General features: G+C 44.0%; 2 protein-coding genes and 1 long non-coding RNA gene across 11 annotated transcripts; 1 reads left to right on the top strand and 2 right to left on the bottom strand.

Annotated features, from left to right (window-relative positions):
- Positions 1–21,568: 21,568 nt before the first annotated feature.
- DLG3 (discs large MAGUK scaffold protein 3) lies at positions 21,569–228,349 on the top strand. 9 transcript variants are annotated; one of them, XM_066580902.1, is made up of 25 exons: positions 21,569–21,653; positions 21,786–21,917; positions 26,097–26,188; positions 29,622–29,759; positions 103,967–104,020; positions 125,541–125,636; positions 131,042–131,092; positions 131,294–131,418; positions 135,586–135,755; positions 137,683–137,819; positions 137,904–138,048; positions 148,680–148,833; positions 161,554–161,710; positions 161,945–162,047; positions 206,358–206,472; positions 208,523–208,699; positions 208,791–208,863; positions 209,454–209,541; positions 218,070–218,111; positions 218,204–218,254; positions 220,184–220,285; positions 220,370–220,542; positions 222,456–222,565; positions 223,713–223,804; positions 225,546–228,349. In XM_066580902.1, exons 1-25 carry the CDS (start codon positions 21,623–21,625, stop codon positions 225,650–225,652), a joined length of 2,715 nt encoding a protein of 904 aa, XP_066436999.1. In that variant the 5' UTR covers positions 21,569–21,622; the 3' UTR covers positions 225,653–228,349. The 9 variants fall into 9 exon arrangements, with proteins under 9 accessions (XP_066436999.1, XP_066437008.1, XP_066437002.1 ...); XM_066580911.1 differs by lacking the exons at positions 21,569–21,653; positions 21,786–21,917; positions 26,097–26,188; ... (1 more) ...; positions 125,541–125,636; positions 209,454–209,541 and adding exons at positions 57,637–57,981; positions 217,362–217,407; XM_066580905.1 differs by lacking the exons at positions 21,569–21,653; positions 21,786–21,917; positions 26,097–26,188; ... (7 more) ...; positions 137,904–138,048; positions 148,680–148,833 and adding an exon at positions 149,980–150,022.
- On the bottom strand, positions 64,550–70,956 carry LOC136579893 (octapeptide-repeat protein T2-like). The gene is made up of 3 exons (XM_066579978.1): positions 70,803–70,956; positions 68,178–68,474; positions 64,550–64,692 (listed from the first exon to the last, which is right to left on the bottom strand). Exons 1-3 carry the CDS (start codon positions 70,954–70,956, stop codon positions 64,550–64,552), a joined length of 594 nt encoding a protein of 197 aa, XP_066436075.1.
- On the bottom strand, positions 131,246–132,691 carry LOC136580378 (uncharacterized). Its single transcript, XR_010786951.1, has 2 exons — positions 132,512–132,691; positions 131,246–131,396 (listed from the first exon to the last, which is right to left on the bottom strand). It is a non-coding gene; the product is annotated as an uncharacterized lncRNA (long non-coding RNA).
- Positions 228,350–244,558: the final 16,209 nt, after the last annotated feature.

Here is a 244,558-nt window from a genome sequence, read left to right as displayed (position 1 = left end):
CTTTGTTTTTCAGGGAAGGGCTTATATTTAAAGGGGTGCCAGCAGCAGGATGACAGCTGCGGTTGGGAATCCTTTATTTCCCGCAGGGATGAGGATTTCCTTTGCTGCATCACAGATGTGGCAGGTGCAGCAGGGAATTCTTTTTCCTTGTGGGGATGCAGAAAACTAAGTTCCGCCCCATCCAGCCTCCTCCCATTGCAATCAGCCGATGGGGAGGACAGAAAAGGGGATCAGAGGGGAGGGAAGGCTCAACGGCATGTCAGCCTCGGCTTATATGCACCGGGGCTCGGGGCCCATGCCATCTGAACGGGCGCACAAATGTTCATGAGTTTTTACAGTTCATATCATAGCAAATATCATTTGAGCGTGAAAACAGCGATATTTCACCTGCGTTCCTGCAGTTTTTGTGCGATATCAATGCATTTTCTCACCAAAACATCGCTACTGCTCATGAGAAAGAGAATATGACTTTCTAATGTCAAAATAGCATTGAACGAAAACCGCGACTTCATGTGATACAACAAAAATGAAGGCTCCATAGGTCAACATGGCTGCAAAACATTGCAAATCATGGCAATATAGAGCATGCCACAATTTATTTTTTTCCTCGCAAGATAACATCAGAGAAAACCTCACTAATGTGAAGGAACCCAAATTTAAAGCATGAGCTTCACATACATGCGGTTTCTTGTGCTATCGCATCACAGCAAAATCGTGCGCTTTTGTCGCCCGTGTGAAAGCGGCCTAACTGACCGTACTATGTATTTTTTGGGGGGGAGGAAAGATATATGGTCTATTGCTATAACTGCAGACACCAGTCCCATATGGATCACAACTTTAATAAATCTGGCACCAATGGCCTGAAAAGATTGTCTATAGGAGCACAGTGCTACCTGACCATGATTACATCTCTAAAACTACACTACCTTGCTGGTTACGACATTGCTGGTTCCAACCTGCTCTATACTGTGATATATAGAAGCTAAAGAAGCCAAAGAGTGTAAAATTTATAATTTTTTTCAGTCCAAAAATGCATTAATTTAAAAGGGAAACTGTCTGGTCCCCTATGCTGATTGGGCGGTAGGATGGTGACAGGCATGCTGATTTCAGCGGCCTGTCATTTATACCAATCGTTTAATGGTTTTGCAAATCTTTTAAAACTCTGCAGGGCTGGACTGGAGATGAATCCAATGAAGCTCATATTTATTCCATATATATTACTTCCTCTGCCCTCCTTCTCCCTCCAGATGCTGATTGACAGGTCTGTCTGTATGCACAACAACACAGAAGGATCTGCCAATCCGCATCAAAAGGGAGAAGACATATATAAGTAAATGAGCTTCCCTGGGCTCATCTCCAGTTCGGCCCTACAAAGTTTCAAAAGTAAGATTTGCAAAACCACTAACCCAATCACTATGAGTGATGGACTACTGAAATTGTTGCCTGTCAGGATAGTCTACTGCCCGCAGACCAGGCAGCTTCGGGTCCTGACAGCTTTCCTTTAAAGCAACCCTCCAAATTGGAATTAAATTTTGTCCCATGACGGAAGAGCGCAGTTATATTACCTACTATTAGACTTCTGAGCTGATACCCCTCTGATCTTTTAGTTCTGGTTGCCATTTTCAGCTAATCTTCTGACTACCTAATCCACACAGTGCAGATCACCAATGCACTATGCCTACTCTCTGGTTGGCCAGCGCTGCTCACATGGTCATGCTGGCAAATCAGGGCAGTGCACAGTGTGCATTAAGAAAATTCCTGTGGTCATCTTCGACAGCTGAAAACACAATGCTGAATCGGGGGCTTGCAGGGACAACAGCACGGAAGAACTGCAGCAGATAATTTACCCCCCAACTGCCCCTTCAGGCCAGGGTCAGAATTTTGTCTAGAAACAGGAGCGCCACTTTAAAGGGGTTGTCGGGCTACCGGACAACACTGCAGCAATGACCCTGAAATAACAGCAGTACTGCCCATCCTCTGCAGTGGAGATCTAGTGCTGCTGCCCCGCAGTCTTTGCGGTGTTTATAGTGGCGCATAACTTTAGTGGAAGTCACTTGATCATTGCAGCCAATCAGAGGCTACAGCTTCACCGCTCATTCGCTCACATGCTGCAGGGTTCTCCTGACTTCTTCCACAACAATCATAGGGAGGAAACAGCGCTGGATCCCCTGAGCAGAGGATAAATAAGTACTGCTGTTTGTTATTTTAAAACTATTATTGCTACGATGTTGTCTGGTAACCTTTTAATCATCCTTTCAAACAAAGTTTACCATGCTTTGTCCACTAGATGTCCTCACTGCACATAAGATATACGCGGTACAAGAAACTAAATTATTTGCCAGCAAGATCAAAGGCCGTCTCCACCAAAAAACAAACAATACAATTGGTTTTGATGTTGGGCTAGTATAATAAAATTACCAACTATCATTTACAAAAGGCCCTTCTCATTGATCCTTGGAAACGCAAACAACAGTTATAAAAACCATTTGCCTGGAACTATTTCTTAATTATACACATTCTTGGAGGCTTCAACAGTGTGGTTGGTGATTTCTGTTACCATACCGTATTTAGATGCGTTTTTTTTGTCAGTTTTTTCACAACTGGTTTGGATTTCAGTATTTAAAAAATATGGTGCTTTTTATGTGATCCACTTAAAAACTTAAAATATTACAATTTTCACACTGGGGACTAGAGCAGTTCCCATAATACCCCGTTCACTGTCAGCGCTGGTGTGAGTACAAGCACAGGATGAGGAGCATCATCCTATTATCATTAGAGGGTGGTTGAGCTAATTGTACGGAGGGAAGTCTAGATAGGATAGCAACACTACACACAAAGCTCTGTATGCATCTCCCCTGGTCTCTGGAGGAGGGGGCTGTACTCCATGATTTCCTGGGGCCTGTAAAAATCAATGAGATTTCTCTGGCAATCAACTCCTATTCATTGCAGCTGCCATAAAGTGCACACACACCGTGCTGTACTGACTATATGGGAAATACAAGAAGGAAATATGTGTCTCCAATATGGCCGTTCTCAGGGAAGGTTTTCTAAAAAGAGAAAATAGTTAAAATGTTTAAAAAAAAAATAAAAAATTATCATTTAGGCTCTATTCACACTTCTGTTATGTATTCATTGTTTTAGTCCGTGAAATGACGGAAACTAGTGGTTCGTGACAGAACCCATTAATTAGGGATGAGCCATCTGTTCTCTGTCACGGTTTCTGTCTTATTACTAGAAAAAAAAATTGTGCAAAGTGCTGCGCTATTTTTTTCTGGCATGAATGAAGAAAGAACAAAAGTGTGAACAGTTTTAAAAACCTAAAGGGAATCTGTTGCCATTTCACCTCTAAAACTGGCAGTGGATGAAGAATCAATCATTTCTAATGCCCTCTTGTTTCCTAATCAGGTCATGTACTTAACAGGTTCCAAATAAAAAGGGACAATTAAAACAAAGGGCAGCACTCCAGAGGTGTGAACATAAATAAAGAACTCCAAAAAATGGAGGTGACTTACCTGGTATAACAGGTCTACCCAAAGCAGGAGCAGACTATCACACTTGAAGCCCAAGGTAGCTTGTCAAATACTCAGGTGGATAGGCCTAGGAATTCCCTCGGCGCAAGGACATCCACGGAATATCCAGTGGAATATCCAAAGTATCTCTCAGGCACGTGTATATGAGACAAAGAGAAATAAAACCCATCACTCCAGGGATTACAGCCTTTAAAGATAGAAAACCAATGTACTTACTTTACAGAGGGCTCTCCATTGAGTCCATCCTCTTTCTCCTGGTCTGCCAAGATATCAACAGTGTTTGTGCAGATCCACAATCAAACTACTAACGACGACCTGTCCGTCTGTGCATGAATGAGTGGGTTTGTGAGTGAATTACATGCTCTGCCCCTGATCACATGACTGAGGCGTCATCAAAGGTCCTTCATCCCCAGTGAGGGAGTTACATGTTCTGCCCCTGATCACATGACGGTGACATAATCACAGGTCCTGTATGCACACGACTGCTGTCCAGCTAGGTGTTCGTTAGTATTCCATAGCAACTGAGACCGCAGGGGGTTTGTACAAGGATGAAAGACCTTTGATGATGTCACTGTCATGTGATAAAGGGCGGAGCATATAACTCCCTCACCCGCGATGAAGGACCTTTGATGAGCGTTACCGTCATATGATCAGGGATGGAGCATGACAGTGACGTCATCATAGGTCCTTCATCTCCAGTGCTGTGCTGCTTCTGATCCCTGTTGCATGGAATGAACAATGTATGTAGTAGAGCTATGTGTGTGACGTGCATGTAGCACAGCTGTGTGCTGCATTGTGCTACCAGAAACACTGGTACTATAGTTTCCTAATAATTACCAGTGGAGGTATATAGAGGTCTTGATTTATTAGTAATCTTTTATTAACACATAAAAAACATAGAAAACAAAAAAAGGTTAACAGTGGTGCAACATGTTTCGGGGGGGTCTATGCCTCCTTTTTCAAGCTTGAACTCAATAACCTATCTTTAATGGCTGTAATCCCTGGAGTGCCAGGTTTTATTTATCTACTTTGTCTACTAACAGGTTCCAAAGTTATTCCGTGCCACATGCAAAATAGCAGAGAAGAGTCATCTCGCTGAGAAGAGTCATGCTGTTTCATGAGTTGCTGAGCTAATCATGCTATCTTTCTCCTGATAGACAGCTTGATGCATCCCCTGGTGCACAGAAAAACCTATCAAGAGAAAGGGGACAGGGGTTAGATCAGTAGTTTATGAATCGGCGTGACTCTTCTTGGCCAGATGACTTCTCCACTGATTTGTATATCATGCAGGACAACTTTGGAACTTAAATCTGAGTTCTGGCGATGTCAACTGTCACAAACAGCGGGGCAACAGTGCTAGATAGCATCGGAGGGCTGAGAGCTAGGCTCCTGCTCTAGTGATGTAATGGTGGGGTGACGATAGGTTGTCATGGCAAACAGAGACCTGATATGCAAATTAGCCAAGTGTTTCTCAACTTCAGTTCCCCCTACCCACCCAATGCAGGTCATGTTTTAAGGATTTCCTCAGTATTGCATAGGGGATGTAACTATTGTCAGTGCCTCAGACATTGCCACAAAATTCTCTCTATAGGATATCCTGAAAACATGACCTGTTGGTGGGCGCTGAGCACTGGAGTTGAGAAACGCTGAGTTAGCCTATTACACCCCTCCAGCAGGGTCCACTAGGAGAGCCAACCAAACAACACTACATTACTTAAAAGTACTGCAGTGTAGTATACCAGCAATCAAACAATTCGTCTTCAAATCCTCTTGAGGGACAACATTTTTATTTTTTTTATGAACATAAGGTTTAAAAAAATCCAGTTTAAAAAACACATTCTTCTCCACAAAACCCCTATGTTAATAGAAAAAAACATTAGTATTGACCCAAACTATAAAAAAATATTGTTACTTATCCCATTCAGTGAACCATATAAAACAATTGTGTCCCAACCCCCTCCCTCACACAGAGTGATTTCAAAAGTTGTATGACACAGCTCCGTTGGCAGAAATATAAAAATATTATGGTTCTTGGAATGTGATGATCTAGATACAATGATTTTTAGTGTGTAAAAGTAAAAACAAAGAAAAACTATACTATTTTTTTTATTCAGGATTTTGGAATAGATCTACATTGGAGGCTTTAAACCTCTGACACAAGTGTAAACTGAGCCTGAAACAGTTATGGAAAATGTGAATACATGTAAATACGCACAGTTTTTATTTTTTATTTTTTTTGGGGGGTGTAGTTATCTGCTGTATCACTACCACTGTTTATAAGGCCTTATGCAGATGGTAGAGCCATGTGCATGAGGCTGTACGATGGCACACAAAGTCTCTGCAGCTCCATACTACTAGGTATTGTGTGCTGCTCTGCTCTGACCTGAGCTGTGTTACACGATTATTCCTTCCTTGAGGCAATAAATTGGGAAAGTTGCTCCATAACATGGCAGCTAATGGAACATTCCACAATTTTTTTTCCTGTCCAAAGGTTATCTGACAGAAAAAAACTCTATAAGCTGTATTATGAAGGAAACCGAGAAAGTACGTATAAGGAATGTAGCTCATGGTTAGTTGAGGTATACAGTTTCCACAAGGATGGCATTAACTTGTCGATGACTTTTCTCATATGGATTGTCGTAGTTAACCACACCAATACCCAGATCTTAATTCCTATCTCCATAGCTGTGAATTTATAAACCCCTTAGTGATCAGCCCATGTGTCTTAAAGGGGTTGTCACCCTTGCTGTCCCACTGCAGTCGTGGTGATTCCTGTGACTGATGACATCACAGGAAATCAGATGATCACTACAGCCTCACCGCCTGTTCTTCTGGCAACGGCACTCACATCCTGAGCGCCATGATGCCAGAAGTTCAAGAACGTGACGTTACAGCATCTCATTGGCTGCAGCGGTCATGTGATTTCCTGTGACATCATCTGTCACAACAAACCCTGGGACCGCAGCGCTGGATCCCGGCAGCCGCAGAGGGGCATGCATACTACTATTTATTATTGTCACACAGGAGGTCCTATTGAAAAGGAGTTGTCCAGTAACCAATCAGGGAATTTAAATGCCGCTGTCAGAACTCAGAGCGGAATCTACCGGGATAACAGTCATGATCAGCGTTCACGTTGATCATGGCTGTTGCTGGCAGGTGCCAGCTGTGAGAAACAGCCAGCACCCGCATTGTATGGAGCGGAATCAGCTCCCAATCCTCCGCCATACAAACGCCAAACACACAGGATGTAAATGTATGTCTTGTGTTGTTAAGGGCTCAATAAAAAACCTTCTTAAAGGGGTTGTCCCGCGCCGAAACGGGTTTTTTTTTTTTTCAACCCCCCCCTTCCCGTTCGCCGCGAGACAACCCCGATGCAGGGGTTAAAAAAGAACACCGGAGAGCGCTTACCTGAATCCCCGCGCTCCGGTGACTTCTTACTTACCTGATGAAGATGGCCGCGGGGATCTTCTCACTCGGTGGACCGCAGGGCTTCTGTGCAGTCCATTGCCGATTCCAGCCTCCTGATTGGCTGGAATCGGCACGTGACGGGGCGGAGCTACACGGAGCCGGCATCCAGCACGAGCAGCCCCATTGAAAAAAGAAGAAGACCGGGACTGCGCAAGCGCGGCTAATTTGGCCATTAGACGGCGAAAATTAGTCAGCTCCATGGAAACGAGGACGCTAGCAACGGAACAGGTAAGTGAAAAACTTTTTATAACTTCTGTATGGCTCATAATTAATGCACAATGTACATTACAAAGTGCATTAATATGGCCATACAGAAGTGTATAGACCCACTTGCTGCCGTGGGACAACCCCTTTAATTACATGAAAATTTAATTGCGTGTATGCTATCCCTTTTTTCTACTTCAACCAGCACTTATTCTCTCCACTGCTGAGCTCCTCCACTCATGTCTCAGAGCGCCCCTGCATTCATCCATATTTGTGAACACAGATACAATTAGATATGGCTGCCAGGACAGCAAAATCCAGGATTCTCCAAGATGGTGCGGAGGAATGTAGCCTGTGCCATAAGCCCCTCCCAAAAAATAAATTAATTGCATGCTTGTTTCCATAGGATGTCCGACCGGAGGAGGTGGGGGAAGAAGGGGTTGTTGAAAAAAAATTGGGATTTTTTTTTTACTAGCAGCTGACTCCAACCCCGCAAGACACTACCACCCCTAGACACTGGAGCGGTTAATAAGAAATTGATATCATTATATATAATATGCAATAGTATCCTTTTTAGAAGAAACACTCCAAGTAACACTTTAACATTGTTATCATGTCTATTTATTTATCTGCATTGTATCTAAACATATAACAATTTAGCTGTAGTGTCTTTCGGTACTTCCAAGGCCCGGAAATGTGGCACTGAACTGAATTCTCTTGTAGTTAACAGCCTAATCAGTGTCACTTGTTCTCGGCAGTTTCATGTGGTAGCTTCATATTCATCGTGTGTGCACATTGAAAGAACGTTTGGAAGAGAAACTTCATAAGATAAATTTAAACCTAAATTATTTTGGGTATTAAACTATCCTTGAAAAATATAATTTACTTTTTCAAATTCCAGATTCCTTTTCTAATTTTCTCCCATGGTTGAAAGACATGCAACCGAGAGCTCTCTCACACAGGCTCCCCTAAGCGCAGCTTCTCCCAACCAGTGAGGAGCAATTTGGTGATGAACATTGCGTTTTTCAGCTTGATGGATCACCACTAGAGATGAGCGAGTATACTCGCTAAGGCACATTACTTGATCGAGTAGTGCCTTAGCCGAGTGTCTCCCCGCTCGTCTCTAAAGATTCGGGGGCCGGCGCGGGTGACAGGTGAATTGCGGCAGGGAGCAGGGCGGAGAGAGGGAGAGAGAGATCTCCCCTCCGTTCTTCCCTGCTCTCCCCCGCCGCTCTCCGCCCCCCGCCGGCCCCCGAATCTTTAGAGACGAGCGGGGAGATACTCGGCTAAGGCACTACTCGCTTGAGTAATGTGCCTTAGCGAGTATACTCGCTCATCTCTAATCACTACGTCTCATGGTAAAAGTAATAACTAAGTGGCTCGGTGAATAAAATATTGAAATTTTGGGTCCATGGCCAGGGAATTCCCCAGATCTCAATCCCATTGAGAATCTGCGGTCAATCCTCAAAAAGTGGGTGCACAAACAAAAACATAGAAAATTTGATAAACTGCAAAAACTGATTAAGCAAGAATGGGTTGCCATCAGTCAGGATTTGGCCCAGAAGCTGATATCCAGCATGCCAGGATGGACTGCAGAAGTCTTGAATAATGAAGGTTAATATTGTAAATATTAAGTCTTTACCTAAACTTGAATCACAGAGAGCAGAGTGAATTCCAACAACAAAATCCTAAACGTCACAATGTAGAATCCTAAAAGAATCTTTATTAATAATCAATTTAAAAACGGAGAGCAGGTGGCCAGAAACAAACCACTGCGGACCTTGAGAAAAAATATCAACCAAGGTCCAACAGTATTGACCAGTGCAGCAGCAAATATGACTGTGGATGTGAATAAAAAGGGCAATAACTCCCCCACCCCACCACAATCAGAAACCACAATGAGCCAGATCTGTCCCACTAGACAAAACATGACTGGAGGTAAACAACTTAAGGGTGAATTCACACGAACGTATATCGGCTCGGTTTTCACGCCGAGCCGATATACGTCGTCCTCGTGTGCAGGGGGGGGGGAGGATGGAAGAGCCAGGAGCAGGAACTGAGCTCCCGCCCCCTCTCTGCCTCCTCTCCGCCCCTTTGCACTATTTGCAATGAGAGGAGGTGGGACGGGGGTGGGGCTAAGGTCCGCGAATTAGCCCCGCCCCCGTCCCACCTCTCCCCATTGCAAATAGTGCAGAGGGGCGGAGAGGAGGCAGAGAGGGGGCGAGAGCTCAGTTCCTGCTCCTGGCTCTTCCATCCTCCCCCCCCCCCCCTGCACACGAGGACGACGTATATCGACTCAGCATGAAAACCGAGCCGATATACGTTCGTGTGAATACACCATAAAGTTTAATAGCTGTTGTATACCCCAATCCTCCCCAGTAATAGAGAATCAAGTAAACTATAATATTCTGGACTAAATATGACCAGAGTAAACTATTATGTTACTAGTTTCTCCCTTTTAAATGAAGCCTATTGCCCCACCAGCCAGACTCAAACCGGTTTGGCATGCTATCTAAAAACTCGCCTGACTCTATAAATATCTAAAGGGTTCAATGAATACGGTCCAACACGTGTCTACAATCCGTATATCAAGGCTTTTCATCAGAAACCATATCAAGATACTGATGTTAGATAAAGAAAACACCAGACCACTAAGATACACAGCAGGCGGTCAGCATGATAATCCTGGGACACTGGGAAACCCCAGGTTTATTAGCTCAAAGACCAGCCCCCATCTTTCAATGGGCATGGCACCGTCCCCCAATCAGGAAAAGGAACGCTCACCTAAGAGACCACCCCAAGACTACAAAGACGCGGTGTATGTGCATTGAAAGGAGACCTCCACCGCCATTATGGAAAAGGTCACATTATGTGCAATTATGATCACGCATGCACGATTGTAGCATCAAGGTTGCTTGGATACCAGCCTAGTCTGTTCCCGCACCACATGCTATAAAAAGGTAACATGCATACAGGAAGACAGATGCCGGGCCTGATAATAAATCCACCAAGATCCCCGACCAACAGAGAGCAGCGTCGATGCACCAAGGGAATAATAGCCTATGGTTAGTTTGAGCAAAACTACTGTGCCATCCAAAAAGGGGTAAATGAAATACTAAGTATCTAACGAGGATAAGGAGATCTATGAAGATATGCACTACTTCAATTGAATATATTTCCCGAGATTATTAGATATTAATGTAGTATTCTAAAACCAATGTTATGATGCTCTTACTACATGTAGTGGCATACAGCTGTCCTGCTACCTTACATAGGATAGTCATTAAACTATACTGTACTAATACCGCACTGTATAGTGCTACTGTCGTAGCAATCCCTGTGATTGGTCAGTCAGTCTCCCCATCCCGTGGTCAGTGAGTGCAGTTTCAGCGTATCGCAGTGTAAAAAAAAAAGCACAAAAAAGATGATGCAACATGGATTACCCCTAAAAATGTCATACCCCCCCCCCTGACTTTACTGGGAACTCGGGGATACAATTTGTTTAGAGATGAGCGAGCGTACTCGGATAAGCACTACTCGCTCGAGTAATTTGCTTTATCCGAGTATCGCTGTGCTCGTCCCTGAAGATTCGGGTGCCGGCACGGAGCGGGGAGCTGGAGGGGAGAGCGGGGAGGAACGGAGGGGAGATCTTTCTCTCCCTCTCTCCCGCCCGCTCTCCCCTGCTCCCCGCTGCGACTCACCTGTCAGCCGCAGCGGCACCCGAATCTTCAGGGACGAGCACAGCGATACTCGGATAAAGCCAATTACTCGAGCGAGTAGTGCTTATCCGAGTACGCTCGCTCATCTCTAAATTTGTTACAACAAGGCTCGGAGAGGGTGGAGTTTTTCAATGATTGTAGTTTTGCAAATCCCCACAAGTAGACCCCATGGATGTATCAGAAATCAAAAAATTTGGAGCCATTGTATTATGCATGGGGCTAGTAAAGAAGCCAAGCATTAGGGCCTACTGGGGCACGGATATTATATACCCAGATGTTCTGCATGCCTATGTCAAAGACGCGTTTTGAACCAGTCATAAAATTCTTGCATTATAATGACAATACGCAGTGCCCACCCAGCGATGACCCCAATTATAATCGCTTATATAAAGTCAGGCTGGTAATACAGCATTTCAATGGCAAGTTTGCCCAGGTGTACACCCCTGGGGAAAAATATTCCTGTAGATGAATCCCTGATACATTTCAACGGGAAGCTTCGATGCCGCCAGTACCTGCGCATTAAGAAGGTATGGCATTGTGTGAAAATGTACAAGAATGTACGCCAGGCTACACCCATAAGGTTAGGATTTATGAAGGGAAAGACACCAGATTTGAGCCCCCAGAATGCCCACCCCCTCTGGAGAATGACAGGAAAAACTGTATGGGAATTGGTGCGCCCACTGCTGGACCCAGTTTATCACCTCTACCTAGATAATATTTACACCGGTGTTCCCCTATTCCAGAACCTTGTTTCCAGAAAAACTGTGGCATATGGCACTGTTAGAAAAAAAACAGAGAAGCCTTTCTAAGTCGCTACTTTGGTAAATTCTCAGAAAGGGTGACAGCTGGGCACTATGCAGCAACAAAGTATTATGTATCAAGTATAAGGACAAGAGGGATATCCTTATATCGAGCACGCTACACGGCCATAGCAAGGTACCAGTATAGAGACCCCCAAGCCAGAGGGCGTCTTTGATCACAATAGGTACATGGGAGGGGTTGACCTGTCTGATCAAGTACTCGGGCCGTACATGGCCAAACAAGGGTGTGGTAGAGAAAACTGGCTGTGCCCATTATACAGGTGCCTGTATAATGCCTACGTGCTATATCGATGTACAAGCCAGAGGGGCACTTTTCTTGACTTCCAGGAGGAGGTCATTAAGGTCCTAATATTTGGGGACCAGGAAGGGGAAGAAGCCCAGTACTTCTGGAAGCGAAGCCACACGTATTGTACCAGGGCAGCACTTTCCTTGGGAAATTCCCTTCATTGGCATTATTAAAGGGGTTGTCCCGCGCCGAAACAGGTTTGTTTTTTTTTCAACAGCCCCCCCGTTCAGCGCGAGACAACCCCGATGCAGGGGTTAAACAAGAACACCGGACAGCGCTTACCTGAATCCCCGCGCTCCGGTGACTTCTTACTTACCTGCTGAAGATGGCCGCCGGGATCTTCTCTCTCTGTACATTACAAAGTGCATTAATATCGCCATACAGAAGTGTATAGACCCACTTGCTTTCGCGGGACAACCCCTTTAACAACAGGGGCAGAAAAGGTGGCATTATTAATAATGGGGACAGAATTTATGACATAACTTATGGGGACAGAAGTGACAACTTTATCTATTATGGGTCACAAAGAATGGCCTTATTTATTACAGGAAAGAAGAGGGGCATTATTTATAAGTTGGGAAGAACATATGGCATTATTAATTATGGGATATTACTGATAAGAGCAGAAAAGGGGGCACTTTTACTGTGTGGGGGGCACTAGAAGCAGCACTTACTGCATGGGGCCTAATTATTATCTGGGGCATTATGGATAGTGTGGAGGTGTGGAAAATGTAAGGAGGGTGATGGAAAAGCAAGGAGCCAAAGATTTCTGTGTTTTAAAATCTGCAGAGACAAATTGTGTCTGGCCTCATTGTAATGGTCTGGGTGCGGATGTAGAAGAAGAGGGATAAAAGACCAATCAGAAATGATGCCACCTGTGATCACTGGAGGTAACTGCACTGTAATCAATGTTACTATGTAGAGCAGGTAACTGACAAAAGTGACTATAATTTAGAGAGATACTATCACTATGAAGGGGTCACTATTGGGAACCATTACTGTGAGGGAATACAAAGCATGTGGCTTAATGTAAAAGGGGTGTGTCCTGAAAACTTGTGGTGTGTACAGTGCACTGCAAAATTATTGTGTTACCCATTGTTACCATAAGGAAGGGGGCTTGCAGTGCATCATAACTGACTGCTCCGTACTGTGGACAGCCTTAATCTACACTTGCATGCACAGCCAAAATGCATGTAACACACACATACACATGCGGTAAAAAAAAATTTTGTAGACTAAAATTGCATACACCCATGTGAATGACCTCTTAGGAGTGAGAACAAAAATATACTTCAATGAAAGAAATAGATACCAATGTCAATTGTAATATAATATTGAAGATGAATATAGTATTTAGAAAGTGCGAAAAATATAAACATAAATAACACCATACGTAATGAAAAGTAATATCAGTTGTAAAAGATGTAAAAAAAAAAACAGGCATGACCTCAGTGAGCATTCTACAACACCTCATTTAAATCACTCGGCTCTGATGCATTCAAGCAGAAAATCCAAAACATTTCTTTCCTACATAGCGCTTTGTAAGGCTAAATTCACATCTACGCTAGGCATTCTGCTCTCCTCCTTTATAGGAGCAGTAAAACTGATCTGTCTCGTAACGGAACTAAACTGTGCTGAACGGACCCCATTGACCATAATGGGGTCTATTCAGTTCCTGCTCCAGTCCGACATTTTTACTGGACAAAAACATACTGCTTGTCAACTTTTTTGTCCGGCATTTAATACCGGATCTACGCCAGAGGATCTGAATGGAGCCTTTATTGCAGATGTGAATAGAGCCTAAGCCAGAGTTCTAATAGGCTCAAGCCTTTAAGGCCTCCCTCACACAGGTGTTTGCAGAAACGTAGCGTTTTTCAATGCTGCATTTACTGCAGTTTCAGCAGCGTTGTCATGCATTTTTGACAACGTTTTGGCTGCGTTTTCAGCACAGCTGAAAATGCAGTCAAGGATGCTGAAAAAAGAAAATCAATACTCACCTAGCTGCCGCTGTCCGAGTCCCTGCCGCTGCTCTCCGGAGCTCCCGACACTTGACATCACCGACAGAGGATCTTTTGCTAGTGACAGGGCTTGAAGACACCGCCTCCAGCAAGAGATTGCTCTGATTGGCTGAGCCCGCTGAGTGTCAGCGGGCTCAGCCAATCACAGAGAGCGCTGGATGCACCAATCACAGCAATTCATTGAATGTCTGTTATTGGTTCATCGAATGCTGGCTCTGATTAGCTCAGCCAATGCTGGGGAAAGCAATCAGAGCCATTTCTTGCTGGAGGCGGGTCTTCAGACCCTGTCACTAGCAAAAGATGCCCTGTTGGTGATAACAAGTGGCCCGCGGCCTGCCTCGAGCTCCAGAGAGCAGGGACCCAGACGGCAGCAGTTAAGCGAGTATTGATTTCTTTTTTAGGTTGTATAGCTAGCCAAAAATGTGGTACCAAGTTGTGTCACGTTTACAGCAGCTCTGAAACTGATGCCCATTCATTTCAATGGGTGACACACAGCTGAAAACGTACAAAGATAGAACATGCATCGCTGTCAAAGCGCAGCGTTGAAGATTCTTCTGTGAACCGCCCCATTGGAATGAATGGGAGCATTGTACAGCGTTTACACATTTTCTGGCATGTATAAACTCCTTACTTTTCAGTCAGGATCACTAGAACCCTGAGCATTAATTGATCTGCTGTGAGGGGGATGTTAAAATATTAATAATATTTTTTAATATTTTACTTAAAGGGGTTCCAGTTATCAACTATTGATGGCCTACCCGCAGGATAGATCATCAGTAGTAGATCAGTGGGGGTCTGTCAACTGGAACCCCTTTTTTCAGTTGTTTTCTGGGGTGGTCTGCTTGTGCATTGAGCTCACTTCTGTAGGAAACAGACAACTCCATGCACACTGCAGTGGCCAGGCTTGGTATTACAGGCAAAGTTCCTATTGAACAGAGCAGAGCTATCTGCTTCCTGCAGATATCAGCTAAGTGCACAAGCGCACTGGCTCCGCGAACAGCTGATCAGTGGCGGTCCCGGGCAGCAGATGTCACTTATATACTACTGATGACTTATCCTACAGAATTGACCGCGGCATTTAAAGGGTTAACAGCTCCGATGAGCCTCGCAGCTTATCGTAGCTGTTTCCGGTGGGTGTCAACTATAAGAAACAGCCAGCAGCTGAGATGTATGGAGAGAGATCGCCATGTGGTCCCCCTTCATACGTACCCTGATGCCGTAGGCCATCAAAAGGCTATTGGCGGTCGTTAAGGGGTTAATATTTTGTTTGTTTTTCAACATTTTATCACTTTAAGTAAAACGTATTAATGCTTAGCCTTTGTATGTCAACGTGTTTATTTTTGGATCTTTAAAGTCACTGTAAAATATAGACATACAATATAACGAGTAAGGGCTCAGTCACACTGGCGCATCGGCGCCCGTGTTACTGCAGCCAGCAGACGGCCGTACCTGAAGACGGGCGTCTCTCTGCAGCGCTGGGAGGAAGAACATGTGACCGGCTTCATTGCCGGTCATGTGTTCTTTCATCAGCGCTGGAGAGAGACGGCCGTCTTCAGGTACGGCCGTCTTCTAACTGTCAGTCACACGGGCGCATCGGCGCCGGTGTACGGGTGCTGATGCGCCTGTGTGACTGAGCCCTAATGGAAAAATTTGAAAAATTGGCAGAATCCTGAGAAGTTTGGCTTGTAAGTTACCGTTTGCTGTTTGACGATGTGAAACTTGTTATTGTCAAATTAAAGTTTGAAACATCTGCAGTTAAGGTGTTGTAGGCTGTGTGAGACTTCAGCCCTGGTGGAGACAAAGAGGCAGGAGGTGTAAGACTACCTAATAATAAACTGTAACATAAGGCCACAATAGGTAACTGTATTTTGGGTTTCTTCACCACTCTGCAACTAAACTATGGGTGAAGATGGAACAAGATCTAAATCTTTTTCAGATACAAGGAGCTTTCTGGGTTACTCAGGGACTAGACATGGAGAGAATGGGAGCTTCAACTCTATTAACAACATTACTTAACGCGTGGGAAAGACTTGTTAGACAGCCATATGATTTCACAACCTGGCTCTCTCACTCCGTTAGTGGGTAATCGAACCTTCTCTGCCGAGCAGGGAAATACTCTCTAAGGACAATGCTCGATCGAACAATTGTCCTTAGCGAGTATGCTCGCTCATCTCTATTTAAGACTTTTCATCATGGCAATGCGATAAATCATCCCCAGATACTAGAAACAAAGTAATGCAATCCCAAGAATAGAATGGATAGAAGCCATTGATACCTTAAAACATATGGAGGAACTAAGATGCTCTGATTTTAAAGAGGAATGTACAGATTTCTACTCCAACTGGGCGGTATGGATAGCCTTTCGGGACTCACCATCTATCTTTAGCTGGCTAGCAAGCTGCTTTGTACAGTAAGATGGTCCATATCTTTGGAGCTGCTTCTTTTCTTTCTTTCCCTTTTTTCTGTCTTTCTTCTCTGCTCCCCTACTTTTCACCTTCCTCGTTCCTAGGTACCCTGCTATATTACCTTCCTCCTGCCGTTTTCTCTTTTTTGCCTTTTTAACTTAAGTTACTTGGTTTCTTATTTTAATTTATGTTTGGATTGGAAGCAATTTAATCAACAGGAGAATAACACAATATGTGGATCCCTTTCTGGATACCATAACTAGGGCCTCAGGTATATTCATACTTGCGAGGGATATACAGAGAGGTGTCATATGTCACCAACAAAATGACTCCCTCTAAATCTATATGAAAATTTGAGTCAATTGTTATAAAGCAAAAGACAATATGACAAGTTACACAATTTATTTTATTACAACTTTTTTGTTATATCTTTGATGTTTTATTGCATTCATGTTTCTTGTATTAATTACCCTGAAAGTTTCAATAAAAATCTTTTGAACAATAAAATTGGAAAGACTCTCCCGAAAATGTCACTTTTGTAATTGGAGATTTTGAATTTATGCCTCATGTAATTATATTTGGCTCAAACTCAGTCGCCCTAAGTGCATTTTTAACCCCTTACAGTGACAAAACTAATTTTAGCCTTAAGAATCAGTAAATCATTTCCTCTTTTGTGTTTCAGTAGTCATAATTTAATTTTTTCAGCAATGTTGCAGTATGGCACCTTGTATTTTGCAGGATGAGTTCTAGTTCTTATAGTAGCCAATTTCGGATATATGTAATGCATTGAATACCTTTTATTCATTTTTTGCAGGAGGGCATTAGAATACAAAGCAATTTTACCATTGCTTTTTGGAATTTATTGTTACGACATTCACCACAGGATATACATTTTATATTAACTTTTTTCTGTGGGTCATTACGATTTCGACAACACCAAATTTATAGAGGCTCTATTACATTTTACTAGTTTTGCATAATATTAACTTTTTTTTTTCCACAAAAAGACGTTTTGTTTGTCACCACATTCCAAGATTGTAGAGTTTTTATTTTTCTGTCAACAAAGCTGTGTGAGGGCTTGTTTTTTTGCAGGAGAACTTGTAGTTTTTATTGGGACCATTTAGAAGTATAGCTGACTTTTTGACTACTTTTTTATTCCTGTAATAGGGAAGCAAGATGAAAAGAAAATGTCTATGTTGTCTTTCTCTTGCTCAATTTTTTAAATAAATGTATTGTGCTGGATAAATAATGTAATATTTTATAGCAGGGGTGTCAAACTCCTTTTCACCGAGGACCACATGAGTCTTATGGTTGCCGTTAAAGGGCTGATTTTAATTGTAAGACTGTATAATAAGGGTTTGTTCACATGAGCGTATTTGCGCAGTGTATTATGCGTGTAATACGCAGTGAACAGAGCCCAACACCGAGGAAGAACAGGTCACCGGTCAGACTGCACTGCTGCCGGCAGACCGGACTTGCAGGCTGGGTGTGTGGAATGATGCACAAGCTTGCTGCACAGCCAGCAGGCCACATAAAACGAGGTGGTGGGCCAGATTCGGCCCGCGGGCCTTGTGTTTGATACACGTGTTTTATAGTATGAGTTGTTATGGATTTGGTGATACCAATTATGTGTAGTTTTTTTTTTCAATATTTATTTTGCACTGAGGTAAAATACTTGGTATCTGTTAGTCGCATTGCTGGAAAGAAGGTTCAGAGACTAGAGAAGTCAAGGACTGTGGTCACACAGCAGGTGACAATAATGAAGGCCCAGTTGAAGAACGTGAAATTTGTGTGAAGAGGAAGGCGGAGCATGGACATGGTCCTGAAATGATAACACCTAGAAATAAAGTTAAGTCATTAAGAAAGGCTCGATGAGGATTCAACAGTGTCTGCAAAATCCATATTGAAAATGGTGAATGATGTTGGTCAGAGCCCTGGAGTGAGGTATATAGATGAAAGTGATGGTGTTGTAAAGCAAAACCCAACAGTGATGCAAGGAGACTGCCATGAAGCCCATGCCATTGTTAAAAGGACTATGCTTCAAAATCTGGAAGACTGTAATCATTGTGTATTGGTGTTGATGGGGCAATATGAGCTTGCCATGAAGAATGCAGGAAGTCAAAATCCTACAGTAGGTTGGTCAGGTGAAAAGTTACAAGTTGACCAGAGAAAAGTTGGTGGATGTGTAGAAGGTGGTTTTCAAAGGGCAGTAACTGAAACTGCTGAGTGAAAGGAAAGCCTGGGAAACACATGAAGAAGAAGAAATGCAGAAGAGCTCAGAATGTGTTCCAGTAGTAGTAATGTCTCAGCCTTCCAGACAATGCAGGTGAAGAAAAAAAGCCAACACACAGGCCCCTTAATATAGCTTAGCCAGTTGAGTTTTTAGAGCTGAGAATACCCCAAGCTAGGAGCTTTGACCATGGAGGGTTGAGTACTGTGGAAAGTCCTATGTCCTTTATCAAAGGGGGAGCATATGTAGGAATGCAGTACTGCAAGTGGCCAGTAGTAGGAGGCGATTGGACAGGTGGTGTGAGGATATCTCAGATTTACCAAGCTTTACTAAACATCTGGCTTGCCCGTGGTTTTTTGGTGTGCTGCGGATTTTCTGGTGTGCTGCCAACCCACCTGGTGGATGACAGAGGGTGATCTTATGAGCTTAATAACTCCAAACTATCACACACTGCCATTGACATGCTTTTGATGTCGTTCTAAAGCCAAAAATGTAAGTTGTTAGCTGTTTAGTCATTCACGACCCTTGGTGACACCTAGGCTGGGTTCCCACGGGATGGAAATCCAGCGGAAAGCTCGCGGCTTGGCCGCACCGAAAAGCAGCGAGATTTCCACGAGAGAGCCACAGCTTCAAAACCCACTGCGTTTCACTGCGGGTTTTGGAGCAGTTCGGCCACCGGCATTCCGTTGTGGTTCTCTCTCCCCAGAGAGAGGAGTGAGGCTGCAACTGAAAAAAAAAAAAAGAATTGACATACTGCGGTTCCGTCCGGCTGTGCCGCGATGGATTGGCCACCCCATGTGGACAAGATGTTTGCAAAATCTCGTCCACATGGCTGGCTAATCCCGGGATTGGGAACCACGGGTGGATTTGCCGCACAGAAATTCAGCACGGAATTTCCGCAGCAAATCCGTCCCATGTGAACTCAGTCTAATGGCAAACTCCTTCCACGTTTTTTGGTTTTGCATTGCTTTTTTTCAGTTGTGTGATATCCATGCCAGTATCAGCTCTGACAGTATCAGCCATCGTGTCCTTTGGTGGTCAGGTCTTCTTTTGCCACTGATCTGTCCTAGCATTATATATTTTTCTAGCGACTCTGCTTGCATTATATGGCCAAAATACATAATATGTAAGTAGCACTGATATAACTGGAGGTACAGCCATTTGAAGTAAAACAAACTCTTTGTTCAAGCCCATAATGTCCTTTTACTGAAAAACAAAGAGAGCTTGGGAAATCTGTAGTTGGGTTAAGGAATTAAAGCATACCTAATAGAGATGAGCGAGCACGCTCGGATAAGTCAGTTACTTGAGCGAGCCTCGCTTTTCTCAAGTAACTGAATTCTTGTCCGAGCGTGCTGAGGGGGGTGGTGGGGGGTAGTGGGGGAGAGAGTGAGAGAGATCTCTTTTTCTCCAACCCCCCCGCTAACCCCCCCTTCCCCTGAGCACGCTCGGACAAGAATGCAGTTACTCGAGAAGAGCGAGGCTCGCTCAAATAACTGACTTATCCGAGTGTGTTCGCTCATCTCTAATACCTAACTTTTCAGGTGACTTTTCAGAATAAGTTGCTGTTTGTATACAAGACAATTAACACTATTCTTGACCATTATATGACTTGTAGCCTGAATTTATCACCAGTTTTCGTCTCTGCAGGCTGCATATCCAATTTTCAATTCTCAGTTTGCTATCAACTGCTGCTATCCTGTCTTCTATACACTGCACATAGAGAAAATAGCAGATTGTGCTCTTTGTAGCACATGCATAAATACATTATGGAGTACAGTGTACAGCAGTACTGAGCTGTGTAGATGTGATTTCAGTAGCTGTGGGGTAGTAAATCACTCACCATTAGCTCCAGCTGTATGTGTGAGTCTCCGTCCTACTTTGTCCTCCCCTGTGCATAGACTTTTATGGGCAGTGTGAGTCATCACCCCCTCCACTTACTGTAGTCTGTATTGTTATCTCTGTTACTAAAGGCCGTGGACAGCAACTAGAAGGAAGACCCCTAGTGTCCAGCACTTTAGAGGGACTTTTCAGCACAAAAGCATCACTTTAGGTAAATGAAATGTGTTCTTTATCTTCTGAGGCCTCCAGAAGGAGGACGCATGTTGTTATAGACGATTTTTCCGGGGGTCTAGAGTGTAAGACACTCTGTATTATATTGTCTCACAGGCAGCAGGCCAATCACAAAGCGGGATAAGCTCACAGCAAATCTGTGATATTGCTGGTTATTTTGTTGTGTATTACTTACGTATTTAAAGGGGTATTCTCATCCCAGACGGTGTTTGGAGAAAACGTGAAATTTAGCTGCGACTTGGTCACGGCTTTCTCTCGTTCATGCCAATAAAGTGAATAAAGTCTAAACCTAGGTTCCCCTAGCATCTTTAGTGCAAATGATCAAAACTAGTCACAGAAAGAATAGAAAACAATTTTGATTTATTGATCCAATAATCAATTGATCATCAGTGTATAATCCGAAATTCAGCTATGTACGGCCAAGAAGCACCCATTTAATTAACCCTTCATCAGAAGCTTGTCCCATAATAGAGCCACTTGAAATATGGTTCTACTCTTCTAAAACTCTTACTAAAAGAAATAAGCTAAGATCATATGAATGCTTCTGTCAGTCAGCACCAGAGTCAGCACGGTCATGTGAACCACTTGCTATTATTGCACAGATATAGCCTTTAGCGTAGGAGTTGCACTATGTGTATATAGCGGTTAGTGATCATAGCTGGCTGGGTCTTCACGTTCAGTGTGTGTTCAGGGCAGTCACTGCCTAATAATTGCAGATGACTGTGTTTGCAGTTGCACTTTGTCCTACTTTCTCTAAGCAAACTTTCCACAAGCTGATCTGCAGCAGAAGGAAGCAGCTCTGGTGCGGACTAGAAGGACGGATACACCTCATTTCTAAATATCTGGAAAGTCACCATAGGCTGCAGGTGTCATGAACAATGCCCACATGTCTCCCAAAAAAGGTAAGATACTTTTCTCAGTGTTCTTTATTTCATGCTGTGTCCAATGCAATGCTCTATTCTAGTCATCTGCCTACTAAAATACTCATACATGGGTACAATAATGTGATGACATGTAACATGTGTGATCCACAGATACTCAACGGGCTCTGCTCCTGCTCTCTTCTTACCAAGCCAAACTCTCTGCTTCTGGACAGGAGATGCTCAGAGATTCCCTCCAGGAGGTGACCTGCATGTTGAGAAGTGACCTGTTCCAGGCTCTTCTGGGTATGAGAAAGTTTTACCTCCTTTCATTCCCTAAAGTAATATATTTACCCCTGCATTTGTTGCACAATGAAATTACATCATAGGGTATGTTCACACATAGCGGAAATGCTGCGGAAAATCCACAGCAAAATCTGCATAAAAGCTTGCTTTAAAATCCGCACCATTGCACATTTTGACTCTGATTCAATGGCCCAATAGCTTATTTCAGCCTGCACATAACAGTACTCCTCTGGCCATGGAATACTAAGCGCTCACTGCCAGTACCAAGAGCGTAGCGCACACCAGCAATCACTACTGAGTCAGGTGATGCAGAAGTAGGATGCCTGTCACCAGGGGAAAGATGGCGGCACTCAGAAGCAGGTAACGGTGAGCTATTGGTGCTGGCAGTGAGCAATCCGTATTCGGAGGTAAGAGGAGCGCAGTTATGTACAGGAAGAGATTCGCTTTGGATCCACAGCTGAATATGAGTCGAAACCCGCACTGATGGTGCAGAATTTGATGCGGAAATGCTTCAGATTTTGCTGCGGACTATCCGCTGTAGAATATCCACAACATTTCCATTACGTGTGAGCATACCCACAGTGCTCTGCAGTGGGATTGCGGAAAATATGTCTGCCTCTATGATCACTACTTCACCTAGAAACTTTAATTATATAGCTTAGAGGGCCTTTAAATAGACATGATCTGCAAAAGCTCACTGATTAAATATAGTGATGTAAGGGTTAACCACAGCTATATAGGTTTGTCGCCTGAGTTTGCATAACAGGTTGATGAGGGTTAATGTCCTGTAAATCAAACGCTTGAGATCTTATGGTTGAAGAATTCAGAGTTATTTTCCCAGGAAGGGGGAGTTGTGAAGGATCAGATGAACAAAAGAGGCCTAAATAGTCAAAATGCTGCACTTTATAGTAACGTAAAACATTTATGCAGGATACTGACAGCGGGAAAAATGATAAACATTAACGCAGTTACAAAGGAGAAGGAAACAAAGTTGCTGTGTAAATGTTGACACAGTGTGGGGCTCAGCCAACCTCCGTTTCCCTGCATGTGCCACGATGATCTGTAACTTTTACTTCTGATGGTTGAAATTCAATAAAAAACACTAAGGCCATTTTCACACGTGGCGAAATCACCGCGGGCACTCCGCAACAGAATACCCGCAGCAGTTCTGCTGGCAAGTCTCATTGACATTCACGTTAAAGAAATGCAGCGATATCACGATCGCAAGTGTGAAAGCACCCTAAATACTGCAGATCTGGCGGTGTCTTCATTGTGGTGCAGCTGCAGAATTTAACCCTTGTATTTCAAGGGTTGAATTCCACAACATATATTTTGTAGCATTACTAGACATACTATGAATGTGTTGCAGAAAAGTTCCTCATCATGTGAAGGAGATTTCTGAAATATACCTCACATGGCATGTGAGATAAACGTTGCAGAATTTCTGCAGCAATTCCACCAGCAGAAATTTCGCAGGATTTACTGCCTAAGAGTATGTTCACACGTAGCAGAAATGCTGCAGATTTTCCATAGTGAATGAACGTCCGCATCACATGATCAGTGGCAGTGCTCAATAGCAGTTAAAGGGGTTGTCTCGAGAAATCAAGTGGGGTTCAGCACTTCTGTATGGCCATATTAATGCACTTTGTAATATACATCGTGCATTAATTATGAGTCATACAGAAGTTATTCACTTACCTGTTCCATTGCTAGCGTCCCCGTCGCCATGGATCCGTCTAAATTCGCTGTCTTCTGGCGTTTTTAGACGCGCTTGCGCAGTCCGGTCTTCTCCCTGGTGAATGGGGCCGCTCGTGCCGGAGAGCTGGTCCTCATAGCTCCGCCCCGTCACGTGTGCCGATTCCAGCCAATCAGGAGGCTGGAATCGGCAATGGACCGCACAGAGCCCACGGTGCACCATGGGAGAAGACCCGCGGTGCATCGTGGGTGAAGATCCCGGTGGCCATCTTGGTAAAGAAAGAAAGAAGTCGCCGCAGCGCGGGGATTCGGGTAAGTAATAAACTTTTTTTTTTTTTAACCCATCCCTTGGGTTTGTCTCACGCCGAACAGGGGGCCTATTGAATAAAAAAAAAAAAACGTTTCGGCGTGAGACAACCCCTTTAAATCATAGAATTGTAGAGTTGGAAGGGACCTTCGGGGTCATCGGATCCAAACGCCTGCTAAATGCAGGATTCACTAAATCATCCCAGACAGATGTCTATCCAGCCTCTTTTGAAGACTTCCATTGAAGGAGAACTCACCATTTCCAGTGGCAACCTGTTCCACTCATTGATCACCCTCACTGTCAGTTCCCAGTGTGTGCCGGCTCCATTGAAAACATGTGGAAACCTCTGGATGGGACAGCCTCACATCTCTGCGGGGCTGAAGGAATCCCCCACTACAGCTGTCACAGCCGCGGCAGGGAATCGTGATGTTCTCCCATTGTTTTCAATAGGGCCGATGCTGCTGCCGTTTGCCCCACTTAAAACAATGGGCGATATCGCAAAAAGAAAGGAAATGATGCGATTTTTTTCACGCAGCATCGCAGGAGTGAAAACATCGCAAATGAGATTTGAAAATCATTGGTTTCATAATCATGTGTTTTCACTCACTCGCATTTTCTCGCCAGTGTGAAGGATCTCTTAGGTTGTTTTTACATGGGCAGAATTAGGTTGCAGGATGCAGCACAGTTGGAGATTTCATCAAATTATATGTATTTTGCTGTGCCTTAAACTTATTGCAAAGCATTTTGCTGAATTTTTGGCATGTTTTTAACTGCAGGCTTTAATTGCAAAATTACATTTCCTGTATGTCAGAAATCTGCAACATCAATTCTGAAGACGTTGTTAGTTCCGCAGCGGTAAACTTTTCCACTGCGGAAAAAAGGACATGCGTATTTGAATTAAAGATGTGCAGATTTCAAGTTCCATAGAGATATTGTTATGTCACAAAAATGTCCATGTGGGAGAAATACGTCTCCCTACAGGAGTATTCATATGCTGCGGATCCGCTGTTGGTTATCCATAGCTGCATAATCCACAACAACGATGGTGCAGATTTTGGTGTGGATTCACAGTGAATTCTACCCCCTTTTTTGAAGGAGTAAAATCCATGGAGAAAATCTATAGCATAGAGTCATAGAATGGTAGAGTTGGAAGGGATCTCCAGGGTCATTGGATCCAACCCCCTGCTCAGTGCAGGATTTACTAAATCATCCCAGTCAGATATTTGTCCAGCCTTTGTTTGAACACTTCCATTGAAGGAGAACTCACCACCTCCCGTGGTAACCTGTTCCACTCACTGATGCCCCAGGATGTGAAGTTTTCCCAGTGGAATGAACGGGCAAACCACCCCTGGTGTCGCAGCACCCCTTGCAGGCTCTCACAGCGCAGCAGGGTGATTCAGCACCCCAGTTGAGAGTCACTGCTCTATAATTTCGTACAAGTTACGGCTAAAATCTCAATACAATTCTCAATTGTAAAACCAATTTCAAACGCAATGATGTAATATAGCAGAGTAGTGAGATAAAAAGTTCTTATGTTATGCAACGTTTTGTATCTTACATTTATACAGACTGAAAAGCCAAAATGCATGTTTTCCTCTAATTACGGTAAATGGCCCAGGATGCAATGAGGCCGTAAATATTAAGCAGGGGATTAGCAATGCAGATCTAAAAGGCGGAGTGTGATTGGAGCAGGAGTTTGACATAGTTGCTGTTAAGTAGAGGAAGGATACTACACGGTTCCCGGGTAATGACACTGAACTCCAATTTTTTTCTCCATTCCGGACTGACCTGTTAATGATCTGGTTTATTCTTTTAAATACATGTTCGATGATGCGGCATAGTCATGAAGTTACTTCACGCCAGGCTGGATATGTTTCCTGCAACTGGTCCCGACTATAATAGGCAGGATGTGTAACCATGTAGGCAGAGGGGACTGCCAGAAGAGTTAGGGTGCTATGTCTATTATTCTACCAAGGAGCGGGCGATCCTCCTGTGTGCCACTATGTAAAAGATGACCCTGCCCGTGGTTTCCACACAACCCCCCGAGCCCATTCTGAACTGAGAGCCTGTTCCATTTGGCCTCCCAGTCATTTACACTTACATTATAATCCCAGAAGTACAAATGATTTGTGTTGCGGCATTACTTATCAGTGACTTTCTTACATTTTGTTTTTCAGACATACAAGAGTGTTATGAATTAATGCTGAATTCTTCAAATAGGGATGTGACTAAGAGTCTAAACCCAGACCCACCCAAGGTGGACCCGCAGGTAATCAGACCTAGTAGCCCATTTTATTTGCTGGATGCCATAGGTATGGATGTATGTTCTCCTAGAAGCAATGCTTCTGTGAGAGAATATCTCCGCACATGTGCCCCACACAGTACCCATATGGCAGAACGCAGACGCCAACGCATCTCCGTTCACTGCTGTGAAAGCAAATACGAGCACTACGAGATGTACACAAAACCTAAAAGTAAGTTCATCAGATCAAATATAGATGATGGGGTGTCTTATAGTAGTACAAAGAGTACATATTGGTAACAACAGAATCCATCTAACCTGCTGAAACGTTTACCAATACAATGTTAGCAAGTATAAGGGTGCTTTCACATGGGGTAGAATTTTACCACATCCCTCATCCAAAATCACCCTAAGGTGATCTTGCAGAACATCTCCCCACCCAATAAGGAAAATGGCAATTACCGTAATCCTATAAAAAAGGTACAGAATTTTCCATACACACTCATTGTCAAAAACAAATCCCTCCCCTAGAAGGAGTTGTCAGAATGAAATTAAACTTTCTATGTGTGATTGTGATGTTGATATAAGTAAGTGATTACAATATCAGAGGAAAAGGACTGTTTATTGTAGAAAACTGAATACTTAAAGGGAGGTTCTAATATCCTGTTGTATTGCATCTAGCTTGGATACAAGATGTGATACGGGTGGGCATGGAGGCTCTAGTACCCTGCTCTACGGCCCCTAGCTTGGATACAAGATGTTATATGGGCATGAAAGCTCTAGTACCCTGTTGGGCTGCTTCTAACTAGGATACAAGATGTGATACGGGCGAGTATGTAGGCTCTAGTACCCTGTTGAGTCGCCTGTAGCTTGGATGCAAGATGTGATACGGGCGGACATGGAGGCATACAGGCTCCGTATGGTATCCTGCTGCATATTGGTCCACATTTGCTGTAACTGAGCCTCTAGATCATGCAAACTTGTAGGCGTCCCAGATGGTCCCATACATGTTCTATTGGCAATAAATCTGGCGACCGGGCAGCCACAGAAGTATGACAATGTTGTGGGGGCATTCCTTGTTGTCTGCTGGAAAATGCCTCTTGTGTTCCTCTTATGGTGGTTTCCATGTGGCTGCAGGATGTCCTGATCATGTTGTTAATCTGTCATTGTTCCTTGTACCACTACTAAGGGTGACCGACTGTCATATGTGATGGCTCCCAAGACCATCACACTGGCAGTGGGGGCAGTGTGCCAGTCCACAGCAAAGGCAGGATTGAGGCATTCACCCCTAGATCTTCAGCCATGAACACGGCTGTCGTCAGCGCCCAAACTAAACCTGGATTCGTCACTGAAGACAACCCGGTTCCACTCTATAGAAGTCTAATTTTATTCTATATGACACTGCAAACTGAGGTGATGGTGGGTGGGTATCTAAAGCACTACACATAATGGGCACCATAAAACCAAATGTCCTTCAGCCAAGAGCCTGGAATGGTTCCAACAGACACAGGGGCCTGTAATGATGGTGCCATCTGTCTCTCGATGGTGGACAAAGAAACAGTTGAAGCTGCTCATGCTAGTTTTTTGATCAAATGATCCTCTGTACTGGTGGTCTGTCAATGGCATCCTGAGCCCAGTCACCTTGTGTGTGTGTGCCTTCATGAATCTACTGCTCCCATACCTCCTAACAGTTTAGCTAGAACGGCACAAGTGGGGGTCAATTCATCAATACGACCATCCAGCTTCTCGCATTCCAATAATGCGCCCCTCCCCAAACTTTAACTGGGCAAAATCTCTTTACATCAAAGAAGTCAACAAGCTCTACACGAGCGTCAAAAGAGGTCCACTACACAAGTAGCCTCTACGAGTCGTATTAAAAGCCAAGGGTGGAACCAGTTTCAGGGCCTCAGGTGGCAAGACCATTCATCTAATCACGCCGCAGCTCTAATCATTTGCATGTCTGCCTGATGTAACTGCATGCCAAGTTTTGCAGCAATGCAACAACTCCCTCTAGGAGTGTATATGGCCCTAGTAGAGATATACTATAATACATCTCACTTAGGTTATACACACTAGGGTAGATTTATTAATCTTCCTAAGCGTGTGTTGACATAAAGCAGATTTGGTGCTAATTTTTCGTAGCGGCAAATTCCACAGATTTTGGGCTCTTTTACACGAGCGTATATTGGCTGTCCTTTTCACGGCCGGCTGATATATGCTACCATCTGATGCATTGGATTCCAATGCATCAGATCACATGGCCATATTCCCGTATGCGAATATAGCACCGGGCACTTTTACGCCGGGCCAGAAAGATAGTCCTGGAAGTATCTTTCTGTCTGGAATACGTTAGCCGCTGCATGGGCTCTTATGGGAGCCAATGACCGAGACCGGAGAAGGGAGGTGGGAGGGAGTTTAGCAGCGTGACAACTAAACTCCCCCCCCCTTCTCTCCTCCCCTCCGGCTGTTTGCAATGGGAGGGGGCGGAGCTAAGCGAGGGAGGGGGAGACAGCTAAGCTGTCTCCCCACACGCAACGGCATTGCGGCCTCGGCGTATATGCGTCGGGGCTGTGCTGTCTGAACTGGTGCACAAACGTTAGATTTGTACGCCCGTTCTTACATTTTTACAGCGCCGGCGGGCGCACGTAAAAACTCCAACGAACGCGTGAAAGAGCACTGAAGTGCAGATTTTAATGTGGATCCATAGCAGACTTCACTCCAATTGAAAGGCCACATGATGATGCATATTATACATAGATTGGCTAAACCTGCTGACTTTGGTGGGACTGACCAGCCCTACCAACTCTCCGTCAACAGCAGATGGCGGGGAGATAAGGATTGGATTTCAACTTGCCCAATCCTTTTGTTCTCGGGAGATAAGTTGCTGCCAGACACATGTATAGTGGCTGAGCTGAGTGTGCATGTGTACAGGTGGGACAAGAGAAATAGCTGTCGGCTGAACAAGACAACACCTATCATATCTCATGTGTGTGGGCATTAATAGACTAGCTAGTCTTAAGAATGCACCAATGATAAATGGATGATACATTTGGTGTATATTTACATCTTTCTCTCTCTTCATGCCACTTATTGATTGGCTTAGTTTCCACCAAACGTTTAGCATATGTTGTCGCATTTAAGCCATACTCTCCTTCCCATTAATCCATTGCCTGTTTCCACGGAGCCACGCCCCCTTGTCTGACAAGGTGCAAAAAGTGTTTAAAAGATTGAGACATAATTCTGGCATATTTAGTTGAGTAAATCTTCTCCAATGTTCACAATTTAACATACAATAGGCAGAAGCAAACTGGGCTGAGATTGTACAAATATTGGCTTATCATTTTAATGTGATTTGAAACCACTTACTAACTATAATCTTATTTCTTTATATATGGTAAATATGTGGTGTGTGTATATATTCTACATTAATGCAAACATTTATTCCTATTATTTCTTAAAGACTATTTGCGAATTGGATCTTGAAGATAACATGACATCTAATCTGGAGCCTCAGTGTGTTCGTGTAATTGGGAAGGTTACAGAAGAGAAGACTACTGTCCAGACGTTACTGTGCCCTCTACACACCGTTCTTCCCAAGGTCAGACTGCGTAGACACCAGTACATACTGCTTCTGTGATAGGAGTTGCATTTTTGTATTCTTTGAACTGTAAAAAAATATATAAGTACAGGTCACTTATAATCCACACGACAAGAGTTTATATGTACTGTGGGCCTTGAAAATTGACAATACACATAAGGCCGGCTGCACACGGCCAGGTCAGATTCCGCATGTGGGATCCCGCAGCTGAATCCGACCCTGTGCCCAGGCGGTGACCCCAGCATACCTGTCCGCCGTCTTCATATCTTCGCTGTGGATGTGCTGGGCTAGCACGCATGCACAGTACAGATTATGCCGCGGCATCGCTAGGTGAGGATGCGGATCCCGTGACTTTTCCGCAATGATGATTCCGGAATGGTCGCTGGGCGGACGTCTTCCATTGACTTCAATGGAAGCCTTCTGTACGGAAACCATACAGAATCGCAGCGGGCTGCAATTTTTCCTCCGCAAGTGGAAAATCCCATTCGATTTCCGCTCGTGTAGAGGAAATCGTGTTTTGTCATAGCATGCTATGGGCTGCATTTGCTGCGGAATCCAAAGACGGACGCCCGCTCCGGATTCCGGCAATGCAAATCTGCCCGTGTGCAAGCGGCCTAAGAGAGCCATCCGCTGAACAGCTATTTCCTCCAACCTGTACAATAGGAGAGACTCTATCTAGCTGCCTCATGAATTTGCGGTGTCATCAATTACTTCACTCGTAAACTTAATATATCGTCAATTTTAGATGTAAAAACATTTTCGGTCTATAAAGTGTACAAAAAATGGGCACACCAAAAAGTAACATCAATGGGAGATATCGCTATTCATCATTTAATTATCATATACATAATCATATTTTAAAAAATCAAGATTGTACAGGGAAGAAAAAAGGCTAAGTATTGCACCATGCCTGCTGTCTTGCGCATTATGCATAAAGTGTCAGTGCGCACTACAGAAAAACCCGCAATACTGTATTCCATCATAGTTTATCCAGCTATAAAAGGTCATCAAAGGATTACGTAAGCGGCACGCAAAGCAAATGTCACCATCTACAGTGCAGTCCCCACCTTAATATATAAAGCAATATACCAATAAATAGCCACATGATAGTAAGTATGCAGCATATCTCGCCCATATAATATTATTCAGCATGGAGCGGAAGTCCATAAAAACAATCATTATTTAAAATGTCATGGATCTCAACAAAACTGGAGCGGTAACATTTACTAATGCGTTTCAGACTATAGAACAGTCGCATGGCATGTGGCACCACATCCCTCTGACAGCACAACAAGGTATTGGGTATGTTGCAATTTAGCATGCTCAATCTTTGTTTCCCATGACATCTGCTGCTCAGTTTTAAGAACAGCATCTGAAAACTAAATACAAAAAGGATCTAAATGTTTTATATATAAAAGCTGTGGAAATTCACTATGATGATCATTGGTGCCAGAGCACTGTATTAACCCTTTGCAATTCAATCTTGAATTCAGGGTTTCCTAGGGGGCTTTCTTTTTCTGCCATTATACAATGGTGCCATCTGCTGGCTAGAGCCAGTATTTTGGTATGGGATATGCTGGAGAGGCCCCCGACAACAGAGCAGCCAGTAATATACAGTAAGAATACCCTGCCGGACGTCTCCCGACATCAGAGCTGTACAGCCTTCAATCAGAATGTCTTTAGACGTCAGACAGTGGATTTGAAAGGGTTAAAGTAACCCTCCATTCTAGGGACAAAACGTGTCCAAGGACTGGAGGGAGGGGGGACTTGTATTACATGGTGCTCTCCTTTCTCCCAGTTCAGCCACCGATCCACTTGATCTTGGAGTCCCTAATTATTCTTCTGAGATGGCTGCAGTGACCTTTAGGCTTTCCAATGCACACTGAGCACTGGCGGCCAATCATAAAGCAGCCCTCTCCGATCCCAGGATAAATTTTGAACACGGAACTATAGGGTTGCTTTTTAAACTTTTGTAGGCATTAATCCATTTTTCACTTTGTTTAACCCATTCCCAACATCCTCAGGAGTCAATTGTGCTCAATATACCGTGGGTGTCGGCTGTCTTTGACAGCAGACATCCAGCCACAACTGCTGTGAGTGGAGATAACTTTGATTTCCACAGTTAACACTCTAGATCCTGCTGTCTGTTCTGACAGCAGCATTTAAAAGGCCTGACAGTAGGAGAGGGCTACCTCTGTCACTCAAATTGTTTGCTCTCAACAAGATCATGGGCGGCTGTTTGTGCATAGGAAGAGAGCTGTCATTCAACATGCAGCGGGCTCCATGTGACTTGGAGCTCAGCCCTGGGTCAAACCTCAAAGTGTATTTTATTTTGAAAAGCCGCAGTGTTTCAGAATAAACACCCACAGGGGCAACAGGCTTCCCTGTCCCGGAATTATATTGGCTGTGGTTTGGGCACCATGAACCCAATGAGAAAATCCTTTTGAGAATGCCTGTAAGAATTTAATATACTGCAATACTGAAGTACTGCAGTATATTGTACAAGCAATCTAACAATTGCTGGTTCAAGTCCACTATGGAGGGTTTAAAAAAAAAAAAAAAAAAAGGTTTATTAGTTTTCTCGAATTAGTAAATTTTAAAACTATGAAAAGTTAAAGAAAACCTTCTACCATTTTTCAAATAAAAAAATTAATGTAAGTACCGTATATTCTGGCGTATAAGGCGACGGGGCGTATGAGACGACCCCCCAACTGTCACCTTGTACGCCGGGAATACAGTAGAGCAAAAAAAAAAATCCTTACTCACCTCCCCCGGCGTTCTGCGGCGCTGCTGCAGGCTGTCGCTCCCTCCTGGTCCCCGGCAGAGCATTGCTTTCTGGACACGGGGCTTGAAATCCCCGCCTCCAGAAAGCTAATACTGTGATTGGCTAACACACGCCGTCAGCCAATCACAGCCATTCAATGACATCATTGAATGGCTGTGATTGGCTAAAACACACATGCCTTCAGCCAATCACAGCCATTCAATGACGTCATTGAATGGCTGTGATTGGCTGACGGCGTGTTAGCCAATCACAGTATTAGCTTTCTGGAGGCGGGGATTTCAAGCCCCGCATTCAGAAAGCAATGCTCTGCCGGGGACCAGGAGGGAGCGACAGCCTGCAGCAGCGCAGCAGAACGCCGGGGGAGGTGAGTAACGATTTTTTTTTTTTGACACTTTCTTTTTTTTTGTATTACCGGCGTATAAGACGACCCCCGACTTCAGAGCAGATTTTTGGGGGTTCAAAAGTCGTCTTATACGCCGGTATATATGGTAAAATGGTATTGTCCAATTTATTAAAATATCACATTATTTGCGAACGCCATCAAATGAAAAATCCACAATGCCAGAATTGAGCAATTACAAGTTGCTCTGCAAAAAACAAGCATTCACACAGCTGCACGGACAGAGAAAAGACACACCATGAACGTGGTAAAAAAAAACCAAAAAACAACCCCCAACAAGAAAATGGAGAAATTGCGGGGTTTTTTTCCATTTCGCCCAACTTACAAATTTATTTCTACAAAACGTTTGCAAAACACAAGCCCTCCCATAGCTATAAAACTGGAAAAATAAAAAAATTATGATTTTTTTGAAAGTGGGAAGGTAAAATGAAAATGGAAAAAAAAAGAGAGAGTTACAGTGGGAAGGGGTTAAAACAAGTCATCTGTAAATACACTGTCAAGTGGAGGATTGGGAAGTAACAACACTGTGTGCCCATAATACATGGAAAGATGTCATTGTGTCAGTCCACCCTTCAATTACCGGCTATCCAAACTGCATTTAATAAACTGCAATAAGGTTTTCATTCATACTGCACATTCTGAATCATCTTGTGGTTTACAGCGCTCAGTATGAATGCTGCCCTTTGGTTGTGGGCCAATTTTAAGTGCATATATTACTGTAAGAACACTTTGTATTTTTCCTCCTCCTTTAACACAGCTGCTGCTCCTCAGATTATTCCTCTTTCTTCATTAACAGCTATGTTATCAAAGTAATGTACATCCTTTTCACCTTCTTCTATACATTAATCACCCTACTGCCACCACTGCACACCCACGCACAATCCAACCAACAAGAGGCTACGTGAAGCAAGCTACAGCCTACAAATGACAATGGCATATTAGTTCTTTCCATATTTCTTCTTCTCCTTGCATAACACTATAGCACTTGTAGATACGGGAATTACACAAATGTTTCTACATGGACTTAAAATGAATCCGCTGATATATATGTGTATGAGTTTCCAATGCATAAACCCGGGAAGAGATGAAAAAAGCAAGAAACTGGAGTGTACTTTTTGTGTTATAGATTCTAGTTTTAAGAATATTAAGTTAAAAAAAATCCTTTTCCCAACCGTCACATAAAAAAATTAAATAAAAAATTGGTATTGTCATGTCCGTAATAGTCCAATTTACTAAAATATTAAATCATTTAATGGTGAATCCCATCAGAAAAAATATACATTGCTAGAATTGCTGCAAAATAGTACCAATAAAAACTACAGGTCGCCCCACAAAAAAAAAACGGAAAAAAAAAAAAAACGCTCACACAGCTGCGTTGACAGTGAAACGACACATCATGAACGCAGTGGAAATAACCACCGCAAAAAATGGCAAAATTGTGTTTTTATTCTATTTTATTCCCCCATTAGAAAATGTGTTTTTTAAATCCATGTTCAGAGCTCTGTATATTTTTAAAAGAGAATGGTTACATGTAGACCCTGGCCCCAGCCATGTATGGTAAAGGGGTTTTCTCATTACTTAAAATTGTTCCACAACCACTTTGTACTTTCTGGTTTCTGCTGACCAGGACCTGTGACTGCTGCAGCCAATCACTGATCTCAGCAGTGACCTTCTATAGCCAGTGATTGGCTGCAGCAGTCACAGGTCCTGGTCAGCAGCAACCAGGAAGTACAGAGTGGCTGTGGAGCAACCTTAGCTAATAGGGAAACCCCTTTAAGACCCATGTACATTTAGCATATTATAAGACTGGTGCATAGACAGTCCATTCTGCAGACCGCGCTTCCAAATTATTTTACCCTCCAGCCGATTTATTTCAACTTATATGATGGCACCGTTCCTGCCTTCATGTCTTCATCACAGTCTCTTCTTATGTTTTTAGCACGTTGGCTCCCTCGTTATACATTGCACAGCTGGGCTTCCTTCATGCGCCTCCTCTATAGTTATTAATAGTTTTCTCAGACAGGCAGACTCATTTGTACTTGTTCTAAATAAGAAAATAGTGGGATTAGGGAAATGATTTACCAGTACGTTTCAATAAAATTCTCAGATCATTACTTAAATATGTGCCTTGGATGTAGCTTGAGATTCTTGGTTTTAGTCTAGGACTACACAATGACTTTGGCCTCAACACATGTTGCACGGCCAAAGATTACTCGCTACGGTGCATTCTAATGTAAGTGAATATGATCATGTTGCAACTCAAAAATTTGCTGGGACCTCAGACCCAACAATCCAAAGAAATCTATCAGGTTTGGATTTTCTGCAATTGTGGGTCACCACAACTTCCATTGAGACTACAAGATCCAGCATGGCCAAGATGTCACTATGCGATATTAGAAGACATCATACCCCTCTCTGTAAGAGAACTACAACTCAACACATCCAGTCTCTTATTATGGGTAGTCAGAAAGTATAAGAATAGAAAACTACAACTCCCAATGCTTCTCTGGCTGTAAGATGTCATCCAAGAATCCATCATCACAGGACCTCCACTCTCCACTGCTGAGCTCCATCCCCTCATGACATCACAGGTTCCTCAGCTCCACTGCCCAGCATCACCTATTACACTGTTGATCTCTGCCACCCTTGTGACCCCATCAAAGATCCTTATTCACTAATCCTGTACATTGAGGGTCTTTTCCTCTCCTGTGTGTCATAGCCCCCCCCCCCCCTTCCCACTGGGTGCCACAACTTGCCTCACAGATGAAACGTCCTCAATGTCATTGATAACAACTTGAACTGGATTCTCTGGGTAATGAGCAGCCAGTGAAGGGATTGGCAGAAGATTAACTGGGGGAGAGGTGAATAAGACAGGCAACAGAGTTGAGGATGCATTGGAGAAACGTAAGGAAGGCCACAGAGTTGAGGATGGATTGGAGAAACGTAAGGAAGGCCACAAAGAAGGATGTTGCGGTAGTCTAAATCAGAGATGATGAGGGCATTTTTGTTGACTCTGGGTTGAGGAAAGATCATATCCAAGAGATGTTTTTGTGCCCATTGAAGACTCACAATGAAAGGACATTCTGAGTACGACCCCTACATATACAGTAGGGATTAAAGACCCTGCTTCTGCTATCATCAGAAGCATGTTGGGTTGTCAGCTGTTAGTCACAGCTCAAGGAGAAGGCAGGAGGAGTTTTTAACCCTATCTGCCTTCTCCTTTCTTTAGTACATAGCGCTCAATGCACTCTTCCTTTCCACAGTCATTTTTGTGGCATTTCTTTTTATGTTATAAAACATGCCATGAATTTAATGCATTTTTTAAAAACTGTTTTTGTTCCTTTTTTTTTCATTAAACGTTTTTTGTGTAGCAAACTGTAGTTTTTATTGGTACCATTTTTTCCGATACAGAAATCTATGGGTAACACCCGAAAAAAACCCACAAGTCTGTATGTAAAAAAAACATGCATGAACTGACAACAGGGTTATGGCTACCCAAGACTCATTGATGCGCATGAAGAGTGGTGGCTAGCCTGTCTGATCTGATCCAATAGAAGGGCTACTATAGCACAAACTAAAAAAAATTGCTGGCTATGATAGATGGGCGTCAGTGAATTGCAGCTTATGCAAGGCCACAGACTGGTCAGAATATCATTGTACACCCCTTCATGGCGGCGGCCTATTCTAGTAGGATACTGTGAAAGGGGCCACTGGGTGGAGGTCAGGCCCTCTAGAAGGTTTGGGGCTGACAACCACAGGAGACTCTAGATATCTGGCATAACAGGCTCCATCACAAAAGTACATCAGGATAGACAGTGGCTTGTGGCAAATAGCAAACTGGAGGCCTGACATCTTTCTTTTTAAGGACATGGCCTCCCTTAAAGGGGTTGTCCCGAGGCAGCAAGTGGGTCTATACACTTCTGTATGGCCATATTAATGCACTTTGTAATGTACATTGTGCATTAATTATGAGCCATACAGAAGTTATAAAAAGTTTTTTACTTACCTGCTCCGTTGTTAGCGTCCTCGTTCCCATGGAGCCCGACTAATTTTCGCCCTCCGATGGCCAAATTAGCCGCGCTTGCGCAGTCCGGGTCTTCTGTAGTCTTCTATGGAGCCGCTCGTGCCAGAGAGCGGCTCCGTGTAGCTCCGCCCCGTCACGTGCCGATTCCAGCCAATCAGGAGGCTGGAATCGGCAGTGGACCGCACAGAAGAGCTGCGGTCCACGAAGCAAGAGGTTCCCGGCGGCCATCTTCACAGGTAAGTATAGAAGTCACCGGAGCGCGGGGATCAAGGTAAGCGCTCCGGTAAGCTGTCTGTACGTCCCTGCATCGGGGTTGTCTCGCGCCGAACGGGGGGGGGGGTTGAAAAAAAAAAAAACCCGTTTCGGCGCGGGACAACCCCTTTAAGGACACTGCCTAGTTTGGCGCAAAAGACGCAACGTTTTTTTGAGGATTTTCTTCTTCACTTTTCAAAGGCCATAATTTTTTTATTTTTCCATTGACATGACCATATGAGGGCTTGTTTTTTGTGTGGTAAACTAGTTTTTATTGGTACCATTTTTGGGTGCATGTAATGTATTGTAAAACTTTAGAGAAGGGCTCGTGATCTGAGGCATACCACATCATCTGTTACAGGTGGAGGAGGCAGAGTTATGCCATGGGCATGTATGGCTGCCAGTAGAATGGAGTCATTGGTGTTTATTGATGATTTGTCTATGGATAGAAGTGGCAGGATGAATTGTGAAGTATACGGAGCAAGACTTTCTGCTCAGATTCATTCAAATGTAGCAAAGATGATAGAACAGAATAAAAAACAGTGCGGCTATAAACAATAAAAAGTCAATTAACGCACAGTTTTTACATAATTTGAACACTGCACCGACTTATACGATGTAGCTGTTTTTGGACACATTGCAGTTGCGTCTCAGTCACTACGTGGGACCGCATGGCCTATCGTGAAAGCACAACCAGTTGAAGGCTGCTTAGGTGCTATGTTGGCTTGGGGTATCCCTTCCTATAGTGGCATCCTAACATCTGGGACATTATTCTTCCCACAGTTCTGTGGCGTTGATTGCTGATGCATGGGCCAAAGCACACACTCCTATTAACTCGGCAGCGCTAACTCTCTCCTCCTGAGACCCTAGAAATCTCTTACTTAGCAGTACAGTGGAGAGGAAGACTCCCTATCCTCCCATACTCGACTCATCAGCTTGTCCTTCACATTCTTGGTCTATGGCCTTGTCATAGCTGCAGCTGTTGTCACCTGGTAAAGCGAAGGGGAGATTCGCTTTCCTCCCATACATAGGCTCTTACAATGGGCTGCGCTCACAATGGCGGTCATCTTCTGCTCTTTTATCGAGGTCTATAGGGTTTATATAGAGCAATAAGGACTGAACTTAAGCCCTGGTAGTTTAAAGCCTTACATGCCTCAATCAATAGCAACTGCAGCATGTTAGTAGAGAACAGGGGCCACTGCAGTCATGATGACCATCGCCTCCCTGGCCTGCTTAGCTCTACTCTCCCGCAATCACTCTCAGCAGAGGCCCTTCCTCCTGCCCCCAGAGCGGATGATGCGCTAGCCACGTCATTGCTCGTATACAGGGGTCTAGCGCTTTTTCTTCTGTTATTTACGCTGGTGATGTGGCAGTACACACATATAAACAACTGAGACAACTGACAGCATACATCATTCCTAAGGACCATGCACTAATTAAAGCAACCAATGTTATGAAAATTACTAGTAAGGGAATTCTAAAACTCTTTTCAACAATGAGCAACATGGCACTAAAGTACCATTAAAGTCTATGGCCAGGTGTGCTTTTAAAAATTACCTATAACTCAACCATGACTAGGTAATGATTATTTCATTTCTTCAATGTTGATTGCAGTTTTCCTCTGTACAGCTTTGCTGCACCCTGGCTGCATTAGCTAAGCTACCATAGTCTGAAATCTGCCCCATCTCATCATACGCTCAGGTTGCGATCTCTCCCAATTACTTTACACTGCAACTCCACTTACCAGTTTGCAGGTGAATACAGGACATATGTAATTGCAGAAATAATAAGATTATCTAGTAAGAAAAGAATTATGGAACACTTTTGACACATATATTGAAGTAAATGAATGGAAAATATGGAAGAAGATTAAAGGAAGAGTAGAAGCAGCTGTTGTGTCAAACTGAGTAGGTAGACTAGTGTTGGAAGAAGAGGATGGGTGAAGCAAACCTATGGTGGTGCCTGAAGTTGAAGGCAATGGTGAGGCTATAAGGCCGAGTCAGTCCTCTGTGTGGGGGTGCTGCCAGCCAGATGTACGCCTCACATGTAGAGGGCATGAGTTGATGTGCAGAAGAAAGAAGGAAAAAGTCTGGCACACGGTGCAACTTTCCAACTACAGTAGACTGGCTCACACATGGCTGGATGCCCGCTTCTGGATGTCCCCATGAACAAATTAGCTAGGACTTTATGTGACACTACTGTCCTCAATCCCGTTTGACTGAATATATCATCACCATTTTTTATATTAATTAAAACCAGATAGAGAAACATATTTCATTTTTTAATCTATTTTAATTTGCCGATTCGTAGAAATTTTTTTATTCTGTTGTCTGTACATGACTATGGAGGCTGACATCTTTCCTGAGTTACATTTAACAGCATTTAGAAGATATGCTTTACAGCAGCCTCATGGGCCATTCACACAATGGACAGGAGCTGACCCATTGACTTGTATGGGAGACTGCTCATTTTGCAGAGAGGAGAGTAGATAGTTACAGCTGATCATCTATTGTGAATGGTGGATCCTGTGTTATCTACAAATAGGTGTTACCTTGCAGCGTAATCCTGCCGTGATGTTAAGGCCCTTTTACACGGGCCGACAGCCTTTCAAACGACTGCACGAGTGCTGACGTCACCACTAAGAGCATTTAAATTGAAAGACTTGCTGCTGGCTCATGGGCATCTCCCCAGCACTCAGCGCTTCACCTCCAATAGGAAGTGCTGAGCGGGGAGCATTTACAAAGGACGTGAAGCCACCGAGCCAACGACAAGTGAGCAACCGCGAACGGCAATTGAGCGTTTTTTGGGGGGGTTTTCACATTCACACTGAATGATTATCGCTCAAATCTGTTCATTTGAATGAATTTTGAGCGATAATCGTTATGTGTGAATGGGCCTTTAGTGGGATGACTGCTGCAAAGCTTTCTCTACAGATCAGGAAGTATCTGCTGATTATTTTTAATATTTGACTGTGTGGACAGTGTGAAAAATGCAGGATTTTAGGTTGTTGGTTTTTTTTTAAAATATGAATTGTGACTGAAAATTTAAAAAAACCACAAACAATTTTTAAACCTGTTTAACACAAAAATGTGATTTATAAAATAGGCCATTTTCTGATGACACTTTCCTTTGAAGAACAGGCTATCTGCCTCGAAACACATTTTATGCTGGTTTTATTCTGCTTTATGACTTTTTAGTCAAGATTTGATCCTCTATTTACAGTCAAAAGCATCTTTACTTGGAAGATTGCACCATGTGTCAGACTTTTCTTCTTTCATCTGCATAAACTTAGTAGGTAATACAAAAGGTGGTGAAGAAGAATTACTTGTATTGGATCTTACAATACATTTCAGGACCAGACTGATCCCTAAAAATTACCTGCCCCACCTGAAAACGCTGCCACAACTACATATACTTGCCTAACATACATGGGTTTTACCCCTCAGCAACTTGTTTTCTGTAACCTTACCACCATTGTGGTTATTTGTAACATAAGGCTGAGTTCTTACAGGGCGGAATCCCGCCGGAAATCTCGCGGTTTGGCTGCAGCGAAAAACCACAAGATTTCCGCCCTGAAAGCGCTGTTTCAAAACCTGCGGCACTTTGCCACGAGTTTTGGAGCGGCTTCGCCGCAAGCTTTTCCATTGCACCCGGTGCTCCAATAGAGAAGAGCGGGGCTGCAACGGGAAAAAAAAAGAAATTGACATGCTGTGGCCGGGGAATCCGCGCAGCAGCGCCGGTTTCTGTCGGCTTTGCTGCGACGAATTGGCAATTTTGTCGCACTGCTACAATGCTACAAATCGCATGTATGAGAAGCCCATGCTTTCTCATGGGTTCCTTCACACATGCGATGTTTTGTAGAATGCAACAACCCGGCATATCGCCGGACCCGCAATTTTCGTGTGGTGCAATGCAACTTTGACAGTGGAAAATCCTGTCAAAGCCCTAATCTAAGCCTTGAGTGCGGGAAAAAATGTAAAAAAGACATACATCACCTTAAAAACGCTTGCCGCCGCTTCTCCCAGGGTCCCGGCACTGATCATCTTCTTCATCTTCTGGTCGGGGATTGAAAAGTCCCCGCTTCCTGGACGCGCTGGCTGTGATTGGCTAACGCTTAGCCAATCAGAGCAAGTGCTCGATAAATGGCAGTAAACCACCGGCGTATCACGCAGTGTGATTGCTATGGAAAGTGCCGGCACACTGTCCACAAGCAGAGAATTATTGTGACTCTCCGCTCATGGAGGGCAATTCGCAGCATGCCTATCTATTAGATTAGGCTGACCGGCGGAGAATCGTGTGCAGCTCCTGCTTCCAGGCGGTGGCTCCTGCGGCAGAGATTTGCCGCGGGACTTCGCAAGGCCCGTGGACAGCCAGCCAGCTCCCCAAGAAAAGGACTCGCATTAGGCATCAGCAGCTATAGTTGACATTTACTGAGGCTGTCACAGCCACCATCATGTAACAGGAAACCAAATTATATATTCATGTGTGTGTGGTTGTGTATGTTTGGAAATTGTTTGGGGGTAGCTGAGAACCCCCCCCCCCCCCAAATTACTAGAAGTAGATCTTGCATACTTTCAGCTATGCTGAGATTTGCGCGGCTTCTGTGGTACTTTCGTCTTGGATATGAATGTGAAAGGATTATGAAAGCTGAAGGAGCTTGTAGACCCTACGACTTAAATCTCCGGCGGTGTTTCAGCTGTGTGGTACTATGCTAATTGTAAGGCACTCCTCAAGCACAGTCCATACAGACCTCCCTCACCAACCTGAGGAACGGGTCTTTTCTGATGAGCAGCTCAATGAACGTTCCACATTTTGTTGAGTACTCTCTTTCCTGGATGATAGCGCTATCTCCGGGGTAAGCCCCTTCTAACATTGCCAATCCTGAGAGATGCTGGGTGTTGCTATGGGTGTTATATTTGTAGGGCCACCTTGAAGATGAGGGTCTCATGTTGGGACCTGCTTAGTGTGATCTGTAATAGAGGGTCACACAGAGTGTAATTAACGCAGAGCATTATTTATGTGATAAACCACATACTGCCTGAGCACGCTGTCCGCGGATGTGGCTTCCATGTGCTATGTGCATATAATACTTTCATGAAGACGTGCGCGCTGAGTAGTCACTGCTATCTAGCTCAGCCATAGGCTTTATTTCCACAAGCGCATATACGGCTTGTTTTCACGCCCAGGCGCATATACAGTACCCATGTGAAGCATTGATTTCCAATGCAGCCGTTCACACGGGCGAATATACGGCGCGTAAATATGCCGGCAGCATGGAAAAAAGAACATATACGCGGTTGCTACATATACGCTTAGCCAAAACATGGTTTTGGAACTATGTTTTGGCCAATATACGCCGGCGGCTCCTATAGACTTCTATTGTAGCAGGGAAAGAGAAGGGAAGGGGAGGCATTTTTGCAGCGTCCAACGCTGCGAAAAGCTTACGGGTGCCTCTATATAGGCACTGGAAGGCATCCCGAGCATTTTGGCAGACCGAGGGTTTTCCGGGGTGCTGCATATTTTTTTGCTAAAAACTACGCTCGCGGTCGTGTGAATGGACGAGAAAATGCTGACCGTGATCGCGGAAAAAAGCCCATTCAGGCGCTTATACGGAGTAGGCGTGAAAACATAAAAACGCAGTCGCCGTATATGCGCTGATGGGAAAGAGACCTAAGGACTCGTTAAAATGTTTGTGCTCATAATACATAGTCAATAGGACTCATTGATTTCAATGGGTTCGTTCGCATGAGCATATTTTTCAGGAGATGTGCGATCGTCTGAAAGAAATAAGTGGCATGTCCTATCTTGGTGTGAATTACGCACTGTAGAACTCATTAAAATAAATGGGCATGCATAAATACACGCAAATTACGCAGGAAACCTGCGCATTCGCTGCATATTAACGCACAAAATCAGTGCACTTTTGTGCGTTCTTTTTGTGTATGCAAATAAGCATGGTGTAAGCGATCTTCGTTCACGTAAACAAGCAGCGCATTTACGCTGCTGAAATGTGCCTACGCCCATGTGAATGATCCCTTAGCATGCTGTTACATGCAGCGTTACTGCCCTGCAGAGTGAAGCAGGAGCTACAATGATGACAGCCAGCAGCTGGATGTCTCGTAGTCCCTGAACTCGGATGTTCAGGGGCCGGCTGTAAAGTATTGCTCCTCCTGTGCTTTGCATGGCAGTAACGCTGCGTCTCATAGCAGGCATAGATCTACACCTGGAAAAACAATGCATTGTTCGCAATGGGTATATTTACATGTGCAATGCTTCTCTCGCAGCATCACTGCGAGATAGAGAGGTCGCAGCATGTCATATTTTCATAGGAGTCTCGTGTAAAAATTGGCCTTGCAATGTGTGGTGTCCCGCATATCACGCAACACACGGACTAGCTGTTTCAAGTTGCGCCCGAGAATCGCCGTGTAAATATGGCCTAAACATTTCATTTTGGGAAGACTTTGGAGAAACCACTTGTTATGTAAGGGTCCGTTTACAGAAAACGATTTCTCAGTTCGCTCATTCGCTTGGGCAGCTTGTTTATACAGACAGATATATCGCTCCGTTGTTTTTATTCACTGTATAAGTAAATGAGAGGGGCTGTTTAAACTGAACAATAAGACCCACCGGGCTTTATCGCAAGTTGGGAGAGGGAGCTAGGGAAATCCTTCCAGGATGATGCCTGGAAAAACGCCTTCACACTAACCCATTCGATGGCAACCGCCTCTAAATTTCAGGAAACCAACTATAAGATTTTGTCTAGATGGTACAGAGCCCCGGCACAACTAGCCAAAATGTACCCACAAACCCCGGACGCCTGCTGGAGATGCCAGGGCGGCAAGGGAGATCTCCCCCACATATGGTGGTCTTGTCCCCTGATTACGCCTCTGTGGCAGGAAATCACAAATCTCTACAATGCTATCTACAAAGACAATGTGGTCTTGACACCCGAGGCGGCCCTGTTGTCCATGGGTCAGGGACCTATTTTCAAATCAAAGAAAAACATTTTTAGATTCTTTCTGATAGCCGTGAGACAGAACATACCAAGACTCTGGAAGACAACCACGCCTCCCTCGAGGACTTCTTGGTTGGAAATCATGGATAGCATTTGCCACATGGAGGACCTTGGTGCCGCAGACAAAGGAAACTTTCCTAAGTTCTTCGCCGCTTGGACGGCCTTGATTCTATTCAGGAACTGCCCCGAACTAAAGACATGCTTCTAACAGGTACACTACCCCCTAACCTAACTTAAATTAGCAGTTCCATTGTCCTGCAACCTCAGGAATCCGACACAGAGCGTTGGTCGCTGGCGGCCGTTCCCATCCCTCTCCTTCCCCTTGTTAACTCCCCACGGTCTCACCCTGCCCCCCCTCCCTTTTTGCTTCCACCCCCCCCCACCTTACATACATGTTACTAGTAGTGTTATTATAACGTTGCAACACCAAACTCACATAGCAGCAGCCCATTAATAGCGCCAGAAGTGGGCGCCGGCTATTGGTGGGGAAGGCACGGAGATATTGCTTGCCCTGTCTCCCAGTTGCCACACCTTGATCAACAAGCTGCCTAATTTCTCACTAATTTTTTTTTTTTGTGGGGAAACTTGTAATAGAATCCCTACCCTGAAAATAAGCCCTATCTGCATCCAAAAAAACCCAAAACAATAATAATACATCACCAAAGAGGCGCTGTCAGCTCCTGTGCACATCTATGGAAACTCCTGCTCAGGAAACTAAGATTACGTCATTAGGAGGATTTCTGCCAACCGAAGAAATTCCCAGCTGCTTACAGCGGGACACTTAAAACATGTTGCCCAGACGTAGATTTTAAATGTCCCACTGTAAACTCCTGTTAGTCCCTGCGGGGATGAGGGGAAACCCCGAAGGTTCCCTTTATTCCCGCTGGGACTAACAGGAATTTCCAATGGGACATTTAAATTGTGCTTCTGGGCAACATGTTTTAAATGTCCCAGTGTCGGGCAATAGAGGACTCCCTCCACCTCTCTCCCCAAGGTATTTCCCTATAGCGGGGAGAGAGAGGTGGGAAGGTTAAAGGGCTTCCCTGAGAGCATGGGAGGAGAGAGCAGGGCTAGAGAGATCTGCCCTCTAGCACTGCCCCTCTAGCCCCACCCCCTCTCTCTTTGCTATGGGAATTTCCTGTGAGAAGCCCTATAGCCCGCCTCTTTCTCTTACCATGCCCACTCTCTCTGCACTATGGGGATATCCCTCAGGGATCCCCAGAGCAGAGAGAGCAGGGCTATGGGGAATTAACCAATAGCAGGGAGAGACAGAGCAGGGCTATGGGTTAATCCACCATAGTCTCACTCTCTCCCTGCTATGGGGAAATCCTGAAGCCCGGCGGGTTTCTTCTCTTTCTCCTACTAGAGCAGCCGGGCTTTTTTAAGCCCAGTGAATGGTCGATTTTCGCGTGCATAAAGTTCGGGTCTTCTGCACGTGAAAAATTGCCAGTTCACACGATTTTTAGTGCAGTCCTCTGTAAATGGTAAAATGTATACATGTCATAAAACATTCTTTTTACCAGTCACCTTTATTAGTGTTCTAGTGCCCCAGCTAGCGGTTACCGTAGTAATTGGGCTGTGGAGGTTGAGGGGTCCTGCATGTCCTTCTGCCACAAAAGAGAACAGCACTAATTTGCATACTATGTGATGCTTGGGACCCCTAGTACAAGTTTTGTTTAGCTGTAAAGGCAAGCAGCCATAATTGAGATTTAGTGGTCAGGCTGCTAATACTAGCAGAGCACAATATATACCGAGGGGAAGTGTTATCAATACTGTTGTTCCCTATGAATGTTGCGCCTGTCTCTCCCTCGGTGTAGCGTGCGACACATTCATCAGTAGAGCACACGCCCCGTTGATGAATCTGTCACTTTTTAAATCGATGCCAGGTCGGACATAGTTTTTTTCTGCCACATTTGTAGTTAGAAAATGTTGTAAATCTTTGATAAATGAGTCACGCTCAGCAGGACTGTGCAGCTCCATCCACTTTTCCCAACACGTTCATAAATGTCAAGAAAGTGGCACAAGAGCTTCATAAATATAACATACGTTGCAAATGCCACATTTACTGATATAATTACAACACAAACACTGCCGTAAATACATTGATGAATCGACTCCATTGTGTAAGGTTTCTTTTTTTTACCTTTTTCCTAGGTGCCTGACCTCTAATAAGGCCTATGGACATCTATTTTTTTTTGTTCACATTTAGCATGTATGTTAGAAAAACTCATACATACGTGCTAAATACCGTGTTTCCCCCCAAATAGGACCCTGTCTTATATTAATTTTTGCCCCAAACGTGGCACTAGGTCTTATTTTCTTACCTTACCTATCAGGCTCGGTCCAGGTCCCTCCTGCTGCTCACAACAGCTCCGGCACCCTTCCCACAGTCCTCGGTCGCTTATACAACATACCTTCCTCCTTATGGGATTCTTAAATCCCGCCTCCAGGAATCAATAGCTGTGATTGGCTCTTCGAACACTGCTCAGCCAGTCAATGCAGCACTGGATGAACCAATGTGATGGCTGTGATTGGTTTATCCAGCACTGCATTGATTGCCTGAGCAACGGTGGAAGAACCAATCAACAGTCATCGCTTTGTAGAGGCGGGATTTATGAATTGTCTGAACCGTGGCCAATCACAGCTATTGCATTGGTTCATCCAGTGCTGCATTGATTGACCGAGCAGCAGTCAAAGAACCAATCATAGCCATCGCTTTCTGAAGGTGGGATTTATGAATCCTGTAACCAGGAAGTGATGTTGTCTGAGTGGCTGAGGACTACGGTAACAGCGCCAAACCTCTAGAGAGCAGTAGGAAGGATCTGGACCGAGCCTGCTAGGTAATGTAGTATAATTTTTTTTTTTTTATGTAATGTAACCAGGGCTTATTTTCAGGGTAGGGCTTATATTTCGAGCCTCCCCGAAAATTAGGCTAGGGCTTATTGTCGGGGAAACAGGGTATGTCCATAAAGCTCCTTTAGTGTGCTTTTAGCCTCCTTCTGCCGGGTTTATATGAGTATAACACAAAAAAAGCATGGAGTAGTGCAGAAGACTATTCCACCCTGTAGAGTCGTATTGAAAAAATGTATCTGTTAAATGAATACCATATTTTCCTCTGGGCAACAAACTATTGAAAAGCTTATGCTGTATCCTTTTAATGGAAACATCACAAACTTTTCAATCACTTTTCATAGTCAACCTCTTAAATGAACAGCATTATAGACTATGGGTGATGGAGCCGTTAAACGAAAGCCTAACAGTGGCATGTGTCCTCCATGGGTTATGATGGCATGCATTTAAAGGACTGTTCAGGAAAAAGCAGACAAGGTAGCCTAGGCTGCGTGTCTAAGGATTTGAAGCTTATTATCTGTCAGCATTAGGCCTTATTAACACGACCGTATTTATGCAGTAATTTAGCTCAAATTGCCCAAAAATCTTGACTATATGAAGCTTTGGATTCTAATGTATTCATTCATATAAACACTTTTTGGGCGCGAGAAAAATTAGGCCGGTAAAAATACCACATAGGCGACCGTTTGTGGTCGACAATTTTATATCCCTCGCTAAAAGATGCGCGGATGAGCCGCAGTAAAATGCAGGCATTGAAAAGCATGGGATACGAATTGCGTATTCCATGAGAAAAATCGCAGCAGGCTCTATTTTACATTCAGAATCTGCACAGACAGCCTCTATTGAAGTCAATGAAGACGTCTGACCCGAAGCCCAGACGCAATTAATATTGCATATGGGCTGCGGGTACCCGCGTCATCACTAAGCTACGGCATGGGAAATACAATGGTCATTCGCAATGGAGGTACTTGTAATACGTAAGGTCACTGGCTGGGCTCACAGCCAAAATTCATCCTAAAGGTCCCTGTAGAAGTCAAGGAGATATGTAATGCTGCTGAAGAAGAAGAACACATCTAGAATTTCATTAAAGAAATTAGCCATTTCAGTCGGTGTGTCCGTTTGCTGCACGGAAATGAACATGCCCTACAGGTGGATAATGTACAGTGAAATATGCCGATAAGTGTGCAGATACGTCTCGATCAATGCGCAAAAAAGTTGCACCGAGACACATGCAAATGCGCATACACCCATTTGACGCTGGTGTAAAAAAGCTAAATAAAATTTACCCACTTAATTTTAGTGCTTGGCCCAATACACACGGGTGTATTTGCATTGCGGAATCTGGAGCAGGCGTCTGCCTCCAGATTGCACAGCAAATACTGCCCATAGACATGCTATGGAAAATCACTTTTCCATTTCCAAAGGCGGAAATCAATTGCGATTTTCCGCTCGTGGAGCGAAATTCACAGCATGACCTATTCCAGTGCGAATGGCTTCCATTGAAGTCAATGGAAGCTGTCTGATCCACGGCCCGTCCGCAGCTGACGCTGTGGATGGGCCGCGGAATCCGCATCATCGTCTAGTGACAGTGCAGTATAATCTGTACTAGCTGGTACATCTGCAATACAGATCCGGACAGGTACACAGGGGTCCCTGGCCGGGCACAGGGTTGCATCCCGTATGCAGAATCGACCCAGCCGTGTGCATTTGGCCTTTGAAAGATGGTGTTTCATCGCACTCACATGAAAATCTCAAGCAAATCTCTTATGTCAATTCCCCACACAAGTTTTTCCCATGCCAGAATCGGAAAGAACTCTCATGGGAAAATCGTTTATGTGAATACACTCTTAGCATGCTTTCACATTGATCATAAATATTCCGTGCGGAAGCTACCTGCACCAAAATCCACATGTCTAACAAAGATATTGACGTGACTTTGCTATGGATTTGCAATGCGTAATCTGCCATTACATATTCTTCCACAAATCCATATCAAAATCTACATCGGAAATGCAGATTTTGGTGCAGATAGCTTCCACACGGAGTATTGCGACCTGTTTGAAAGCACCCTCAGGGTTGCCACACATGGTCCATATCCGACATGTTTTCTTTATTCATGTTGAATTGATCAAAAAATTGATCTATCAAGGGGAATTTATTTGGCCATCGGTCGTATGGGTGTATAAGACTTTCTGCTTAAGAGGCCAAGGCATGTTCAACAGCACATGCGTTATATTATTTGTGCTGAAATGGAAGTGGTTACCTCGTTGTCACCCTCATCCACTCCTGACTCGACTACTGCAACTCGCTATTCATTGGCCTTCCCCACACCAGACTCTCCCCTCTCCAATCTATACTAAACGTGGCAGCTAGGCTCATTTCACTATCCAGTCATTTCTCAGACGCTTCTGCACTATGCCAGTCGCTGCCCATCCACTGCAGAACTAAATTTAAACTCCTCATAGTCACACACCAAGCTCTCTATGGCGCAGCGCCACCGTATATCGCTTCCCTCTTGTCCGTACACCACCAAGCCTGCACACTCTGATTCGCTAACACACTCAGACTAAACACCCCTCTAATACGAACCTCACACGCTCGCCTACAGGACTTCACCAGAGCAGCACCCATCCTCTGGAACTCTCTACCCTAAGGCATCCGGATAATTTCAGATGCACGAAACTTCAGACGCGCCTTAAAAATGCACCTCTTTAGAGAGGCATACCAAATCTCCTGACTTAGTCCCCCTGCCCCTCCCTATGGCTCTGCATACCTTGCACCCTGCATATTGCATACGAACTTTACCCCTGTACCTCCTTACTGCCCTGCCCTGTTTGCTTCTTAATAATTGATTTCTACATGTAATTCCCGTACTGCCTGTGTTCCCCCGTGCCTCATCCCCCCCTTGAACCTCCTACATCACCCCCACCCCATTTGTTTCAAACTGATTGCATATGACATGTAATTGTTGTATTGTCTGTGTTTCTCCTGTGCTTGATAGCGCTGCGGAATAAGTTGGCGCTATACAAATAAAGATTACTATTATTGTAATATTTTCCCCATCCTATAGAGCCTTCACATGTGAAATTGTTACCTTTCATTTTAATAACATTGTGACTTCACGCACACACTCACACACACATGCACGCACGCACGCACACACACACTGTTCTGGGCTGATATGGTCAAATTTGTGCTTTTGTCGTGATTTTCACTAACTGTTTTTCTTTTGCGAAAGATGCTGCACAAACAGCAGCGTGTGTATATACCCTGTAGGTAGCTTGTCGCTGCATGCTCCAGCATCTGGTAACCAGGTCTTTCATAACATATGTATGAGTGAACATTTGTTCTACTTTTGGCTGATCGTTTCCTACCCTGTTTGTGAGCTCACAAGGCTTTTAAGGCTTTTACGATCTGAATGCCATTTTTGTAACCCTCCCCCCTCCATTTGTTTTCCGCTTACCCCAGACATTAATTTACTAGCTTCTTCAGTCCGAGGAGAGATGACATCAGTTCCAGCTGATCCACTATCTCTTACTAGAAAGCACATATATCAATATCATTGCAGCTGGCTTTTTCAGACCCATATGGCTCGCCCAGCCTCCATCGCCTTGTAAGAGTTGCCTCTGCTAGCTTGTATTGATCATAGTAGTCAACATTCGGACATTATTCGCACAGATATTCTGGTGATGAGAAGGTGAATGTAACCCCAATCATGTAAATTGGACTCTGGTTTACAACAGTCAACATGTCTACTGTGTTTGAGTGCACTGGTATATACCATATATACACCGGATACTTAGAGATACCTGACAACTATTCTATATGGTATACAGTTGTGTTCGGAAATATTTGGACAGTAACACAATTTTTAAAGTGACAGAAAAGTGATTTTAGCGGTTCAGCAATGTGACACTTAGGGCTCTTTCACACGAGCGTATCCGTTTTTACATTCGCACGTCCGTGTTGCAAATTCGCATGAATGGACAATTTTACGCGAACAAGTCCAAAGCTTAATTTGCATTTTCTTGTCCATTCACGTGACTAGGTGCAACGTTTTTAGCGAAAAAATATGTTGCACCTCGGAAAACCCTCGCATAAATCCTCGGAATTACTTCAAAAGCCTAAATAGAAGCTGCTAAACTGCCTCCCCCTCCCTTTTTTTGCCAGTCTATGGGATCCGCCAGCGTATATTTTCTAAAGACAGAACCAGAACTATCTTTTTACCCAGTGTATAATTGCCGGTGTGCATTTCGGTCGTGCATGTTCCATTTTTTACGGTGCACTGTTTTTACGCATTGCATATTTGTCCGTGTGAACGAATGCATTACAAACCAATGCCTCAGATGTTCTCGTATATCATCCGGGCGTGAAAACAGGGCCGATATACGCTCGTGTGAATAAAGCCTTGTACTGACCATTTCAGCTGTTTTGGAAAACTTACGTTTGAGTGCTCCTTTAGACAACCGTATGCGCAATTGTGTACGCTTCAGCGCAACATATCTGCGCAGTGAACGAGGTTGGATGACGTAGATTTGCGAGCGTGTCGGCGCATAGTGCTATACTTTTTGTGCACGCATTTGGTTAATTGCCTTTTAAATCACGGTGTGTGGGTGTCCCTCGCCCATGTCAGCATGCCATGCGTCTGCAAAAAGGTGCAGCAAAAGGCACTGATATGCGTGCAAAAGCACATGCAGCACATTAGAACAACATGTTGACCGAGCCTTAAAGGGGTACTCCGGAGATTCAAAGGGATCTATAGGTTTCATAACACGATGACATGTAATTTTGTTATATAATATTATAACTTGTTTTACAAAGTTGCAGAAGTTGTAGCTGTACCTCTGGACTCCCCTCTGCTTGGTTCTGCATAGGAATCCAATGGTTACAAGCTGCATGCTCCGCTGATTTACTGGTCGGGCGCTGTAATTTTAGATTAGTTTTAGCAAAATTACTGCATTAAGCATTTAGGAGTTGCAATCATTAGAACGTTACTGTACTCAGTGGGAGACCCTCACTACGGGGTTATTATGCCTTATATGGACATTTAAAAAGCAGTTTCCTGTACAAGCCCTTTAAATTTTAGGGCGTCTTAACAAAGACATATGCCTTTTTTTTACGAATTCCTCAGCGCAATGTATTTGCGCTATGGATGAGGATTTTTTGCACATCTATCCATGTATTTTATTATACTTTTTGCACAAGCAGGACATGCTCGTTTGCATGTAGCAGACGAACACGGCCGTATTTAAATAGCTATTTAGCCTAATGATTACCAGATGTGTTCTGTTTTTCATGGAATTGCGCAACATATTGCGCATACAGGCACACATTCACCTCCCATAGACTTCTATGAGGACCCTTGGTGCACAAATGCATACAAAAATAGAGCTGGTCCTGTTTTTTTGCGCGTGCAAAAAAGGGAAATGAGAAATCAATAGGTTCTATTCTCTGCATAAATACGCCTGGCAATCTTCACAGGAGCAAGCGCGATCTCAGGCCGAGAAATCCGGCTCGATATTGCGTTTGTCAATGTGTGTCTTACTCACATTTTCATGCGTCACTTCTCTGAAATCTCGATCCTCCAGCGCTTGTTTCATTGGGAAACATCACCTCGCACAGCATGCAATGTGTTTGACTGTCCTATTGAAAACAATGGGCGAAGCGTTTCGGGGGGGCGCGTAAAAATAGGACATGCAGTGATTTTTTTTACCTTGCAGCATAGCTGAGGGAAAAAAATTGGTCATGTGTATGACTCTATTCAAAAGAATGCAGTCCATATTGGTGCAAGTTTTGTGCATCTTGCAACACACAAAACACGTGGAAGATTCACACTTGTGTGAATGTAGCCTGAGGCCGGTTTCACATGGCTGAGAATCTCGCGCAAGATTTGCGTATTGTGATACTCACAAATCTTGTGCGAATATGAACCCCATTCTTTCGAAAGGTGTCATATACATGAGTGATGTGGCATTTTTTCGTATTCTGTGAAGACAATGGAAAACACTTGCCAATCCCCTAACGCGCCTGAAAGCCGGGTCAGAGGATGGAAGGCATTTTGGTTAGAAAAACGCCTCACATCTGCGTGAAAATGTGCGTCAGCGAGTGTGACATTGGGCCGAGTTTCTGCGCCGTATATCACGGTCACCCGTATGTAGGTAGCTTTGGGGCTTATTCAGACCTGGTGGGAGGGGGCAGGATGGGGCGGGACTTAGTTCCACCCCCATTCTGCCCATCCCATTGCAAACAGTGGCGGGGGGCAGAGAGTGGGCAGGAGCTCAGTGCACTTGCAGAGAGGGGCAGCTATACCGGCTGGGCATGAAAACCCCAGCGATATACACCTGTCTGAATAAGCCCTTATGGCTGATTTAGACACTATGATTTTCGCTCATGAGCGATAATTGTTGTGCGTAACTCCACGGACATCATGCAGTTTTCGTTAACGAATTTTAGCATGCTGAAAGATAACGATGAGCCTTATCAGGAATTCACAGCGGGATTCAGCTGATACTATTGTTTCAGGTCTATCCCGCTCCCTAAACACAGGCAGGGTATGAAGAACACAGCGCTCCAGCTGTGTTCTGCATCCCCCGCTCGGAGCGCTCAGCTGTATAACAGCCGGGTGTTCCAAGCAGAGAACAGCTGGAAGCAGAAGACAAGCGGCCTTCTGCAACCCCCTGCTCGGAGCACTCAGCTATATGACAGCCAGGCGCTCCAAGCAGAGAACAGCTGTATGCAGAAGACAAGCGTCCCCGCTTGTCTTTTGCATCGCCCACTCGGAGCGCAAAGTGATCGCTCAACGTTTGAGCAATCACCTTGCGCTTAAAGGCACACAACAATTATGGCTCAAAAGTCGCTCAAAGACATCTTTTGAGTGATAATCTATGTGTCTAAACCAGGCTTTAGACTGCAGTTTTTAGATTAGGCATGAGAAGTCGCACAATATATTCTGACTGATTCGCTGCAAATTTTCCAAATGGTGTGTTTTTCAAGGTTCTGTATGAAAATGCTGCAGTTCTTCTTGTAGACTTTAACTTTTGCGCAGCAAGTGGTGAAATTTGTAGTGAAAATCCTCACTAAGGAATTGATAAACTGTGGATTTGAAATCCACACCGTATGTCAATTCAAATGTGCATTTCACATGGATTTTTTCCGTATGATGTGAACGGAAAATCCGCAACATTTACGTCCTGTGGTAACGATACCCTTAGGAGTGTTTGCAGAACTACAGCAAGTCATGCAAGTTATAGTTAAATGCAATGTATGTGTGATGCGGTATTATCATGCCACAAATGTGTGACAAAATACAGTCAGAAAATAAGGCTGCTGAGCGTATTTTTACTTTGGTCCATGTGTTATAGATTGTAACATGGAGCTAATGTAAATCTATGTATCATGGCTGTGTTTAAAAAAATCCAGCATGTGCTACTTTGGTTTGTTTTTGCCTTCGTATTTTCATTTATTGGTGTTATTTTTTATTGGGCAAATATTGTTTTTAGGCATTTAGTCGATCACAACCCTCGGGCAAATACAAATCCATATTTACCGAGTAAATGGCAATGGCAGCAAATATGGAGGCAAAGATCAAACAATGATGAAATACTGATGACATACGGTTCCAATGACATTTGTAAGGGCAGCTTCATACGAGCGTAGCGTTTTTGTGGACCGAACAATGCTTTTTTGTGCGTGCCTCAGTGTATTTTACTGTACTTTTTGCAATCTCAATGCATGTTCATTTCCGCCTAGCAAACAAAGACCCCCGATTGTAATGGCTAATTAGTCCTAATGCATTCCAGATCTGTTTTTCTCCTGTGCAATTAGGCTAGTAGTTCACGCATCACTTTGTGTATTGCGAGCACATTTGCGCAATCCCCATGTTCTATTTTTTTTTGAGCAACCTAAATGCACGCACAAAATACGGTCATGTAAACGAATCCATTGAAATCAATGAGTTCTATTCTCAGAGTGTTGTGTGTACTTATATGCCCATGTGAAGTTGGCCTAATGCATCTGTATCACAGATCTGTATATGCTCATGCCAAACTGGCCTAATACCCCGTTTCCCCGAAAATAAGACCTACCCTGATTTGGGGGGATTTTCAGGGAGGCTTGAAATATAAGCCCTACACTGAAAATTAGCCCTAGCTGCATTACATAAAAAACAAGAAAAAAAAGCAATACATTACCTAGCAGGCTCGGTCCACGTCCCTCCCGCTGCTCTCTGGAGCTCCGTCAGGCTTCCTGCAATCCTTGGTCACCTACAGAAGATCCCTTCCTGGTTATGGAATTCACAAATCCCGCCTACAGGAAGTGATGGCTCTGATTAGTTCTCAAGTGCTGCTCAGCCAATCGATGCAGCGCTCGATGAACCAATTCGATGGCTGTTATTGGTTCATCGAGTGCTGCGTTGATTGGCTGAGCAGCGCTCAAAAACTAATCAGCGCCATCAGCTCCTGGAGGTGGGATTTATGAATCCCGTAACCAGAAAACGATCTTCTGTGGGCGGCCGAGGAAGCCTGCTGGAGCTCGGCAGAGCTGCGAGAGGACCTGGTCCGAGCCTGCTAGGTAGGTACAATAAGACAGCCCCTGAAAATAAGACCTAGTGCCCTTTTGAGGGGCAAAAATGAATATAAGACAGGGTCTTATTTTCAGGGAAACACAGTATGTGACAGTCTTATCTCATAGACGTAATGCCATTGCTTCTTTCCATAAAGCTATATTCATATGTGCTGTTTTTGCATGTCCTAAATCTGTCAAATATCATGCTGCAGATTTTACCGAGTAGTCTTATGCTTAAAAATTATACATGAAGGTTAAACAAAACAGCAGATTTCCAGGCCTTTAGCACATTGGCATTGTTCTGCTATACATAAAATTGGTTTTATTGTATCTCTCCTGGTTGTAAAAGGGGGGCCATTTCTATGATAAAAGCATTTTAGGCAATTGCTAGAAATGCAGTTCCCTGATGTACAATCTCAGCGTAAATTCACTTTAGATTAGCCCAAAGTGAACTAACCTTTATAATAGTTCAAATTGTTTATCAATTTCCGAAAAGAGACTTTACATTGTAACTCATTTTATATGATCATCAGTGGATATATTATCATTTTGCTACAGTATCAATAGTCGTTACAAAACATCAACTGAATGCTGATGCCCCACTGTAGGATACTATTGTAGCATGCTCTGTAGTCCCCAAAAAGTGGAAGGGCCTTTTTGCAATGCAAATGTAGCAGAAAAACTGTCATAATTGCATTGATAAATCTCCCCTGCTGTGCAATGCTGGTTACTAATCTGCGATAATCTACATGATTCATTTGTCTGTTAATCTCTTGTGTCTCCTAATATGTGATAGACAGCCTTCACGTTGCCATTCTTTCCCATTTGTCGGCACGTTCTGTGTAGACTATAGCTACATATAGTGCATCTGTCAGTGTGAATAATCCCAGCACAGATCTAATGATTTGCTGTAGGAAGGACATACTAGGGCTCTGTGCACGGTGTATGATGATGCTTAGTAGCACTTGTCAACCTCAAAATGAGGCAATAAAGCTTCAGTGGGTGGGTGTTTCTTCTCTGCTCTGATTGTGTATCCTTGAATAAAATGTCGGTGGTCCTCCCCCTTGCCACTCACCCTCCCCCCCCCCTTAAAATCCGTCAGCTGCAGATCCCGGTCTCCATTAACTCTTTTTTGATTAACTCTACAGTTCCTGAGGCATCTTCTGCTTTAAATCCATGCTCAATGCACTGCAGGCCTTATTTCGGCATTTAAGAGGTTACAGCCGGTGGTGCTGATGCTGCTGCTGGTTTCTGATTGGCTGCAGCCAGGAGATGCTGCATCCAGAGGCAGAGAAGCAGCAGTTCCATCAGGGACCAGCAGCACAGCCTCCTCTGCACACTGTCCAGGAGCACCCAGCACCCAGCCGTAGGCACCCACACCCGACACTGGGCCTGAAAGAACAAGCAGCCCATCACTCCATTGCTCACTGCTGAGAGAGAAAAAAAGGGAAAGAAGGACGCCATCTTGACGGACGGATCTTGGAGGGAGCACAAGCGACTGCATTTTATTTAACCCCCTCCTCAAAGCAGACCCCCCACATCAAGAAAGAGGAGGAGGAAAGACCTGCAGGATTTATGCTCAGGAAATCTGTAATTTTAATGCTAATAAGGGCAGATTTTAGTAATTTTTTTTTCCTGGTGATTGCATTCATTGGATTTTTTTAATCACAATTTTCTGCTTTTGCCTCATCCACCCACTTGGTCACATATGCCATCTGCCTTTATATTTTTTCATTTTGCAAATGTTTTGATGTATTTTGGGCATTGTATGTCCAATCCAGAGTAAATATTGAGCGCTGCCTAGATTTTTAACCTATTTTTTTTTTCTTTTCATTGGAATATATTGTAATCAATTTGCCTGGAGACGTGGCCCTGTGAAAAAAATCTGAGCTGCTGCCATATTCATACAGCCTTATTTTTCGGGGGTGTATTCTCAGAGGAGGTAGATTTGGGTGCTGGGTTGATCTGTGATTACACCTATTCATTTTGGAGTCGGATCTTATGATGCACAAACATCATCATTGTTGCAAGTGCCCTGAGTGTTACGAGGCATCTCGCATGTCTGCTCTGCGCAGGATGGAACCCCCAACATATGGAGAGTGGCAGCATGAGCAGTATGGGGGTGGCTATGGAGGTTACAGCTCTCAGACCCTCCCGTCACAACCTGCTGTCACCCCGACAGCTCGTGGAAAAGCAAAGCTTGTCCCAGCAACACGTGAAAACCTCACCCCAACCTTGAAAGGGCCCCCCAAAAGTGCCACCCCAAAAATGAATGGCAACAGTCCCAACTGGTGGCCAGAGTGTACTTGTACCAATCGTGACTGGTACGAACAGGTGAGTGTTGTATATGTATGTTGCCTGAATCCCAACCTCTTAACCCCACAGCTTTTTTTTTTTTTAAGGCCTTGTTACACAAAATCGATAACCATTAAGTCATCGGAGAGACTTGCTTAATATCATTCTAAATTTCTGTTTTCTGGTATTATTATATCATGACGTTCAATTTCATACAATGGCCTTAGAAATCATTAAAAAAAATTTTTTTTTAACGTGTGCACGATTAATTTACCAAATTTTATCGCAATTAAACCAGACTTATTATCAACCTACTTATCATAACTGGCATTGGTTGAATCATCTATCCATATAGAGCCTACTGCATCCTCCACCTACGTGCTAAACGTCCATTGATGTTCTGATATTGTATCAATATATATTTTCTTCTCTCAAGCTAAAAATGTGTCGGGTAAAGAAAAAAAAATGTTACTAATCTCGAAAGATACAATGTGTCCATAGCCTTCCATACATTAAGGCATAACATGCGGGGATAAGACTGCCATGTCCCATTATATAACATGTAGAGTGCTACTAGATTGTGTAACGCACGCCTAGGTGTGGGTGGATGTCACGGTTTCTGGTTTTATAAAATATGGTTATATAATAGGAGAAGTTAACGAATCCTTGTGTATACTATAGTTACGTAATCTGATTTTGGACCTTTTCGGGGTGTTTTCTGCATCCAAAATGGCACACGTATATATATGTATTATTCACGTATGTGAAGCTTTGCACATTGTGTGGGTGGATGCACATATGCGTTTCCTCGGGGCTTTGAACGCTCTACTCTGCAGGTGCCGTAATAACGATAAATCAATTATTTAGAATATTGGGGGGGGGGGTAGGCTTTAACGGGCCTGTAATGGGGAGATTGTGTGTTTGTATGGATGGCACTATAGGGGAAAAATCTGGGAAGAAAGTGTTGTGTGGAAAAGTTGAGCATCAGACGGTATTTTATGGGACGAGCTTAACGAATGAACGGGAATAATCTGTAATATCTGCTCGGTCCAATTTACTTCACGGTGAGAAATGGTGAATGAAGATGTCCCCAAGGGGAAGCGGCTCTTGGACCCCCACCATCCTACATATACGAGACGGCCGACTGCACTAACAACAAGGAGGACGACTCCTCAACAGGTGCGCCCCTTTTACTTCAGGTAGCTTGACTGAAAAGGCAGAGAGACTCGCACAGGCAGAGCGCCGACCGGCCATCCCATCTCTGCCTCCTCCTGTGGCGTCTCAAGGCTTTGTTTCTTTGACCTCCATCGATACTGTTTAGAGACGCTGACAGGAATGTCCATCTTTACCGCCACCCTTTTTATAAACCTCTCCGTTCCTATTTCCCTTCACCATGGAAGGTGGCTAATTGTATAGTTTCCTATAGGTTTCATTCATGGAGGCTGGCCGAGGTTGGGGGAGTTTATGTTTGCCTGCATTACAGTCACAGTCTGTTCAGAAAATGGACGGAGTAATCTGAGTGCTGTAAAATGGAGGCTGTATGGAAGAAATACTAGTGGGGGGAAAAAAAGAGATTTGTATGGAGGTCTTCTGTGTCTTGTAGGGCACCTCTAGAACGCTCCTTTTTTTTCTTGCCTTTGTATAATGGGGACATATAGACATTTTGGCGTGGGTGGGTATGAGGTATTAGGGCGAGCGGAAGCATGTGTGTAGCGCACAAGAAATGGACGTATGTTCTCACTGCGGTGTATACATTTTTATATTTAGTAGATGAACGCTGGTTTTCGAAGGGGTTTTATGCCAATAGAAATTAGCGGCGCCGCACCAGGACAAAAGGAATCAACGCTGCTGTGACAGGTAACTGGATATACAAAAGTAGAACAAAACGTGTGTGCGGAGATTTATATATATATAGATAATATATATATAATATTCTGCTATAGAGCACACATACATATATACACTCATATGCAGAGTGGCCCTGTGTGCTCGTAAGCTGCCTGACAGCTGGTGATTCCCTTGAGGCAGGTTACTGGCAGCGTAAGAGTTAATGATCTTGGGGAAGGAGGAAGGAGTAGGAATTTAGTTACCATGGAAACCTCCTCCTCCTGCACAGATCACCATGTACCAGAATCTGCACACTCCCACCCCACCACCATGGCTCTCACTCCCTCGCTTCCTTTTTCCTTTTAATTCTCTCTCTTCCTTGCCGTACGCCGGACTCCTTTTTTTTTTTAATCATCCATTGATGTAGCGCCGACATAGTCTGTGGTGTAGTACCTATATACATTAAAGATCTAGCTCCCAGTGCCATCTTCTGCATTCAGTCACTAGTTTATGCATCATGGCAGACTCATCATACTAGCACCACACTTTATTCACAGGTGTAGGAGAGATGAGTTAGTGATTGGGCACACAATATACCACAACAGCACGCCGATGTACGGGCGGATTGTATACATTCGCAGTAATCCTGTGGTGTTATCGTGACCCATTAAGTGGGGACAGTCTTGTCATCGCCGCTGGTAATAAGGGCCACATTTGGTCATCTGTGCCCGGCTTTCTTTACAGTATTAGAAACGAGTCAGTGGCGAATGCCAGCAGCTCGCAGGGTGTCTATAGGAAAATGGCGGAGGCTGTGCTTGACTGCCCGTTTTCCTTTTCCGCCTGGTAGAGAAATGAGGGAGAAATAACGGATGAAGATTAGAAGACTAAAAGGCATAGGAGACGTCTGAACACAAAGTAGGCGTAGGCCGTCATAGGAATGTATGAAGCTTGGGATTTGGGTCACGAGACCCGCGGTCAGGCCAGGGCGCACTTCCGTCTTATGGGTGCAAAATGGAGGCCAAGATACAGCAGTGTGTCATCGACCTAATTAAAAAGCTTTACTGAGGGTTGAGGGGATAACACCCCTAACTAAGGCCTCCCGCACACAGGCATTCGGCAAAGCGCCGCGATTTTACTTTCACTGTCGTCCACGGTTGACAGCGGAGTTTGGCATACCTCTTCATTAATGAGGTGCGCTAAACGTGCAAAATATAAAAAACCCCGCTTGAAAATTGCAGCGCTGGAAAGCGTTGCAATCCAGCGGTTCCATTAAAAGCAATAAGAGCGTTATACCGCGATTAGCACGGCGCTGAAAACGCCGCTCTAATCGTGGGAAAAAGCAGCTGTGTTTGGGAGGCCTTAAGCTGTGTTTAGACTGAACTATTACTGTTCAGAAAATCGTTCAAACGAGCAAAACTGAACAATTAGGGTGCCTTCACACTTGCGATCGCGATATCGCTGCCTTTTTTTACACAAATCTCAATAGGACTTTCTAATGTTAAAAAAAGCGCATCGTACATAAACCGCAAAGCACAAACTTGCAATTTTTGTGCGATGCATTTTTAACATTGGAAAGTCCTATTGACAGTCGTGGTTTAAATGCAGCCAACGATTGGACGGTGAACAAGAATCGTGAGGTTCTCGCTCGTCTTCAGTTTCAGGTGGCATAAAAATCAGCGGCGGCTCGTGCAGTTTAACCCTTTCCAATCCACTGTCTGACGTCTGAAGACATTATGATTTAGGGCTGTACAGCTCCGATGTTGTAAGACGTCCGTCGGGGTTCTCTTACTGTATATTGCCAGCCTCTCTGCTGTCGGAGCCTATCTAACGTGTCACCTCATGCAGTACTGGCTTTAGCCAGCAGATAGCGCCGTTGTATAACGGCAGAAAAAGAGTAAGCCCCCTAGGAATACCAGGATACAAATTGGATTGGAACGGGTTAAACGCTGATCATTCAGTTTTCACATAGGAATGTAAAACGCTGAGGGATTGGTAAATGAGAGTCGTGCAGTCTAAACATGATGACGTCACCAGCTCGCTCGCTCTGACAGACGAGAATTGTGGGATTCTCTTACCGTGTAATAGCGGCATAAAAGGTATTACTTCAAGGCAAAACATCCTGTGCCCATGACAATATTCTGAACCATAACCTGCTATGTGACAAGTGCAACAGGCCTGTAGTAGAAGGGATCTGAGGCGCTGGAGCTTCCAATAGAGGCCTTAACGCACTTTAGACAAAATTATTGCTGGTTCGTTCGCTAATCGTTCGGTTTAAACACTGGTCATTCAGTCATTCACTGGTGCAAAGAACTGAATGATCCTGTTTAAAAAAATCAATAAATAATTTATTTTTGTGTTTAACGTGACCACCCGCGAATGAGCAAACTGTGAGCAATGCGATCGGTGCATACACAGTTGATTTTCTGAATCTGTCCACCACAGGAGACAGATGAAATGCGCATGCGCCAAATATGCTGCCTGCAACACATGCGCTAGATGTAGACCGAGGCGGCAATGACGTGAGAATGTCCCAGTGAAGTGATGTTTGACGAGGCATGCAGGACTCCAGAGATGCTCCAGCCAGCCCACCATGGATGGTCTGGCATGCCCACCGGACAACTTATTGATAATTTGCATGCAGTGCGCGAAAATGAAAACCTTTGATTTTATAGGTGTGCTCAGCAAAGTAACCATGTAAATGCTCATTTTATCAGTACAGAGAGTTTATAGGTGTAAAAATGGTCACAGGTTCCCTTTAAAAGAAATGATCTCTACCAGCAATGGCCATAACTGGAACTAGTGCTGATCGTGGCCTTTTAACCCTTGCTCAATGCTGATGGCGGCATCTACCGGAAGATAGGAGGTTGGGCACCTCCATAATGCCATCGACGATGGTTGCCATGTCAGCCTGCGCCTAGTGAATACTCCCAGGCCTGCTATAGAATCAAGCTTATTTAGCCCTGCAAGGGAGCATTTCATGGCCTATAAGACTCCATACACCCTCATGGTGGTGCTCTCAACCAGTAGAAACACCCCCATTCTTCCTAGACTCACATTGATGGCCTCTCATCTAGCCAACCTACCTTTACCCTATTGTACACTGAAGAGGGGCAAGAATCCTGAAATAGCTGTCTGTACAAGAGTATTCTGGTTTGGCTAACATTCCTAGTCATGTTGCAAGGTCTGTTAAAAGGTCGGACATTGACTCATATTGCTGCTACCTTCCAATAGGTGGCATTGTAGAGGCATTATTCCACGTTAGGTATAAGCATATTGGTTGCCACTTATTCTCAGTAACTAATGATAAAGTGTCACTTTGTAATTTTAATAGCAAGTTCAATCAATAACAGTCACAGTTTTACCATCATTTGCTAAGAATCTCATACAAAAAGTGGCAACCAATATGCATTACAAGTCTGTATATATATGGCCCATATGGCAAAGCCAGTGTTGATCTACGGGGCCATTCAGATGATCCAATAAATGTACTTGAAGTCATTGTGCTAATTTATCTGTTTTGCAAGCACTAAACACTAAAGTATATCTCATTAAGAATTTTTACACAAAGGTGCAAATACAATACGAATGTTCAATGATTCATGATTAGAAATACATTGCACAATGATATTGTGCATGCAAAGATATACAGTCATGTGCAATTGGTCTATGGTTCCATTCAACTTAATTTGGACCACCAAACAATTCCACAGTGATTTAATTTCAGTAAGACCAGGGAGACTCTCATGTAATATGGCAATAATATGAACCGATATTTGCAGCTGTATTAGGACTATCTGAAATGGGCCTATCTTTGGAGATAATACAAACGTATTTACCAAGATTTGACTATTACTCTGACTTTCAATTTATTAATTCATGTCTGTTTTTAAGTGTTAAGTCTTTTACAACTGAAAACACAAGTGTGAATAAAGCTATCCCTGATATAAGCAGTTTACAAGATATGAGAATTGTTTCGTTTTCGCTCTGCAAAGCTATTTTAGCTGACCCTGTTCTCAGCTTAGTATTTCTCCTGATGGCTGCACCTGTAGTCCTCTGGTTTTCACCCTTTAACCCCTCTAATTGGGATCTGATCTTCGCTGCAGGGACTGCCAGGCCATTACCCCAAGAATAGTCTCCATTCTGTGACAGCTGATGCAGACCTGTAGTGTGGAGGAGTAGATAGAGAGGTGGTCAATATACAAAGCTGAAATTAGGACGGGCGCAATACTTGCATAATTATAAGACAGAGCAAAGGTTTAAGCAGGGAGCACGCAGGTGTAACTTGGTTAGAGTACAAGCGAGGTCAGGATTGGAAAAGACAGGAAAGTTGGGTGAGTCACGCAAAGGACAAACCAGGAATTGAAATATAGAATCGCCTTTGTAAAACCATATGAAACCTTTTGCTCAGGTTCCCAACAGAGGGAGAGGGTGCGTGAAATAGCAAAAGAGCTACTTGAATTGGCCTGGAATGGAAAATCTGGGTACACGCTGGCCCCTTAAGGGTATCACTAAGGGGTTAATTTGAAGGAATCTGTGAGATGCTGTAATAGAGGGAAAAAAGAGAGAGCATCTGCTCTACTAAGCACCCACATTCCCCATCATGTATTCCTTGAAGTGAAAAACTCCATGACATGAAAATTAGGAAGGTTAAATGTTAATTTGTATACCTGTCAGAACCACTGTCTCTCTCGTTCTTTCTCTCTTGTTCTCTTTCTCTCGCTCTCGTTCTCTCTCATCCCCACTCTCTCTCCCTCTCTCATCCTATCCCTTTTTCGGTCTGTCATTTTCTCTCTTGTTCTCCCTCTCTTTCTAGCTCTTGTTCTATCTTTCGTTCTCTTTCTCCCGCTCTCTCTCTCTCACGTTCTCCCTTTCTCTCGTTCTCCCTCTCTCTCTCGTTCTCCTTCTCTCTTTTTCTGCCGCTCTCTTATTCTCCTTCTCTCTCATTCTCGGTCTCTTTCGTTCTGTGTCTCTTTCATTCTGTCTCTTTCGTTCTCTGTCGCTTTTGTCTCTGTCTCTCTCATTCTTTCTCTCTCTCGTTCTCATTCTCTCTCCCTCTTTCTCATTCTCCGTCTCTCATTCTCTGTCTCCCGTTCTCCCTCTATTTCCTGTTCTCTGTCTCTCTCCCATTCTCTTTCTTTCTCCCGTTCTCTTCCTTTCTCTTGTTCTCTCTCTCGTTCTCTCCCTATCTTGTTTTCTCTTTCTCGTTCTGCCTCTTTCTCGTTCTCCCTTCCTCTCGTTCTGCCTCTCTTTTATGCTCTCGTTTTCCCTCTCCCCGTTCTCTCTCATTTTCCCTCTTGTTCGCGCTCTATTGTTCGTGCTCTCTCGTTGGCGCTCTCTCGTTCTCGCTCTCTCTCCTGTTCTTTTTCCCTCTCTCATTCTGCCTCCCTCTTGCCAGTTCTCTTTCTCTTGTTTTCTCTCTCTACCCCATTTTCTCTTTTGTTCTCTCTCTCTCTCTCGTTCTCTCTCTCTCATTCTGCCTCTTTCTCGTTCTCCCTCTCTCTCTCTCATTTTATCTCTCTCCCCCTTCTCTCTCTTATTCTCTCTTTCTCATTATCGTCTCTCTCATTCTCTCTCTCTTTCTCTTTTTCATTTTCTCTCTGTCTCATTCTCTATCTTGTTTTTGTTCTCTCTCTCTCGTTCGCTCTCTCGTTATCCCTCTTATTTTCTCCTTCATTCTTCCTCTCTTGTTCTCCCTCTCGCTCTCTCGTTCACCCTCTCGCTCTCATTTTCCCTCTCGCTCTCGTTTTCCCTCTCACTCTTGTTTTCCCTCTCGCTCTTGTTTTCCCTCTCGCTCTCGTTTTCCCTCTCTCTCATTCTCCCTCTCTGTTGTTCCCCCTCTCTCGTTCTCCCAATCTCTCGTTCCCCCCTCTCTCATTCTCCCTCTCTCTTTCCCGTTCTCCTTCTCTCTCTCCCGTTCTCTCCCTCTCTCTCGTTATCACTCTCTCTGGTTATCCCTCTCTTTCATTATCCCTCTTTCTCATTCTCTCTCTCTCATTGGGCCTCTTTCTCGTTCTCCTTCTCTCTCGTTATCCCTCTCGCTCTCATTCACCCTCTCATTCTCCCTCTCGCTCTCATACTTTTTCTCTCGTTTTCTCTCTTCCTTTTCTCTCTTATTCTCTCTCTCCCATTCTCTTTCTCATTCTCTTTTGCATTCTGCCTGTCTCTCATTCTCTATCTTGTTTTTGTTCTCTCTCTCTCATTGTCTCTCTTGTTCTCTCTCTCGTTCTCCCTCTCTTTTTTTCTCCCTCGTTTTCCCTCTCTTGTTCTCTCACATTCTCCCTCTCGCTCTCGTTCTCCCTCTCCCTCTCGTTCTCCCTCTTGCTCTCGTTCTCCCTCTCGTTCTGCCTCTCACTCTCATTCACCCTCTCGTTCTCCCTCTCGCTCTCATACTCCCTCTCGCTCTCTCTCATTCTACCTCTTACTCTCCTTCGTTCTCCCTCTCTCTCTGGTTCTCCCTTTCTCTGGTTCTCCCTCATTCTCCCTCTGTCTCATTCTCCCTCTGTCTCGTTCTCCCTCTCTGTCGTTCTCCCTTTCTCTCGTTCTCTTTCTCTCTCTCTCGTGCTCACTCTTCTTCTCTTTTGTTCTCCCTCTCTCTTGTTCTTCCTCTCTCTCGTCCTCTCTTACTTGTCCTGTCTCTCTCTCGTTTTCTCTCTCTCATTCATTCTCTCTCTTGTTTTCTCTTTCTTATATTCTCCCTCTCTCTTTCTCCCTTTCTCTCACTCTCCCTTTTTCTCGTTCTCTCGTTCTCCCTCTCTCTCGTTCTCCCTCTCTCACGTTCTCCCTCTCTCTCTCGTTCTCTCTCTCTCACGTTCTCCCTCTCTCTCATTCTCCCTCTCTCTCGTTCTCCCTCTCTCACGTTCTCCCACTCTCTCGTTCTCCCTCTCTCTCGTTCTCCCTCTCTCTCATTCTCCCTCTCTCTTTCATTCTCTCTCTATTTTGTTCTCTCTTTCATTCTCTCTCTTTCTCTTGTTCTCTCACTTTTGTTCGCTCTCTTTTTCATTCTCTCTCTCGTTCTATCTCTCTCCCATTCTCCTTCTCTCCCATTCTCCTGTTCTCCCCCTCTCTCGTTCTCCCTCTCTCATTCTCTTTCTCTCTCGTCCTCTCTTTCTTTCTCTCTCTCCTTCTCTCTCGTCCTCTGTCTTTCTCATCCTCTTTCTCTCACCACCCCTCTCTCTCTCATGCTCTCTCACTCTTGTTCTTTCTCGTTCTTCTTCTCTTCTTCTCCCTTTCTTGTTTTCTCTCATTCTCCTTCTCTGTCATTCTTTCTCTCTCTTGTACTCCCTCTCTCTCTCTCTTTTGCTCTCTTGTTCTCTCTTTTGTTTTTCCTCTTTCATTCTCTCTCCCGTTCTCCCTCTTTCTCCTTCTCTCTCTCTCTGTCTCATTCTCCCTCTCTCTCTCGTCCTCACTCTTCTTCTCTTTTGTTCTCCCTCTCTCTTGTTCTTCCTCTCTCTCGCCCTCTCTTACTTGTCCTGTCTCTCTCTTCCTCTCTCTCTCGTGTTATTTCTCTCGTTCTCTCTTTCATTCTCTCTCTTGTCTTCTCTTTCTCATATTCTCCCTCTCTCTCGCTCTCCCTTTTTCTCATTCTCCCTCTCTCTCTCCCATTCTCTCTCTCTCGTTCTCCCTCTCTCTTGTTGTCTCTGTCTTTCATTATCCCTCTCTCTCGTTTTCCCTCTCTCTTGTTATCCCTCTCTCTCGTCCTCTCTTACTTGTCCTGTCTCTCTCTCTCTTCCTCTCTCTCTCGTGTTATTTCTCTCGTTATCTCTTTCATTCTCTCTCTTGTTTTCTCTTTCTCATATTCTCCCTCTCTCTTGCTCTCCCTTTTTCTTGTTCTCCCGCTCTCTCTCCCATTCTCTCCCTCTCTCTCGTTCTCCCTCTCTCTCGTTATCTCTCTCTTTCATTATCACTGTCTCTTATTCTTTTGTTTTCTCTCTCTCACCCATTTTCTCTTCTGTTTTCTCTTGTTCTTTTTCTCATTCTCTCTCTCTCATTCTCCCTCTCTCTCATTGTGTCTCTTTCTTCTTGTCCCTCTCTCTCGTTATCCCTCTCTCTTTCTCGTGTTTTCTCTCTTCCTTTTCTCTCTCTCATTCTCTATCTTGTTTTTGTTCTCTCTCGTTGTCTCTCTTGTTCTCTCTCTCTTGTTCTCCCTCTCTTTTTTTTCCTTTATTTTCCCTCTCTTGTTCTTTCTCGTTCTTCCGCTCGCTCTCGCTCTCCCTCGTTCTCCCTCTCTCTTTTTCGTTCTCCCTCTCTGTCGTTCTCTCTCTCAGTCGTTCTTGCTCTCTTTCGTGTTATTTCTCTCATTCTCTCTCTCTCTCTCTCATTCATTCTCTCTTGTTTTCTCTTTCTCATATTCTCCCTCTCTCTCGTTCTCCCTCTTACATTCTCCCTCTCTCATGTTCTCCCTTTCTTACGTTCTCCCTCTCTCTCATTCTCCCTCTCTCCCGTTCTCCCTCTCTCCCGTTCTCCCTCTCTCTTGTTCTCCCTCTCTCTTGTTCTCCCTCTTTCTTGTTCTCCCTCTTTCTTGTTCTCCCTCTTTCTTGTTCTCCCTCTTTCTTGTTCTCCCTCTTTCTCGTTCTCCCTCTTTCTTGTTCTCCCTCTTTCTCGTTCTCCCTCTCCCTCGTTCTCCCTCTCTCTCGTTTTCCCTCTCTCTCGTTCTCCCTCTCTCTCTCGTTTTCCCTCTCTCTCATTCTCCCTCTCTCTTTCATTCTCTCTCTATTTTGTTCTCTCTTTCATTCTCTCTCTTTCTCTTGTTCTCTCACTTTTGTTCGCTCTCTTTTTCATTCTCTCTCTCGTTCTATCTCTCTCCCGTTCTCCTTCTCTCCCATTCTCCTGTTCTCCCCCTCTCTCGTTCTCCCTCTCTCATTCTCTTTCTCTCTCGTCCTCTCTTTCTTTCTCTCTCTCCTTCTCTCTCGTCCTCTGTCTTTCTCATCCTCTTTCTCTCACCTCCCCTCTCTCTCTCATGCTCTCTCACTCTTGTTCTTTCTCGTTCTTCTTCTCTTCTTCTCCCTTTCTTGTTTTCGCTCATTCTCCTTCTCTGTCATTCTTTCTCTCTCTTGTACTCCCTCTCTCTTTTGCTCTCTTGTTCTCTCTCTTTTGTTTTTCCTCTTTCATTCTCTCTCCCGTTCTCCCTCTTTCTCCTTCTCTCTCTCTCTGTCTCATTCTCCCTCTCTCTCGTCCTCACTCTTCTTCTCTTTTGTTCTCCCTCTCTCTTGTTCTTCCTCTCTCTCGTCCTCTCTTACTTGTCCTGTCTCTCTCGTGTTATTTCTCTCGTTCTTTCTTTCATTCTCTCTCTTGTCTTCTCTTTCTCATATTCTCCCTCTCTCTCGCTCTCCCTTTTTCTCATTCTCCCTCTCTCTCTCCCATTCTCTCTCTCGTTCTCCCTCTCTCTTGTTGTCTCTCTCTTTCATTATCCCTCTCTCTCATTTTCCCTCTCTCTTGTTATCCCTCTCTCTCGTCCTCTCTTACTTGTCCTGTCCCTCTCTCTCTTCCTCTCTCTCTCGTGTTATTTCTCTCGTTATCCCTTTCATTCTCTCTCGTTTTCTCTTTCTCATATTCTCCCTCTCTCTTGCTCTCCCTTTTTCTTGTTCTCCCGCTCTCTCTCCCATTCTCTCCCTCTCTCTCGTTCTCCCTCTCACGGTCTCCCTCTCTCTTTCATTATCCCTCTCTCTTATTCTTTTGTTTTCTCTCTCACACCCATTTTCTCTTCTGTTTTCTCTCTTGATCTTTTTCTCATTCTCTCTCTCTCATTCTCCCTCTCTCTCATTGTGCCTCTTTCTTGTTGTCCCTCTCTCTCGTTATCCCTCTCTCTTTCTCGCGTTTTCTCTCTTCCTTTTCTCTCTCTCATTCTCTATCTTGTTTTTGTTCTCTCTCGTTGTCTCTCTTGTTCTCTCTCTCTCGTTCTCCCTCTTTTTTTCCCTTTATTTTCCCTCTCTTGTTCTTTCTCGTTCTTCCGCTCGCTCTTGTTCTCCCTCTCGCTCTCGTTTTCCCTCTCGCTCTCCCTTTTTCGTTCTCCCTCTCTGTCGTTCTCCCTCTCTGTCATTCTTGCACTCTCTCGTGTTATTTCTCTCATTCTCTCTCTCTCTCGTTCATTCTCTCTTATTTCTCTTTCTCATATTCTCCCTCTCTCTCGTTCTCCCTCTCTCACGTTCTCCCTCTCTTATATTCTCCCTCTCTCACGTTCTCCCTCTCTCACGTTCTCCCTCTCTCACGTTCTCCCTCTCTTACGTTCTCCCTCTTACGTTCTCCCTCTCTCTCACGTTCTCCCTCTCTTACGTTCTCCCTCTCTCCCGTTCTCCCTCTCTCCCGTTCTCCCTCTTTCTCGTTCTCCCTCTTTCTCGTTCTCCCTCTTTCTCGTTCTCCCTCTTTCTCGTTCTCCCTCTTTCTCGTTCTCCCTCTCTCTCGTTCTCCCTCTCTCTCGTTCTCCCTCTCTCTCGTTCTCCCTCTCTCTCGTTCTCCCTCTCTTATATTCTCCCTCTCTTATATTCTCCCTCTCTCACGTTCTCCCTCTCTCACGTTCTCCCTCTCTCACGTTCTCCCTCTCTTACGTTCTCCCTCTCTTACGTTCTCCCTCTCTCTCACGTTCTCCCTCTCTCTTGTTCTCCCTCTTTCTCGTTCTCCCTCTTTCTCGTTCTCCCTCTTTCTCGTTCTCCCTCTTTCTCGTTCTCCCTCTCTCTCGTTCTCCCTCTCTCTCGTTCTCCCTCTCTCTCGTTCTCCCTCTCTCTCGTTTTCCCTCTCTCTCGTTCTCCCTCTTTCTCGTTCTCCCTCTCTTGTTCTCCCTGTCTCTCGTTCTCCTCTCTCTTTCGTTCTCTTTCATTCTCTCTCTCTATTTTGTTCTCTCTCTTTCATTCTCTCTCTGTCTTTCTCTTGTTCTCTCACTTTTGCTCTATCTCTCTCCCATTCTCCCTCTGTCCTGTTCTCCTGTTCTCCCTCTCTCTCGTCTCATTCTCTTTCTCTCTCTCATCCTCTCTCTCTCTTTCTATCTCTCTCTCATTCTCTCTTGTCCTCTGTCTTTCTCATCCTCTTTCTCTCTCTTGTACTCTCTCGCTCTTGTTCTTTCTCATTCTTCCTCTCCCTCTCTTGTTCTCTCTCATTCTCCTTCTCTGTCATTCTTTCTCTCTTGTGCTCCCTCTCCCTCTCATTTTCTCTCTTGTTCTCTCTCTTTTGTTTTCCCTCTTCGATTCTCTCTCCCATTCTCCCTCTTTCTCGTTCTCTCTCTCTGTCCCGTTCTCCCTCTCTCTGGTTCTCCCTCTGTCGCGTTCTCCTGCTCTCTGGTCCTCTCTCTCTTCGTCATATCTCTCTCTCTCTTGTCCTCACTCTTTTTTGTTCTCCCACTCTCTTTCTTTCTCTTTTACTCTCTCTCTCATTCTCTCTTGTTCTCCCTCTCGTTATCTTTGTTCCCCCTCTCTTATTCCCCCTCTCTTATTCCCCCTCTCTTATTCCCAATCTCTTATTCTCCCTCTCTTATTCTCCATCTCTTGTTTTTCCTCTCTTGTTCTCCCTCTCTTGTTCTCCCTCTCTTGTTCTCCCTCTCTTGTTCTCCCTCTCTTGTTCTCTCTCTCTTGTTCTTTCTCTCAATCTCCCTCTTTCTTGTTCTTCTCTCATTGTCCCTCTTGCTCTCGTTCTCGCTCTCGTTTTCCCTCTCACTTACCCTCTCATTCTTCCTCTCTTTTTTGTTTTCTCTCTCTCTCTCTTTCGTTCTTGTTCTATCTCTCCCGTTCTTTCGTTCTCCCTCTCTCTCATTCTCTTTCTCTCTCGTTCTCTCTCTCTCTCCCGTCCTCTCTCTCGTCCTCACTCTCCTTCTCTCTTGTTCTCCCTCTCTCTCATCCTCTTTTTCATCCTGTTGCTCTTTCATCCTCTCTCTCTCGTTCTCTCTCTCTTGTACTCCCTCTCTCTCATTCTCTGTCTCTCTTGTTCTCTGTCTTTTTCTCGTTCTCTCTCTCGTTCTTGTTCTCTCTCTCGTCCTCCCTCTCTTTTTCTCTCTTGTTCTCCCTCTCTCTTGTCCTCTCTTTCTCGTCCTGTCGCTCTCTCATCCTCTCTTTATCATTCTTCTCTCGTTTTCCCTGTCGTGTTCTCTCTCTTGTCCTCGCTCTCTTGTGTTCTCTCTCTCATCCCCTCTCTCTTTCTCCCTCTCTTGCCATCCCTCTCATCTTCTTTCTCTCTCGTCTTCTTTCTCTCTCTCGTCCTCTTTCTCTCTCGTCCTCTTTCTCTCTCGTCCTCTTTCTCTCTCGTCCTCTTTCTCTCTCGTCCTCTTTCTCTCTCGTCCTCTTTCTCTCTCGTCCTCTTTCTCTCTCGTCCTCTTTCTCTCTCGTCCTCTTTTTCTCTCGTCCTCTTTTTCTCTCGTCCTCTTTTTCTCTCGTCCTCTTTTTCTCTCGTCCTCTTTTTCTCTCGTCCTCTTTCTCTCTCGTCCTCTTTCTCTCTCGTCCTCTTTCTCTCCCGTCCTCTTTCTCTCCCGTCCTCTTTCTCTCCCGTCCTCTTTCTCTCCCGTCCTCTTTCTCTCCCGTCCTCTTTCTCTCTCGCCGTCTCTCTCCTCCTATCTCTCTCTCTCTCGTTCTCTGTCTTTCTTGTCCTCCCTCTCTTTCTTTCTCTCTTGTACTCCCTCGCTCTCATTTTCTTTCTTTCTTGTTTTCTCTCTCTCTCGTTCTTTGTCTCTCTCTGGTTCTCCCTCTAGCTTGTTCTCACTCTGTCTCATTCTCTTTTTTTCATTCTCTCTTTCTCGTCCTTTCTCTTGTTTTCCCTCTCTCTTGTTCTCCCATTCTCTGGTTCTCCCTCTCTCTGGTTCTCCCTCTCTCTGGTTCTTCCTCTCTCTCGTTGCCCCTTTCTTTTGTTCTCCCTTTCTCTCGTTCTTTTTCTCTCTTGTACTTTTCTCTTTCATCCTCTCTCGCCCTCTCTCTCTTCTTCACTCTTTCTCATTCTCCCTCTCTCATTCTTTCTCTCTCTCAAACTCCCGCTCTCTCTTGTTTTCTCTCTTTCTTGCTCTCTTTCTCGGTCTCCCTATCTCGTACTCTCCCTCATACTCCCTCACTCTCTCCCTCTCATTCTCTGTCTCTTTTGTTCTCTCTCTCTTTCGTTCTCTCCTGTCTTTCGTTCTCTCTCTCTCTTTCATTCTCTCTCTCTTTCGTTCTCTCTTATTCTCCCTTTCTCTCGTTCTCCCTCTCTCTCGTTCTTCCTGTCTCTCATTCTCCCTCTCTCTTGTTCTTTCTCTCTCATGTTCTCTCTCTTGTCCTCAATCTCTCTATCACTCTTGTTCTTCCTCTCTCTCATCCTATCTTTCTTGCCCTCTCTCATCCTCTCTCTTGTTCTCTCATTTTCCATCTCTTGTACTCCCTCTCTCTCTCGTTTTCTCTCACTCTCATTTTCTCTCTTTCGTTCTCTCTCTCGTTCATTTTCTCTTTTCCGTTCTTTCACATTCTCTCTCTTTTCCGTTCTCCCTCTCTCCCGGTTTTGTCCTCTCTCCCGGTTTTGTGCTCTCTCCCGGTTTTCTCCTCTCTCCCGGATTTTCCTCTCTTCCATTCTCCCTCTTTTCCGTTCCTCCCCTCTCCCCTGTTCTCCCTCTCTCTCGTTCTCCCTTTCTCTCATTTTTCTTTTCTCTCGTTCTCACTCTCTCTTTTTTGCCCTCTATCTTGTTCTCTGTCTTACTCGTTTTTTGTCTCACTCGTTTTTTGTCTCTCTCATTTTCTTTCTCTCTCTCATCCTCTCTCGTTCTCCCTCTCTCCTGTTCTTCTTCTCTTTTGCTCCCCTTCTCTCCTGCTCTCCCTCTCTCTCGTTCTTTGTCTCTCTTGTTCTCTCTCTTTCTCTCTCTCTTGTGTTCAATCTCCTATCCTAGCTCTCTATTTCTCCCTCTCTCTCGTTCTATCGCGTTCTCTCTCTCATCCTCTCTTTTTCTCATTCTCTCTCTCTATTTTGTTCTCTCTCTTTCTCATTCTCCCTCTCTTCTTCTCCCTCGTTTTCTCTCTTTTGTTCTATCCCATTCTCTCTCTTATTCCATCTCCTGTTCTTTCTCTCTCCCATTCTCCCTCTCTTTCATTTGTCTCTCATTCTTTCTTTTGTTCTCTCTCATTGTCTCTCATTCTCCCTCTCTCGTCCTCTTCCTCTCTCGTCCTCTTCCTCTCTCGTCATCTTTCTCTCTCGTCCTCTCTCTCTTGTTCTCTCTCTTTCTCGTTCTCCCTCTCTTTCTTTTACTCCCTCTCTCATTCTCTCTTTCGTTTTCTCTCTTTCTTTCATTTCATCCTATTCTCTCTCTCTCTCATTCTATCTTTCATTCTCTCTCTCCTGTTCTTCCTCTCTCTCGTTCTCTCTCTCTTTCCCATTCTCCCTCTCTCTCGTTCTCTCTCTCTCTCTTCGTGATTTTTCTTCTGCTCGCAGAATACACAATTCGTACTTGTGTGAAAGAAAATACGAGAATACATGCCTTTCAATGCTCGCGTTTTACTGTGAATTCCCCAATTAAAATCCGGTTGTGTGAGAACCCCTTTAGGGGTACGTCCACATATGGCGGAATTTAGTGCTGATCGGTACCACAATCTATAGCATATTTGTATTTCTCCTTAGGAAGAGCACCTAGAAGGTGTGAGGAGACTTGTTAGGCCATGCTTCTCTGGGAAACCTGCAAATGAGAAGATGGGACAATGCCTCTACATCGCCACCTACTGGAAGACAGCATTCCTGCAAGTCAATGTCAGACCTTTTAGCAAGCATTGTAACAATGACTGGAAATATAAGCCAATGACAGAATCACCTCCAGAAAGAGAAGATAACCATGCACAGGCAGACTGTTTCAGGGAAATAAAGTGGAGTAAAAACCCTGAAAAAGTATGTGTATACATAGTTATCATTTCCTTCTGGAGAAGATTCTGTCTTTAGCTAGTAATATGAGTCATTGTTACAAGGCTTGTTAAAAGGTCTGATATTGACTTGCTGTTTCCCTCTAGCCATCATCTTCTGCCCCACACTTATTACCTTTTTAATAAGCTGTTGTCACACATCCATTGTGGCCCCCAGTGCCGGCACTGTGTGCATCCTCTGACCTGCTTTGATATCTCCGGTGCCTCAGAATGAGAGAAAGCAGAGAGAAGGTCAGAAGATGCACATAATTCTAGAGTTGGGTGTATGACAGCAGCTCATTAAAAAGGTAATAAGTGTGAGGCAGAGGATAATAGCAAGGGGAGTCCCAGCATGAAGGGGAATTATTAGTTGAGAGCCACAATGGGGGCACTATTACTGTATGGGATATTATTGTTAGGGGCCACAAAGGAGACACTATTATTGTTAGGGGCCACAAAGGAGACACTATTAGACTAAGGGCTCATTTACACAACTGTGATTTCACTGCATATTATGTATGCGATGCTCGGATGCATAGTACGCGGTGAATGGAGTCAATGAAAGTACATTGATTTTCATTGATCTATTCACATTAGCGGGTATATACACGCATGAAAAAGATTGCAGCATGCTCTATGTCACTGCATATCACGCAGGAACAGCCCTATTCTTCTCTATGCGATGCTGTTCATATGCAATACAGAGCAGGGAATTCATAAAAAAACAGAAGCCACAAGTCACACTGCGCATGACAGCGTACAGTGCGCTGCCGCTGCCATACATGGCAATAGCTGGCTCATTGTTGGCTCCCACAGCGGTAAAATGCAGCGTAACCCACGGGTGGTTTTACACATACCGCTATGTGAATGAGGCCTAAGAAACCATAAAGGGAGCACTATTTTTGTTGGACAGAGTGGGGAAATTATTAGTGTGTGGGAGCATTAGCACTGAAGCTTTGTGTGCAGAGATGAGTCATGCCTGGAAGAAGTCATCATGGCAGTCTGGACTCAAAGATAAGGGAATGCAGATGACTAAGGGAGGAGGAGTGTTGGTTATTGTGCATACTATGGAGAAAATCTGCAGCATAAATTGACCTGTGCTGCGATTTTTAAACTCTTAACCTGTCGATTTGTGGTGCAGATATTCACAATAGATTTGTCTGCATGAAATGAAGGGGATGAAATCTGCAGCAAATCTGTATCCAAACAAATTTTGATGTGGATTTCCTACTGCAGGTTCACTGAAGATTAGATGCTGCAGAAAATCTGCAGGGAATCCGCAATGCATGAAGATACCCTTATGTGTGTATTATGATCTGCTCCAGCTGATGCATGGATTATGAGATCCTGCAGCAGCTGATGCATGTATTATAATGTCCTGCATCAACTTAAGTTTGAATTATGATGTCCTGCAGCAGCTGAGGCTTGTATTATAAAAGTTCTGTAGCAGTAGCGGTATGTGTTATCAAGTTCTGCAAATCTCATTAAGCCTAGTGCCCACGGCTGTGACAGGCTCCGCAAGCGGAATTCCGCAGCGTACGCCCGTGGCAAATAGAACATGCCGCGGGTGAGTGCGGGGGAATTCACGGGGGGAATTCTGCACCGTGAGCATTGCACTATTAGGTTCAATAGAACCTAATAGCTGCAGGGCAACGCCGCATATCACGCAGCGGAAATCCACCCGTGAGAATTAGCCCTTAGGGTGCATTCACACGAGCGTAGGCGTATTTACGTTCACACGTGCGCAGCGTATAATCGCCGGAAAGAACACTTTTCGGCGATCATGACCAGAGCTAGAGAGCGTATTATCGTTTGTTCCTACTTTGCAAACTATCTTTTCGGCCATCGAATATGCGTTGGCGTGTATTTTGGTCGCGTATGTTCCGTTTTTTTTTCGGGTTGCCGTATTTACGCGCCGTAAAATCGCCCGTGCGAACGAATACATTCGAAACCAACGCCTCAGATGGTCACGTATATACGATTGGGCGCAAAAACGCGCCGTTTATGCGCTCGTGTGAACGCACCCTAAGGCAGCATTATTATTAACATTGTCAAGATTATTAGTAACATTCAACCTACTAAAGCTCCAAAACAATTGCAATGCCAAACCTTCCATATCATCTTAAAGACCCAGCAAAACAAGAAGGAAACAGGCAGATAATCAATAATTAAAATATAGGTATGCTTTATTAAATATAACGCAGAACAATGAAAAGTCAGCAAAGCAAAAGAGGAAGCAATGCGAAGTCCTCACATAAATAATCTATTATTATTGCACAAACATTAGATAACAATATATCTAAAAATGAAATTCACTTCATCCCCTTCCCAATTCGGAATGGCAATTAGAATAGTTCCTAAAAATTGCGAGTTCGTGGCCCGTGTTGGAGTCCACGTTCTTCCATCTTTCTAGTAAAATGTTTCCTATACATAAATTGGCTACACAAATCTGGAGGCAATCTAAATCAATTAGTAAATTTACTGATATTGAGGCTGATACACCTTTGTGGTGTAACTCCAGACTTCCAGAATTGTTTTCTCTACAGAACACTCCTGCGTAGGAACGCTATGGTATATGGATTGGACATTTATATACGTGTAACACCTTAGCCTCCTTTGAACAGCCACTGTGTAAGGGCTCTTTCACACAAGCATATGCGATTTTTGGTCGTCCGTGTCACTGCCACAGCGCAACCAAAAATCGCATTGACCGCAGACATGGGGCCAAGAAATAGATAATACTCACCTGTCCGAACGCTGCGGGTCTCCCCTCCGTTGCGGCCAGACCTTCTTTTTTCTGCCCGGCAGCGTGCCACGTGCATGCGCCGTGCAAACTTTTTTGTTCAACTCCTGCTTTCCTGTGGTCCTGCGGCACAGCACAATTTACAGCTGAGGGCGTGCCGTGGGACTGGACGGCTTCTATTGGCTTCAATGGAAGCCGCAGGAGCCGTCCGTGCGGGAAAACCGCACAAAATGGAGCATGCTGCGGGTAGTTTTCTGCACGTGCAATCCGCGCACCAGGAAAAAAAGACATCCACAGGTATTTAATTACCTGCGGGTGTCCAATGATTCCCTGTGGGCGCGGATCACGCATGCGGGAGACCCACACGGTTTTACTAATTCTATTTAGCCCGTGGACATTGGGCCTAAGGCCGAAAGCACACAGCCTGGTCAGATTCCGACTGCGAGATCTCCCAGCAGAAGCAGGGTCTGTGCCCCGGCAGTGACCCCAGCTTACCTGTCATGTAGTCTTTTCTCTTCTCTGCGGATGTGCCGGCTGGCGCACCGCCGCACATGCGCAGTGCAGAGAATGACTCGCCGTCACGCTGGCAATGACGCAGATCACAGTTGATTTCCGCTCGTGGGCATGGAAAAGCATTTTGCAAAGCATGTCTACGGGCAGTATTGGCTGCGGGATGCGTCGGGTAACGCTCACTCCGGATCCCGCAGTGCAATTACATCCGTGTGCATTGGGCCTAAGGCTACAGAAAATGGGTAGAGTCTTGTCAGCAAATTGTATCAGATGCTCTTGTGTTCACTCTGATTTCTATCATATCATCTGGAAATGCCCAGCTATTCGAGGTCACAGGTCTCCTTTCAGAGATCCTAGGAGTTCCTATTCCTACATGCCTTGAAATGTGTTTATTTGGGATGAGGAGAACTAGCAACGTCACACCAGAATATTCCCGAGGGAAGCATTATGTTTAGCCAGAAAAGTAATAGCATTGCGTTACATGGATCGTAAAAACACATCACTGGTTATGTGGAGGAAATTACTTAATTCAGTTATGCCATATAATTACAGTTTATAAGGGACGTAAATGCAAAGTATGGGGTCTATGGTGTAATTCCCCACTTTACTTTATATCCACCACACTTGCTTTCCTCGTCCATATCAGTACTCCCGGGAGGTCCCCACTGATGGGTGTATTCTTGGGGTCGAACTCATGATCTCCTGAAATCTCTGTTCTAACTATAAATGTGTTCATACAGAAGTGATATGTATAATATGTTCCAAATACAGACCTTAAAGGGGTTGTCCCGCGAAAGCAAGTGGGGGTATACACTTCTGTATGGCCATATTAATGCACTTTGTAATGTACATCGTGCATTAAATATGAGCCATACAGAAGTTATTCACTTACCTGCTCCGTTGCTAGCGTCCCCGTCGCCATGGATCCGGCTAAATTCGCTGTCTTCTGGCGTTTTTAGACGCGCTTGCGCAGTCCGGTCTTCTCCCTGGTGAATGGGGCCGCTCGTGCCGGAGAGCTGGTCCTCGTAGCTCCGCCCCGTCACGTGTGCCGATTCCAGCCAATCAGGAGGCTGGAATCGGCAATGGACCGCACAGAGCCCATGGTGCACCATGGGAGAAGATCCGCGGTGCATCGTGGGTGAAGATCCCGGCGGCCATCTTAGTAAGGTAAGGAAGAAGTCGCCGCAGCGCGGGGATTCGGGTAAGTACTAAACGTTTTTTTTTTCTTAACACATGCATTGGGTTTGTCTCGCGCCGAACGGGGGGCATATTGAATTAAAAAAAAACGTTTCGGCGCGGGACAACCCCTTTAAGTTGTGGAGTGGTCATACCTATGTAAATCAGGGCAGCGCGATACACAATAGCAGTTGTGTTACATGAGATGTAAAAAACAATGTTAAACTCTTTGTCCTCTACTGAATTCACAAAATTTAAGGACTGAGTCATATATTCGTAGGCAGCACAGCGTCCACAACAGAAAGAGCCCAATGGGGGACCTCTATTCCCGAAAAGGTATTTCTTCATAGAGACTACATAGTGGCTTTGTGTTAATTCATGGATATAATAAGGATTCAGTGAGATGTTTCCTGTCTGTTAAAAGGACCTACCAGTGTTTCGCAATAATATCTTGAACAGCTGACCACCTAGAGATGAATGCTGTAATAAATCGAGGCCTAGAGTCGGGGTGTTTCTGTCTATGCTTGGTTCTCTCAATGGGTTACTACTATGAGCCAGGATAAGCTGTGAATAATATGGTGACTACATATATATATTTTGTCTGGCACTTTATAGCACTATGTTACTTTATATTATTTGATGAATTGAATTACATTTTTGATACATTATGTAATGTTTCTGCAGAAGATTCCTTATTCTGTGAGGACCTGGCATTGCTTCTACTTTTGCTCTGCGGACTTATCTCCATTTAATATACTATATATATTTTTAATGTGATTATTAGTAATATTGTCAGCAATAGTTGATTTGGGCGGAATGCTTTTGTGATTCTCACCCTCTTGCCCAAATGCTTCAGAAACTGCCTGGCTTTTGTCAATAACCCTTGCAGATCTGACCATACATTTTCAGCCTAAACTGATTCGCACCACCTATGGGCTCAGTCACTGTTTTCACATGACATGAAATTGCGTGCTAGACGCTGATTTCAAGACTATTTTGTGAAAGATCAGACATGCTGGACGTTTTTCATTCACTGTCAGATGCCGTCGTTGGCAAAACTTGTAAAATTATTTGTGCCAAACAGATTTGCACCCTGTTAATAGACTCCGAGATCAAGGCAGAAGTCCTTTGTTATAACGTATGGCATTGTCATCCTGAATGACAACCTTCACAGACCAACCATGACAAGACATTTAAAAAACTACAGTGGAGGCATACAGGCTCCGTATGTTATCTTGCGGCACATTTGCCCACAGATGTTGCAACTAGGCCTCTAGATCCTGCACACTTGTAGGCTGCCGGAGCTGGCGGCCCAACTGGTCCCATAAATGCTCGATTACGATAAATCTGATGGCCGAGCAGGCCAAGGAAGCATGGCAACCTGGCGGAGGTGTTCCTGGGAAAACCTTGTGTGTGTGGGTGAGCATTATCCTGCTGCCTCTTGGAAGCCGCCAGGAGAGGAACACATGTGGCTGCAGGATGTCCTGAACATATTGCTGAGCTGTCATTGTCTCTCGGTCACTACTAGGGGTGACCGACTGTTGTATATGATGGCTTCCTAGACCATCACACCAGCAGTTGGGACAGTGTATCGCTCCACAGCAAAGGGCACGATTGAAGTACTCACCATGAGGCCTCCATACTGTAACACAACTGTCGTTTGGTCCCAAACAGAACCTGGAATCACTGCTAAAGTAGTCCAAGTTTCTTGTTCACAACACCACTGCAAACAAAGGCGACGTTGTTGGGATGTTAACAGCAGAACACATAATGGTCACTGTGACACAAAAGTCCCTACTTCTAAGCGCCTGGAAAATGGCTCCGGGCAGCGACAGGGTTCTGTAATGATGGCGCCACCTGTTTCTGGATGGTGGACAACGAAACAGTTGTATCTGTATATGGATGCAAAAAAGTACATGGAAAAATAGTATAATTTTTTATTATACGTTATACCATGAATAACATTTTTTATTAACCTGAAAAATGTTATGTTTTAGTAGAATGTAAAAGTGTGGTGTGAACCTACCTTATTGTGTGCAATACTTCTATGTAGACTGTAAGCTGTACATACAAACAGACACATGCATACAGAGGCGTGACTAGTGTTTAATGGGTCCTGGGGCATATATTGGATTGGTTCCAGTGATGTTGCTAGACTCATATATGCCACCATGATGACCACTTTAGACCAGGACTGATGCAGAATATACCACACAGACATCTTTGGCTCCTCGCTGTTCCAGCACATTCCCACCTTTCACCCACTCGGTACAAACACTCCATTGTACACCAGAAAATAATAATGCGCCATTGTGGCTTCACAGAGTAGTAATACCCCCGTTTGTGCTGTAACATAATAGTGTTCCCCTCATATAGTGATAGTGCTTCCAGCATTCTCCTCATACAGCGATAGTGCTTCCAGTGATCCCCTCATACAGTGATAGTGCTTCCAGTGATCCCCTCATACAGTGATAGTGCTTCCAGTGATCCCCTCATACAGTGATAGTGCTTCCAGCATTCTCCTCATACAGCGATAGTGCTTCCAGTGATCCCCTGATACGTTGATAGTGTTTCCAGTGTTCCCCTCATACAGTGATAGTGCTCCAAGTGATCCCCTGATACGTTGATAGTGTTTCCAGTGATCCCCTCATACAGTGATAGTGCTTCCAGTGATCCCCTGATACGGTGACAGTGTTTCCAGTGATCCCCTCATACAGTGATAGTGCTTCCAGTGTTCCCCTCATACAGTGATAGTGCTTCCAGTGATCCCCTCATACAGTGATAGTGCTTCCAGTGATCCCCTCATACAGTGATAGTGCTTCCAGTGTTCCCCTCATACAGTGATAGTGCTTCCAGTGATCCCCTGATACGTTGATAGTGTTTCCAGTGATCCCCTCATACAGTGATAGTGCTTCCAGTGTTCCCCTCATACGGTGATAGTGCTTCCAGTGATCCCCTGATACGGTGATAGTGCTTCCAGTGATCCCCTCATACAGTGATAGTGCTTCCAGTGATCCCCTCATACGGTGATAGTGCTTCCAGTGATCCCCTCATACGGTGATAGTGTTTCCAGTGATCCCCTCATACAGTGATAGTGCTTCCAGTGATCCCCTCATACGGTGATAGTGCTTCCAGTGATCCCCTGATACGGTGATAGTGTTTCCAGTGATCCCCTCATACAGTGATAGTGTTTCCAGTGATCCCCTCATACAGTGATAGTGCTTCCAGTGTTCCCCTCATGCAGTGATAGTGCTTCCAGTGTTTACCTCATGCAGTGATAGTGCTTCCAGTGTTTACCTCATGCAGTGATAGTGTTTCCAGTGTTCCCCTCATGCAGTGATAGTGTTTCCAGTGTTCCCCTCATGCAGTGATAGTGTTTCCAGTGTTCCCCTCATGCAGTGATAGTGCTTACAGTGTTCCCCTCATGCAGTGATAGTGTTTCCAGTGTTCCCCTACTGTCAAAGCCCTAAACTAAGCTCTAGCTACAGAAAAAATGTAAAAAAAAACACCCCACATACATCACCTAAAAAGCGCTGTCCGGCTCTGGCCTGTCTTCTCCCCGATTCCCGGCAGTTGTCTTCAGCATCTCTTCTGGCCAGGGATTGGAAAATCCCCACCTCCAGGAAGCGCTGGCTCTGATTGGCTAAGGGCTACGACTCAGCTAATCAGAGCCAGCGCTCGATGAATCAATCACAGCCAATGAATGGCTGTGATTGGTTCGTTGAGCGCTGGCTCTGACTGGCTAACCATCACAGCACTCAGCCAATCCCCGGGCAAAAGAGATGCTGAAGACCAGTGCCAGGGACTGGGGAGAAGACAGGCCGGACAGCCCTTCTTAGGTGATGTATTCTTTTTTTTTTTACATTTTTCTTTGCAGCTGGGGCTTATTTGTGGGGTAGTGCTTATATTTCAAGCCCCCCCTGAAAATCCTCGCAAGTGGTGCTACAAGTCGCATGACTTTGTAGCACAACTTGCAACTTTTTAGCACCACAAAATATCGGTATCGCCGCGAGAAACCACAGCAATATTGCACGGACCACCGATGCAATATCGCTGCCATTTTCTCGCGTCCATAACGTGTCGCCCATGTGAAGGAAGCCTTAAGGTAAGGCCGCAGGTTGTGGATAAAAAATGCAGCAGCACAAAAACGCACCAAATGGTGCCCCAATTGATTGTTGCCACCGATTTTCGTGCGAATATGTTGCAGATTTGTCGAAGATTTCCCCCCTTTTACATTGCAAGGTGTGAAACATGCAGTATAAATTGACATAACGGATTTAAAATCTACAAATCTGTCAATTTACATAGCAGATCTTTGTCTTACAATCTCATCCACATTGTTTGCACTGTAAAATTCACAGCATTTACGGTGGGTGTGAACTCATCCTTATGGTCAAAGATCATCAGAATAGCACTGGGTTGGGCATGAGGTCACATAATGAGGTTTATAGGAAGCTTACCCTACAGCCTCCACACCCAGAGCAGAGCTCAATATCCAAATATTGATTGTCTACTCATGGGAGATTGACTAAGTGAAGCAGATAACTGCAGTTTATACTGGAGCCTGAGGCTAGAACCAAGAGCGGGGTGAGAGATGTAGAACCGGATTGATCTTTTTTCATTGATGGATTAAATCTACGGTTTGGTTATCTCTACAGAGTATTCCACAATTAGCATACATGCCTTTAAAAGTATATATAGTTGTGGTGTCACATTTAAACTAGAATTAGAAAAAAATAATATATATATATATATATATATATATATATATATATATATATATATATACTGCACATATACATGGCTGTGGCACACTTATTACCTCTTTATACAGAGCATGCCTTGTAAATGTAATCACTAAAGGTTATTTTCTAGCACAACATTGTAAACTGGTGATAGTACATGGTAAGGAATACCACTGACATCTGAGGTTGTAGTCAAAGAAGAAGATATGACAGCAGCACTTCCTCCATCCATATATGGAGAGGCGATATTAATGCATAGCCACTATGGACCCCAAATCAAGGCTCCAAATCAGGTTAACAGAAAATATACATGGCAGCATAGGTGGTGTGATAAAACTACAAAATTCCTCCATAATGCACACAGTGACGTTTCAACCCTTATCGGTCTTTCTTGACCCATAAGGGTCGAAACGTCACTGTGAGGACTATGGAGGAATAAAGAGGAATTTTGCTGTTTTATCACACCACCTATGCCGCCTCATATGTTTTCTGTTGACATCTGAGGTTGGTCAGATATATCCCTGCACTGTGGAAGATGCAAATGATTACATTCAGTTTCATGCAGTAAAACCTAATCTTGTTGTTAATCTATCCAGTATTGAAATGTTGGATGCCATATGCATTTTATGGCAGTAGATTATCTGGCAGGGACAAAGAAACATAATACACAAGACAGATAATAATCATCATCTGTATTTATATATATATATATATATATATATATATATATATATTCTGCAACACTTTACAGAGATCATCTTGGCATAGAACCCAAACATGCTCTTACAGGAGTCAAGAATTTAAAGGGGGGTTCCAGGCAAATACTATTGATGACCTATCCTCAGGATAGGTCATCAATAGTTGGTTTGTTGGAGTCCGCCACTGGGGACCCCGGCGAATCCGCTGTTTGGCTGCCCACTGTCAGTGCTACAACACAGGGTTCAGAGCCGAAGCAGATCACTTTGGCCCCTTTGTAGTGACCGGCGCTGGTACTTGCAGGCGCTGCTCTGATTTTAATGGCAGCTGCGCCTGCAGTTACTAGAACAGGTTGCTACAGAGGGGTCAGAGCAATCTGCTTCCGCTCCGTACCCTGTGTTGTGGCAGTGACAGCGGGCGTCCGAACAGCTGATTGGCCGGAGACCCGAGTGGCAGACCTAAGTTAATCAACCTACCCTGAGCATAGGTCATCAATAGTATTTCCCAGAAAACCCCTTCAACGTAAGAAGGATTTTCTAAAGCAATTGCAGTGAGAATTTACTTACAATAGCGGTATTTTTCTTCAAAGAGTAACCGATGAAGTAGTTGTCTAGAACAATAAGTACCCCGTCAATCAGAACTCCCTGTAGTAAAACTTCTTGAAAACTTGCTTGCTTAAAGTAGAAGCTAAATGTTTTTTGTATATGATTTTTTTTTTTTTTGCATGTGCCCTTTCCATAACACTTCCCACAGGAAAACTACTTTACAGTAAAATCCTCCAAGCACAGGACATTTCTACCTTCTCAGAGTCGGCTTCATTACTTACCAAAGTCCTCCAGGAAGCAATTTGTCTCTTCTAATCCCTGAGGTCCAGGGCAAGCACGCGTAAACTGTGATTCACCCATCCCCGTTGGGACTAGCCCATTCTTTGAAAAATAAATGCAGCTGGTAGACAAAGAATTTTCTGTATGTAGTGTATACTTCAGCAGAAGCATGGAAACCTTTATACACCTGGCCAATTATAAAATGCACAGCTACAAGCTTAATAAATAATCACCTTTAATTTAAAGGTTACAACACTAGTGTCACAGATTTGGTAGCAGATAGATTGTGAACCCATTGAGTTGGCGATGTATTTGGCTTGACCATTCCTTGTGATTGGCACCCTTATAAGAAAAAATGCTGAAATAGTTGTATGGTATAGCAATTATCCATCATAGTCGTCAATAATGATCTAGAGGGCATGGAAGAAAATGTATAGGAGTCAACTTGTAACCCTTCTGCTGAAACAATATAGCCCAAGAAAGGTAACTGAAACACCTCAAACAGGCATTTTTCCAGTTTCACAAAATCATGTAAGTGAAAAACTACAATTTATATCATTGATGTGACAGAAGATCTGGAGAGATTAGTATTTAGCCCAGATATAGCACCACAGGTATTCATGAGATAACAAAAAATGCTGTTTATAAATGTGGCTGATACATTACAACTAGAGATGAGCGAACGCACTCATTTAGGGCGATTTCGCAATCGAGAACCACTTTTTTCGAGTAACTGACTACTCGGGCAAAAAGATTCGGGGGGCGCCGGGGGCGGCGTGGTGGAGCGGGGGGTAGCAGTGGGGAACAGGGGGGAGCTCCCCCCCCCCCACTCCCCTCTGCAACCCCCCGCTCACCCCCGGCGCCCCCCGAATCTTTTTGCCCGAGTAGTCGGTTACTCAAAAAAAGCGGTGCTCGATTGCGAAATCGCCCTAAATGAGTACGTTCACTCATCTCTAATTACAAAGTATAACCAAATGTTTGTAACTTTGTAACTTCCATCGTCTTCCACTCATCTCCCTAGCATATATGCATTTAATTGTAGTCCTCTCTCTTTCTCTTGCATATCGATACACACTGTCTACACACCGGTGTACATGGATCAACGAAAGTCCACTGACTTTCAATAACTCCATTCACTGCGTATCACGCGTCCATGCAACGCACGCATAATACACAGGGAAAACATGGTTGGACATGAGCCCTTAGTATTCCATGACAACTCTTGGGATCACTACAATTTGGAGGTACGTGTAGGTGGTGAGATGCGATGACAGCAGCAGACACTATTGGTCACAGAGATAGCAGCATGGCATTCAGACAGGCAGAGATGACTTGGAAGGTTTAAAGCCGGTCTCACATCTGCGTTGGATCCTCCGTCCGGAGGTTCTTTCGCAGATTCGCCTGAAAATATAGGAAGAAAAAGCGCTGCGTGCAGCCAGCTGGGCAGAAAGTGGGCAGACCCCATTATAGTCAGTGGGGTCCATCCAGTGCTGTTCGGTTCCGTTCAGAGATGAAACGGTTTGGCCGTGGGGATTCCCCTTTTTCCTACTCTCGGAACTGAGCAGGAAAGTGGAATCCCCAATGATGATTTAAAACCACCCTTATAATAATCTTCACTTGACAGTCCCATGTTGTGTTACTATCTGTGCTAGTTTGTAGCCACGAGGTGCTACAGATTCAGCTAGTAATGCAGCGAACAATTGGAGTCACAAAGTGGCCAGCTGACGGATACTAGCTTGATAACGGATTTGTCTTAGTGCTGAACTAGAAAGGAATTGTCCTCATGGAAATATGGACTTCGTAAAAGCTATACATACCTAGATCACTATCCCAGAGTAGATTGTGATAGCATTAGGTCAGTCTCATACAGTTGAATACGAGTTATCTATTGCGGAATCCGCGGTCGGCGTCCGCATGGAAGATCCACAGCAAAAGGCATGCATTCAATGGTATGTAAAATAGCTTTTTCCACACTCGCGGAAACAAATTGCGCATCCCGCGAGTGGAGGAAAAATCGCAGCATACTCTATTTTGCTGCGGACTCCACGCAAACAGCCTCCATTGAAGTCAATAGAAGCCGTCCAATCCACAGCCCATCTGCCTCATTGCCTAGTGATGGCGCTGGAATAACAAATTTTAAAAAAAAATCTATACTGTGCATGACCGACGGCGAATAGCAAAAGCAGGTACACGGGGTCGCTGGCCGGGGTCAAAGCTGGATTCTGCTGCGGAATCGTGTGAACCAGCCTTAGACAGATGCTTAGTGGTATATGAACTGAGGTCAGGGCAGGTGAAATTCTTGCAACTTGGGTAAACAGGCACAGGGTGAGATCAGGCAATGAACTAGAGAAACTAGAAAGTATGTAGCTTGTTTTTTACTTATTTATTTTTATTTTTTTTTTGAGAAAAGTATTTACTGTTGATTTTGGGAAGTGGGAGTCACATTGTAGTCATTTTTGCTGTCATTAACAAAGCCATAACTATTTCAGTTTTTTTTCTGGTTAGCTACATTTTTTTTACCTTAGAATTTTTGTTCAATTTCTGTAATGAAAATTGCCCAGGATTTGTGCATTGCGAGACGCACAAATATGAACCCCATTCTTTTGAATGGGTTCATACACATGAGCGATGTTTCCCTGCATGGCACTGTGATACAATGCTATGCAGGAAAGAAATCGCAGCATGCTCTATCTAGCTGCGAGATCTCACATCGCAGCCCTATTGTTATCCACGGGGGAAGCGGCAGCAATGGGAGAACTCCGCGATCCTCTGCCACAGCCGTGACAGCCATGGCGGGGGATTCCCTTCATCCCCACAGTGATGCGAGGTTGTTTTCACATCAAACCGCCTTACATCCACAGAGCTTTCACGTGGTGGGGAGCGCAATATGAAGGCGATATTCACAGCCCCATATCGTGCTCGCCAATGTGAAAGAGCCCTTAGTGACTGGCAGTCAGAATTAATAAAAAATAATAGCTGTATACAATCAATATAAAAAGTTACATAGTATAAACAGTGACCACTAATGTGGTTTTTCAGGTTTTTATATTTTATATAGTTTTTTTTTTCATTCTATTTTTTTTTAAAATATGCTGGCCACACGGAATAACAGCAAACTATCCTATAATCAAATCACTTCAGCTCTGTGACTCCATCCCACCGGGTCTGTTTACAAGCTGCAGAGTCAGTCTCTTGACTGGGCGTCGCAGGCTGCAGGCTGGGTTGGGCGATACCCAATATGTGTGTCTGGATCTGTTGTATAGACCTGTTACAGGGCATAACATAACCTATAACTGGTCATGCAAAAAAGCATGGGAGCAATCATTCAGCTAACATCTGCTAACTCTTTTATAGAAATCCATGCTCAAATCAGACAACGCCTAGCCTTGTATCTAGGTTTAACCCATTAGCACCACAGGACGTAAGCTTACGTCCTGGCAGGGTGGTAGTTAAGGCATCGGGACATCTGTCTGTCATACTGTACATAAATTAATACACTACACTGTACCTATTTATGCTTCCGTTTCATACATAGGCATATGGAGTTTTTTTTCTGCATTTGTATGAAATCTGATAAAAAATAAATAGTGACATGCTTTATTATGGAGGTATTTAAGTCATTAAAGAAGGTGGCACCCAGGGAACCATGTACCACCCGCAGTGCCACATGTGTAGCCTTTGTGGCCTAATACTATGTGTTCCACTGTGCAGCTTCCAGCACATTAAATAATCTACTATTCCTTATACACTGTGCTCCACCCAGTCCGGAGAAAAGAACTGTTCTTGTAACCATTGACAATACCAACGCTGTAACGACTACCTCAGTTCCATTTTTACAACATGCTCCTCTCTTAGGCCGGGCCAAATTACCCCACAAGAAAATCAAGACGCCATCAATAGTCAAGACTCTATTAAAACCAACTTTCCTGCTCTTATATCCCAAGCACCTAAAAAGAGAAACTGGAGAGGAGGTAAACGGGTAGATAAAAAGAAGCAGAATAGACCAGAACCAGGAAATACAACTTCAAAGTGAAAATATTTAACTTACTGTATCAAATTATACGCTAAATACTCATGAGATCTTGTTCCTTGAAAAAGGATTATCCTTCTGCCCTTCTAACAGAGTAGACAATTTTGATTTACTTTTAGGCCTCTTATTTAACTTCTTTAACTTTCTCTATTATGGCAAAAAAGGGGCCAATGGGAGTCGTGGCCTAAAGCACTAGAGACGCTAGTGTGCTGTGCTCTGTCTAGGCCTGCAGCACATAGGAACTTCACTGCAAAGATGGGGAAGACTTGTGGCAAATGGACTACCAAAGCCTACTGACTCGAGGCACGACCTACCAGCATGGTGCAGCTTCTTGTTCGCGAGAGCCCACTGGCCCCGCTTTCTTCATCGGCGAATCCAATGCTCCGGACAGCTATGCACCTGCAGAGTGTGGAAGAGGACAATGCTAGTGATCACATTGGAGAACCTGGGCCAAGCCTCTGGACCCTGAGTCCATACAGCATAGCAGTAGAGGCACACACAGGCACCTACAACCACCAGACCAGCTCTCCCCCTAGCAGGTACCTCATGTGCAGGTCAAGTCTGCACAGAGAAACCATATGAGACTACGGGCAGCATGTCATTGCCAGTAGCCAGAGTAAGCCCTGGTGGACCCTCTCAGTACAAGTCCCCCATGTGAGCTACAGGGCCGTTAGCTGGCGGAATGCCCCCTGTCCTGACTGAGCAAATGCCCCCCTACTAAAAAATCACTCGAAACCATCCGGGACAGATCTACGGGGAACCCTCCTCAGATTCAGAGACTAAGAGGTCACATATTATACCACACTACTCCCTCCAAGCTCCCATACTGCCTGTATGCATGGCGACTACCACTGCTAAGCACCCCTGCTCACAACTTTTACCAGCTCTGGAGGAGACAGTTAACACCTTAAAGAAGCACGCTGAGCTCCAAGCTCTTCTGGCTTTTCTGCCCTCTTAAAGTCAAGGAAATTGTGCTAGATTTGTGTGTTGCGAGAAACACAAATCATGCCTGGATTTAAACCCCATTCTTTTGAATGGAGTCATATACACGAGTGATGGTATGCTCTAACTTTTTGCATTTCTTGGAACGCATTGCCCATTGATTTCAATGGGAGCTTTAATGTCTCGCATGGCTCTTACATGTCATACAATGTGCATGCGAGGTTTCCTATTGAAATCAATGGGAAACACTTGCAATCCTCTATCGCGGGTGAAACTCTCATAAGAAGATCGGAGTTTAATAGACTTTTGTGGCCCGATATCTCGTTCGCCTGTGTGTAGGTAGCCTGAACAGGATATGGACTCCGTGGCTACTGATCTTAAAACAGTCTGGTGTCAAGATCTAATAGAGGTCAAAACAAAGATGACAACCTTACAGGGCGGTGGAGGACTTAGAGGCTTGTAAAGTTTCTATGCTCCAAACCATGCAATCGATCAGCGATTTCATGGCCAACCAAGTCAAACATCAGTGCCTCCTTCAGGAATAGCTTGTTGATCTTGAAAATAAGAACAGGCGTAACAATATCCGGATATGTGGAAGCTACTCCAACAGCCAACCTCCCGCCTAATCTCTCAAGGATCTTTAATACATTTTTGGGACAGTCTGCAGATACCCATATTGAAATAGACAGGGCATCAGGGTGAGGAGCCCTAACCCAACTTAGCCCCATGACATGATCTGTTGAATCGACTTCTATGCTATTAAAGAAGAGATCATATAGAAAGCAAAGTTATGCCGCAAGATTGACTTTGACGGAGCCAAGCTGCAATTTTTATGGACCTTTCCCACTGTGGACTCCATCATAGATCTATGACTAAGACCCTCCTATCTGTACTCCAATCACATAAAATTTCCTAATGATGGGGCTTCCCTTTTGCTTTACATGGCCGGTCGGGTAACGCCACTGCGATCCTGCACTTACCTGCGGACCTTCCAGCTTTGATTTATAGCTTGGATCTACCGCCTATTACACTGACATTCTGAGAAGCCTTTCTCTCTGAGAGCTCCACGTTGTCTGCGAACCCGGATTCCTCCAGCCCTCATACACAGTGGCCTACAGCCTCGATCCCCCCTACCACAGTGCTCTTGTACATGCCAGAGCAATGTCTCTGACAGGTGTAGAGAACTCTGACTTTCACCCTGTGATTTGCTAGGCACTCCTATGCTTGGTGATAGTATTTGCCAAATTTTCCTGTTGTTGAGTGATGTGTCCACGCCTTTTTTGGGGGGGTGAAGACATACTCCTCCTTGAGATTCTAAGCCCCATACTGAAGGCTTGGACGGTATGATTGTTTCTACCCCATATGCCTTATGCACGACTCCCCAATAGGAAACGTATATGTTTCCTTTACAAAACTTTCCATGTGAGCCCCCTTTCGATGATGATTCTCACATTGCTTCTTTGGTTACTTGTTATTGTTCTCTGTACTTCTTATGGGTGTTCTTCACTAGACGTCTCCTCTGCGGATGTGGTCTTATAAGACCTATGTTTAAATTATTGATAGTGGCTGACCTGTCTGTTGCATCCCATAGTGTTAAGCGTTTTAACATAAGAGATCTCAGATCTTGTATTCTTTCAACAAACAAAAGTCACAAATCCTATACCTACATGAGACTCATTTTAAAACGAATCACATGCTGGATTTCAGAAACCAATACTAACCAGCCGGTTGCCATGCCAGTAACCCATGTGGCAAAACTAAGGGAGTTTTAATACTTTTTCATATATCCCTTTCTTACAGTCTCTTAGACACAGTCTGACCCCCGATGCACGCTTTTTCTTTGTTAACTGCGAAATTACAGGACGTACTCGTATATTCACAGCCGCGAACGTCTATGCCCTGAATACACAGCAGGTTCCGTTTCTTCTAAAGGTCCTGGACAATTTCGGATATTTGTCAAAGGATGCAATAATCACCTGCAAGAACTTGAATCTTGCCGTGTAGCCCCTACTCAGCACATCCTCTGGGTGTTCCTTTATAGCATATAATAGACTTAATAAACCCAGGATACGCCTTCATGCTATTCAGCTTTGCGATGTTTGGCGACCAACCCACCAAAGCAATCGGGATTATACGTCAAATACAGAATACAATTTAAACTCACCACCCTCATCCACAAAGCCCTCCACAGCAGCATGCCACCTTACATTGCTTCCCTCATCTCAATTCACCACCCAGCCTGCGCCCTCCACTCTGCTAACGAAATCAGACTAAATGGCCCTTTAATTCGTACCTCTCATTCCCGCCTCCAAGACTTCTCCAAAGCAGCACCTTTTTTCTGGAATGCGCTACCAAAAGCTATCCGTGCAATCCCTGACACACTAAACTTCAGGCGTGCTCTAAAAACGCACCTCTTCAGGGAGGCATACCATATCCCCTAAACCAAACCCTAATAACATGCTCCCTGTCCCACAGACCGCAATCCCTGCTAGCCGCAATCAACCAGCACCTGCAGTCATACTGATTCAGCCACTATATGGCCTGACCATTGTCTATGGGTATAGCACCCCTTACTCGCCATACTGTGCACATCTCCAGCCCCTTTACCTTCTGTATAGCCCCACTATCTGTAGTATGTAAGCTCGTTGGAGGAGGACTCTCACCCCTACTGTTTCCATCAATTGATTACTTTATGTAACCGTGGTCTTCTTTTTAGTTCCGCTGTCTTGTAAGCGTTGTGGAATATGTTGGTGCTATATAAAGATTATTATACCTATTTTTCCGCTGCCCACGATAGCTACAGTAGACTTGACTATATCTTCCTTCCAGATACACTTCTTCCAACTGTCATATCTACCACAATAGGGTCAATAATCCATTCCGATCATGCATCAGTTTGCTGTGCAGTATCCCTTCCCTCACAGGGTCATCCCATGTTCCCTTGTAGACTGAACGTATCCCTACTGTCAGACTGTGTGCTTGACAGACCTCAGGGAAACTATAGCACACTTTTTGCAGGATCATGCAAACAATCAAACTTCAGTGCCCTTGCAGTGGGAGACCTTGAAATGTGTTCTACGAGGAATCTGTAGCAAACATGGATCGTGTTTTAAGCTTTGCGGTTTACTAAATTCATTGCAACGGCTAGAAACGCAGCATAAACATAACTCTCACTTCCTTCACGACCTCAGAATCTAGTAACACACTTTTACAAAGGCCTTCTTTTACAGACATCTTCTGATAGACCGTGGTTTCGTAGGGAGTGGGAGAGGGATCCAGACACTTCCTTTGGTAGAAAAGACGCTATTAAGATTTTTCAAAATTCCCATGGTTTCTCCAGCTGTGTTCGTATTAAGAACTCATATAAATCCCTTACTAGGTGGTACAAGACGCCAGTTGCTTTGGCAAAAGTTTATCCTGGGAGGTCTGGGACCTGTTGGAGGTGTGAATCTGAGAGAAGAACCCTTCTTCACATTTGGTGGCATTGCCCGAGTATTAAAGCCTACTGGACACATAAATAAACTTTGTGGAACATCCCATATTTTTGCACCCAAAGAGATTCTGTTGTGGAAACCCTCGAAGAACGTCAGGCCATCTAGGAACTCTCTGTCCACCATTCTTATATCAGCCGCAAAACTCCTCATTCCCCTCGACTGGAATGAGAAGGAGGTCTCCACATTAGCCCAATGGAGAGAGAGTCTCACAGATTCTCCGCTTCGAGGAAATCGCGGCCTGGGAGTCAGGCTCAAGGGACAAATTCATGTCTCTTTGGTCGCCATGGGTTAGTTTTCAGGAGACACATTTTATATTACAAACCCCCATACATCTCCCCCTTCCTTAAGGTCCACTATACAGGAAGCGTGCAGCCTTAAATGTCTCAACAGCGCAACGGTTCCGATATAATTTCAAGTTTGTTTGGCAGGAAAAAGCACATAAATATCTAGGGTCTGGATTCCTCTGATACATACCAATTAAATTACCTACCGTTTCTCCTGACTACCCAGAGGGACCTGACTAATTGGGACCATAGAGACTTCTCGTGGTTAGGTAGAATAAATATCTTACAGATGAATATCCTTCCTTGATTACCTTATCTATTTCAGACACTCCCAGCAGTCCTCTCCAAGTCCTTTTTTGCCAGAGTTGCCCATTTCTTCTCCTCTTTTGTCTGGGTCCATAAACCTCCTAGAGTGGCCAACGCTACCCTGATTAGAAGAAAGCAGAGAGGTAGTCTAGTACTCCCAGACTGTTTTTATTACATGTCTGCTGTTACCCAGCAAATTATCGACTCATTTAACTATTCAACTATGATGCTCTGGGTAGGCATAGAAACCGCCTCATCTCCATTCCTCCTAAACCGCCATTCCGGGGCTACATACATTTTTACGGTTAGAGCCTTGGCTAGCTACTTTGCTTCATGTTACACATAGTCTGGTGGAAACGTGTAGACTGTAGCTTGCATAAAACTGGCTTGTTCTCCTCACATGGCCCATTAACCCCCATATTCCGCAATCCCAATTCTCCACTGGGGCTGGATTCCTATTTAAGTACTATGATGTGTATGTTTTTTATCTTTGGATGTTGTTAAACTGTAAGAATTAGTTTTTTTTTTAAAGGGGGGGGGGGCAATGCACTTTCAGGGCTGGAGCTGCTGCTAGGTTGTTTTTTCATTTGATTTCCTTTTACTTTATTTTGTTTCTATACCTATCTACCTGAGCCGAGTTACTAGGAATTAGCATTAAATCTCAGGCCCAGGCTAGTAGATTAGGGTTATTTAGCTTATTTAGCATATCTATGCAGAAGCTTGTGGTACACACCTTAGGGAGAATAGGGTCATTTAAACTGAGTGACATTCTGACTCGCTGTATTTGAAGTCAGTTATCCTGAGGGGCTACCTCTGAGGAATCAATCACCTAGCTATAACCGTACCTTCGTCCGCATCTGCAGACTATTGCAGTTATCAATCCTGCAGATGTAGTTCGTTCTTGCGATATTTACAGATGACCTATATTATGGTTAGCCCACGTTGTTGTACATTTTAGGATCTCAGATGTACACTTCGGGCACATATGACACGCAAACCTTTGTTATTTAGGTCCTACATAAATATAACTCTAGGGCTCCTGATGAGTGGCTAGCGCGACAGAAACGCGTCGAGCCTGTTAAGCCTACCGAGCCTGTTAAGCCTGCCGAGCCTGTTAAGCCTGCCGAGCCTGTTGAGCCTATAGGGCCTATTAATGAGTTGAAAATATCTATATGATAAACACAAAGGAATTGTGAATTAACAAAGAATCGGTTTAGTTACGCACTACTACATATTGGAGCAGAACACGAAAATTGGGAATATCATTATATGAGGGGTTTCTGCTCTTAGACTATATACCAGTCACCTGGTTAAAGAGGGCATGATACATATGGCCCCAGGTATTCTATGAACCTCAGATATATGGGTGAAATGAGACTACATGTGCCTAACAAAACAAGACCATCTGTATTAAACTATGAAAGAGTTAATAAAAATTTGTTCTTATGAGGCCTTCCCAAACCAAGAAAAGCTTTTCTTTTTAAGTGGTTACAAATAAAAGTTAAATTTTAAATAATAAGGTTAGTCTGTAAAAAGCCAATGCAAACCCAAGAATGTGGAGATCCAGCCCCAGAGGTGTAGGTTCCTCTGAAGCTGGATCTATGGATTCTTGTATGGAAAAACACTGTAAAAAATCTGTACTGTGGAGAATCAGGATAAATTGACCCAAACATTTCATGGGTCATTGCCAGCAGAATTCCACCCTTTGTCCGGCGCCAATCAAACAGGAAGAATGAGAAACAAGCTTACAAGCAGCGACCTTTTCTTACAGGAGTTTATCACTACATAACCCAATGTCCTCAAAGAATCTGCCCAGCTAATTAGAAAATGACTATTGTTGTGGTGTGAAAAGAACTTTCTGCTACTTACCATGGATGACATCTCCTTAGGCCGGGCCCACATGAGTGTATTTAAATAGCATTTTACGTGGTACATCACAGCGATTCAAATACTTTGATTTTCGCTGTTATACTCACACTAACATTTCTTCATTGTGTATAATACGCGAGTAAAAAAGAACACAGCAGTTCAATTTTACGCACGATAGAGCCTTATTGTTCTCTATGGGTGCGTACTAAACGCGGTACATACGCAATTACATTATGTATGTGTGGCGTTTATATGCAATGCCACTAAGCGAGAGAGCGTGAAATAAAAAAAATGAAACCAGCGTGCGCGAGATACGCTGTCAGTCACAGACAAATATTGCTGCCATACGCGGTGATATGCCGGCTCACACAGCGGTAAAATGCTGTGTTATATTTGCAGCGTTTTACCACGCACTCATGTGAGCCCGGCCTGACATCCAACATTAACTTGGCTTCAGACGTGTTGAGAAATACCTTCAAAATGAGCAAACCCATTACAAAAACTGTTTCCATTGAATAGCCTGGAGTTTATTTTAGAACTTTTTAACTTATCATGGACAGCGCTTTGGTGTCGCAACGGGTACAAGGTTGCACTGGCATACACCAATCTCTTCATGGGGGTGTTCGACAACATGCACTTCTTGTCCAGCCACCAGCACTGAGGAAGTAAAGGCTGGTTTAGACATTTACTCTGTACTTTTATCAAATGGAATTTGTGGACATCCATTGACCCACCAAGAGCACAGATTTATCACCGTTACCTTTCTTAAACCGGTCGACATCCGTGCCTGCACTTCTCCAGCAATCACTACATAAATAGCTATTAAACATAAAATACACCCAGTTTAAAAGGATAAGGAAGAATTGTACAGATGACACCACTTTTAGAAAAACACATGGAGTATCTTCAAGAAATTTTATGCGAAAAGATATCTAGAGAGTCTAATTAACGGGGTTTTCCCATTAATAACATTCATCCCCCATCCATAGGATAGCGGATAAATATTTGATCGCGGAGGTTCCGACTGCTGGAACCCCTAGCAGTTACAACATCTGTGCACCCCATGTGAATGGATTGGTGGTGTGCATGTGTGACCACGGCTCCATTCACTTCTATGGGACGAAGTAAGATTACTGAGTGCATCACTTTCCCTTCGTCCCATTGAAGTGAATGGAACGGTGGTCACGCATGCACGCCATGGATACATTCACATGGGGAACTCGGGGTGGGCCAGCGGTCAGAACCTCAACAGTCTGACATTTATCCTATGTCCTGCGGGTATGGAGTAAATGTTATTATTGGGAAAACACCTTGTTGTCCAATCAGCGCCTGCTGGGATAAAACAGGGTCGGAGTGGAAGCACTGCTCTGACCCTTCTGTAGCGGCTGGCTCTGGTAATTGCAAGTGCAGCTCTAATTGAAATTAATGGGAGCTGCACTTGTAATTGCAAGCGTAGCTCCCATTGATTTCAATGAAAGCTGCGTCTGCAATTATGAGCGCCGGCCACTACACAAGGGTCAGAGAAGTGCTTCCGCTCCAACCACGGTGTATCCTGGTGGGCGCTGCCTGTCTAAGGATCACTAATATGAACCAGGAGGGGATATAGTATAAGTGTAAATTTGATTGTATTACCACCAACAATATTTTACCATAAGAACTAGCACTTACTTTGGAAAGATCCTTATCTTCAAACTATTCTCCCACATGTAACTTAGTGCACAGCACCTAACCTTAAAAACATCCTGGTACCTAGTTGGTCAAAACAGGACAATATAATCTGCCAGCAAGAAAAATTACCAAATGGGATCTTTAAATGCAAATATTCTAGATGGCTTTGCTGTAAAACAATCCAATAAAGGATCCCATCATCAAATCACATGAAGGGGAGGCATTCAGGAGAAAGTAGCATTTCATATGCCAATCCTATAACATTTATATGATAGAGAATGGCTGTGTTGTCCAGTAGTGAGAAGGACCACAAGGATGCTGGACCATAGGCATAACAAGCAATGCTTGTTTCTTAAATATAGTTTATCCAGATGCTGCGCCTACAAGCACAATGGGGGTTGAAATTCCATTCAAATTATCCCACGTCAGTATATCTCCCCCTCTGCATGCAATAGTGTTCTGGATATATAAATTGCAAACTTTTACACCCCTAGGGCTTGAATGAAATCCTGTAAGCACAGCGACATCTCATGGTTATTTATGGACATTACACACCTGCCCGATAAAATAAAGGACTTCTTTTCAGTGCATTCTGACGCCATCTAGTGGATGGCGAGGAGTATTGCTGTGGAAAAATGACCCACTTTCTCTATAATAACATGCCTTTGAACCTTCCAGGCTTCCTTAATATTTTTTTACATGTGGTAAACCCTGTATACCTAATGTTTAATATACAGTACTGCATATTGTTTTTATACAGATCACCCTTCATCTTATTTACGCGTTTTATTTTTTTTATATGTTTTTAGTTTCAATCAGTGCAGTCCTGGTTTTATTAGGGTTGGTTTTAAAGGAGTTGTCCAGTTACAAAGTTACTTTTTAAAATATGAGCCAAATGTCTTAAAACAATAAAACAAAAGGCGCTTGGCTCCAAAAACCACTAACAGCGTGCACCCAATCAGCAGATCGTCCAGGATCCTGAGCAGTGGATCTCAACTATTGATGACCTATCCGAATATATTGCAAAATGTCCGAAGTACTGCATGATTGAGAAACTGTGTAAGGCCTTGTGATCCGCAGTTCAATATGCCCATAGACATGCATTGGGAATCCGCAGATAATTAAATACCTGCGGATGTCATTTTATCCACGGGATAAAAATCGCAGCATGCTCCATTTTCTGCGGTTTTCCCGCACAGACGGCTTGCACAGCTTCCATTGAAGTCAATAGAAGCCATCGCTCCACGGCACAGACGCAGCTGGCACTGTGACCGTGCCGCGGATCTGTGGAAAAGCAGGACATTTTAAAAAAAAGATGCCGCCAGCATCCCGAGCTTGTCCGCCATGCAGAAGAAAGAAGATCTAGCGGCCACGGAAGATAAACGCGTCACGTCCGGACAAATGTAGTAAATGTATTTTTTGGCCTCATGTCTGCGGACAAGAGTGGAATCCGCTGCGGGATTCTGCACTGGGAAACCATGTGCGCCCGTGGACATGAGGACTAAGTGTTAGGCCGTCACGGCACCCCCCCAGAGACCCCAATACTTACCTCCGGATCCGGAGTCCCACATCCCGCATGACGCTTCGGCGCGCAAGCGCAATAGAGCGCGTGATGCGCCGGCCGCGTCATATGACACGCCCAAAGCGTCACATGACGCGCCGGCCGCATCATATGACACGGCTGGCGGTAGGCAGATTCACGCTATCTTCCGCTGTGCTACAGCGGAAGATAGCGTGAACGGACGGCTTCCATTGACTGCAATGGAAGCCGTCAGTGTGTACAACTGCGGCAAATAGAACATGCCGTGGGTGAGTCCGGGTGATTTTATGGTGCGGAATTCCGCTGTGGAATTCCGCACCATAAGCATTGAGCTATTAGGTTCAATAGAACCTAATAGCTGCGGGCAACGCAGCGGATTGCTGCCGCGTATTATGCGGCGGAAATCCGTCCGTGGAAAGGAGCCCTTATACTAAAATGTGCCCGCCATACTGTACCTTGCTGCTGCCAAAAAAGGGAGAACTGAAAAAGGTTGTGGTGTTATCATTTAAGTTAAAGGAGTTGTCTGGTTGTAAACTACTGATTTCCTATCTGCAGAATGGGTCAACAATAGTAGATGGGTCGGGATGCACCACCGGGAACCCTCACTGATCAGCTATTTGCCAGGCCGCTGCACTTGTGCACTGAACTGATTTCTGCATGAAGCAGTGGTCAGGCTTTATATTGCAGGCCATTCACTTCAATAGGAACTTTGCCAATAACACGAAGCCTGGCCACTGTGGTGGGAACAGAGCTGTCTGCTTCCTGCAGAAATCGGGTCATTGCACAAGTGTACCAGCCTGGTAAACCGCTGATCAGCAGGGATCCTGAATGGCAGAGCCTCACCAATCTACTATTCATAGCCTGTCCTAAGAATAGGTCATCAATGGTTTACAACTGGACAACCCCTTTAAGTTAATTTGCAAACCACAATGTTGGTGTCAGAAATATTTTGTGCATACCAAGAAAGTTTATTTGGAAGGCACTACATTAAGATCTTCCGGCCTCATGGTGTACATGCATGTTACGGGAGGGAAGCAGTTCATGTAAAGTGATGTACATGCACAGCATATGCCTTGGCAATAGGCTTGGGGGTCTGCTGTCATCATTTCCGCCTACACATTAGGGTGCAGTTACACTGGCGACTACAATATTGCTCCAAAAAGTTTGGACTGATATTTCACTTGCAAACCTGCAATTTTTATGTGAGCGCGAAGTGTTTTTACGAGAGAAATTGCATTTCACTCGCATCGCTACACTTATGATTTTCAAGCACATGAAAAAAGTCCATTACTCCCCATGGGAGCAAAAACACATTGCACTAGAATGAAACTTGCATGTACATACGAGCACAATTTTTCTTTCTGCTCCCATAAAAAAGAATGGGCGTCTCCTTAACAGAATTGCCCAAAAATAGGACATGCTGCAATTTTCTTCTTGCATGGCATCTACTTACAGCGCTGCAAGAGAAAAATCACGCATTGAAATGTGTTCTTTTCCTCTGTGACTTCTGTGCATCTTGCAACGCAGAGAAATTGTGCGGGAAAATCGCCTGTAAATGCCTCCTAACGGGTGCCTGTCACGCCCTCTGCACTGCTATGGAAAGCGCCGGCCCCTGTCCACGAGTGGAGAAGCATTGTGATTCTCCGCTCGCGGCATGCTGCGAATTGCCCCGATTCTCCGCGGTCAGCCTATCTATCACATAGGGCTGACCGGGGGAGATTCGGCGGCGTCTCCTGCTCCCAGACGGAGCTCCGCCGCGGGACACCGCAACGCCCGTAGAAAGGGGGCTAAAGCAACTCTGCTGGCATATGAACATATTCCTTTTCAGATATTATTTTTTATTGATACGGTATTTTGTCTATTTACATGTATCGCACGAATGGGACTGTTTAGTATTATGGACTATTTTACAGATGTTTGGCTTGAGATAAATTATTTCAACAGGCTGCTAAATAACTTCACTTTTTAGGAAGTTTCAAGTTGACAAGTTGTGGATTTTTTAATGATGTTGTATTGAGCATAATAAGGATGCCATTGTTAGCTCCATGTTGATGGGTTTGCTATATCTAGTTGGGCTGTATATACACCATCCTTTGGTTGATCACAGCAGGGCATTCTGTCAGTCATCTATGACTGCAGCTCACTTATCTTGTAGCACCTCCCAAGGGTGATTTTGGCTTCTAACTTGCAGTTCTGCGGTTAGTTCTCCAAGATCCTTGGAGCAACCTCTTTGCCAAGTTCCTTCAAAAGCTGTGTGCAAGTGTACCTAGGAGAATTGATGCTGTTTTGAAGACAAAGGGCGGTCACACCAAATATTGATGTGATTTAGATTTCTCTTTGGTATATTCAATTTGCAATTTGTTAATTGACAAAAATAAACTATTATTTATCACTTCTATTTTTGAAATCATTCTTACTTTTAAGCATTTTCCACACCTGCCCAAAACTTTTGCACAGTATTGTAATTAAAGTATAACTTTGCCTAATACCCCATGTCCAGGGGCGGGGCGGATTCTGCATGCGGGAGTCCGCAGCAAAATCTGATCTTGCCCGCGGCCGAGTAATGTGCGTATCTGTCCGGGTCTTCTTTTTTCTTTACTGCGGATGTGTGCGGAAGCGCCGGCCGGCGTGCCAGCGCACATGTACAGCAGTGTTTGTTTTTTTCAAACTCCTGCTTTCCTTCGGAATCTGCGGCCCATCCACAACGTCAATTGTGGACAGGCCGCAGATCGAACGGCTTACAATGACTTCAATGGAAGGCGGCTGTGCAGGAACCGCACTGAAATGGAGCATGCTGCGATTTGATTTCTGCATCAAAAGGTCTGTAAATCAAATCTGCATGTTTTAATTAAGGTGCGGACGCTTTTGTTTCCCTATTGGCAGCTTGAACTGCAGATCGCCTGCGCGGGTGCCCTGTGCAGATTCCGCAATTAAATCCGCCCGTGGACATTGGGCCTAAGGTCTGCTGTTTTTACAACATATTCATCCTTTCTGCTCTGTTTCAATCTTTGTTTGCTTATTGTCTAGTTTTCTCTGCCAACTTTTTGGTTATTTTTTTCTCTGTTCAGTCAAAGTAAAGGCCAATTTGCACACAATGATTTTCGATCAAATTTCATTCAAATTAGCGAAAGTAAGTGATAATCTTTCAATGTGAAGCGAAAAAAAATCACTCACTTGTCAGTCGCGGTCGTTTAAGCTGACCTTTCGTTAGCGCTCTCTGCCTTCTCGTTCTGTGTAAAAGCTCAGTGATCCCCATAGGAGGTGAAGCGCTGAGTGAGAAGCAGACAAGAAAACCACAAGCCGCAGGCAGGACTTTCAGTCTGAATACTCTGCACGAGCGCTGACGACCTTAGCCGTGACATCAACGCTCGTGCAGTCGTCCAAACGACTGTTGGCCAGCGTAAATAGGTTTTGGTCATCTTTGATTGGATGCAGTCTGGCCTAGGGCGTATGTACCAGAGAGGCAGACAATGTGACTGCAATGGGGCGCTTGCAGAGAGGAGGCCCCAACTGTACAGGACCTTCCTCTAAAGAGAAACCGCATTATTGGCAAACAAGGAGGTGGAGAATGTGCCGAAGAGTCATTTTAGAGGGCATGAGACAGGAAACAAACACTAAGACCTCCTGCCCTGGGTGGCAAAACCATAATGGGGGCGTGGGGCCCATAAGTTTTTGCTCTCCGATGTACGCCACTGGTCTGGCCTGATCATTCTTTTACCTGAACAACTTGGCCCTACTAGGCATCTAGTTAGGGTTGTTTTCTCTATATTTTAGTGCATTACAATTGTTATATTATAATAAGGATATAATATTATACCACCTATGTGACGTCTGAGCGCGGCTCTAAATCAATCATTTCATTGATTGATTGTTTAAAGAAGTTCTACAATAAATCAGTTCCTTTTATTGATGACTGGACTGTCACTAGCATATGCCATTACTGTCACTTAGGGCCCTTTGATAAGCACCGATCACCAAGATTGGCGCTCCTTTACCTGGCCTTTAACATAGACTCAGAGGAACAAGTGGTGGTAATTTATGCACTTTCCTCACTGTTGGCAACACATCCCTGGTTCAGACAAAAATGATGATTTTTCTAGCTATACATAAGACGTGATCGACCGATGAATGACAGTCTGATTGTTGGTCAGCTGTGTAAAAGGCCTTTGTGTTATGCAGTTCTGTGCAGACCAGGTTCAAATACTGCAATTTGGTAACTCTCCTCCTTCTTGTACCCACTTTTTTTCACTAAAAAGAAAAATATAAATGGCTACGGTGACTGTCCAGCCCCGGCCTTGGTCCGCCACAGTGCCTGCAGCCACCATGCTACTTCTGCTTCTCCTTATTGGGACTATACTATTCATGCCATTCACATGCAAATTACAGCTGCTATGTTACCTCATCTTTAATGCGCATGTTATTTGCTCCAGCTGTATTTTCTAGTAGGGTGACTTTCAGGATTAGAGATAATATATCTATGTCCCTAACATTACTTTTGTATTGTATTTTACTTATGGCTTCATGTGTCCAACGTCCTGTCTTTATCTCTTACAGGCTGGTGCTGCACCTATGCTGGTAAACACGGACTGTCTGGACCCAGGTTCTTCGGTGAGTGATACGAAAGAAATCAGAATAACACACACTATAATGCAAGCTTAAGGCTCATTTACACGGAGCGATGATCGCTCAAAATTTGCTCAAATAACAGTTTAAGGGTGCGGGCAGACGAGCGTAGGTGTATTTACGTTCGCACGAGCGCAACGTATAATCGCCCGAGAGAACGTTTTTCACCGATCACGACCAGAGCTAGAAAGCGTATTTTCGTTTGTTCCTACTTTGCAAACGATCTTTTCGGCCATCGAATATGCGTTGGCGCGTATTTCGGTCGCATATGTTCCGGGTTTTTTTCGGGTTGCCGTTTTTACGCGCCGTAAAATCGCCCATGTGAACGAATACATTCGAAACCATTGCCTCAGATGGTCACATATATACGTTTGGTCGCAAAAACGCGCCGTTTATGCGCTCGTGTGAACGCACCCTAAGTGACAGATTTGAGCGATCATCTTTGCATAACTCTAAGTAGCTAATTAGCTACTTAAGAGTCATCCATGTGGAGCGGGATACTGCCGCGAAAGCTCGGAGATCAATGCAGCTGTTTTGTATATGCAAACAGCCGCTTTGTTCTCGCACTGACAGCTGCTTTGTTCTCAAAGCTTTCAGCTGGAGTCCCACTGGAAAGTCCCAGCAGGATACCAGCTGAAAGAATGCTATCAGTGCCGCCTGCTGAGAAAATCAGCATGCAGCACTGAACGAATAGTGCATGAACAGTGCAAGATGGCAGAGCATTTAGACAAAAGGATTATCGCTCAAAGGATGACTTTTGAGCGATAATCGTTGTATCTAAATGGGCTTTAATTCTTATTTCATCCAAATGCAAACTAGAACAAAGGGATACTTATTCTTAATTTTTTTTAATGTGGTTTTAATGCTAAAGAGTAGATCTCAGTCAAACAAGACGTAATAGTGACACTGCACAACGTCAGCCACCTGGGAACCCCATTGATGTTGAGACCTAGGTAGTCCCATTTACACATGTCGTCTGGTAAGAGGCAGTAAATGCAAGGTCACTCTTCACTAAAAAGAAGGGGGCTTTGCTGAGCCTACAAAGTTTTGGTGTGTTTTACTTATCCGCAGTGCAAATCCACAACATCAATTGACATGCTGCAGATTTAAAATACGCTCCACATGTCTATTTTTTCCCCCACAGCTTATGACTGATTTTGCTGCTACTGTAATATACTGCAAATTATGCGTCCCCAAATATGGACGAAAAATCGACATCATTTCTGCTACATGTGAACAAACCCCAAATATCTTGTCTTATGGCTATAAAACTGGGCAAGAGAAGTGCCACACGTGTGTCTGTTGTATAACAGAGGGTGATTGAATAACGAATGCTGCTCACCTGGTAGAGCTGTGATATCACACAGCATTCAGTCCACAGTTATATTGGTGACTGCCTTGTTCCCAGGACTCTCTAGGCAGATTCAGATACAGAATAAGGCCTCGATCAGACGAACGTAGCTTTCGCGCTGCTGGCAGTGCACAGAACGCGCTTCTATAAGGAACCAATAGGTCCCTAGAGAAGCGTTCACATGGTGATTGTTAGGTGTGTGAAACTGCGCGCACCTAACAAAGATATGTAAAAACAGTAGTAAGGTAACAAGTTTTACCGCTGACACTGGCAGCTTCCTCAGAACATAGCAACATATTATGAAGCCCATACTTTTATACACAGTGAGTAGGTAGTGTTGGGGACAGGTCAGAAAACATACATCCCGCTAAAACTACAGCGTCTTCTTTAATATGCACAAAATATTTCTTATGTATTTAGAATAAACTCCAAATGTTTCTAAATCCATCTCTAAATCTCTATTGTTTTATTTTGGTGAGGACAGAAAGGTATTTACGATCTTTGTTTTCATTAACTTCTATGGAGCTGCATTCTCAAATTGTGTCAATAGGTGTCACTGTTCCACAAGATTTCCCACTTGGATACTTTGTTACAGACACATCACTCCTGTAATGGAAGGTGTGGGGATGTTTTCAATTAGCCCCGCTGTTTCCATTTATTAGGTGCCAACCATCTGTAATCCATTGGCTATAATGGACCTTGCTGCATAGAACAGCGCCGTAATATCTAGTAGAAAACCAGTAGATTTATTTGCTGCTGGTCTGCATATACCGAAGATTCTCTGACAGGATGAAATTATTTAATTATTATTGATTTTATCTGTGGATGAGTTTGTAATATTAAAGATCCATTATTCCCCATCAATATAAGAATTTGTATAGTGTAATGGAGTCCGGGTAGGTATTTCTTATACTTACCTGGCTCCCAGATCCAGTACTGTCACTCTGAAAGTCAGCACAGGCCACACAGCCGGTCCACTGACTGCACACTATGCACATGTACTCCTGTAGCAATCAGCGGGAGAGAGTGCGCACAGCGTGCAGCCAGCAGTCCAGCTGCATGGTCCACGCTGACTTTTGGGGGTCACAGTGCTGGATCGGAAAGCCAAGTAAGTATAAGAAATACCTCCTCAGTGTTGTATGAGCATCATAACTAATTGATGATGCGCATACCTGGTGACAAGTAAATAATACACCACACAATAAAAGTCCCATCTCTTGAACCTCAAATGGTAATAGAATTTTTCTCAACCCCTTGCCCTCACATAGTAATAATACCCACTGTAGTGTCCTTTACAAAGTAATAATGCCACCTAGAAAAAAGTTACTCCCCGTGTGAGCCCCATGACGGTAATATTGCCCACTTAAAAAATAGTAATGCTCTTAGTGCCCTGTAAAAAGTAATAAACAGTAAGAATTCTACTTTGCGCCCACAATTATTGGTGCTCCTTAGTTCCCTAGTTAATTATATTGCTACATTAGTGCCGCAACTCAGTAGTGGTGCCACTTAATGCCCCACACTCAGTGATTGTGCCCCCCACTCAGTATTGGTACTATATAAATGCCTTGAATAAATAATGGTGCCCTTAATTATATAGCCCTCTTAGTGCCCAAATTCAGTAATAGTCCCCCCAGTGCACCTACACTTAGTAATTGTGCTCATCACTTTTTGGTGCCACCTTAATGCATTTGACTCAGTAATGGTGCACCTTTTAGTGCCAACGGTTAGTTATAGTGGCCCTTTAGGGCCCCCTAAACCCCCCATCTCACACTAAATAAAGAAGCCTGCCCACTTCCTTAGTGCCTCAATAAAAGAAATAATATCACTCACCTAGCCCGTTCACAGCACATAAGACGTTGATAGGAGATCCCTGCATGAGCCGACCCAATGCAATAACGTCATTGTGCCAGCCTATGCGAGGTACCCATCCTGTATTTCTCATAGGCTGCAGTCCTGCAGAGGCTAATCTCTATTCAGTGTGGGAATGGGGTTAGCTGAGTAATATTTTGGCACTATGGAAATAACATGTAGAGAACAGAGCTAACAGCTCCATGGCTCTGCTGTAGTATTCAGTTGCAGTGGCGCCCTGAGAACAATGAGTGGTTCACCACACCAAAGCCCTGAATACCCCGATGCTAGCAACACCCCTGTCTCATTCAAAATTGCTCAGAACTCTCAATTTTCCCATTTTAATGTGGATTAACACTGAAACTGATCCACAGACAACTTGCTCACTTGATTTTATTCTGCACTCTGTGGTCACATGTCTAATTTACATACAGGAAAGCTCCAATCGGGAAAAGGCTGCTGTCTCTAATAAAGTGACCATTTAGTGTATACTGTAGATGGGAGCTCAATGAGTCTGTATACGCAGTTTTCTCCCCCTTTGGCGGCTACTGTATATACTATGTCAGTATAATAGATGCATTTATCAAATCGCAACAAAGAAGGAGCTATATAATCAGACCTCCGAGGGGAAATTAATTTAGTAAATGAAAATCTGACCTTGTAGCATGGATCATAGTATAATTTAAGTGACCAAATGTATTTGTTGGTTAGGAATGTATTTGCACCTGTATTGCTATTATTTTCTATTGGGTAAATAATGATCAGTATTTGCCCAGTGGAAAATAAAATATATGGAGGCAAAAGCAGATAAAAACTGGTGAAATCAGGTTGTAATGTCACCTGTAACAGATCTGTATTACAGCCATGTTTCAGGGAGGCCAATTATCTCAGGTGTGGGAACCCTCATTGAAAGAATCTCAGGATGGGTAGAAGGTGTCCTCAAACCACTGGTGAGAAACACAACCAGCTACTGGCAGGACACCGCGGACCTACTGAACAAATTGTCAACCATAGGTCCTCTGCCCAATAGCGTCATCCTGGCCACCATGGATGTGAAATCCTTATATTCCAACATCCCACACAAAGATGGACTGACCGCCTGCCAGGCACACCTTGAGGCCAATGGGGTTGCCTCTGACGCAGTGCTACAACTCACAAGATTCATCCTCACACACAATTATTTCTATTTTGGCAAAGAAATATTCCTGCAACTCACCGGAACTGCCATGGGCAGTAAAATGGCACCGCAATATGCCAACCTTTTCATGACAAAACTGGAGAGTGACTTTCTGGCCTCCTGCCCCCAGCAAACCATTGGTCTACTTCCGCTACATTGATGACATCCTAATCATCTGCACCAACTCTGAACAAGAACTAATAAAATTCCATGAGAGATTCAATGCATTCCACCCCACCATAAACCTGACATTAAAAGCTACTCGTATACCGAAATCAACTTTTTGGACACCACCATAAAAATTTTAAACAACTCAATACATACATCCCTATACCGAAAGCCGATTGATCGGCCCACATACCTCACATGGGACAGCTTCCACCCTAAATACATCAAAAAGTCCATCGTCTACAGCCAGGCCATCAGATACAACCGGATCTGCTCCAACCCAACAGACAGAGAGGTACCATCTTAAAAGGACATTTTTAAATCAGGGCTGCCATCCCACCTCAATTGATGACCAAATCACCAAAGCCACCAGGATACCCAGGAATCAACTACTCCAATACAAGGAGAAGGAAAGAAACAATTGTGTGCCTCTAGTAGTGACCTACAATCCGCAACTAGAGGTACTAAGGAAGACTGCAAGAAAACTCCACCATACCCTGCACAAGGATGACCGTCTGAAAACCATATTCTCCGCTTCTGTGTTACAGGCAACCTCCTAATTTGAGGAACTTTATAATCCCTCCGACACACAAAAAGGAGCTTATCTCTGTAATGTAAGGAGCTGCAAGACCTGCTCAGATGTACGGACCGCGGACAGGATACAGATCCCCAACACACAATGGGACTATAAGATCCCAGGGACATTCACATGTTCTACCTCTGATGTTGTGTACCTGATCCTGTGTAGTAAATGTCCTGTTGGGGGCCTTTATGTTGGGAAAACATAACAAAAACTTAAAGCGGGGATGAAGTTTCATCGTCACACAATTAAAGAGAGAAAGACGGAATTACCTGTAAAGGAGCATTTTTTCACAATATAAAATATATGAAAGTTACTATATTAAAAGGAAACTTCAAATCTCAAGGGCATGGAAGAATATGGGAGTACAAGTTTATAACCATCTTTGACACTGTCATGACAGATATAAACATTTCAAAAGTCTTCATGGTAGATTGGAGGTATGTGAAATCTGGAGCAGAGATAACACTAACACCAATTCGGAGACCATAACATTTTCAAATCCTTATCAGTGGACTAATTCAGAATTTTCTCCCCTGCTCATCCTGTTCCATTATTGTTTTAAGTGCAAATTAAGCACACTATGTCTGTGCCATTTTATATGTATGTGTGTGTATATATACAGAGCGTGGACAAAAATATGGAAACATCATACGAAATGCATGCCATAAATTCCATTGGTTTCTAAATCCTATTTCACAATACTACCAGTAAATTTTAACTACCGTATATCAAAAGGGCAGCTCAGTGCTAATGATTAAAATCCCATGTGGATCCCTCCTAATGCTCCGGGATCCATACATGTGTACTACAGCGGAGTTAGTAGGCGGTGCTGTAGTTGTTGCGTGATGCAATGATCTGTACAACAGTGCCAACACGTGGTAAGCGTCATTTGTCTTCGAGACAGCATTCTGCACAGTTGTGAGGAAATCATGACAGAACTGACGGAATTCCGATGCGGTCAGATTGTTGGGGCCTGTATGGCGGGTGCCTCTGTAACAAGCAGAAGTTTTTGCTGTATCACAAGGCACAATATCCAAGGACATAAACAGTAAGACTGGAAAAACCGCCAATGAGGACGGAAATGTGTGTTGAGTGACAGAGACAGACGATCATTGCGTAGAGTTGTGATGAAAAAGAAGCAGACTACAGCTTTGGTGTTTCCATATTTTTGTCCACCCCCTATACATACACATATACAGCAGGCATATCACTGTATTCAGTGAGACTGTCACTACATTATGCTGCTGTCAGGGAAAGCTGCAAAAAAGATGGTGACACATTTTCCTTTAGGCCAGTTCCAGACAAGCATATTATGATTGTTCTCAGTAAGAGAAACCAAGTAATCTTGTAGATATAATACCTGCTAATGGCTAACAAAAATACATGATGTTATAGTGAGCTTTCCATCCTACTAAGCCTTCTACTTCGGCCTTAGGCTTCATTCCCACGAGCACATATATGCTGCTTTTTCACGCCTGAGTGTATATACGCTACCCATATGAAGTATTGGTTCCCAATGCATTTGTTCACATGTATATGGCACGTAAATACGTCAGCACTGTGAAAGATGGAACATAAGCGGCTGAAATACGTCCGGCGTATATACGGTGGCCAAACAGATAGTTCTGGAACTATCTTTTGGACAATATTCGCCGACGGGTCCCGTAGACTCCTATGCGGGCAGGGAAATGAAGGGAGGGGGAGGCATTCTTGCAGCGTCCAACGCTGTAAAAAGCTTACAGGTGCCTCTATATAGGCACTGGAAGGCATCCCGAGGATTTTGCCAGAGAGAGGGTTTTCTGGGGTGCGGCGTATTTTTTCGCTAAAAACAACGCTCGCGGTCGTGTGAATTGACGAGAAAATGCTGGTCGTGATCGTGGAAAAATGCCCATTCAGGCGCTTATACAGAGTAGGCGTGAAAACGTAAAAACGCCAACGCCTTATATCCGCTCGTGTGAAAGAGCCCTTAATAGAATAGATCTGAAAAAGTGTGTGTGCGTGTGTGTGTGTATATATATATATATATATATATATATATATATATAAACCGTGCAGTACTTTGGGAGAAACATGCATTTTATTCGTAACATCCACACAAAGAATTAGTCCTCAATAGAGGTGTAACTTGAAACTTGGGGGCCCCAATGCAAAATATGTAACGGGGCCCCCAACTATAATGATTTAGTCATAGTACTGGGCTCCCTATATGGAAAAGAGAAGCCGTATGGGCCCCCTAAGGCTCGTGGGCCTGGGTGCAACCACATCCCCTTCATCCCCTATAGTTACGTGCCTGGTCCTTAATATTCATGAGCTGCAGCTAGCTCTAGCCACTGCACCCTCCAGTCCCCGATTGACATCTATTTCTCTATACATTGACTGCTGTTTGCCTATTACTATCAGGCTGGAAGGTGTGGTGGGTGGGTGAGGCTAGCCTGCAGCTCATAAATATGGAGGACTACTTCCTGTAGTTTTCTATGCATGTGTTTCTACTGATAAAATAGAAGTTTCTCCCAAACCCCTGCCCAGATACATACAGCAGAGAAATCAGTGCATCGGTATGACTGTCCCTATGTTATGCTACCCTCAGAGAGGACTGCAAAAAGATGGTGGCAGATACCCTTTATAGTCAACTAGCTGATATACCCGGCTTCGCCCAAGTTAATTTGGTACTGGTGTTTATCTGGTGTTCACACGGAAAATCTTATGAAGTCGTGGTTACTTTAGAGATACTGAGGAAAAACATATGTTCACCATTTTGCATAGTTCTCTGCATTACCCAGGAAACACCACGGGAGGTAACCATGCGATGTTTCCTTTATATAAAATGACATCAGGAAGTGAGAGAATTAGATTCCATACGTAAAATTTGGACGCTAATTCTTTTGCAATTAGAATTGTATAATCGAGTTGGGACCCATTACCTTTTCCTATTTATGACATAATCAATGCTCGTGCCAAATTTCACGTTTCTATGACACCTGGAAGTGAGAGAATTAGATTCCGTACGTAAAATTTGGATGCTAATTCTTTTGCGCTTAGAATTGTCTAATCGAGTTGGGACCCATTAACTTTTCCTATTTATGACATATTCAATGCTTATGGCAAATTTCATGTTTCTATGACATTGGGAAGTGAGAGATTTAGATTATGTACGTAAAATTTTGACGCTAATTCTTTTGCGCTAGAATTAAATAATCGAGTTGGGACCCATTACCTTTTCCTATTTATGACATAATCAATGCTCGTGCCAAATTTCACGTTTCTATGACACCTGGAAGTGAATTAGATTCTGTACGTAAAATTTGGACGCTAATTCTTTTGTGCTTAGAATTGAATAATCGAGTTGGGACCTATTAACTTTTCCTACTTATGACATTATCAATGCTCATGCCAAATTTCATGTTTCTACGACATCGGGAAGTGAGAGAATTAGATCCCGTACGTAAAATTTGGACGCTACTTTTTTGCGCTAGAATTGAATAATCGAGTTGGGACCCATTAGGTTTTCCTATTCATGACATAATCAATGCTTTTGCCAAATTTCATGTTTCTATGACCGGGAAGTTGGAGAATTAAATTCTGCATGCAAAATTTGGACGCTAATTCTTTTGCGCCAAGAATTGAATAATCGAGTTGGGACCCATTAGCTTTTCCTATTTATGACTAATCAATGCTCATGCCAAATTTCACGTTTCTATGACACCGTAAAGTGAGAAAATCACATTCCGTACGTAAAATTTGGATGCAAATTCTTTTGCGCATAGAATTGAATAATCGAGTTGGGACCCATTAGCTTTTCCTATTTATGACATAATCAATGCTCCTGCCAAATTTCGAGTTTCTATGACACCGGGAAGTGAGAGAATTAGATTCCGTACGTAAAATTTTGACGCTAATTCTTTTGCGCTAGAATTGAATAATCAAGTTGGGACCTATTAACTTTTCCTATTTATGACATAATCAATGCTCGGGCCAAATTTTAAGTTTCTATGACATTGGGAAGTGAGAGATTTAGATTATGTACGTAAAATTTTGATGCCAATTCTTTTGCACTAGAATTGAATAATCGAGTTGGCACCCAATTACTTTTCCTATTTTGGACATAATCTATGCTTGTGCCAAATTTCATGTTTCTACGACATCGGGAAGTTGGAGAACTTTTGGCGAGTCAGTCAGTGAGCCAGTCAGTGAGGGCTTTCGTCTTTATATATATAGATAAGATTACAAGTTTGCCGGGAAGTGTCTTTTCATGGTTTGTAAGAAATATTAGGTATACAACAGCATAAGAAGAAAAAAATCTGATATTTTCAAACCTTTGTTCCAAGGGGAGGGGAAAGATGCACGTCCCAACTGGGTCCGGATGAAAAACCCAAATAGACGTCCACAGAGAAGTATGGTCAAGGCAGCATCAGAAGAATAAAAATCAACAAACTTTATTCCTCCATAATGGCGACGTTTCGACCTACCCACAAGGTCTTGATAAAGAGAAGACCATACTTCTCTGTGGGTGTCTTCTCATGGTGACATCACGTATGAAATAAGTAACTATCTTCTCCTTTTCTGATGGGCACATTGGGCCAATACTCCTAATTCTAGGGTGTCTTTCTCAGAGACAGACACCTGAACAATCTCTAGCAGCCTGCTTTACAAATTAGGAATAAGGAGTACTGTATGGTTAATTAGTTTGTGTTCGTTTACTGATATCATCTAATGAGATTTAGTCTGTGTTAATGAGAAACCTCTTACAAGTAGCTGCTTCTTGTCCTCTGGGTCTAAGCTTCTGTTCTATAAAAGTCGACTTTCCGGGATCTGGACATTCTGGCAGTTCAAATTAAAAATAGAGTTACCGTTCTTCAGATATATTACAGTAATTGTTGTGATTGACGGTTAATCAGCTTGATCCCACAAGTCTTTTGTTGGGAGACGTGCCTCTTTGTTACCAGGTATACTGTACTGTACTGCATTTAGCCCTACAAGTACCATTCGTATACATGGCTACTGTCAGATTTCTTCCGCTATCTTTAGTCTCTTTTCTCTTTCTGGCTTCTTTCATTGACATTACAGATCACAACAGAATTTTGTAGAATGTCTTAACATATTGGACTGGAATGTAATCGGATTTAAAAGGACTGTCCAGTCAGACGCTCAAAATGATATGTGAGTCAGTAGATACCAGAGGCGATTACCAGCTATTTGTTTTCCTTAGATCTTGCTGCTTTACTTTTTATCTCAGCTTCATTAGGAGATAGTTGTGATTTGTGACTACAGTTTAACTACAGTCCCAACAGGGAGTCTGACGGACACCCCCTGTCTACCCATTGCTTCAGGCTGCTGCTCTCCCCTCCCATACTACTCTCATTGCTCTGATTGGCTGCCTTGCATAAACACAAGCCCATCACAGGTCACCAGGAACATTACAGATTACTAACATATTCCACCGCACGTTACATACAGTACATACAGAATTAAATTAATATTTTACAAAGCTCACAGGCGCTCCCCCGCCTTTCTTGTAGGGCTAGTGTGCGTCCCCTAATTCAGTCCCCCACCAATCACCAACCGTTTCCTGCTATATTAGGCATCCCCCCATGGTGGATGCCTAAGCAATTTTGTCTCACTAGCCATTTGTGGCAAAGCCTAACCTCTTGCCTGACTCTGACTATCCTGATTTCTGTGCTCCCTGACCTCAGCTCTGCATTCTGAATTCTCCTATTGTTTTCTGCCTGTCCTGACCATCAGCCTGGACCTCATTATTGAACCTGTGCTGCCAGCCATGACCACAGCCTATATGCAAGACTCCTGTTCAGACCTACAGGTACCGCACCTCGGCTCAGTGCAGCGGCAGAAGCCACATTACCGAGACTATCTGCGTGTGCAATGGCTTGGGGATCTTACCGCAAAGTCAGTTTACCATTTGGAGGGGTCAAACATGAAAATTGGAGTTCCTCAGGTGCTGCCATCTCAGTCCAAAACTAAACTAAAACTTTGTGCATGCAAATATGCCGTGTGAAAGAGCCCTAGTGTATTTGCATTGCTATGGAAAGCGCCGGCCCCTGTCCACGAGCGGAAAATCATTGCGATTCTCCGCTCGCGGCGGGCAATCCGCAGCATGCTGCGAATTGCCCCGATTCTCCGCGGCCAGCCTATCTATCAGATAGGGCTGACCGGCGGACATTAGGCGGCGGCTCCTGTTCCCAGGGCGGCGGCTCCCGCTGTGTAGATCTGCCGCGGGACTTCGCAACGCCCGTGGACAGGGAGCCTTAGAGAAGGGCCCTGGCCTCACAGTGACTGCTACAGCCCATCTGTCAAGAGATCCTAGTGCCTTCTTTAAAACATCAGGAAGTGCTTCTAACAGGGTTCCTCCTTACTGACCTGCTGAACCTGGGCTCACCAGCGTGGAGGAGAATAAATCCCAGCATTGCCACCATAATATCCAGCTACCTGAACAGCTGCAACAACTAGAGGTATTGTTACTCACCAGACCTAGGAGACCTGGTCCCATATGTAACTCTCCACGGTGCCTTTACACTAGAAGACTGTGAAAATTCATTTGATAGTACAGAACATTTCAGCTAACATTTTGCTGCCACCTGGTGGCAGGATACGGCAGGACAGCTTCAATCATAAGATACAAGCAATAGGTCTTTGGCACTGAAAATAAAGAGGATCCATCACCTTGGACACTTGAATGTTTTTTGCTCCCTACATCTGAGCCTTGATGTTCTCCTAACTTGTTTCCCGAGACTGAGGACTCATTACTAGAGATGAGCGAGCATACTCGCTAAGGGCAATTACTCGATCGAGCATTGCCCTTAGCGAGTACCTGCCCGCTCGAGAGAAAAGGTTCGTCTGCCGGCGGCAGGCAGGGAGCAGCGGGGGAGAGCGGGGAGGAACGGAGGGGAGATCTCTCTCTCCCTCTCTCTTCCCCCCGCTCCCACCCGCTCACTGCCGCAACTCACCTGTCACCCGCGCCGGCAGCCGAACCTTTTCTCTCGAGCGGGCAGGTACTCGCTAAGCTCAATGCTTGATCGAGTAATTGCCCTTAGTGAGTATGCTCGCTCATCTCTACTCATTACCCAATCCATTTACAGGTGAGACTTTTGAGGGACTTAGAGCCCTAATTTTTTCCGAGAGGCAACTAATTATAGTTTTACTACATGAACATACATAAGCAGACAATAAAATCTACCCAGCATATGCGCTGAGAATTATAACCCCACAGCCCAGAAGACGCATATATGTTGTCATATTAACCCCTGTCCTGTCGGTGGTATGTGATATTCCTAAGCTGTGACATTCAACTTATTCAATGAACAAAATTTCTGTACAATAATATTAACCTAACTCTGCCTAAGTACGGGAAACAATCCAAAACATCTCTCCAAAATACACCTCAAACAATTCCAGAAATCTTCCAATCCCAACTTCCCCCAGATGTGGAGGGTCAGGATCCTGGCCACCCTGCTACAACTCTGGATCACGACCATATTCTACCGACCTCCCCCTCCAGCAGTGATGCTCCCTCAAGCGTCAATACTAAAGAGCTATATGAGAATATTCAACAACTATTTAAAAAACAGCTACAAGGCGCCATCTCAGACTTTTCTAAACAAATACAAGAACTTGACCAGAGGATTGGAGAGGTTGAAACTAAGACCGATGAAATCATTGGCGCAATGGATCTTGATAGAAATCACATAGAGGATAATCAAAATAAAATTGAGCAATTGGAGATGAAACTTGAGGACCTTGAAAATAGATCAAGACCAGCAAATTTACGCATCAGAGGACTACCTGAGCGCTTCGTTGTACTTAAAGAGGCCGCACTGAATATCTTCCAGGCCCTACTACCACAAGCGGACTTGAATCTTTTTCAGAATGGATCGTGTTCACAGAGCCCTAAACAAACCGCGTATTCCAAACCAACCTAGAGATGTCATCTTAAAACTTCATTATCCCGAAGCACGTGACATGATACTAGTGCAGCCAGGGGTCTCTCTCCACTTCCAGGTACGGAACAAGGAGTACAACTTTTTGCAGATTTAGCCCCATCCACCCTTGAACGTAGTCGCCAACTGCGCCCAATCACCTTGGCTCTACAAAGGGCACAAATCAGATATCGATGGGGCTTTCCTTTTATGCTGTCATTTAAAATTGAAGGCCAAGAGCATCATACGTTTATTGTCGGAGGGGCGAGAGATTCTCCGTGTAGCAAATATCCCACTTGACGGTTCTAAACCTGATATAATATGCATTCAAGAGTCCCATTTTTTGGTTACATCTCATCCAAAATATTTTAATCCTCATTACCAGGCCCACTATCATACAATGTTTATCACCAAAAGTAGAGGAGTATCCATTTTTCTACGTAACTCCCTTCCTTTCACAGTCACCAAATCTTTGGGTGACGATCAGGGTCGATATTTAATTCAGTTGGGAGAGCTGTATAATGATAAACTTTGTATCGTAAACACTTATTCACCAAATGATACCCCAATGGAATCCTTCTTATCAACATGTGACATCCTCACGCCCTTGGACTACAGTAGGATAATATGGTGTGGAGATTTTAACTTTACTCATGACCCCACTATCGATTCCACTTCCCCAACCCCCCCTTCCCGAGATAGAAATTTGAAGATTAAGTTTAAAGAAACTTTTCAGATGCTATCATTATCAGATACCTGGTGAGAGTTTAATCCACATAAAAGAGGCTACACCTACTACTCTCCAGCCCACAGACACCACTTTAGGCTGGACTGGATACTCACTAATTCTTTGTCTCTTCCCCTTTTATCCTTTTCCCCCGCCATATAGTGAATGCATGGTCAGACTATGATGTAGTCCTTTCTGAGCTTCTATTCACTCCTCATACGCGAATTCCATATACATGGAGAGTTAACGAAGCCCTCCTCACTAACCCTATTCTGGTGTCCACCATTCAACAGAAATTAGAGGAATATTTCCATTACAATAACTCTGACGTGGAGGTGGATATCTGCTGGCTAGCACATAAACCTGTGATTCGGGGCACCTTGATTTCCCTGGCATCACAACAAAAGAAAGAAGGAACCCGTGATCAAACCGACTTAGAACACAAAATCCAAAAACTAGAAATAGCTCATTCTCAACATCCCTCACATTACCTGCTGAAGGCCATCCATAAAACAGAGAAGGCACTTGCTTGGACTCAAGCAACATATTTTCAATACGCAAATAAACCTGATCGACTTTTAGCCAGGAAACTCTGAGAGAAACAATCGGTCTAAGCAATTCATAAAATACAACTTAGACCTGAATGCCTTACTTCTAATCCTGATAATATTTATTGCACATTTCATCAATACTATCAGAAATTGTATAAAGCCCCACAAGCGCCCCCCCCCCCCCCCCGAAGCCCATAATATAAACTTTTTCCCAACTCAAGTTACCCCGCCTGACTGAGACAGCTCTATCGGACCTCAATTCTGATATAACTGTGGAGGATGTAGAATGGGCAATTAAACGTCTCGGTTTATTTGCTGACGACCTACGCTTAACTTTAACCAAACCATTAACCTCCCTTCCCAATTTGCTTACATTCCTTGAAGAATTTAGTTTGATCTCAGGCCTTAAAATTAATCAATCAAAATCGGAAATCCTCTTCTGTAACACTCCCTCCCATACGCAAAAGCTGAATGAGCTTAATTTTCAGTTTAAAACTCGGCACCACTATCTTTCTTATCTGGGAATTAAGCTTACAAACACATTAGGAACCCTTTATAAATGGAATTATGAGCCACTTTTCCGTCAACTAAGCCTAGATCTAACCAGATGGGAATGCCCATACCTTTCATGGTTGGGTCGTAGCCATAGTGTAAAAATGACCTTACTACCAAAACTGCTTTACCTGTTCAGAACACTTCCCATTCCTGTACCTACATCGGATCTCCAACTATTTCAAAGAAAAATATTAACATTTATCTGAGCACATAAACGCCCCAGAATATCCAAATCCATAATGTATCTGCATAAGAGGTTTGGTGGTCTCTCCGCCCCATGTATTTTGAAGTATTTTAAAGCAGCCCGCTTGGCACAGATTCCACCCATCTATGCTCGCTCCCACGCCCCATTATGGACCTACATTGAGGCAACGCAATTCTCTTCTTGTAACTGGCCGTTCCTACTCTGGACTAAGCTACCCTTTCCGTCTAACTTTAGAAGCACAGCGCCATTTTCATTTTTCTCCATTGTGTTGTTGAGACAGGTTAGGTTCAGATTACCCCCGGTAATATCCCATGCTTTCTCCCACTACTGTATAATCCAGCCTTTTCACCTGGCTTAGATGCTGCGCACTTAGTGTGGTGGCAAACAAGTATTCTTACCTCTTTATATGATTTTCTCATACATGGTAAATTGATTTCGTTATCATCCTTTAATAGCCAATATAAACCCCCTCTGGAAGAATGGTGGAGAACAATGAGGGTCTTCCATTTTTGGTCCTCTATTATGCCATCATCAACAAAAGTAGAGATGAACCGCATGGAAGCCATCTGTAAATTTTGCCCCATACATCCAGGCACCTTATCTCACTTCTATAATATCCTGAATGAGACGTTACAGGATTCCAAGCTTCCCTTCATGCTTCAATGGGAGTCAGAATTACACTCCTCACTGACATTAGAGCGTTGGCACCACTGCTGTGAGACTACGAGCAAAAACAGCTGGCAAGCCTCCCTGACCGAGACATCCTTAAAGGTGCTGCACAGAGCTTATCTCGTTCCCACGAGGCTTCATGCTGTTTACCTGGAGGTCTCCAGTTTATGTGTCCGTGGCTGTGATGATGAAGGCTCACACCACCATATTTGGTATTTGGTGGACCTGCCCAATTGCGCAGACTTACTGGAAAAGAGCCTCTCACCTCATAGCCTCTGTTATTGGGAAGAGTCCTGGACTCAACCCCTTTGTCTTATTACTAGGAGACAAATTTGCGCGTATGCGCAATACCCCCTTCAAACTTCTGCAGTACATTACAATGGCAGCACATATTGCCATCTTACTCAATAAATTCTTTTGAGACATAATTTTACAATGGGAGTCAATGGCACACAAATATAAGTGACTACATCCAGGCTACACATCCTTAAAAGCATGTCCTAGCATACGCTACCTATAATGGTAAGGTTTTTCTACAGATTATTATTACCAAAGCATTACATCTGATAGATTTCACGACCGTCTTCAGCACTAGTGAGTCTTAGTTCAGCCCACAATCTAGTGTAGGTGGCAGTTCTTTACAACTGACATAGAATGATCATCGCATCCACAAATAAGTGACGCTTTCCATACGTCGAATGTGTAGGTTTCAAATATGTAATTGTTCTGGATCATCTCTGCGAGTCAGAAATATGATAGACAAGTAGTTAAAGAAAAGTGAAAAATCTGAAAGGCATCAAACTATTTGCATGTAAAGCATCATTGAGCTTTTAGCCATTGTGAGGTACTGAGGGGCGTAGTGATGGACAGTCGCTACGTCGCCCCTAGGTTCCGGTACTATACATAAGGGGACTGGAGGAGGGTCATGTCCTGCTCTCGGAGACGTAAGAAACCAGGAGCGTACTGTGGTCTCCAGCAGGCAGTTGCTGGAGATCTGTTCTTAAAAAATTCTGGGCCTGTTTTTTTTTGGAATGGATGGCAGGTTGGTAGTGGGGCCGTCCATTCCATCTCCTCCACTCCAGGGTGTGGACGAGCTCAATCAGCCCAGGTGCTGAGGCTGAGCCAATTCTAGTGTGCACATAAATAGCAGGTGCACTGACACAGGGGAGCTAAGATGGCTGCTGGACCCTGGCAGCCTGTGTGACTGGCTGCAGAGAGAAACCCTGCTGTGCGCTGCACCTGCTAAGTGTGACCTGATCAGGCCGGGACGGCCTGATAGCAGGATTTTGGACTTTTATGTTGCTGTTTTGCCTGAAGCTAAGGTTGGACTTTATGTTGCTGTTATAAAATAAACGCAGGTCACACCTGCTTTGGACTGCATCCGCTGGTGTTCCGCCCCAAATATCACGAAATCCGCACGCTACCAAGCTATCACCCCACACCATATATGGCCTCATTCAGACGAGTGTGTCTAATTTCAGTCCATCCTGATTCTAATCTCTGTGTATGGCCCTGCAACATCTGTGTGCGTTTTGGTTTTTTTACTTCCGTGTGTCACTTTTTTTTCTCCCACGCAAAATGAAAACTGAAGAAAGACCTTTTTTTTTCTATTATTGCTTAGTAACGATCCCTGAAAACCAGAATGCGCACAGATGTCCTAGTTGTTCCATTTTATTTATACACACCAACTTGAATCCACAACTGTCATCCGAAAAATTTGTGCCCCTCCCAAACCTCCACAGGGCCCCAACGCTCGACCCTCAGATGGCATTAACCACCTTCTTTCTTCCTCCATCAAGCCTCATCTGCCACACAGTGCCGCTCTGAGCACAGTACCTACACAGCATCATCCATCTCTTCCTCCCTCTCTGAGCAGAATGCAACAGAATTACTAATACTATAATAGTTAGACTGTTCAAACTTAGACAGCCTAAGGCCTCCCTCACACAGGCGTTGGCAGAAACACTGCATTTTTCAACGCTGCGCTTACTGTGGTTTCAGTAGCGTTGTCATGCATTTTTGACAATGTTTTGGAAAAAAAAAAAGCAATACTCACCTAGCAGGTGCCGTCTGGGTCCCTCCTACTGCTTTCTGGTGCTCCTGCAGGCTTCCCGTGGAGTTGTCAGTGCCTTTAGAGCATTTCTTGCTGGTAACGGGGATTGAAAACCCTGCCTTCAGTATGAAATTGCTCTGATTGGTTCTCGAGAGCTGGCTCAGCCAATCAGAGCCAGCGCTCGATGCATCAATCACAATGGCTGTGATTGGTGCATTGAGCGCTTGCTCTGAAACACCCAAAAATAGAACATGTACCACTCGAAAATTGTGGTGCTGAAAAGCGCCACGATGAAGCATCTGTCTGCGCCTGTGTGAGCAGTCCCATTGAAAACAATGGGAGCGTTGTACTGCGATTAGCTCAGCGCTGAAGGTGCCGGACTAATTGAGCTAAAAAGTGCCTGTGTGAGTGGGGCCTTAGGGTATGTTTAGACTGCGGACTCTGCAAAAGCCACCTCAAAAACTCCTGCCTCCCAGAACGGCGGGATATTTCCCAAAATCTGGAATTCTCTGACAAATCCAAGACGGATGGGAGAGTTATCTACAACTTTTATATTCCATTGCCATGGACAATAAAGCCATAGTTTCTCTGCAGCATTATTTTGCAAGTCTTGTTTCCAAGTTTGGTGCGGACGTATTTAATATAGTATGTTTTATTGTAGTGGTTAGAATGTGACTGACTGCACTCATATCTGTATGTTGGGTGTGAGAGGAGATGTCACATTCCAAAATCCATGAAGTGAAAAACTGCACTCCAAAGTTCTGTGTTTCATGTTTTTATTTTATTCATTTATATTTAGCCCACACCAGGAGTGATGTTACATTATAGTGAATGGGAGGCTACGGCTTATTTAGGCTTTCTTCATACACATGTTTTTGTGGTAGTTTTTTTTGGGGGGGGGGGGGGGCGTGGGGGGGGGGGGCTTGTAAGAATTGCCATGATTTTCATGTTTTTGTTCTTTTAACAACCTCTTATTGGGTGATGGCTTTTTCTTGGTCACACATTTTTGACATTAATTTTTTCAAGCAAACACCACAAAAAGCAGACTGTTTGTCCATCTTCACATGGGCATACATATGCAGTGAATAGAACCCTTTGGCTTTAATTGGAGCGTACATATTTCCATATTTTTCGCGCTACTTCTTTTTGCGCAAAAAAAGCTAGAACATTTTCTGCCTTTGCATATTTGCGCACAAAAAGTCCCCATTATAGTAAATGGGGGGAGGGGGGGTTGCAAATGGGCACAAAATATAAAGGAAAAAGCGTGAAATTTTGCTGGAAAGAGAACACCTTTGGACCTCATTAGACAAATTAAGCATTTCAAGCAGTCCGAATTAACCATTAGGCAAATAAGGCACGTGCCTTAAGGGTGGGTTCACAGGAGCGTGTTTTTCTGCGTACATGGGTATGTATATACGTCCGCACCTAGGTACGAGTAAAAACACAAATGAACACAGGTGCGTGCTTGTTGTCAATGGAGCTGCAGCTGCTGACGGCGGCTCCATTGAAAGCAATGCTCTGCCGGCTCCCTGCATTCTTTTTCAGGGAAGGGCTTTACATATAAGCCCTTCCCTGAAAAAGAAAAATTTTTGTGTAAAAGAAAAACAAAGGCAGGCAGTCTCTTCAATGGAGCCGCTGCTGCTGCCAGCGGCTCCATTAAAGACAATGCTCTGCCGGCACCACTGAACTGTTTTTCAGGGAAGGGCTTTACATATAAGCTCTTCCCTGAAAAAGAAAAAAATTTGTGTAAAAAAATAAATAAATAAAGAATATACTTATCTGCCTGCCACTGCTGTGTCCCCCGCAGGGATGAAGAACACATATGTCGCATGCGGCAAATGTTTCCTTCAACCCCTCTAGTTAAAAGAATTCCCTGATGCTAAATCCCTGAAAATCAAGTAAAAGTGGTTTAAAAAAACAAACAAAAAAATAGATACTCACCTCCCTTCAGCTGCTGGAACTCAGCCATGTCTTCTCCTGCTGTCCCCTGCACTGTGGTGCTGATCTATCAGCAGGCAGGGATTTAAAATCCCCGCCTGCTGAAAGAGCTGAATGTGATTGGCTGAGGTGCTCAGCCAATCACAGGCAGCTCTCGCCCGTCATTCATTCGGTGGCTGGCTATTGTATATTAGCAGCTGTCTGGCGTATGTACTTAATGACAGGTTGTAAAGTGATCGAGTATGTTCTGCATAGAAACATTCCAGTTTTGTATTTTACATATAGTAGAACAGTATCAGCAATAAAAACAATTTTGATGTGTAGAGATTATATATTTTATCATTTTGTGTTCATAGCGCTCCATCACCTCTATGTGCATGCACACCTTTTTATTTCCTTCCTTTGCTTGCTTGCTAGTGGGGTCTGCAGTTGTCTATTCAGCTTCTTAGCACCATCTACTGGCCTGTTGCATAAAGCTCCACAGAGTTGCAATTAAGGCGAAAGTTCTATTTGTAATAATGATTTTGAAACCTCTGGGGCATGACGAGAGCTAAACTTCTAGCACTAACCGAGAAAAAGTCGAGAGGGTGCTGTGATGTCCTGATAAATATCTCAGGCTTCAGCCCCAAGGTCATCTGCATATGCAGAAAAGCAAATCAGTACTCAGTGAAGTGTATACTATATTACCATACCCCACAAAATCAGGGTAGATAAGAGGACACTTACATGGTATAGGGGGCAGCGTGCTAATCACTCATTACTACCCCTTCCAGGTTCACATAACATCACAATCACTGGGGCCTTGGATTTTGTGGACCTGGAAGCGGGTAATAGTGATTGATTGGCACACTGCCCCTATACCAAGTAAATCACCTTTCATCTACCCTGACTTTGTGGGGTGTGTTAATAGAGTGTACACTTCCTTGAGCGCTGTTTTCCTTTTCTTCATTTCCTACTATGTAGCACAGCATAGGGGAATAGTCTGATAAATAACCGCCAAGAGGCTGAACTGCATGGAAGGGAGTGCAATATACATAGATGTCCAGAGTGTGAAGAGTGCAGGGATGGAAAAATGTGTTTTTGTAGGAGTGTCCCTTTAAAAGTATGCTAACCAGTGGCATAAGAGGAAGAGGTCCCATAGTGAAGATTAATCAGGGCACTCCATGATGGTACAGAGGTTCCTTCCCCCGACAAAAGGGGCAGATTATTCCCCACCCTCTTATTTGCTAACAACACCCTCTAATGCTTCGTTCACATGTTGCAGCGACGATGCGGCTAAGACCACACTGCATGACAGTTGGTGCACTCTTCTAATTAAGCACAGCTAAAAGTAGCTTGATTTTAAATGGCTGCACAGCACTGCATCTAATATTAGCCTTGATACCTCGCAGCCATTTACAGTTAACTCTTTTCCTACCAGGGATTTTTGAACATTTTGCATCTCCAGTAGCCAGAACATTTTTTCCCATTTTAAACACGTACAGATAAATTCTAAATTACAAAATAAGACAAATCATACTAATCCCCTATACCCGTGTTGGTGAACCTATGGCACACGTGCCAAAGGTGGCACTCAGAGCCCTCTCTGTGGGCACACGTTCCAATTTGGTGTCGCCATTAAAGTGATTACCAGCGGGGTGCCATGGCTCCCCAGCTGGTAATCACTCAATGGCACTGTTACGGGTGCACATACTGACAGCAGTGTGTGCACCCAGTTTCCTCCTCCCCTGACCTCTCTTCCTTGTTCCGCAGGAGGAAAGGAGAAGGGAGGACGAGTCCAGGCGAACACACTTCCGCCCGCAGCAGCGCCGAGCAGAGGAGCAGCGGCGCTTTGAAGACAAGGAAGAGGTAAATATATGGGCTACTGTGGGGGTCACTATTACTACTGGGGCTGATATAGGGGACACTTAGTAATAGTGTGGAAGCCACTATTACTACTAAGACCACTATGGGGTTACCTATTACTACTGTGGCCAATTTAGGGGACACTATTACTACTGGGGCTGATATAGGGGATACTTTTACTACTGAAGCCACTCTACACGTGACCGCATACCACAAACTGACTTAGTGTATGTTTACATGTAGCAGAAATGCTGCGGAATCTCCACAGCTGAAATTTCCTCTGCAAAATACGCAGCATTTTCGCATACAAATAGCAGTCAAGATCCACACCATTGGTGAAGATTTTGACTACAAATCAGCTGCATATCTGCAGCTGATTTCATACTAGGCGGCGCTCCCCCGCACTCCTCTGAAGACTTCCTGCAGTCAATGCTTCCCAGATTCCGGTTCCTAGCAGTCAGGTGCGGCACCACTAGTCAGCTGTGGCTGGTCAGGTGAGGCCACTACAGGCTGCTGGGAACCAGAAATTGGGGAGCGCTGACAGCGGGAAGCCTATAAACAAGGTGAGGGGGAGCGCCACATAGTATGAAATCAGCTGCGAGTACGCTGTTGATTTCCAGCCATAATCCGCACCAATGGAACTCCAGTGCTCCAGCTAGGGAAAAAAAGGGCATTCCTCCCTGACTATTGTGAAATGACCCTGTCCTTTTTATAACAACGGAGGTAAAATCATATGTCGTGATAAGCCCCGCCCCCTGACATGTTGGTAATAAGTGGATTTTGGGTTGCAATTTGGGCACTCGGTCTCTAAAAGGTTCGCAATCGCTGCTCTATACCATATATTTTCTGAAAACAGACAACCTACTGATTGGAGGGGCTATTGACAGCTTCGTCCACCTTCACTGAATTTGTAACAAAGAGGAATAATTCTTTTAAAGAATGCATTAACATACTTTTGCGCCTGAAACTCACATCAACTTGCTTTATTAACCACAACTACGACTTTATTGGTCTTGTTTTAAATCCAAGATTCTTAGCTTTAAAAAAAGACTACAACCGAAGCCCTATTGACAATATAGCCGGAGATATAACATTTTAAAGTAAAGATGTATCTTATATGCCCTTGGCTACTGAAGTGCAACTCTGCAAGAACATAGAGGATATGTCCTGGGCAGGGAAATGGTTAAACTACATTTAGCTTCACTCAGGTAGAAAACTGGGTCGATTTGCATTTGTTGCGGTTTCGATCACAATATGTTAACACCATCCAAAAGTAAATAGGACAGGGGCAACTGAGGCTGTGCTACAGATGCAGCACTGCTAAAATCGAATGTTGCAGCGCGCTATGCCATCAACGTTGTGTGCCTACGCAATTTACATAGCCTGATAGGAATTATATGTCTATGGCTACGCAAATGTTGTAACGCACTGAACTTTCCTTCGGTGCATTAAATAGACAGATGTAGCGCACCAAACATCCTTATAGTAGTTGCATGGTCTATTCCTATAGTGTGTTTGCCCTTTGTGCTAAGGCTAAGACTTAGTTCACACTTTGCAGTTTGATGCAGTAGGTTCCACTTTTGCTTTTGGCTAATAAATAGTGTAAACTAGCCCAAAGTGTGAACTTTTACATGCCCTCTTTTTGTTTCTGATAACATGTAGTTGGTCTGATATAGTTACTATCAGTTCAGTCATATACATAAATGGGTATTATCTTTGGCCGCCTGCAGACGGCCGGGTCGGATCCCGCTGCAAGAATTCTCACAGCAGGACCCGACCCGAGCCCCTGCAGGGACCAGCGCGGCACTCACCTCTCCTGCGACTCCACCTCTTTGATGTGCCGGCTGTCGGCCAGCCGGCATATGCGCAGAGCGGAGCCGACAGCCCGGCAGTGACATATCTGTGCGGGCCTCTGCGAGACCCGCACAGAAATGGAGCACGCCACAATTTGTTTACCGCACGTGATTTTGCGTGGACAAATCGCGGCCTTCTGCCTAGGATTGCGTTTTCAAACGCAATCCTACGGCAGCTTCCATGGGCGGAAATTCTGTGGGAAATCCCGCCGCGGAATTTCTGCCCATGTGCAGGGGGCCTTTCTGATATCATTATTATTTAAATAACTGGCTTAGGCCTTCGCATTTCTGTTTTCTTTCTCAAGAGAGGGAAACAAAGTTCATCCCCATTCACTGGTTGAGCTTGATGGACGTAGGTCTTTATTTCAACCATCCTAAAGGCCCTTTTACACGCAACGGTTATCTCTCAAAATTCGTTCAAATGGCCGAAAATGAGCGATAATCAATATATGTGGGCAGTCATGCACCATTGGTTCAATTATCGTTAGCCAAGGTTTTTAGGCTGGTATAAAATCCATTGTTTGATCACTGGAAATTCTTTCAGTTTGAATGTAGTTCGTTCAGTGTTTCCAGCATTTAAAGGCTCATTTACACGGAGCAATGATCGCTCAAACTACAGTTTGAGTGACAGCTTTGAGTGATCATTTTGCATAAACTATTAAGTAGCTACTTAGCTACTTAATAGCTTATTAGGCCTTGGTCACACGGGCGATTTTCCGTGCGATCTGTGCATGCGATGTGCGATTTTATAAAACCATTGCTTTGCAATGGTATCGGACACATGAGCGCTTTTTATGCACTCGTCCGATAAATTATAGAACAGAAATCGCGGATCACACCTATCTGCGATCTGCGATTCCTGTTCTGTTCTCTTTATGCGCTCAATGGGGCCGGCGGCAGCAGCGCCAACCCCATTGAGAACATATACTAGACAAATCATTCTCCTCTGCCACAGCTGTAACAGTCGTGGCAGAGAAGAATGATGTTTGCCCATTGAATTTAATGGAGCCGGCAATACAGCCGACTCCATTGAAAGCAATGGGCTGCTGGCGATCTCACGATGAATTTTCGGGAAGGGCTTAAAAATATAAGCCCTTCCTTGAAATTCATCCAGAAATGTGTAAAAAGTTAAAAAAATATATACTCACCTTGTCCCGGCAGACGGAGTTCAGCCGCGGCCGTCCGGCAGTTCTCCTGAACTGCTATGAGTAGTATTCAGCAGCCGGGGATTTAAAATCCCCGCCTGCTGAATGAGCTGCCTCTGATTGGTCACACCCCTCACCAATCAGAGGCAGCTCTCACTCACCCATTCATGAATTCATGAATGGGTGAGTGCTGCCTCTGATTGGCTCAGCGCAGGGACCAATCAGGGGCAGCTCTCAGCTATTGAATGACAGCTGAGAGCTGCCCCTGATTGGTCCCTGCGCTGAGCCAACCAGAGCGCTGCACTGCTCCGGCCCGTTTCTAATGAAACGCGGCTAGGAGCAGATTTTTCGGGCGATTTTTCGGCCCTGGTCACGTGATTTGCGGATGCGCATCCATCATGCGATCCGCAAATCGCGGGAAAAAACGCCCGTGTGACAGAGGCCTAAGCGTGCAAATGAAGCCTTTGGCTGAAAGCAGTTAATAGCTGGAGAGCTGTTATCTGCTTTCAGCTCCTTTGTTCTCTGACGGGAAACAATGCTATCAGCACTACCCACAGAGAACTCCTGATAAGACCTCATTATGATTTTTAGGTTGGCCTGAATTTAACGATCAGCTAGCAGTGCCGAAAAGTGCACGATGGCCACGCGTTTAGACGTAACGATTATTGCTCAAACGATCACTTTTTAGCAATTTTTGAGCGATCATCGCTCCATGTAAATGGGCCTTAAGCTATTGCTTTGTTTTGCATTGCATATTCAATTAGTGCAATGTTTACTCAGCCACAAGGAGAACAATGGAATGTGCAGCCAGATGTTTGCTCACTCAGCTGGGCGAAGTAGTTATGCAATAACAATCGCCTAAACACACTCCCAGCTGAGCAAACAACTGGAGGAAAACAGAGATCATAAATTAGCTAATGGAGTGATTATATGTTCATGCAATTTTTATACCAAACCATCACTAAATCCTTCAATCTGTCAGCAGTTTGAGCAATTATCTTTGCGTGTAAAAGGGCGTTTACTATATCATTATGAACTGCTAGGATGTAATTATGGAAAAAGTAGATTTTACACAATTATTTCATATCTACAGTATGTCAGGAATACCTGGAATTATCATATGACAATATCACAAGATTTTTCATGTAAATTACACTGATATAGAGAATTGCATTTCAAAGAAATAGGATTGCCATAAAGGTGTTGTCATATTTGTTACAGTGCTAAACTGCTGGGCGCAATCACTGTGTAACGTTTATAATGGGCTTATTCACCTGGCCTGCACAAATGTTACCAACACCTCACACCAAGACGCAATAATTGTTCTTACATTAATATGCAATGCCAAAAAATATTAAAGTGTCCACGGAATTACTAGCTCTAAAACCACGGGTTTGGCAGTCCCTGCCTTAGGCCGCTTTCACATGACTGAGAAGATCGCATGAGATTTGTGTGTTGTGAGGTGCACAAATCTTGCATGAATATGAACCCCATTGTTTTGATTGGGGTCATATTCATGAGCAATTTTGTTTTTTGGTGCAGGAAAAACTCACAGCATGTCCTATCTTTTGGCGTTCCCTCCCCCATTGTTTTCAATGGGGCCGGAAAACACATCGCACAGCGATGGGAGGTGTGGGTACATCACACGTTCCTGAGTGCGATATTGAGCTGGGCCAGATATCCCACTCCGTTGTGTAAAACTAGCCTTAGAGGGTGATCGTCCTGACATGGACGGCCCCATGTCACATACCTAGGGGCCCTAGTCTGTCCCTAAATGGAATATAGGGAAGGATATAAAGCAGATGGTAAAGTTAGCAGAACTAGACAAAGGCATAAGTACAGGACAGACAGGAGACCAGCTACACCAAACATCAAAAACAACACAGAATTCAGGCATCCATACCAACGAACAGAAAGGATTCAAGTGTTCAACAACCATATGAACAGGTTGAGGACTAAGGTGTCAGACAGAGGCGTGAGACACCACCCATACAATGGAGTACGGACTATGGCATCAGACCTCACCTATCTGATAGAGTAGGGACATCCGATGTCCAGAACCATACCTGACAGAAGGGTAAGGGAACAGGGGCTCCCAGACTATACAGACAATGGGAATCGTGTCCGGGCCATCTCCAGGGAGAGAGAGGGAACAGATAGGATATGGCTAGGCACCAGTAACCAATAACGCATTCAAACAGCGACTCACACAACTGATAAAGTTCCACCTAGCATGTATGTACAAACCAACAACCATACAGACAGACATGGGACTAAGGCGTCAGACATCACTCATCTAAGGGAGTACCAAAAACAGCGCATACAGCACGCATGCACACATTGCAGCCATACTACCTATCTATGTCTGGGAGTCTCACTGTTGTCTAACATTTGATGCTTTTCTTTGCAGGTCAATGGCAGCGATGCTTTATACAAATATGAGGAGATTGTATTGGAGAGGGTAAGTCTGATACAACGAGTTGTGTCTGATAAAACTTTTTCCCCTCGCTGGTTTTCTCATCTCCCCTTTTGTGATCTCTTATTCAAGACCAGCAAATAATTTCACAACCTTTGAGCTACCCCCACCCGAAAGAAAACAAGCAATTGTCATTAGTCTTATTGAATTTTCAGTCATTTTTATTGTTATTAATACATTTTGCAGGGAAACTCAGGACTGGGGTTCAGCATTGCTGGTGGAATTGATAATCCGCATGTTCCCGATGATCCTGGAATATTCATCACAAAGATCATCCCCGGAGGAGCTGCTGCAATGGATGGAAGACTAATGTAAGATATGCTTCTGCTTAGAACTAATATTAAAGGGAAATTCTGGCCACAAATAGCCAATCTGATACTGTTTGTATATGTTATAAATACATTGGGAAGTTCTCTCAAACCTTAAAATGTGATCTTCTCCCCCCACATAGGCATCAGCTGCAGATAAATTCTACATTTTTAGACGTAGGCTGCATTCCCACAAACGTATATCGGCTCGGTTTTCACGCTGAGCCGATATACGTCGTCCTCATGTGCAGGAGGGGGGGGAGGATGGAAGAGCCAGGAGCAGGAACTGAGCTCCCGCCCCCTCTCTGCCTCCTCTCCGCCCCTCTGCACTATTTGCAATGAAAGAAGGCGGGACGGGGGGGGGGGGCTAAGTTCCGAGAATTAGCCCCACCCCCGTCCCGCCTCTCCCCAGCCTTAGGACTAGAATTATTAAAGGAGTTGTCCCACAAAATTAAGTTATCCCCTATCTATAGGATAGGGCATAACTTGCTGATTGCTTGGGTTCTGATCCCTGGGACCCCTACTGATTACTGATCAGGAAAACCGGAGTTCAGAGTATCCCTGAATAAATGGAGCACTGGTCGCACTTATGTAATCTACAACAACAAAAAAACAATCTAAGCAAGAAAAAAATAAACATAATTAATATCATGCAGCTGAAGAATCCCAAACTATCTAAATATCGCATTATTTATCCCATATGGTAAATGCAGAAAAAGAAACATCCAATCAAAGTGAAATAAAAAGTGATCAATAAGTCGTATGTGTCAAAAAATGGTAGCAATAAAAAGTAAAGCTTGGCCCTCAAAAAAAAAATCCTCACACAGCCCCATTGACAAAAAAGTAAAAAGAGTTATGGGGCTTAGAATTTGGTGACAAAAAGCGTTTTTCATTTTTTTAAAAAAGTAGTAAAGCATAAAAAACACTATAAACATATTATCATCATAATATTATTTTTTTTTATATATACAGCATACACATTTACGCATATACAGATTTTCAGACCACGCCATGCTTCAAGTTGCCCTGACCTCTCCCATGTCCCGCCCTCGGGCCTGGTATTGGCACTTGAATGTGTCACGTTTCCAGGATTTACCTTTCCATGCTGATATCAAGTTGGCAATCTCTAATTATTTCCGAGAGAATAGTCCAGATGACACCTCTTCAGTCACAGTATGGGCCACATACAAGTGTGTGCTTTGAGGTTTGTTGATAAAACATGGGGTGCGAGTGAAGACAGGAAATTGCCACTCTTCTAGCTGAGATAGAGTCACTGGAGAAGGCTCACAAAAAGTCACATGCCCTTGCTTTACCAGCTCAACTAAAGTTAGCCTGTCAACACCTTCATGATAAGCTTTATCTAAAGAGTAAAATGCTTCTCAGTTTGGGTAGGAGACATTTTTATGAGCACGACAACAGTAGGACTTTAGTTCTTTCTCTATGAGATCACTGGACCTGTAACTATATTCCGTTTCTTGCCCAGTAGGGTGGTTCACAAGTAATCCCCTTGTATAGCTGAAGAGCTTGCTAAATATTATTCTAGCCTATAAAATCTTCCCGCTGCCCTGTCCAACACCTCTAACCCCTCTCTGTCCCATTTTATTGACTCCTACTTAGCTGAGTCCAACATATCCTCTCTTCATCAATCTCAAGTCTCTTCCTATCTTGAGGGAAGAGATTACCAGCACTTTTAGCTTCATGTCGTTGAACAAAACCCATGGACATAAAGAGGACAAAGACCCTAACCTCTATCCTAGCGACGTCCTATCTCTCTGTTGAATGTCAACTTGAAAATTTTCACTATAGTGCTATGAAGATCGCCCCTCTTCTACCTGGTTTAATGCATGTTGACTAGACGGGGTTTATACCCTCCCTTCAGGCCAGTGACAATACTATCAAGGTTCTTAACTGTATTCATTATGCCAATACTAAGACTCTTCCTCTGTCTTTTATCTACAAAAGCAGAGAGGGCCTTCAGTAGTATAGGCTAGCCTTTCCTTTTTTCTGTCCTGTGTCATATTGGCCTAGGCCCTATGATGGGGTCTTGGATTTCTGCATTATACAGGTCTTCTAGAACATCAACAAGGTCAATGGGGTTCCATCATTCCTTCTTGGAAATTAGAAATGGCACAAAGCAGAGCTGCCTTATATCCCCACTGATCTTTGTCCTCACCTTAGAGCCCTTCCTCAGGCATAGAAGAGACAACCCAAATATCTAAGACCTCCTGGTTACAGGTTTGGAACTTAAAATCGCAGCCTATGCAGATGACTTGCTTTTTTTTAATCACCTTTTCACAGATCTGCATACCTAGTCTTTTGACTAAATTCCATACCTTTCAATGTATCTCTAATTTCATAATCAATTTTAAGAAGTCTGAGGCATTAAATATTACTCTGCCTCCTTCCTTGGACAGTCTCTTAATGTAAATTTTTAAATTCTGTTGGCCTATGTACTCCCATAATCATATTCCTCTTCTCCAAACTATACGAGCCGACCTGACACAATGGTCAAAAAATGTAAACACCTGGTTCAGCCGATATGTTATTTTTAAAATGAATGTATTGCCGTGCATTTTGTATGTACTACAGGCGCTCCCAATCCGAATCCCTAACACGTTCTTCCGTTCTTTGAATACAGCCCTAACTCGCTTTACTTGGGCCAATAAACCCCCGTGCCTCGCCCGCTCTCTCCCATTTCTACGCAACAATAGAGGAGGTGTAGGTCTCTCAGATCTCAAAAAGTATTATGAGGCCGCCCATCTGTAGAGAGTCCTTGACTGGTGTTGTCTCACAGCCTTGAAACATTGGATTGGTTTGGAAGCTTCTTTTAGCAGTACCTCTCTGCACTTGTTGCTATGGCTACAACTGTTTACTTTAGGTGGTCTAGATTGGCACTCCACGGTAGGTCCTACTCTTACAATTAGCAAACATCTTTTTCCAAGCTTAATATCTCTTGATCCTCGTCACCTCTGCTGCCTATTTTGAGCAATCCACACTTTCTTCCAGGCTTGGAACCAGATCCCTTTAGTTCCTGGCGTTCTGCGAGTAAATGCCTCGCTCAACACTTTTTATTGGGTCCTCAATGGATAACTCTTCTCACTTCAACAAAGTCCTAACTGGTTTTGAGCAGGCTTAAAGTAGCTCAGGCTCTTTTCGGCACTCCCTCTCCAAAATTTAGTCACCACTTTGGCTACAAACCCTCCTTCTTGGAATCAGAACTTGGTACCACTTTTTCAGGCCAACAAGTAGACTGTATTTTCAATCTCTCCCATAAATCCTCTGTTGTCTGCAAATTTCAAGAAGGCGAATATCAGCTTCTGTGTCTGCCTTTAAAAACGGCTGGCGCTGTGGGATTGCAGAAGGGACCATCTTACATATTTTTTGTATATGTACGAAGTGGCGGATTTACCTGCCAAAGTCTACAGGAAATCTATTTAGAAACTTTTAGTTAACACCATGAGGCTTTGTATCCCAACTCTGGAAATCCCGCTCTGTTCCTAGGCTCTCTCAGTGCCTAGATCGGGTTGACAAGATCATGCAGATGGAGAAGCTCAACTGCATTGTTGAGAGATACCCATGACTCTTTAATTTAATCTCTTGGACTCCTTGGCTTATATCTTAGGGCTCTGACAAATATAAATCGATCCTGGTGGCGTAGATTATTCTTCCTATGCCCCTCTTCCTTTTTCTTTCTCTCCACTCTTTTTCTTTTCTTCCCTTTCTGTTCTCCTCTGGCTTCACTGGCTATTTATCACTATTCTTCTCCCATTCCTTTTTCTAGTTTACTGTTATACTATGTTCTTAAGGTTGCCTACCCCATGTTTGGTATACCCTCTCTTTGCCCCTTCCTATCTTGTAATATCTCTCTGTGGGCCTTGATCACCTAATTGTGGTTTATTAATGTTGGCTTATTGGTAGTTCCCGAACCCCTCCCAGTTCATTCTGTACTCAGTTTCCGCCTTATTGGTATGATTTATGTACGTTTGAAAATTATAAATAAAGAATTTTTTTTTTTTAAGTTATTGCGCTTAAAAAGCAAGGATGAAAACCCGAAAAATGTCTGGGAGTTAAAGGGTTAATTCACAGTATTGTTTTTATTATTATTGTTGATATAGTAATTATTCTACTCTCTATGTATTTTATAACTATTTTCCTTTACTTCTGGTGCAGGGTGACTGACTGTGTTCTGCGAGTCAATGATGTAGATGTAACCGAAGTGGTGCACAGTAAAGCAGTGGAGGCTCTGAAAGAGGCTGGCCCTGTAGTAAGATTGCTCGTCCGACGCAGGCAAAGCCCTCCGGAGACTATCGTGGAGGTTAATTTACTCAAAGGACCTAAAGGTCAGTGCGTAAATGATGGCAGTAAAAATTACATGTGTCTTGTAAGAGACATACTCTATAACTGATCTCATGATATCACTGACCTTGAAGGCACAATACGTTTCCCAATGGCTATACTTGTGTAGCTGCAATTACAGTTGATCATGATGGTAAATTACCTGGAAATGGCCATGTAAACTGATCTATAGCATAGTGATGGATATTGGATGTCAAAGCAGAATAAATGATATACAGCACAATTACCACTGACGAGTATATTGTTAAAAACATTACAAGCAAATATAGTGTATTATCGTGTTAGCCAAGAAAATGTAAGTGTTGATACATACTTTGTGTTTTTAAACAAAACTACTTATCAACACCTTAAAAATGTATGGAATTTATGTGATTGTGTAGTGCTTGTGTATTTCTGATATTAGGATCTATAAGGTCTGCACATGCTAACCCCCTAGAGACTTAAAGAGGTATTCCCATCTCGGCTTTTCATAGCTGAGATTGGAAACCGCTGTGATACTTACCGGCCAACCCGGCTAGAACCTACGGTATGTAAAGAGCCGAGCGCTTCAGACTAGCGCTGTTTTCATAGCTCTAGTTGATTAGCTGTTCACAATGCTACACTCTTTCCATAACTCACATTCACTTCAATGAGACCTACAGAAACAGCACTGGGCTGAAATGTCCGTATGTTTCTGACAGTTGGATGGAAACAGAGGGCTAGGTCTTGAAACTCCGAGATGGGAATACCCCTTTAAATATTTAACAAGAAATACACAATACTTTTAATTCCTGGCAAAAAACAAACTGTAGCATGTGCCGCTCTTTGTTTTACAACCAATGAGTATACAGCATAGGAGGAGCCTGATCCCAATCATGGCATACACTGAGCCTGCTAGACCTTACTTCACAACCTCAAAGCAGGATAGTCATGCCCTCCTCTCATGACTTAACCCCCTCCTCCCCAGTCAGCTACAAAACCACCACCTGACCTTCTCCAATTCCAAAATATTCTAGAGACCTGCTGTGTAACTAGTTTTCCCAATGCAAGTTTACCCCCGTTCAGGGTAAACTCACCACGGTCCACCACCAAAATGCTCTTACCAGGACTACAGCACCATGATCCAACTTTCATACCACAAAATATTGCCATTTCAACAAACAAAGGATTTTCTGTAATTCCGCCCCCTTTTTACACCCACTTCCTGGGGAACAGTGAGCTCACTTTCACCTGTCAGGTTCCCTGGTGCCCCTGGCCATGCTTCCAGTACCATTTTAATTACCCTGCCTTACTAAACTTTCCCTCACTTATATTGCCCCTACTACCACCCATAACTTGCCCTCTTGGGTTATGGGCTCCCTGGCCCCACTTATGACTCCTCAGGCCTATTTCCTGTTGTAATTAATCATATTGGTGTACTGATAACTTAAAGAGATTATCTGTTTGTAAAGTATTAATGGCTTATTGTCAGTATAGTTCATCAACAGTAGGTTGGTGGGGCTCTGTGACTTGGGACCCCAACTGATTATCTGTTCACCGGGCTGGTGCACTTGTACTGAGCTGATTTCTGCAGGCTTGGCATCATAGACTGAGTCATCAGTGAAATGAATGGGAACTTTGCATGCAATACCATGCCTGACCACTGCAGTAAAAACAGAGCTGTCTGCATCTTGCAAAAATCAGGTCAATGCACAAGCACACAAATCTGGTGAGCTGCTGATTAGCAGAGGTCGCGAACAACAGACCCCCAACAATCCACTATTTTTGAACTCTTCTGAGTGTAGGCCATAAATAATTTACAAGTGGACAACCCCTTTAACAAAACAGACAGATTCCAATTCTTTCCAATTGTTAGTTCAAGATTCAGACACATAGGTAAAAAATAGCGGCGACAACTATCTGCAGCTTTAACGTTATCTGACTTTTCTACAGGGCTGGGGTTTAGTATTGCTGGAGGTATTGGTAACCAGCACATTCCAGGGGACAATAGCATCTATATCACAAAGATCATTGAGGGCGGCGCTGCACAGAAAGATGGAAGACTGCAGATTGGTGACAGACTTTTAGCTGTGAGTAGCAACCTGTTTACGAATAACCCAAAGAACAGATTTGGGTCACTTTCAAATGTTATGTTATCTCTTGTTTTCCCCCAGGTGAATAACACCAACCTACAGGATGTGAGGCATGAGGAAGCTGTGGCTGCACTGAAGAACACCTCGGACATGGTTTACCTCAAAGTAGCTAAGCCTGGCCCTGTTCATCTCAATGAGATCTATGCTCCCCCTGACTACGCTAGCAGTGAGTATAACATTGATACAGCAGAGTTTAATGTTGTGTTCTGCTTTCCAGCACTGGTTTCCATCTTCTACGCAGAAAACCACATAGAGACAGAACCATAGGGTTTAATGTACGAGATGGAGATCTCTTTGGTCTCTGTTTCACATGGCTTCCATCTTTGTCAGTCTTTAAAGCTGGTTAGAAAAGTGTCATCCTCTGCACTCTTCTATCAAGCCAAAAAGATACAGCGATGGAAACCTTGTGAGACAGAAGAGATCACCATCTCACGCATTAAATCCTGTGGTTCTGTCTCTATGTGGTTTTCTACATAGAAAATAGAAACCTGAGACAAAACCTGGAAGAAAGAATGAACAGAGCCCTACAAGCAGCTGTATTATCTTTTTCATTACACGCTACATAATTACAATTCTATTTATGTAAAATGTAGCAAATATCACATCCTCTCGATGTTAATATCAGCTGTTTGCAGATTTCTAAGCTTTATACAGTACTGTGCAAAAGTTTCAGGCAGGAAAAAAATGCTGCAAAGTAAGAATGCTTTCAAAAACAGAAGTGTTAATAGTTTATTTTTGACAATTAACAAACTGCAAAGTGAATGAACAAAAGAGAAATCTAAATCACCTCAATATTTGGTGTGACCGCACTTTGTCTTCAAAACAGCATCAGTTCTTCTAGGTACAATCGCACACAGTTTTTAAAGGAACTCGGCAGGGAGGTTGTTCCAAACATCTTGTAGAACCAATTACAGACCTTCTGTGAATGTTGACTTGCTCAAATCCTTTTGTCTCTTCATGTAATCCCAGAAAATGATATTGCGATTAGGGCTCTGTGGGGCCATATCATCACTTCCAGGACTCCTTGTTCTACATTACACTGAAGATTGTTCTTAATGACATTGGCTGGATGTTTGGGGTCACTGTTCTGCTGCACATAAATGTGAACGCCTCACTGATGGTATTACATGACGGATAAGTATCTGGCTGTATTTCTCAGCATTGAGGACACCATTAATCCTGACCAAATCCCCAACTCCATTTGCTGAAATGCAGCCTTAAACTTACAAGGAACCTCCACCATGCTTCACTGTTGCCTGCAGACACTCATTATTGTACTGCTTTTCAGCATGCTTCACTGCTACCTGCAGACACTCATTATTGTACCGTACTCCACCATACTTCACTGCTGCCTGCAGACACTCATTATTGTACTGCTCTTCACCATGCGTCACTGCTGTCTGCAAACACTCATTATTGTACCACTCTCCACCATTCTTCAATGTTGCCTGCAGACACTCATTATTGTACCACTCTCCACCATGCTTCACTGTTGCCTGCAGACACTCATTATTGTACTGCTCTCCACCATGCGCCACTGCTGTCTGCAAACACTCATTATTGTACCACTCTCCACCATGCTTCACTGCTGTCTGCAAACACTCATTATTGTACCGCTCTCCACCATTCTTCACTGTTGCCTGCAGAAACTCATTATTGTACCGCTCTCCACCATGCTTCACTGCTGTCTGCAAACACTCATTATTGTACCACTCTCCACCATGCTTCACTGCTGTCTGCAAACACTCATTATTGTACTGCTCTCCACCATTCTTCACTGTTGCCTGCAGACACTCATTATTGTACTACTCTCCAGCCCTTCAGCAAACAAACTGCCATCTGTTACAGCCAAATATTTCACATTTTGATTTACCAGTACAGAGCACCTGCTACCATTTTTCTACACACTGCTTCCTATGTTTTCATGCATACCATTTTCCCCCAAAAAGACCTACCCCGAAGATAAGCCCAAATATGATTTTTCAGGATTTTCGGGGAGGCTTGAAAAATAAACCCTAACCTGAAAATAATCCTGTTACAGTTCATTAAAAAAGTCAATAGGAATGCATTAGGGGCATGAAATGGACCATAAAAACGCAATTGCTGCATTTTTATAACACCTTTCATGCGGTCAGCCAAGTCACTTACCCAGCCGGTTTAGTCCAGGTCTTTCCCGCTGTTCTCCAGTGCCCCGGCGCGGTTCCTGCCTCCATGAAGCAATGCCTATGCCATGACTCGGCCAATCAAGAACCAATCGAAGAACCAATCACAGCCATCATTCGTGGAAGCTGGATTTATGAATCCTGTAACCAGGAAGTGATCCTGTGTTGGCAGCCGAGGGCTTTGTCGACATTTTTACTGCTCAGAATTAGAGATGAGCGAGCACCAAAATGCTCGGGTGCTCGTTACTCAGGACGAAAATTTCGCGATGCTCGAGTGTTCGTTTCGAGTAACGAACCCCATTGAAGTCAATGGGCGACCCGAGCATTTTTGTATATCGCCGATGCTCGCTAAGGTTTTCATTTGTGAAAATCTGGGCAATTCAAGAAAGTGATGGGAACGACACAGCAACGTATAGGGCAGGCGAGGGGCTACATGTTGGGCTGCATCTCAAGTTCACAGGTCCCACTATTAAGCCACAATAGCGGCAAGAGTGGGCCCCCCCCTCCCAACAATTTTTACTTCTGAAAAGCCCTGATTAGCAATGCATACCTTAGCTAAGCACCACACTACCTCCAACAAAGCACAATCACTGCCTGCATGACACTCTGCTGCCACTTCTCCTGGGTTACATGCTGCCCAACCCCCCCCCCTGCACGACCCAGTGTCCACAGCGCACACCAAATTGTCCCTGCGCAGCCTTCAGCTGCCCTCATGCCACGCCACACTCATGTCTATTTATAAGTGCGTCTGCCATGAGGAGGAACCGCAGGCACACACTGCAGAGGGTTGGCACGGCTAGGCAGCGACCCTCTTTAAAAGGGGCGGGGCGATAGCCCACAATGCTGTACAGAAGCAATGAGAAATATAATCCTGTGCCACCGCCATCAGAAGCTGCACATGTGGGCATAGCAATGGGGAACCTATGTGCCACACACTATACATTCTGTCAAGGTGTCTGCATGCCCCAGTCAGACCGCGTTTTTTTATAAATAGTCACAGGCAGGTACAACTGGGAATCCCCAACTCCGCAATGGGAATTCCGTGTGCACCCACAGCATGGGTGGCTCCCTGGAACCCACCGGCTGTACATAAATGTATCCCATTGCAGTGCCCCGGACAGCAGAGCTAACGTCAGATTAAATGCAGGTGGGCTTCGGCCCACACTGCATGCCCCAACCTGACCGGGCTTTTTAATTCATAGACACAGGCAGGTACAACTCCCTATTGTGAAGTCCCTGTGGACTGACAGCATGGGTGGGTGCCAGGAAGCCACCGGCGGCACATAAATATATCCCATAGCATTGCCCATCACAGCTGAGGTAATGTCATGTTTAATGCAGGTGGGCTTCGGCCCACACTGCATGCCCCAGTCAGACTGGGGTTCTTTAGAAGTGGACACATGTAGTTACAACTCCGTGTGGACCGACAGCATGGGTGGCTCCCTGGAACCCACCGGCGGTACATAAATATATCCCATTGCATTGCCCAACACAGCTGATGTAACGTCAGCTGTAATGCAGGTGGGCAAAAAATTAATTGGATTACACTGTAGGCGAGGGCCCCAAAAAATTGGTGTACCAACAGTACTAATGTACCTGAGAAAAATTGCCCATGCCCAACCAAGAGGGCAGGTGAAACCCATTAATCGCTTTGGTTAATGTGGCTTAATTGGTAACTAGGCCTGGAGGCAGCCCAGTTAAAATAAAAATTGGTGGAGGTGAAAGTTTCAACACTTTAATGAGCATTGAAACGTATAAAAATTGTTTCGAAAAATTATATGACTGAGCCTTGTGGGCCTAAGAAAAATTGCCCGTTCGGCGTGATTACGTGAGGTTTCAGGAGGAGGAGGAGGAGGAATATTATACACAGATTGATGAACCAAAAATGTCCCCGTTTTTGATGGTGATAGAGAACGATGCTTCCATCCGCGGGTGCAGCCTACGTATTGCTTAGGTATCGCTGCTGTCCGCTGGTGAAGAAGAGAAGTCTGGGGAAATCCAGGCTTTGTTCATCTTGATGAGTGTTAGCCTGTCGGCACTGTCGGTTGACAGGCGGGTACGCTTATCTGTGATGATTCCCCCAGCCGCACTAAACACCCTCTCTGACAAGACGCTAGCCGCAGGACAAGCAAGCACCTCCAGGGCATACAGCGCGAGTTCAGGCCACGTGTCCAGCTTCGACACCCAGTAGTTGTAGGGGGCAGAGGCGTCACCGAGGACGGTCGTGCGATCGGCTACGTACTCCCTCACCATCCTTTTACAGTGCTCCCGCCAACTCAGCCTTGACTGGGGAGCGGTGACACAGTCTTGCTGGGGAGCCATAAAGCTGGCAAAAGCCTTGGAGAATGTTCCCCTGCCTGCGCTGTACATGCTGCCTGATCTCTGCACCTCCCCTGCTACCTGGCCCTCGGAACTGCGCCTTCTGCCACTAGCGCTGTCGGATGGGAAGTTTACCATCAGCTTGTCCACCAGGGCCCTGTTGTATAGCATCATTCTCGAACCCCTTTCCTCTTCGGGAATGAGAGTGGAAAGGTTCTCCTTATACCGTGGGTTGAGCAGTGTGTACACCCAGTAATCCGTAGTGGCCAGAATGCGTGTAACGCGAGGGTCTCGAGAAAGGCATCCTAACATGAAGTCAGCCATGTGTGCCAGGGTATCTGTACGCAACACATGGCTGTCCTCACTAGGAAGATCACTTTCAGGATCCTCCTCCTCCTCCTCAGGCCATACATGCTGAAAGGATGACAGGCAAGCAGCATGGGTACCCTTAGCAGTGGGCCAAGCTGTCTCTTCCCCCTCCTCCTCATGCTCCTCCCCCTCCTCCTCCTCCTCAACGTGCTGAGATATAGACATGAGGGTGCTCTGACTATCCAGCGACATACTGTCTTCCCCCGCCTCCGTTTCTGAGTGCAAAGCGTCTGCCTTTATGCTTTGCAGGGAACTTCTCAAGAGGCATAGCAGAGGAATGGTGACGCTAATGATTGCAGCATCCCCGCTCACCATCTGGGTAGACTCCTCAAAGTTTCCAAGGACCTAGCAGATGGCTGCCAACCAGGCCCACTCTTCTGTAAAGAATTGAGGAGGCTGACTCCCACTACGCCGCCCATGTTGGAGTTGGTATTCCACTATAGCTCTACGCTGCTCATACGGTCTGGCCAACATGTGGAGCGTAGAGTTCCACCGTGTGGGCACGTCGCACAGCAGTCGGTGCACTGGCAGATTAAACCAATGTTGCAGGGTCCGCAGGGTGGCAGCGTCAATCTTGGAGTTGTGGAAATGTGCGCTGACCCGGCGCACCTTTCCGAGCAGGTATGACAAGTGTGGGTAGCTTTTCAGAAAGCACTGAACCACCAAATTAAAGACGTGGGCCAGGCATGGCACGTGCGTGAGGCTGCCGAGCTGCAGAGCCGCCACCAGGTTACGGCCGTTGTCACACACGACCATGCCCGGTTGGAGGCTCAGTGGCGAAAGCCAGCGGTCGGTCTGCTCTGTCAGACCCTGCAGCAGTTCGTGGGCCGTGTGCCTCTTCTCTCCTAAGCTGAGTAGTTTCAGCACGGCCTGCTGACGCTTGCCCACCGCTGTGCTGCCACGCCGCGCGACAGCGACTGCTGGCGACGTGCTGCTGCTGACACATCTTGATTGCGAGACAGAGGTTGCGTTGGAGGAGGAGGAGGGTGGTTTAGTGGAGGAAGCATACACCGCCGCAGATACCAGCACCGAGCTGGGGCCCGCAATTCTGGGGGTGGGTAGGACGTGAGCGGTCCCAGGCTCTGACTCGGTCCCAGCCTCCACTAAATTCACCCAATGTGCCGTCAGGGAGATATAGTGGCCCTGCCTGCCTGTGCTTGTCCACGTGTCCGTTGTTAAGTGGACCTTGGCAGTAACCACGTTGGTGAGGGCGCGTACAATGTTGCAGGAGACGTGGTCGTCAAGGGCTGGGACGGCACATCGGGAAAAGTAGTGGAGACTGGGAACCGAGTAGCGCGGGGCCGCCGCCGCCATCATGCTTTTGAAAGCCTCCGTTTCCACAAGCCTATACGGCAGCATCTCCAGGCTGATCAATTTGGCAATGTGCACGTTTAACGCTTGAGCGTGCGGGTGCGTGGCGGCGTACTTGCGCTTGCGCTCAAACAGTCGCGCTAGCGACGTCTGGACGCTGCGCTGAGAGACATTGCTGGATGGGGCCGAGGACAGCGGAGGTGAGGGTGTGGGTGCAGGCCAGGAGACGGTAGTGCCTGTGTCCTCAGACGGGGGTTGGATCTCAGTGGCAGGTTGGGGCACAGGGGGAGAGGCAGTGGTGCAAACCGGAGGCGGTGAACGGCCTTCGTCCCACCTTGTGGGGTGCTTGGCCATCATATGCCTGCGCATGCTGGTGGTGGTGGCTCCCCGGCTGATCTTGGCGCGTCAAAGGTTGCACACCACTGCTCGTCGGTCGTCAGGCGTCTCTGTGAAAAACTGCCACACCGTAGAGCACCTTGACCTCTGCAGGGTGGCATGGCGCGAGGGGGCGCTTTGGGAAACAGTTCGTGGATTATTCGATCTGGCCCTGCCTCTACCCCTGGCCACCGCACTGGCTCGGCCTGTGCCCACACCCTGACTTGGGCCTCCGCGTCCTCGCCCGCGTCCACGTCCTCTAGGCCTACCCCTACCCCTCAGCATGCTGTATTACCAGTAGTGCAGAAACAGAACGCTGTAATTAAATGTGCAGCTTATTGGTCTGTGGTTGGAGGCTGACTTCGCTTACGGAACGCACAGCAGAGGCAGGAAAGAATTTTGCGCAAGCCTGCTGTAACACTTAGCTGGCTGCATATGAATTAGGACAACTACCCCCAGCAGAGACCCAGTACACTTGTGGACAGGAATACAGCGGTGATGTAAGAGGCAACACAGAGGCAGGAAAGAATTTTGCGCAAGCCTGCTGTAACACTTAGCTGGCTGCGTATGAATTAGGACAACTACCCCCAGCAGAGACCCAGTACACTTGTGGACAGGAAAACAGCGGTGATGTAAGAGGCAACACAGAGGCAGGAAAGAATTTTGCGCAAGCCTGCTGTAACACTTAGCTGGCTGCGTATGAATTAGGACAACTACCCCCAGCAGAGACCCAGTACACTTGTGGACAGGAATACAGCGGTGATGTAAGAGGCAACACAGAGGCAGGAAAGAATTTTGCGCAAGCCTGCTGTAACACTTAGCTGGCTGCGTATGAATTAGGACAACTACCCCCAGTAGAGACCCAGTACACTTGTGGACAGGAATACAGCGGTGATGTAAGAGGCAACACAGAGGCAGGAAAGAATTTTGCGCAAGCCTGCTGTAACACTTAGCTGGCTGCGTATGAATTAGGACAACTACCCCCAGCACAGACCCAGTACACTGAGGACAGTCACAGGCAGCCCAAATAGATTTTTTTTCCCAAATGTTTTTGGAAAGGCCCACTGCCTATATACACTGTATATGTCTTCTCTCTCTGCGTCACCACTACTGGCCCTGGAGTATGTAAAATACCTGCAGACTGTTGCACTGTGGACTGGAATACAGCGGTGATGTTACAGCCAACACAGAGGCAGGAAAGAATTTTGCGCAAGCTTGCTGTAACACTTAGCTGGCTGCGTATGAATTAGGGCAACTACCCCCAGCACAGACCCAGTACACTGAGGACAGTCACAGGCAGCCCAAATAGATTTTTTTTCCCAAATGTTTTTGGAAAGGCCCACTGCCTATATACACTGTATATGTCTTCTCTCTCTGCGTCACCACTACTGGCCCTGGAGTATGTAAAATAACTGCAGACTGTTGCACTGTGGACTGGAATACAGCGGTGATGTAACAGCCAACACAGAGGCAGGAAAGAATTTTACGCAAGCCTGCTGTAACACTTAGCTGGCTGCGTATGAATTAGGACAACTACCCCCAGCACAGACCCAGTACACTGAGGACAGTCACAGGCAGCCCAAATAGATTTTTTTTCCCAAATGTTTTTGGAAAGGCCCACTGCCTATATACACTGTATATGTCTTCTCTCTCTGCGTCACCACTACTGGCCCTGGAGTATGTAAAATACCTGCAGACTGTTGCACTGTGGACTGGAATACAGCGGTGATGTTACAGCCAACACAGAGGCAGGAAAGAATTTTGCGCAAGCTTGCTGTAACACTTAGCTGGCTGCGTATGAATTAGGGCAACTACCCCCAGCACAGACCCAGTACACTGAGGACAGTCACAGGCAGCCCAAATAGATTTTTTTTCCCAAATGTTTTTGGAAAGGCCCACTGCCTATATACACTGTATATGTCTTCTCTCTCTGCGTCACCACTACTGGCCCTGGAGTATGTAAAATAACTGCAGACTGTTGCACTGTGGACTGGAATACAGCGGTGATGTAACAGCCAACACAGAGGCAGGAAAGAATTTTACGCAAGCCTGCTGTAACACTTAGCTGGCTGCGTATGAATTAGGACAACTACCCCCAGCACAGACCCAGTACACTGAGGACAGTCACAGGCAGCCCAAATAGATTTTTTTTCCCAAATGTTTTTGGAAAGGCCCACTGCCTATATTCAATAAATATGTCTTCTGTCCCTGCCTCACCACCACTACTGGCCCTGGACTATGTATAATTACTGCAAGGCGCAATGCTCTGCACGGCCGATATACAAAAAAAAAAAAAGTGCAACACTGCAAAAAGCAGCCTCCACACTACTGCACACGGTTAGATGTGGCCCTAAGAAGGACCGTTGGGGTTCTTGAAGCCTAAAATACTCCTAACACTCTCCCTATAGCAACTCCAGCAAGACAGCACTTTCCCTGATCTCTGTCATAATGCATCTGTGGCAAGCCGCGGGAGGGGCCGATTTTTATACTCGGGTGACACCTGATCTCGCCAGCCACTCGCTGCAGGGGGGTGGTATAGGGCTTGAACGTCGCAGGGGGAAGTTGTAATGCCTTCCCTGTCTTTCTATTGGCCAGAAAAGCGCGCTAATGTCTCAGAGATGAAAGTGAAAGTAACTCAAACATCGCGTGGTGCTCGTTTCGAATAACGAGCATCTCGAACACGCTAATACTCGAACGAGTATCAAGCTCGGACGAGTACGTTCGCTCATCTCTACTTAGAATATGTAGCAAAAATGCCGATAACAATGAAGGTCTGAGCGCTCATGTGAGCGACAATAAGGGTTGGAAGTGCCGGGTTCTCACACACAGATCAGGTAATTCCGCTGTCATCACTCCATTCCCAAAATCATTATATTAGAGTGTTGGAAAAATAAGACATTCCCTGAAAATAAGTCTTAACGCATTTTTTGGAGCACAAAATTGTCTTGTTTTCGGGGCACACGGTGGTTGAGTCACTTGGCCTTGTTTCTACATCAAAGGTAGTTTTTTTTTTGCAATATTCCCATGAAGATCACTTCTGACCAGTAGATGGGTGTTCCTAGGTCCCAATGGTTTCTGCCTGTTCTGAGCTGATAGCCCTGTTGGAAATCTTCTGATTTTAAATAAAAGTAAGCAAGATGTGTCTTATATTTGCTGCACTAAGTTTCCTTGGCCGATCACTGTGTCTACATCCTCAACGATATCCATTTTTTGTGCTTCTTTAAAAGAGCTTGAGCAGCACATCTTGAAACCACAGTCTGCTTTGAAGTCTTTACCTGTGAGAGAGACCTTGCTGATGCAGCATAACAACCTTGTGTCTTGTTTGCTGTGCTCAGTCTTGTCGTGGTGTATAACCTGTGACATGAAACTGTCTTCCACAACCTCACGTTTGTAGCAATTTGGCAGTTCCTCACACAGTTTAAAGCCTCCTACGCAGCTGTTTCTCTTAATGACTGTATTCAAATATGAAAATGATGATCATATCACTCGTATGGTATAATTGGTTAATTAATTATATACCTGACTTCAATCCTACAAAATCCCTGACTTTTTGCAAGTGTACCAAGAGGAATTGATGCTGTTTTGAAGGCAAAGGGTGGTCACACCAAACATTGATTTCATTTAGGCTGGCTGCACATGACCGGTTGGGATTCCACAAGCAGGAGCATGCAGCGAAATCAGACTCTGTGCCCAGCCGGCATCCGTGCGTTCCTGTATTTTTTTTTAACTTTTCTGTACTGTGGATGGTCTGCACAGCGAGACGTCGGACATGCGCAGTACAGATTTTCCCACGCTTTTGCTAGGCGATGACCCGGAATCTGCAACGTTTCTGCAATATCAATTGCGGAAGGGACGCAGATCAGACGGCTTCCATTGACCTCAATAGAATCTGTCAGTGCGGAATCCGCTTGAAAATAGAACGTGCTGCAAATTTTTCCTCCATGAGCGTAAAATCGCAATTAATTTTCACTCGTGGGTGGGAAAAAGCATTTTCCAATAGCATAGGCGGTATTTGCTCTGGATTCCTCAATTCAAATATGCCCGTGTGCAGCCGGCCTTAGATTTTTTTTCTCATGTTCATTCATTTTGCATTTTGCTAATTGACAAAAATAAACTATCATCACTTTTAGTTTTGAAAGCAATTTTCTTACTGTGCAGCATTTCCTCCACACCTGCCTAAAACTTTTGCACAGTACTGTGTATTTATCTACCAATGAAATTCTGTTGTTTCTCATCTCTAATCCGTCTTTTGAATTTACAGCTTTCACTGTTGATAATCACATAAGCCATAACTCTACTCTGGGAGGATACCTGAGCAGTGTGGAGAGTAAATCTCCTTATCAGCCCCCTCAAGTCACCCCATCAAGATACTCTCCTGTTCCTCGACATATGCTGGGAGAAGAAGACTTTACCAGGTGAGGCTTAAAGGGGTTGTCCCGAGGCAGCAAGTGGGTCTATACACTTCTGCATGGCCATAATAATGCACTTTGTAATGTACATTGTGCATTAATTATGAGCCATACAGAAGTTATAAAAAGTTTTATACTTACCTGCTCCGTTGCTGGCGTCCTCGTCTCCATGGTGCCGACTAATTTTCGCCCTCCGATGGCCAAATTAGCCGCGCTTGCGCAGTCCGGGTCTTCTTCTTTTCTGAATGGGGCTCCGTGTAGCTCCGTGTAGCTCCGCCCCGTCACGTGCCGATTCCAGCCAATCAGGAGGCTGGAATCGGCAATGGACCGCACAGAAGCCCTGCGGTCCATGGAGACAGAGGATCCCGGCGGCCATCTTCAGCAGGTGAGTATGAAGACGCCGGACCGCCGGGATTCAGGTAAGCGCTGTGCGGGTTGTTTTTTTAACCCCTGCAGCGGGGTTGTCTCGCGCCGAACGGGGGGGGGGGGGGGGTTTAAAAAAAAACAAAACCCGTTTCGGCGCGGGACAACCCCTTTAAGTGTGACATGAAACTAAGGGCCCTTTTACATCTGTTGGGTGCAGGTGCCTGACAGGGCGTCCCAGCGACGATCATTCTTGTGCTGTTACACAGGAACGACCATTGCTAGTGAATAGAGGTTGAGCAGGCTGGGATCGTTCCAACTCACCTGCCCGCCTCCATTCAAGTAAACAGACAGTTGTTCATAAATGAATGCAGAAACTGAATGACGAATGAGAAGCAAACAAATTCTCGTTCGTGGTTCAGTCAGGGCACGCATTTACACTGAACAGCCAGCGAAAATCTAAACTATTTATCGGCCCATGTAAAAGGGCCTTAAGGTGCATACAGTAGCATGATATTAAGACTGTCCCTAAATAACAGCATGATTACCCTTCAGTTTGTCAGCATTTATGAAGTAGGGAAAGTTATTAATAAATATTCTCAAACATTTGTCCCATTTTCATTACATTGCCGATGATTATTGTAGCGCGTAACCTAAAGAAATCAGACAGCTTTTTAATGAGAGTAACTCTAAACTCAGTAACGTTGTTGACAAGTCAGAACAGGAGTGTTCAAATAGTAACAGAAGGCAAAAAATTCTGTAGTTTTCACCTCCCACTTCAGACTGACAGAGAAAGAAGGGAACGGTAGAACATGGAGTCCGCAGAAGCTGGGTGAGTTTATCATTAACAACTCGTTATGCACTCGGTGCAACGAGTGATTGTATTGTTGGAATGGAAGTGAACAGGAGAAGTAAAGCAGAGTCTAAACGCAGCTTATAGCATGTGATTGCCAAAGGAAATCACAACTGCTATCAGTTCCCTAGTGATAGTTGGTAGTACATTGATAGAGACAGTATACAGTGAACACTATATTGTATAGCCATGTCAGGAAAATGCACAGTCTAAAGTATACCTCTCACTGCAAATAGGAGATTTTGTAGGTAAATTAGACAATCTCCAAGGTTTGTCACTACATACCTCATGAAACACATCTGCTTTGCCAATGTCGTTCCTTCCGTAGACTGTTCTGCATGGAATTACATGTATATACGTTCCATACTGAGGCGTAACGCAGGGATTTTAAATACATTTCAAATACTTAGAAACATTTAGAACAGTAGGCACGCATTTAATGACCTTTGGCAGGCACATGGGGGCAGTAAAGTTCAGATACCCTGTTGCTTTCTTTGCTCATAAAGTCATCGCGATCATCTGTGTGACGGAGAAATGCATATTTCAAATTAAATGACATACTGCTAGTCTCCCGAATTGGTAGACCTCTGGAATACACTTGTCATTTTACAATAGAAATCCTATAACAGGGCATTTGTTCTTTAAAGGAAAGGAGGGGCTCAATCTTATGTTTGCAGAGCTTCAGGTAACAACCAGGAAACTGAGATAACCAGGAAAGAGCTTACAAAGACAACAGTCAGCGGAAAAGAGGGTTGGCCGAGCTGAAAACACAGAAAGATTATTGTAAAATATGGACACACGGTTGATACATATCTGATATTGTATCATTTGAGCATGCTAATTGATATTATGGATACTAATACTTATGATCATTGGAAGAGCTTAAAGTGAATGTGTAAGGTTGAACATGCTGGCCTGTCTGTGAACAGTATGTTATAGATAAGGGGTGTTGAGCAGATTAAATATTCAGCACTGCTGGAATGTATATGTTAAGAGGGGGTTCTCATGTTGAGGGACAGTCGTTTCTCTTGAGCACTGTCAGCAAAGTCTGTGATCTGTCTTGAACTATCAGTTCACTGCACCATCTGTCCTCATGGATACATATGTAATCACATAGTAACTATTAGCTGCTGGTGCCATTACTGCACAAATAGAATGTCTTTACAGTAATGAAGGCTGCACTTGATCGCCAGTTCATGTTTCATCAATCTGTAGGGAAAGTTTACATGTTGGTACTCCTCAGCATCATAAATACTTTCCCCTTAGGGTTTATTCAGAAGGGCGTATTTTCCATCCATGTGCTGTCCGTTTATTTTACGGACAGCACATAGACCCGTTATAGCCAATTAGCCTATTCACATGAGCACTTTTGCTGCATGTCTTATTCTGGTTCGTATCATGGACAAGAGTAGGGCATGCAATGTCTACTGTCCCTGCAGCTTGCACCGCATACGAAAGTGCATTCCTGTGCTGTCCATTGTGAGATTTTTTTATGCACAACTCGCATAGACCCAGGAATGGACCATTACGGTTTTATTTTAGAATTTCCCAGTTTAAATGTTCAAGAAAAGTTGAGCAGCTTTGCAAATATATGGCAGTATTCGATTATATAGTAACCTTCAAGATTACATAGTCCCAAATGGCTACACTTGTGTTTAAGGCCGGCTGCACACTAGCATGTTTTGCTGCATGCCGCCCTCATGTGACAGTCAAGTAGCACGCAGCAAGTATGAAATGACATTGCATACTTGCTGCAGGCCGCCAATTGCCATGCACTATATGCACTACATGGCGGCTATATTGTATGTGCACATAATACGTGCCAAGATAGAACATGCTGCGATCTTTATTGTATTTTGTAATATGTGTGATTGGCAGCATTGGAGCCTACGGCAGATTGGTATAGCGCATTCCATGTGCAAAACCCCTGTGCGCAATACGCTGTAAAAATATGGTTGTGTAAAGGAATACTTAGGCTTAACTTTTGAGCTGTGTGAGTTCAGAGCCTTAGGCCTCATGTCTATGGGTGGGTTGGATTCCATTTGTGGAAGCCCGCGGCGGAATCCGACCCTCCCCGCGGCCGAGGACTCTGCATACCTGTTTGGGTATTCTTTTTTTTCTTTTGCGAATTTGTTCGGAAGTGCTGGCCAGCACACAAGCGCAGTACAAGGGTTTCTTTCAAACTCCTGCTTTGCCGCAGAATCTGCGGCCCGTCCGCAATTCAATTGTGGATGGGTTGCGGATCGGATGGCTTCCATTGACTTCAATGGAAGCCGTCCACAAGTAATCTGCACTAAAATGGAGCATGCTGCAATTTGTTTTTTAACCAAAAGATCCGCAAAACAAATCTGCATGCTTGAATACAGCTGCGGACACCCATGCTTCCCTATGGGTGGCTTGAATTGTGGATCTCCCACAAGTCAAATCTACCCGTGGACATTGGGCCTTACTGACTCTTTAGAAGTCAGGAAATTATTGAAAAGGAACAGCGCCACAGACTGGATTTTAATGCTCATTAGTCTGAAGAAGGACTATAGTTTAGAAACGTCGCCACCTGTGAAGTATTGTTGCATGAATCCCTTGTGAAATTAAATAACATTTCTTCGGTGTTATTGCATTGACGTGCAAATCCGGTGCTTGTTTTTTCATTCTTTATGTAACTAGGACCCAGTGTATATGGGTTGGCTAGTATATACTTGTTTAGTTATTCCTTTCTGTCTTGTGGGTGATCTTCTGTGAATTATTTGCCTTTCTGTTCTCTCAAAGGATTACCAGAACTTCCTGTATGATGAAATTACATGGACTGTTTCACACAAATTGTTCATAGGTGGTAAAAACTCCTATCACAGTTACTGGTGATGATTAGAGGCTCCTGCCACACATTTATAATGAAAGAGATTACAGTTCATCCTCCATGACTGTATATTTATGGTCTGTGGCTTTTTTTAGGTAAATGTAGAGGGTAGTGATAATTACAGTATCCTCCCTGCAGGCAGAGACGATACTGTCTCTAGCTGCTCACGTGATGCTGTGCTGATACATCATAGGACTGATGGCACAGAACAGTGAAAGAGAAAGCAGGGAGTAATCTAAAAATCAAGATAGTATCTCACAAGTATCAGACAGGAGGCTGCACATCACGGAAGGGAGTACAATATATATATAGGGGACGTTAGAGCGTGACGAGCAATAAGAGGTGTAGGGATGGAAAAATGTGTTTTCACTGGAGTGTTTATTTAAAATCAAGTCTGTGTTGTTTTTCCTTTTCAACAATTGCCATCTGTTGTTTACATAGCTGTTAGCCCCATGCTTGTCAGCTGACTGCTGTATCCCCCCCCCCCCCCATTTCCCCATAAACATGTACAATTGGATCTGCCAAATAATTTTGTTTATTGCTATAGAAAGATGGGCAACAGCAACCGCCAAATACCTCTGTTATACTTAATCTGGGAGGAAAAGATTGAATGATTTAAATGGAATCTGTCATCTATTATGAGCCCTATAAACTGAAATAATGGGCTCACAGGCGATGCAGTGCTGAGTCTCAGGATGTGACTATTATACTTGCCTTCCTCAACATTCCCTCGCTGTCCGCCAGCAAAGCCAGCTCTCCATGCAAGCCGTGGACTACTTATACATGTGCACATAATAAGGACTACGGTAGTTCTCTCACTATGAGCATGTTCTAATGTATTTCGGGGATGCATGGAGCAGCAGCTTTATGAGCAGACAGCGAGGTAATGGTGAGGAAGAGAAGTATAAGAGAGGCATCGCCAAATATGGCGTCGCAACTCCTAGGAGATGACAGACTGACAAAAGTTGCCAAATAGTTAACCCTTTCCAATTCACTGTCTGACCTCTGAAGACATTATAATTTAAGGCTGTACAGCTCCGATGTTGAAAGACATCTGTCGGGGTTCTCTTACTGTATATTGCCAGCCTCTCTGCTGTCGGAGCCTATCGAACGTGTCACCTCATGCAGTACTGGCTTTAGCCAGCATATAGCCCCATTATATAACAGCAGAAAAACAGTAAGCCCCCTAGGAATACCAGGATACAAATTGGACTGGAAAGGGTTAAAATGCAAAGGGAAAAATCTTCAGCAAATCCGCAGTATTTCAGTTTCCACACTGCAGAAAAAAAAATGCAACATGCGTTTTTTTTGTCACTGCAGATTTTCCGCCATGTGTGGCTTTACCCTACAGATAAGGTTTTGCGTGTGCTTGCTGCCCTCCACAGCACTGTTCTGCATTATGGCAGTATATACCACTAGCACCATATTTCTATACACATATACCACATTTTGAACATAGCGGCACTTGCTATGCAGGTATTTGTACCTCTTTGTCTTGTGTCTGCACCTAACTTCTAAACTCCAGTTATCCTCTAAAACTGAGCACTGCAGCCTTCTGTGTTATAACTGTAATATGTAATTAGATTGGATCATTTACCTAAAGGAATAAATGGAAGGTTTCATTAAGAGACTTCAATGTCCTGTGCAGATATTATGACCAATTCCAGTTGAACCTGTTTTGCAAACCTCTAGTTTCAGAGATGAATGCTGGGAATTTAATATCTGACTAACACACACAGACACAGGATAATGATCAGTTTGTTCAAGAGCAGGACCTTCTGAGTCTTAAAAAACGGTCATGTGAGTATATCACTGGGACTGCAGGATATAGTGCTTCACTAGCCCATTCTTAAGGCTTCACATCACGTGTACAACTGAACGTGGTTGCTTTCTTAGCAGTATGTACCAAGATCACTAAGTACTAAGGTTTAACGCACAGGTGTAGGATGAGTTCTCATCTGCGTTGGAATCTCGGTTTGGAGTTTTGTCGCAGATATAGCGCAAAAAATACGGAAAAAATAGCACCATTTACAGTGCTTTTTTTCCAGTAAAATGCCAGGCAGCTGAATGGAAAGCAAACAGACCCCATTAGGGCTCATGTCCACGGGCAAAATGACATTTAAAATCCGCAGCGGATCTCCCGCGCGCGGATCCGCACCCCATAGGGATGCATTGACCACCCGCGGGTACATAAATACCCGCGGATCGTCAATAAAAGGGATTTAAAAAAAAATGGAGCATGAAAAAATCTGGACCATGCTCCATTTTCATGCGGGTCTCCCGCGGGGACGGCTCCCGCGGGCTTCTATTGAAGCCTATGGAAGCCGTCCGGATCCGCGGGAGACCTAAAATAGGAATTTAAAGCATTTACTCACCCGCAGCGGGCCGCGAAGCTCTGCTCTTCCTCACGGCTGCATCTCCCTTGCTTCGGCTCGGCGGATGTGCCCGGCGCATGCGCGCGGCACGTCGACGACGTGCCGGCGATGTGCCGCCGGCGTCAGGAATTCATCCGCCGGCCGAAAATGAAGATCCGGCCGTGAGGAACAGCTGATCTTCGCCGTCCGCTACGGAAAGGTAAATGCTTTTAAATTTCTATTTTCAGCGCTCATGTCCGCGGGGCAGGAGGGACCCGCTGCAGATTCTCCATGTAGAATCTGCAGCGGATCTGATTTTCCCCGTGGACATGAGGCCTTATAGTTAATGGTTTCCATTCGGCGCTGTTCGGTTCCATCATAAGACAGAGGAGGAAAACGGACCCCCCGCCGCAGATGGGAAAACATACTTATGTATTAACTTGGGTGACCCTCATAGGCAAACATGTCATTTCTTTATTTTTATTGTAAAGGACCGGTACATACTGTTAAAACACATTTTACAGGTAAATCCCATGAAATACATCGAAACCATGTGCTTTACCTGTACAAACCGGACTGTAAAAAACTGCATTGAAAAATCGCAGCGATTCATGATAAAATGTGTTTTTGACAGTAATTAACTCTTTAAAGACCAGAAATTTCTCAATTTTTCTTTTTCATTTTTTCGCCCCACTTTTCAGGAGCTATAACTTTTTTATTTGTCTGTCGACGCTGCTGTATGAGGGCTTGATTTTTTGCGGGACGAGTTGTATTTTTTTATCTATTTAATGTAACATAATATATTGATATACTTTTAAAAATGTGGGTTGAAAACAAAAAAAAAAAACACAACTGTGCCATTGTTTGGTTTTTATGGTATTTATGGTCAGTACAAATGTGGCAATACCAAATTTATTTAGTTTTTTTTATGTAATACTGCTTTACAAAATAGCTTCTGTCACTACATAATGAGACTCATAACGTTTTTATTTTTTCATTAATGTTTCTGCGTGAGGGCTTTTTGTTTGTGAGACAACTTGTAGTTTTTATGAGTACCACTTTGGGATACATACAAAGTTTTGATCACTTTTTACTCAATTTGTTTTACAAAGTAATTGCAATTCTGACATTGTTTTTTTTTTTTTTTTTTAAAGCGTTCAACATTAGAGGTGAGCGAGCATACTCGCTAAGACAAACTACAGTGCCTTATGTGAGTACCTGCCCGCTCGAGCGGTGAGTTGCAGGAGTGAGCAGGGAGGAGCGGGGGGGGGGGGTGAGAGTGAGATCTCCCCCCCCCCTCCGTTCCTCCCCGCTCCCCGCCAGCACCCGAATCTTTAGAGACGAGCGGGCAGGTACTCGCATAAGGCACTACTCACTCGAGTAGTTTGCTTTAGCGAGTATGCTCGCTCATCTCTATTCACCATATAGGTCAAATAATTATATATTTTAATAGTTTTGTGGATACGGCGATTCTAATTATGTTTATTTTATTTTTTGATGTAAAAAATTGTAAAATGAACTTTTTGAACTTTAATATTTTTCATTTTTTTATATTATCAAAAATGTTATTCAACTTATTCATGTTTTCTTTAGTCTCCATAGAAGACGTGAACTTACAATAGTTTGATCATTTCTACAATATATGGCAATACTTCTGCATATTGTATTTTTAATAGAGATAAGCAAACCTACTCGGCCACGCCCCTTTTTCGCCCGAGCGCCGCGATTTTTGAGTACTTCCGCACTCGGACGAAAAGATTCGGGGGGCGCCGTGGGTGAGTGGGGGGTTGCAGCGGAGAGTGGGGGGAGAGGGAGAGAGGGCTCCCCCCTGTTCCCCGCTGCTACCCCCGCTCCGCCACGCCTCCCCCCGCCCCCCGGATCTTTTCACCCGAGTACGGAAGTACTCGAAAATCGCGGTGCTGGATCGAGTAATTACTCGAAACGAGTACGTTCGCTCATCTATAATTTTTAAGCTCTGCCTGTGGCAACCCCCGGATGGCTGCTTAGACGAGCTCTAAACTTTGACAGAGGCATCTAAACAGTTAATTGCAGCAATCAACGCTAGCTTTGATTGCTGCAGTTGCAGATGGGTGTCAGCAGTCAAAAACAGCTGTCATCTGACAGGTATGGAGTGGTACATCTTTTGGCGGAGGCTGTTAAGTGGCTTTATTCTGTAGTGCTAAAAAGTGCATGGGAAAGTGGGTGCATCGCAGTCGGATGACAGCCAGGCACTTGGTCTAATACCAGGGCCCGAAGAAACCTCAGATCTCCTGTGTTTAACCCTTTACACGTCATGGTCAGTGCGACCACAGCATTAAAGGCCTGACAGAGGGAGGGGGCTCCCTCTGTCACTGATCGGACTCCCGCGATGTGATGATGGGGTCCCAATGGGTTGCTATGGTACTCAGAGGCTTAAATATAGCCTCCGGGTCTGCTATCTACATTGGCTTATGATGTTCAGCCTCTGGCTGACCTCATAGGCTTTCTAATGCACTACTATACTGAAGTATAGTAGTGTAATAGGAGAGTGATAAAATATACTAATAATCAAGTCCTCTAGTAGGACAAATAAAAAAGTAAAAAAAAAAAAAAATTCAAAACCCCTCTTTACCCCCTTTACTATGTAAAAAAAAGCACATATGTGGGATCACATTCACAATGGCCCAGAGAAAAACGTTTGTACGTTATTTAATCCGCAGACTGCACGTCATGAAAATTTAAAAAAAAAAAATATGCCGAAAAAAGTTACTTTTACCTATCGTGCCTTACAAAAAACAGAAAGTGATTAGAGTGTCGCATGGATCAATAAATAGAACTATTAAAAAGTACAACTCATGGCTTAATCACAGGGGCGTTTTTTCACGCGATTTGCAGGTGCGTTTGCGATCCGCATCTATATAGACCCAATGCTTTGCAATGGGAGCGGTCACATGTCCGTTTTTTATGCAGATGCACCGAAAATTATATGACACAACAATTCGCAGAACGCATGTAACTGCATTCTGCGCAAATCGGTGTTCTTGTATGTGCGTTCAATGGGGCCGGCGGCAGCAGCGCTGACCCCAATGAGAACATATACTAAAGATCGTTCTCCTCTGTCAAAGCTGCGGCAGAGGAGAACGATGTTCTCCCATTGAATTCAATGGAGCCGGAAATACAGCCGGTTCCATTGAAAGCAATGGGCTGCCGGCCAGCGCTGTATTAATTTTCGGGGAAGGGCTTTAAATATAAGCCCTTCCCTGAAAACCATCCAAAAAAGTGTAAAAAATATATATACTTACCTTTTTGCAGCTGCCAGGAATCAGTCACGCCCAGCCGGCTCTTCTCCTGAACTGCTTTCTGTAGTATTCAGCAGCCGGGGATTTAAAATCCCCGTCTGCTGAATTGGCTGCCTCTGATTGGTCCCATCCCTCAGCCAATCAGAGGCGGCACTCACTCACCCATTCATGAATGGGTGAGTGAGTGCCGCCTCTGATTGGCTGAGCACTGTGACCAATCAAATAAAAAATTATTTTTTAATTTTTTTTTAAATTGTGAAAAAGTTGCAAGAAAAGAAACTTATATAAATTTGGTTTTGACATAATCGTACTGGCCTTCAGAATTAATGTAACATATTATTTATACTGCACGGGAGACACTGTTAAAAATTAAATAAAAATAAAAATGCTAGAATTGCAGATTTAGTTAATTGGATAAATGAAGACTAGAGTTCATCCTGCAAGACCTACAAGACCTGTTAGGGCTCAGTCAGATGGGCGTTTTTACATGTGTTTATTCACACGTAAAAAAGATCACACTGCGCATGTAAAAATAAAGTGTGACCACGTCCACTGCCACCCATATGTTCTATCTTTTTTAGGTGCGAATTTTATGCGCATGTAAAATTCCGACATGTGACCACTGCCATGGAAAAGCATTGGTTCTATTAGATGCGAATCGCGAAGGCACAAAACATGCGCAGCGAACAAACACCCATCTGACTGAGGCCTTAGAAGCTCCACCAATGGAAAAATAAAATTGCTATGGCTCTTGGAATGCAAATTTTATTTTAAAATAAGTGTTTTTTGTGTACAAAAATAGCAAAACATAAAAACACTGTATGAACTTGTTATCGCCGGAATCGTGATGACCAGGATTTATTTTGCACACTGAACACCATAAAAATGAAATCCAAAAAACAAATTGATTTTCTTTTTTCACTAATCCCTTTAAAAAAGTTAATAAAAGTTATACAGTACATTATATGTACCCAAATATGATGCCATAAAAAATACAACTTGTCCCGCAAAAAACAAGCCCTTATATGGGTAGGTCGACGGAAAAATAAAAAATGTATGGCTCCTGGAATGCAACGATTAAAAAAACGGAAATATTAGTTGGTCATTAAGATACAAACAGACTTCATCATTAAGGCCGGCTTCACATAGCTGAAAAAATTGTGTGGGATTTGTGCGTTATGAGACGCACAAAACTCGCACAAATATGAACGCCAATCTTTTGAATGGGGTCTTACAAATGACCGATTTTTTTTTTTTCCTGCATGCCACCGCAATGCTATATGGGAAATATATCATGGCATGTTCTATCTTGTGCGTGATCTCGCATTGCACTACCCATTGTTTTTCAATGATCCCTGCATCCCCGAAGTGATGTGAGGCTGTTTTCCATGAAAACGCCTCGCATCCCTGGGGAATTCACATGGTGGGGGAGTGCGATATGGGGGCGGGATTCACAGCCCCATATCGAGCTTGCCTGTGTAAAGTTAGCCTAAAGCATTTTTTTCTGGCCTGCACTTTTTTTTGCATAGGCCTCTCTACAGGAAAGAAAAAACACATAAAAAATGTGTGAATAAATAAAAAACCTTACCAAAAAATACCTCTATAAAATGCATGCCTTTAGAGGAAAAATAACACCAAAAAAGTGTGTGAGGGAAGCCAAGGAGGAAAGGGACTATGAGGAGAGAGAGTTGTTAAGAAGAGAGATCACATGGAAATAAGTTAGGGTGGTGCAAAATGACAGGCGACACAAATTAGTCAGCTGTCGTTCCACCTCACTGTAAAACAGTATTGTCTTTCAGCATGTTCGAACCAACCCTATAGACGTGACTTGATGACATCACCTGGGTAGCGTGAGCTGTGACCTGATGACAGTCAACTCACTAGGAATGATGGGAATGTGAACTATCCTACTGAGCTCTGTAACTAAAAGCTTCTAATATGTAACGCAGGAACGAGATCTTTGTCCCTCGCTATCACTCCCAGGAAATGTTCCTCGGTTTGCATCTCACAGATACAGTTTTTCCATTGTCATGGTCAAATACATAGGGACAGAAACTTTAATAAAACGTTGCCTAATTAGAAACACCCAGGAAAAGGTTAAATCAATGAAACAGAAAAGAGGTGTTAGCAACACCCTACTTGTATTGTGAGAAAGAATGTGTCAGTGAGAAAGAGAGAAAGCAAATAAGTGTTCAAACACCCCGGCGAGAGAGCTGAACGCTGCCTGCAACTTGAGAGATCTGTAGGAGAGGCAGCAAGCAGAGCAGAGGGTGCAGACAGATAACTGGTGGGTTAGCACACAGCTGGGAGTCATAGGTTCAATGACAACCAAGTAGTTACAAGGGGCAGGATAAGAACATTCAGCTGAAGTCCAAAAGGTGGGAACGTAGTCTGGGAGCCGCCCTCATGTTTACTGTGAATGTCTCGTCATCGATGTCTTATCGAAGACCTCCAAGCTCCGCATCCTCCAAGCGACAGCTACTGGCACACAGGACACACAAAGAGAGGTAGGAAGGAAAAGTAGGGAGAAATCAGAATTATTCTGAAATCAAAAAGCATGAAGAGTATCCATAAGAAGTATTCTCGTGAAGAGATACAATAGGTGTTAAACAGATGTGATGAGTTGTGTTGCAATCCACAGTTGTTCCTGCCCTGAAACTTGTCGGGAGGTTTCATTAGACAGTGTTTTCCTTTGATAGCACTCGTCAGACAGGCTTTGCAGCACCTTCTATATTCAGCTTTCATCTCATCTAGCCGTTGATCCAGGCGGACTACAACATCCTTCTTCCTCTGTTGTCCTCTCCTATCTGTATTTCCTATTGTATTCTACCTTTTTGATACCTTTTTCAGAAGGTCCAGGCAGATGTTTCTCTCTCCAGCTTCTTTATATTCTCCATAGCCTTTGCCTTTTATCTGTTCTGCCTCGCTCATTTATCTGTATTCTCCTGCCATTTCTCATCCTCACACCTTTACCTCTTTCACTTGGCTCTGAGTGCTAGACATGTCTTTTCGTCGTGTCTCCAGGGAACCACGCAAGATCATTCTACATAAAGGTTCTACAGGACTGGGCTTTAACATTGTTGGTGGAGAAGATGGAGAAGGAATTTTTGTATCATTTATTCTTGCCGGAGGACCAGCGGACCTCAGCGGAGAGCTGCGTCGTGGGGACCGTATCCTCTCTGTGAGTTTAATGTTCAACTTTTGATGATCAGTCTTATCTAAATGCAGTAGGTTCTGTCATAAGAGATATTAGCAAGTATAATTTAATCAGAATGAAGAGCTGAGCATGTAATGTCAGACATTCTTCCCTCAATATCTTTGCTTGTGTATGATACTTACTGGATATCTACCCAATTAAATAAGTGTTAATTTATTATTTTCTTTAGTGTAATATGGGCATGTTTTCCTGTTACAGGTGAATGGAGTGAATCTACGCAGTGCAACACACGAGCAAGCTGCTGCTGCACTAAAACGGGCAGGGCAAACAGTCACAATTGTAGCACAATACCGACCTGAAGGTAAGACACATTTTCCATATTCCAACTTGTTCAATGACCTGGACAGATTTTTCTATGTGTAATGAATAGAGATGAGCGAGCCTACTCGGTAAGGCAGTTACTTGAGCGAGCATCACTATTCTCGAGTAACTGCTTAGTGATCCGAGCAGGCTCGGGTGGGCTGCAGGGGTAAGTGAAGCCGGGGAAAGAGAGAGAGAGATCTCTCTCACTCTTCCTCCCGCTCCGCTCCCCCCGACCCCTGCAGCCCACCCGAGCCTGCTCGGATCACTAAGCAGTTACTCGAGAAGAGCGATGCTCGCTCGAGTAACTGCCTTACCGAGTAGGCTCGCTCATCTCTAATAATGAATTATCATTGTGAATTAAAGGGAGTTTGTCAGCTCGAATGTACTGTCTAAACTACAGGCATCATGTTATAGAGCAAAAGTGTTTGAGCAGATTGATATATGGTTTTATGGGGAAAGATTCCGTATAATTTGTATTATATTCATTTATAGCTTTGTACATTATGAACTGAACAGTCCAATCGGAGGTCCTATCAGTGATTGACAGATGGATCGTTGAGTTCTGTTATTGGCTGCAGCCCATATGACGTCCTGTAAACTGGGCGGGACTGCAGCTGTAAATAGAGACCGAAGCAGGGGTGCCAAGCACAATTATGGGGCGCAGTGGGAGCGGGGAGAGGTGAGTATATGACAGTTTGTTATGTTACTCATTTGGGAAGGGGTTGTACCGAGATGGTCAACCCCCTTTAAAAAGGTTGATCTCAATGGAAGCCCTCTAACAATAGATTGAAATACAGCTTCTGAAATACTCAGTTGTCACCTGCTACGAGTTTGTAAAGCTATAGGGAAAATATAGTATTATTGGGTGCCCATTCAAATGAATGGCAACCCTGTAATAAATAGTTCTGACATGTCTGCTGAAGCAGCTCACCACTGGCTAATAGAAGGGATTCCCAAAAGGACATCTACTTCTGTGATATCCATATGCCCGAATCGGACATATACATGGGTTGTCCACTTGTGACCATCTACTTAAAGGGAAACATATTACCACTTCTTATTTTACTAAGGAAAACTGTATGCTGAAATATTATTTTTGTGTGATCTGTTTTTATTTTAGAACTGTATATTTTTTTTATTACCTACCTGATTATGAGGGGGATTTTACATGAGCCGTTGCTCTGAGTTGCGGATAGCAGTTCAGACATTTGCTTTGCAACAGCCAAATGGACAAAAACGTCAGTCAGAAAATGGCCCATTGATTTTGATGTGAGAATGTTTTAAGGGGTTGTCCACTTCTATCTTGAGAATAGATTATCAATAGGTAAGAAGTGGACAACCCCTTTGGGTATGTTTTGTGACTTCTGCACATATCACTATGTAAGTAGAGGTAGGGAGGTAAGCTGTCCCAATCACATGCTAAAACGAAAAAAAGGGGTTTGGTATTGTGTTAGCCAGTAGAGCAAAGTGTGATTGTTCTCAGTGAGAGAAACCAAGTAATCTTGTAAATATGATACCTTTTAATGGCTAACAAAAATACATGATGTTACAGCGAGCTTTCGGGTCTTCTATCGATCCTTATTTTTTTTTAGCCTGATGAAGGATCGATAAAAAACTCGAAAGCTCGCTATAGCATCATGTATTTTTGTTAGCCATTAAAAGGTATCAGATCTACAAGATTACTTGGTTTCTCTCACTGAGAACAGTCACAATTCACATGCTATCAACGGTGTACATCTGTGTTATTTGCCTCCAGTTTTACAATGCTATACATGTATGAGGGCTGTTTTACACGGAATGATTATTGGATTGTGTGAATTTGAATGAGAAGCATTGAGTGTAAAGTAAACATGGCCAATGATTTACCCACAAACGCTAATTTGTTTGCTTACCTTTTGTCATTCATTTTATGCTGGCATAATGATAATAGTTGGAATGTTCTGTGTAAATGGTGATCATTCAGTCATTGACGTTCTCTGGTACGACTGAATGATCATAAATTAAAGTGATTTATCTGCATGTGTAAACTGTCCACACAAACTGTCATCGTTCGCTCGTTGGAATGATTTCTCGCTTTGTGTAAAAGGATCCTGATTCCTTGCCTTTCACTGTAAACTGCTCAGAAATGATAATGATCTCTACAGAACAGGAAGTGTCCGCCTATTGACGGCTCATTAACGACATAAATGCGCATTATTCCCTTTGGTAGCAAAAATGCATCGCGTTGCACGAAACTTGCATGTACATGCAAGCGCAAAGCCATTTTTGTTTCTGCTCCCATAGGGAAAAATGGCTGATTCTTCAACAGAATCATCCAAAAATAGGATATGCTGCAATTTTTCTCTCGCCTCGCTTCTTCTCACGGCGCTGTGAGAGAAAAATCACATATGTAAATGCACCTATTAAAAACAATGGGTTCTTTTCCTGTTCGATTTCTGTGCATCTCGCAACGCACAGAAATCGACCAGGAAAATCGCAGTGTAAATGCACTCTAGCGATAACTTTTTGCCAAGAACGCTCTGTGCGAAACCACCATTAAAGTTTTAGACTTTAAAGGGTCAGTTTTTAATCATAGGTCATTTTTGTAATTACTGGATATAGTTTTTATAGGGCTCTAAAACCATAGAACACCTGTTTTAATTTGCAGTTTCACTCACCATGCCCAAATGCAGTATCAGCAGTCTCCTGCTCCGTGTAACTTCCAGGTTCCAGATTTAATTGTGATCTGTTAATGTTCACTCTCAGGCCTTAGGCCTTAGTCACACGGGCGTTTTTTCACGCGATTTGCGCATCGCATGACGGATGCGCATGCGCAAATCGCGTGACCGGCGCCGAAAAATCGGCCCAAAAATCGCCCGAAAATCTGCTCCTAGCCGCGTTTCATTAGAAACGGGCCGGAGCTGTCCAGCGCATTGCATTCAATGGAGCCGGCAATACAGCGGCTCCATTGAATGCAAGCGCTGCGGGCGTGCGCGGGGTTAATTGTCGGGAAGGGGTTAAATATATAACCCCTTACCTGCAATGCATCCTTAAATGTGAAAAAATAAAAAAAAAGGATGTACTCACCTGCTCCCGGCAGCTGGAGATCCCGGCGGTCGGCCTGCAGTGGGTGTGAAGGAGGTGTGACTCAGGCTTGCCCCTGATTGGCTCAGCGCTGAGCCAATCAGAAGCAAGTCTCAGTCACACCCATTCATGAATTCATGAATGGGTGTGACTGAGCTCAGCCTCTGATTGGCTCAGGCTGAGCCAATCAGGGGCAAGCCTGAGTCACACCTCCTTCACACCCACTGCAGGCCGACCGCCGGGATCTCCAGCTGCCGGGAGCAGGTGAGAACATCCTTTTTTTTAATTTTTTCACATTTAAGGATGCATTGCAGGTAAGGGGTTATATATTTAACCCCTTCCCGACAATTAACCCCGCGCACGCCGGCAGCCCATTGCTTTCAATGGAGCGGCTGTATTGCCGCTCCATTGAATTCAATGGGCAAACATCGTTCTTCTCTGCCACAGCTGTTCCAGCTGTGGCAGAGAAGAATGATTTGTCTTCTATATGTTCTCAATGGGGTCGGCGCTGCTGCCGCCGGCCCCGTTGAGCGCATATAGAGAAGAGAACAGGAATCGCAGATCGCAGATAGGTGCGATCTGCGATTTCTGTTCTCTAATTTATCGGACGAGCGCATAAAAAGCGCTCATGTGTCCGATACCATTGCAAAGCAATGGTTTTAAAAAGTCGCCGGACGCATGCGCATGCGCAAATCGCGGCAATAAACGCCCGTGTGACTAAGCCCTTACATAGTTCTTTGCTGTGGATTAAGTCAGAACAATTAGGTAGAAATCTGTGATTGTGGCCTTCTAAGAAGATACATACTAAGTGCAACAATTTAAGGTGTGGGAAAGATTTAAGGGACAGTAGTCATCAATGATATCATGTCTGCTGGCACCGTTGAAGTAGATGGCAAGCAGTCAATCTTTAGCTAGACTATAATAGGGTTCACCCGGTGTCCATTATGCCTTTTAGCATTTTCTACTGATTTTAATGGAAATCTGCAAAGGAGGCTTTGGACAGAACCTCTGACACAGATGTGAATGAGCCCGAAAAGCTTTTTGGAAAATTAATAAGATGTTCAACTGAATCCTTGAGTGTGCAGATGTTTTATAATTATAACTTAAGCTGGGTTGGGAACCTACTTGCTGCACCTCCCCAAAAACTGAATACAGTATTGTGATTCACCACGTATGTAGCCAAAAGCAGAGGCAGAAAGAACTCCGCATAAAGGCTCATTCACACAGGTGATATTCTTGCACATGTTCCATCCAATTGCAATATGGATGGGACCTTCACAGGAAAAGAACCCATTCGGGTTCATGCACACATTAATGATTTTTCACTTGGACTGAAGGCCCTATTCTTGTGTGAGTCTTGCATGTGAATAGGACATGTAATGTGCAGTGCCAAAGACATTAGGTAGCAAATGGATGGAGTGACCGTGGGATGTGCGATGCGAGTTGTGCCCGAGAAAATCGCTATCGGCGTGTATATATACAGCCACAGGGCTTCTACCCACTAGCATTTTTTTTAACGCTGCGATATCGCTGCCTTTTCTTTTTTAATGCAATTGCTGCATGACCTATTTTTTTGTGTTTTTGCTATTATTTTCTATTTTACGGATCAGTATTTGCCTAGTTGAAAATAAAATTTATATAGGCAAATCCAGATGAAATACTGATGACATAGAGCTATACTGTCATATGAAACACGTCCGTATTACGGATCCGTACTATAGACGTATTACAGTATGCTGTAAGCAGCCTAATAGTACAGTTATATATTCCACTCATGATACGTTATATTCATGGGCATGTAATGGCTGACTTTGGTGGTTATCACCAAGTGTCGGCAAATGTTTGGCTAAAATATTAAAAGCTCCTTGACTTACACATGTTTGTACGTATTTTTTCTTTATGTGGAAGTGTTTTAAGTACTTGCTTATTTAAAGGGAACCTGTCACCTGCCTTAAGCACCATATAATAACTTATGGTGCTGTTATGACAGGTGACAGGGAGCCGAATGCTTTATTTTTCATACTCATCAGCTTCCTGGCTCCCGTCTGTAAAGGCCACTGGCCGGATGAAAATCTGACTTTTTACAGTCCTACGTGAGTCAGATTTCAGGCCGGCATGCCGACTTTACAGGCAGGAAGCAGGTGAGTATGAAAACTACAGCAACCGGCTTCCTGTCACCTGCCCTGACAGCACCATGAGTTAGTTTAAAGAGTAATTCAATAGTAAAAATAAAAATGCCAGTACAATACCCACACATTAATCATGGCACTATAGTGCTACCATGTATAGTGCCAGCACAGTGCCTCCTTTAATAATGCCAACATACTTTAAAAATAGTATTAGCTGGGTGACCCTCTTGAGACCCCAGAAGCAACATGACTGAGGTGGATGCGAATAGTGTAACTGGAAGACCCTTCCTCTTGTTGGCTGTGGACCCTGGATCTTCTCTGTTTCTAAACATATATATGTATCACCTTTATTGCACAAGCATTCAGTGTATTAAGCATTACTCCGCGTGGTGTTGAAGCAGTGCGCTAATTCAAGTTCTCTATTTAAATGCAGACCGTTTGCTTTTGTCTTGCGTAACTTGCTTAGGATATTGATTTTTGGTTGCCTTGCTTTAGTATGAAACATCCCACATAGGCAAACATATTCACTCCAGGGGAGTTGCTCTCACTTGCAAGAACCTGTTTACCTTGACCTTTGGTACTACACTCTGCCTCCTTATCATAGGGTTTTTCCTGCATTAATATTAACAGTACTTACACGATTATGACATATGAGTTCAAGGTATTGCTACTTCATTTATAAAGTCAATTTTTTTAGTTCCATATAGTGAGTGTAGTTGCACAGATTGCTGATTAAGGGCCCGGTCAGACGAGCGTGGTTTTCACACTGTTAAGCAACGTGTAAACCCCGCTGCTGACATGCAGGATTTCTGCGTGTGAACGGGCTGCCCGTAGCTCCACGGAGCACCCTGTTCACACATCCGTGGTGCGGGCAGCCTGATTTCACGGCTCCTATAGGAGCCTATGGTAAACACCCTGCACAGCGCGCACCACGGAGCACTTGCTGTCTGTTCTTTTTTAGAAGAGCAGATTCTGTGCTTTTAAAAAGGGTCTGTGCGAGCGCTTCCATAGCAACCTATTGGTTGCTAAAGAAGCATGGTTTACACGCTGCTGTAGCAGCGTGTAAAACCACACTCGTCTGATCAAACCGTAAAGGGATAATCCCACCTTAGCCAAACATGGTAATACAGTCCATATGTCACAGCCCCAGTAGCTGAGAGTGTGTTAAAACAACCAAACTGGCTTTTCTAAGCTGTTTCTCTAATGCCTATAATAGTAAAGAGGACTTTCAGCTATCAGACATTTATGCCATAAATCTCTGAGATGGGAATATCTCTTTAATGTCTTTTTATAATCAAGAGATCTCCTCTTTGGCAGGTGTATATTGTAATTTAAATGCTGCTTTAAGACATGTCGTAAATGTCCACATTAATGGATAAGCCATTAATGTCATGGGGGTCAATTGTTTCTGGTCTTCCGTAATGGCCATAACTTCATCCGCATACTAGAGGTCTGCCCAGTGTTACTGAGCAGTGGTGACTGTTTTTCTTAGGCCGAATGCACACGGGCATATTTGCATTGCGGGATCCGGTGCAAGCATTCGCCTCTGGATCCCGCAGGAAATACTGCCTATAGACATACTATTGAAAATCGCTTTTTCCTGCCCACAAGCGGAAACCAACTGTGATTTTCTGCTGGCAGGGGGAAAAAAAATCACAGCATGTTCTATTTTGGTGTGGGCCTCGCACGGATGGCTTCCATTAAAGTCAACGGAAGCTGTCTGTCCCACGGCCCTTCCGCAGTGAGCACTGCAGAAGGGTCGCAGGATCATTGCACAATCTGTATTGCGCATGTGCGCCGGCACATCCGCAGTACAGAAGCTGCCTGCACACGAACACAATGGACATGTACGCGGGGTCACCGCCGAGGCACAGGGTTGGATTCCGCTGCAAAATCTCTCACCTGGAATCCAACCCGTTTGTGTGCAGGCGGTCTTACATATATAGTTTTTTAGGTTTGTTTATATCAAAATACTTTATTTTGGTAACTCACATAACAAAATAACCTCAACAATTTAAGTCCCCACACAGGGGGCAGCAAAGGCGCAAGAGGTAGAAGTACAATCGTCAGCAATACAGCTCTATTAAAGAAGCCATGAACCAGTAAAAGCTAAATTTCAGGTTAATTACATAGATTGTATTTTCTATAGAACTGCCTCAGAAGGGAAAGCTAGAATAACCATCACATAACAATAAACCAGGGGAAGGGAATAGGAAATCAAGCATATGGGGATAAAGTATAGGTGACTTACTTAGGAATGTGAAATTTGTGTGGTTAGATATATTGTTACTGTGAGCGAGCAGACATAATTTACAAAGATACCATTAGGTTGCAATAAGGTGCTGAAGGCCTGGAGAATCCAAATATGAGATCCAAGGCAGCCAGGTTAATACAAAGGCCTCCATTGCATCCTTCCCTGGCGACATGAATTTTCTCCTAGATCATCATACTCGTTACCCTGCAGAAAGTGACAAGGAATGAGACTTCCACTTAACAGGCAATGTGTATCCAGGCGGCCATACATATAAACTGAGATAGTTTGTGGGCTTGATTACGGCATTTGGGAGGTTTGTCCCCAAGAAGAACTGTGGATATAAAAAGTGATTTCTAGAGGGCCCTAAAGACCAGGGGAGTTACTTGTTGCTAAAAATTCAGAACTATTGGGCAAGTCCACCAAATGTGGGCATGTGAACCCACATCAGGCCAGCCTGGGAAGATGCAATGGAGGTATTGTGTCACTAAATATGTTTTGTGCAGCACCTTGAGAGCTGTTCAGATGTCACTTGGTGGCTTTCCTTTGAGATTGTTGTACAGCAGTGGTACCACCTAGCTAAAGTCATAGTCATGTGCAAATTCAATTCCCACTGTTGCATAAAGATAAGCTTTTGGTCAGGGGGTTGATTAATAATGAAATATAATAAAGAGAGAGTACCCCACTGTAGTGGGGATAACAAACATAACCATTCCAAGTAGTTGGGGAGACTCCAGGGATCGTTTTAGTTAGTTAGGAGCTCAAAAAATGGAATACTTGTAGAAGGCAAAAGTTCTCTGCTGTAGGGGGAGTGCACTAATCTGTAAACTAACTTATAGTTAGAGGATTCCCCAGGCTACATTAATCGAACATAATTTGTAAATTAAATTGGTACGACCAAGAAAAAGTAGTACTATCGTGGTCTGGTTTAAAATTGGGATGTGTTAATATGAATGTGAGTGGAGAGAGGAGGGAAGATAGGTTGAAACAAATTTAACACTATGCCAGAAAAGAAAGGAATGGTAGGCTATAGGGTCTGTTAAGTGTATTGCTTAAGGGATGGATAGGTCAGTCCACAAAAAGGTATGCAGGTTATGGGGAAAGTTCTCTTGGCAGAATATATATACCCATAGGGGCATGTGGGAGCCTGCAGCTGTAGCCGTTAATTGGGCTAGTTGGACTGCCTTGAAGGATATAAGTAAATGGGGGTAATGAGAGGCCTTTCAGTCTTTTGTGATAGTAAGTTTAGCTCTAATTCAGGGGTTTTTATGTTGTCACTAGAGATGAGCGAGCGTACTCGGATAAGCACTACTCGCTCGAGTAATTGGCTTTATCCGAGTATCGCTGGGCTCGGGTCTAAAGATTCGGGTGCCGCTGCGGCTGACAGGTGAGTCGCAGCGGGGAGCAGGGGAGAGCGGGCGGGAGAGAAGGAGAGAAAGATCTCCCCTCCGTTCCTCCCCGCTCTCCCCTGCAGCTCCCCGCTCCGTGCCGGCACCCGAATCTTCAGGGACGAGCACAGCGATACTCAGATAAAGCCAATTACTCGAGCGAGTAGTGCTTATCCGAGTACGCTCGCTCATCTCTAGTTGTCACACAATATTTGAGATAAACTACCGGAAAATTTTTTTTAGAACATCTCAATTTTTCCCATTTTTATTGCTATTTATATAGTTTAACATCTCAACTGTACTTTCAAATGAAAGAATAGAAGAAATAAAGAAATTAGGATAAATAAAAGTAAGGGACTATTGGTGGTTTCACATTTTTGGCTAATGCCCACGAAACGTATTTTCACCGCAGTTCCCGCGGCGTAAATCCGCGGCGGAATTCCATTGCAATTAGGTTCTATTGAGCCTATTTACTTAAAGGGGTTGTCCCGCGAAAGCAAGTGGGTCTATACACTTCTGTATGGCCATATTAATGCACTTTGTAATGCACATTGTGCATTAATTATGAGCCATACAGAAGTTATCAAAAGTTATTCACTTACCTGTTCCGTTGCTGGCGTCCTCATCTCCATGGTTGCCGTCTAATTTTCGCCGTCTAATGGCCAAATTAGACGCGCTTGCGCAGTCCGGGTCTTCTTCTCTTCTCAATGGGGCTCCGTGTAGCTCCGCCCCGTCACGTGCCGATTCCAGCCAATCAGGAGGCTGGAATCGGCAATGGACCGCACAGAAGAGCTGCGGTCCACGGAGGTAGAAGATCCCGGCGGCCATCTTCAACCGGTAAGTAAGAAGTCACCGGAGCGCGGGGATTCAGGTAAGCGCTGTGCGGTGTTCTTTCTTAACCCCTGCATCGGGGTTGTCTCGCGCTGAACGGGGGGGGGGGGGGGTGAAAAAAAAAACCCCGTTTCGGCGCGGGACAACCCCTTTAATGCTCACATGCGTGATTCTGCCGCAGGAAAAAAATCGCGGCATGTTCTAATTCACTGCGTTTTTCCGCCGCGAGAGGTCTCCATTAATATAGTATTATAATTGCTTCGATTTCATCCTTCTCAAACCCAACTCAAACAAGCTCAATGGGTTTAAGTCTGGAAACTATGCAACCTATTCCATTCTTTGAAGTCTTCTGGCTTCTTCTTAGCCTCTTAAGTAATCCTGACATACCTTAGAACTATGTTTTGGGTCATTGTCTTGCTGTAATATTAACCACTGAGCAATTAGGAGTATACCAAAGAGTATTGCATGGTGAATCAAAATGTTGTGGTAGCCCTTTTCATCCAGTGTGCCAGTCACCATGTGCAAGTTGCCAACTCTGTATCCAGCAAGAGAGCCCCAGACCAACACGCTTTCTCCTCCATTCTTTCACTTTCTTGACGGTATACAAAAACCCTGCGTGATGTATCAAACATAACATTTTGATTTATCAGTCCATAACATCGTCTCCCACTCTTCAGTAGTCCACTGGAAGTGCTGCTTGACCCAGGCAAGTCTTTTTTTTATTTTACAATCTTAGCAGTGGTTTTCTTACTGATACTCTACCTATATAAAATATAATACCTATAATTATACCAACAGTAAATAGCTATGAAACAAGACATACTACACCAAAACAAGAATCACAGCACAGCCAATCATTATAAAATAACAAGGCAATCTATCTCTACCTGATACTTTACCTGTCAAACCTGCAGATATGTCTTCTGTTCGCAGTTGAAATGGAAACGTCTCTATTTTTTGCTGCCTAAAGCTGTGCTTGAAGATTTTGTGCCGTGAGGCGCTGATAATACTATTGACTCTCGAAAACTTTTGTAGTGGCCGTTGGCCTGTGAGACCTCTTCCTGTCAGAGTTTCTTCCAAGTGTCCTTTGATGGTATACAAAACTGTACTGACTGCCACCTTGGCTTTCTTGGCAATGTTTCTGTAGGACAGACCTACACATCTAAGGGTTATACTTGTCTGTCAGTCTTCTTTGGTTAAATTTCATAATATTGTTATGTTAACTTACTTTTGAACCTTTGAACCATTTCACATTATTTGCTGGACTTTGAACTGTGTTAATGTAAAACAATAACTGGAAAAATTGGGGCTCTAAAGGTTATTCTTACTGTAGATTACTGGCTGTCTGTTGTCGGAGCTTCTCCAGCATGTCCCACACCGCAGTACTGGCTCTAGCCAACAGATGGTGCCATTGTATAATGGCAGAAAAAGAAAGCCCCCTAGGAAACCTTGAATCCAAAATTGGATTGCAAAGGATTAGGGTTCGGAGTAAACAGTCTGCAAATAAGCTGAGTTTATAATCACCATGGCCAAACTCAAGTCTGGTTATACGAGGGCTTGAGTGAATATAGATGGAATAGGGGTTCCAAGGCCAGTGCAAAGAGGGCAGGTGAGAGGGGGCACCTCTGCCTGGTTGCTCTTTTGATCTATATTAATGTATTTGAGGAGGAGGGGAGCTTTATGTGGGCTGTCAGATCAGATACAGTGAGATTATGGCCTTCAGGAATTGGCCTCAGATTCCTATGCGTTTCAGAGTAGCTATTATATAGGCCCAAGAAAGCAAGTCAAATGCTTTTTCAATATTAAGCGCCAACTGTATTTTATGATTAGCATGTTGAATGAGGTGAAGGGTTATTCGAATATTATTTGGACCCTGTCTGGAGTGTATGAAGCCCACTTGATCTTTATGTATGACATGTGGCAGGTGAGGATTAAAGGGGTTGTCCCGCGGCAGCAAGTGGGTCTATACACTTCTGTATGGCCATATTAATGCACTTTGTAATGTACATTGTGCATTAATTATGAGCCATACAGAAGTTATCAAAAGTTTTATACTTACCTGCTCCGTTGCTGGCGTCCTCGTCTCCATGGTGCCGACTAATTTTCGGCCTCCGATGGCCAAATTAGCTGCGCTTGCGCAGTCCGGGTCTTCTGCTGTCTTCAATGGGGCCGCTCGTGCAGAATGCCGGCTCCGTGTAGCTCCGCCCCGTCACGTGCCGATTCCAGCCAATCAGGAGGCTGGAATCGGCAATGGACCGCACAGAAGAGCTGCGGTCCACGGAGGGAGCAGACCCCGGCGGCCATCTTCAGCAGGTGAGTATGAAGACGCCGGACCGCCGGGATTCAGGTAAGCACTCTCCGGTTTGTTTTTTTAACCCCTGCATCGGGGTTGTCTCGCGCCGAACGGGGGGGGGGGGGGGTGTTTAAAAAAAAAATAAAAACCCGTTTCGGCGCGGGACAACCCCTTTAAATCTAGAAGCGAGTATGGAAGTCAGGAGCTTATGGTCAAGATTTAACAACGATATAGACCTATAATATTTACTCAAGAGGGGGTCTTTATCAGGTTTTGGGATAACTGTAATTTGGGCTGTTAAAAATTCAGAGGCGGAGGTTGGTCGTTTAATATTTAATAGAATACAGGTAACAGATGTGATGTAAGGATATGAGTAGATAGTATTGGGGCATTGAGTTTGGTGAGTTGTGAAGAAGAAACGTTTGGAATGGTAATAGAATCAAAAAAGGAAGAAATATGGGATAGGTTCTGGACCGATCGGGAGTAAAGTGATTGGTGGAAGTTCCAAAACAGTTTATCTGGATTAGAAGTGCTTCCACCATTGGGGGTAGATAATTTATATGAGTATATGCAAGTCTTTGTGCTTTTAATTTAAAAGCAAAAAATGTATCCGCCTTATTAGCGAACTTAAGTCGCTTTCGCATGAATAAGAAAATTGCGCGAGATTCACACAAATATGAATGGGGTCACATACACGAGCAATTTGTTTTTCCCGCAAAAATCGCAGCATGTCCAATCTTCGGGTGTTTTCTTTAGAACGCCTCACCCATTGTTTTCAATGGGGTGGAAAAAAACATTGCATAGCCTGTGCGGTGCATGCGAGTGTGATGTGAAGTTTCCCATTGAAAAAACAATGGGAAACACTTCCCGGAGGATCGCTACTTCCCTGATGTAACAGGAGGCGTTTTTGACATAAAAACACCCCGCATCCGCGGGTACATCGCATGTTTCCGAGTGCGATATCAGGCTAAGTTTTAATGCCCAATACCGCACTCGCCCGTGTGAAATTAGCTTTAAAGTGAGTCATCTTCGTCCACAATAACACACATTTTACTCTATAACTTAAAATTGCATTCAATTGGGCTTTTGCGTCTCTAATGAGTTTCTTGGTGGCTAAGAAGGGATATTGCTGATTTAATATTTTTAGTACTTGGAGGTGCCTTACCAGCGCTATTTGTGCCTGGGATCTCTCTTTTCTTTACAGAGGCTATTCTAATCAAGTGACCCCATATACCCATATATAGGCTTTATGGGCCAGCCAGATCCATATAGAATTAATATCAGCAGTTTGGTTATTGGCAAAATATTTGCTAAAAAATTTTACCATTTCTGCTTTAATAGTATTAGGTTTGAAAGTAAGGACTCATTTATTCTATGTGGGAAAAGTGTCAGCTGCAAAGACCCAATTATAAAGGAGGTGATAACTACATAATGAATGGACCATGGGGATGGGATATATCATGTGAATGATAGTTTTGGCAAGCCAGAAGTGGATATCCAGTTGATTGTCCAATCTGTAATATGAGTGGTGGGCCACAGAAAAAGAGGAAGAAGTGTGGGAGGTGGGGTTACGCTCCCTCCTCGTGTCTGCCAATAAACTGTCAGAGTATTTTTGCACTAGTAAACGTTGGGCTCTAGATGGTCGCCTGAAGGATTGGTCCCCCTTCACACCCCTCTTAACACTTGAAAAGGGGCCTTTGCCCAAAATGTTGCATAATTCTGTATCTGAATTCATCTAATAAAATCACCTAATTTGCATTGTTCCCCTGCTCTCCCAATACACATTTTCCCACACTGGCTGTCTTCTACTTTGAGAAGACAAAGGAAAAATTAATAACTGGGATCATGAGCATTAGCCAGATACAAGTTATATTTTCAAACTGGGAGTGCACAGCAAATGCAATGCATTCACTTCAGTACCTATGTGAGCCCTAAAACATGTGGAATCACTTATCCACTGGGCTAATAACCCATAACATATGGTGTTTGATGGCTAATTGCTGGTAAATTCATGCTATGTAATATGGCGGACACAGTTTTCCTCCAGGAACACCTCCTCGGAAATATGACCAAAATATTAAATTGGGTTTATATCCAGAAAATCCCCACATCTCTTTGAGGAGCAGCTCAAAGACACGTTAAAACTAAAGGGGTGTGGGATGGGGTTCCTTAACCATTGTCAGACCCCAGAGTTGCATCTGATGCAGGACTGTCCATCTTTCCGCATGCTCCTCGCAACCAGGACTATTTAAATGAACCTTGTAGACTGGTATTTTCTATTTTATCCTCTTTTATTTTAATAACTGCTTTTTGTGTATTCTATGTTTTTTACCCTTTTCTACATATTCCCTTTTGTATGTATATATTTTTATCTAAATACCGCTGGCCTTTTTAGAATACAGCTTAAAACTTTATTAGTTGTCCTTGGGCTCTTAAAAGTTAATCCATAGCCCCAAAGATGTATTAATTGTGTTTTGATTGGTGGAAATGGGGAAGGCTCATATCCACAAAGTGACTAGAATTGAGGTAGCTGACTTACCTGCATTAACATTGTACATAAACAGTGTTTTTTTAATACAATATACAATTAATATAAATGGGAAATAAAGTGGGCCTCGTGCACGGAACGTTTGGGTATTTTTTGAGGTAGATTGTTCCAATTTTTTCTAAGTGGAGATGAGAAAATTTACCATAAGGCTTTAGTATACAAGTGAATTTAAACCTGGCATTGTGTTAGTCTGCCTAATTAAACCAATAATTATTCACGGTCACCACTAGCATCCGAGATTCAGCATCATATGCATGGCACTTGGCAGAATATGAAATCACTGGAATTCTTTAATCCCTTAAATCTCCGGCAGCTGGATTATATGTTTTAACCCACCTTCTTTCCACTCATCATGACCTGAGAGACACATAAGTTGAGTAACCAAAAAGCAGTACATTTTCTACAGCCCACCAGGGCCTGCATGTCTCAGGTACATATCAGTTATAAGGCTGACAATCTTTCCATATGTGCTTTAAATTTGTTGGCCCTCTAGTGCTTCATATAATGAATCTGGTTGTATATAATGGTGAATTTTAAACTTCAGTGCAATTTTCACAACCCTATCCTCTTAAATGTTGTATTTGCACTGTGAAGCATTCTCCAGTTGTCTAGTTTTAAGCTTAACTCTACTAATGAGTGTCAGAGCTTCATTCATAGCATCTTATATAGAGATGAGCGAGCATACTCGCTAAGGCAGACTACTCGAGCGAGTAGTGCCTTATTCGAGTACCTGCCCGCTCGTCTCTAAAGATTCGGCTGCTGGCGGGGAAGAGTGGTGAGTTGCGGCGGTTAGCAGGGGGGAGAAAGGGAGAGAGAGATCTCCCCTCCGTTCCTCCCCGCTCTTCCGCGCCGCTTCCGGCCCCCCGCCGGCAGCCGAATCTTTAGAGACGAGCGGGCAGGTACTCGAATAAGGCACTATTCCCTCGAGTAGTTTGCCTTAGCGAGTACGCTCGCTCATCTCTAATCTCATACTATCCCAGGCTGGACTGTCTCAACATATCTATTACATTCTATTTGTCCCTCCCATGGAGGCATTCAACCTGCATAACATAGTGGAATGATCATATAGGGCCTGCAACAGCGCCTAAGGACCTAAGGAAGGTTGAATATTTGCCTAGAGCTCGTAAGTCAGATCTATATGGAAGGCGATGATGGGAGCTAGGTGACCTGAAAATTGTCTGTCAGCGGGGTATTTTAAACACTATAGTTTCAGTATTATAAGCTTTTGAAGTAGAGAACCCTAATGCACTTTGGGTACCATCCATTAGTACTACATAAGATCTCAGTCTGTCCCAATAGTGATAAATATAATTTTTGAAGTCCCTTAAAATAGCAAAAACGACATTAACTCACAAATCTTTTCATAATTAAAGGTTGGTGGAATATATATGTTAATAATAAGGTAAGGAATATATAGTGCACTGCAGACAAATCTATCTGCCCTCCATATCTATTTCCTTTTGTGTGCATTTAAATGGGATGGATCCAAGCACTACACAACCCATGTATTTGGGTGATTGTCAGGTGTCTCTTGCGTGTACATTACTGCTGGAAAGTGGGGCTTGAGGAAAACATTGTTTTTTCATTAGGGTCCCCCCATAGCTCTAGATAGGAATGTAACGTGTAGCCACGGTCAGCAAGTGATAACAGAGAAATGTCCTCAAAGATGGAGTTGTTGGTCAGCAGTTTTCCTCTTCCCTCATTACCTCCACCTTTTTTTAAATTCCCTTTTCTCTTCATTAAATTTCACTTCTTTCTTTTCCTCAGTTCCCCAATTTCTAGCTTCCTACTGTTTACTCTATTTGTCAATGCCCCTCCCTCCTTCACCTCCAGCTTATCTTGTAAATCCTCTCTGGTGGAGGAATCCGTCATGGGTAATAGTCACAGACAACCTGGGTAATAGATGATTCATTTTTGTTTCTGCTTTACGTAATAATTAGAGATGAGCGAGTATACTCGCTAAGGGCAATTGCTCGAGTGAGCATTGTCCTTAGCGAGTACCTGCCCGCTCGAGAGAAAAGGTTCGGGTGCCGGCGCGGGGGAGTGGTGAGTTGCGGCAGTCAGCAGGGGGGAGCGGGGGGAGAGAGGGAAAGAGAGAGCTCCCCTCCGTTCCTCCCCGCAGCTCCCTGCCCACCGCCGGCACCCGAACCTTTTCTCTCGAGCGGGCAGGTACTCGCTAAAGGCAATGCCCGCTCAAGCAATTGCCCTTAGTGAGTGTGCTCGCTCATCACTAGTAATAATGCTTCTTCTTGGGAGTGGAGAAAGAAGTGTCACACTGTTTTGATACAATGTTTTTTACTTGGTAGGTTCAGAGGCCACCCTGTATTTTCATGCTTAAAATTGTATTAAAAACCGATTAAAAATAATGGAGAAATCGGAGATCCAAATGACTCAGTGAGTGATAATGGCCAAAGATAGCAAGTGGGAGCTAACAAATAATTATACAGTACATTATCAGTAGTGCCGTATAACAACATGTTCACATGGAAAATTAAATATCCCTGAACCCCTGCCCCTTAACAAAAAAAAAAGAGTCCCACTTGCACTACTACTTGCTCCGGCATGAGCAAGTTAAGCACCAGTTTTCCACAAAGCTAAACGATATGAACCAGAACAGTTAAATTTAGAATACACATGGGATGTAATCCCCTGTTGGACTCCCACAAGAGTAAAGCCCATCTCAAATTGTATGGAATCAAGCAGAAACTAATTCCTTGGCCAAGTTATACATAATAAGCCCGGCTCCATACTGACCACCCCATTAATTTGAAAGGTCTATGCATCCACATCCCACAGGCATCTTTCATTCTGATCAATCCAGTGTGCAGGTTCTTTGGTTTTGTAGAAGAAGTGCATCTCGCTTAGTGTGGCCATTCCGAGTTTGGCTGGGTATACCACTATGTATGGACGTCTCAGAAGATGGTAATTTTCTCTTGACATCTTGGAATTGAATCCTCCTCTTCCTTCTACTAAATAGTGTGGAAGAAAAGTTGACGTGATGCCAATCAAAACTCATATCTTGCAGTTCTGTCTTTACGCAGAATTGTGTTTTGGTCTTTGTACTGCCGAAGATTGACTGGCAAGGCTCTTGGTAGTGGGAAAGATCTGGTTAGCACTCTTGAGTGCCTTCTCCACTGAAAATAAAGGAGATAGTCTCTGCTTCACTGGTGGACCTTAACCAGCTTTCAAAAAAATCTCCATTGGGGTGGTATTTTTTTCCCCACTTTTTCAGGTACCTCTACAAGACATTCATTATTTTTGTGCAGTCTGTTTTCAACATCATCCACTTGGGATTGCAGAACTGTAGACCCCTGATCACATATGTGAACATCTCTCTGTATAGAAACCCTCTGGTCTTCTGTGTCGCTTGTACGGTCTTCTGAGGAGATATGCTGGAATACATTCTGTAAATTATAGTGCTATCAAATTTATTTCCTGTTTTATCTTCTCAACTTGTTCAGACAGAGAGGACCGGGTTGTGTTACACTTAGTGATAGGCAGTAATGCATCCATTAAAATGGGCTTTTATTAGATTGTGGCACACTCACTGTTCATATTGGACAACACAGAAGCAGCTTGACCATACTCACCTATTCCCTCTTCCACATGGTGGAAGCAATACCCCATTCCCAGACTAGCTCCATTCACATAAGCATTCTGCCAGGACTGTCGCACATTTCTGGGCAGTTTATGAGAGGCAACAGAAGGTGTGGAATGGGCAAAGCCCTCTAGTTTGGAGGGAATTCTCTCTCAGCCTTTCATTAGCTTTGTCTGCAGCGCTGCTATTTTCTTTATTTCAGCTTGGCATCATTGATAAAAACTGTATGGCCCGCTTCTGACAGAGAGGACGTATATACAGTAGTAGACTTTTGGGTAGAGTTTCATCCAAAGAATTGAATAATGGGACAGATTTTTACATAAGCTGCTATAGTGCATGTCCATTCACAAAGCCATGCTCCTCAAACTAGATCTTACCTGACTATTGCTAATTAAAGAGGCCTGCTTACTGCTGTTTGGCAGCTGAACAGTAATATTATTTGCAGGTGACTGTACGGCTTGTGCTCTCTAACTTATAAACAATCATCCGACAGAACAGAGCTGCATTATTCCCTAAGAGTTGATGTTAATTCAGCCTTGAACTCCCGATTTCAGTGTGTAAAATAAATTCTTAACAATGAAAAAACTGTTCAATATTTAACCCATAGGCACATTATTGTTAACATTTTTATAACACTTCAGAATAGAGATAGGCAATTATAGACAAAGTCACTCCTGCCGATGTCACGGGGACATCGGGCTCCTTGCTCCATATCTTTTGGAGGCGTCCACAAGTGGAGACCTCGTGGCAGGACATCCATAAGAGAATCTGTAAAGTTTTACATCTCGCAATAACAAAAAATCGCCGCTCCTGTATCTCCTGCGCCTTACGGACATACCACCGTAATCTAAATTTAAATATTTGATCAACGCTACTAGAGCATGTATATCCATTCTTTGGAAATCGGCCACAATTCCAACACGGTCCCACTGGATACTCAGAGTGGATGAGATAATGGAGATGGAGATTCTCACTGCGTCGCTCCGGGATACTCACAAACCCTTTGTCTCATAATCGGCTCTATGGATAACATTTCGATATACAGATGAGTATAAATCTCTCTTAAGTGACCAGAATTAACTGACCCCTCTCCCCTTCCCTCTGGTTCCCCTCACCCATCACTTTTTTTTTCACATCTTCATTCACATCTCCTTGTCCCTCAGTCCATAACCCACCCAGATTCGCCTTACTCCTTCTACCCGTCATTTGCAGTTGTACGTGTATTGTTAAATTATTAAGCCAGTTCTAGTTAATTGAACCAGAGATACAGAATCAGAGCTCCGTTAGCATATTACCACTAAGCCCCTCATCACATAGTCCGCCTGCAGACGTGCGGAAATTCCACGGCGGGATTTCCGCCGCTGGAAGCCTGCATAGGATTGCTTTAACAAACGCAATCCTATGCAGACGGCCGCGGTTTGGCCGCACAAAATCTCGCGCGGCAAACAAACCGCAGAGCCCCACACAGAAATGTCACTCACCCGCCGCCGGCTCTGGTCTGCGCATGCGCCGGCTGCCCGGCAGCCGGCACATGACATAGCCAGGGCCGCGGGGACCGGGTGAGTACGTGCTCGTCTCTGCAGGCGCTCAGGTCGGGTCCCGCGGCGAGAATTCTCGCTGCCGGATCCGACCCGGCCATCTGCAGGCGGCCTTAGCCACAAATAGAGAACCAGGGAATATTTATCGAAGCAGCAGCTATCTGTAATACCTCATGATTTGTGTATCATAATTTTGAAACATTTTATTCTTCTGATGTTCAAAATGTTTTCTTAAAACCAACATAAAGAGTTTATAAAAAAAAAACCAATAGTCAAAATGCCAATTAGACCAATGCTGGGTATTTTTAAAAACTTTTTTTTTAGAAAACAATCCTAAAGATCAGGAAGCAGTAGAGGAATTTGTAGATGTCTGGCTATGTGACTCAGAATTTGCCCGGCCCTGCTGACTAAAAATGATTAATAAGTTTGATTCAGATATTTTTAAAAAAGCATTAATTAAGGAGATCTAAGAAAAATAAAGGGCTTCTAACTTGATTATTTAATTCTAAGCACAAAATAAGTGACCCCCTATGTTATGTACCTATTCTTATTCTCTAACTTCCCAGTTTCGTACAAACATGAAATTTGGCACAACCATTCTTTAGGTCCTAAGTAGCAAAAGTAAAGGGGTCACAACTTGATTATTCAATTCTAAGCCCAAAATATAGTGCCGTGCAACACGCGGGTATATCACCTAGTAAATGCTATAAATCTCCCCTGTAGTCTTATATTACTAATGGAACCATAAGCCTTAGAAAGTCAAACCCTTCAAAATAATATGTTAGCTCTCTATAACTATTCTAGTAATAGTACCTTGACAAATCCCATGAGCCGTGTTACCAACACACCTAAAATTACTGTTGGCGCTTAGCTTATGGGAATTCTTTTTGTTTGTTAAGGTGAATAGAAGCATATAATTGTTGGCCCAGATGGGAGGCTGAGTCATGATTTATTTTCAGGGCACCATTAATATTACAATAGAAAACATTTAAATAGATTTGTCATTCTTGTCCATCTATGTTTTCTGTTTTCCTGCTGTTTGTAACAATGGTTGGACTCGGTATTTGTGCATTCTAGGGTCATTTGTTATGTGCCGTCTGCTATTTGGATCACATCGATGTAAAAAGATCAATCACGACTAAAGCCTCCCACGTGGCAACTATTCTGATGGCCCACTATTCTGCTAATTTCAGATGACACTGTCTACTGCTGAATCTCAATGGAGAGTCTGGCCCCACCGATGGATTGTCTGGTGGTCTAGTCTACCCTGGCTGAAAATATGGGGTAGAAGCCACTAATATAATCATTATGCCTAAGAGTACTCTTAGGGCGCCTTCACAATGGCGAGAAAATCGAGCGATTTTCTCACGCTGCGAGTGTGAGTGAGGTACAGGATTATGAAACCAATGATTTTTAATGGCTTCATTCTCATTTGCGATGTTTTCAAGAAGAAAAAAAAATAAAAAAATCGCAACATCCACATTCTTTTTGCGATTTCGCCCATTGTTTTCAGCTGCGCCGGCCCCATTGGAAGCAATGAGAGAAGATCACAATCCCCTGCTGCAGCTGTGACAGCTGCAGCAGGGGATTCCATTAGCTCCTGCAGAGACATGAGGCTGTCACATTCAGGGGTTTAACCTTGTTCTCAATGGGGCCAGCGACAGCAGTGCTGGCCCCATTAAAAACATAGGGAGAACATTGCGATCCTCTGCCACTGCTGTAACAGAAGCAGCAGGGGATTCCTTTAATTTCACAGGGAGTTCTCTCATCACTGAACACTGTGACAACAGCGGCAGGGTGTTCAGTGATGAGGAGACTCCCCGCGGGGATGAATTAATCCCCTGCCGTTGCTCTCACAGCAGCGGCAGGAGATCTTGATGTTCTTCTATTGCTTTCTTTTTTTTTTTATAAATTCTTTATTTATTGCATGTACATATACAATTACAGTTGTTTCGTTATTTTGGGTATTCTGCATATGTCAAACTGTATGAAAATTTTGATAACTGAGGATTTGAAAACTTTTTCGAACTATATTATTTCTAAGATAAACTGATTTGGAGCATGTGAAACCAGGCTAGTAATCTTCTTTTGTTGCCATCTGAGGTGCTTCCAGACATATACCGCTAAGTTGTCTTATATTGAACTAGTTTAACCGGGTTATTTAACAGACTTACAGGACACATAGTGGGTAGACGCTTGGGTTGTGTATGCGGGGGGATAAGGAGGGAGAAGGGGGAGAAGGGAGAAGAGAGGAAAAAGAGAAAGGAGAAAAAGAGGAAAAAAAAAATTTAAAGTGAGGAAAAAGGGGTATAAAGAAAGGAGGCGGTGGGGACAGCGGAATGCGCTCATGATCTTGAGAATCATTCAGGAAGATTGGGGACTAAGTAGTGAACGGTATTCTTCTGAGTCTTGGAACTCTATCCAATGGTACCATGTTTTTCTAAACTTTTCTTGTGTGCCCTTTAGTGTAGCAGAAAGGTCCTCCATCTCCATCATCCATCTTACTTTGTTAAACCACATCGCCATTGACGGCGGGGTTGGTTTTCTCCACAGCCTGGCTATGCATGATCTCGCTGCGCCTACCAAGGAGCATACCACCGATTTTTTGTATACCGTTAGTGGTATATCACAATGGTGTAGCAGGAAAAAGGATGGTGTTTTTGGTAGTGAGTACTGGGTAAATTTCGAGGTGACCCTCCAGACCTCTGACCAGAAGCTCGCCAGTGCAGGGCAGTCCCAGAAAACATGCAGCATAGTCCCCTGGTCTGCTCCGCATCTCCAACATAAGGGGGAGACTGATGGGAATAGTTTGTGTAGGTGTGAGGGCACTCTGTACCACCTGGTTAGTATCTTGTATCCTGATTCTTGTACTCTGCTCGAGATTGAAGTAGAGTGTGTTAAGGTGAATATTCTGTTCCTATCTTCTGGAGTCAATTGGATTCTCAGCTCCTCTTCCCATTTTGCTATGTATCTTGGTGGAGATGTCTCTGTTTATGTGTTGAGGATGTTATACATTCTAGACAGTGTGTGTCTGGAGGGGCCTTCCGTGCTACAGGTAAGTTCAAATTGTGTTTTGTGTCTCCTAAATTCGCTAGGTTGTGGTAGTGAGCGGAGGAAATGTCTTAATTGTAGTGTCTGCCAAATTGGTAATGGGGCTGAGTCCCCATTTTCTCTTAGCGTTTCTATCGAGTGCCACTGTCCGTCATGTAGAAAGTGTTCTGCCCTGTATTTGCCTTCAGAGAACCAGGTGCGAAAAACTTTGTTTTCACATCTGGGTGGGAATCTTGGGTTGTACAGGATTGGTAGCATAGGAGAGGGTCTGGGGGATATGTCTGTTCTGCTTGAGATTTTGGTATATACTCTTAGTGTGGGTCCAATAGTAGGGTGTTGTGTAAGGTCCATGATGGTTGGGTTGTCGATCCAAGGGAGGACTACTAATGGTGTGGTGGATGTTGCCTGCTCTATTTTGATCCACTGTTTGAGCTCTGAGTGACGATGCCAATCAATAATCCTTGCTAAGTGAACTGCCTGGTGGTATTTTCCGAGGTCCGGAAGTCCCATTCCCCCCTCACTTTTTGGTCTGGACAGTGTGTTCTTAGCTATCCGTGGGGCCCTACCTGCCCAGACGAAGGTTGTTATCTGTGCTTGTAGGGTCATGAGGAATTGTTTCGGTACGTGGATAGGGAGGGCCTGGAGTAGGTATAGGAGTCTAGGAAGGACATTCATTTTAATGATTGCTCCCCGACCAAACCAGGAGAAGGTGCCCTTCGTCCACTTATTGAGGTCCTGTCTGATCTTGCTCAGTAATATTGGATAGTTGGCTGCATATAGGTCTTCTACATTTGGTGTTAAGTGAATTCCCAGGTACTGAATGTGGTCCCTTGCCCATGAAAACGAGAAGTCGCCTTTTAGTTCCTCGACCAAGTGTTGTGATAAAGAGATGTTCAGTGCTGCTGATTTATGGTAATTTATCTAAAAGTTGGATAGTGTGGAATATTTGTTTATTTCCATCATTAGGTTTGGCAGTGAGATTTGTGGTTTAGAGACAAAGAACAGAAGGTCGTCCGCATATGCCGCGATCTTGTGTTCTGTGCCACCTATTTTGATCCCGTGGATATTTGGGTTGGACCTAATCTGTGTTAGCAGGGGCTCTAAGCACAAAATGAATATCAAGGGGGACAGGGGGCAGCCTTGCCTCGTACCGTTAGAGATACGGAATGGTGTTGAAATCTGACCGTTTGCCCTAACTGAGGCTGTTGGGCCGGAGTACAGGCTTGTAATCCATTGTGACATGTTAGTTCTTATTCCCATGTGTGTCATAGTTTCGAACAGGAAGTCCCACCCTACCCTGTCAAATGCCTTGTCCGCATCTGTTGATAGAAGGCATGTCGGCAAGGACTGTTTTCTTGCCAGATGTATTAAGTTAATGGCTTTTGTTGTGTTGTCTCTCGCTTCTCTTAGCGGGACAAATCCGACTTGGTCTTTGTGAATAGTGGTTTGCAGGTAGGGGGAAATCCTGTTCGCGAGAATTTTGGCAAACAATTTCAAGTCTGTATTTTATAGGGAAATAGGGCGATAGCTCTGGCATTGTGATGGGTCTTTTCCTTCTTTATGGATGACTGTTATGTGAACTGTTAGAGTATCCCTAGGTATTCTGTTTCCTGATGTTATGGAGTTAAAGGCTTTTATGAAAATGGGGGAGAGGGTCTCCGCATATTTCTTATAATAAGTTAGGGTGAGACCGTCCGGACCTGGCGCTTTCCCTGTCTGAGAGTCTGTTAGCGCATTTGCTAGTTCGCTCGGGGATATTGGCTCTTCCATTGAGTCAATTGCTTCTTGGGTAAATCTACTGGAATTGGCCCGTTGTAGATAATCCCTGATCAGGGCCCTCCTGCGTACCTTCTCCTGTTCAGATTGTGGTGGTGTAAGGTTGTAGAGGGAGTTGTAGTATTCTCGAAATGCCTCTGTTATTTGTTTAGGTAGGTGTAGCGCTTGGCCGTTGGGGGCATTGATGTGTGGGATATAGGTTTTGGCTCTTGTGGTGCGCAGTGCCCGAGCTAGTGCCCGACTGGGTTTGTCGCCAAATTCGTAAAAGTGTCGTCTGCACTTTACTATGTTTCCTTTGGCTTGTCCCAGGCAATATGTGCGTACTTTCTCCCTTAGTTGGAGCAGTTCTGCTCCTGTCGCCTTGTCTTGGGTGGTTGTGTAATGATTCTAACACTTGGATTTGGTCCAGCAGCCCTTTTAGGTGTGCGCCTTGTTCTTTTTTGATGCGGGAGCCAAGTTCCACACATCGTCCTCGGATTACGTATTTATGAGCCTCCCAGACTGTTAGCGGGTCTACCTCAGGTGTATCGTTTTGTTCAAGGTATTCTTTTGGTGTTTTATGTATTTCGTCTGATGTAGTCGGGTCGTGAACTAGTGATTCATTAAGTCTCCAGTGCCACTCTCTTCTGTGCAGGGTGGGGAGTTTTAGCTTTATTGTAATCAAGGCGTGGTCTGAGATTGTGATGTTGTCTATGGATGCCGCGACTAATGTCTGCAGTGTTGAGTGCTGAAGGAGGAAATAATCGATTCTGGAGTATGTGTTATGTGGTTGTGAGTAGAATGTGTAGTCCTTAGTTGTAGGGTGTAGGACTCTCCAGGCGTCTACCAGTTGGTGTTTATGAAGTGTTTTTTTAATCCTACGGTGTGCTGACATGGAGAGGCTATCGCTTCCCCTGGACGTATCTACCCTTGGGTCTAGTGTGGTGTTGAGATCTCCTCCGAGTATCAGAGTGCCCTCTTTGAATTCCTCCAGCTTCTCCAAGATCCCCTCTAAGAAGGTCACCTGATTGGAGTTGGGGAAGTATACTGCCGCTAGTGTGACTGGTGTAAAGGCGAGCTTACCTTTGAGGAGCAGGTATCTACCTCTGGGATCGCACCGAATCTCCTTCATCTCCCATGGAATGGAGCCGGATATGAGGATCGAGACCCCCTTGGACTTGGAGTCTGCATTCGTGCTGTGGTAGGCGTTTGGAAACCTGGCGTCCGAGAGTCTGGGGCATGCGTTTGTGTGGAAGTGGGTCTCTTGGATAAAGGCCACTTGCGCTTTTCTTTTCCATAGAAGATGGAGGATGGAGGACCGTTTCTCAGGGATGTTCAGGCCCTGTGCATTGATTGAAGTTACCGAGAGGTTAGCGAGGTCAGCAGTCATGGTAATTCTCGTTGCTGAAGGCTAGAAAGTTGAGATATATGAGTGCGGATGGGAGAGGAGAGAGGGGACGTGGTGTGAGAGGGTGAAAGCTAAAGAGGGGGAGGAGAGATGAAGATTAATTAATTAATTAATTTTAAAAAAAAAACCTCAAGGGGGTTTTCAAGAAATAACAGGTGACACACTAGGGAGGGCAAGAACAATAGTAATCAGAGCCTAAGACTAGACTTGCTGTTGACTACTGTGCTAAACTTTAAACTATTAATCAGGGTGCCCGTTCTCCCAAACCTTGGGAGTAGAGCCCTGTACCCTGATACCCTATAGGAGGGTACGCGGAAGTACACCGGATCGGAGAGGTCGTAGCCGGACTCCACTGGTCGCTAGTTCGGGAAAACAGAAAAGTTCTGTTTTTAGATCTTTCGCGGTTTTTGTGTGGGTCCTCGGTGTATAACTCCGGATTGCCGCTTGTGTTGGATCTTGTGTTCTGGGTATTTCTCAGAGGGTGAGGTAGATGTAGACTGTCCGGAGATCTGGGGAGGATGATCGGTATGTGGGTGTCCATCCTATAAAGCGGTTCTGATGAGGGGAACAAATTTTCCATAGCGTCCTGATCGGGTGGTGGGAGTCTGTTTTTCTTCTTTGCACTTAGGGGGAGGGACTATGGGTTAGATGTTTGTTGGGGTGGTGTCCATGGGCTCGGTCCAGTCTGGTACTGGGACTGCTGGGACTTCCAGGAACTTAAAAGCTCCTTCAAGGTCTGCTGGTGTTCTGACTGTATATAGACGACCCCGCTTTCTGAGGATCAGGTGGAATGGGTGGCCCCATTTGTAGGTTGCATCTGCTTGGCGTGTGGCCTCTAGTAGCGGGCGGATCATCCTTCTGCAGTTGAGGGTCAATCTAGAGACGTCAGGTAGGATGGAGATCTCTGTCCCGTTAAATTTAACTGGGCCGTTTTCCCAGGCTAGTCGTTGGATGTCTTCTTTCTGCCTGTAAAAATGTACGTGGCATATGACGTCTCTGGGTAGGTTAGGATTTCACGATCTCCCTCCTAATACTCTGTGGACCCTGTCTAGTTCTATTATTCTGTCTTCTGGACGTTGGAGAAGTCTGTTAAATATCGCTGTGACACAGTCATGCAGTGCATCAGGGGGTACGTCCTCCGTGATGCCTCGCAGTTTCAGGTTGTTACGTCGGCCTCTGTTCTCGACATCGTCTAGGTGGAAAGTTAGGTCTCTGATCTGTTTCTGTTGTTTTTCTACTATAGATGAGAGTTGTTGAAAGTCTGTAGATGAGATTTCCGGTTTCTCTTCTAGGGCCGTAACCCGTTCTGTGAGGGCCTGCACTGATTGACTGACTGTAGCAATAGCTCTGTCATGTTTTTCTTCCATACGCTGTAGATGCTTCTCTAGGTCTGTTTTAGTAGGTAAAGCTCGGATCATGGTCCATAGCGCTTGTAATGTTTGGGAGTCATCTGCTGGTGGTGCTATTAAATAGGCCGCTGCTGACGTGGCGGGAAGCTGTGTGGCACCGGTATTTGAGCCTGCAGGATTGGTCTCTGGGTGTGCCCTTTTAGAGGTTGAGGAGTGTGTAAGTGGGGTTGTTGTGCCCTCCTGCCTTACTTCCTCCATGTTTTCCCAGTGCGTGCCTTTATCTGTCTTCTGGCTGGCTGCATTAATAGGGCTATTGCTGTGTCTGGGGGTTTTGTATGTCTCGCTGTCCTTTAGGAGAGGGGTTAGGTGGGTAGGGGGTGTCATGGGGGCCCCTTGGTCGTTTGCCCCGACCCCTTTACTAACCGTGTCCTGTGTGTTGAGTCCCCTCCAGGATGTAACGCCTGTGGGTCCGTTCAGTAGCTGTTTTGGCTCCTCTCTGTCCTCCCGTTCTGTGTCAGCGGGCTGTCCCCTTGTTTTCCTTGAGCTCGTGGCCTGAGCTCCTGTATTACTGGATTGTGGGGAAGTGAGTTCCTGGCTGCTTCTCAGCGTTTCATTAGCTGGGGTGCCCCCTGGTCCGCTGGGGCGCTGCATGTGCCCCTCTGAGTCGTCCGGGGGTCTTTGTGTGGGCTCTCTACGTGGTCCCGGCGCCACGTTGTGGGTGCTCTTCCTTGCGCTTATAGAACGCTGAGGCAAGGTGTCCACTTCCTTGCTGCGGCGCTCCGCTGGCTTCCCCTGCTGTTTAGTGGTCCCTGCTGCCGGCCGCTTCTCCTCTCCGCCCGAGGCTGGGGGTGTGGAGTTTGTGACTGTGCTCCCCGCCGGGGTCTTGTGTGCGCTCGGCGCCATGTTGATGAGTCTCCTGCTCATACCTCCGGCACTCGTCCCCTGCAGAAACCTGCTCAGGGGGGATCCCAAGGCTTGTGGCTGCTCTGTCCGGCGTTTCCTCACCCTGGTCATCATCTACGGGTATCTTGCTGAGTGATATTCCCGGTCGGCTGTAGATAAGCGGCAGCGGAGCTCCGAGGTATGCTTCCTCACTCTCCCATGCCTAGCCACGCCCCCCTCTTCTATTGCTTTCAATGGGGCCGGCGATGCTGCTGCTGCCCCATTGAAAGCAATGGGATGAAGGGACCCCCCGCAGTGATGCAAGGCTGTTTTCACATGAAAATGCCTCACATCCAGGGGTTTTTACAGTTTGCTCGTTCATTCAGGCAGTCAAGTTTAAACACAAAAATAAATTGTTTATTCGTCTATTTTTTTCTTACAAGATCGTTCAGTGCACTGTACTAACGAAAGAGAACGACTGAACAATCGGTGTTTACAGCGATCGATTATCAAACGAGCCAACGATGACTTTCATGCTTGCATGAAATAAACGATAAGCAAATGAATTATCATTCGATCGCTGGCCATATGTACACTGAACATTATTGTTCAAATTCAAACGATCCAACAATTTTTTTTTCTTTCAACTACAATCGTTCTGTATTAAAGCACCTTAAGGCTTCATGCACATGAGCGCGAATCCCGCGTGAGTCTTGTGTGTTGTGAGACGCACAAAACTTGCGCGAATATGAACTCCATTCTTTTTATTAGAGTTAGTCACACAAGCAATTGTTTTCCCTCACAGTAATGCTACGAGGTTAAAAATCGCTGCATATACTATTTTTTTTAGACTCTCGGAACTCCTATCCCATTGCTTTCAATAGGACCTTTAAAGACATCACATGCACTTGCATGCTGTGTGATGTGCGTGCGAATGCCATGTTTCCCAATGGGAACATAATGGGAAACACTTGCGATACTCTGATATACATGAAACTCGCCTTTCAGGATCGTAATTTAACAGAAGTAATGCGAGGTGTTTTTGAATGAAAAACACCTCATATCTGCGTGTAAAGAGCAGTTTGGCAAGCACAATATTGGGCTGAGTTTCTTGACCTGATATTGCGCTCACCTGTCTGAACGTAGCCTAACTCTGATTCTAAAGCATTTATATCCTACTATAAAAAAGAGACCCAGGCACCTACTTGGCTGAACCACCTCTCTAGTTAATTGTGGTTACTGATATCTGGCTCAGTTATTCGAATTAGTTATTGTAAGGCTGGGTTTCCACGCTATGGTAACCACATACATCTGAAACCCTGTCCACCCGCGGCAGTTGCAAGATATTGCCAGAATTCACTATTTTCACCAGCATACTATGAGTGGCAATACTGTCCTATGACAGCTGTCTTACTTATGTAGGAGGTACATCATTCTCCAGTTTGAGAATTTTCTGAGGACAAGAAAGCTCAAAAGCAGCATAACTTATCATTCGTTTTGTGGGGAGTTTCATAGCAAGAACAAATAGGTTCACATACACAGGCTAAATATAAATAAAGTTTATTTGTGGTGCGGTGGGCATGGAGGCTCTAGTACCCTGTTGTACCACCTCTAGCTTGGATACAAGATGTGGTACTGGTGGGAATGGAGGCTCTAGTACCCTGTTGTACCGCCTCTAGCTTGGATACAAGATGTGGTACTGGTGGGCATGGAGGCTCTAGTACCCTGTCGTACCGCCGCTAGCTTGGATACAAGATGTGATATGGACGGGCATGGAGGCTCTAGTACCCTGTTGTAACACCTCTATCTTGAATACAAGATGTGATACGGGTGGGCATGGAGGGTCTATTACCCTGTTGGGCTGCCCTCAGCTTGGATACAAGATGTGATACGGGTGGGTATGGAGGCTCTAGTATCCTGTTGTACCGTCTCTAGCTTGGATACAAGATGTGATACAGGTGGGCATGGAGGCTCTAGTACCCTGTTGGGCCACCTCTAGTTTGGATACAAGATGTGATACAGGTGGGCATGGAGGCTCTAGTACCCTGTTGGGCCACCTCTAGTTTGGATACAAGATGTGATACAGGTGGGCATGGAGGCTCTAGTACTCCGTTGGGCCGCCTCTAGCTTGGATACAAGATATGATACAGGTGGGCATGGAGGCTCTAGTACACAGTTGTACCACTTCTAGCTTGGATACAAGATGTGATACAGGTAGGCAAGGAGGCTCTAGTATCCCCTGTTGGGCCGCCTTTAGCTTGATTACAAGATGTGGTACGGGTGGGCATGGAGGCTCTAGTACCCTGTTGTACCGCCTCTAGCTTGGATACAAGATGTGATATGGGTGGGCATGGAGGCTCTAGTACCTTGTTGGGCCGCCTCTAGTGTGGATACAAGATGTGATACAGGCGAGCATGGTGGCTCTAGTACCCTGTTGGGCCGCCACTAGCTTGGATACAAGATGTGATATGCGCAGGCATGGAGGCATACAGGTTTTGTATTGTATCCTGTGGCATATCAATCCACATTAGCTGTAACTGAGCCTATAGATCATGCAAACTTGTAGGCTGTCAAAGTGGAAGTTCCAGATGGTCCTATACATATTCTATTGGCAATAAATCTGGTTACCGGGCAGGCCACCGAGGTGTGGAAATGTTTTGGGGACATTCCTGTGACCCCCTTGTGTGCGCGGCTGAGCATTATGTGGAAAATGCTTCTTGGAATCCCTACCATGAGAGGCAACACATGTGGCTGCAGGATGTCCTGAGTATATTGCTGAGCTGTCATTATCCCTCGTACCACTACTAGGTGTGACCAACTGTTGTATGCGATGACCCCCCAGACCATCACAACAGCAGTGGGGAAAGTGTGCCATTCCACAGCAAAGGCAGGATTGAGGCGCTCACCCCGAGGTCTCCAGACATGAACACAGGCATTGTCAGTGCCCAAACTAAACCTGGATTCATTGCTGAAGACAACCCAGTTCCACTCCGTAGCAATACAGTTTTATTGTTATTGATACTACTGCAAACTGAGGCAATGGTGGATGGGTGTCAAAGGCTGTACACGTAATGGGTGCCATGAGACCAAATATTCTTCAGCTAAGTGCCTGGAAATGGTTCTGACAGACACAAGGGCCTCTAACAATGGGACCACCTGTCTCTGGATAGCAGACAATGAAACAGTTGGAGCTGCTCCTGCTTGTCGGATGATCAGACGATCCTCCCTACCAGTGGTCTGTTGAGGGCTCTTCAGCCCATTCGCCTTGTATGCCCTCATGCATCCACTGGTTCCAACACCTCCTTACAGTCTAGTCAGAACAGCCCAGGTGGGGGGCAATTCATCGATACACCCATATAGCTTCTCGCATTTCAATAATGCGCCCCTCTCAGACTCTGGTAACGGAGTGACATCTCTTCTCTGCATCGAAGAGGTGTCTAGTGGTCAACCAGCTCTACACAAGCAGGAGGAAGAGGTCACTACACACAAGGAGCCTCTGAGAGCCTCTTATAGGCCAAGGGGGGAACCACTTGTAGGACCTCAGGTGGCAAGACCGTTCATCTAATCACCACAAATCTATAATTTGTACATCTTCCCGAGATGTAAATGCATGCCGAATTATACAGAAAAACAATAACTCCTCCTTGGGGCTTGATTTTTTTTTTTAACAAAGAGTGTAGTATAGCAGCAAGATGAGGAAAAGCAAAACAATATTATATTAGCATCCATGATATGCTGTGAGCAGTCTCTTTTACTCAGCATGACTTCTATTAGTTAAATAGAGCCAGTTGACATGTTTTAACAGCGCTAGCAGCTGCTAAACGCCCTTCCCCTCCCTTTGCCAGTAGCTCCCATAGAACCCTATTGTGGCCGAAAGATAGGGGGTTAATAATCACCTATGTAAACGAATGCATTGGAATCTAATGTTTCACATGGTCACGATTTGCAGCATACTTATTATCGTGGCAATATAGCTGCGATACAACGCTCTGGTGAATAAGGTCCCTCTGTGGGGGCCCTTTCAGATGCGTAGAATGTTTTTGCATCAAAGTATGAAGGGCTAAATTGCAGGCTGATTTAAGCCATTTTCATTCCGCATCAAAATCTACAAGGAGCCGTGCGGATTTTGGTCCAGAATTTATCCATCCGTGGGAAAGGTCCCTTTAGGCTGGTGTCACAAGAGCATATGCGCAATTCTGTGCGCATGTGCATGTTTTATTGTACTTTTGTGTGCACAAGAAAAAACATACAACCATACTCCCATTCATTGAAATGGGCTCTTTCCCAGCGCAAATATGCAGAAAATAGAGCATGCAGCGTATTTGTCTGCGCAAACAAAATGTGCACGAAAAATATGTGGATGAACCTATTTAAATCAATGGCTTCTATTCACTGCGTATTGCGCACGCAAATTCTTTGTGCGTGCTACACTGCACAAATACGTTTGCGTAAATTCGTCCTTAGAGAGGCACTGCACATGTGCAGCTATCTGATGCTTTATTTAAAAAATGCTTGAAAAAGGCGAATATCTAGCGCTGAAACGCATTACATGTAGCATGTACCATTTTATTACGTTACATCACTTTACTTTCTACGTCGATATAAAGTAGAGTTTATATAGCTCTATACAGTATTATTCATCCCGTCAGACTGAGGGCAGAGAAACTCTTTTTGCACATTTTTTTTGCATTTTCTGCATATTTTTGCACCAACCTACTTTGCCCTGAAGGTACTTTCCTTTTTTGAAAGAGTCATAAAGTATCTAAAATACATAGTAAATGTGACATGAAGCAGGTTTGACATTTTTCTTGCACAATTTGCACCAGAAGGGCTTATTCAGATGACCGTATATTGGCCGGGTATTTACGCCGGCCGATATATGGCGTCCCTCTCTGCAGGGGGAGGAGGCTGGAAGAGCCAGGAGCAGTGCTCTGAGCTCCCGCCCCCTCGGCACTATTTGCAATGGGAGGGGCTGGACGGGGGCAAAGCTAAGTACATGAAACTTAGCTCTGCCACCACCGACCTCCTCTCATTGCAAATAGTGCAGAGGGGCGGAAAGGGGGTGAAGTGGAGGCGGAGTGGGGGCGGAGTGGGGGCTGGAGCACAGTGCACTGCTCCCAGCTCTTCCAGACTCCTCCCCCTGCAGAGAGGGACGCCGTATATCGGCCGGCGTGAATACCCAGTCGATATACGGTCGTCTGAATAAGTCCGAAAGCTGTTGAATTTTCAATTATGAATCTGGTCCTTGGTATTCTACCCTTTATCCTTACGTGGATATCACATGAATATCTCCCGGCTACCTACATTCCTCTCCTTGGCTTAGCTATCCTCCTTTCCTCTGGAGGGTCGGGTGCTGGGCTGTCTGTGAAGAGGGGTAATAATTACATCTTGTAGTACAGCTCTATGCAAGCAGCTGTAAATAGGGGGCAGGAATAAAGGGAACTCTGGTCCTTTGTATTGGTAATGCTACCTGCCACAAGCCCTGGCAGCCTGAAAGCAACTGTGTTGCACAGAGCTGGGCAACATAATAAAAATGAAAAGTAACTATCTGAGTCATGGTGGCATCATGTAGCATTGGGATACTTTAGGTGGTTTTCTGTATTTTTATAGGCTCAGAAAACCCCTTACAAGAACTTCTGAACATTTTCTAAAGGGTTTTCCTACCGGCTGCTGTTTTCTAGGATATGCACTGTGGATGTTTACTCATTGAGCGCAATAAAAAGACGCGAACAGTAAGCGGTTTGTGTTATTAGATTAGATTGTGTTTGCCTTTAATAGTGACACAGATAACAATCAGGCCACACTTTATTAGTATCAAGGCACAAATTCAGGTAATTTCAAATGGTTTACTTACGTTTCCTCGCAACGGTACCATTTTTTTCGTCCAAACGGCGTATTCAGACAACAGTATTTACGCGGGTATTTAGCCACGTTAAAATAACGTGACCGTGAGAAGCATTGGATTTTAATTACTTAATTCAGATATGATTTTTTTGCTGCATGAAATAATTGCGCTGGTATATTATAGCACATACGTGACTGTTTTCGGTCGCTGGTTCTATACGCGTCGTGAAAAGATAGGTCTCACCCTATGTTTTGCTGAAATATGCAGCAAGCTCCCATTGACTTCTATGAAAGCTGGAAAAAAGGGAGGGGGAGGGAGTTATTCAGCGTACAACACTGGGAAAAGAAGACCGCTCACCCCAAGGCCTTTTTCACACGGGCGACAGTGTTATCACGGCTACAAAATCAAAGCAATATGGCAGCTTTGTCCCCGCGATTTTGTAGTGTCAGCTACGTGGTTTTTTTAAAATTGCTGTCCGCAATAAAAGCACAAGAAGGTTAAGCCCGACCCCGAAACTAAGCCCTAGCTGCATTCCATAATTTAAAAAATGAAAAAAGGGAATACTTACCTAAAAGGCTCGGTCCGGGTCCTCCTGCCGCCCTCTGGGCGTCCTGCAGTCCTCTTTCACCCATAAGATTGCTTCCTGATTGCAGGATTCATAAATCTCACCTCCAGAAAGCGATGACTCTGATTGGTTAATTCAGCGCTGCTCAGCCAATCAATACAGTGCTGGATGAACCAGTGCAATAGCTGTAATTGGTTCATCCAGCGCTGCATTGATTGGCTGAGCAGCAGCCGAAGAATCAATCAACAGCCAGCATGGTGGGGAGTCGGGACTATATGAATTGGCTGAGCCACAGCATTGATTGGCCAATTCATAAATCCCGCCTCCACAATGTGCTGGCTGTTGATTGGCTGAGAACCAATCAATGCAGCGCTGGATGAACTAATCACAGACATCGCAGTGATTCATCCAGTGCTGCATTGATTGGCTGAGTAGTACTGGATGAACCAATCAGAGCCATCGGTTCCAGGAACCGGGATTTGTTAATCCAGCAATAAAGAAGTGATATTCTGTTGACAAACGAAGACTGCAGGACACCCAGAGAAGCTCCGGAGAGCGGCAGGAGGATCCGTACCGAGCCTGCTGGGTAAGTATTCCCTTTTTTTATTGGACTGCAGTTAGGGCTTAGTTTCAGTAGGCTTGCACCGTAAAAAGCTGTGGATTTGCTGCTGCCAATTCTGTTCCATAAAGGCCTTATTTTCAGTATTAGTAAACATACTCTTTTATAAACTATAGTAATTAACCCCTTCCCGCTATAGGACAAACATTTATGTCCTACAACAGCAGGGTATGTATGAAGGGAGATTGCGCGGCGGTCTCCCTTCATACAACGTGGGCGCTGGCTGTTTCTTACAGCCGACACCTGGCGGAAACAGCTCAGATTAGCCGCGCGGCTGATCGGAGCTGTTAACCGTTTAAATGCCACTGTCAATTCTCACAGCAGCATTTAAATCCCCTGAACGATGTTCAAGGGACCCCCCCCCCCCCCCGATGAGATCGCAGGGAGCCATGCGGGTGTCATGGCAGCTGAGGGCCTTCTGAAAGGCCCTAGGGCTGTATTGGCAGAATGCCTATCAAGCCATGCTGTGGGGTGGCTTGATAGACTGCCTGCCCGATCACAGTATGATGTAATGCTGTGGCATTACATCATGTGCGACCAAAGCATCGCAAAAAAAAAAAAGAGTCAAAATAAGTTCAATAAAGTTCTCCTAATTATTACAAAAAAGTAATAAAAGTTAAAAAAAAACAACTTTTGCCATATTTAAAATAAAAGAATCGAAATAATAAAACAAAAATACGTATTTGGTATCGCTGCGTCCGTAAAAGTCTGATCAAAGTAACGCATTATTTACCCCGCACGGTGAACGTCGTCTGAAAAAAAAATAAAGGACACCAGACATGCACTTTTTTGGCCACCCTGTTTCCAAAAAAAATGCAATAAAAAGCGATCAAAAAGTCTTATGCATTCCAAAATGGTACTAACGCAAACTACAAACTTTTTCTGCAGGGGGAGGAGGCTGGAAGAGCCGGGAGCAGTGCTCAGAGCTCCCGCCCCCTCCCCCTCCTCTCCACACCCCTGCACTATTTTCAATGAGGAGAGGCGGGACGGAGGCAGAGCTAATTCCCGGGACTCAGTCCTGCCCCCATTCCGCCTCCTCTCATTGCAAATAGTGCAGAGGGGTGGAGAGGGGGTGGAAAGGAGGCAGAGAGGGGCGGGAGCTCAGAGCACTACTCCCGGTTCTTCCAGCCTCCTCCCCGTTCTTCCAGCCTCCTCCCCCTGCAGAGAGAGACGCCGTATATCAGCTGGGCGTGAAAACCCAGCCTACATACGGTCGTCTGAATGCACCCAAAAAATTAGCCCTCGCACAACTATGCCGATGAAAAAATAAAAAGGTTATTGTGCGCAGAAGATGGCGGCAGAAAATTTTTTAAAAAAATTAAATGTCTTTGAAAAAAAATAAAAGTAGTACAGCAAAAAAAAAACAAAAAACGATATGTTTGGTATTGTAGTAATCGTACTGACCCATAGAATATAGTTATCATGTCATTTTTGTTGCACTTGCGCCGTAGAGACAAGATGCACGGAAAGATGGCGGAATTTCATTTTTTTCCCCATTTCTCTCCACTTTTTTAAAAGTTTTTTAGTACATTATATTAACCCCTTAACGACTGCCCCATCGGGAAACTACGTCCTCAGAAAGTGGGCCTTAATCCTAGAGGACGTAGTTTTATGCATCCTCTTTGGATTGATGCCCACTGGCCTGAGGACGTGACAGCTCCATGCTGTCGGTGCCCGCAGGTAGCCGACAGCATGGAGCTGTCATCCCAGGATGCGGGCAGTCCCCCCCGGCATTGCGATCGGCGCTATAAAATGAATAGCGCCGATCGCAAAAAAGTAAATAAAACAGTGAAAAAAAGTAGTAATTCAGCTGCTATGATGGATCGGATCCATCACGGCAGCTGAAAATACTCACACGGCTTGTCGGCGGTGTCCCCCGGAGATCTGGTCCTCCCGGACCCGCCGGCGGCCTTCTGCGCATGCGCGCCTGACGATGACGTCACGCGCACGCGCAGAAGCCCGGGTGTCCCCGGCAAATTTAAAATCTCCTGGCTCCCGGCTCCTGAAGGTAGCCGGGAACCAGGAGGTGTTACCGGGGACCACTGTGAGCGGTCCCCGGGCCCGCGATCACCGCTATCCATTGCGATAGCGGTGATCGCGAAAAAGTTTAAAAAGTAAAACAAAAGTAAAGTTTCACCTCCCCTCATGGATCGGATCCATGAGGGGAGGTGAAGATACTCACCCCCGGTCCTCTGCGATGTCCCGATGTCCCGGGACCCGAAATCCCCGTCTGCGCATGCGCGCCCGATGATTGACATCGGGCGCGTGCACAGAGGGGCTCGAGCCCCGGGAAATTCAAAATTGCTCTGCTCCTGGCTGCCATGTGTAGCCAAGAGCAGAGGGATGTCACCAGGGACATGATCACTGTCATCCAATGGTTCCTGATCACGTGTTCGCCGTTATCCAAAGAATAATGGCGATCACGTAAAAGTTAAAAAAAGGTGAAGCTTCATCTCCCCTCACTGATCCGATCGGTGAGAGGAGATAAAAATTTTTACCGGAGGCCTCCATATTTGCACCCCGACGCAATCTTCTTCCGTGAACTTTCCCGTATTCTGCGCATGCGACCGCTGGCAAAACACCGGACACATGCGCAGGAGTCGGGGAGCACAGGAAACGTAATATCTCCTTGCTCCCAGCGACCAACGGTCCCCGAGAGCCTGGAGCAGTGACGGGTGGCCTCGTTGAGCGGTCCCCGGTCACGTGAAAAAATGGTAGCAATCTACCTTTGGCCGGTCTCACATGACCGGATAGGAATTACGGATTCCGCATGCGTCTGATCCGCGGTAATACGCAGATGAAGCGCATTGGATTACACAATTCCGCTCACATTAGCGGGTTGGAATTGCGTAATCCACTCACAGAAAAGAGAACGCAGTAGGTTCTATTTTACCGCGGATATCCGCAACATAGAGCCCATTGTGCTCCATGGTCGTGGATATACCCGCAACCCATACGCCCGTATACCTTGTATACGGGCTGTGGGTACCCGTGTCATCGCTAAGCGACGGTGCGGGAAATACAAACAACAACAAAAAAAGTGTACTGCGCATGACCGCCTGTGTGAGTAGGCAATTATGCGCAGTACATTACGCGGCCGTACGCAGGGTCACGGCCGAGCTCACAGATGGGATCCGCTGCGGGCCTCCACAAGCGGATTCCACCTACGGCTGCCTGAGCCCGGCGTTATCCAGAGCGCTACCTGTAATACGCAATTTACAAGAAGCCCCTGGAACGCTCGCCTTCCTGCAGTTCCAGGAGCAGCTTGTTGAGCGCCTTCTGTGTGAGACCGCCGCACCTCATCAAGCTTACGGAGACTCACAGAGCGCCACTTTTTACACCCCATCCCCGCCACTGAGGTCAAAAAATGACTCCCAAAAAGCATGAGAGGAGGGGGGATACCCGGTTTTATTGCCCCATGTGCCCATCTCAACCAGCCTCCATAATTACCCGTCTTTGGAAATACTACACAGTTCACATTATTACTTTTATCTAAGATTTTGGGAACGCCGAAAAGGGCGTGGAGGAGGGGGGGGGGGGGGGATTTTAGGGAGTCAATTTTTATTCCGTACAAATGAGCAATGGGGCCTGGGATTTATTCAGTTATGCCCTGCAATCCAACTGGTGTTCCCTCCATTATAGGCCTTGCCATGTTTCCTGTAAGTAGATTAGGGCCACAATGGATATGTTTTTGAACACGGGACAAACGGGGCGATCCAGTTTGGGGTGAACGTCTTCATTCCTATGTAAACTGTACAAAAAAAAAAGTTTTTAAATTGACAAAATTGCCAAAAAAATGAAAATTGTAATTTTTTTCTTCTGCTTTGCTGAAATTTATTCAAATACTGTGTGGTCAAAATACGCAGTACACCCCTAGATGAATTCGTTAAGGGGTCTAGTTTTTAAAATGGGGTCATTTGTGGGGGTCTTTATAGTTTTGGACGCTCAATGGCTCTATAAGTGGGCAATGGGGCCTGGAATTTATTCCGTTGTACCCTAAAATCCAACGGGTGCTCCTTCCATTATAGGCCTAGCCATGCGTCCTTTAAGTAGATTAGGGCCACAAGGGGTATGGTTCTGAACACGGGACAAACAGGGGTATCCATTTTGGGGTGAAAGTCTTCATCCCTATGTGTGCTGTACAAAAAAAACAGTTTTTAAATTGATACAACTGCCAAAAAAATGAAAATTGTAATTTTTTTTCTACTGCTTTGCTTAAATTTATTCAAAAATTGTAGGGTAAAAATACACAGTACACCCCTAGATAAATTCGTTAGGGGGTCTAGTTTTCAAAATGGGATCATTTGTGGGGGTTCTCTGTCGTTTTGTCCGCTCAAGGGCTCTACAAGTGTGCAATGGGGTCTAAATCACCTTCATGCTAAATTTCTGTTCTGAAAGCCACCGACTACTCCTTTCATTTTGGGCCCCGTTGTGCATCCAGACAAAAGATTAGGGCCACAATGGGTATGTCTCTGAACACGGGACAAACAGGGGTATCCACTTTGGGGTGCAAGTCTTCATTCATGTGTGTGCTGTACCAAAAAAGCAGTTTTTAAAACGACAGAATTGCCAAAAAAACGAAAATCACAATTTTTTCCTTTTGCTTTGCTTCAATTCATTCAAAAACTGTGGGCTCAAAATGGGCAGTACACCCCTAGATAAATTCATTAAGGGGTCTAGTTTTCAAAATTGGGTCACTTGTGGGGGTTCTCTTTGATTTTGGCCGCTCAAGAGCTCTACAAATGTGCTATGGGGCCTAAAACTCCTTCAAGGAAAATCTATGTTCTTAAAGCCACCGACTACTCCTTTTGTTTTGGGCCCCATTGTGCATCCAGACATAAGATTAGGGCCACAATGGGTATGTCTCTGAACACGGGAGAAAGAGGGGTATCCATTTTGGGATGAAAGGCTTCATTCATGCGTGTGCTGTACAAAAAAAGCTGTTTTTAAAATGACAGAATTGACAAAAAAATGAAAATCACAATTTTTTCCATTTGCTTGGCTTGAATTCATTCAAAAACTGTGGGGTCAAAATTGTCAGTACACCCCTAGATAAATTCGTTAAGGGGTCTAGTTTTCAAAATGGGGTCACTTGTGGGGGTTCTCTTTGGTTTTGGCCACTCAAGAGCTCTACAAAAGTGCTATGGGGCCTAAAGCGCCTTCAAGCAAAATTTATGTTCTGAAAGACACCGACTACTCCTTTCATTTTGGCTCCCGTTATGCATCCAGACATAAGATTAGGGCCACAATGGGTATGTTTCTGAACACGGGAGAAACGGGGGTATCCATTTTGGTGTGTAAATCCTCATTTTCATGGGCTCTATAGGAAAAAAATATGTCTTTAAAATGACATATTTGCAAAAATATGAAATTTTATTTTTTGTCCCCTAAATTGAACTAATTCCTGAAAAGAACTGGTGGGGTCAAAATACTCATGACACCCCTCAGTGAACACACTAAGGGGTGTAGTTTTTAAAATGGGGTCATTTGTAGGTGTATCTATTATTCTGCACTTATGAGCCTCTGCAAACTTGGCTTGGTGCAGGAAAACAAAGTGCTCCTCAAAATGCTGAAAAGTAATGTTAAATTTGTACGTCCTCTAAATGGTTAAAAAAAACACAAGTTTTTCAAGTGTGCATTCAGAATAAAGTAAACAGATGGAAATACATATCCTATCAAAAATTTGTACAGTATGTTTGGACATATTTGAGATATTACGGTTGAAAATGTGAAAAAATGACAATTTTTTCAAAATTTTTCCAATATTGGTACTTTTAATAAATATACACAAATTATATCGGTCTCTTTTTACAATCTAAATGAAGTACAACATGTGGCGAAAAAACAATGTCAGAATCACTGGGATATGTAAAGCCTTTACGGAGTTATGCCACGTTGAACGACGCATGTCAGATTTCCAAAATTTGGCTCCGTCACTAAGGCGCAAACAGGCTTCGTCACTAAGGGGTTAAATAGTACCAAAAAATACAACCTGCAAAAAACAAGCCCTTGTGCAGCGACGTCGATGGATAAATAAGGGAGTTACGATTTTTTAAAAGGGGGGAGGAAAAAAGGAAAATGGAAAAAAAGGCAGCGTCATTAAAGGGTTAAATGTAGGGGTTAATGTAAACCGCCGTCCACGCAGCCAACGTACCGGTAGGTCTCCCCTTAGACCCTCATAAAGGGCGGCTTCACAGGAGTCGAATTTGCTGTGTGCCGCCCGCATTGTACAGTCGCGCGGCGAGCAGCAAGTGTGCACCCGCATTGTGTACTTTGTGTGTGCCGCTATATGCCATGCGTAATACATGCTAAGATAGAAGACGCTGACATCTTTATCAGGCGTGTATTTTGCGCAGTATGTGTGAGCGGCAACATGGAAGCCTATGGCAAATGGGTACAACTACAGTGAACCCTCTCCCAGGACCACCTCCATGAGACCCCCCAGAGCAGGTTTTCAGTGCCACCTTATATTACACACCAGCCTGGGTCTATGAGACTTCCCTTCAGAAAACCACACGCAATTTAGCAGAGCCCTCTCAAAGATGGCGGTAGGGAATGTGCATGGAGATTGTGTTTCCCCACTGAAGTGGACCATAGCAACAGCACAACAGCCGGTTACCAGGCGCCTGCTAAGGCTGGCGTATTAGCCTTTTACACTCCATCTCCACACCATTCGCTATCTGATTGGTTGCTTGGATTTACTCATTCGCGGTGATTGGTTATTTCGGTTGGCTGATTCACAGTGATTGGGTATTTGAGTTGGCTGATTCACGGTGATTGGTCGAGTAGAGGTGGTGTTGAATAGGCATATATGCCTACGGCTGACAAGTTTGAGTGACCGCCAAGTACGCAGCGCGGGACAATGTACAGGAATACATGGGCGGGATCTGTGGAAAGTGGGCGGGAAAATGCGGCGTTCTGGTTGGTTCTCGGCACAGCGGCATCTTCTGATTGGTGGGCAGGGTTTTCCTACTTTCTGATTGGGAGGTGGATTTTCGAGCGTGCTGGTTGGGTGTTTGTCTGTGCCGGAAGGGGAGGGGATTGTCTGCATTTCGGTTGTTTCTGCTTTGAAAAGGCGGTGGTATCGGTGAGCGGTGCGTAAGGGGGCGGCGGCCGCGCGGACTGTGGGCAGGTAAACGGCGGAGGCTGGGAGGGTGATGGTAGCACTTGTTGTAGAGGTGAGCGAGCAGAGGCTAGTATGTGTGCAGCAGCCGGCACTGTGCATGTACTCCGGGGAACATCCCTCCCTCCCTTCCTGGTTAGAATATCAGCTTGTGAGCCAAGTAGGTGGAAAGTGCAATAAAGTGTGTCAGTAAGTCAGGGGTCAGCAGAGTGCCTGTCAGTAAGGATAGGGGTGTGATCACACAGCCGGGCGCCATCACACAGCCGGGCGCCATCCGTATTCTGGACCGTGAATACTGCGCCTTTTTTTCTTACGCGCAGCGTGTTTGCACACACTTAAAAAACGCATAGATCCCCATTGATGTACGTCAGGCTGCGGCTTTCCTGCGTATTTACGCACGTCCATTGATTTAATAGTTTGTTATGGTGCTGCGGGCCCGGCTGAGGTTTTGTTTTTTTAAAAACTGTGACAAAAAGCCGCATACAAAATACGCAGCTGTGAATGAACCAGTTGAGAACCATTTACACACGCAAGTAGTATGTAGCGTGTTACGCTTTGTGAATGAGCCCTGATCACCCTTTGTTCACAGGCAGCGGTTTCCGTGCAGATCGCATGGACGGGGCTATAAAGGGGAAGTAACGTTATGCCTTCCCTATAGGGTGGGGAATGACTGCCGGGACCCTCCTGATGCTCAGAGCTCATTGAGAGGCGGTCGCACGCGGCGCCGCTGCTCTGTTTAGTGCAGTGACTATGCCCGCTATGGCCGGGCGCTCGTATTCCACAATTTCCAGCGCGGTCATTGAAATAAATGGCGTGGCAGCGCTGCATGCATACCATCGAGACCCCTATTTCAGGGAAAGTGGGGGTCCCACAAAGTCAGCCCCCACCGACCATGAAGGCGTCTGCTATATTGTGGTGTATACTCAGAGTTCCCTCGGTGAGTATATTCTTGTCCTTTTAGGGAATTTTTCTGTCCCGGTGACGATATATTGTGGTGTAACTTCAGCTCTGGGTGCAACGCTGGGGACAGATCTCCTTGACATGCTGTGGATTTTAGATCGTCGCGATGTTCACAGTTTGTCGCGGTCACCGCTTCTAGGAGTGCGGTGAATTCCAGGGCGATAATCCACCTGCGGATGTTGCTGGGGGATGGTGGCATCACACACGGCTGTAGCTCTAGGCCTCGTTCACATGGCTTACTCTGACATGTTGCAGTCTGTGCCAGTGATATGCGGTGTAGTTCATACGGGGCTCATTTAAAAAAACATTTTTTTAGTCCGCAGCGCACAAAGTGTTGACGCGTCAATCCTTGACGGGGATACTATTAGGGCTCCAGTCTGCGGGCACACAGCCATGAGGCCAGAAAATGCATCTACTCACCTGTCCGGACGCGGCGCGGGTCTCCTCCTGTTAGTTACTCCATAGGCCGCGCTCGGACGGCTGTAATTTATTGCGTTTTGCCCGCCTGAAGCACGCAGCAAGTATGCAATGGCTTTGGGTACTTACTGTGTACTGCCCATCGCGATGTACTATCTTGCCGCGCAAACGCATGTAATATGTAGCAAGATAGAACGCGCTGCGATTTTTCTTTCGCATGGTCTTTGCGCAAGTAATGTGACCAGCGGCAACATGGCTGCCTATGAGAGATTAGTATAGTATATTCCAGTCAGAATACGCTGTACCAACACGCTCGTGTGAGCCGGCCCTCATTATGGCATTAGACATCGACTTAGACTTTGGTTGCAGTGCAGATGTTGCCTGGACAGTTTCACTTTTTTTTGTGTATTGAGGCTGATGGGAGATCTTCGTTTTGTGAAGCTTGCTGGTTATATTGTTACATTCACTAAACATTGATGCGACTACCGGATACAAGTAGGAGGCTGCCAACCAATTTACAGGCCAGTGATAAAACCATTTCTGGGCCCCGCTGCTCTGTAGAATGATCTCTTGGGTTTCTGTGTCATACAGGTGTGAGATCTACTTATATAGTGCGCTAGTATTGTTATACTAACGTTTTGTTTTTTTTTAAGTGTTGTAGAAGACTCAACTTTTCTGTTTTTTCCCTTTTATAGAGTATAGTCGATTTGAGTCAAAGATCCATGACTTACGAGAACAAATGATGAACAGCAGTATGAGCTCCGGTTCCGGGTCCCTTCGCACCAGTGAGAAAAGATCGCTTTATGTCAGGTAAGCTTAATATACTGGTTTCCCTTTATTGCTATCTATTTAAAAGGTGCTTTTCAAGATTTCACTATTGATGAGCTATCCGCAGAATAAATCCTCAATAGTTGATCAGCAGGGGTCCCGCGGTCGGGGGTCTCCCCGGTGATCAGCTGTTCCGAATTTATTGGGACCTGTGCCTACTCTTGTCCACCAGGGCTGCTGCAGTTTGGACAGAGCTGTCAGCCCCATTGACATCTGGATCAATATCTGCTGATCGCCAGGGAGTCCCAAGCAATGAGCCATCACTGATCAACTATTGATGAGCTATCCTAGGGTCAGGTTATATCAGTAGTTAAGTCCAAGAAAACTGCTTTAATTGTAAGCTCAGAGACAGATCAAATACTGTAGGATCTAGAAGACCTAATTTTTGGCAAATACAGTGTTTCCCTGAAAATAAGACCTACCCCAATAATAAGCCCTACCCTGATTTTTCAGGTGGTGGCTTGAAACATAAGCCCTCCCTCGAAAATAAGCCCTAGCCACACTAGGTGAAAAAAATTGCAATACTCGCCTCACAGCCTGGGTCTGTCCCCCGTGATAGTCTTCCCAGCACTAGGGCTGTGTAATCCTCCCCACTGTCAGAGGATTCTCCCTCTGATACACTGGGCTTCGAATTCCCCTGGCTTCAGCAAGTAAGCGCTGTGATTGGTTCAAGTGCCAGCCAGTTGGAGGCTGCGCTCGATAATTCACAGCCGTTCAGTGAATGACATCACTGGCTTTGATTGGTTCATTGAGCGCCAACTGTGATTGGTTGGCGCTTGATCCAATCGCAGTGCTCACATGCTGAAGCTAGGGAAACTTTAAGCCCCATTTACCAGAGAGAGAATCATCTGACAGAGGGGAGGATTATACAGCAGCCTGCCGCAGCGCCGGGGAGATCATCGCGGGGGACACAGACGGCGGCTGTAAAGTGAGTATACGCCCCTCCACCACCCTAAAATAAGACACTGTGCCTCTTTTGGGGCAAAATTTAATGAGTGTCTGATTTTCAGGGAAACACTGTAGTGACGTTTAGGGCAAATATACTTTGCCACTGGGCTTTCTTTAGACTTAAGGGGGGGTAATCCCACCTACTAATTTTATGCCACTCCATAATAAGGGCCAAAACATTAAAGGGGTTGTCCCGCGCCGAAACGGGTTTTTTTTTTTTTTTAACACCCCCCCCCCCCCCCCCCCCCGGTCGGCGCGAGACAACCCCGATGCAGGGGTTAAAAAAAACAAACGGAGAGTGCTTACCTGAATCCCGGCGGTCCGGCGTCTTCATACTTACCTGCTGAAGATGGCCGCCGGGGTCTGCTCCCTCCGTGGACCGCAGCTCTTCTGTGCGGTCCATTGCCGATTCCAGCCTCCTGATTGGCTGGAATCGGCACGTGACGGGGCGGAGCTACACGGAGCCGGCATTCTGCACGAGCGGCTCCATTGAAGAGAGCAGAAGACCCGGACTGCGCAAGCGCGGCTAATTTGGCCATCGGAGGGCGAAAATTAGTCGGCTCCATGGGAACGAGGACGCTAGCAACGGAGCAGGTAAGTAAAAAACTTTTGATAACTTCTGTATGGCTCATAATTAATGCACAATGTACATTACAAAGTGCATTAATATGGCCATACAGAAGTGTATAGACCCACTTGCTGCCGCGGGACAACCCCTTTAAAGCCACATGACAGAGTTCACGATGCTGCCTTGCGCTGTAAGTTATCCAGATCTCAGTCTGATCGAGCACCTTTGGGTGAGCTGTGTGGAAAAAGGAAAGGAGCCACTTTCTCTACAGACATCAGACTCCCCCACAATCTTTGACATATTCTAGTGGCCGGGTAGAACATCATGCAATAGGAATACCCTTAATGATAAAGAAAGTACAAATTGTAAATATCTATCTTTATCCAAATTGGTGAATCTATTTGTCTTCATATTACTGTGTGTTTTTTGAAGATTGTGCTGGCATCCTCTGAAGAAGACTCATCTGTTTGTGATCCCTCCGGATGGCAGAACTAACTGTAATTGACTTTTTACCAGGGCCCTCTTTGACTATGACCGATCGCGGGACAGCTGCTTACCAAGCCAGGGGCTGAGTTTCTCTTATGGAGATATTTTACATGTCATCAATGCCTCTGATGATGAATGGTGGCAGGCCAGACTTGTCACACCCCATGGAGAAAGTGAACAAATAGGAGTGATCCCCAGCAAGAAGAGGTGAGAGGAATAAATTCAGTATATTCACCCACCCGCTTTCTTTTGCATTTCAGTGTTCTTCAGGTTAACCATTTATACTCTGTTTTTGTAGGGTTGAGAAAAAAGAGAGGGCACGGCTGAAAACTGTCAAGTTTCACGGACGTTCTGGCATGGAAACAAACAGAGTGAGTATGGATGCTGTTATAGCGCTTGTTTATTATGTAATAACAGTTGTCTGCACAAGTGTAATAACGGACTCTGGTTGGAAAAATATCCCCCGATCTGTAAAGCGCTCATGCAGCCCATGTTCAGACTGCGAGCACGGTGTGGCGCCTAATCCTGCCTTCATGTTACTCCACCTCATTGTCACATGGGGTCAGAGGGTAGAGTTTAAAGTTGCCAATATGTGTATTTCCCCCCCCCCCCCCTTCTAAACGGCATCGGCAGGACCTGACTTTTTTGTTTTTCAGCAAGAGTGGGCATTTGAGCCACTGTTGAAATTAAAGATGGCAATAGTGATCTTTTAAGAGAAAGGCGTCTTTTTTTTGGTTAGCTTTATATTCAAAATCTCACGTTAACCCTTACCTCCAAGTTCATCACACTTCCATTATGACTTTGCTTTTTGTGCATGATTTGTAAACCCATATTTTGTTCATTTTTATTTTTGTCTTCATTTTCTTTTGTTTTATGTTCTGTTCCTGCCTCCTTTCCTACATTCTTTGGGCATTTCATCCCTGTTACCCATTATCTGTGTCATCACCTCCATCCGACAAAGTCTATCAAATCCAAGCGCAAAAAGAGTTTCCGACTGTCCCGCAAGTTTCCATTTTACAAGAACCTCGTTCAAGAGCCCGGCAACGCACGTAAGTAAGAGGAGAGAGAGTCACCGACCCGCGTACCCTAAAATAGTCTACTGCTTTGAGATTAATAGTAGAGCTCGCTTGTATAGAAGTGCGCAAACTACGCTGCCCCTCTACGTGAGCTTCACTGTCTTTATATCACATACATCAGGGCATATTAACTTCATAAAGGATGGGGAGTGGGGGCCGTACTCTGCTAGACCCCCCCCCCCCCCTTCCACTTACCACCACCATCCCACAACCCACGCTGAGCTGGGGTGGGGAGATGTTCAAGAGCAGCTCCCACCCTGGTGGACTCAAGCTGTCCATGTATGGATGGCCATTCATGATTCTCTGCAGTGCAACACATGCCTACTGCGGGGGGATGTATAGCTGGACACGGTTACCTCTAGCAGAATCGGCTGTTTGCCAGGAACCACAACCAGCTGGTTACTGCGGCAGCTTTGCTCTGTAAGTGGTTGCCTTTGGTGACACCATCATATTTTCTGTGGAGATCATAGTAGCCGTACACTTTTCCACACAGGATGGAAAATTGATTAGGCCACTCACACAAGTGTTGTAATACGCGGCATAAAAGCTCCATGTATTTCAATGAGGCCTCACACTAGCGTTTTTCTGCTGTGTATTTAACGCACACAATCTTGCGCTGTCGGTCCTATTTTCTGCGTTGCAGCGCATATTTCACTCACTAAATTGCTCATTGAGATGAATGTGAAAAACACAGTAAATATGCAATTGCAAGCATAACACGAGTTACTATGCCACCGGGAAGGGGAAAAAAGTTGTCAGCTTGCTTGCGTGGTTACTGCGCAAAAATGCAGTAAAAATGCATAAATTCATTAAAACGCAGCGCTGCTCACAGTAAAACGCAACGTTTTAACATATGCTTTTGTGAGGCCGGTCTGTCACGGACGGGTCAGGTTTCGCATGCGGCAACCTGCGTACCTTTGCCTTTCTGTATTGCATATGACCCTGTGTGCACGCTGTCAGTCATGCGCAACATAGTTTCTTTGTTTTTTTTCCGCGCCATCCCTAGGTGACAACGCGGGTACCCATGTTCTAGCTGCAATGTCAATTGCGGATTGGCTTTGAGTCAAACAGCTTCTATTGACTTCAATGGAAACCGTCCGTGTGAACATCGCACAAAAATAAAACATGCTCCAATTTTATTTAAGCTTTTGGGAAATCACTATCTGCTATTTGCTCATCTTCGCTGATATGTGAATGTTCTCTTCTTTTAATGTGTGCGGAATACTGCGGATAGTTCGCATGGGTGACTTTTGCAGATTCCGCAATACAAATCCGGTCGTGTGAGACCGACCTTAGTGGCCTTACATTTAAATATCACTGAATGGCACCATAATCTACAGCAATTAAGCTGAATGAGCATATATTTACAGGGTTATTTACAGTGTGGCAATTAACCCCTTCCTGTTAGGTACTAATGTTTTGAACTGATGTAATCGTGCGTACCAGCGATGGTGCAGGCCCGCGAGCTGTGCTCGTCATCGCTATCAAGTCAGTTGTATTGTAAGAACAATACCCTGCATTAACTGCGGGGATCAGAGAGCTCCAATCCAGTCTGTTTACTCTTAAACACTATGATTAATGCTCACCATGGCATCTGTAGTTAGAGTAGGCCACCCCACCTGTTCCTCCACAATGTGATCTTATATGCCAATGGGTTTCCATGGCAGCTGAGGGCCTACAATGGGTTACATTGGCTGGCAGACAGTTTTTTTGACAGGCATAACATACCGCAGTACAGAAGTTTTGCAGTATATTGTTGCGGAGATTAATCAGTAACCCGGTGATCTCCCAAACACTACAATTACCGTGTTATTTATGGTCCACAGTAAATGGTGTTTGAAGGGGGGAAATAAAAAGTTCCAGAACTGCAGTTTGAACACTTTTTCTATTTTATGTACCCAAAAAACCCAATGTACCTCAAAATTGTACCAATGAAATCTGCATCTTGTCCTGCACAAAAGAAGGGAGGGGGGGGAACAAAACACTGACAATGACATCACCCATGATAGAGCCTACCTCCCCTCGGATGGGAAACGGGACGCCTCCTCTTGGATCTTTTTTTTTTTTTTTTCTTCTTTTCTTTTTAAAGGATGGAACACCCGGTCTCTCCTCTGTTCCTGTTTGATGTCCATAGGACCGAGTGATTTCAGTTCCTCATAGGATTGTAGCTGCCCCCTTCCTCCAAAACTAGATGGATATAGGGCATATCTGCTTAAGGCCGCCTGCTGACGGCCGGGTCGGATCCCGCTGCGAGAATTCTCGCAATGGAACCCGACCTGCGCTCCTGCAGGGACCAGCGTAGCACTCGCCTCTCCCGTGGCTCCGTCTCTTTGATGTGCAGGCTGCCGGCGCAGACCGGGGAGTGACACTTCTGTGCCGCCTGTAAGCCCCGCACAGAAATAAAGCATGCCGTGACTTGTTTTCTGCGTGTGATTTCGCACGGACAAATCGCGGCCGTCTGCCTAGGATTGTGTTTTCTAACGCAAACCTATAGCAGCTTCCACTGGCGGAGATTCTGCGGGAAATCCCGCTGTGGAATTTCTGCCCGTGTGCAGGGGGCCTAAGCCTCAACAAGGATCTGCAGGAGAAGCCTGGATCTTCTCCTGCCCCTGGCAGGTTGTAGTGTAATCCAAGGCCTTCTATTGGTAGCAGACCTAGGAATATCTCCAAGGTGGCGATTCTCTTCTTCCTTGAGGGGACTTTCCTGGTGCTGGGGGTCCCCTAAGTGGTTTTTGTTGTTTTTTTTATTGTAGTAAAGCTAAATATCTAAGTATTGTTGCGATTAGAATGACTCGCTGAATAAAATATCATTTAACCCCTTAACGACCGCCCCATCGGGAAACTATGTCCTGCTGTTGCAGGACGTGTATGGAGGGAGGTAGCGGCGCTATCTCCCTCCATACAGCGCGGGCATCAGCTGTTTATTACAGCTGACACCCGCGGGCAATAGCTGCGCTCGGCCGTTCGGCCGATCACGGCTATTAACCCTTTAAATGCCACTGTCAATTCTGACAGTGGCATTTAAATCCCCCGAACGCTGTTCGGGGGTCCCGCAGGCCCCCCCCCCCCCCCCCCCCGGTGAGATCGGGGGAGCCGTGCAGGTGTCATGGCAGCCGGGGGCCTAATGAATGGCCCCAGGGCTGCCTTAGCAGACTGCCTATCAAGCCATCCACACAGGGTGGCTTCATAGACTGCCTGTAAAAAAGCAGTATGACGTAATGCTATAGCATTACGTCATACTGCAGGAGCGATCAAAGCATCGCATGTTAAAGTCCCCCAGGGGGACTTCAAAGTAAAGTAAAAAAAAAGATCAATAAAGTTTTTTTAATTGTTAAAAAAAAAAAAGTTATAAAAGTTTAAATCAAAATCATAAAATAAAAATATGTACTTGATATCGCCGCGTCCGTAAAAGTCCGATCTATCAAAGTAGCGCATTATTTTTCCCGCACGGTGAACGTCGTGTGAAAAAAAAAAATAAAGAATGCCAGAAATACACTTTTTTAGTTACCCTGTCTCCCAGAAAAAACGCAATAAAAAGTGATCAAAAAGTCATATGTATTCCAAATTGATACTATCGGAAACTTCAGGACATCATGCAAAAAATGAGCCCTTGCTCAACTACATCGACGGAAAAATAAAAAAGGTATTGCGCGCACAAAATGACCGCAGAAAATAATTGAAAAAAATTCAATATCTTTAAAAAATAAAATAAAAGTACTACAGCAAAAAAAATACTATACAAGTTTGGTATCGCAGCAATCGTACTGACCCATAGAATAAAAATATCAGGTCGTTTTTGTTGCAATTTGTGTACTGTAGAAACAGGACGCACCGAAAGATGGTGGAATGTCGTTTTTTTTCCATTTCTCTCCGCTAAGAATTTTTAAAAAGTTTTTCCGTACATTATATGGTACAATAAATAGTGCCATTGAAAAATACAACTCGTCCCGCAAAAAACAAGCCCTCATACAGCGACGTCGATGGATAAATAAAGGAGCTACGATTTTTTAAAAGGGAGTAGGAAAAAACAAAAATGGAAAAAAGCAAAAAAGCTCCGTCACTAAGGGGTTAATGCCACAATGTGAATATGGCAAAAACAATTCAATATTTTACAAAACCAGATCGTGAAGCACATTTCTAATCTTTTGCTGATCTTTTTTTATTCTATTTTCTGTATGGCTCTGGTAACAGACATCTTGCTCAAGCTGCTGTTCAGCATTTAGAGATGCTTTACAGCAGCCTTGTGGACCATGGACAGCAGTCAGTCCATTGACTTCTATGGGAGTGCCTGACAATTTGTTTTTCTTTTACTTCTCTGTTCCACTATAAACCAGTGGAAGACATTTCTTAACAAGGCGGCCTGATCTTTAGGCCATACTGAAAATTGACGATTTGGGCAATCCAAATAGGCACAGATAAATATTATAGGGTTAAATCATTACAGGGTTAATCATTATAGGGTTAAATAATTACACACAGCTCTGGATCAATTGCTGTTCCCTGTGGCCCACATTGTACCGACCTGACAAAATTCTTGTCATTTTATACTGAATGGTGAATGTCACTAAATAATAAAATTTTCAAAACCAGTATGGAATAAAAATGTAACTCGTCCTACAAAAAAGTCCTCCTACAACTATTTCTACAGAAAATGTAGAAAGTGGAAGAAAAGTGGGTGTTATGGCCCAGAATAGGCTTTTTTTGACATGGGGAAAACTAGAAAAACCATGGGAAATTTTTTAATGAACATCTGTGGCAAAGGATATGCCTCAAATATACTCTATTTAAAGAAAAAAATCAAGCCTCTAGAAGGAGTTTTTGCTGCAAAACCCGGCATGCTATTACATCTCAGACAGATATGCAAACTGAGTTATGTGATTAGATGAATGGTCTTGCCACCTGTTTCCTAATGAATCCTAGAATGGTAGAGTTGGAAGGGAAATCCAGGGTCATTGGGTCGAACCCCCTGCTCAGTGCAGGATTCACTAAATCATCCCAGACAGATGTCTGTCCAGCCTCTATTTGGAGACTTCGACACCTCCAGTGGCAACCTGTTCCACTCATTCATCACCCTCACTGTCATTTTTTTTTTTCTATTATCTAATCTGTGTCTCCTCCCTTTCAGTTTCATCCCATTGCTTCTGGTCTTTCCTTGTGCAAATGAGAATAGGGCTGATCCCTCTGCACTGCGACAGCCCTTCAAATATTTGTAGACAGCTATTAAGTCTCCTCTCAGCCTTCTTTGCAAGCTAAACATTCCCAGATCCTTTAACTGTTCCTCATAGGACATGATTTGCAGACCGCTCACCATCCTGGTAACTCTTTGAACTTGATCCAGTTTGTCTATTACTTTTTTAAAGTGGGGTGCTCAGAACTAGACACCATATTCCAGATGAGGTCTGACTAAGGAAGAGTAGAGGGGGATAATGACTTCACGTGATCTAGACTCTATGCTCCTCTTACTACATCCCAGAATTGTTTGCCTTTTTTTCTGCTGCATCACACTGTTGACTCATGTTCAGTCTGTGACCTATTAGTATTCCCAAGTCTTTTTTACATGTGCTACTGCTTGGCTCCATTCCTCTCATTTTTTATGTATTTTTTTCATTGGTCTTGCCCAGATGTAGGACTTTGTATTTCTCCTTGTTAAATACCAATAAGAATTGATTTGTATTTACCTTGAATGTTGCAAAATAAGGAGTGTCAAGAGCCACTCAGCATCTTAGCACTTATGTGAGTCTGCATATTGGTGAAGATCTCTGCTAATGTGACATCTGTAATGATAGCAACTTCCTGCCATGTCACATCTGTCTGTTTGCGGTTTATTGCTCTGTATGTGGCCTTTTAATAAACACTTTCAAGAAGAAATCAGGTCTGGTGACTTGGGCAGCTAATGATTTTTCTAAATTAATTGATCACTGGTATAACTTTTAAATTACCCTCATGCTTGCAGTAGATGTGTGGCACGTTGCGCCATCGTGTTGAAAGTAACTTTCTGGTAATTTCTCAAATTTTTTTCATGAATTTTGTGGCTAGAGGATTTTGTCGGTCCGCTTTCTTCACTATACTCCTTCCAGAATGCCCTTTGACATTGTTTAAATAACCTGTTTGCCAGTATTCACGAACAATAACCACATGCTGTTCAACTTAATACTTGTTTGTGCGCAGAGTCAAACACCTGGTTGGCGGTCACGTCTCAATGTCACAGGTACAGCCCACCTTGTGGAGACTTGTGATGGTTCGATAGATAGGAGGTGGTTTATGAAGCGGTTTGGAACTTGTAGCAAACAATCGCAGCTTTGCTGTCATTTCTCATTGTTCTCTTGAAAAATGAAAATTGCTCTGATGGGTCGCTATGGGTAGCGGCCAGTTTTTTGTTTTGTTTGCGGTGGTTTTGAGTTTTGATAAACCTACCCCATTATCTTCATCCTTGCCAATTTTCATAAGTAACCAGACAAAAACTAAAGAGTGTTTTGGGTTTCCTAGTGAGAGAATCTCCCTGTACATGAGCCATTTATGAAGGCGTTGATGAAATAGGAGTTGGAAGTTTGGCTTACTGTTTCCACATCCCTGGTTGGGATTGGATCTCTGGTACAATACTCTATACTCGGCATGTACGGTTCCCAGTATTTTATCCTTTGTATATGGATTTGAGGAGCTGAATTGGGTATTTGTACTGAGATGTGGTTATTTTGCAAGATCATTAAAGCAAACCTGTCACCAGTTTCCTGCTGCTTCAGCCACAGGCAGCATGTTCCTGGGACAGAGATGCCCCTTTGTCCTATATATGCTTTATTCTACAGCACTTCAAAAAAACAAAACCAACTTGAAGTTTAACTCTGAGCTCAGCTGGAACGGAGATCTGAGTCAGAGGTTGGCCTTGCTGAGCTCTTCCCGTGTCAAGAGTGACAGCTCATCTCCATGCTTGTGTATCGGGAGAGTGCTGTCAGTCTTCCGGACAGGGGGAGCCTGGCACTGCCCGCCTCATTGCCTCAGAGCTCCATTCGCAGAGTTAAACTTCTAAGTTTGTCCTCAGATTGTTGAAAATAGTCTGTTATGCCAACTAACCTTTTCTAGGTTTTGTATGTATACTGCTGTTTGCATAATATATGGGGATTGGACCCGTTCACACAATTTGTACTGAGGGCAGGGCATGAAGGTTTCGGTTTCATGCGTATGGTACTGTTTGTATCTGTTAGTAAAGCTATTCTGTAATCTGGGTTAGAAGTGGTCTATACTTATATTGTATATGGCCTTTTTGCTCATTAATATGTTCTCCGTTATCGGGTTTCAAGTGTCATATTATCTTTTTATTGTGATTATTTAGCGTGCCATGTGTATTTCATGCATAGAATTTTTCTACAGTAAACTTCTAAGTTTTGTTTTTTGAAACGCCTGTAAATTTCAGAATAAAACCTACATGGGCCGAAGCGACATCTGTCCCGGGTTCATGGTTCTGCAACAAACTAGATGTATCGTTGCCATAACTTTTTATCCCGCTTGTGAAGGAGGCTGACAGTTCTTTGACATGCCTGTACTATTTTTCACCCCTCTTGTAGTGCTCTTTTCTTTAAGTAATAAGATATATTAATAGGGTCAATCCTGACGTTCTCCTTTTTTGGATAAGTTTTCTTTTGGCATATTTGTCACATAAGTGGTAATGTTTAGCGGCAACCTCCTTTTTTGAGCAGGGTAATTTTTTTTCTTTTGGGCTGCTGCTCCTGACACTCTCTAGCCTGCTGTCTCTCACTCACTGTCTCTGTCTTTCTCCTCTTTCTTGTCTGTAATATCAGGACTTCCCTGGCTTAAGTGACGATTATTATGGATCAAAGAGTCTGAGTAAGTCCCTCAGTGTGAGTGGGAAGCTGCTGTTCTCTTGGTCGGGTTGTCTGCTTGGGGGCATGTCCTGCTCGGTCTAGGAAGGGGGGGTCCTTGATACTTTGTGGCATGTTATTTCTTACCTGTATCATGCATAAAGGGATCTGCTGTAGCGTAGAGGAGTGATTAAGTTTAGACTCTCTATGACAATCGCATCACAAACCTCGTGTTTTGGAGGTTGTTTCACCGTTTAAAATCTAGTATTGGCAAAATAAAAATGCATCTCCCACGTTAAACTAAATGGGACTGTTTGGAAAATACTCTGAAGTGCGTTTTGTAATTTTATCAGCGTGTTCACAAGTCGTGGCGACCCGTCGATGCAGCATGGGGCCTTTTTAGAGATTAAGCCATTAAAGTAAAAATAATTTCCTTAATGTTTGGGCTTCCTGAGCTCTGTATGTAATGTAGATTGAAATATGTAACAAAGACATCACCCACCTATAATCTGACAGGTGCCCTAGTTTACATGATGCAAAAATAGAAGTAGTGCTGCTTCGTAAGTCTTTAAATCCTAGGAGTTTCCTGTGTTGCCGCCCTTGCCTGTATGCTATGTCGGTGCTGTGCTTGGCTTGTAGATTGCCGTGTTAACGATCACCTATTAACAGCATTCTGTCACTTTACAGAAGCCGTGACATCAAATACCAGTGACAGCGAGAGCAGCTCCAGTAAGTCACCATTTAATTTGCATGTGCTTTTATTTGTTCTGGGGTGGGGGAGGGTTCACGTCCGTACTGATGATTGTTCTCTTGCTCTGCAGAGGGACAAGAAGACACTATACTTTCATATGAACCCGTGACCCGACAAGAGAGTAAGTACTCCGGTGATTTTGTTTTCCCATTGCTTTTATAGGGCATCCGCTTCATGTACAAAAGCATCACCAAATGAGGCCACCCACAAAACGTGCTTTGTAATCAGCTTTTTTTCTTTTTTTGTGGTTGAAACTGCTGTTCTCAGGCAAATTATGGGGAGGCTTAATGAACAATTTAAAAACCGCAGTGGTCACAAAAGAGGGGGAAAAATAAAGAGAACATACAAACTCCTATGTGTCGCAATGTGACTGTGTTAACCATTTGACACTTCCTTTCTGCACATCTCTTAGCTATTCATCTTATTGTATAGAAAGCCTGTAACTCTTGGGGAAGAGAAAACTTAGTTTTACTTTGGTTGACTGCGCATGGGCAGGTTTTGATCAATAAGTTAGGATTTAAAAAGGATTTGTCCGAATCTTAAGCCCATTTACACGGGACGACTGTCGGGCAAACGCTGCCCGACACTCATCCCTGTGTCTCTGCGGTCCCTGTGCTCCTGCACAGGCGCTAGCAGAGCAGGCTGGTTCACGGAGCAGGCAGCATGGGGGCGGGGCAGTGCAGGAGATTTCCCTCCTCTCGCCCCCCCCGCCCCCCTCCATTCACATAACACAGCCACCGTTTACTACTGAACGGCGGCGGTTTAAACTGCACGATGTGCTTCATCGCTGATCGTGCAATTTAAACAGCTGCCATTCAGTAGTGAATGGAGAGGGGCAGGGGTGTGAGAGGAGAGAAATCTCCTGCACTGTCCCGCCTCCATGATGGCCGCTCCGTGAACCAGCCTGGCTTGCTAGCTCCGGTGCAGGAGCATGGGAGCGCGGAGACACAGGGAGGAGTGTCGGACTTCGTTTGCCCGACACTCGTCCCGTGTAACTAAAGCTTTAGTCCTCCAGCTGTGATTGTATTGGAGTACACTGCGACCATAGAAGATAATCAGTTAAAAAATGTTAATGCCCAACTGCAAGAATTTTTTTATTTTAAAATAAGGGGATTTAAAAAAGTAAAATAAGATTGCCCATACCCCATGACACCCATTTATTCACCAACGGTTTCTTTTGTAAGGCAGAACTTGCCGTACAATAAAAAAAATATATATTCTATTTTCAGGAGGGTATTTTCTAATTTTAATGACACTTAGAGGGTTAACAGACAGCCTACTTATGCCGCCTGTCCACGGGCGATATGTCACTTCATTATCTGCAGCGATAAGACGCTTTCTATAGACTAACTATGGAAAGCGCAGCCCAATGTCCATGAGCAGAGAATCATAGCGATTCTCCACAGTGAGCCTGTCAGTGCTCTCCCCCCTCCTTCCCTGCAGCGGAATATAGCTAGCGATAGGCCTCATGTCCACGGGCATGCACGATGGAATCCCGCAGCGGTTTCCACCCGTGTCTGCAGCCATGAGGCCAAAAATTTAATTACTCACCTGTTTGGATGCTGCGGGTCCCCCCTCCTTTGCGGCCAGACCTTCTTTTTTCTGCCCGGTGGATGTGCTCAGCATGCTGGCAGCGTGGCGTGCCCTTTTTTCTCTTTTTTTTTAAACTCCTCCTTTCCCCTGGCACAGCACAAAAACAGCTGTGGGTGTGCCGCAGGACGGATGGCCTCCATTGGCTTCAATGAAAGCCATGGGAGCCATCCCTGCAGGAGATCTGCAGGAAAATAAAGCATGTGGCGATTTCTTCCTGTGCATGCGACCCGCACGCCAGGAAAAAAATCACATCTGCATGCTTTTAGCTGCCCTACGGATGCTAATGCATCCCTATGGGCAGCAAGACGCATGGATCCCCCCGTGTGGGGGCCATGCGTGGACTTTATAAATAAAATCCACCCGTGGACATTGGGCCTTACTATTCTACTGACGTGGTGTTTTATTTAGATGTGTTCTAAAAAATACTAATGCTAATACTGTGTAACTTTGTTCTTAGTCCACTACACAAGACCAGTCATTATCTTGGGTCCACTGAAAGACAGAATTAATGATGACCTGATATCTGAATTTCCCCACAAATTTGGTTCCTGTGTCCCACGTAAGTGTGTGTATACATTTTATAGCATTACCATAGTTATTAAGCAATGTGCCCTTACTAATGCTTATTAATGACTTACTGCAGACACAACAAGACCTCGAAGGGAGACTGAGATGGATGGGCAAGACTATCATTTTGTTTCTTCTCGAGAGCAAATGGAAAAAGATATTCAGGAAAACAAGTTTATTGAGGCTGGGCAGTTTAATGACAACCTGTATGGGACTAGTATTCAGTCTGTAAGGGCAGTGGCTGAAAGGGTAAGTGTTTTGAAAACTGCTAATTAACCTCTTTTCCAATCTGTGCCATACCTTTATTACATCACTGCGGGTGAGTGATTCCCATTAAGTGAAGTAATGGTAAGGCGTAGTGATGGCGCAAACTTGGGAGCTGTGCACACACCATCACTTGCTGACCGGATGCCAGCTATATTATAAAGCCAACAGCCACGTGGATTTGAAATTTCTCCAATCTCGGCCATTTAACTTTTCTTCTGCTGCGGTCATTGACCACAGCATCTAAGGGTTTAACAGCCTATTGGCGATTTTGCTCTGGCGGGTGCTCATGTGAGGTTTTGCCATGGCAAACTGAGGTGTAACAGTGGCCTCCAAGTCTGACATGCAAAGCAAATGCTCTACAATACAGAAAACTCATTCACCTCTACGTCAGAGGCTCCATTCTAACCCCGGTGGCACAAATTCCTGGATGAAATGGCACAGCATGCTGTGCTGTTTCATCTGGACAAATGACTGTCAAATATTGGAAGCCATATGAACCCAATTATAGTCAGTAGTCGAGGATGTAACTGAACAACAAAATGGATTGGAACTGGACGGCTCAGATGTGACTGGGGCTTTAAAAAAAAAAACAACAAACTTCCAAGTAGGGGACTTGGCCAGATCATACTTGGGAGTTTTTATTTTTTTTTCTAGTGTAGTAAAAAGCCCTTTTAACAAAGAAAATACTTAGTTGTTATTACTGCATCTGTAATGACCTTTACAGTAAAAGGGAACAAATTATCCTGCATGGTGAACATTTGAAAGGGGAAAAAAATAAGCAAAAGCGTTTTTGATCAAAAGAAAATGGTCATATACACCTCAAAAATGGTACTAATAAAACCTGCAGCTTGTCCCCCTAATGACACTCCTGCACAGAACCATCTGTGGAACAAAAATGTTTCTATTTTTTACCTGCTTCATAATTTTGCAAAAAACTGTGGGGTCTGAATGCTCAGTACACACCTAGATAAATGGACTTGGTCTAGATTTCAAAATGGGGTCACTTGTGGGGGGCGTCCTATCGTTTTGGCAGCTTGATGGCTCTACAAGTGAGCAATGGGGCCTGGAATTTATTCAGTTATGCCCTTAAAGACAAAGGGTGTTCCCTCTATTCCAGGCCTAGCCATGTGTCCTGTAAGCAGATTGGTCACAATGGGTTTGTTTCTGAACATGGGACAAACGGAGGTATCCATTTTTGGGCTGCAAGTCTTCATATGTGTGCTGTACAAAAAAAACTTTTTAAAATTACACAATTGGCAAAAAATGAAATTCGTAATTTTTTCCCCTTCTGCTTTGCTTAGATTAATTTAAAAACTGTGGGGTCAAAATACACAGTAAACCCCTAAATGAATTCGATAAAGGGCCTAGTTTTCAAAATGGGGTCATTTTGTAGGAGTTCTGCATCGTTTTAGCAGCTCAAGTTTGCAATGGGGCCTTAAATGCCTTGAAGCAAAAGTTCTGTTCTGAAAGCCACCGGCTGCTCCTTTCGGTTTGGGCCCCGTTGTGCATACAGACATAAGATTAGCACCACAATGGGTATGTTTGCACATATTTGACATATTGCAGTTGAAACTGAAAAATGTAAAAAACAAAATTCTAAATTTTCCCAATTTTTGGTACTTTTAATAAATATACACAAATTCTATCGGTCTTTTTTACCACCTAAATAAAGTACAATATGTGGAGAAAAAATGTCAGAATCTCTTGGATATGCAAAACCTTTACGGAGTTATTCTATATTAAAGTGACACATCAGATTTCCAAACTTTGGCCTGGTCATTAAGGTGAAAACAGGCTTTGTCACTAAGGGGTTGAGCCTCTAACTAGGCTGTGTCTTTAAGGTGTTAATCTGTTTTCTCTTCCTTATATGAAATTTGCTCTAATTTTATTCACAGGGAAAGCACTGTATTCTTGACGTATCTGGGAATGCTATCAAACGACTGCAACAAGCACAACTCTTCCCCATTGCAATTTTTATCAAACCAAAATCTGTAGAAGCACTCATGTAAGTGAGAATTTGTTGCTTCCCTCCAATCCTCTTTGAAACCTGTTGTGATAGCGGTGTGCAGCATATGGGGTAAAGGGCATCCATCACAGAGGAATCATTTACCTGATGTAGTGTCAGCCAGTCTGTGTATCCCTTTTTTAAGCTTTGAATGAATATGCAGAAGACTGATTCATGGAAGTGCTGGGTAAAGAGGGAGCTTGGGAGTATGTATAGCAATGCTCACAGCTCCAAGAAAGATGTCAGATATCTGGAAATCTATGTACAATGTTTTCTCCTTACAAGCATATACACAACTGCTCTTACAAATGTTGCTTTCAATAGTATTAGTAGTATTATGTAGAGTCAAGTGTCAGCATTAGTATTGGGTCGTGTAAATACAAAAAAATGCACTCAAAGTTTAACCAGCTAAAGAGAGGATGAGAAATGGAAGCTACCTAAATTATAAGCCCTACCCTGAAAAAAGCCTTAGTTGCAGTAAAAAAAAAATCACCACCTAAGAGGCACTGTCCTCTCTGGCACATCTTCTTCCCTGAAGCTCCCCAGCACTCGTCTTCAGTTTTCTGCCAGCCCTTCCTGGATTGGAAGATCAAAATCCCCGCCTCCAGGAAGGGCTGGCTGTGAATGGCTGACTCATGGCGCTCGTGAACCAATCAGAGCTGGCGCATTGATTGAATGGCTGTGATTGTTCCCTCAAGCGCTAGCTCTGATTGGCTGAGCCGCACACTCTGGAACTAATCCGAGGCAGAGCTTCTTGAAGGCGGGGATTTTCAAAGTCCCGACACAAACTCGTTTTTCGTGGGATGCAACACATAGGAAGGCTCCATAGCAGAGCATGGGCTACAAAAAAAACGCAAATCGGGGCTGTATACAGCATGCCACGTTTTGTAGCCTCGCAATTGTTGCAGGCTACAAAACATCGCTCATGTGGAAGAACCCATAGGAAAGTATGGGCTCTACATACATGCGATTTTGTAAAATCGTGAGAAAATGCGGCCGAACTCACAAGACAATTTGTGGTTCAGTTTGTATGACCTCCTTTTCATAAGTTTTGAATAGCACAAATTTCTGGTGTTTTTAATGGGTTTACTTTTGAAGAGACAAAAAAGCCAAACTCAAATCCAGTTTTTTCTATTACTTTTAATAGGGAAATGAATCGGAGGCAAACGTTTGAACAAGCCCACAAGATGTTTGATAAAGCCACCAAACTGGAGCAAGAGTTTGGAGAATTTTTCACAGGTAATATGAAGTTCTGACTGTTTACACGTAACTATTAGCACTCAAAATGTGTTCAAACAAAAGGATTTGAGTGATGATCGTTTTGTGTAAATGCAAAAAATAAAAATAAAATTGCTCACTATTCGTTAACTTGACATTATCTGTCCACATAATAACTACTGCTGGATCGCTGGCTTCTCGTTCTGTGTAAATGCTCAGCACTTCACATAGAGGTTGAGTAGAGGAGCCCGCAATCCAGTGATGAGTCTTTCTGTCTGAACACTGTGCACGATTGCTAACATCCTTAGCGGTGACATCGGCGCTCGTACAGTCGTTTAGCAGACTGTCATTCCATGTAAAAGGACACATTGGATGTCAGCTGAGCCTACCAATCTCTGTGGGACCAAGCAAACATCCATCGTGTGTAAAGGTGTTCCAACGCTTCCTGAAAACATACTGGTAAGGGGAAAAGCTGTAAAGAAGGATGGATGGGGCGGCTTAGATTTCAGCATGTTTGATCCTTCTCGCAGGAAGTAAGCCACTGCCACAGGTGTCTGACAACAACTTATTCCCCTCTTCCCATTGAGAACATATGCATGCTATGCCGAGCATGCTTGTACACTGGGAGAAGCGCTAGCAAGCCAAAAGGTGGCACACACTCCTTACACATGTTAAGCTATGCATAAAGTGTCAAGCTTACATGTTTAATTTATGACATGCACTTTACTTTTTATGTTGCTCAGGAATCCCCTCCAAGCTTTGTACACATCTGTGAAAAGTGTATCAAAGTAGTATAGTATGCTCCCAAAAAATCTGCACCAAATTTATGAGCCACTTGTACCACTTTTAATGGTTCTCTTTTTAGTCATCTGTAGCAATTTTGAAAATGGCGCATGTAGCGAGTGCCTCCAAATTTACTAAGGATTTATGTAAGTGAACGACTGCGGTTTACACTGAACGAATCGCCGTTCAATTTTCTGCATGCAGAAACTGAACAATTCTTGCTCAGTCACTGCATGCGTTTATACAGGACAACTATCCTCCTGTGTAAACGGCCCTTAATGTAATAACCTGGAAATTGGTTGTCTGTTTGCCTCCTCCAAAGAACAATCAATCACTAGGACTCCCTGTGTGATGAAACTGCATGGACTGTACAACACACCACACTCTCTTCAGTGGTGGGGACAAAAACTGCCAGTTACAGCTGATTAGAGGCTCCTGTCACACAGTTATAATGAAGTAGATAACATCTTATTCTCCTTGCCTGTATACTTAGCAATTATTACACTCTCTAGCTTGCTAAATAAAGATTGTCCTCTCAGCAGGCAGAGATGGTACTGGCTCTAGCTAGTCATAAGACGATGCATCATATTGCTAGCACAGCACAAAAGAAGGTAAAGCAGTTAGAAATCTAAAAATCAAGATTGCGTCTAATAAGTTTCAGACAGGAGGCTGCACTGAATGGAAGTTCAGTAAGTGTAATATGCATAGGAGACTGCCAGAGTGACAGGCAATTGAGTGAGGGGAAGGCAGCAATAGGGAGGGAAGGGGGGTTGGATGTAGAGGTATTTTCTAGTTTTCAATATCTGTAGTAAAAAAAAAATCCTCTTGCTATTGCCTTCTGGAGTACAAAACGTGATCAGTCAGAAATTGAAGCACTGTTATAACAGTGGCCCTTTATGACCTACTGTAATCTAGAGGGTGATGCAGATTGTGTGCACTGTGGTTTATTATTGTAACACTTCACTCTCTCCTTTCACAGCCATTGTACAGGGTGAGTCATTGGAAGAAATTTATAACAAGATCAAGCAGATAATTGATGATCATTCTGGACATCACATTTGGGTGCCATCTCCTGAAAAACTCTAAATATTCTACTGGACTGCTGTTATCTGTCTACAACCCTCCGCTACCCATACCCCCAGAGAAATGGAGTGGGGTTCAATGTGCAACTGCCATCAAACACAGAAAAAATGTCCCCTCAGAGCCCATTGGACTCCACAGGTTCATGGAATCTGCAACTTGAGTGTACTTACACTGACCCTTTGGGGAATATTATGGGGTCAGCAAGGAAATCCTGTCCTTACTTGACTGGGGCAAGAACTGACTTAAACACTTAGATTATGAAATGCAAAAAAAGGGAAAAGAGCAGAAGAGGCCAAGTCCTCCCGTCTCCAAATAACCCACCCTGTCCCTGAAAGTCCCCATCCCTGCTGGATTGGAAGAAGGCATATTTATATACATATATATATATAATGTGTGTGTGCGTGTGTGTGTGTATATATAATTTATATATGATTATATATATATATTATATATATTTTGGCTGTGATGGGATATTTGTCCCTGCTATTCTATTGTTTGTATTGATTTTTTTTTTTTTTTTTAAAGTTCTCTTTTTCTGTGATGGGCAGAGCTTTAGGCTCTGTTCTGGTACTATATGGCCTACCCACCATGGCTGCAAGTCAGAGGTCTGGGTAAAAGGTAATGGTACTTCTGCTACATGTGGTTGATCCAGCCAGCACCAAATATACAGAAGAGTTCAGCGCAGGCTCTAGCTGCCTTTTTGCAGCTTGTCAAGAATACAAGTTTCTCCTAATGCACATTATTGTTACTTTCACCTAATAGAAAACTGACAGTGCACATAATATGATTTTTTTTATATATATATACTGTATACAAAGGCAAGTAGTCTTTCATCCTTAATATTTAAGAACTCTGCCTACGACTTAACTGACATGTGAGCCAAATGAAAGCTTCTAAAAGGAAGTGATTCTCTTGTATAATAGTAGAAGAAACTTCTCTGACGAGCTATAATCAGATGGTACCTTTTATGACTAGTCTCCCTATACGCCTGCAGCCTCCCTTGGTGCAATGCTGTGCCGTGGGCCTTCATGTACAGGTCTTAAATATATGGCGCTACATTTTGTTTTAAGATTGGAGAGCTTTTCAGTCTTTACCATTCTGTAGATTTTTGGGAGTTCACCCCTGGGGGTTTGCACGTGTTCTTATTACTAAGGTGTGCATGGGAACGCTTCCTCCTTGCTGGCCTATTTATGAATCTGAGGACCAATTGTGGTGACACTGTTCCAGGACTTTTGTTGCTAACGTGAGCTCAGAAGTAGTCAGTTGTGGAGAAGGGAATGTGAGAGACGGGAGTCTGACTCTTGAAAGTTTGCATGAGAATGTTTGGAACTTTATTTTTTTTTTTTTATGCTTTGTGTCACACTTTTTTTTCATGGTAACTTCCATTTTTTTTTTAAATTAACGGGTATTAAATCCACTTATTCATTTACATTAGAATAAATTCATTTGTTGGTTATTTTAGATCACAAACCAGTGAATTTGTACCTGAATACTCGTGAGCCTGGAAAAGGGGGCAGAAGGGTTTAGTTCTAATGTTAAGAAACCTACACAACTTAATTTACAGATTTTTGTTTTCTTTTTAAATGCAGCAGAATAGAATAACTGATCTTGGGCTCAATTTTTTCATCTGCAATCTGGTACCAAAAAGTCTGTAAAATGAGTGTTTGGTTTTGTGGGTAAAGCCCTGTGCAGTAGGCATCAGTTTGGGCTGTCAGACAGTTGCTTGTAGGTCTGCTGCAGGCAGCACATCACTAGGCTTTCGGGTTTTTTATGGTTGGAGCGCTATTTGTATGTTGAGGCTCAGTGTCGATTGTATTCAGCAAGTTTTCTTCACCTGTAGTGGAAAATGTGCTTTAATGATGGATATGAAAGGATATTTAGGTTTGTGTTTTTATTTGTTTTTTGGTTTTTTTTTTTAAACACTAAAAATGATGCTGTCCTAATTTTACATCTTTTGGTGTGAACATTCGGTGTACGTGATGAGCTGCTTAAACTTCGAAGTGGTGAGCCAAAAATTTCTTCTTGAAGCTCAGTGTGAAAACTAAACGCTCAGGGTCCCTTTTCCATGTAACGGAGAGCACGATCTCTTCACTGACTTGGAACAGACATTGCAGGACTCGGACAACATGGACTCTTTTGTCCTCCTTTGTTGGAGATACTGGTGCGCTGTAAACCAGCTGGCCTTTCTGGTTTTGTCCTGCACTATCAAGTAGTTTGAAGTTTGGGGTCGTTCAGTCCTAGGGCTATACATTGTTTGCTTATGAATGACAATGCTGGGTTAATCATGGTGGCTGACGGACAATGGAAGAAGTTGGAGCTTTAAGGTGGGTGAAGCAGGAATGTCTAAAATCGGAGGCTCCCGAGCTGCTGGATTGGGGATTTGCAAAGCTTCTCCTTTCCTCTTTTAATCCATTTTTATTTAAATGTTGCCACCCGCTTGTTATCCAACAGCATGAATGGGTTGTGAAGAAGGTATGTTATGGTACGATTTGTATAATGGGATTTTAAATGGCAAGTGGGGTGGCTGGTACCAATGTGTGATACAGCCTTTTATATAAATATATATATCTTTGTCCCTGCCTCTCCCCTTCCTAATGTAATTTACAGCAGAGCAGAAAATGGTACGGAATCTGATTGTTTTAAGAGATGCTGATAAACCCAGGAGGCACATATATTTTTTAATAAACGAAGTTGCAATGATTTGTGACCCCACTTGTTTTTTATTTAAATTGTGTTTGTTGTTTTTTTGTTTTTTTTAAGTCTCACATCAACTTTTGTGGCAACACTTGTAAGTCTGAGGTTAACGCAGCACAGAATGATACGTTTCTTACAGTTCTGTGTTGAATCGAGTCGAAATAGCTCCCCTATACTAATGCCCTATGTACTAGTATACCTAATGTATTACTCTGAGAACACTGTGGCATGTGGTTTAGGGAGGTAGTCTACCCTAGAAGCAATGATGCACATAAAGCATCATACAGCAACACATGGCGTCCTTACAGCTCCATTATACAGGGGTTGTTCTGTTGTGTGCAACAATTATACCTTTTTATGATCACTGACCATTTTATAACAAAATGATATATTTTTTTTTACTAAAGCATTATTACAAATTTGGCTTCTGTTAAACTGATTGGATATGAATAGGGTGAAGGTTTCTAACTGAAAATGTGACCCAGCACTATAACGGTAAGCTGTTGTAAGGCGGAAGGGTCTGGACGCAGCCCTTTGGTAACTCTGCTCCAGCACAGTCTCTAAGTCTTTTAAGGCATGTTAACACACGACACATTGGTTGCAGATGTTTCTATGGCTTAAAAACCAGTCCATGCATCTGAATGGGGGGGGTTCCTGCTGTGTGCATTGATTTCTGCCTATCTCATTCAGATGAATGGAAACAAAAAAGAACCTGGGATTAATGCCTGGTTTAGACACTATTATCGCTCAAAAGATGTCTCTTGAGCAATAATCGTGTGCATTTAGCAAGGTGATCGCTCAAGTTTTGAGTGATCACTTTGCGCTCCGAGCAGGGTATGCAGAAGACAAGCGGTGCCACTTCTCTTATGCAGCCAGCTGTTCTCTTCTCGGAGCACTCAGCTGTTATACAGCTGAGCGCTCTGAGTGGGGTATGCAGAACACAGCTAGACCACTGTGTTCTTCATACCCCGGCTGTTCATGGAGCGCTCAGCTGGTATACTGCTGTGTGCTAAGTGTGGACTGCTGTGTTCTTCATACCCTGGCTGTGTTCACTGAGTGAGATACTGCAGCTGATCAATAGTATCAGCTGTATTGCGCTGTGAACTCCCTGATAAGGCTGATCGTTCTTTCAGCATGCTGAAAGAGAACGATTGGTGATTAGTTGACTTTTAAAACTGCACGATGTCAGTTCAGTTAGACGACAATTCTCGCTCAAAAGATGGCTTTGAGCGAGAATTGTCGGGTCTAAATGGACTTTAAGGAGCCACAGGATAATCAAAAAACAAAAGCGCAAGTATGCAGTGGTATGGGCTTGATTACTTTATTTATTTATTTTTCTATTTATAATGCCAGCAAATCTGTTTCAAGGCAATAAACGCCTCGTCAGTAATGCTGGGGACGCTGCTCAGGTGTAATATAAAGCGTCTGGACGTATGCCAGAAGAGTCCCTCAGTTCTCTTATGACTTATGTCCAGTCACTGTAGATTACACTGACCAGTGTTCCCAGCATTACTGAAGAGGCATGTATTTGCTTGCATCATTAAATAAATAAACAAACGCCACAAAATACTTGAACTTTTTATTTTTTAATCTGCTTACTACCAATGTTTTTGATTCACCATTACAGGACTGCCGTTAACCTATGATGGCTGTACCTACCACTTTACACACAACTTGTTTGAGTCCCCAAAAAATGGAGCATTCTCATTCCGAACCTTTGTTATACTTCTGGGGTTGCTCCACTCCACTTATCTAAAATGTTTTATTTAATAATCTATCCCAATGAATGGAACAGTTGCAGGAAAATGTCCAGCATATCCACAGTGCTTGTACATACCATAAGGCCTCATGTCCACTTGCACGAACGGATACCACTGCTGAATCCTGCAGTGGTATCCGTGCGTGCCCGCAGACATGGAGAGGAGAAGACGACCGTTTCTTACCTCTCCGGATCAAGCGCGGGTCTCCTCTGTGCCGGACGGATATTCTTTCTTCAGCATGGCGAATGCATCCAGGAGCGCTGAGCGGCAAGAGGTGCAGATCTCCCGCGTGGGAGACACTTGCAGATTTTAATAATTGAAATCCACCTATTGATATTGGGCTTTACACTTCGTGTTTGGCAAACTTGTTTTGCAGTTTCTACTGCAGCATCATCAGGAACCTGGGGCACATATGAGTGGGGTGGAAGTGTATACAATGAAATATGCAGGAGACCTTTAAGGTTACATTCTCACACATCGGAAATGCTGATTTTCTTTGGCAAAATCTGCAGCATTTCTGCACTTTAGTGTGGATTTTGACTAACTGCTGTGGATAATTAGGGCTCCCGTGCTGAATCTAGGTACTAATAGCGACTGTGCTTGGCCTATGGCTTTTGGAATCACCTATGCATATTAGCTTGTAGAGTTGTGGCTGCTGAGCTTTGCCTATGGCTCTATGATCTGCCTTTGACTTATAGCTTCTAGGCTCTGCCTATGACCTCTTTACTCATAGCCTCTGTGTTGGGATGCTGGTCAGTGACCTCTGATTTTGACAGGCGATCTTCAGTGGAAAGACAATAGCTGAAGCCTCTTTTTCCTTACCACACATCAGTAAGGTATCCATGGTAAAGAATACCTTTGAAAATCTGAGGTAAGACTGTTTTGATGATTGCCAAGAACAAGATGACAAATAGATGGAGTTTGCAATTAACCTCTGATGGGGAATTTTTATATAAGAATCCATCCTCCTGAAGTTCTTTTATACTTTTGGAACACTTATTTTTTTATAAGCTATCTACATGGATCCTCTTAACTTTAAAACAAAATTCTAGCTTGGAGTTCTTGATTTTAGATTCATCCTAATTACAATATATTGAGGTAATACTGTAAATGGTGTGCTTCCTTTCTGGGAATCTTGCTTCCTAAGAACAACATCAAAAGTGTGTTCCATAATCTAGCTGGCCTCAATATAGAAACCAGTACAAAGAGGGAAAGTTGGCTCCTGGGGCCTAAAAAGCGGTTAGAGATTCCAAATTACAGAATACATATATTGCTAACAGCTTTCATCATCAAAAGGAAGTGCCAATACTTCTGGGCTACAGGTCAGTGAGTTTCACTGATACTTTATTGGTGGATGAGTTATTACCAGAGTATTACTTCAGGCTATCGACCCTCCATAGTCATTTAGTTTAATCTCACTGGTGCTGTCATAGGCGTAAGGGAAACCTAAGATTACTTACCAGTAACCAGTTGTCTATGCCCCATAACAGCACCACTAATTTCCCCCTTCCCTACTGCAGTATTTAACTTTAGAGTGTATTATTTTTTAACACAAAGTATAAATGTCAATAGAAAGGCATAGGCCTCACTTATTCCATGGATCTTGCTATAAAACTGAGGAGGTGAAGGGTGTTCCTGCCTTTTAAAGAGATCGGTGAGGGTCCTGTCTGGATGGGAGTCGGTCTCTCACTGGTGATGTCATGGGCTCATGGAAAACGGATTACCAGTAAGTAAACTTATATTTCTCAAAGACCTAAATGTTTTTCAAAACCATATATAAAAATTGTACAAACACAAGCCCTTGTGCCACTCCATCAAAGGAAAAACAGAGATATGGCCCTCATAAGACTGGGATAAAAAAAAAGCCACATCCTGAGGCTGGACTCACATGACCGTTTATACGCTGGCCATCTGCTAGAATGCATTGGATCTAATGCATTTATTCACAAGGCCCAGGTAAATTGCTGCGTATGTACTGTCTTGTGAATCCAGCCTGAAGCATAACTTTTCATAGCTGCACCCTTCAACTTGACCATCTATTACCGTCTGCACGATTATGTATTGTGTACGCCTCTCACTGCAGTGTGGAGTTTATACTTCCAATCAGATACACTCTCTTGATACACTCTTGATTTTTTTAGATTTCCCCCTGCTTTATCTTCCTTTGAGCTTTGTTTTTAATCTCATGATGCCTCAGCACAGCATTATAGACTTATTACTCTCTTGACTGGTGCAACGCACTCCGTAGTTATCGTAGTCTGTGTGCATTTTTTGTGCAGCCCCACAGTCAAGACTACAGTGGGCTATGCAAATATATCATAAGGCAACAAGTGTTTAATGCTGAGTAAATCTGTACATGGGGTAACTATAGCCCTGTGTGTAACTATCCTGCCCTTATATTCCCCTAAATAGCTGATCTGTGCCTGTTTTACACCCCATCATTGGGCTGTGGAAAAGGGCCAATTTGCCTGACTAATAAGGAAATGCATGTTCATTGGCTAATCAATGCTTTTCAGCAATCAAATCTAAAAATGCTCGCTGGTTGGCTATGTCTGTGTAAATGCTGAAACTGACAGCTACTCGATGGTGATGAAAGCTCCTAATTATGATCGTACATACCCATAAAATGAATTTTAATAGAATTTTAATAAAATGAGTTCATAAATTTTCTAATAACTAAAGTAATACTAGCTGAAAAGGATATATATTGTAGCAATTCACCATATATTTATGTAACAGTGCTTAAAGGCCAAATCAAGAATTTTTTTTTTAAAACACCTTTTTTAGAAGGTTTAGCAAATAATTTTTTTTTTTTATATTTTCAAGCATTTCCAAATTATTTTTTCTTTTAAGACCAATCAAATGCTAAAGTGATTTTGAAGGGGTCTCTATATTAGAAGCCCTATAGAAGTCTTTATATTTTAAGGACTGCATGCTTCGTAGTATTCAAAAGTGCATTTGGGAACCTCGTTGGCCCTTTATGTCCTTCAATGATCCTTAATAATGGTTCCGTGTAAAGCCCCATTTACACTGAAAGGTGATCGCTCAAAAATCGCTCTGATAGTGGCTTTTCTGTCCGGAACTTGCACATATGGGAATACTCCCAGATACTAAAATCTGCAGCGTCCTTATTTCTCACTGCATTTGGACACATGCTGAATGGCAGTAAATTTCCTGAACTCTCATCAAATTTCTAAAGGTATGAATACACCCTAACAATCTACCCTAGTCCTTCTTGAGGCCCCTAGTCCTTTAAAATTTAGACCCTGCAATACTTCTTCTGTATTTCTGTTTTAGATTGGCACTCTGGCAGTGCCTAATAGGCTTCAGTGCATAGCAGACCTGGAGACTGTTAGCAATCCATCAGCACTCTTTGATTAACCCCTTGAGTGGCAGGTTTTTTACCCCCCTGTCAGAGCCACCAGGGCAGGTTTTTTAAATGGCCAATTATTTAATTTCAATAAATTTTCCATTCTCGTTCCAAGAGCCATAACCTTTTCATCTTTCCATTGACACAGCCATATGAGGGCTTGTGTTTTGGGGGATAAGTTGTATTTTTTTAATGGCATCATTTGTGGGTTTATATAATGTATTGCATAATTTTTGTAAAAAAAATTATAGGGAGATTAGGGGAAAATAAATTCTGCCATTTCTTTTTTTGGATTTCATTTTTACGGCGTTCAGCGTGCAGAATAAATAATTCTCTGAGTCAGCACGATTCCGGTGATACCAAGTTTATACAGGTTTTGTTTTGCTATTTTTGTACATTTAAAACATTTTTTTTCTTAAAAGGTTTGCATTTGTGTCCCCACATTCCAAGAGCCATATTCATGTTATTTTTCCATTGCCAGAGCTCTAGAAGGGCCTGTTTTTTGCGGGATGAACTCTAGTCTTCATTCATCTAATTTTTAGGAACATGTAAAGTTTTGATCGCTTTTCATTCCATTTTTTTCTAGGGGCAAGATTAACAATCTAATTTTGGCATGTTTTTTATTTTTCACTGCATTCTCTGAGCAGTATAAATAATACATTAAAGTAATTCTACAGGCCAGTACGATTATGCCAATACCAAATTGTAATAATTTTTCTCTTTCGCTTTTTCACACTTAAAAAAAATATATATATATATATATATCGGTATATAAATTTTTTTTAATCGCTGCATTCAAAGACCCCTAGCATTTAATTTTTTTTCAACGGAGCTATGTAAGGGTTTTTATTTTGTGGTATGAGTTGTAATTTTTATTAGTACCATTTGTTGATCCATACAGCATTTTGATCACTTTCTATTCCGGTTTTTGTATGTTGAGAGAGGCTAAATAAGCTATTTTTGCCACGTTAATTAATTAATTTTTTTTCACACCATGCAGATTAACCCCTTCCCGTTCCAGTATGTACATTTATGTTCTGCAGCGTCAGGGTATGTATGAAGAGAGGTCACGGCATGACCGCTCTTTATACAGAGTGGGTGTCAGCTGTTTATTACAGCTAACATCCGCGGGCAATCCCAGCTATTAACCCTTTGCAATCCAAATTTGGATTCAGGCTTTCCTAGGGGGCTTTCTCTTTCTGCCATTTTACAATAGCTGCTTTACAATCTGCTGGCTAGAGCCAGTACTGCAGTATGTGACATGCTGGAGAGGCCCCCGACAACAGAGCGGCAAGTAATATACAGTAAGAATACCCTGTCGGATGTCTACCGACATCGAAGCTATACAGGCTTCAATCAGAATGTTGGAAGACGTCAGACAGTGGCTTGGAAAGGGTTAACCCTTTAAATGCCGCTGAAAATTCTGATCCCGTACAGCCCCCTACTATGTGAGATCGCAGGGAGCCGTACAGGTGTCATGGCACCCGGGGTCCTTCTGAAAGGCCCCAGGGCTGCCTTAGCAGACTGACTATCAAGCCGTCCCCATGGGGTGGCTTGATACATTGCCTGTCAAATCGCAGTCAGGCGTAATGCTACAGCATTTCATCATACTGCAGGAACGGTCAAAGCTTTGCTAGTTGTGGTCCCCCAGAGGAGCTTAAAAAAATAAATAAATAGAACAATGAAGTTTTATTAATTATAAAAGGTAAACAAAAAAGAATAAAAGTTTAAAATCGCCTCTCTTTTGCCATAGCTATAAAGTCTGATCTATCAAAGTAGCACATTATTTACCCCACACGGTGAACGTCGTCCGGAAAAAAAATAAATAAAAAAACCAGAAATGCACCTTTTCAGTCACCCCATCTCCCAGAAAAAATGCAATAAAGAGCGATCAAAAAGTCGTATGTATTCCGAATTGGTACCAATGTAAACTACAGGACATCTTGCAAAAAATGAGCCCTCGCACAACTACATCGACGGAAAAATAAAGTGTTTGCCCTTAGAAGATGGTGGCAGAAAAGAATGTTAAAAAAGGGAAGGGAGGAAAAAAATGAAAATGTGGGGGGAAAAAAAGGGGCTGCATCATTAATGGGTTAAATAATGTACTAACTTCCTTCTCTGGGTCATTATGAATGCAGGGATACCAAATGTGTAATTTACTTTGTAAAAAATGTAAAAAAACAAAAGGGAGATGGGTGGGTTTTGTCATTTTTTATTTTTTATAATTTCTAATAGATTTTTCTTTTACTTTAAAATTTTGTCTCTTTAGGGGACTTGCATAATTCTTTTTCTTTTATTCTCCTACTACTCTGTTGAGGCATAGCAGGGTATAAGACAGGCTATAAGCCTCCGGGTGCCACAGAGACCTATCGGGACCCCCTCATCACATTGCAGGTCCAATGGTGACTGAGGGAGCCCCCTCTCTCTGTCAGCCCTTCACATGCTGCGGTCGCACAGACTACGGCATGTAAAGGGTTAAATAGTTGCAGATCACTGGCAGACCCGAAGGCTATAGTCAAGCGGCCGGGTGCCACAGAGACCCACCAGGACTCTCTGATCACATTATGGAAAGTCCGATGCTGCGGTTGCACAGATTGCGGCATGCAAAGGGTTAAACAGCGAAGATCACCAGCTCACAGCCGATCACCAGCTCACGGGAACGATCGGCCAGCTTCTGACAAGCCGATTGTCTCCGGGGCAACCTGGAAACCGTGCAGGAGTTTAAAAAAAAGAAGCAGGAAGTTGCCGGCAGATCGGTTATATCTTCCTGCTTCTTTAAAAAAACAAAAAAAAAAAGTCCTGCACTGTTCGCTGTGGGACTGTCCAGGCAGAAAACAATGCCACAGCTTATGGCATTGTGTTCTGCAGATCCCATAGTAAAACATAGCCTGGAAATCTTCCGGGCTATATCACTAGGGGCAGTGGATCTCGTCTCTGAAAATTTACAGGCCTGCAACTGAAGGGGTTAAATCACATGAGCGCTGATGGGTTTACTGAGGGAGCACACTCTTGCTGTAAATCACTTACATACTGTGATCAATGACAGCCACAGTACCTAAGTGGTTAAATGGCCAGGATCAAAGTTCTTCAGATCTCTAGTCTAAGTCCTGCACAGCAGAAGTGCTATAAAAAAAAAAAAAAGCAATACTCTAGTCTTAAGACCTCTTTGTGACCACCATGATTAAATGAGATTTCTGAGTTTATAAAATACTTATCATACAGCCAAACTAGCCTCTATGGCCCCCAGCAGAACCAGGCATCCAAGGAGAGCAAGAATGTGCCCAAGCAAAGTCTAGTCAGCCACAGACAGGCTGTGCCAAATACAAAGTCCCAACATGGTGCTCCTTATTTCTCCACCCAGTACTCTATAGCAGCACAGAGCCAGACCCTGTTAGCATTAGCTGTTGAGACTTGCAAAGCCAATTAAAAACTTACATTGAAGCAGATGTAGGACCAGCTCTCGATGGTGATCAGTCACCATGTGCACATTACTTTCTGGCAAAATTGATGAACTGAGAAGAGATCTGGACTGCCTCTGCCTGATAGACATTGCAAGATAGAGTGCCATGCTTTTTCATTTGAAAATACCTATGCCAGACTGTGTCACAACATCACAAAAGGAGAGCTGAGCTATGGCAGCAGAAATGTGATTATTTGGTGAATCATGCAGTGTGTCCAGATAATTGGCATGTCTGAGAAGCCAGGGGATGCTAACCTAGGCACTTTCATTGAACACTGATTCAGGAAGCTATTTCAGAATATGCCATTCTCCCCTACTTATACACTAGAGAGGATCCCCAACTGTCAGCAACACCTCCAGTGCACAGAGCACCACTTCTGGCTGTACTTGCCCAACTCCTTAACTGGATGGACAGAGAAACCATTTTTCAATTGGCCAGCAAGCAGCAGGAGCTGGTATGGGAATGCACCTGTATTTGTTTAAACATTTTCCTGTCGCATTCTAAAAAAAAAACAAACTGCTCAGTGGACTATTTAAGTATTTATTTCTCTACTCATCCTGTTGTATTCTTTTAAGTGCAAACTAATCATATCGATCTCTGTGCCTTGTCATAAGTATGTGTGTGTATAAATATATGGATGCCTCTTCAGATCTATTTCATTATGCCGGAGGAAGAATCCTGGAGGGTTTGAAAGCTCGCTATTACATGTATTTTTGTTAGCCATTAAAAGGTATCATATCTACAAGATTACTTGGTTTCTCTTGCTGAGAACAATCACATTTTGCTCTACTGGCTAACATCGTATCAAACTTTTTTCATTATTAAAGAAACCTGGTATATTTAACCTGGGACTTTAGGAGGCAGTGATTATACTATCCTTGAATTTTGGATAAAAAGAGGAGGAAGACCTGAGACCTCAAGGTTGGATTTCATAAAGGCAGATTTTAATGCACTCAGAAAGAGGATAGGAAGAATCCAATGGCTTGGTGTTCTTAAAGACAGAAATGTCCAAGAAGGTTGGGAAATATTGCGAAATGAGATTCTCAAAGCACAATTGTTAACAATCCCTAAAAGAAGGAAAGAATGGGAAGCATTTAAAGAGACCAGGATGGATGAACACAGAACTTGCACACATGTTAAAAAGAAAGAAAAATGTTTATCAAATGAAAGGGTGGTGGTGGGGGGGAATATCTAAAGAAGAATATAATGCGGTCTGCAGAAACTGTAGGGCAAGTGTCAGAAAAGCTAAAGTTGATAATGAATTGAGGCTTGCAACAGAGGCCAAAAGCAATAAAAAGGATTTGGAGGGTTTGTCAAAAGCAAAAGAAAAGTCAAAGATTCTATTTGATGCTTACAAGATGAAAATGGTGAATTGGTTAGGAATGATGTTGAGAAGGCCGAATTTTTAAATTCCTATTTTGTTTCTGCTTTCTCTCAGAAAGTAGATGGAACATCAACTGATCTTCCCGTGCTATTGGGGGAATAAAAGAATGCAGGCTATCTGTAAGCAGAGAGATGGTGAGGGAACACTTACCTAACTTAAAATGAATTCAAGTCTCAAGGTCCAGATGAATTACATCCTAGGATACTAAAGGAAGCAGCTGAGGTAATTGCTGAACCACACGCTATAACCTTTGGAAATTCCTGGAGGACAGGAGAAGTCCCAGAAGATTGGAAAAGGGCCAATGTTGTCCCCATCTTCAAAAAAAGGGAAGAAGGTGGATCCAGGAAACTATAGGCATGTGAGCCTGACTTCTATACCAGGAAAGATCTTTGAACAAATTATTAAACAGCATGTATGCAAGTACTTGGCTAAAAATGGAGTAATTAACCAGAGGCAGCATGGGTTTGTAACAAACAGGTCATGCCAGACAAATCTAATTTCCTTCTATGACAGAATCACTGAATGGGTTGATCAGGGAAATGTGGTGGATATAGTATATCTTGACTTTAGTAAAGCATTTGACAAAGTATTTCATTCCATACTTATTGAAAAAATGACCAAATATGGGATTGACAAGGCAACTGTTAGGTGGATTCACAACTGGCTGAGTGATCTACTCAGAGTAGTCATAAATGGCTGCACATTCAGGGCTCAGTCACACGGGCGTTTATTGCCGCGATTTGCGCATGCGTCCGGCGATTTTTTAAAAACCATTGCTTTGCAATGGTATCGGACACATGAGCACTTTTTATGCGCTCGTCCGATAAATTAGAGAACAGAAATCGCAGATCGCACCTATCTGCGATCTGCGATTCCTGTTCTCTTCTCTATATGCGCTCAATGGGGCCGGCGGCAGCAGCGCCGACCCCAATGAGAACATATAGAAGATAAATCATTCTTCTCTGCCACAGCTGGAACAGCTGTGGCAGAGAAGAACGATGTTTGCCCATTGAATTCAATGGAGCGGCAATACAGCCGCTCCATTGAAAGCAATGGGCTGCCGGCGTGCGCGGGGTTAATTGTCGGGAAGGGGTTAAATATATAACCCCTTTCCTGCAATGCATCCTGAAAAGTGAAAAAAGAAAAAAAATGTATGTACTTACCTGCTCCCGGCAGCTGGAGATCCTGGCGGCCGGCCTGCAGTGGGTGTGAAGGGGGTGTGACTCAGGCTTGCCCCTGATTGGCTCAGCCTGAGCCAATCAGAGGCTGATCTCAGTCACACCCATTCATGAATTCATGAATGGGTGTGACTGAGACTTGCTTCTGATTGGCTCAGCGCTGAGCCAATCAGGGGCAAGCCTGAGTCACACCCACTGCAGGCCGGCCGCCGGGATCTCCAGCTGCCGGGAGCAGGTAAGTACATACATTTTTTTTATTTTTTCACTTTTCAGGATGCATTGCAGGAAAGGGGTTATATATTTAACCCCTTCCCGACAATTCATCCCACACTCGCCCGCAGCGCTTGCATTCAATGGAGCCGCTGTATTGCCGTCTCCATTGAATGCAATGCGCTGGACAGCTCCGGCCCGTTTCTAATGAAACGCGGCTAGGAGCAGATTTTCGGGCGATTTTTGGGCCGATTTTTCGGCGCCGGTCGCGCGATTTGCGCATGCGCATCCGTCATGCGATGCGCAAATCGCGTGAAAAAACGCCCGTGTGACTAAGGCCTCATGTGGAAGAATGTATCTTGTGGAACTAAGTGAGGTACCACAAGGCTCTGTCATAGGCCCAGTGTTGTTCAACATTTTTATAAATTATCTGGAGGAAGGAATTGATGGGAAACTGACCAAATTTGCAAACATCACAAAGCTAGGAGGGATAGTTAACACTACGGAAGAAAGAAAGCGTATTCAGAAAGATCTAGAAAAGCTTAAACAGTGGGCAGCGACTAACAGAATGGTAATTAACAAAGTGCTACATGTGGGCAATAGAAATGAAAAAAAGCACATACAGAATGGGAATTGTGCTAAGCAGCACATGTGCAAAAGACTTGTGTATACTAATAGATCTTAGACTGAACATGAGTCAACAATGTGATGCAGCAGCCAAAAAGGCAAACACAATTCTGGGATGTATTAAGAGAAGCATAGAGTCTAGATCCTGTGAGATCATTATCCCCCTCTACTCTTCTTTTAGTCAGATCTCATCTGGAATACAGTGTCCAGTCAAATAAACTGGATTACCAGCAGCATCACTTCACTCCAAATTTGTGGCAGGACTTATACGATGCTTGAGCCGTTCAGGAATCTGAACACCTTCCCAACATATGATCCAAATAAAAAAGAAACCGCAGTATCCAAGTTGACAGTGTAAAAACGTCCTTTATTCCCCCAAGACGCATAGTAGATAGCTTGACAAAGACCACCAGGTCGAAACGTTGCTATCTTACAATGCAAACACCCCGTCTTAAAAAGGTACAGCAGGGCAGTCACCACCAATCCAATGAGAGATTGCCACCCCCTATTCGCAACAAGTTTAATTACAATTTTGTCACTGGGGGCAAGTAAAGTCCAAAATGTTATGTGCAACTCTTCACTGTTAGGACTTTAAAACATAACCTTTAATAAAGCAATTAAAATTTAAAATAGTACTCACAAAGACTGACACACATAATACATAAAGAAAAATATTAATAACTCTGGAAGTGTATCTCAGAGGGTTCTTGAAAATGTAGATGCCATATATCGTGCTTTCTAGGTATAGTGCGATGCCTTAACTGGTATCTATTCGAGGCAACAAATAACCATTTCAGGGTGATAATACACCCCCACAACGGTAGTATCTACAGTCTGGGGAAACTGATAGTGCCCAAGACCGAGATTATTTGTGCTTGGTATTAGCACCAAGAAGGCTTAATCAATATCTGGTCCTTGGTCCGACGCGTTTCGCTCAACTTGAGTTCCTCAGGGACCTCTTGTAAATATTTAATATGCCTCTCAGGATCTTAATAGCAATTGCATAAAAACCAAATAGTGAGCATTCAGTTGGTCGCAGGTAAATATATATCTTGCAGATCAGATGTTATCTGCAGTGAAGTATATAATACCTCTTAATATGGTAAAGAAAATTTTTAAAAAAAATTTTTTTCTTCAAAAAATTTTTTTTCTGAAAAGTTCAGAGTAAGCCATGTATCAGAGTCTCGCGTTGTGCATGAGACAGTGCTGCATGGACTTTACACACCCATGCCTTGCATCTACCTTGATAGCTTGCTGGCCCCTATATATTTACTAATTCCTATCTACCAGTGGTAACGATGTTGCCTAATAGTTTTTAGGTCACACACTGGAGACTTTCTAAGTACTATCTCTCTCCGCTAATTAGATTCTATTAGTGCCTTATTCCTAATGCTTCTCTGATTACAAGATAGCCTAAAGTATCGCACTAAGTAGCAGGTAGATCAGTAAAACAAAAAAGGATAGAGCAACAGCAAGCCAACCACCCTGATGGTGAGTGATTGGTATCAATGAGCAAAGTGAAAGGAGCTCTCTTAAATAGGAGCTAAAGTGCCCGCCTTAGAGAGGGTGTGTGTCTCCAAACTCCAATCAGGGTGCAAAGCTTGATTACTATAGGAAGTGTTACCAAGGCTTTTTATGCAATTGCTATTAAGATCCTGAGAGGCATATTAAATATTTACAAGAGGTCCCTGAGGAGCTCAAGTTGAGCGAAACGCGTCGGACCAAGGACCAGATATTGATTAAGCCTTCTTGGTGCTAATACCAAGCACAAATAATCTCGGTCTTGGGCACTATCAGTTTCCCCAGACTGTAGATACTACCGTTGTGGGGGTGTATTATCACCCTGAAATGGTTATTTGTTGCCTCGAATAGATACCAGTTAAGGCATCGCACTATACCTAGAAAGCACGATATATGGCATCTACATTTTCAAGAATCCTCTGAGATACACTTCCAGAGTTATTAATATTTTTCTTTATGTATTATGTGTGTCAGTCTTTGTGAGTACTATTTTAAATTTTAATTGCTTTATTAAAGGTTATGTTTTAAAGTCCTAACAGTGAAAAGTTTAATTACAACATTAAAAACATATGTGTGCACAATAAAACAATATACTAACTTCACCCACATTACTGACACCATGTTGCTCTCACCGCGCTCCATGTCCACTGCACGGCTCCATAGTGCCGTCGTCCCGTTGTTACTACTGCGCATGCGCAGGATTGGTATCCGGATCTCGCGGTGCAGCATCATCTTGAGTGTGGCACGGCAACCTGCATAGTCCCAATGCGCAGGTGCGGACTACGCCATCTTGTAGGTGGCACGATCGATCTTCTATTCCCTTTTTACATACAAGGCATAATATGTATTGACTGTGCAACAGATCGTTATAATGCCCCCCATGGGCTGTTGACGGAAAGAGAAATGATTGAACAAAGATCAGGTAAAGAAGAAGTGTGAAATTGGAAGCTAAGGATAGAAGATAAAATGTAGAGTCTGAGAACACAAAAAAATAGTATAGAAAAGAAAAGCAGGGAGAAATAAAGAATAAAAAAATAAAATATAAAAAATTAAATTCCAATACATATTATGCCTTGTATAATATGAAAGGGAGAAGACACAAATTAGATATTAGAAAAAACCTTCTGACAGTGAGGGTGATCAAGAAGTGGAACAGGATACCACGGGAGGTGGTGAGTTCTTCAGTGGAAGTGTTCAAACCAAGGCTGGACAAATATCTGTCTGGGATGATTTAAGGAATCCTGCACTCAGCAGGGGGTTGGATCCAATGACCCTGGTGATTCCTTCCAACTCTACCATTCTATGGTTCTATGATCATTTTAGGTCAGTGAAGAAATGATGCTGTGATCTCAACATGCCACAGGCCATTGCTTATCTAGCCTAGCTGCAGATGGTGAATGGGGGGGGGGGGGTAAAGTCGTTTTCTTTGGAGATCCAAAAACATCAGATGAGTGGATCATAAGAAAACCAAGACTGACCAACTGTCCTTAAATCGTTTAAGGGATTTCCTTGGAGTAGTGAGCTTACTGTTCTAAGACATATCTAATAATGCCTATTGGAGTTCTAGCTCCCTGTAGGTTTGGTGGCTTTTACCCTGTCAATTTAGACTAGAATTTACTGCCTTAATGATTATTCCAGAGAGCACCCTGATGGGCTCTAAAACAGTGGTTTTTAACCAGGGGTGCGGTGAGTCAGTCTCAGGTGTAAGACACACGGCACCATTCACCCCACTTGTATAATTTATGACACTCTCTACTGCGCATGTGCTAGGCTAGGGGAATTCCCTAATCTTCTAAACTAGAAAGTCTTGTTTCTCTTCTGGTTAATCACACATATGGACCAATCTGGAAGCTTCTTTCTCTTTAGAGGTCAGGTGGGCCAATGGGAAGCCGCAGGTCCTGTTTGTAAAGAGCAACTCCTTCCCAGCACCTCAAGCTTCTGCATCGGAGGTGCTGTAATAAAGTTACTCCGTCTCTAGCTCTACTCCTGTTTTGGCTACACCTAGTGAAGTGAACTTTGACCCTGAAGCCAAGTGGTTGCTGTAGGGCCATGCATGCATGAACTGATGCATGGTTCATTTTGTGCACTAATAAAATATATACCCATGTTTTAAATTAAAAAAAAAAAAAATCATTTTATTTGTCCAATTACAAAGGATTCGGTGAATGCACATATGGAACTTGGGGATCATTACCTCCAACAAGGTTAAGAACCACTGCTCTAAAACATTCCTGTATAACTAGGTGCCACTGATTCTTGACTTATCCTATGATGTTTTTTATTGAACCCTACATCTGGTGTTATACCACACTTACGACTGATGCTATGCTTTATTTTTGCTGCACTGGTACTCCAGTGCAATACTCTACAGTAAACTGGAAGGAGGGGAAAATCTATGAACATGTATTGGTGAAGATGGATAAAAACTGACACCTGGGTCCTAGCACATGTAGCTCCTAAGTGGCAACACTTGTAAGAAACCCTCCATTACTAAGTACAGTAAAACAAAAAAGTGGCTTTTTTAAAACTAACAGAAAACCTAACTTTGTTTCACATGGCACACTAAGGTTTAACTTAAAAACATAAGCTAGCTGAACTAATTGGTTGTTATGAGCATATTTTGTACGGCTAGACAGTTTTGGTAAAGAAGGCCTAAAATCTTCTAAATACATGATGCAGAATATAACCTGCAAGAACACAGTGC

This window comes from Eleutherodactylus coqui, chromosome 10 (genome assembly GCF_035609145.1).
Source record: "Eleutherodactylus coqui strain aEleCoq1 chromosome 10, aEleCoq1.hap1, whole genome shotgun sequence".
NCBI lineage: Eukaryota > Metazoa > Chordata > Amphibia > Anura > Eleutherodactylidae > Eleutherodactylus > Eleutherodactylus coqui.
The sequence above is the reverse complement of the archived record's forward strand: the minus strand, read 5'-3'. Positions and strand labels throughout refer to the sequence as shown.

Excerpts from the sequence above, each read along its gene's own strand:
- DLG3 (XM_066580902.1), top strand. The coding sequence starts at position 21,623 with ATGAACAATGCCCACATGTCTCCCAAAAAAG. Across the intron at positions 148,834-161,553 it reads GGAGAAGAAGACTTTACCAG|GGAACCACGCAAGATCATTC; the intron begins GTGAGGCTTAAA and ends TCGTGTCTCCAG. Across the intron at positions 209,542-218,069 it reads TCAAGAGCCCGGCAACGCAC|AAGCCGTGACATCAAATACC; the intron begins GTAAGTAAGAGG and ends GTCACTTTACAG.
- LOC136579893 (XM_066579978.1), bottom strand. The coding sequence starts at position 70,956 with ATGGGAGAGAGAATCGAAGAGGGAAAACAAAAGAGAGAGAACAAGAGA. Across the intron at positions 68,475-70,802 it reads GAAAGAACAAGAGCGAGAGA|AGAATGAAAGAGAGAGGGAG; the intron begins GTACAAGAGAGA and ends CAAAATAGAGAG. Across the intron at positions 64,693-68,177 it reads GAATGAGAGAGAGGGAGAAC|AGAGCGGCAGAAAAAGAGAG; the intron begins GTAAGAAAGGGA and ends AAGGAGAATAAG.